At 57.3% G+C, this 231,914-nt stretch overlaps 13 protein-coding genes, 4 long non-coding RNA genes and 1 pseudogene across 51 annotated transcripts; 9 read left to right on the forward strand and 9 right to left on the reverse strand.

The window, feature by feature from the left end:
* Nucleotides 1–4,406: 4,406 nt before the first annotated feature.
* Nucleotides 4,407–16,944, reverse strand: ANHX (anomalous homeobox). Its single transcript, XM_088790029.1, has 9 exons — nt 16,696–16,944; nt 14,456–14,583; nt 11,901–12,024; nt 10,552–10,759; nt 9,993–10,110; nt 8,813–9,079; nt 6,166–6,276; nt 4,683–4,767; nt 4,407–4,493 (listed from the first exon to the last, which is right to left on the reverse strand). The coding sequence occupies exons 1-9, from the start codon at nt 16,942–16,944 to the stop codon at nt 4,407–4,409; spliced, it is 1,377 nt and encodes a 458-aa protein (XP_088646155.1).
* Nucleotides 16,945–18,184: 1,240 nt separating this feature from the next.
* Nucleotides 18,185–27,290, reverse strand: LOC109434788 (uncharacterized). Its single transcript, XM_088790030.1, has 9 exons — nt 27,056–27,290; nt 26,168–27,007; nt 25,669–26,004; nt 25,320–25,505; nt 20,166–20,243; nt 19,705–19,948; nt 18,676–18,917; nt 18,413–18,479; nt 18,185–18,353 (listed from the first exon to the last, which is right to left on the reverse strand). The coding sequence occupies exons 1-9, from the start codon at nt 27,288–27,290 to the stop codon at nt 18,185–18,187; spliced, it is 2,397 nt and encodes a 798-aa protein (XP_088646156.1).
* Nucleotides 27,291–46,265: 18,975 nt separating this feature from the next.
* On the reverse strand, nt 46,266–48,440 carry LOC141572360 (uncharacterized). The gene is made up of 2 exons (XR_012497718.2): nt 48,244–48,440; nt 46,266–46,609 (listed from the first exon to the last, which is right to left on the reverse strand). It is a non-coding gene; the product is annotated as an uncharacterized LOC141572360 (long non-coding RNA).
* Nucleotides 48,441–57,377: 8,937 nt separating this feature from the next.
* Nucleotides 57,378–66,423, reverse strand: LOC109434795 (uncharacterized). 8 transcript variants are annotated; one of them, XR_016018509.1, is made up of 5 exons: nt 65,154–65,291; nt 63,457–63,627; nt 58,320–58,436; nt 57,972–58,125; nt 57,378–57,917 (listed from the first exon to the last, which is right to left on the reverse strand). It is a non-coding gene; the product is annotated as an uncharacterized LOC109434795 (long non-coding RNA). The 8 variants fall into 8 exon arrangements; XR_016018504.1 differs by lacking the exon at nt 65,154–65,291 and adding an exon at nt 66,241–66,423 and having other exon boundaries at nt 57,378–58,125; XR_016018503.1 differs by having other exon boundaries at nt 57,378–58,125.
* SAMD11 (sterile alpha motif domain containing 11) lies at nt 64,297–83,284 on the forward strand. 2 transcript variants are annotated; one of them, XM_019712045.3, is made up of 14 exons: nt 64,299–65,451; nt 66,541–66,632; nt 69,847–70,028; nt 71,367–71,417; nt 74,869–74,993; nt 77,558–77,647; nt 77,750–77,884; nt 79,623–79,794; nt 80,749–80,864; nt 81,072–81,150; nt 81,229–81,743; nt 81,952–82,076; nt 82,403–82,513; nt 82,608–83,284. In XM_019712045.3, the coding sequence occupies exons 1-14, from the start codon at nt 64,935–64,937 to the stop codon at nt 82,833–82,835; spliced, it is 2,538 nt and encodes an 845-aa protein (XP_019567604.2). In that variant the 5' UTR covers nt 64,299–64,934; the 3' UTR covers nt 82,836–83,284. The 2 variants fall into 2 exon arrangements, with proteins under 2 accessions (XP_019567605.2, XP_019567604.2); XM_019712046.3 differs by lacking the exon at nt 77,558–77,647 and having other exon boundaries at nt 64,297–65,451.
* NOC2L (NOC2 like nucleolar associated transcriptional repressor) lies at nt 82,967–95,314 on the reverse strand. Of its 6 annotated transcripts, none has more exons than XM_019712049.3 (19): nt 95,175–95,314; nt 94,884–95,036; nt 93,533–93,707; nt 93,324–93,443; nt 92,534–92,654; nt 92,358–92,448; nt 90,896–90,974; nt 90,664–90,774; nt 90,373–90,486; nt 89,535–89,723; nt 89,207–89,346; nt 88,410–88,521; nt 86,693–86,806; nt 86,244–86,345; nt 84,961–85,104; nt 84,753–84,866; nt 84,187–84,319; nt 83,745–83,834; nt 82,967–83,528 (listed from the first exon to the last, which is right to left on the reverse strand). In XM_019712049.3, the coding sequence occupies exons 1-19, from the start codon at nt 95,198–95,200 to the stop codon at nt 83,422–83,424; spliced, it is 2,235 nt and encodes a 744-aa protein (XP_019567608.3). In that variant the 5' UTR covers nt 95,201–95,314; the 3' UTR covers nt 82,967–83,421. The 6 variants fall into 6 exon arrangements, with proteins under 6 accessions (XP_019567608.3, XP_074190455.2, XP_019567607.3 ...); XM_074334354.2 differs by having other exon boundaries at nt 93,324–93,467; XM_019712048.3 differs by having other exon boundaries at nt 92,534–92,651; nt 93,533–93,731.
* A 1,034-nt stretch (nt 95,315–96,348) lies between these two features.
* On the forward strand, nt 96,349–102,299 carry KLHL17 (kelch like family member 17). Of its 4 annotated transcripts, XM_019712051.3 has the most exons (13): nt 96,349–96,758; nt 97,569–97,828; nt 97,930–98,051; nt 98,209–98,430; nt 98,840–98,956; nt 99,199–99,412; nt 99,688–99,832; nt 99,915–100,082; nt 100,470–100,558; nt 100,655–100,728; nt 100,915–101,096; nt 101,389–101,496; nt 101,611–102,299. In XM_019712051.3, exons 1-13 carry the CDS (start codon nt 96,349–96,351, stop codon nt 101,615–101,617), a joined length of 2,118 nt encoding a protein of 705 aa, XP_019567610.1. In that variant the 3' UTR covers nt 101,618–102,299. The 4 variants fall into 4 exon arrangements, with proteins under 4 accessions (XP_019567610.1, XP_019567609.1, XP_019567612.1 ...); XM_019712050.3 differs by having other exon boundaries at nt 101,389–102,299; XM_019712052.3 differs by lacking the exon at nt 96,349–96,758 and adding an exon at nt 97,220–97,395 and having other exon boundaries at nt 101,389–102,299.
* An 852-nt stretch (nt 102,300–103,151) lies between these two features.
* Nucleotides 103,152–110,856, forward strand: PLEKHN1 (pleckstrin homology domain containing N1). Of its 2 annotated transcripts, none has more exons than XM_019712160.3 (16): nt 103,152–103,303; nt 103,403–103,502; nt 106,249–106,395; nt 106,480–106,560; nt 106,676–106,748; nt 107,063–107,190; nt 107,261–107,392; nt 107,702–107,782; nt 108,275–108,350; nt 108,436–108,584; nt 108,730–108,879; nt 109,094–109,234; nt 109,414–109,554; nt 109,700–109,909; nt 110,146–110,194; nt 110,285–110,856. In XM_019712160.3, the coding sequence occupies exons 1-16, from the start codon at nt 103,221–103,223 to the stop codon at nt 110,398–110,400; spliced, it is 1,857 nt and encodes a 618-aa protein (XP_019567719.3). In that variant the 5' UTR covers nt 103,152–103,220; the 3' UTR covers nt 110,401–110,856. The 2 variants fall into 2 exon arrangements, with proteins under 2 accessions (XP_019567719.3, XP_074190451.2); XM_074334350.2 differs by having other exon boundaries at nt 107,297–107,392; nt 110,285–110,855.
* A 53-nt stretch (nt 110,857–110,909) lies between these two features.
* On the reverse strand, nt 110,910–116,847 carry PERM1 (PPARGC1 and ESRR induced regulator, muscle 1). 2 transcript variants are annotated; one of them, XM_019712157.3, is made up of 4 exons: nt 116,718–116,847; nt 113,148–115,783; nt 112,202–112,327; nt 110,910–111,953 (listed from the first exon to the last, which is right to left on the reverse strand). In XM_019712157.3, exons 2-4 carry the CDS (start codon nt 115,663–115,665, stop codon nt 111,850–111,852), a joined length of 2,748 nt encoding a protein of 915 aa, XP_019567716.3. In that variant the 5' UTR covers nt 115,666–115,783; nt 116,718–116,847; the 3' UTR covers nt 110,910–111,849. The 2 variants fall into 2 exon arrangements, with proteins under 2 accessions (XP_019567716.3, XP_019567717.3); XM_019712158.3 differs by having other exon boundaries at nt 113,148–116,074; nt 116,718–116,827.
* A 14,172-nt stretch (nt 116,848–131,019) lies between these two features.
* Nucleotides 131,020–132,272, reverse strand: HES4 (hes family bHLH transcription factor 4). The gene is made up of 4 exons (XM_019712168.3): nt 131,963–132,272; nt 131,787–131,882; nt 131,597–131,684; nt 131,020–131,501 (listed from the first exon to the last, which is right to left on the reverse strand). The coding sequence occupies exons 1-4, from the start codon at nt 132,068–132,070 to the stop codon at nt 131,116–131,118; spliced, it is 678 nt and encodes a 225-aa protein (XP_019567727.1). The 5' UTR covers nt 132,071–132,272; the 3' UTR covers nt 131,020–131,115.
* A 7,267-nt stretch (nt 132,273–139,539) lies between these two features.
* LOC109434845 (large ribosomal subunit protein eL6 pseudogene) lies at nt 139,540–140,471 on the forward strand (annotated as a pseudogene).
* A 1,686-nt stretch (nt 140,472–142,157) lies between these two features.
* On the forward strand, nt 142,158–143,343 carry ISG15 (ISG15 ubiquitin like modifier). Its single transcript, XM_019712021.3, has 2 exons — nt 142,158–142,339; nt 142,798–143,343. The coding sequence occupies exons 1-2, from the start codon at nt 142,337–142,339 to the stop codon at nt 143,287–143,289; spliced, it is 495 nt and encodes a 164-aa protein (XP_019567580.1). The 5' UTR covers nt 142,158–142,336; the 3' UTR covers nt 143,290–143,343.
* A 2,032-nt stretch (nt 143,344–145,375) lies between these two features.
* On the forward strand, nt 145,376–178,937 carry AGRN (agrin). 11 transcript variants are annotated; one of them, XM_019712097.3, is made up of 39 exons: nt 145,381–145,858; nt 147,972–148,233; nt 160,396–160,443; nt 164,779–164,994; nt 165,075–165,299; nt 165,376–165,600; nt 165,748–165,954; nt 166,891–167,109; nt 167,180–167,374; nt 167,464–167,664; nt 167,747–167,895; nt 167,976–168,081; nt 168,830–168,946; nt 169,029–169,193; nt 169,389–169,532; nt 169,638–169,762; nt 169,836–169,941; nt 170,012–170,344; nt 170,424–170,561; nt 170,974–171,101; nt 171,213–171,327; nt 171,408–171,527; nt 171,641–171,991; nt 172,246–172,438; nt 172,692–172,907; nt 173,365–173,594; nt 173,691–173,825; nt 173,989–174,085; nt 174,184–174,348; nt 174,455–174,566; nt 174,746–174,757; nt 174,967–175,083; nt 175,165–175,357; nt 175,438–175,525; nt 175,739–175,762; nt 176,289–176,321; nt 176,613–176,837; nt 177,269–177,372; nt 177,561–178,937. In XM_019712097.3, exons 1-39 carry the CDS (start codon nt 145,652–145,654, stop codon nt 177,716–177,718), a joined length of 6,204 nt encoding a protein of 2,067 aa, XP_019567656.3. In that variant the 5' UTR covers nt 145,381–145,651; the 3' UTR covers nt 177,719–178,937. The 11 variants fall into 11 exon arrangements, 9 of the variants coding, with proteins under 9 accessions (XP_019567656.3, XP_074190448.2, XP_074190446.2 ...); XM_074334347.2 differs by having other exon boundaries at nt 171,860–171,991; XM_074334345.2 differs by lacking the exon at nt 175,739–175,762.
* A 2,118-nt stretch (nt 178,938–181,055) lies between these two features.
* On the forward strand, nt 181,056–192,667 carry LOC109434844 (tyrosine-protein phosphatase non-receptor type 11-like). 3 transcript variants are annotated; one of them, XM_019712171.3, is made up of 15 exons: nt 181,056–181,159; nt 186,657–186,779; nt 187,586–187,783; nt 188,339–188,525; nt 188,602–188,721; nt 188,829–188,942; nt 189,066–189,162; nt 189,264–189,343; nt 189,730–189,885; nt 190,093–190,224; nt 190,943–191,097; nt 191,210–191,277; nt 191,365–191,513; nt 191,586–191,683; nt 191,828–192,667. In XM_019712171.3, exons 1-15 carry the CDS (start codon nt 181,146–181,148, stop codon nt 191,880–191,882), a joined length of 1,746 nt encoding a protein of 581 aa, XP_019567730.1. In that variant the 5' UTR covers nt 181,056–181,145; the 3' UTR covers nt 191,883–192,667. The 3 variants fall into 3 exon arrangements, with proteins under 3 accessions (XP_019567730.1, XP_074190444.1, XP_019567729.1); XM_074334343.2 differs by having other exon boundaries at nt 191,365–191,452; XM_019712170.3 differs by having other exon boundaries at nt 191,365–191,683.
* An 808-nt stretch (nt 192,668–193,475) lies between these two features.
* On the reverse strand, nt 193,476–200,871 carry RNF223 (ring finger protein 223). The gene is made up of 2 exons (XM_019712122.3): nt 196,307–200,871; nt 193,476–194,835 (listed from the first exon to the last, which is right to left on the reverse strand). The coding sequence occupies exon 2, from the start codon at nt 194,824–194,826 to the stop codon at nt 194,026–194,028; it is 801 nt and encodes a 266-aa protein (XP_019567681.2). The 5' UTR covers nt 194,827–194,835; nt 196,307–200,871; the 3' UTR covers nt 193,476–194,025.
* A 100-nt stretch (nt 200,872–200,971) lies between these two features.
* On the reverse strand, nt 200,972–219,526 carry C14H1orf159 (chromosome 14 C1orf159 homolog). 5 transcript variants are annotated; one of them, XR_012497122.2, is made up of 10 exons: nt 219,175–219,526; nt 210,267–210,363; nt 209,963–210,051; nt 208,250–208,325; nt 206,382–206,543; nt 206,067–206,132; nt 204,640–204,774; nt 203,422–203,447; nt 202,333–203,319; nt 200,972–202,029 (listed from the first exon to the last, which is right to left on the reverse strand). XR_012497122.2 is itself a non-coding variant. In XM_074334340.2 (10 exons), the coding sequence occupies exons 1-10, from the start codon at nt 219,373–219,375 to the stop codon at nt 201,932–201,934; spliced, it is 981 nt and encodes a 326-aa protein (XP_074190441.1). In that variant the 5' UTR covers nt 219,376–219,526; the 3' UTR covers nt 200,972–201,931. The 5 variants fall into 5 exon arrangements, 4 of the variants coding, with proteins under 4 accessions (XP_074190441.1, XP_088646158.1, XP_088646160.1 ...); XM_074334340.2 differs by having other exon boundaries at nt 203,289–203,319; XM_088790032.1 differs by having other exon boundaries at nt 200,972–203,319.
* LOC109434820 (uncharacterized) lies at nt 210,358–213,201 on the forward strand. Its single transcript, XR_002135878.3, has 3 exons — nt 210,358–210,616; nt 211,601–211,715; nt 212,006–213,201. It is a non-coding gene; the product is annotated as an uncharacterized LOC109434820 (long non-coding RNA).
* A 4-nt stretch (nt 219,527–219,530) lies between the features above and the next one.
* On the forward strand, nt 219,531–223,251 carry LOC109434819 (uncharacterized). Its single transcript, XR_012497123.2, has 2 exons — nt 219,531–221,740; nt 222,088–223,251. It is a non-coding gene; the product is annotated as an uncharacterized LOC109434819 (long non-coding RNA).
* The last annotated feature ends 8,663 nt before the right edge of the window (nt 223,252–231,914 follow it).

Genomic DNA, 231,914 nt, shown 5'->3' on the forward strand with positions numbered 1-231,914 from the left:
AGATCCACAAATGTCACATGAAAAGATGCTGAGCATCACGAGCCACCAGGAAAATGCAAATCAAATCCACAGTGAGACACACTTCACACCCACTGGGACGGTTGCTATCAAAACCAGATGCTGATAAGCGCTGCAGAGGATGTGGAGAAACTGGAGCCACACAGCTGCTGCTGTGGACACGAGTTGGGCAGTTCATCAAAAAGCTAAACAGAGAGTTGACATACAACCCTGCCATTCCAGTCCTAGGAACAGGAGGGTTAAAAACAGGAGTTCAGGGGGCCGGCCCTGTGGCGCAGGTGGTTAGAGCGCCATGCTCCTCACTCCAAAGGCTGCCGGTTCGATTCCCCCATGGGCCGGTGGGCTCTCAACTACAAGGTTGCCAGTGCAATTCCTTGAGTACCCCAAGGAATGGTGGGCAGCGCCCCCTGCAACTAAGATTGAATATGGCACCTTGAGCTGAGCTGCAGCTAAGCTCCGGGATGGCTCAGTTGGTCGGAGCGTGTCCTCTCAACCACAAGGTTGCCGGTTCGAGTCCCGCAAGGGATGGTGGGCTGTGCCCCCTGCAACTAGAAACGGAAATGGACCTGGAGCTGAGCTGCACCCTCCACAACTAAGATTGAAAGGACAACTTGACTTGGAAAAAAGTCCTGGAAGTACACACTGTTCCCTAATAAAGTCCTGTTCCCCTCCCCCAATAAAATCTTTAAAAAAAACACAGGAGTTCAAAAAAAACACTTGTTCACGAATGTTCACAGCAGCTTTGTTCACAATCATGAAAAGGTGGCAACAACCCAAATGCCCATCAACAGATGCACAGATAAACCACACGTGCTGTGCACACAACCGGAAGCTATTCGGCCATAAAAGGAAGGGAGCACCGTGATCCTGTAACACGGACGAACCTGGAAAACATTATACTAAGAAAATTGTGCGGAACACACAAACATCAACATACTGTATGACTCCATTTATAGGAAATGTCCAGAACAGAAAGTGGATGAGTGGTCGCCAGCAGGCAGATTTCCTGTTGGAGCGACGAAAACATTTTGCAACTAGACAGAGATGGGCGCGCAATTTCACACCCACACTAAACGTCAATGATTGGACACTTAATTGTGAATTTCACCTCTTGAAAAACAAAGAAAAAAGAAACTGACCACGGCATTCCCTGACTTAGAGCCTAAATCCATTAGCCTGGCCTCCCAGGCCCTGCAGTCCAGCCACCGTCCAGGGCCTGGCCAGCCACATTTTGGACAAGTGTGCTCCAGCCACACTGTCCATTCAATTCCTCAACCCACCAGCCCAGGGCCCCTCTCTGACTCCTTCAGAGATGCCCAGCAACGTGCGACTCCCTGAGGGCCCGTTCCCACAGGTCTTGGGAACCTTGTTGCACTGTAAACCCAATCTGGGCACGAGGTTTCCGAGGGCCACGGCCTCCCAACAGGGGAATCGCATCTTCGGAGCAGGCGGTGTGCAGCCATCTTGTCAGGTGACCCCAGGGCAGCTGTAGGAGGTGGTGGTCCCATGTACTGACTCACCAATGACCACACAGCCGCTAAGTGTCTTCACACTCAGGGTGTGAGTCAAGTGACCCTAGCTGTGGGGTCATTTGTCTAGTCATGCAGGTGGCCCAGGTCCCACCTGATCCCACATGAGCTACACAGATGCTGTTAGAAATACACCAGCTCAGGGCTCCCTGGGGACAGTTCCAGGAAGTGGATTCACGCTAGTGTTTTCATTCTTGGTTAGAGCGGAGGATGCCGGCCCCCACTTTCGTGCACACCCTCCCAATACTAAAAAGGAAAGCCCGGGGCCAGGGGATGCCTATCTGGAGAGAAGGGGCTTTGCCTGTGGGGGCCTGGGGCTGCAATGCATCTTTCTGCCCAGGCCGCAGAGGACACTGGGAGCCCAGAAGATGTGCCTTCTGACTTAGCACCCAGAGGGATGAGCCTACATCTCATGGTACCTTCAAAACTCTAGCACCTGCAACCTCGAAACAGTCTCCTCTTAGCCCGCACCTGGCAGGTGGCTCAGGGTCTTGCAGCCAGGACTGGGGCACCAGTGGGTCCTGGCGGGTGACAGCAGTGCCTCAGGGCCAGCAGGAAGGTGCTGGCTGCTGGCAGAGGCAGGGACACTATTAAGGGCTAAACCATGTAACCCCCTCCCCAAATTCCCATCCCAGTCCTAACCCTGGAGCTGTTTCAGACCACCACCCCATAAACTAGTGACACAAAAAGAAGACAGTGACCTTCTGGGGGAGAAGCTTGGCTGCCAACACCCTAGTCAGGCATTAAACTAAACAGTCAATAATGGGACCATCAAAATCATGTGCTGCCTGGAAGATGCAACGAGGCCCGGGAGTCGCTTTTGGATACTCCTTCTAAAAATGTGTGTCCTGAATTACAAAGAAACAGCACACATGGCTACTTTGAGGGACATTCTACAGAACTGACTTGTAGTCTTCAAAAATGTTCAGGCTGTGAAAATCCAGGCTGAAGGAGTTACAGGTCATGTCACCTGAATGCAGCATGTGACATGGATGAGCTGACAGTTTAGGGCCCTGGGGAGAACTTATAAACTTTAATGGGGTCTGGAGATTAGAAGGGAGTGAAGCACCAGTACTGACCGCCCATCTGTGCCAGTCACTGGGTGCATGTGAATTCCACAGCTGAAGGGAACAATAAAAGCATTAGAGGGATGGGGCACCAGGTCAGTAACATTCTCAAATGGTTCACAGAAAAAAGGTCTCTATATTCTATTTGCAATTTCTCGTAGTTTTGCTATTGTTTCAAAACAAGTTATTTAAAAACTGAAATGGTCATGGTTCTAGGGAACACACAATGAGAGTGAATGTCTGCATGGGGTACAATTAAGTCCGTGAACTTGTTGCAATGATGTTGCTAACCTTTTTTTGATATCAGAGGGATTATTCTTTATCAATTTGTACCAACTGGACAGTTAACCAAGTTTACTATTTGGAAGTGCTGAAAAGGCTGCTTGAAAAAGTTAGACGACCGGAACTTTTTGCCAACAATTCATGGCTCTTGCATCACGACAATGCACCAGCTCACACAGCACTGTCTGTGAGGGAGTTTTTAGCCAGTAAACCAATGAACTGGTTGGGACACCCCCTCTACTCACCTGATCTGGCCCCCAAAGACTTCTTTCTTTATGCAAAGATAAAGGAAATATTGAAAGGAAGACATTTTGATGACATTCAGGACATCAAGGGTAATACGATGACAGCTCTGATGGCCATTCCAGAAAAAGAGCTCTAAAACTGCTTTGAAGGGTGGACTAGGCGCTGGCTTCCCAAGGGGAGTACTTCGACGGTGACTATAGTGATATTCAGCAATGAAGTATGTAGCACTTTTTCTTGGGTGAGTTATTGAACTTGCATGTCCGACTTCCTCATATTATCACTGCTGCTCGGACACGCAGTTTTGGCACTGAAGGTGGGAGGCGATGGATGCCAGGTCTGCAGAGTGGGGCCAAGGGGCAGGAATGGGGCTGAGAGGCCCCGTCCCAGACCGGCTGGGCACAGGTGGTCAGCTGGGACGCCCCCCCACCCCCAGGGAGCTCCATGTGCTACCACACATCCTGGGTTCTCAGCTGCCCCACTTCACACCATCCCATTAGCAACTTTCTCAATTGCCCTATTCCTGTCTCCCCCACTATCCTGTGAACCCTGAAGGCATGAACTTGACTTTGCTCCCTGGTGTCCCGATGTATCACACGAATTGCTCGGCTGTTGTATGTAGACTGGGCATGGCCAAGTCCACCACGAGGACAATTCCTGGTCCCCACAACGCAATTAGGCAGAGGGCAGAGGCACCCAGTGTGGAGCCTGTCCGGCCACAGGCTGTGACACATCAGCTAATGCACACTCACCTCGGGAAATGCTGGCCGGGAACTGACAGGCAGGGGGCGGGGTAGGTGCTAAGGGTTAAGTGAAGAACAGGAGGGCTCAGAACATTGAACTTTAATTGAATCCTTGTTTTGCAAACATAGTAAATGACAACCTGGGTGTGAAACCCCACCCTGCCTGGGCCACCCCAACCACACCACCTCTGGGGGGAAAAGTCTGGCCTTGTCACAGGACAAGTCATGGGGCAGCCGGCAGGGGAACAGGCTCCCGGCTCTGGAAAGGCCTTCACTGCCCAGGGGTGATTGTGCAACCGGCCACTGCCTGACGGGGACGGGCCCAGCTTTGGCTTCTGAGCTCAAAGACATTTCTCAAATGCTTCATCCAGTATCGGGAGCTGCCAACCAAACTGCAAACATGATGGGCCAAGCAGCCCCGCGCTTCTGAGCAGAGCCCCACCGCGCACTCTTCAGTCGGGTAAAGCTCTGTGACTTGTGCTGAATGCTCCCCTGGGGCACTGGCCTAGCTTCCGAGGGGCAGCTCAGTCCAGGCTGCCCCCTGACAGCTCAAGGAGCATCCTGGCCCCCCAGCAGGCATCGCTGGAGGCCTGGCTGTCGGGCCACTGCACCTGGAAAGCCAGCATGGCAGTGCACACAGGGGCCCCTCTGCCTGGCTCTGCCTTCCCGCAGGACCCGCCCCTGGCTCCCCTCCACCCACATGCAGGCCTGAGGCCTCCCTGCACCGGCTTCTTCACCCCAAAGGTGAGCCGATCAGGAGTTAGGACGGAAGCCCATGCTACCTCGCAGGACAGCCTCACCTGGCTGGAGGGCAGGGGCTGGCTCAGCTCCACGGGGGATACAGGGCCAGAGAAGGTGGACGCGCCCGGCACCAGCTCCGGGAAGCTGGAAAAGGACCATTTCAGGATAGGCCATGAGTCACGGGAGCACCGGTCACACCGTCTGCCCCGTGAGGACTGGGAGCCCTTCCAGGGACGGATGCTCTCGGGGACGGTGTCCTTGGGTGTGCAGGCCGCTCGAGGGGCCTGTGACATGTCAGGCACGTGGCTGGGTGGGACAGAGCGCGTCAGAGCAGGCTCACAGAGAAGGGCTGGCGAGCAGAAATGTGAGGGAGGAGAAGGTCACGCAGAAGGGACAGGCCTAGGGTGTGAAGGACAAAGAGGCCATTGGGACCAAATCAAGGGGAGCAACACAGACAGCAGAGAAGGTGACATGTGCAGCCACTAGGGACAACTGTCTGGCAGTGCCTTAAAAAGGCAATCACACATGGACCCGGTGACCCGGTCACTCTACTCCCACTCAGTGGGGCAGATGACACGGTAACACCCACAGCAGCCCCTGATCGGGAACTCCCAAATGTCCCACAGGGGATGGTCCACAAACCACAGTGCAGCCACACCAAGGGACATCTTCGACGATGACGAGAATGGATGGGGACAGATAGCAACAGGGCTGCCCTCACAGTCAGGCCCAGTGAAGCAGCCAGACCCAGAAACCAAAAGCTGTGTGAATTCACGTCTATGACATTCTAGAACATGCAGCTAAAGGAAGCAGGTGGTGGTCTTGGGGTGGTGGCCGTGGAGGTGGGACATGGCCGCCATGACTCACGGCCTTCAGGGCGCGTGTAAGTCGCACTCAGAAAGCTGTCACCTGCACCATGTAACCGTGTTGGTTTACTATGTGCCAATGACCCGCAACGAAGCGTGTTTGAAAAGGAATCAAGGCCATCAGGTCAGAACAAGAACGCGCTGTGGCTTCCGAGTCCGAGCTGAGACGGCCAGTGCAGAGGCCACGCCAGCCGGAGCGCCTATGGCAGCACTTGCTCCATCTCGGCTCCTGGCCATGGACACCCAGCTGCTCCAGCGAGCAGAGCCTGCGGCCTGGGGACTGCACCCCAACGTCCCCATGATCCCGCCCTCTCTGGGCACCTGGCCTTCAGCTGCCAGCTGAGGGAAACCCCGAGCCCGGGGACCTGGTCTTGGGGACCTGTCAGGCTCCCCTGTGTCTCCTCTGCTGTCTCCTGTACATTGTCCTGGCCCCACAGCCACAGTCCAGGCCATCCACGGTCCCCCCAAACCCCTTCCAAGCTGCGATTTGCAATATAAAACCAGGGTCTTTATGCTGCTCAGAAAAGAAACTGTCTGGAGAAAAGAAACTGCCAGAAAGAGGATGTTGGGGCCCAGGGCAGTCTCGGGGAGAGGAGCCATCCACTTCTGTCATGTCCGCGAGGAAACTGCCCCCTCTGCACCAGGCATGTCTGCACCTTGGCTCTGCCAGGCTTACCTCTGGGTGAACTCGGGAGCCTGCGTCAACAGGTAGCTGCCTGCCTGTCCTTCTGCCCGGCTAACACTGGTGCCTGGACCCTCATCCAGGTATGTGCTCTGGGGGCTGCCGCTGGCTGGGTCCGCAAATCCTGCACAGGAAGAAATGCCACACTTGATGTGGGGAGGAAGGGGCATGGCCCATGGGAAGCACAGCCGGGACCTGCCCCAGGCCTCGGCCTCCCTGAGGAAGGAAAGGCCGCAGCTGCCCATCTCAAAGGCCTCTTCCGGCTCCCAGAGACCAAAGCCAAGTCGAATTTTGCTTTGTCATTCCAGACCTCACACAGTCCCCACCAGGCTGCTGCCCCATGCGAGGATGGGACATGGGCAATCCACATCTGTGTGTGTTTTTCACCTTTCACCGTGTCAGCATGATTTCACTGAGGTACAAAGCATCGCTACCTTATCTTATCCTTTTTCTCTTCTTAAAATGTTTCACAGAATATCTCAGAATATCTTTCACTCCATCAGTTTTGGGTCAACAGACATTTAGGAGCAAAGTGACCTGAGAAGGAGGGTTCACTTCTGCCCTGAGTCTGCCTGGCGGTGAAACTGCCCTGAGTTCCTGACCTTAGACCCAAAACACAGGCAGCCGCCCAGGCTCACACTGTCCTCCCTTCAGTCGGACAGAGTGACCACCTGGCATGCTGGCCGGCGGCCCAGATCTGCTCACACCCGAGGACCTGCCTGACCATTTGGCAGCTGACTGCACCTGGTGTAAAGACCAGCTCCCCCAGTGGTAGGAAGTGTGTCAGCAACTGTCCCCACTCCAGCCTTGTTAGTAAATATAATAGACAAACATGAGTCTCTGACGGTTGGGAAAAAATGGACAGCAGGAAATGCAAGGCTGACGCGATGGATGGAAGGGCTGCGCCTAGGCCAAGTCCCCCGCCTTCCTCCTTCTGGCCCCTCAGCCTTCTCCACTCAAGGAACGGGACTCACAGTCCCAACAGTCCTGCCTTCGGGCAACAAAGCAAGTTTCTGAAAATTCTCATTATGACCTGCAGCGAAATGTAAGATATTGCAGCTATAAGAAGTGACGTGCGCTATGAAGAAAGGAAAATTCAGAGATGAGAAAAGAGAACTTGGAATTCTCTTAAAATATGTAACTGTCAAAACAAAATGTTGGAAGACAGAGTTTAAGAAATACCTTCAAAAACACATACAGTAAAAAAGAAAACGTAACAAACAAGGTGGGTATTCTGAGAGATTGGTGTAGGATTTCCAATATCCACATAACGTTCTAAAGAGAGAACTGAGGGAGGGACTAATCAGAAAAACTATCTAAGAATATTAGGAAAAAATGCTCAGAGCTTAAGGAGAACTTGTCTTGTTTTAAAAGCAAGGGCTTAACAGCAAAGTGACTAAGAAAGACTCACATCTGGGATTACTGCTGTGAAAGTTCAGAACACCAAGTCTTTAAAACACAGAGTTCCTTTTCCAGCTTTATCCATCCATCCGTGGAAGAAATATAAAACAAAAAAGTATCCAATGAACTAACAAAACAATTTCACAGACAATAGAACGGTGATCCCCAGGAGTGGGGTGAGGGTGGGCAAATACACAGAGACGGGAGGAAACAAACTTGGTGTTGCGACCACATGGGGTGCACAGAGTGGATTACGATGCCATACACCCGAAAATCATGCTGTTAACCAGTGTCACCTGCAACAGGTGCTCTACAAAGGAGGCAGCATTAAATGACACGTGGCTTAGCAACCACACTGGGTGCTGCAGACAGTGACACGATACCTTCAGATTTTTAAGGGAAAACGTGTTGTAAACTCTGACGTCTGTCCCTGAGAAATTGTTGGTCAAATGGGAGGCCAGACTACAGACAACGGGACAACATTTGTCGGAAAATTAACATTGCAGGCACACTTCACTGCAGAGACATTCTCTGTCGTAACAAAGGTATCAGGAAAGAGAACAAGACCTGTAATTCAAGAAACACGGGAGCAAACCCAGGGAGGCAATTGCAGTTGCGTGGGGACGATGGCCTTGAGCCGGCCTAGGGACACATCACCTGGATGGGACAGAAAATCCCAGCGAGTCTTTAGATGGAACACTTGCAATATTGGGAGAAAAATGTGGAAAAGCAGGCAATGCAAGGAAAAAACAAAGGCAAGTACACACTCCCAGGAACAGATACACAACCACAGAGACTCAGAACTGTGGGTGACAGCTGAGTTCACAATGAGCATCTTCCTCACAAGATGGGGTGCTACAGATGCTACTGCATGGCTGGGTAAGAAACATGTGTCTCCATGTGTGTTATTTAAAGGCATTTAGAGTGTGCAATGACAACTAGATCAGAAACTACATGGTTACATGAAATGGGGGGTCTAATGGCAGCTGTTTCATTTTAACTCTTTCCTCACTGCCCGATCTTTTGTCATGGGCATGTTTTATTTTGACAATTAAAAAATGAGAAGTATTATCTGGGATGTTTGTGGGAAGAACCTCTGTTCCAGGTACATCGGCTCTGGGTCTAGTCAAACCCACACAGTTCCCGTGGAACGTCCTGGCCCTTCCCTCACTTCTGTGCCCCCAGGGACCTGAGCAGGTACAGCCTCTGCGCAGAAACCCATGGTTTGTCTGGGGAGGACCCACCTGTAGGGCTGGGCTCGATGCGGGTGGCGATGGACTCAGCCATGTCAGTGTCTGCAGAACGCGTCATGAAGTCCAGCCCATGACTGTGGACCAGCTGCCCAGTCTGAAGGGAACCTTCCCTGGAGGATGCCAGTGCAAGGGACAGCAGCCATGATTTGGGGTCCAGCATGTCGTTGCTGCCAGCAGTCAGAGGACAGACGGTGGGGACAGTGGCAGGATCGTGGCCGGGCCCCTCCGGGTACAGGTCACCGCTCTGCAAAGAACTGGGGACACAGCCAACACTGTCCCTTGGTGGGCAGAGGCCCCCTTGGGCCAGGCACTGGAACCCAGCACACCCTGATCTTGCTGCCTTCACTGGTCTCCCTGTGGCTGCACAGGTTCTAGAGACACTTGAAAAACACAATGACTGGAAACCTGAGCCTAACAGCTCTGTGAAAGAATGATGGCTCATCTTAAAGGAATATGAGGCCTTATTTGATAAAGAACGAACATTCCACAAATGCTCATTGCATCTCAGATGGTTCCCCTGGGCCTTCATTAACACCCACCACCAACCCCAGTCATATCTGTGACAACCTGCACGGTGGTCCTACAACTATCCTTATTTCACAGGTGAGAAGGGGGAGGCACCGAGAGGTTACAGGCGGCTGCCTAAAGACACATTCCTGGGTGGTGCTGGTGTGGATGCTATGCCAGGCCCCGCTATTGTTACTGAAGATGCTGATGTCACACCATAAATGAAAGAGGTATGCCCAGCTTGACAGTTACACAAGATGTGCCTGACCCTGTGCTCGAACCAGCACTCGCCTTGTCCTCTCTCCCTCATCGCAGGAAATGCACAGGGACTGCCACACAGCAGGAACTCAAGAGATGCAGCTGCTATCAACCCAACAAAACAAACCACACAAAACACAAGAAAGCAGAGCTGGCCTTTAGAAGGTAAGCCTGCATGTTTGTCTTCCTACGTCTGTTTTCTCCCTTCTCCACAATACACACGAAGTCAGGCTGTGGCTCCCCAACCTCTATGGTCACAGCTATCTCTGCTCTCACCACCACTGCCCCGGTTGCCAGGTTGGCGCCAGCATTCCCACGCCCACTCCACCCAGGCCTGGTCTCCTACTGAGGATGGGGGAGCTGAGCAGGAATATGGTCCTCCAGCCGTAGGGATGGCAGTACCTGGGAGCCAGTGGGTTTGGCACAGTTTCGTCTCCAGGAAAGTCCGAGGCCAGGGCCAAAGGCCCCCACAGCCCTTGGGTGGTCTCCAGGGACTGTGCAGGCCCCCTGTCCTCACCTCCTGTGGAAAGCAGATCTCATGGGAGGGGAGGCTGTGACGCTCAAGCTCCAGCCTCCTTCCCAGCACGTTGAGTAGCCCAGCTGTTTGGAAAAGGGTGTCACCACTGAGACATCCCAACATTGTTTGTCCCTTGATCGCTCTCTGGTCTGAACCACAATCCATAGTTACAACGCGCCTGGCTCACTTCCCAAATCTACTGACTTCTGGCCCCCCCGCTACGCAGTAACGTCTAAACGCAAACGGGGCGGCAGCCCACATGACCCTCAGCTTCAGCGTTCTCGCTCCTTACACGGTGAAGCCCTGGACGTGCAGATTGGGGCGTGGGGCTGTCCCTATAACCAGAGACTGACCTAGGCCTGACCCAAGGCACAGGGTGCAGTGACAGTGGCGTCAGAAATCAGGCCCCAACCTGAAGGACGCTGGGGCCCTCGGGCCACTCACCAGACCACTGAAGCCTATCCACACACCCAGGGCCACGGTGGCGGCGTGAGGGCTGCGGGGCTTCCGGGCCCCTCGCACTAGGGTCCTCGGCAGAGGGGGCGGCCCCTGGCGCTGCGCGCTGCAGACCCGCCCTTTGGCGCCGCCGGTAATTGGCAAACCAGTTGTACACCTGCTCTGCGGTTAAGCTGGTCTCGGAGGCCAGGTTCTCCTGCCGAAAACAACACAGCCTCGGGCCTGCTTCCATTCAGAGGCCATCCGGCGGCGCTGTTACCAGGATCGCGGGCCCCTCGGAGCGCACAGAGCCGTCGAGCAGGCCGGGGGCCACCGAGCAGGCCGGGCGCGGGCCGGAGGCGCGGACAGGCCGGCTGCGCCGCCCAACATGTGCTCGGGCCCAGCCTCCTCCTGCCTCGCGCCGCGGGCCCACCGACGGCCACGCAGAGCCGGGAGGGCTAGGGCACGGCCTGTGGAGCGCGGCCTCCCGCGGCGGGCACCAAGCCACTGCCCACTGGAGCGCACCTCGGCCTCACTCCAGCGCCCTTTCCTTCCTCAGGAGCCAACACCTGGCTCAGCCGCCCAAATGGGCAGGGAGATCTCTGGGAGAGCCATGCCGATTGGACCGGGAGAGACGTGGGCGGGGAAGTCACTGGGAGAACTCTGCCAATTGGGTGGGAGAAGCGGGCGCCCGCGGGGAGAGCCCTGCTAATTGGATAGGGAACAAGGAGTAGTAGAGCCCTTGTTTGCACAGTCCCATTGATTGGACAAAACCAGTAGTGGGTGGAGCGACCACGTGGGAAAGGTTTGCTGACTGGATGGGGAAGAGAAGTAGGTGGAGCAAACGGCCGAGCCTTGCCTACTGGACTGGGAAGAGAAATGGGCAGAGGGAGCAGGCCCAGGCTGCTGAGCCGCAGGAAACTCCTTCCTGCCCCGTAGCCTGTTCCCTGCGAGCTTCCCCGTCCATGCCTCCGGCTTCCTGCCTCTGTAAGTACTGGGCTCCACGGGCATTTGCCTCCTCCACCTCGGAAGCTCCATGAAGCAGAGACTCGACACTCCTCACCCTGGTACCCCCGGGGCCTAGCCGCAGCAGGTGCTCAGGGAGCATCTGTTGAAGCCACACGTGACTGGGTATATTAGTACCTCAGGTAAAAAAAACTAAACCTTCCACGTGTGAATGCTGGACCTGTCAGGGTCTGCCAGCCAAGTAGCTCCTGTCCCCAGGAGAGTTCAAGGAGAGCCAGAGACCACCAGTGCCCTGGCAGACGGGCCACTCAGGAGTTAAAGCGGGGGGTGTCCCCTAAGGATGGGCTCGGCTAAGGGGAGGGTTGCCTGGCCTAACTCTCGTCAGCTCTTACCCGCTCATCCTTGCTGGGGTTGGCGCTCACACCCGAGGCGAAGTCATGCAACTTCTGGCGGACCTCTCTGGGGAAGTTCCGGCTCTTGAGGCCCTCTGGGCAGAGGGAGGAGGGCGGTGGGTTCCTGGATGAGGGCAGTGAGGAGGTGGTTACAGACATCCCTTCTCCTGAATTCTGCCTAACACTAGGCACCCCTGCACTTCCTCTCATCTCACTGGCCACTCCTGTGCTGCAAAGTTCTAAGGGTCTGGGGGTGGGGGGCACAGGGACTTGGCAGCCTGACCCACGCTGTATTCCACAGGCTCTCAGGGCCTCACCAGAGCTTCCAGTACCACTCCGTGAGATGCCAAAGGTGACAAATGGCCAATGACGGTTGAAACTGGACCATGAGGATATTGAGGGTGAATATGTTGTGAATATTTTAATTTATGCAAAAGAAAGCAGCACCTGTACTGTTATAAACAAATAGCACCTGTCCATACAAGACTCCATAAGAAAGCAGCACCTGTACTGTTACAAACAAATAGCACCTGTCCATACAAGACTCCATATCCAAAAGCCAACTGAACAAATCTCCGTGGACATCAAAAATGTATCCCACGGGCCGGCCCGGTGACTCAGGCAGTTGGAGCTCCGTGCTCCTAACTCCGAAGGCTGCCGGTTCGATTCCCACATGGGCCAGTGGGCTCTCAACCACAAGGCTGCCGGTTCAACTCCTCCGAATCCCGCAAGGGATGGTGGACTCGGCCCCCTGCAACTAAGATTGAACACAGTACCTTGAGCTGAGCTGCCTCCCGGATGGCTCAGTTGGTTGGAGCGCATTCTCTCAACCACAAGGTTGCCGGTTCGACTCCCGCAAGGGATGGTGGGCTGTGCCCCCTGCAACTAGCAACGGCAACTGGACCTGGAGCTGAGCTCCAGGTACCCTCCACAACTAAGACTGAAAAGGACAACAACTTGAATCAGAACAGCACCCTCCACAACTAAGATTGAAAGGACAACAACTTGACTTGGAAAAAAAGTCCTGGAAGTACACACTGTTCCCCAATAAAGTCCTGTTCCCCTTCCCCAATAAAATCTTTTTAAAAAATGCATCCCACACATCCCCAATCCCAGTGGAACTCGAGCCCCAACTGTCCAACTCTGTCCCCAGCCCCGTCCTGTGCATCTCGGTTAGAAACTACCATATCCCAGCCAATCAGGCCAAGCACACTGGTTCCAGCTTCATTCTTTCTTTTCCTCCAATACATCCAACCTGTCAGCAGGTCCTCCAGAATCGGTCTTAACACAACCCTTTCTTCACCTCTCCTCCAGTCTACATTCCTGCACTGATCATGTGCTGGAACTCCAATGTCACCCTCCCGATGGCCCCAAGGACCGCCATCCCCTTGCTCAGTCCTCTCCTCCAAGGACTGGACAGGCATGCACTGCAGCCTCTCCCCACAGTAAAGAACCAATGCATCACATCCTCTTCAGAATGCATTCTCTGTCTAGCATTCCTCATGCTGGATTAGAGAATGCACTTTGTTTCCTGGACTACTGTGTGTCGTCCACACCCCATTGTCAGCTCCTGGAGAGCAGGGCCCAGTCTTTCTCCCAAGCACAAGGGGCCTCTTCACAAACACTGTATGCTGGTCACCAAATCACTGACTTGACTGAATGGCACTATTGACAGGTGATCGGCGCTTCTATGGAGGGACGGGACTGCATCCCTGGAGACCCCAAGGCTGACTAACTGCCAGCTTTGAGGACATATCTCACTCGACTTGGTGGGCACCATGAAAAAATTCTGTCTGGTCCAAAATGGATCCATGTGTTCTCCTTCCAGGAACCAGGCCATCAACGGAAAACTGCTGGCACTTGGGCTGTCAGGAGCTCAGACTGAGATCTGCTCCTCCTGACCAGTGGGGAACACCCAAGATCAAGAAGAAAGGCTGTCCGGTCTCAGTGTCCTGGCTGGAATCCTGGTTTTGCACCTCTCTCATGTGTAACCTTTGGCACGTCACTAACTTCTGTGCCTTTGCGAGCTGACAACAGTAATAATAATCGTAGTTGTAACGTTTACTCAGAACCGATAATGGTCATGGTGATAGTTAACATTGATGTAGTGTCTACTGGGTGCCAGGCAACCTTCTAAGCGCCACACATCTCATCAATGCCTGTAGCACTGTCACCTTTGACCCTCTTTAAAAGATCCCGTAGCCCTGCGGGGCGGTGCTGGGATTCACTGCAGCACCTGCAGAGCCTGACTGGCAGTTAGAGGACCTGAGGCACGTGCTGGGCATCTCCCACCAGCACAGACAAAGGTGAGGCCAGGGTGCTGGGACCCTCCCTGCTGGGCAGTGGCTCCCCTGCAGCTACAATTCTGCCTGGGTGCTGGGAACAGCGGCCTCTGCCGACAGGTCGGCAGGTGGTGAGTGAGCTGTGTCCAGCCCACTGCCTGACCAGGTGCCTCATCTGATTTTTCCTGCCCCCATTTCATTCCAGCCCATCTGTGGGCTGCGTGGCATGCCACTCGGGAGTCCCTGGACACAAGCACAAAGGCCACCGGGTACCTCTTCCTACAGCGGAACTTCTGCACGGGGGTCAGCGTGTCCACGCCCAGCCTCCTCTTGACCAGACCATAGTGGATGTCGTTCCACAGCTGCACCAGCTCCTGGCTGCCTCCTGGCACCCGGCAACCCTGCCAAGAAGAGCCTGCTGAGACCCGGCCAGCGTCACCCACCCTGGAGCAAGGGCACTCCACCCACCCAACCCTGGGAGGAGCTGCTCATTGGTGTGCTAAGTAGTGAGCACGTGGGACAGGGGGCCTGTGCTCCAATCCTCACCAGGCTCAGTGGCCAAGCCAGTGGTGTGTCCCTGGTGACCCAGCTGGCCAACCATTCATGTCAGCACACAAGCTGAGCTTGGCCCTCCGTCACTCCTTACAGGTGAGGAGCATGAGGCAAAGGGGAGGCAGGTGACAGCCCCACACCAGGCAGAGCCATGGGCCACACTGTCTGATCGGAGCTTGAGCACATCTCCTGCGAAAACCCTCTGTCCCACCCGGCAGGGCTGGCCTCTCCACTGCTCAGCGCGTGCCCTCCAAGCCAAATGAGAGGAAGGGGTCCTGGTCTGTGCCCACCAACAGCTCACTGATTCTGTGACTTGTGCACAGGCCAGACTTGGATGATGGCCAAGGACGCCTGGTGTTCACCTCCACAGGCACTGCAGTGTGTGCTTCTCACCTTTAACTGACTCCAGTGCCCTCAGGCCCATCCTGGCGAGGGAGGTGCTCACAGCCATTCAGCTTTCCCACCATAGCATCAGTAAAAGCCCCTCTTTCTGGGTGGTGACTTGTTGTCTCGGGCCAGGATGTAGCCACCAGCCTCAGGTACAACCATCAGGGAACCCACACGGGAACCTCCCTGCCTACAGGATGTGGCCCTGGGTGGGAAATGCCTTTGGGGTGGTGGCCTCATTGTGTCTCTCAGGTCTTAGTTACACAGCAGCTCGTCAGACACATTTCTGGACCATCAGACTGAGTTTATAATGCGTCTCCTGGGAGCTTCCTTCACTGGTGTCATTCACACATTTCATCGCTATGCCTTCACGGCAGATGTTACAACTCTGCGTTCCTTGTTCGTTCACTTCTTCCATATACTTGGACAGATTTCAAAAACCAAGCTCCTCTATGTCCCAGTTGTTATGCTGGGTGTCGTGGCTCCTGTAATGAGCAAAATGGGGCGGCTCCTCCCTCATGGGGCCTGCAGTATGGGGGTGGGGGGGACAGGCAGATGACGCACAGACCCACAAATTGATAGGCGTCTCATTGTGAAGAGGAAGGGTTTCAGAGAGGAAGGGCCACGGGCCACACTGGAGGATAAAGGGGCAGTATCTAGACGCAGTGACACTTAGAACAGAAAGGGAGAAAGGCAACAGACTCTTACAGAGGAAATGGCATCTGCAAAGGTCCTGAGACAAAGAAATGTCTCGGGAATTCTAGGAAAAGCAAGGAAGCCAGCGTGACCACCGTGGAGGAAGCTGGGGGAGAGCCTGGAAAGGAGACTGGAGAGCAGGCAGGCACGGACTACAGGCTCTGGGGCCAGTGTCCCATGGAAACACCAGAGGTTTACAGCTTTCTCTGGCTGCCACGAGCAGATGGAGCGGCAGGAGCATACCCTTGGTTTGGATGGGAGGGAGTGAAAATAGAAAGGACTAGAAAGAATTGAGTATCTTGAAGGGAAACTCTGCATGAATTATGCCTGGGCTGTAACATGGGGTGAAATGGAAAAACGGGCCCCCAAACCCCTTAATTAAAACCCTTTGAGCTGCATGTATTTTAGAACTCAGAATTTCTCAGATTTCAGGAAGTAACACAGGCACATACTATATAATATGTACCACCAAGCAGTCGGGCAGCCAGCATCCTGCAACCAAACATGCCAGGATTTACATAGCAAAATGCAACACTGTCACCTTAAGTAGATAAATAAAGGCCATGAATAGCTTCACATCAATGCGGGTCCGGTTTTGATGCAGAATGAGCTGAGGGTCCAAGTCCCACCAGATGAGTAACAAAGATACTTTGGTTTCAGCGGTCTTGACTGCAGACCTGCGGCTAAGGGGCCGAGATCCTGGGTCTGCGTGACTTGGTCTGCCTGACTGGCATGCCAGCGCTCCAGCCAGGACCAGCTCCCAGTGAGGGGTTGAGAAATGGGTAGTTCTTTCTTGGGTTACCAAGGGGTTTCGAACTGAGAGAAGCGAGAGCAGCCCATCCTGGCTGGTCACAGCGCCCCCCCGCGGCCAGTCCTACCTCCAGCAGCCGGCGGGCGGCCTGGTGCTGCTCCTGCTGGGCCAGCTCGCGGGCGCACTCCAGGACCACATGCGCGTTGCCCAGGAGATGCAGGCGGAGCTGGCTGTCCAGCACGGCGGTGACGAAGGGCTGCACCTGAGCGGGGTCATCCTGGAGGTCCCGGCACACCCTACCTGCCAAAGTCACTAGCTCCTCCAAGGGCGGGCCGGCGGCTCCACCCCCCCTCAGCAGGTTCAGGAAGCTCTGCATCGTGCGACGGTTGCACCCCTCTGCAAACAAGATGACGGTCACCGACAACAGTCAGCACTGACCAGGCAGATTACACAGCAATCGTCAGACCAGCTGTGTGAAGGCCCTCCTGCCGCTTGTAATGTGGCAATAACGAGAGCTCACCCGAGAAAAGGCAGAGGGCATCAGAGGCCCACTGGTGTTTCCTTTCAGTACCCCCAAAACATCGTCAGTCCAGGGCTGCTGAGATGCATGCTGTCACTGCGACAGCACTCACCTCTGAGCCTTTCCTGCGCTGCCCCACCCTGCTCCTCTAGTACCCCCTCCCCTCTGTTTCCACCATGTTCTTATTCAGGAGTCGTTATGTCGTTCACTACTTCTCTGGGCTCAGTGAGAGCGGGGACCATGTTTGTTGGGGTCATCAGATTTCCCCAGCATCTGCCAGATGGATGCCAGCAAGTAGGCATCTCTGTGAGAGGTTAGGAAGTGGCACGGGCCAGGCGCTGGGCAGACACCCTTTACATTCCTGCAAACAGGAGCCATGGGGCCTGCAGGAGCCGGACTAGCTACCGTCTGTCTGGTTTTAACTATTTTGATTTTGAAACAAAAAATTATAATTTTTTGTTTCAAAATCAAAAGCACGTAGATTTAAAGCTTGCCGTAATCACACAAATTTTAAAAAGAATTTAAGACACACTGTACAACGGGATGAACTTTGCTGCGGATCCCGGGGCCCCTTCTCGGGCTGCCTCGCTTTCACAACTGCTCCAGTGGTGGTACTCAGTCCCTCCGTTTGTCCGCTAAGGACAACAGGCCGAGAGCTGACATAACTTACACGGGTCCCAGAGTGGGGACGTCAGCAGGCTAGCTTCAGTGTCCAAGCAAAGAGCACTGACCATTACACCCCAAAAGCCCACTCTGCCTGCACCCCCAACAAAAGCAATAGCGACTCGGACTCCAAGGCTTTGCGGCCTTTCCTTTTTTATGCAAATCTGTGCATGTGTGTGTGTGTGTGTGTGCGCTAGCTTTTAAAGCACAGAGAGACCGCTGGAAGGCCCGCCGGAACCGCGGCTAGAACCGCGGCTGGGCCCACGTGCGCGTCCCTGCCCAGCATCCCAGGAAAGCGGGGCCGACCTTGGTTAGACACCTGCCGGCCGTGGCCGCTTTTCCAGCACTGTACCTTCCGTTCACAATTACGCTATTTCCATGGAACTGACCCCTGAGGTGCGGTTAAAGGCAGAGCTGGGGGACAGCGACGTTCTTAGATGCTGCCAAGCCGCTTTCCACAAAGGTCGTGACACCTGCGCGCCCAGGGCTGCGGAGACAAGGCCTGGCGCCGCCGCTTCCGGGCTTTGGCGCGGTTCACCGGTCCTGACTCAGGGCCGCGATTCTCCGCGTCGCCATGAGTAGGACGCCCCGGACCCCGCGTCCTAGAGGGAGTTGAGGCTCCGGGACTTCGACGGGGGCGGGAGAGGAGAGCTCCGCCCACCCCACCGGCTCCGGGATAGGCGGGAAGGAAGTTAAGGGCCGGGCTCGGGCGGACGGGACCACGGACTCTGAGGGGTCCCGGACGGGGGGTACAGGGGTCAGGGACGGGCAGGTGGCTCTGCCGGCAGCCTCACCCCTTACAGCCCATGCGTGGCCAAGGCCTGGCGCCCCCGTACCTTTCGGGGCGCGCTGCTCCCCCGCGGAGGCCGAGACCCCTGCCCGCGGCTCAGCTTTCGGTGCCGCGGCGCCCGCCCCGGCCCCTACGCCCCGATGCCCGCGTCCCACTTCCGCGCTTGGCGCTCACGTGCTCTGCCCGCACCCACGGGGAGGAGGCGCCACCGCGGCGCGCAAGGTGCGCTGTCGCTACAAAGTTTCGAGGCCGCGGCCAATCCTGGCCAGGGCCCCGCCCGACGACCCGGGACTCGGGGCCTTGGCCCCTGGGCCCCGTGCGGGGATCTGTGGAATCCGGGGTGCGGAAGCCGCGCCACCCCTCGCCTTGGCGACAGCTGGGCGGGAAGGGGAGGAGGAAGCTGTGACCCTTGACTGACCCCAGGGTCCCCGTCTGGGTGCACAGCGGAGCCACAGCCCTGCTGGGGACGCAGCTTGGTGCAGACACACCCCACCCTGGCCCCCGCAGCAGGATGGGCCCTTCAAAAACAGACCCCAAGGATACAGGGTTGGAGCAGAGGCCCACAGAGGGTGCGGGGCTAGGGGTTCAGACTCACGGGTCCGCAGCGCTCAGGAGGGGGCTGGCTCCAGGGGAGGGGGACAGCCCAGAGTTAATTTTTATATATGGTGTTAAGTGTAGATGAAGACTCATATTTTTTCATACAGATGTGTAAGGGTTCCAGCAACACTGTTTTGAAAGACTATCCTCGCTCCATTGAATTGTTTTTGAAACTTGACAAAAATCGATTGACAGTAATGTGTAGGTTTACTTGGGACTCTCTTCTGTTTCACTAATCAGTGTCTGAGCTTTCAGATACCATAATCTTAACTACTGTAGCTCAATGATTGGTCTTGAAATCAAATACGCCTTGCAACGCTATCCTTTTCAAAATTGTGAGTATTCTAGCTCCTTTGCTACTCCATGTAAATTTTGGATTCACAGAGTCTTTCTGGGATTTTGCCTATAATGGCATTGACTACAAACCCGGTTGGAGAACGTGGCCACCAGCAATCTGATCCATTAACGTGGTTTATAGATAACTCCAGTCATTTACGTCATGGTTATTCCCTTCGTAATTGTCTTGCGTTTCTCAGCATATATTTTGGTTTATACTTGGTTTATACAAAGGTCGTGACATCTGCGCGCCCAGGGCTGCGGAGACACGGCTTGGCGCCGCCGCTTCCAGCGCCAGAGCCGCTATTCTCTGCGTCGCCATGGGTAGGACGCCCCGGACCCCGCGTCCTCGAGGGAGTTGAGGCTCCGGGGCTTCGACGGGGGCGGGAGAGGAGAGCTCCGCCCACCCCACCGGCTCCGGGATAGGCGGGAAGGGAGTTAAGGGCCGGGCTCCGGCGGACGGGACCACGGACTCTGAGGGGTCCCGGACGGGGGGTACAGGGGTCAGGGACGGGCAGGTGGCTCTGCCGGCAGCCTCACCCCTTACAGCCAATGCGTGGCCAAGGCCCGGCGCCCCCGTACCTTTCGGGGCGCGCTGCTCCCCCGCGGAGGCCGAGACCCCTGCCCGCGGCTCAGCTTTCGGTGCCGCGGCGTCCGCCCCGGCACCCACGCCCCGACGCCCGAGTCCCACTTCCGCGCTTGGCGCTCACGTGCTCTGCCCGCACCCACGGGGAGGAGGCGCCACGGCGGCGCGGAAGGTGCGCTGTCGCTACAAAGTTTCGAGACCGCGGCCAGTCCTGGCCAGGGCCCCGCCCGACGACCCGGGACTCGGGGCCTGGTTTTTGGGTGCTGTTCTGAGTTTTAATCCAAATAGTACTGAGTTTTAATCCTAATTTGCTATTCTACATTGCAAGTATATACAACTGGTTTTGGAATACTGCTTTTATGTTCTGATATCTTGTTAACCTGACTCATTAAAGTGGGATTTTTTTTCTTTTTTGTAAGTTTAAAAGTATTTTCAGTAAAGGCAGTCATGTCTCAGAATAAAGTTATCTTTGTTCCTTTCCAATCTGTATCCTTTATATATATATATATATATATATATATATATATATATATATATATATATATATATATATAAATATATTAACCTGGGACCAGCTAGGTGTTCCAGTAGGATGCTGAATTAAGACAGGTAGGAGTAGATTCTTAGATTTGTTCTGTCTCAGGCGAGGCTAGTGTCTTTCACCCTTATGATGTTAATTGTAGACATCTTTTTAGATGTGCTTTATTAGTTTGAGGAAGCTAACTCCTATTCCTAGTTTGCAGAGGTTTTATCATGAACAGTGTGGGATTCAAGAAATGCTTTTCCGCCTATTGTGATAATCACTTTTTTTAAACTAGGTCAGTATGATTTACAGCGATTAGATCTTGAGTACTGAATCAGCCTAAGCTTTGTATTCCTAAAATAAACTCCCATTTGCCTCAATGTATTACCCTTTTATTAACTGATGGATTAACTGGCATTTTGTTGAAGATTATTACATCTATATTCACAAGGAACATTTGTAGTTTTTTACTTGTAATATTTTTTGTCTGGTTTTGTTATCAGTGTAAGGCTAACCTCATACAATGAGTTAAGATGTATTCATCATCTTCTATTTCCTGGAAAACTTTGTATGGAATTGGTATTCTTCCTTAAATATTTGGTAGAATTCAGTGAAATGAGATGAGCCTGGATTTTTTCATTGTTGGGAGGTTTTTTTAAACTCTGAATTTAATTTCTTTAATAGATGTAGGGCTATTCAAGTTACCCATTATTTTTTTTCTTGAGTGAGCTTAGATAGTTGGTCTTTCAGAAATTAAGTCTATTTCATCAAAGTTGTCAAATTTATGTGCACAGTATTATTTGTAATATTTCCTTCTACTGTTTACTTCATTGGTTTCTGGTCTTAGCATTGTGTTGTCTTCTGATTTTGTAGCTTATCCAGTATGTTTAACCAGAAGCAGAACAAAAGAACTGATGGTTGAAAATTTAATTTTTTTTCTGCCTTCACCTCCCTATTCCTTACAACTTTTTGTTTTCTCAGGTTGGTTAGTTTCCATTCCACTTTCAATAAAAGTCACGAGCATCCTTGTAACTTTCTTAATTCAAAGGTATGTATCTATTATTTTACCATCAATATGGCATTAGTCAGATTTTGGAACATCCTTCATGCCAAGTTAAAAGAGTTAATTTCTATTCCTAATATTTTTAAATATGGGTTTTAAATGCTGTCAAATGACTTATCTACATATACTGATATAATCATATGGCTCTTCTTTTATTTGGTAGTGGTTACTTTTATGAAATGATTTTCTAATATTGTCTTCCAAACATCCTAATGTGTTTTGATTAAGATCAGATTCAGCTGCATATAACAGAACTAACTCTCCGCCCACCCCCCAAAAAGGGGCTAAAACAAGGTCATTCATTTCCCTTTTGTGTAAAAGACACCCAGATATTGTCGTGTAGTGCGGGTGTGGCAGCTCCATCAGTTGCAAACAGCCAAGTCACTCTCCATTGCATTCGAGCAGACGGCTTCCATCCTTAAGGTGAATTCAGGTCATAATATGGCTGCTGATATGCCATCATGTTTTGCACACTGAAAAGAGGAAAGATTGAAGGACACTGGGGGCTTTCCCCAGTCGTTTTCTTTTTAAAGAACCGTCGCATCAGACCCTCTCAGCAAGTTGTAATTCCATATAATTACTCAAAATTTAGTAGCATACTTACACTCAACTGCAGATAAAATGGAGAAATGTAGCTTTATAGCTGATCATATTGTCATGAGGAAAACTACAGTGATTCTGTTGGCAATGAAGGGATGGGATGCTGAGCTCACTACTAGTGATCTGCTGCGCTTACTAATGTCATGGCTTTAAAAATAAGACATTATTAGATGCATTTTGCTATAGTTCCACTTAGGATTTTTCTATGTTCATAAATATGACCTGCAAGTCATTTCCCCCCAAATTTCAACATTCCTGCCTTCTACTGGGCATGGCCACATGTGCTTATTCTTACTATGTGTGTACCTTCCTTGGAACATCAATAACAAAATACATATTCATGATATTTTCCAGATTCAGGGGATCTACTTTAACAAATATCTGAAATTCTTTGTTTCTCCAAGCTTTCTCTTCCCTCTGTTAATCATCATTCTTCAGCCCAGACATCTTGAGAGTGTATCCTGTATAATGAGCTGAACAAAGTAAGGACTGGTCATTCAGGAATCATTGGATACTTCCTTCATGGAAGAAACAGTTTCTTTGGTAAGAGATGGAGTCCCTCCTGAAGTACAGAGCAGACAGTGGTGAGTGTTTCAGAAATATTTGCAGTTTTGAATCTTCATATTCCAAGATAGTCCTAATCTAACTGCCAGGGACCCAACTCTTTCCAGATTAGTGCTTATTCATGTAAGGAAATTAGTGAGGTTGTGAAGAAAACTGACTGTAAGTAAGCAACTGGCAGAATGATTTCTCAACCACTGACTACAACTATGTGTACATATTCCAGCATCACTGAAATGTATTCCAAACACACCACACAGCTAAAATAAAGTGAACTAAAATTAAAAATGACAACAGCTAAAGCTATACTGAGTAATATACATAGAAGGGACTAATTAATAATTGCAGCAAGATGCCACCAGAGAGCAAAAGCTCAGCTGGCTTTTCTGTACTTAAGAAGTCCATTAAAAACTTAAAAGTCCAGAGTACCTCAGCCCACTTTGGTGATGATGCCACATCCCTGGCAGGGCAACTTGAATGATGATCCCATCATGAATGTATACTCTGTGAGGGAGTGTTACTCTTACGAAAACAGGATGATCTAACCAGTTAGGGCAGAATGAAATGTGCACCATAGCAATACAGATAACTAAAGGGTACAAAACCATAGAAAAGACACCTATTGCTAAAATGTATTTTTAATAAGTTATATTATTCTGGTTAAAAATTGCATTTATTGGGCCAGCCCGGTGGCTCAAGCGGTTATAGCTCCATGCGCCTAATTCCGAAGGCTGCCAGTTCGATTCCCACATGGGACAGTGGGCTTTCAACCACAAGGTTGCCAGTTCAATTCCTCGATTCCCGCAAGGGATGGTGGGCAGCGCCCCCTGCAACTAAGATTGAACATGGCACCTTGAGCTGAGCTGTCGCTGAGCTCCCGGATGGCTCAGTTGGTTGGAGTGTGTCCTCTCAACCACAAAGTTGCTGGTTCAACTCCCTCAAGGGATGGTGGGCTGCGCCCCCTGCAACTAGTAATGGCAACTGGACCTGGATCTGAGCTGCGCCCTCCACAACTAAGACTGAAAGGACAACTTGAAGCTGAATGGCACCCTCCACAATGAAGATTGAAAGGACAGCAACTTGACTTGGAAAAAAGTCCTGGAGGTACACACTGTTCCCCAATAAAGTCCTGTAAAAAACATTGCATTTATTAGGACTGTTGTATGCAGAGTAGAAATCCCTGAGAAATGGTACTGTATGTACTATGTCTACCATATGTGGCATTGATAAGTAAAATGCCAAACTATACACAACTCCTACAGTAGTACAGAGAAAGACAACATCTAAACATCCCTGGAAATCTTGTGATGTGTTTCTCACCCAGATTACTTTTACATTCTTAAATAAAAAAAAAAGAACCAAAAACAAACAAAAAAACTTTTATTATGAACATACTTACTTATACTTATGAATATTTTCTCCAATCTTTTCATAAAAGTTTGGACTATCTGGAACATAATTTCCCTTAAAATAACTTGCAAATTATTTTTCCAAATTAATAATAATAGTGAAGGGAAACTTGATGCTGAGGCTTTACACCATTTGACACTTTTTAAAATCCTCATTTATTTATTAATATTTCTTTTTGCCAAAGCTTTGTCATTTCTAGATAAAGACTTCCCCTAACTTATAGCATGATTTCCCCACAATACAAGCTTCTGATACCTAAAACTTTTCTAATTTTGACAATTCTGCCACTCTGGTTTTATGTTTTCTCCCATAAAAATCCGAGTATGTAATAAAATACGAATTTCAAAGAAGTGTATTCTATATTCATTTGTTTTATGGGATTTCCTCTTTGAGAATTTTATCATATTAAAAGACGGCTTTCCAACATTTGTTTCATCCATATGGTTTCTCACCTGTATAAACATGAATTCATGGAGTTCCTGTGTGCGTTTACTGATATGTTCTTTTACATGTAAAAACCATTTTCTGTGCATACCCTTCCATATGCTATGTGCTTATAAGGTTTCTGTTCAGTATGAGTTTTCTGGTATATGAGATAATTCCATTTATAGAGTTTCTCTTCTATATCACTTTGCTGGTATTTCCTGTGAATTTACTTTTGAGAGAAAGTTTCTGACATTTAATTCGTCAATGTGTTTCTCATTTGCATGAGTTTTCTGATGCATAATGAGTTGTGACTTCCAAAAAAAGGCTTTTCCACATTCAGTGCACTTACAGGGTTTCTCTCCCGTATAAGTCCTCTGATGTGCACTGAGAATTAACTTCTGAGAGAAGATTTTTCCACATTTATTACATCCATAGGGTTTCTCCCCTGAATGAGTTCTGTGATGTACAATGAGCTGAGATTTCCTAATGAAGGCTTTTTCACACTCACTGCATTCATAGGGATGCTCTCTTGCATGCATTCTCTGATGTACAAGAAGTAATTTTCCACTGAAGCCTTTCTCAGACTGACTGCATTTATAAGGATTTTCCCCTGCATGAGTTCCCTCATATACAATGAGTAGTGACTTCCAAATGAAGTCTTTCCCACATTTATTACATTCGTATGGTTTCTCTCCAGAATGAGTTCTCATGTGTATAATGAGGTATGACTTGCTGCTAAAGGTTTTCCCACAGTCATTGCACCCATAACGTTTTCCCCCTGCATGAGTTCTCTGATGTGAAATGAGCTGATCTTTTCTATTAAAAGCTTTACCACAGTCACTGCATTCATACAGGTTTTCTCCTGTGTGAATCCTCTGATGCACAATGAGTTGTGAAACTGAAGGATTTCCCACATTCACTGCACTCATATGGTCTCTCTCCTGTATGAGTCCTCATGTGTATAATGAGGTAGGACTTGCTCCTAAAGGCTTTCCCACATTCACTTCATCCATAGGGTTTGACACCTGTGTGACTTCTCTGATGTACAATGAACTGTGACTTGAACGTAAAGGCTTTCCCACACTCGCTACAACTATAGGTTTTCTCCCCTGTATGGGTTCTCTGATGTTCCAGAAGGTTTGACTTTGTATTAAAGCCTTTCAGACATTCACTGCATTCAAAGTGTTTCTCTCCTGTATGAATTCTCTGATGTACAATGAGCTGTGATTTCAACCCAAAAGTTTTTCTGCAGTCACTGCATTCATAGGGCTTCTCCCCTGCATGAGTTCTCTGGTGAGAAATGAGCTGATATTTCCGACTAAAGGCTTTCCCACACTCATGGCATTCATATGGGCTTTCTCCTGTGTGAATCCTCTGATGCACAATGAGTTGTGAAACTGAAGGATTTCCCACATTCACTGCACTCATATGGTCTCTCTCCTGTATGAGTCCTCATGTGTATAATGAGGTAGGACTTGCTCCTAAAGGCTTTCCCACATTCACTTCATCCATAGGGTTTGACACCTGTGTGACTTCTCTGATGTACAATGAGCTGTGACTTGAACGTAAAGGCTTTCCCACACTCGCTACAACTATAGGTTTTCTCCCCTGTATGGGTTCTCTGATGTTCCAGAAGGTTTGACTTTGTATTAAAGCCTTTCAGACATTCACTGCATTCAAAGTGTTTCTCTCCTGTATGAATTCTCTGATGTACAATGAGCTGTGATTTCAACCCAAAAGTTTTTCTGCAGTCACTGCATTCATAGGGCTTCTCCCCTGCATGAGTTCTCTGGTGAGAAATGAGCTGATATTTCCGACTAAAGGCTTTCCCACACTCATGGCATTCATATGGGCTTTCTCCTGTGTGAATCCTCTGATGTATAATGAGTTGTGAATTAAAACTGGAGGATTTCCCACATTCATTGCACTCATGAAGTTTCTCTCCTGTAGGAGTCCTCGTGTGTATAATGAGGTAGGACTTGCTCCTAAAGGCTTTCCCACATTTACTGCATCCATAGGGTTTGACACCTGTGTGACTTCTCTGATGTACAATGAGCTGTGACTTCAAACTGAAGGCTTTTCCACACTGGTTACATCCATAAGGCTTTACCCCAGTGTGTGTTCCCTGATGTACAATGAGCTGTGACTTGAATGTAAAGGCTTTCCAACACTCACTACAACTATAGGGTTTCTCCCCTGTATGGGTTCTCTGATGTAACCGAAGGTTTGACTTTGTATTGAAGGCTTTCAGACATTCACTGCATTCAAAGGGTTTCTCTCCCGTATGAATTCTCTGATGTATAATGAGCTGTGACTTCAACCCAAAAGCTTTCCCACAATCATTACACCCATAGGGTTTCTGACCTGAATGGAATCTGTGGTGTGAAATGACCTGGTCATAGGGGTGCTCACCTGTGTGAATTCTCTGATGTATAATGAGCTGTGAATTGAAAGGGAAAGCTTTCCCACATTCACTGCATTCGTGCAATTTCTCTCCTGCATGAGTTCTCTGGTGCACAGTGAGGCAGGCCTTGCTGCCGAAGTCTTTCTCACATCCATTACATTTGTAGGTTTTCTCTTCTGCATGAGTTCGCTCATGGACTACGAGGGGTGACTTGCTGCTGAAGACCTTCCCAAGTAACTGCATTTGAAGGCGTTTCTGTCCATATCCACTTGTTGGCAGATGAGTGGTGACCTCTTTTTGACAATTTTTTCAGATTGATTACTTTCACAGTATTTTATTCCAATAACAGTTTGTTCATATTTAGAATGTTGGAATGACTCCATTGTACATGCAACCCATCAGGATTCTCTCCAGCATAATTACTACCGAAATCTAAACTATATCTCAAACTCTTTCCATGTGTGTCATATTTATAAAGCTTTTGTCTTGAGGAAACAGAATCTGAAGTAAGAAGACATAGTTTTCCAAACGCAGTGTGTTCACAGTGTTTTGCTGAACTTCCCAACTTGCCTTGATTTCCCTGAGGCCATTCCATGTGGTTCTCCATTTCCCAGACTTTGTCTAGAAATTAAAATAATGTGTTATAAATAAAAACATGATTCTGGTATAGCATAAAATTGCCTTAAAAATGCCGCATCATGGGCTATTATTTTAGTTTCAGATATCAGATTTGAATATAAGTAAAATCTCTGCACATGTCCCCAAACTCCTGAGCACTGGGGAAAACAGAGCAAAACTAAGAATAAAGACAGGCAAAGTGAACTGATAGTAATTAAAGATGGTTTTGAGTTTAAAAGGTTTGCATAATGGGTAAAGAAAGTAAAATAGGCTAAAGGAAAAATGAGCAAAATATAGAGGTTGGATGGATACTCTAAGCATTACATTCATTTAATAAATAATTGTTGAATAACTATTATGTGCCAAACACTGCCAAGCTTAGGAGAAACAGCAGAAAACATTGCAAATTAGTTTATAGTCCTCTTAGGAATAAAGTTATAATGAATACCCAGACAAATTGATTAAAATAAACTCAGAAACATCATTGTGATGTTCCATAATACTGAGGACAGAAAGAAGCTAGTAAAAGCTTCCAGAGAAACAAACAAACAAAACAACAACCAAAGATGCATATAACGGAACAAAATTTATCATGGCATCTGACTTCTCATTAACATCACTAGAGAAGAGAAAACAAGAGCATTCAGGAATAAATATAAACATTTCAGAGGCCCAGGTCTCAAAATTTGTATGCATGCACCCTGCCATAGGAAGCAATTTGAAGAGGTTATTCAATAAAACAAACTAAGAAAAAAAGATGACATAGAATAAATATAGAAAGCAAAATCTGATAGGACATTCCAGGAAAAAAACTCTACATCCAGGTCTTGAAACCAGTTTACACTGGAGCAAGTCAAAAGACATGGGAATGGTGTCAACAGGAAAATGAAATTGACAGAATTACTGATTTCACTGAATGTACTAACAGAATAGACACGTGAAGAAGAGTCTGAGGTTAAATTAATGATAACTGTATTAATTACAAGAACAGGGAAAATTGGCCTGATAAAATAATTCAAGAAGAAACAAATTTTTTATGAACCAAAACTACCCACTATATAGTTGCATGATTTACCTGTGAATAGAAATTACAGTCATAAAGATGTAAAAACTCAAATCTAACCAAAAGTATGAAGCAACTTTATTAGAATGTTGGGGGTGTGGACAGAGATAAGGAGGGTGTGAAAAAGAATTGAATCTTCATGCTTCTATACTGAATCATCAGCATTGGGGGTAAAACTCAAGGTGCAATAGAATAAGCTGGTTATTTGGATACATGGGGGCAAATACCCAGAGAGAAATAGCCAAGAGATGAAAGTGGTTTTCTCTGGGGGAACAGCAAACAAAGAGGGGGATGGGTACTTTTTAAACATAAATGAAAATCCCCAAAGCCAAAGATGCAAAGTAGATTGGGAACAACAGATGGACTAGGTCCTCAGGCACAGCGGGGACGTCCTAAAGCAAGGAGCTAACCAAGGTGCTGAACAGAAAAGGGTGTGATGAGGACACAGCTGCAGGTCGGGAGTGGAGACAGCTGACTACGGCATTGCGTCATTGCAGTTTCCCTACCGCCCAAATCTGATCCCTCTTATTCACTTTGTACACAACCTCCAAGTTATATTTTCCCAAACATCAGTTCTCAGTTGGGGGTTGTACCTCCCTTCCCAGCTGCACTGAGAAATAAATTTGGGCACTTCTTACTATCACAACAGCTTGTGAGGGAGGGTCACTGGCTGTTAAAAGGTGCTGAAGGGGAGGCCAGTTAGCTCAGTTGGTTAGAGCACAGTGCTCTTAACAAGGTTGCCGGTTTGATCCCCACATGGGCCACTCTGAGCGGCACCCTCCACAACTAGATTGAAACAACTACTTGACTTGGAGCTGATGGACCCTATAAAAACACACTTGAAATAAATAAAAGTTTAAAAAAAAAAAAAAGGTGCTGAAGGACCAGCCCAGTGTCTCAGGTCCTAACGCTGAGGTCACTGGTTCGATTCCCACACGGGCCAGTGAGCTGCACCCTCTACAGCTAAGATTGTGAACAACGGCTCTCCCTGGAGCTGGGCTGCTGTGAGCAGCTAGAGGTTCATGTGAGCTGCTGTGGGCTGCTGTGTGCTGCTGTGTGCCGCCAGGAGTGGCTGGTGTCCAGCGTCAGTGGGCAGCCATCATGAGCTGCCATGGGCTACCGTGGGCTACCGTGTGATATCATGAGTGGCTGGTGGCCACCGTGAGTGGCCAGCAGTCATCGTCCGTCGCCGGCAGCCTGTGAGAGCTGCCGTGAATGCCTAACCGACGACTGGTAACCAGCTGCCTCAGCCGGGGGGAGCACAAGGCTCATAATACCAGTATGGGCCAAAACACAACTAGACTGAGAAACAATGGTTTGAGCCGAGTGGGGAGGGGTGCAGAAAGAAAGGGAGAAAAAAAAAGGTGCTGAAGTCAGAGTTTCCACCAAGAAAACGGGCCAGTGAGAAATTGATCTCTGCCCTCAAACCAGATTGATTTATGATGAATCAAAAACTGCGGCTGAAACAATCCTCCTGATGTGAAGACTATGTGCTGGTGTGTCCTACGCCTGTGACAGATACACAGGTGCTCAGGGACATAGATCTGACAGTGACACCAAGATGAATTAACACAGAAAACACAAATGAATGACTGTAGCTTATGAGTAGAACAGTCAAGAAATGAGATAATGTTGGCCTTGTGGGTGGAGGCTGGGAAGACACAAGACTTCTTCTTAAAGGACCAGAGGATTAACAGACTACAACAAGCAAGACCGGTGAAGATAACTGCACGTAAAGATTTAAGCTGACTTCCCAGGAACAGGAGAAAGAACTAGAAGACTAGCAGAATGAAGAAACGATGAGCAGAAAGGTGAGAAGCAGCTCAATTCCTTGAGTCCCACAAGGGATGGTGGGCTCTGCCCTCTGCAACTAAGATTGAACACGGCACTTTGAGCTGAGCTGCCGCTGAGATCCCAGATGCCTCAGTTGATTGGAGCATGGGCTCTCAACCACAAGGTTGCCAGTTCGATTCCTCGAATCCTGCAAGGGATGGTGGGCTGCGCCCCCTGCAACTAGCAACGGCAACTTTGGGACCTGGAGCTGAGCTGCGCCCTCCACAACTAAGACTGAAAGGACAACAACTTGAAGCTGAACTAAGATTGAAAGGACAACAATTTGACTTGGAAAAAAAAAAGTTCTGGAAGTACACACTGTTCCCCAATAAAGTCCTGTTCTTCTTCCCCAATAAAATCTTTAAAAACAAACAAACAAACAGAAATTTATTGTCTCACAGTTCTGGAGGCTACACACCCAAAATCAAGGTGTCCGTAGCATTGGTTCCTTCTGCGGCTGTGAGGGAAAGATATGTCATAGGTCTGTCTCCTGACTTGTAGACCTGTCTTCTGTGTCTCTTAACATCATTTTAGTCTACGAGGCTGGACAATTAAGTTCACGAACTCATCATAGAAAAAGTGCTCCATACCTCATTGCTGAATATCACTATGGTCACCTTCGAAGTACTCCCCTTGGGAAGCTCTGCACTGACGCCAGTGCCTAGTCCACTCTTCCAAATAGTTTGGAACTCTTTTTCTGAAACGCTCAGAGCTGTCGTCGTATTACCCTTGATGTCCTGAATGTCATCAAAATGTCTTCCATTCAGTATTTCCTTTATCTTCAGGAAAAGAAAGAAGTCATTGGGGGCCAGATCAGGTGAGTATGGAGTGTGTTCCAATACATTTATGTGTTTACTGGCTAAAAACTCCCTCACAGACAGTGCTGTGTGAGCCGGTGCATTGTCATGATGCAAGAACCATGAATTGTTGGCAAAACGTTCATGCAGCCTTTTCTGCACCTCCAAATAGTAAACTTGGTGAACCATTTGTCCAGTTGGTACAAATTCATAGTGAATAATCCCTCTGATACCTAAAAAAGGTTAGCAACATCATTGCAACAAGTTCACAAATTTAATTGTCAGACCTCGTATGTGTGTCTCTGTCCACGTTTCCCCCATTTTTAAAATAAGGAGAACAGTGATACTGGATTAGTGCTTTCCTATGACTTCATTTTAACTTGATCACTTCTGTAAAGACCCTTTATCCAAAAAGGGGCTGCATTCTGGTCCTGGAAGATATAACTTCAAAGTATGAGCTTTGAGAAGACACAATTCAATCCAAAGCAAGCAGTCAGGGTAGAACTCATTTGTAAGGTGATACACCCTAAATTTAATCCTTTTCCACAGGGCTGTGTGATGAGGGAACTTTGTCATTAAAAATATCTAAAACGTAATTCCTAATGGATGGAGTCAAAACTAAGTGGCTCTTCCAACCGTTTGAAGGCCCAAATCTGTGGAATCTCTATTCCTTTGCCATCCATCTCTTAAATTCATCTCATACTTGAAGTATCTTTCCAACCACGACCGATAGCTGTTTATATACACCACTATTTTGTTTTTACTTGATTCCTATACAGCTGCTGAGACACTAGCAACATAATCAGCTTGCAACTTAGCTTAGTATGAAGTTAACCCTATCAAGTTATTTTCACTTCTTGCCATGTAAGAGGAAAGCCAATGCCACACGTTTAGTCACTGTGTGCTTAATGAACGGATGGAAGAAGATACTTTGATTCTCCGTGGGCCTATAGCTTTGGAGACTGTGATGCTGGCATTTTTAATTTCCTCGGTGGTTTCCCATTCCTCTTAGGAAATTGCCAAAAACCTTAGCCAGATGTGGAGCCATCAAGGAGTTGCAGAAAAAACTAGATTTTGGAGCCAAAGTGATCTGGGTTTGAACCCTGGCTCCTCTACTTCTTATTGTGCAACCTGGGACGGGTCACTTCGAGCTCATGAAGTGGAAGGAAGCTGATACATATGAACAGATTTACCGTGAAATTTAAATGAGCTGGTGCACGTAACTCACATGCCAGGTGACTTTTTTGAACATAGTTTACTTTCTTCCGTTGAGATTCTAATTTCTATTCAGTCGCTGCATCATTTTAAGTTATTGCATCATCAACACAAGACAATACAGAGGGAGACAGGAGCTTTGAGGGAGATCTGAGTCAATTTGTCTCTGGAGAGAATAACAATGGTACTATTTGTTTTTTAGATTAGAATAGCTAATTTTATAAGACCCTGTACTATTATCTTACTGAGGTTGGCCACACACTTGCTAGGTATTTTTTAATTGAAGCTCCATCATTTACTAGCTCTGTGATTTTGGGCAAATTACTTGAAAATTCTAAACTCTAGTTTCCTTCACTATAGTGGGGAGAAGACTATGTTCTTCATGTAGGGTTACAGATAGAAACAACCTAATGCCTTTAAGGGCTCAGCAGTTTGGGTACCTCATATCTACAGTTTTAAAAATCAGCAATTGCTACTACTTGTTATTAGCATTCACTTGGAACTACGGATTTTGTTTTCCCCAAATCCCTGGTTTTCTGAAAAAGAAATTAAATTAGCTTTATTGAGATACAAGTTACATACAGCAAACTGAGTCCATTTAAAGTGAGTTTAGCAAATGCATAGTCATGGAACCACCACCACCAACATACAGATCATTCCCAGTGGTTTCATTGTGGTCCTGTTTGCAGCCCATTGTCCTCCGACCCCCCAGCCAGAGGCAACCATCTATCCATCTGTTGTCATTATAGATTTTGTGATTTAAAATTATACATGTGGGAGTCACCGTGTGTACTCTTTTGTGTCTGACTTCTTTTACTAAGAATGTTTTTGAGATTTAACCATGCTGTTGGGTGTATCAATAAAATGTTACATTTTATTGCTGAGTAGAATTCCATTATATGGCTATACCCCAATTTGTTTATCCATTCACATGTTGTGAATTATTATACACGAGATCTGTTCTTTACATGGACATAAGTTTTTCAATTCAAGGACCATTGATGTCATATGGTCACTGTATGTTTAGCATTTTAAAAACATGCCAAACTGTTTTCCATAGAGGCCACACTATTTTATAATCCCACCAGCAATGGATGAGATTTCTATTCGCTCCAGTACTCATCAATTATTACATTTTTTATTTTAATTGTGCTACTGGCTGTGAAGTACCATCTCCTTGGGGTTTTCATTTGCATTTCCCTAGTGAGTAATGAACGCTGAGCCTCTTTACATGGGTTTCATTGCAGTCAGTCCTATGTATTCCTTTTTTTTTTTTTTTTAAAGATTTTATTGGGGAAGGGGAACAGGACTTTATTGGGGAACAGTGTGTACTTCCAGGCCTTTTTTTTCCAAGTCAAGTTGTTTTCCTTTCAGTCTTAGTTGTGGAGGGCGCAGCTCAGCTCCAGGTCCAGTTGCCATTTTTCTAGTTGCAGGGGGCACAGCCCACCATCCCTTGTGGGAGTCGAGAAATCGAACTGGCAACCTTGTGGTTGAGAGCCCACTGGCCCATGTGGGAATCAACTGGCAGCCTTCGGAGTTAGGAGCATGGAGCTCTAACCGCCTGAGCCACCAGGCCGGTCCCAACATTGAATTTTTTAAAAGTGACAAGTACTAAGGAAAAAAATAATAGTTTAAGGGGATTGGCAGTGCTAATGGGGTAGCTGCAATTTTACATAGAGCAGTGTCTTAGTTTCCTAAGCCTGCTGTAACAACTACAAGAGTGTGGACTTAAAAAACAAATTTATTGTCTCACAGTTCTGGAAGCTACACACCCATAATCAGGGTGTTGATAGCATTGGTTCCTTCTGAGGGCTGTGAGCAAAGGATGTGTCACAGGCCTGTCTCCTGACTTGTATACCTGTCTTCCATCTGTGTCTTCACATTATCTTTATGTGTGTCTGTGTCCACATTTCCCATTTTTAAAGAAATAAGGACCACAGCGATATTGGATTGGTGATCTCTCTAATGACCTCACTTTACCTTGATGACCTCTGTAAAGACCCTTTCTCCAAAAAATTCCACATTCTGGTCCTGGGGGATATAACTTCAAAACATGAGTTGGGAGGACACAATTGAATGCATAACAGGTAGTCAAGGTAGAATTCACTTATTTGTAAGGTGATACACCCTAAACCTAATCTTTTTCCATGGGGCTGTGTGATGAGGGAACTTTCTCACTAAAAATATCTAAAATGTGACCCCTAACGGATGGAGCCAAAATCAGTTGGCTTTTCAAACCGATTGAAGCCCCAAATCTGTGCACTCTCTATGCCCTTGCCATCCATCTCTTAATTCATCTCATTCTTGGAGTAACTTGCCAACCACAACTAATAGCTACTTATACACACCATTCCTTGGTTTTACCTGGTTCCTGTACAGGTGCTGAGACACTAGCAACATAGTTTGCATCTTAGCTAAGAACAAAGTTAACTAAGTCAATTTTTTAACTTCCTGCCATGTAACAGTAAAGCCAATACCTCAGGTTTCATCAGTGTATGTTTAATGAAGGGATGAATGTTAAGAAGATACTTTGACTCTCCCGTGCTCATGTAGCTTTGAAGACTGTAATAGTGGGTGTTTTTAATTCCTCAGGGCTTTCCCATTCCTCTTAGGAAGCCACCAAGATCCTCAGCCAGATGTAGAGGCAGCAAGGAGTTTCAGAAAATAGAGCAGCCTCTGGATGCTGGAGCCAAAGTGATCTGGGTTTGAACCCTGGCTCCTCTAATTCTTTTTGTGCAACCTGGGACAGGTCACTTTGAGCTCATGAAGTGGAAGGAAGTTAATACATATGAACAGATTTACAGTGAAATTTAAATGAGCTGGTGCATGTAATTTGCATGACACATGACGTTTTAAACATAATTACTTTCTTCCCTTGAATTTCTAATTTTGACTTAATAGCTGTGTCTTTTTAAGTTATTGCATCAACACAATGACAGAGGGAGACAGAGGACTACTCATATTTGAGGGAGGTCTAAGTGATGTTTTCTCTGGAGAGAATAATAAACGTAGGGCATATTTACTTTTTGTATTAGAATAGCTAATTTTATAAGATGCTCTGCCATGTGCCAAGCAATATCGCTTGAGACCAGCCACACTCTTGCTACTTATTTTATAATTGAAGCTACACCATTACTAGCTATGTGAATTTGGGCAAATTACTTAAAAATTCAAAACTCTAGTTCCTTGAACTACAGGGGGTACAATACTATGTTCCTCATAGGGCTGTAGATAGAAATTATCAAGCGCAATACAGGGCTCAGCAGATTGGGTCCCTCATAGTCAGCTGTCTGTAGTTGATGTGAAATAAGAGCTTGGTCACAATTTTTCTGCTCCCATGCAAGGTGGTGCCTCACTCCTGGGAGAGCTGCAGGGCCAGGGCCAGGTCCAGACTGGGCGTGCCCACTCACAGAGGGTGGCCACAGGGCTCACAGCAGCTCCCCACCATCTAAGTCCGTTGATTTCTGATAAAGGACAGGCAACATGACATTGGGTAAAGAAGGGTCTTTCCAACAAATGGTGCTGGGCAACTGGCCATCCACATGAAGAGAAATGAAACTGAACCCTAACCTCACACCACATACAAAAATTAACTCAAAATAGATGAAGGGCTTAAATATAGGAGGTAAAAGTATATAAACTATGAAACAAAACATGGAGATACATTTTCATGTCCTTAGATTAACAACGGTTTCTTAGATATGACACCACATAAAAGCAGCAACAAAAAATATGACAAATTGGACATCCTCAAAATTAAAAACATATGTGCATCAAAAGGAGCTATCAAGAAAGTGAAAAAATAGCCCAAGAAATGGAATAAAATAGATACACATTATATGTCTGACAAGAGTCCGTTATCCAGAGTACATAAAGAACTTTTACAATTCAGAAACAGAAAGACAAGCAACTAAAATTTTACAATGGACTTGAATAGAACCTTCTCCAGATTAGACATACAAATGGTCAACAAGCACAATGAGATGTCAAGCATCCTTAGGGATGATGGAAATGCAAATAAAAACCACAATGTGATACTCCCTCACACACACTAGCATGGCGGTAATCCAGAAAACTAAAACAAATGGCAGCAACAATGTAGAGAAATTAGAACCCTTAAGCATCGCTTGTTAAAAATTAAAACGGTGTGTCCTCTGCATACAATACTTTGAAATTTCCACCACACACAAAAAAAATCCCATGTGATTCAACAGATCCACTTCTAGAAATATACCCCCCAAAAGTGAAAACGGGTGAAAAGCTGGTACCTGAATCCACAGCAACGCTGTTCACAACAGCAACGCTGTTCACAACAGCAAAGACACATAAACAACCCAAATGTGCATCTACTTTTTTTTTCTTTAAATTAAAGTTTATTGGGGCGACAATTGTTTGTAAAGTTACATAGATTTCAGGTGAACAATTTTGTAATACATCAAATGTCCATCTTAATGTATAGAGAAAACTAAGTGAGCAATTGTGAAGCTACACCAAGATTCTTTAGATTGATATAATTATGAACATATTTAATAATTTCTAGAAATATATTTCGCCAGAGCACACAAAAAATTGTAATGTGGCAGAAGACATGTTTACTAATACACCCAAATATATTTAGTTCCTCTACAATAAACAGCAAAAAGTGATAAATCTATGTTAAGTAATTAGTGTTTCATTATTCTTCTATTTGGAAATGTTGTAGACATTCAATAAATATCCATCATTTAATTTACATAACAAAACTTTAAAGTTTCAAATTACCAAAGACACCTAGAAAATCTTTTCAATGTATATATACAATGTAATTATCACTAACAAGTTTATCTAGATATCTTTTACTTTAATTGTATCTCTATTATATAATTAGTTAAAACTTAGAGATTTCAAAGTCAATTATTACCGAAGCTATTTTCTTGACACATTTTGTAACACACATAACAAACTTATTTTTATAAAACCAGTAAAAAAAGTGTATTTTAATAATTTTCAAAGATGACTGAGTAATCAAACCAAACTAAAACGAGATATCAAATATTTCACCAGATCATCTGATCCTGAAGAGCATTTGGGTTGGTTTGTATTTCCTTAATTTATATAAATATTTCATTTGTGCAAGCCAATCAAATATTACAAACTGTTAACACCATCCAGAGCTAGAAAACATCTTACCACAATCAAAAACCATTTCAGACAGAGATCACAAATTAACAGAATTAGCAATAACTACAGAAATCATACAAGATGTTTTACAAGAAAACAGCAGATTGTCTGTCGTGCGGGAGACCCGGCTCGCTGCGCCATTTGTCGTGCAGGGCAGCCTGCAGGGTCTCTGTTCCCGCTCCCCGCATAAGAACGCAGGATATGGTGAGGCCAATAAGGAACACCCAAGGAGCCATAGGTAGGGGAGTCATACCACTATGGTCTCACTGGAGGCTAGGCCCACCGGGGGCGCGACCTGCCATCAGCCTTTCCGCCAACCAACCGACGACTCTCCTCCACTCTCCTCAACTCTGTTCCTCTCCTCTCTTCCGCTCTCCTCGGCTCTGCTCGGCTCCTCGGCAATCCTTGGCAGTCCTCGGCTCTCCTCCGTAGCCGCAGCAGTTATACCAGCGGCTAATCGGCTAACCGGCCACAGCCGACGGCCAATCAGCCACAGCCAACAGCCACGCACCACCCGAGCCAGCACCCTTCCACATGAGGCCGAGAGCCTGTAAACTACTCTCTGGGGCTCTGTCCCCACATTGTCACAAGAGCTCTATAACACAATGTAAATTTGTAAGTTTCTCCCTTTCCTAGGATCCATCGTCTGGATGTGGACAGTGAGGTCTAAATAGTGAGACACCAACCAGCCTCTTTATAGCTCAGGCCAGGAAGCCAGAGGCCCCTCCACACAGAGTGCAGAGGAAGCAGCCCTCCCAGAGCCAAAGGATCACCTCCAAAGACAGAAAGCACCAACCTTCTCACCCAGGCAGTAGGGATGGTGGGGTGGACAGGGTGTCTCTGGTCTCCCACAAAATGTGAGGCACCTCCAGCCCCAAACCCACTAAATCATGGCCCCCGGGAGGTGCTACTAGACTAGGATCTGTCCAGCACTAACAGGTAAGGAAGGCTGGGGGGGACAGATGCCCCTTATGGGCAGAGGCCACTCAGGACACACTCCCCTGGGAGCTGGCACAGCCAGGCAGAGGCGCACTGGGAACCCCAGTATATCCCACTGGCCACCAGGTGCAATGGAGTAAGTGCACCTGGCCGATGATGGGACCGGAGAGGATTAGCTTCCCTGGTCACAAAGCCAAGCTCCCAGTTCACAAACGAGAAAGAAAAACCTCATGAGGTTTGTGGGGACAGAGTCCCAGAGAGCAGTTTCCAGGCTCTCGGCCTCACGTGGAAAGGTGCTGGCTCGGGTAGTAGATGGTCGTCAGCTGTAACCGGTTAGCCAATTAGCCACTGATATAACTGCCGTGGCTGCGTTGGTTGGTTGGTTGGCAGGCAGAGAAGCGGACAGCAGGTTGCATGTCATGAGGATCCAGCCTCCAGTGAGACTATAGTGGTATGATTCCCCTATCTATGGCTCCGTTGGTGTTCCTTTTTGGCCTAGCCTATCCTGCGTTCTTATGTGGGGAGTAGGACAGGAGGCCCCGCAGGCCGCACCGCATGACAGGTTTCTAGACAGGGACACACAGCAAAGTTTGTCTCCGCAGAGACTGGTTTGGAGAGAACCGTTTAACTCCCCAGCCTGTGGGGCCGGCTCCAAGGACAGCCTTAAGGGAGCCTGTGCCTGTGTTCTGTGCCCGTGGTAGTTCCTTCTTAGGGCAAAGGGCACACAAGACACATTCTTTCCTCTCTGGGAGGCAAGAATAAAGAAAACTCTAGAGTCTCTAGGTGCAAGAAGTTAGCTACACAAATATTTTTTCTGCCGATTTCAATTCAGAAAGGAGACAAAGGCCTCGCACCCCTTCTAACTTTTACCCAACCCCACAGAGACCAGGAATTGTAATACATGCGCACCTAGAATTCACATAAGCCTGAAATTTCCAAAGACAGTGAGAAGAAATCAGGTAAATATGACATTTTAGACAAGGATGGGAGGGGCCTCTTAGATTTTAGATGTAAAAATGGGAGATTTACAGGTGATTCTGGAAAAGCTGAACACACGTGGCAGGTAATTTTTGGTTGGGCTCCTGCATGGAGTCTTCCTGTCTACTGCTAAGGGGATTGTGCTCAGGGTTTTATTTGTGCTTCACAGACTTTCAGGAGGCAGGAAAAGGGAAGCCAGGCTGGATGAAGGAAGCTTGTGTTTTTAAAAGTGCCCCTTTTGCAATTTTTATTATATTTAGCTCAGCAGGCCTGGGGCTGTTGTGGGCTGTGTTTACATTTCAGATCTACTCAGCAGAGAGGGCCTGAGGCAGACGCTGAGATTTTCTAATTTCTATCAGACTGAAAAATCAGCTTCCATTTTTGTCAAGTTTCTGATTGGTTATTAAATCCTTTAACACCTGTTCCAACGTAACAGTTCTCATAATCTTATATCTTCATAAAGTGTTTTAAAATTTGCAAATTTCTTGATTTTCCCTTGTGCATTTTTTAAACCTAATGTTGATATTAGCTTCTATAAGACCCAGGAAGCTGAGTAACTAATTCAAACGCTTAAGAATAGTTACATTTCCTTGTATCCGTTTGTATAAAAATTATGGTCTTTCTCTACGGTACAATAAAACAGCTATTTGTCATGAGAGTTCTCTAACACATTTTCCAATTTAGAGTTTTTCCAATTCAAAGGATACATATTCTGGCAACTGATGGTAGGATTTTAATAGCCACTGTCTTGCAGGGTGTCATGTGGGGGTCTCTGGTCCCGCTCTCCACTTAAGAACACAGGACATGGTGAGGCCAAAAAGGAACACCCACAGAGCCATAGACAGGTGTCACACCACTATAGTCTTGCTGGCAGCTGGGTTGGAGACACAGGAAGCAGGAGCCACACTATCCACAACCTGCTGTCCACTTCTCTCTGGCAACCAACCTCACTTGCTACCTGCAATCCGCTGTCCTAACTAAAATCCATGCTTGCTAGCTCAGCCACCATCTTCTTGCTAGCCCCCATTTGCTGCTAGCGTAGCCACGGCAGTTATATTAGTGGCCAATGGCTCACTGGTTACAGCTGACAGCCAACTAGCCACAGCTGATGGCCATCCAATCACAGTTGATGGCCTTTTACTACCTGAGCCAGCACCCTTCCACGTGAGGCCGAGAGCCTAGAAACTGCACTCCTGGCTCTGTCCCCACAGCTACTCAAACCAAAAAGCCTTTTCACAGCTTAACCAAGGAAGCCAAAGGCTTTCTATCCCTGTGGTATTTCCTTGTCATGACAAATGACAGAAGAGACATAGACAGGAGGTGTCTGGATGGCTCAGTTGGTTAGAGTGCGAGCTCTGAACAACAGGGTTGCTGGTTGGATTTGCACATGAGCCGGTGAGCTGCACCCCCTGCAACTAAAGATTGAAAATGGCAACTGGACTTGGAGCTGAGCTGCGCCCTCCGCAACTAGATTGAAGGACAACGACTTGGAGCTGATGGGCCCTGGAGAAACACACTGTTCCCCAAATTCCTCTTAAAAAAATAAAGAGAGACGTAGACAAAAAAATGACCACCTCTGGGAGGAAAGATTCAATAAAGAAAACCTGTGAGTCGCTACTCCCAAGAAGCCAGCTTCACATTTTTTCCTGCCAATCTACAGGTAGAAGAGGACAAGGACAGGCCGCCCTTCTAGATGCTCCCCAACCCGGCAGATATAGACCAGGAAGGCTGACAAGGTGAACAAAAAAACCGCCTACCTCTGCTGGCAGACATCCCCAAGCTCTCAGCTGCAGTGATTTCCAGGAGCTAGCAGTGCCCCAGCCAGTAATTCTCCTCGCAGGCCCATTACTGTGGGGGCTTAAAAAATTTAGTTGGTTTTTTTTTTAAGATTTTATTGGGGAAGGGGAACAGGACTTTATTGGGGAACAGTGTGTACTTCCAGGACTTTTTCCCAAGTCAAGTTGTTGTCCCTTCAATCTTAGTTGTGGAGGGCGCAGCTCAGCTCCAGATCCAGTTGCCGTTGCTAGTTGCAGGGGGCACAGCCCACCATCCCTTGCGGGAGTCGAGGAATTGAACTGGCAACCTTGTGGTTGAGAGCCCACTGGCCCATGTGGGAATCGAACTGGCAGCCTTCGGAGTTAGGAGCATGGAGCTCTAACAGCCTGAGCCACCAGGCCGGCCCCCCCCAAAAAAAAAAAAAAAAAAAAAATTAGTTATTTTGCTCTCACCTTTTAATTGTGTTATCGGAGAGAAGGTCAGAGTCATCACAGGAAGGCATTCCAGGAAGTAGAAATAACGCCTCGTGAACAAAGGCAAGCAGGCCAAGGATTTATTTTTTAAAAAGAAAATATATTCCCACCATGCAGGAGTGGACAGGCCCAGGAGGACAGAGACTGCACCCAAACAGAAAATTTAGAACTATATTTGAATGAGGGTGCAAAATATTCAGGGGTGGAGTCACAGGTGATCTCTGGGGGTTTCCAGGGCGTTTTCAGGGCGTGTCTTTGCTGAGGACTCCTTCCTATTGGAGGAGGGATTCCCTTGTAGGAACCGTCATGAGGACACAGAGGGTGGAGATTTTTCCCCTGCTTGCAATGCTAATAGTGTTATAACCCATTACAATTAGCTGTAGCTGCACCTTTTTTTAGGAATGATCTCATCTTTCTTTTCTTTGTTTCCCCTCACATCTTCCTTTCTTTCCTCCCCTCTCTCCCGAGGCACTGTTCTCTCTGCCTACAGTAACAACTTCTAGCTGAGCTAATTAACAGAATCAGATTAATAAGATAAAAACTAATTGTAATGTTTGCGCATGGGGAATTCACATACAGGTGAAAATTCCAAAGACAGTGAGGTAAGATTGGGTGCTTTGCAGGTAATTTAGGAAGACTGGCACACTCACAGAAGGTAGATTGTTGTTAGACAACCCAGAACATAAAGGAAGGGTGGTCAGCTGGCTCCACTGGGCATCTTCCCACCTCATGCTAAGGAGTTTATGCCAAGACTCCCCTTCTAAACCAGGTATTTCCATTGAATCTCTCAGGCAGGAAAGGGGGAAGGTTAAAGGTTTTTTGTGAGTCTTCTTTCTTAACAACCAGCTTAAAGTCAATATGCCCAAAGGCAAAACTTTTGGTCCTCTTCATTCCTGCTTTTGAAAGTAATAAAAGTTTCACATCCAGAAGTTAAATTGGTAGATTGTCCTATATTACGTTGATCTAATCATTCAGTCCTGAGAACAAGTTAGTCTAAATTGTTGAGTCTTATTGCATGATGCAGTGATGTAGATATATTCCCAAGTATCACCTTTTATTAATTATCTGATTGCTTGCTTAGGTGGGGGAGGAAGAAACTTTCCTCTACCCTTAGGTTTCTGGCTGCTCTAACAATCAAATAGACATGAGACATTTAGCAAGAGAAAATAAGCAGATTTCATACATACATATGGAAACCCTGCACAAAGGAGAGAGTCAGAGACCCCACGTGCAGGAGACGTAGGGAGACAGAAAGGGAACAGGGGTAGGTAAGACATCCTGAACTAGGGATGAAGTAAGGTCCCTAGTCAGACAAAGACGAATGTTGACAGAGAGTGAAGGAGAAGGTCAGACAGGGACAGCAAAAGACAGAGAATGTGGGGTGTGGGGTGCTGAGCTGCTGCCAGCCCAAGGTCGCTGACTGTGTTTGTGAACTGTGGTTTTGGGATATCTTGGGGTGTCCTTGGCTGACTCTGCACTGTTTTCCCAGGTCTTCCATTTAAGCCTTTAGCCTCCCCCCCTCAAGCCTGGAGTTCCCACACCAGGCCAGCATTCTGGACCTGAGAGTAGACCCAGCCTTAGGCAAGACACCTTATGCCAGGGTAAAACTGACAGACTCTACCCCAACCCACCGGACAGGTCCAGCTACCACAGCTGCGCAGGGGGGAGGCTGTTCCAGCAAAGCTGCCCCAGGAGCATGGTGTTCAGCTTCCCCTACAGATGCTGCACCTGGAGTGGAGGCCCCAAGGCCCCTTCCGCTCCAGTCCCCAGACCAGAGCCTGGGATCCCACCACAGCCTGCCTCCCCAGCTCTCCCTGGGGGCTGCAGTCTTGCCCCTGCAAGCCTCCCTGTGGTCTTTCCATACCCAGACTTTCATCTCTCAGACCTGGGTTCCTTTCGGTCTGGTCCTTCTGAGCTGATTCTTTTACATGCAAAATAAACCTTTGGTTTGCACCCCACTGCTCCCAGATGTGGTGTCTTACAGAGACTCTTTAAGCACACTGTTAGTTCAAAAATGGGCCCCCGGGAAGGTAGGAAAGCAAGAGGGGAAGGTGGCATAAGGCAGCATAGGTAAGAGCCAGGCTAGAAGGTAGTTAATTCAGGTGTGCCAAGCCCTGTGCCGGATTTCACCTCCAGGACTCCACATTCCAACGGGCAGCTTCCAGGGCAAAGATGACTGCACCTGGGGCACAGCCCTGGGTCTGACACATTGGCTCCGAAGCCTTTGGAGAGAGAAGAGCTTTTCCTGACCTCCATTCAGGTGTTATTCCCTAGATGCACACGAGATGGCAGCACAGAATAACTTTTCCTGGTGACACAAACGGTGTGATTCCTGAAACTCGCACTAGATGGCAGCAGAGAAGAGTATTTCCTTTCTCACCCACATTAAAATGAGAATCCAGGCCCCTGGGATTGAACTCACTGTGAGATAAATCCTGTTTCAGGCTCTTCACAGGCCTCATCTTACCCACTGCTCCCATTTGCCAGATGAGGCACAGACAATTACTATCTCTCCCCTACGGAGCCCTCTTTCTGTACCCAAAGACCACTCACTTCTGTAGGCTTTCCTGTGGCCGGTCAGCCTGGTCAGAAGATGGGGAAAGGCCTCCACATGTAGAGGAGGCCACGAGGGCATCAGATCTGCTGGGTGCTGGACAGGACCTGTGAGTGGTATCTAGTGTGCCTGACTCACTGACTAGAACTCAGGCCCAGGGGTTGTGTCTGCTTCGTTCAGAGTTATGCTAAGTGTCTCCAGACTGCCTGCTTGTAGTAGGTGCTTAATACACATTGTTGAACAAATGAACTCCAACCCTAACCCTAACCCAGATGTCTGAGTGGGCTCGGGGCCCCCTGCTGTCCCTGGAGATCCCGAATCTGGCTGCACCAAGAACCAGGACAGAGACCACTAGGTGGAATCTCAAAAACCTTTGACAGGTTGCTTTCCACGTGCTTTTCCAAACTCAGAAATGCCACAGGCCAGTAATGGGTGAGGCAGGCAAATTTTCATGGAGGGGAGAGAAGTAATTGCCACAAATAATACAGCACGTCCTGTAGCCCTTTCTGCAGAGCTTGGATCTAAGCAAGGGGACCTGGAATTTAGTCCAAGCCCTCAGACAGATGTGGCTGTGGTCTAGACGGCTGCAGCCTGACTTCCCTGTCACTGCAGTGTCACCTGAGCAGTGGTAGTCACTGGACCGTGCAAAGCTGCGGGGGTTTATGGATGAGCGCTTTGCCAGCCACACCAGACAGTGTGAGTCCAGGAACCCTGGTCTCACGTTTTGTGATGTGAAGCAAGGCCTCCACCCCTGTGGCCCTCATGTGCTGAGTCAGCAGTCTGCTCTCAGGAGTCCCAGCAGAGCTCAGGGTCACCACCCTTCTCTAGAGCCAGGGCCTAGAGAATAAGAGGCAGCGGTCCTCTCCCACGGTCAGATCTGTGAGGTACAGAGGCCCCTGCTCTCAGGAGTGTGGTGAGGCACTAGAGACCCTTGACACCACCTCCCATCACCCTCCTTGTGTCAAGGAACTGTCCCGAAATCAAGCCGCTTCCGTTCACTCCCTTAAGAGCCCAGAAAATCGGTCTGTGGGGCTTGGGGTGCTGGGCCCATGCGGCTGCCTATACGTGGGTCTTGCCTGCTCCAGCACCTGGATGACTGATGCTCCTCCCACCATGCGTGCATCCCTGTCCTGTGCCCAGATGCTGTGGGCCCTGGCGTACCCCCACAGCACACCGCACGCACGCCGCCACCAGGAGGCGCAGCTCCTCTTGAAGGGCCGCCTCGCTGCTAACAGGAGGTCCAGAGACTACACCAAGGAAATAGGGGCGCAAACAGGAAGGTTTACCAAGACAACAAACATCATACCAAGGGCTAGATCCCCAAAGTTCTGATCTTGTCCTGGACCCCAAATTCATGTACAGAGGCTGATGTTCTAAGAAGTGTCTGCCTATAGAAATTTGATTGTGACACACTCCAGGTCCCCCACTTCTGGGTAGATGCCTGTGGGGTGTTGTTGGCACAGGATTCAGGACTGGCCATTGCAGTTCCTATGGGGACCAGCCTAGTTCCCAAGACCCAGCCTTGTAGGGACACCAGGAAATAAGTAGGGGAGAAGGTGACTTTGGAATCAGCAAATTCTTTCCCCAGTAAGAAGCTACATATCCCTGAGCAAGTAACTCGGCAACCTGAGGCTGTTTTGTCACAGACATAATAGTGCCTTCTAGAAGGGTTGTTGGGACTATCAAAGGCAAAGTGTGCAGTTTCCACGACATCACCAGGCAGCTGCGCCTACACACACACACAGGTATATTGGTGCCTCTGAAGCCACTGCTGAGCTGAGCACACAAACGCGTGAAATAAACAGGCCAGGCTCTTGGCACACACAACAGAACGTCTATAATCAAAGGAAAGAACGAAAACCCTCCGGCACTCCTGGTGCAGGCACGGACAGGACACTCCAGTCGTTCCACACAAGGTCCAACGTGGGATTTCACGTGGCTCCGCAATTCCAGGCCTGAGATGGACCCCAGAGAACTGACCAGTGGGGCTCAGATTCAGGTCCATGCATGCCATCGAAGCACTTTCACAATGACCAAAGAGTAGCATCGACCCGTGTCCATCAGCAAACGAACGGCTAAACACTGATGGTTCCACACAGTGGAATGTTATTCCGCCCCGACGGGAATGAGGCAGATACTCGGTGTCTTGGCTAGACCTGGAAAACATGAGAAGCCAGACACAGAAGGTCCGGTGTTGTGTGAGTCCACCGATGAAATGTCCAGAACAGGCAAATGCACAGAGATCAAAAGTACATGACTGGTGGCCAGGGGCTGGGGCGGGGGGTGGGGGACAGGGGACAGTTGCATAGTGGGTACCAGGTTTCCTTTGGGGTGACGAAGGTGTTCTGTTGGTCGCACATTGTGAATGTACTTAATGCCACCTAATTGTTCCCTTCAACATAGTTAATTTTACAGAATGTGAATTTTACCTCAATAAAATGCATAAATAAACCAAGCTGGCTTCATGCACCCAACAAAGGTCAGCTGCCATGCCTGGAGTAACAGTAGCCCAGCAGCCCCGCTGTCTGCTGCTCTGGGCTCTGGCGTATGGTGCTCCCCACCCCCCACCCTCAGGCCCCTCCACGTCCCAATGGTACCTTCGCTCTACCTCATCTGCCCTCACCCACACCCATGACACCCCACTTCCAAAACCCAATTTCAGCCACCAAAGGGCAAGCTCTGGGCCTGCCCGCCCTCCTGCTTCACCAGCCTTGACCCCCCAGGCCCTCCTCCCACCTCAGGCTGACCCTGCTCCTCTGATCCTGCTTCCTCCTGGTCTTCACCCCTGCCTGTAAAGGCAGACCCTTGGTTCCCCGAGTGCTCAGTCACTCCCATCTGCGTGGGGGTGGGGATCAGCTTTCCACAAATAACTTTCTTCTCCATTTTGGTCCTCTCTCTGATACTCCTGGCCAGACCCCTAGCGAGAGGGGCTCACAGGCAGATCTCCGCAGGGATAGTTCCAAGGGGCCCTTTGCAGTGCTGTCTTCTCAGGTTCCTGGTGGCCTTTCTCAGGTTCACCAGCTCCCCCTCCTGAGCCTGCAGCCATATCCCCATTAAACACACTCATTCCACAGTTTTCTGTGCCTGGACACTCAGCCTGAAGGCTTGTGGAACACAGGTTACGTGTGCCACCATGTGAAAAAGCTGGGTCCACAGAACCAACTCCGGGGAGCCCCACTTCGTGGCGTCTGGTTTCCCTGTCGTAGGTGAAATCTAAGGTAAGTTCCAAGACTTCGGTCAGTCTCCAGTAACTGAAGCCTTCTGTTCCTCAGGCATTTTAAAAGCCTCCTTTCAGTGGTTAGAAGGCCTGGTCTTGTGTGAGCATTCACGCCTGCCCCTTGCAGAGAGACTGGTTCTGCCCTTGCGGGGTCAACGAGGCGAAGTAGGGGTCGAGGGTCTCATCTGATAACAGCTACTGGAATCCATATTCTCTGGGCTTAGCGAGTGTTTGGAGCTGGCACTTCCTCTCATGAGATCCACAGACACCCCCAACCCCACCACGAGGGGGGTCCAATGCCTACAGACACTCCTACAGTTTCCAGAAGCCCCCAGGCCAGCTCTCTTTGCCGAGTGGTGGAAGTACACACACCCTCTGTCCTGACCAGCAATGGGGGCACAGACCCTCTTCAGTGTGGTCACTCAGAGTCCCTGCACCCCTCCCTGCCCACCAAGGTCTGTCTCATTCTCGGGCCCCTCCTTCTACTGAAGGGGCCTCCCTCTGGCCAAGTCTCAGCTCACTGTCAACATTCAAGACAGGTGCCCAGTGAAAAACATCCACAGAAGCACTTACCTGTAACAAGCCCCATCTTAATTCTCCACATAAGAATGCCTAGTCTTTTTCTTATTTACTAATTAGCACCGTCCCCAAGCTCCAGGCAGCAGGAATCCCCAGCCCCCAGCAGAATCAGCACACAGTAGGAGCTCAGTGAGAGCTGGCCATGGGCATACGCAGCTGTCGAAGTTAGAGGGCAGCAGGTGCAGACGAGCAAGCAGGACAGAGCTGGAGATCCAGCACTGAGAGCACTTTATGAGCGTGTCTTACAACAGGGGGCGGGGAGGTGGGGGATCCAGGTGGTTTCCCAGCTGGGGAGGGCAGCAGATGCGGTTCAAAAGCAATGAGACAGTCAGCTCTCTGTGGGCAATTCTTTAGAAGTTCTGCTGAAATGGGGAAGAGAGACAAGGTGTGGTTGAAAGAAACACAGGACTTTGGACAGGTGTGTGTATTGTGATGTGTTGAGTCTGTGAGGTTACAAAGAAACGAGTCTACAGATACAGAGATATTACGTATTACGAGTCTATATTATGAACATTACATGAGTATTAACCCTTTATCTGAGACATGGTTTGCAAATATTTTCTCCCATTCTGTAGGTGGCCTTTTTCCTGTTTGTTTCCTTGCTTCACTGAAGTTTTTAAGTTGGATGTAGTCCCATTTCTATTTTTGCTTTCGTTGCTTGTGCTTTTGGTGTCATTTCCAAGAAATCCTTACCCATTCCAATGTCATGAAGCTTTTACTCTGTTTTCAAGCAGGAGTTTTATAGTTCAGGTCTTCTGTTTAGGTCTTTAGTTAATTTTGAGTTAATTTTTTGTATGTGATGCAAGCGTTCATCATTATTCTTTTGACTGTGGATACTGTTTTCCCAACACCATTTGTTGAAAAGACTATCCTTTCCCCATTTGTATTTTTGACACCCTTGTGGAAGATCATTTGACCATACATGTAACGGTTTATTTACATTTATATTATAACCTTGGCCTGAGGCAGGAGGCAGGATGCAGCTCAGCTCCCTCCCTATGATTGTGGTCATGGCCTTGGCCTTCTGGGCCTCAGTTTCCTCATCTGTAACATGGGGCAGTGCGGTGACCATTAGCCTCCTGGTTTGCACAAACAGCACAGTGTCGGGCAAAATAGGTACTGTCACTGGTATGTCATTGTTGTTCCCTGTGATGTGGGAAGGACAGGAGGGCAGATGTGGCTGCAGAGAAACTGGTGGGTGTGCGCGAAAGGGCAGGGAAGAGTGTGGGACCGAGGGGGGGGGCGCTTTCCTCAGTGACTTGGAGACGGCACAGACGGAGAATTGGGCCAGAGGACCCAGCTGGGTGTTCCTGCACCTGCAGCTCGCTGGGACTACCCACCAGGGTCCCTGTCTGGGCCGTGTAAGCAGGCCCCGTGGACACCTGGAGGTGTGGGGTCAGACTCAGGCCCGGATCCGCACTGGTTCGGCGCCAGCATCCAGGCTGATCACCTGGGACCTCCGTGCCCGCTGCGAGGGCCGGGACGGGGAGGGAAGGGTTAAACCACCGCCGCGGCCGAGTGGGGGTTGGGTGGGGGAGCTGCGCCGCCGGCGAGTCGCCGCGATTGGCCCGTGCGCAGGACCCGGGGGCAGCTGCGGGCGGACAGCCGCCCAGACTTCCCGGACGCGCCTGGCGCCTCGGCTGCGCCGCCGGCGGCCTCCGGGGACGCGCTGCCCGGCTGCCTGGGGACAGCTCCGCTCCTGCGCCAGCCCCCCAGCCCCCACCCAGTCTCCTGCCCCGGGCTGGGGGTGGCGGGGTCTGTCTCTCTTGGTGCTCGTCACCTGCAGTGACAGCGCCGCTGTCAGCGCCTCCCGACTCCTGCTGTAAGCGACTGCGCCCACCAGCCTGCCAGCACCTCTGCCCCTCCGGAGAACAGGCGACAGCGTCCCAGTCTCCTGTGGAGCTCATTCTGCCTGTCCTGATGTCCAGCCAGCCGTAGGGCAACCTGCCCAGTCCCACGGGGCTGCCCGGGGGTGGGAGGCCCTGCTGTAGCTGACCACATGGGTTTGGCTGACCACCCTGGGGGAGGGCTGGGTCTGGATGCTCTCATGAGCCCGCCTGCACCACAGGCACCTCACATACCATGACAGATAGGGTAGCTTACTTCCTGGGCACTGTGTGCTGCCAGCACCGTGCTGATGAGCCCTCGGCCATCCCACTGTGGCCAGGGACCTTGGCGGGGTGGGCAGGCCAGCACCCCCACTCCACAACCACTGGCAGCCATTCAGACTGGGATCCTACTTGGAGCACCTGGAAGAGGCTGCAGAAAATCCCAGTATGAGGGGCAAGAGTTGATAGAGTCTCTGGTCTTGTTTTGAAAAGTGTAGGTCTGCTCACGCTGGTGAGATGGGCACTATTGAAAACAAACCTCAATTCATAGAGAATTCCGTTACAAATAAAAGGTGGGGTTAAAACTCCTGGGGGGGGGGGAGAAAGGCAGTTTTCAGGAAAAAATTTCTCCCTTTTTTTCTGTCCGGAGCCTGGCCAAGCATCCCCTCCGGATGCTGCCCCAGACCCTCTAGACTTCAGCCCTGAGCTTGGGTTGGGGGCTGGACTTGTTCTGTCCTCAGCCTCCCCCACCCCACCTCACCCAGGCCTGGCTGGCTGCCCCATCTAAGGCTCCTCCCTCCACCCCCTCCTGAGCTGCTGTCCCTTCACAAAAAGGCAGGACTCGCCTTCCAGCCCCCCCTCCAAGGGGTGGGAAGCAGTGAGGCCATCACCTGCCTGCTCCCTCATCTATCATCACCCTGAACTGTGGTGCACAATAAAATTACTCATCCCTGCCCAGTGATAAATGAATCAGTCTAGAGGCAACCACACAGGGTGGGGGTGGGGGCACTCCATTTAGGATTTCTGGGCCTGGGTGAGGGAAACTCGGTGAATTGTGTCTCTGTTAAAGCAGGGCCTGGCAAAGGCTGCGTTAGTGGATTTCTGTCTCTTATGTGTACTCTTGTTGGTAAAACATGTGTGTGATTGTGTGTGTGGGTGGGGTGGGGGCCAGCTGGGTTTCAGGGTCTGACAAGGTCGCAGAGAGGAGAGGCTATACCCACAGGGGAAGGGGCTGTAGGAGTCAGAAAAGTGGGGTGAGCCACAGAGTGGGGTGCTGGGCAGACACTAGGAGGGCCTGGGTGTCTGGGAGCCTAGCTAGCAAGGGAGGAAAGCAGGCAGCTTGTGTGTGTGCAAGCAGCGTGACTGGTGACCATATGGGTGCAGGTCAGCCTGGCAAAGCCCCTGCCCCTCCAGCCTGGAGCCTCCAGACTCTGAGGTACCCGGAGGTCGGCAACTGTCAGCACCAGCCCCGGGCAGCAAGATGACCTCCAATGGTTCTTCTGGACCCTACTGCTCTCAGCGCAGAAATCCTTGAGAAGCCCTTAGCTGACAACTAAGGGGTTAATTAGTCCTCAGAGTGGTGAACTGAGGAGCAAGCCCCTGTGCCTCCCTTGATTAAGGCACAGGTCTCCAGGGGACCAGGCCTCAGACCTACTCTGCTACCTGTAAAAAGGAGGAAAAACAGCACCTACTCACAGGTTGCTGTAAGATCATGGTAGTGAAATGCTGAGTCATTGTGACATGTGATCTCCAGGCCTCCTGAGGGCAGGCAGTCCCAGCCTGCGCTCCCAGCTCAGGTACAACATCTGACTCCTATAGCAGGACTGCTAGAAGTTCAGGGACGTGTTCTCAGAAGCGTCAGGTCAATGGACTCATTCTGACTGCAGATCCCAGAAGCTTCAAGGAACAAGTGGCATTTGAGATGGAAGGGACTGCTGTCAAAGTCAGTTCTGGAAGGCAGGCAGCCCACCCACCGCTCCTGGGTTGTGTCCCACAGAGGGTCTGCCTGCCACACCTGGAGGGCTGCAGGTAGCTTTTCAGACTCCCAGGATGGGAAGAAAGGGCTGTCGCTCACCTTTGTCACTGTGCCACTGTGCCTGGCACAGAGGCAGACTCAGTGCGGGTTGAACAAATCAGGGAGAAATAATAAATGTGTGTTCACTCTGCGGACAGTAGAGCCGTGGAGCTAATGAGTCAGGAAATGACAGGTTGACCGCTCTGGGCAGCGTGGGAGAGGCCCGTGCAGAAACAGCAGCGGCCTGGGAGGGTCGCCCACAAGGCCAGGCGAGACACTCAGGGACGCCTGTGGGACCAGGGCAAGGGGCGTCTGGGAAGAGGGGCTGTGGTGTCTGTGCTCTTTGTGGACTGAGCTTCCTAAAGTCATTGCGTTTGAGGACAGTGCCTGGCGGGGAGGGAGGCCACCTCCCAGGAGTAACACTGTCCTCCAAGCTCCCCTGGGGGTGGCTGGAGGCGGAATCGCACCCACATAGGCCTCTGTCTCGAGGTTCTCAGAGGCTGCACCCTGCTGCTGGCTGAGGGCATTTTGAACTGGCATTTCCCCAGCTTCTCTGTGAGAAAGAGTTTTACCTAGCACTCAAAGAATGCCTGGCCTATTGGAGCCTTTGGGTCCCACCTGTCCCCCAAACGGAAGAAACAGAGCCCAGTTTAAGACCAGGAACAGGTTGGATGGCACCCTCACTGGCCCTCTGCTCTAATCTACCCACCACCCCTCCTCCCTGGTCTGGACATGCCACTCCTGATGCCATCTGCGGAGCTGGGAGCCAAGGCCCAGGTCTGCCTGCAGGTCACATGTCCATGTCCTCCAGGTTCTGCCCCAGGATGCTCCTTTTGCCAGAGGGCCAGCCCTTGAGAGTTCCCCACAAGCTCCCCATGTCAGCGACACGCTGTCTTTACAGCCGCCGGGCAGAGACAGGCCAAGATCTGAACCCCCCTCCCCCCGTTTCGGACAATGTCCACTGCAAGCCAAAGCCAGACACGGCCAGCCCTGCCCATGCCTCATGTTCAGTCATGTTGGCAAGGCATTCCCATGGGTGGCACGTGTGTTTCCAAGGCTGCTGCTCCTGGGCCTGCAGAGTACACTCCAGGTAACGAACAGACCCTGCGTCTTCAAGGCTCTGCTCCTCGCCCACAGGCAGCACCATGTCTGGGGCACTGGTCCCTAAGCTGCCCCACTGCGTGATGGAGTCCCAGTCCCCGGAGCAGACTCAGTCTCCCCTCCCAGCTCCTGCTGCTCCAGGCGTGGGCTGTGCTTTCACAACTGACCCAGATGACTCCCTCCCTCCCTCCCTATCTTCCTGCTCCCATGGTAAAGCCACCAGCTGCCCAGGCAGCACGGATTGGTCTGAGGTCCTGGAGATACAAGTGGCAAGTAGAGGCCAGGCTTGGGGTGCTGCAGGCCCTGACCATGGCACCCCTCCTCTCCCCCTCCCTGGACTAAAGCCTTGCTCATGGCTGCAGTGGCGTGAAGGCCAAGGGCTACACTCACAAGACTCGAGGAGAGCCTCATTTGTGCCGGGCCCCACATCAGGGAGGGCACACTCATGGGACAGGCGCTCCAACAAGACAGAGCAGCCAGACTTCCCCTCCTGCTGGAAACACAGGAGCCCTCAAGACGACAAAGACAACGGCAGATGATGAAGGGAGGGAGTCCCAAGAGGCAGGAACAATCCTGTGAGCCTGTGACCACCCAGCTCACTGTCTCGCGACGTCCCAGCTGTGGCACAGGGAGGGGACCCAGGTGGTTCAGGGGCCCCTGGGGGGAGAGACAGAGCTGGGAGTCCCGGGCAGCCAAGGTGATGAGATGGAGCAGGACGGAGGGGAGAGGAGAGAGCCCCGGAGTGTGCAGAGTGGAGGAGCGCGTGCGCACGAGCAAAGACCCACCAGGCGGATCAAAGGGAGTGCGTCCAGATCACCCAGGGCCCCACCCAGTGCCCTTCCAGCGGCCAGGCTGGACAGCCTCCACTCACTGGGGCACTGGGGCAGAGGACCAAGCGATCCTGCCACAGTAAGGAGGGACAATTAACCATGGACTACATGCTGCTCTGGTCCCCCAGGCAAGCTTTAACGCAAGACCTCAAGGGACAACACTGCTTCTACGTAACTTCCCGGTGTCCAGAGTACACTGCAGGGATAGTTATGGAGCCAGTCAGCCCCCAAGGAAGCTCAGTCTGGTCACCCAGTAAAGTCCCCAGGCACGTTAGGACGCAGGAAAACACGCCCCATTGTGAGAAGGAAAAGCAGTCAATTGATGCTGACCCAGAAATGACTTGGATGACAGGGTGACAGCAAGGATATGAGAACACCCGTTACCACTGGGTCCAGGTGTCCAAGGAGCCAGAGGACAGAGGGTGAGTGTATGGAGTGGGGACATCCTGGGTCACAAGACAACGCTGCTAAAAAGACGCAGTGGTGGGAAGAGAGCGGAGAGAGTGGATATGGACAGACTGCGACCTCTGTGATGGGACCGAGGCCAGGACCTCAGGAGGCCTCCTGGCACAACATCCAGCAGGAGAGGTTGGAGGCCTGGCGTCCACTACCGCTAGGTGACAGCCAGGCTGGCCAGTTCCTTCCACACCTCTGTCCAGGACCGCTGCAGTCTGCAGCCCCCACTCCAATTTCCCACCCTTGCCTCAGCCTCAGCCTCCTAGTTTGGGGATGGAGCCAGGGAACCGCAGTAGACAGGGCCTGACCGAGGGTCTCGTTTCTGTGATTAATGCAGCTGCCTGAACCTGGGCTGCAGCCTCTGCGAATTTCAGCTGCCCCACCATGTACGAATGCACGGCCCAGGGGCACAGCACTTCTGCCTTGCCACCCCTCCCAGCCTCACCCTCTGTGAGTGCCTCTGTCAGCACCAAAGTGGTGCTTGCTCCACGCCTGCCCGTCTTGCCCGGAGCCCAGTGCTGGACATGGACACGGGCAGACAGAATTCACCAGAGAATGAATGGTATGTCTGCAGGTGCACTCAGGTACAGGTGAGACCGAGACCCACACACAGACCTTTCCCTTCCCTTGGTCAGGGGTGACGGAGTCTGTCTGTGGGCCTCTGTTGTGTTGCTGGCAATGACCACTACCCTTACTAAGGAGGTGCCATGGGCCAGGCATGTGAGGTTCCACAGGCTCCATGCTTTGGCTTCATGGACAGCGGGAGGGTCTGGGGCTCAGAGCACAACAGCTGAAGCGACTGAGCTCCCCGCTCCAGAGCCAGATGCAGGCTTAAAGCCTAGGCCTGGCTCTGGGGGTCCCGCGAGCGGCTGGGGTGAGGACGATGAGGGGCTCCACCCAGAGTTTCCAAAGCAAGCAGCAGCTGAGAGCCAGGCCGAGGCAGGCGGGACCCCTGGCAGCATGCGCGATAAGAAACTAATAATTTATGTTGCCGGCTCCCGCGGTCCTGGCGCCGGGGGAAGGCTGGGCCCCAGCCTCCTCCTCACGCCAGCAGCCGCAATCCTTTATTGCACAAATTATTAACGACCAGAGAATGAACGACTCTAATCAGATCAGGGCTGCCAGCACTTTTCATTTCATTTATTTGTATAAATTCTGAAGTCAGGGTCTAGCCTGAGTTCAGAAAACCAGCTGCATGCTGGCTGGGTGCCCAGGCCCCCGGCTGCACAGAGTTCACCCCTCCCTCACCTCACCCAGGACTCCAGGGGTTGATGAAGGCAGAGGGGTCAGGGAGGGGGGCCTGAGCTGAAGACCTGGGTTTGCTTGCATCGACCGCAATCGTCAGTAGGTCCCTGGACAGGCTCGGGGCTCTGTCCTTCCACCTGTTCTCAGAGCCAGGGGCTGGCCTAGGGCTTGGGGGTGGGGAGGGGACCCTCTACTGTCTCCCTGTCCTTACCCTTCTTGCCAGGTGCCCACCTCATGGCGCTGATGGCCGGGCCAGCCTCTGTGCCAGTGGCCTGGGCCCCACACCTCCTGTCCTCTGCCCCCCTGTCATCATGCACCATCCCCACGGGCTGGTCTCTCCCTTGCCCTCCCATTTCCAGCCCTGCTGTTGGGCTGGGCTGTCACCTCCCCTGGGCTGCGAGGTTTTCTGTGACAGCGAGGAGGCGTGAGCGGCCCATGGTCCTCTCCTGAGTCCACTTTTAATCTCATTGACCTCTCGTTATCCTACAGCGCATAAATTCAGATTTGGAGAGCTTATGTTCCATCATAAATTGGGCTGGCAGACTTCCGATCAACAAGATAAAGCTGTCTCCTGTGAGGTGGGTGTTTTATTAGTCTTGGCCTCGGTGCTGCAGGCAGTATGGGGGGTGGGGGAGAGAGTACTCTGCTCTGCAAGCCCTCTGCTGTTCGGGGCCTGCCGGGCCCAGGGGTCAGGCCCCTCCTGCTGGCACGGCGGTAACCACCCCTAGACCCCCCACCCCCACAGCACCACAGTGAGCAACCACTGCTGGCCAGCCAGAATGGGCACTTGAGGGTTCCTAGGCGTGTGTAGCCGTGTGCCCCGCCCTCAGTGGTGGACCTTCAGGAGTCTGGCCAGAGCCAGAGTGGACTGTGGCATTTGGGGTTGGGAACTTGCCCGGAATCCTGGGGGCCAAAGGGCTGGAAGAGCAGCACCAGAGGGAGGGAATTCAGGCCCCCGGCTCCAGAGACGTGGGGGCCCGGTCCAATTCTACTTACGGCAGGCACACTGTCTCCAGAGTCCCCAGAGGCAGACAAGGGGAGGTTGTGGGAGCTTGGGCCACCCTGGGCATGGGCTCCTGCCACCCACCCAGACTGGTGCGATATCTGCCAGCTTTGCCTGGGCATCCCTGGAGGTCATGTCTTGCTTCAAAAACGCAGTCACTGCCAACAGCACCTTCCCCGGTTGCTGACACTTCCAGCCAGCTTCTGAGCCAGCCAGCCAGCATCACCTGTCAGTGAGGCCCCAGATCAGCACCCCTGAGGGAGCTCCATCTGGCCCCTCGGAGCCACTGTTTCTCGCCCACTCTAAGATCCATTCAGTTGGAATGTCTCTGAGCACCCTGGTCTGCCCAGGGCCTTGGCAGCATGTCAGGAAAACTTTGGGGCCAGAGTATGTACTGACATGCTGGGCGCGGGGTCCGGGGTGGGGGTGGGGGTGGGGAACAGGACAAGGCAATCCTGGGAGGTTTCTTGGAGGAGGCAGAGTTGCTGAGTCTTCCAGGTCAGTAGGTGGTAGCAGGGCTGATACTGCCACCAGACACAGCAGGCATAGCACCTGGACCCCTAGTATTTTTAGGGACCAAAAAAAACAAAACAAAAAAAAAAACATTTTAAGAAAGAAAAAAGAATATAGTAATAACAAATATCGAATAATGAATGTAGCATGGATTACATTCGTCTTTATAACAACATAGTTGTAAAATGTGATTTAAAAATATTCACTGGAGGAGGGGCCCACAAAGGCAGGAGGGTCAGAACAATGATATTGGGGACTGGGGCTCCTGGCAGAGGCAGCCACTCAGGTGTGCTGAGACAGACGGGGCACAAACAGACGGAAAGTGGGGGTAGAGGCAGGCCTGGAGGGCAGGGAGCCTGGATTGCTCCCCAGGGAGGCCAGATGTGCCCATCAGGTACTGGGTGAGCTGGTGCAGAATCTGGGTGTCATGGAAGCAATGATGGAGACAGCGATCTAGGAGGGAGCACACACGAGGCTTGCAGCTTGGTCAACGAGGAGTCCAGGGGCGTGTCAGTTCTCTGGGTGACTGAAAGCCAGATGGTGATGACAACACAGCAGTGGGAAAGGGGCACTGGGGACCGTGAGGGGGACGCATATGGCAGACTGTAGACTCTTGAGTGTCTGGACTGAAGCTAGCAATTCGGGGCCATAATCTGTAAAGAAAACCACAGAAGTACCTACCAAAGAGAAGAGTGCCTAGGGTGGAATCCACCTCCCACCCATTTACTTACCCATCATTCCCCCAACTCCCATCCCCCCACCCATATTTTAGGGTGGGTGAGGCAGAAGAGGGCATGAAGGAAGGAACGAGAAGTGAGGGAACGGATGTCCGCTCTGAGGGTCTCAGGGTGTGAGCAGCTCATCACATACCCAGTGAGGCACCACCTGGGAAGACAGAACCCTGAGGTGTGGAGGCACGAATGGGACAGAGGCAGGAAGCAGAACGTTAGCATCCAATGCACTGAGGCCATGTCCCAGCTGGAGGATGGGATGACCCAGCCCAATCCTGACCTTGCCCCTCAGTTAGGAATTCACATGTCATGTGTCTGGGCTCCAGGGGCACAGGAGCCCACACTCACCCACTGGATCTCAGACAGCTACTCAGCTGCTGACTCGCACAAACGCGCATGCTTTGGCAAGGCCACTGGGTCCAGAAGGATGGTCTGTTCTGGAAGAGGAGCCCACAGCACTGGCATCTGCGTGTACACAGAGCATCGATGCATGGGCTCCTCTGAGGGCAGAGCACCAGGGCCCCACACTCGGGTGCCACACCCCTCCAGCAGAACTAAAACCACCCTCACACCAGCTCCACTTCCGCCACCTGCCTCTTCTCCTCCCACTTCTCAGGGGCCTCCAAGCAGTCTGCCCAGTTCCCCACTTTGCAGGTGGGATGTCCCCACAGCCAGCCTGGGACCTTGTTAAACACCCTGGGGAAAGTGTGGCCCTGGATGGAGCCTGGAATCACTGCCCGTGGTAGGTTCAGGACTGGCCTGTGACGTGGGCTACCCTCCAGGTTTCCACCAACACTGGGCTGTGGCCCTTAGCGCACCCACTCCTGGGGTCACAGCAGGGGCACCATACATAACTCTGGAGTGCCTGCTCTCATGGCACCAAGTGCAGGGCCACCCCATTGTGACACTACAAAGGCACAGACGGCGAGATGGCCCCATGGAAGGCTCACCGGTCTCAGTAAAACAGGGCCCTCACACCCGGACATCAGTGCACCCCACACGATGTTACTCAACCTGCCTGTGGGGGAATGGGCCCGTTGGCAGTGGGAGTCCTGGATTTGGCCTCGCCTGGGGTCAGGCTAAGTCTGTGACCTCAGAAAGCTAGCTTGGGCCAGAGCAATGGTGGGAATGGGGTAGAACTCATTGTCCACCTCAGCTTGCAACTTCTGAAAATGTCTGACATGACAAATCAGGTGACAAAGTGACTATTGGCCCTCCCGGTGACCCTGCCGGTGGGACTGTGTGTGAGAGGCAGAACACCCGCCTGTTCCCCCCTCCCGCCCCACCAGGCATGTGGGGAGCTGCAGCCCTACTGGCATGGGTGTGCCAACCCCAAAACATATAGCTACCTGCACAGGGCACCTCTGAGAACTCTGCTGTGGTGCCACGTTCGTTAAATACAGAAACATGGATGGGAACCCAGAGCTACAGGAGTTTCCTGAGTTCAATACCTCTGGCCCCTCACTGGCCATGAGGCAGCAGGTGAGTCCATGAGGGGTGCACACTTCTTGTGTGCTGTGTGGACATTGCCGTTCTGTGTCACAGGCCATCCTGGGGCACGGGCAAGTGTACTGTGATCGGCTCCAGGTGTGTGCTGGGACCTGTGCCTGGACTCGTTACCCAGGAAGCTGTTTCCAGGAACCTCAGGCTGCGTGTCTGTGTCTTGAAGCCCTCATCAGCTTCCTTTGTGCCTGAGTTCCGCACTCCAAGGCCACAGAGAACAAAATGCCCCATGACCCCTGCACGCAGCACCCAGAAGGCCCTTCGTCGGAGGAGCATGGGACAGGGGCCTGAATGCCCAGGCAGTCACGGCTGGGAGGCAGGATCTCCAGACCTCACCAGGAGTCTGCATCTGCTTCCTCATGCAGGTGTGGGAGCAAGGGGCAGCCGTCCTGGGGTCTCTGAGCCACCCCAGCACTGCCAGCATGGACCTCAGAACAGAGCACGCTTGCCCTTGCGCTCCAACCTCGTCTGACAGCCTGGGCAGCGCCAGTCTGGGCCCGCAGAGTCTACTGGGCTTACGAGCTTTCTCTCCCTGCTCAAGAAGCCTGTGGCCATGGGTGCCAGGAGGCCACAGCGAGGGACCTCACTGGGACGGCCCTGTATGCAGCCTCGAATGCTGACACTTGGGTTTGTCAGTGACCCAACTGCTAGCAGGGAGCTCCCTGTGCAGCCTGTGCCTGGGGGCAGCCACTTCTGACCACCCTCTTCCCCCCAGACCCTCGGCTCCTGCCAGCTTCCCTCAAGGCTTTCTGCATCCAGGGTCTCCACCCAGATGTCCCCTCTTCTTCAACTTCCACCTGAGAGCCCACCTGAGCCCCAGGGGGCTTGAATGATGCCCTGTGGCTCAGAGGATGGCACGACCTTGTGTTGCTGTTGTGACTGTGGTGGGTTCTGAGTGCTCGCAGGTCTGCCCAGGCCAAGACCAGTAAACAGGCAAAATCAATGTATGGCCAGCACGGTTGGGAAGGACCCTCCAGGGCCTAGACCCCACAATGAGAAGCATGGGTCCCCAGTGCCTTCGTGCAGGATCTGTGTTGAGCATAAGGTGACGTGGACAGCAGGCCTGGTCACAGGACGAGGACAGCATAGGCATACACGAGCAGGGGCATCTGCTGAACATGGGATGGACACACCTGAGCACATGGGTGTTCCTCCATCTCAGGTCCAGACCTGCTCTTCCCTCACACTTGGCCCCATATGGCACATCCCAGGGACATGGGGTGGAATGGAACTGGCGCCCAAGGCTGTGTGCTGGGCACCAGCTCTGCTCCTCAGCTCCAGTTGTCACCCTGACCTGGCATCTGAAAGAGGGACAATCGTGGTGCTGCAGGGGCTTGTGCCACAGGGATGAGGACAGCACAGGCATCCGTGCCCATGTCTACCAAGCAGGGCAAGCAGCCACCTCCAGGGCTCCTCCCGTGCCCCACTCACAGCTGAGGCCAGGTCCAGGCTGCAGGCTGGCAGCGTCTGCAGGGAGGAGGAGTGGAGCCTGGCCTTGGGACCATTCATGGGACAGACTGTCTTGCTCCCAGGGCCCCTGGAGGGCACATGCCCCCTTTCACTTGTTCCCGTCCTGTGGTTCCCATCCCCCAGCTCCTGCACACTGAGCCCACATGTGGGGGAAGCATGTAAGGTGTTGTGTAAGTTAGCACACACACTGCGTGTTTCTGGTGATGTCAGCATCTGTGCACGCCTGTCCTGTGCATCCAGCTCTTGGAGCTGCTGTCATGCACACCGGGGTGTCTCGGTGTGAGTACACAGGTGGGTTGCTGTGTCCTCTGAGAATGCATGCGCCTGTTGGTGGCTGTGGGTGCTGTGTGGGTACGTGTCTGTGCTTCCTCACAGCTCAGTGTCAGCTACGGCACACCTGTGGGGCCAGTGTGACCTGCCCCTGCATGTCATCATGTGTCTGGGCACGCGTCTAGGCCTGTCTCCAGCCCCTTGGATCACCCTGGATGAGCACAGGTGAGGGCCAGCCAGGCCCACCTCAGCACCTGTGGTCCTAGAGACTCTCGTCCTCCACCCTCCCCTCTGGACCTCTCTTCCCCGGTTTGTACCACATTTGGTGCTCAATAAGTGATTGATTGGTGAAGGAATGGAGGAAAAGGGGGCTCTCGGGGTGCAGTCTGGATAGAGGCATGGGCAGGCACTGCAGGGTGGAAAGGAGGGCTCTGGCAGGCGCACCAGTTGTGGATGGGGTCAGCAGCGCGAGAGGGGTCGGTCAAGCCCAGCTGAGCCTGGGTTGGGGGCAGCAGGGTCTGCAGGCCGCCCCCGTGCTCCCTGGGGACGTCTCGGGTCACCGTCTGCACCGCCGGCCGCGCCGCCCCGCGGGTTATTTATGACCCCCTCCCCCTCCCTGGCGGCAGCAGCGGCTCCGGCCGCCTCGGCCCAGCGGCGGAGGGCCCTGAGCAGGGGGACCTCGAGCAGCGACAGCACCGCCGAGGCCCGCTGAACAGGGGCGGGGCTTCCGCAGGCTGGAGGAAGGACGGTGGCCGCAGACCCCACCTGCTCTCCCTGCGGTGCGCCAGGCAGGAGATGGGGGGCGGAGGATTCTAGCGCCAAAATTCTGTCACTCTAGCCTCTGGCTGCAGACTGAGAAGTGCAGAGGAGCCTGTGGGCCCAGGTACCAGAACAGGACACAGGTGGACAGGTGGGAAGAAGTGAGCAGATCCTCCAGGGTATGATGTCCAGGAGTGAGAGTGCCTCGTCCCAGTGGGAAAATGGCTCTGACCTCCCCCCCCCCCCCCCCCCCCGGGGGGAAACAGGTGGGGGTGAATTGCCCTGATCAGCCAAGGCCCTGAACAGCCCCTAGAGGGGGTCGGTCTCTGAGGAGTCAAGGAGTGGCCTTTTGGGAGGGGCTCCCGCGAGCTTTGGACTCAGTCCCTTCTTTTCAGGAAGGGACCCTGGTTCTCTAGAGAGGGGTGGAGCCAGATGGTGTCCTGAGTGAGCTAGGTTAGCTCCACACCTTGCCAGCTGAACTCCTCCTCTGAAAGCCACAGTTGGGCCCCGCATGGTGCTCCCTAACCACAGTGATGAGTGAGGGGTCCTGCAGAAGGAGAGGCAGGTCCCCCCTACAGGCTCAGTTTGGAGGAGACCTGGCCTGGCAGCCGAGTGGTACCGGCTCAGATCTCTGTGTGCTTCACCAGCCTTCTGTCCCCAAACCAGTGTGAAGCTCGGGTGAGGAGGCCCGAGGCTCAGAAGGGAAGGTGCAGCAAGCATGAGAAAAGCTGGGTGCGGCCAACGGCCTTTTGGCAGCAGCGTCGGGGCTGTGGCCAGACAGTGGGCGCATGGGCCTTCCACTTGGCCCCCAGCAGAAGCCCGAGTGCCTCTGCACGGACACGACGGCTCCTCTGTGTGCCTTGGCTCTAGGACAGGGACAGCCTCCTGCAGCCATTCGACATGGAGGCAGCACAGCAAGACACAGGCCACAGGGAGGGCCGTGGGGGGAGCTCCCAAACTGTCCCACCTGGGGTCAGGCACATGCAGGGCTTCAGGCTTCATATGGGGAAATGGGCTTTGGCTGGCGAAGCAAGGAGGGGGCGCTCACATTTACACCCACACTCCCATCTGGCCCTTAAGCCCGGGCAGACAATGTACAAGGAATGCAGGAAGCAGAAGAGGGGTGCAGAGGTTGGGGTGCACTGGTTCCCACACACATTCCTGCTCTGAGCCCAGACCTCTCTCCCCAGGCTGGTCTTGGGGTCAGCTGGTGTCTCAGTTGAGGATGATGTGAGAAGCGTGTGTCAGTGAGGGGAAGCAAATGGTCGCCCAGCTGATGGCAGGCATCTGGCAGGAGGTGGGTGCTGGTGGTGTGCCCCACTCCCAGCCCCTCCCTTGCACAAGGTGCTCGTGCCAGCACTCCTATGATGCAGCCCCAGAACCTGGTCGGGAGATGCCCACACAGGAGCCCTGCCAAGGTACGGCTCAGAGAGGCAGGGGTTAGGATCTGAGACCACTTTCTAGCTTGTCCAAAACGACATACCAGAGAAACACAGCCTGTGTCACCAAAGCCACAGGTTCCTTGGCTTGTCTTCCTCATTCTCCCACTGCACAGCTGACACGCTGACGTGCACGGAGGTGTGGGCCGACCACCAGGGCACAAGTCGTCCTCATCCCAGGCCTGGGCTGAGGCTCAGCTGCTCTCTCAAAGGCCCTGAGGTGGACATGGATGTAGCAGGGCCTTCCCCAGACTTGCTCCTGGTAGGGAACCCCACATTTGCCTGCCCTCCCCACGCCCCCATTTCTCACGCAGATTGGGTCCAGCCCACTCTCCTGCCCCCACACCATGGCTCAGATTCTGTTTGTCCTCGAGTCAGCCTGGATTTGAAACAGCTGTGACATCAGCAGATCTCACAGAGACTTCTCTGTGTCTCTCCTTCCGCCTCTATAAAATGGGGACGGCCTGATCTTGAACTAAGACGTGTCAAGTGCATAGTAAGGTGGCAACAATCCACAGAGTTGTGACGGTTCTTATTCATAGAACACAAGCTCTCTCGGGCAGACGTGCGCCGACCACACCCACACACCACAAATCCGCCCACGCCCTGTAGGTGCAGAGACCCCCACGCCATCCTCACCACCCACCGTGCACATTCCTACCCAGAACTGCAGACTCACACACCCGCCAAACCTGCGGGCCAGGCCAATCCCGGATCCCCTCCTCCCGCAGGAGCCCACTCCCGGTCCTGGTCCTGCGCCGGGACACGTGGAGTCCCGCACTCCCTCTACATAGGGCGCTTTCGGTGCGGGCCGCATGTCGCTAGCCCGCCTCCATCCCCGACCCTGGGTCTCCCTTCCTCCCAGCCTCGACCACTCGAGAATGGGGGCGGGGGTGCAGCCCTGTCCTGCCGCCCTCCGTGTGAGCCCGGTCGGCCGTCACGCACCCCCTGCTGCATCCCGCGCCCGCCCGCCCGCCGCGCCGGGGCCGTTTAAATGGGCCAAGTTGTGGCGGCGGCGGCGGCGGGAGTCTCCCAAGTCCCCGCCGGGCGGGCGCGCGCCAGTGTACGCGGGTGCGCCGCCCGGGCGGCGGGGTGGGGCGGGGTTGGTTGGGGACCTGGGACCCCCAGGCGGGGCGGGGCGCGGGGCCCGAGACTTCCCGACTCCTCACTGCCCTGCTCGGCCTGGCGGGCGGACCAGCGAGCGGGGCGCGGGGCCGCCCCAGGGGGCGCGGGCGCAGGTGGCCCGGCGCCCCGTGGAGCCCCAGGGCCCTGGAGCTGCGGCATCCGGCACGTCGATTCGGGATCGATAGTAGCACCATGTCTCGGGCAGCCGAGGCCCCGCCAACCGGCCGGGCAGCGGTCCGAGGTGGCCCGGCTGCCGGCGCCGGGGCGCAGTAGCGGGAAAGGCGGGCGCGCGGCCAGGCGCCTCCCGGGCCCCCCGCCCTCGAGACCCAACTCCGACCTGGGCTGAAACAAGTTGTGCTGGCGGCAGAGAGCCAGGCTGCAGGACCAGTGGCCCGCCATGCCGGCGGTCAAGAAGGAGCTCCCGGGCCGCGAAGACCTGGCCCTGGCCCTCGCCACCTTCCACCCGACCCTGGCAGCCTTGCCAGTGGCGCCGCTGCCCGGCTACCTGGCGCCGCTGCCCGCCGTGGCCGCCCTGCCCCCTGCAGCCTCGCTCCCCGCTGCGACCGCCGGCTACGAGGCACTGTTGGCTCCGCCGCTCCGCGCCCCGCGCGCATACCTGAGCCTGCACGAGGCCGCCCCACACTTCCACCTGCCCCGGGACCCCCTGGCCCTCGACCGCTTCTCCGGCACTGCGACCGCTGCTCCGGATTTCCAGCCGCTGCTGGACAACGGCGAGCCGTGCATCGAGGTGGAGTGCGGCGCCAACCGCGCGCTGCTCTACGTGCGCAAACTCTGCCAGGGCAGCAAGGGGCCGTCCATCCGCCACCGCGGCGAGTGGCTCACACCCAACGAGTTCCAGTTCGTCAGCGGCCGCGAGACGGCCAAGGACTGGAAACGCAGCATCCGCCACAAAGGTGCGCCCGAGGTGGGGACGCGGGCCGCTACAGTCCCACCCCTATGCTCCGGGAGACCCGTGGGTCCGGACCCCACTCATTCTGCCACCTGGGAGACTCCATCACCGCCCAGAGAGGGCGCTGTGACTCCGGGGCTGCCGCAGGGACACCACCCCCAAGCCCCCCGCCGCAGCGCAGTCGCCTCGTTGGCCCCGGGCAGAGCGCCCTCGGCCTCCACGGTTCCCCCGGCTCCAGCCGCGGTGCCCTGGCTCTCTGATGCGCACTAGCTGGCCGCTCCTTCTGCTCCGAAGGTCTTTGCGGGATTCCTGAGGCTCAGGGGAAGTTTATGGGAACTCAAGAGAGCAGGCGGGGGCCGGCTGGGCAGGACATCCCCCCCCACACACACACACATCCGGGCGCGGAGCCACCAGTTCTGGCGGGAGTAGAGGGGCACACATGCGGCCGGGGTACGGGTGCGCACTGCTGGAGGGAAGGGCAAGGCGTAGGGGTGGCGCTGGCAGGTAGGGGCCGCGGGGGCGCGCGTCGGGGCGAGGGCGCGCACAGAGCTGGAACTGCGGTGGCTGGGAGCGGCCTGCTTGGGCTCCAGCAGGAGTCTGGCTCCAAAGGCGCGACGGGCAGACCCTGAGCCGGCGCGCGAGGGAAGCGCGGTTAGCGCCAGGCGCCGGGATGGGGGGAGTTAGAAAGTTGGGGACCCAGTATCGCTCGACTTTGGATTTGCGGCTCTGCGGTGGCCGTCCTCTTCCCGCTGCAGGGTCAGGCGCAGCCCCAGGTCCTGACGGCGCGGCTCACCTGCGCTCGGCTCGACCTTCCTCCGCCTTGGTCCGGGTTCCCGCGGGCCGCTTCGAGTGGGTGGAGCGCGGGAGGAGGGGGGAGGAGGCCGCCCCTCGTCAGTTTCTGAGCTCTGCAGATCGCCGCGGCGGGCGGCAGGGCTGGGTGGCGGGTTCGGAAGTCGGACACAGGTGGGTGTTCGTACACTTGCCGGGAGGGGGCCGGCCTTGCAGCTGACTACGCCCGGAAGTGTGCCCGCGCGCGCGGGCTCTGGCTGCGCCGCTCGCTCCCTCACCGGTCGTGCCTCGGCTCTCCTCGCAGGGAAAAGTCTGAAGACGCTTATGTCCAAGGGGATTCTGCAGGTGCACCCTCCGATCTGCGACTGTCCGGGCTGTCGAATATCCTCCCCGGTGGTGAGAGAAAAGTGGGGGCTTCCGGGTCTGTGGAACTTGTGTGTATGCTGTGGGATCGGAGGCATTACCTCAGGCCTACCCCTGTGCAGGTGGGAGCCCCCCGGGGCAAATAGGGGGTGGCAACCTGGGGCACCTGGAGCCCCCTCTCTTCCCTCGGGAGCCTTGGAGCTGCTTCTCCCGAAGTCCTCCTCCCTGGAGTCATGGGTCCTGGGGACTCTGCCCTGTCGCAAGGCTGGGGTGTCACCATGTTGTCCAGCCCAGGTAGGAAGAGGGGCTGGTCCTAGGGTTATGCTTGTTGGGATGTGACAATGTTCGCTGGCCCGGGTGTGTATTCTGGGGTGGTTATAGGCTTGGGTGTGAGTGAGGTGCATCTTGTCTCGGGTGCCCAGGGCTGGGCCCTGGATGCCCAGGAGTGTCTGGGGCATCATCTCTGCAGTGTGGGCCTCTGGTATCAAGAGAACTGAGGCTAGTGTGTCCCCGGCCAGTGTAGGCCCAACTGAGCCACTCATGGCCTATGGGAGGGGGGGAGGTTGGGGGTTCTGCTTGTCCTAGAGCTTGTTCTCTGGGAGGACTGATCTAAGCAGGACGCTGCATTCCGAAGGGACCAATTCTGAGCCACTGGGTGGGGGGGGGCAGTCACAGCTGTGGCTGCTGGTGGAGGTTGTGCTGCCATTCCTGGCACCACTCAGCAGGGGTGGGACAGGCAGAGCCTGAGAGGACCCAGGGCCCCTTGCCTTACCTGAGCTTGTTTTCTTTGGCTTGGCAGTGGGGTGGGGCAGATGTCCTGGGGTCCGCAGGGGTCCTGGGACGGGTTCCCTGGGCAAGGTGGGGAGCCACAGACACAACTGTGAAGACAGACACGAGGTCAGACACACAAGCTGGGCAGGGGGAGGGGACAGCCGCGTCCCACCCCACACATTGTCCTACACAGGAGCTCCGGAGATAGACCGTGCACAGGCCTGCAGTCTCCCATCCCTTTCTGGGGCAAGAGGCCCGGCTTTCTGTCCACCTCTGCTCTTTCCTGAGCAGGTGGTGCCCCAGAGGGGTCCTCTGGGCCCCTCAAGGCCGTTAGGTGGGAGGAGCCGGCCTGAGCCACGCATCAGTACCCTGGGGGCACTGCTTGGAGGGGGGTTCAGACAGGGACATGGGACACAGTCTGTCTGGGGCTCCCAGGTGCCTGCCTTGCATGAGGGGTGGCTCCCGCACCTGCCCCTGCACCCCTCCCTGAAGGCTCCTTGGACCCCCTTGTCTTTCCAGCCCCCACTTTTCCCCCAGAGACTGGCTTCCCCCACCCCACAGCCAGGTCCACAGGTGTGTGCACACCCAGAGAATCCCGGGGCAGACTGGGGGTGCACATGGCACAGGGGTCTTGCTACCATGCAAATGGCCTCTACATGCACACCCTCGAAGTCTGAGGGGCCAGCATGTGGCTGGGGGCAGAGGCTCAGCTCCCAGCATTCATATCTATGCTGCTGAGCAGGGGTGAGGGCTGAGGTCTTGGGTGTGCATGGGAGGCATTGTGTTTCTGTCCTTGGCCAGCATCAGTGCTGTCCATCCCAGTCCTTCGTCCAGAGACCCTCCCATGGGAGCACCCCCCAAAGCCACCCTGGCCAGTGTATCTGGTCATCATCCCAAGCGGAAGCCTCAACCACCAGCTTTTCCCTCTCCTTCCTGTCCTACAGATGAGAAGCAGAGGGCCACACGTTTCCTTTTCTTCTTAAGAGAGTTTAAAAAAAACAGAAAGGCAGGAGGGGAAGGTCCTGATGCTTGGGCTACAGCAGGCTAGAGAAAAGCAGAGTTGAGCAGGACTTCCCAGCAGAGTACATGCCACACAGGTGGGGGACTGTGGAGCCCAGTGGCTGGCAGGAAGAGGCACAGGGACCAGATGGGTTGTCACGCCTGCAGCCTCAGCCATGCTCCGCTGTTGCTGGTGTAGCACAGAGCCATGGCCAGGGTCTTGCAGGGGCCACAGCTGGCCCACTCCTACCCTCAGACCTCGCCAGGCCCCAGGGCTGCTCAGTCCAACCCACAGAGTGTGTGCAGCGAAAAGGGAGTCCCAGGAGGTTCTTGGAGCAGGTTCAGGGAGACGGTGGCTCCTGAGGCTGGGATGGGTTGTGGGTCTGAAGAAAGCCTTTATTCTAGAGGACAGAACCGTGATGGCTGTACAGCTGCCCTTCAGGTTCAGGAGGACCAGTCCAGGGAGCAGCCAGTCCCTCCTTGACCCTTTGCTCCTTGAGTCCTGGCAGCAGGAGTGCAGGGCTCAAAGGAGGGCCTGGTGACTGGAAAGATGAGAGAATCCCAAGGCCACTGCCACCTCCCTGAGCCACTAACCTGTTATTAGATAAGAAGAAGCTTCCTGCCCACCAGAAAACCATCATTAACTTTTATTTTTCCCCTGGGGTGGCAGGACCTAGAGATACTGGTGGGTCCCATGGCGCGTGGGGACCTTGCCATGCATAGGACGTGCCTTCCCACTCTGCTCTCCATGCCTGGGAGTCTCAGCGCACTCACACATTCATTGTGGGCAATGGGAAGATCTCTGAGTCTCTCAGGGCTCCTGGCACAAAGGATCTGGCTGGTCAGGGTTCCTAGCCAGCTGACCTGTGAACCCTCAGCCTGCAGTTTGAAAGGGGTTGGCAGGCTCAGGCCTCAGGCTTTAGACCCCCCCTGAGCTGGGCTCTGCCGGCACTAACAGAATAGAAAGGGACTTGGTCTCAGTTGGGGCTTCACAGAATCTCAGTGGGGTCGCCAGGCAGACGTGCACATGGGGGGAGAACATGTTGAACAGTGACAGGAGCTGGGAAATTGGGCATCCCACACTCAGACTCATGGGCATAGAGGGAGCTGGGCTGCAGTGTGCAGTCTGGACAAAGCAGTGCCCAGAGCGGCCTGACTGGGGTGCAGCACCAGCCTCAGCCCGGTATGCGCTCCAGGGTGTGTTGAGCAGGAAGGTGGTCTGTGCAGGGCTCTGACCGACAGAGGCCTCCCTGCGCTCATCTTGGCCCCTGGTCAGCTGTGACTCCTGCCAGCCCTGGAGCCTGTCCTGGAGGCCGGAGGCCCCTCCACTCCAGGCAGTGGGGGCCATTGGCCAGTGGCTGTGCCTATTTGATCTGAGCAAGGGTTTCGGTCACCTGTACACTGCCTGGGGGTCAGGCCTGGGGTGCCAGCCACCCAGGGCCTGAGGAACCTAACCTCTTCTTCCCACTCTGCCCAGAACCGGGGGCGGTTGGCAGACAAGAGGACACTTGCCCTGCCCCCTGCACGGGTTCTGAAGAAGGAACTGACCCCCAGCTTCTTGGCCAGTGATGGCGACAGTGACGGGAGTGGCCCGGCCTGTGGGCAGCAGCTGGGTTTGAAGCAGGAGAACGACGCTCCCGTTCGTATCATGAAGAGAAGGTACTTCCACTGAGGACCAGGTGGAGGGCACACAGGCTCTGGCGGGGCGGGGACATTCAGGCTGGTCTCCAGGCAGCTGAAGGCAAGTCCAGGCCTGGGGGGTTCCCTGGGGACGGCCTGAGTTTAGCTTGTGCCCTGGGAAAGGAGCACCTGCCACAGCTGAAACAAAGCCTGGACCCCCAGGGACAGTCAAGCCCCCTCCACTTCACAGGACCACAGTGAGAGCCCACCTTGCCCCCATTTGGGAACCAAGGGCCAAGCCAGGACTCGATCGCTTTGCTGGGGAGTGGGTACCACCAGTGGTGGGCCAGGGAGGGGTCGATGTGGTTCCATGTGGGGAAGGGCTGCTGGTGTGAGGCAGGGAGGGAGCTCCGCCCAGGGGCTCAGGAGGAGGGCAGTCGGGGGGACACAGGAAGGGGTGCCTGGTCCCCCCACAGCAGGCGACGCGTGGGGAGCAGCCCTCAGACACTCGAGCTCACGTTCCTCGACAGCTGGCAGTTCTCCTGGGTCCTCACTGTCCCTTCCAGGCTTGGGGCCACCCCTTCCTGACCTCACACCTGCTCCCCTCATGGCAGAGAAACATCCTCTGTCCACTCACCTCTTTGTCTGTCCATCCGCATCTGTACGGCCCCAGAATTTACAGGCCTTTTCTGTTCCCGCTGAGTCTTTCAACATGTCCCTGTTTCTCCCACCCTAGAACACCTCCTGGCCCTCCCAGCCCCCACACCTACGCTTGCCAAAGGGAGGCACCACTGCCCTCCCTCAGCCCATCGGTCTTTCCAGGGACACTGCTGTGGGTGGAGGTGGGCACAGGGCACAGCTGTTTCCTGCTTGGCTCCACGTCCTGGCGTTCCTACTGCCTCCGCTATGCAGTGGTCACTTTCAGGAGGCGAGTGGGCAGCAGCTGGGCCCCGGGGGCCTACACTCACCTGGACTGACTCTCAGCCATCAGTGCCTGACCTGGGTCCAGCCCAGCTGGGGCAGCTCTAGCCACTAGGAATTTGGGTTCAGTCTCATGACTCACATGCAGAGGAAGCACAACAGGGAGACCCCCCTGGGCCCTGGTACCAAGAGGCAGAGATACGGCGGCCTCGGCTCAAAGCGTCCCAGTCCCCTTGTCTGCTGAGGTCTGGAGCTGGCTCCTGCCCCGTGAGCCTGTCCCAGTGGCAGCTGCTGGCCTGTTGAACTGGTACCAGATGGCCCTGGAGACAGTCCGAGCCAGCCCAGTGCCTTCGGGGCTGGTGCTCTGAGGCAGATGGGGGCATGCCACACACTCACCCTGCTGTCCAGGGGCCAGGTCCTACAGGCCACGCTGACTCTCTGCTTCTTTCCTTGCAGAGTCCACACCCACTGGGACGTGAACATCTCCTTCCGAGAGACGTCCTGCAGGTAGGGTCCTGTGCAGGCAGGATGGTCTTGTTGCTCCGCTTCCCCTTGGTCTGCTTCTAAATCTCTTCAGCCTCCCGCCCTTCCTCCCCTCCTTAGTCTGTGGTCTGTCCGTTTGTCAACTTGTGCCCAGGTCTTCACAGCAGCACAGCTGTGGATTCTGGGCAGCCCAACCCTGGAGTCAGAGTGCATTCCCCCTCCCACACGAGACTGGCAATTTGAGCCCATCTGCCCAAAGATGAGGCCGCGACCTCCCCCTCCCACCCTCCCAGAGACCCACCAGGAGGAGAATGATGATGGGAGAGGGGTCTTGAAGGATGCATAGGAGTTCACTAGGGAAGCAGTGAGGTTTCTGCAAAGACATTGAGAAATTAGGGTAGGGGATGTGGGAGGGGAGAAGGAGAGGGAGGCGACCAGGTGTGGTTCAGTTAGATACTAAAGGGCTTTGGATGGTGGGCCTGTTGCGCACTTCTCCAGGCAGTGGGGAGCCACCGAAAGTTCTTGAGCAGGAGCGTGACCAGGTATGTTTTGAAAAGGTCCTCTAGAAGCCCTGCTTAGCAGGTTGGGGGGTGGCTCTATTCCATGCTTATTGAGGCTGTGGAAGCAGGATGGAGGGAGATAAAAATGAAGGGATCTGATGAGGAGATTGGGGGGCGTGACATTGGGGAGACCGAGGTTCCGGGTTCCAGAGAGGGACAGGATGGTCTGTCGTGGGTGGGCTCCAGAATGTGGCTTCTGGTCAGTGGGATCAAGCCTTACCCTGGGCCCCTGGGGCGGCCACAGGAAGGGGGCCCAGTGGGCAGTGAGCCTCCTACACTGGCCAGCTGGCCGGGCTCCCTAGGCTTATCCTCCCCACGCACGGCCTGGCTCTGTGCCAGGTGTGTTGTTATTCCTGTCTGGGAGAACGCCTGGGTCCTGTTGCCAGATTACAGTGAAACATCTTCAAACTTATTTGTAGCCCATGTTGACGGTGCCCGCTCAGCTGATGGTTTTATGAACTGTCGTGAGCATTGGTGACATTTTACCAGGCTTGTGCTTGGGAAGCCCCAGGATGACTTGTCAGCAGAAGCTGTAGGGGACCAGGGGCTGTTCCTTCTGCCTGCAGCCCCCCACCCCCAACTCTGCCCAGCCTTGGCGAGTGGGAGAGGGTCCCAAGTGTCCAGACACAGACCCTAGAAATGCCACAGATGAGTTTCTGGACTTTTCCAGAGGGGAGATTGCGGTGGGGGTGTGGCCAAGAGGACACAGCCCGTCTGTGCAAGGAGGGCACACAGCCCAGCCTCACACAGCCCACACTCTCTGTGTTTATCTCTTCCTGTCTGTCCTTCGGGCCCCGCCTATCTGTCCCATAATGCCTGTCTGCCACCACCGCTCACTCCATCTGTCTGTCCATCTCCATCTGTCATTCTCCATTTGTCTGTTGGTCTAACTCCATCATCAATCTGTCCATCATCTGTGTATTCATCTCTGTCCCTCTGTCCGTCTGACCCTGTAGTGGACCAGTCTGCTTGCCTGGAGCTCCCCTTTCAGCCCCAGGCGTGGGGCAGCAGGCAGGCGATGTGGACCCTGCCCACTTTAAGCTCCTGAGCTGGCCAGGAGATGGGCAAGGACTGGACAGCATGGTGGTTGCTGAGGGAGCCTGAAGGAGCCAGGGGGCCCCTCAAGGCGAGTTGGGGTCAGGTCCTTCTCGTTCCAGCCTCCCAGCATACCCTCCTCCACCTACCCGCTTCCCTGAAGCTCTGGGTCATCTGCGGTCCCATGCCCTGACCCCCAGAGACACGGGCAGCCTCTGAGACCCTGGTGGGCCTCCTCCCTGCAGGTGACGTGAGGGTGTTTTTATGGCTGTGGGAGCCTCCCACTGGGTACCAGGCACAGGGCTCACACACTTTGTCTGGTGTGAGCAGTTTCTTTGTGGTTCTTTCCGGCACAGTTTGTTCAGTGCCCAGAGCAGGATTTCCTGGGCAGGGCCAGGTGAACCCCCAACGCAGAGAGCAGGGTGTCCTGATCCCCACTAGGCATCACCTCCACGAGGCCACAGCACCCAGCGGGGGCCTGAATGACTGACCAGCAAGTGAAAGACCCCATTGTGGGGGTCCCTGTGTGGGGTTGGGCTGAGGGTTCATGGGGAACAAACTGAGGGGGCCTGTTTTCACCTGCTCATCTCCCCAGAGTTGGTTCACCTCCTGCAGGAGTCTGGGGACACCAGAAGGAGGTCCCCTCAAGGGAGAACTCAGGGCAGCCTTGATCCTGCCTCTCTACGCCCTGGCCCCTCCCTGGTGCTGAGACAGCAGTCCTCCTCTGAATCCCCCCTCTCCCGCCGACTCCCCCGTGTTGATGAGGATGAGGGGGTGGGATGGCTGCCAGCTAGTACCCTGGGGGACCTGCTCCCACCCACGCTCCGCCTGTGTCTCCTGCGTGTGGGGGGGGGAAGCCCAAGCCTCCTGCTGAAACTGATCTGCTTAGGGGCCAACGAGGATTAGCGCAGCTGCCCAGGCCAGGGGGCTATTTAATGAGGCTTAGAGTATTTCCCAGGTCACTCCGCGGAGGTCCCCCTGGCAGCGGCCGAGGGCTGCTCTGTTACAGGTGGGCCAGGGAGCGAGGGGCTAGATGGTGGGGCACCGGGCTGTCCGTCCTGTACTAACTATCTGGGACTCCAGGCTGCAAGGTGGCAGGTGACCCTTGTCTGTGCTAAGGGACATGCTCTCAGAACCCCAATCGCGTGGGGCTTTTCTCATTTCTCTCCTGCCTGGGGTTCTGTGATGTAGGACTGATCTGATTTAGCAGGACCAGAAATGTGGGAGCAAAGCAGTTAAATGTGTTGGCTCCAAGTAGGGAGCCTTGGAGAGAGCAGTGTCATAAGCACACCAGGGAGCAGGCTCCCGTCTGCTGTGCCTGCCTGTCTGTGCGTCTGTGCCCCTTGTGTCTTCGAGCTTGCATCTCCTCCGCTGCTGGACTGGCCTGACCCTGGGATTCCTGACTTGAAGAAGTTGGGGGTCCAAGGGTGGTTGCAAGTTTTAGCTGAAACAGTGTGGGTGGCGTTCTTCCTAAAGCAGCTGGTGCAGTAGTGACGTAGGACATGAGTGTGCCAGGTGCGCTCTCTGGGTGCCTACTCCCTTGGTGGGTGCCTGGCTGCGTTCTGAGTAGGGGGCAGGGATGCGGTTGGTCGCTGGTGGCTCTGGAGACAGTGTGGCCAGGCTGCACACAGACCTTCCCTGGGGACTGAGAGCACACAACAGGCAGGTCCTGGGTGATGAGACTTTTCTCTTAGGATCTGCTAAGGGGACGTTCACACACGTGGTGTCACAGGCCACACGCAGGGGCATGCAAGAGGCATTACCACACCGAGATGCTGTGCCCCGGTGCCACGCGCTGCACACTTGTGCTCAGTCAAGCACACGTTTCTGTTGCGCACACGGCCTCTCAGGGTCTCCCTTCCCTTCTCGCGTTGCTGCAGCCAGGACAGCGACCTCCCTACCCTCGTCTCCAGCCTGTGTCACGGCGGCCACCTCGTTATGCCCGAGCATCAGAGCCGTTGTGAGTTCCAGAGAGGCGGCGTGGACCTCGGCCTGGGGGCCGCAGGTGAGGTGCCTGGGGACAGCAGCTCGGTGGGGGACAGCCCGCCTGCCCACCCAGTGTCTCCGCTCAGCGAGTCAGGGTGCTGCCACCCCCAGCAGCCTTGGCAGGCGGCTAGGGAGGCCAGTGAGGAGGTCGGAGGAGGCGAGGCCGGCTTCTCACCCCTTGGGGAGGGGCTCCGTGTGATGGTAATTGTGTTAATCCCAGTCAGCCAGCTGGGCAGATGGGTAGACGTGGTGTGGCTGCTGCTGAACGGGCGTGGAGTGGCCGAGGCCACCGCCAGCCACTCCTCACAGGGACAGAGGAAGGAAGACAGGACGGAGGGATGTGCATGCCCGACTCGCTCAGAAACGCGTGCCTGGGGATGTCATGCACGGCACCCACGGAGCCCGGGCCTGTCAGCTGAGAGGAGGGGCTGGGGAGAGGAGGCTGGCCCGGGAGCTCAGAGAGAGGGGCCCCTTGAGGACGGCAGAGTAGAACACAGCTGAGGGGGCCGGGTGTGAAAGGAGCTTGTGGAGGTCCCTTCCTGTCCTGTGAATGCTGGGCAGTGGCTGCCTTCTCAGGAAGGCTGGCCAGGGGTGGTCTACCATCGGGCCCCCAGGCCTGCCTGTGCCGTGTGGAGGTGGGGTGGGAGGCAGCTGAGCAGGCAGCTGATAAAATCTAATTGCGCCATCGATCGGAGAAGCGTGATCCGGGAGGAGCTCCGCAATGGCTGAGATGCTCTGAGCCGGCCCTCCCCCTGCTTCCGCACGTGGGAGCCTCAGGCGCCCGGCACACTGTGCCTGTGCCACCGCAGCACGTGAGCCCTGCTCACAGCCAGAGCTGTGTGCTTGGGCCTCAGCACGGTCCACACCCCGAATCTGGGTGCCACACTCCGTGTCAGGGTGTTGCCCCCTCTCTCGCTTCATGCTGAGGTCCAGGGCAGGCCTGGAGGCTCCTTGGCTCACATGCTAGGCAGGAAGTGCCCCGTGCAAGCACTGGCTGCAGGTTCCTCTTGTCCCCTTGGCCCTTGTCCTGGCCCCTGAGCAGTGAGGGCCGGGAGTGGGTCCATGCTGGCTTCTGGTCACTGTCTGCCTGTGGCTGCATGGCTGTGTCCCTGAGTGAATGTGGCCCTCACCGAGCACCGGTGCAGGACCTCACTATATCCCCCACCCACCCCTAACAGAAAGTGGATTGTTCCCACTGTGAAAATGGGAAACTTCATGGCGAAGTGCAAGCCCTGGGTCATTGTAAACCAGAAGGGTGTGCGGCCACCCTGGGTGTCGGCCCTCCTGACTGGGGCGGCCAAGTCGGACTTCCTCGGGGGGCCTCATGCTGGTGGTACCCACCCCTCTCCTGGTGGGTCCCTGAGGTAGGGACCGGGCAGGGCATGGGGCTGGCTGCTCGGCCCAGGCCAGTGGCAGCAAGGTGGCCGAGATCGATAAGTTATTAGCACCATTCTGTCAGCTGTAAAGTGGAGATTGATCGTGCTGCACTTCCCGGTCTGATAAAAATGACAGATTAAGGGAATAAGGAAAAAGAATTAGGCTTTGGAGCTAATGGCAGGGCTTCTGGAGAACCCCCTCACCCGGGTATCACAGCGGGCTGGGGTCACAGAGGAGGTGGCTTCTTTACCCCACCCTCCCAGACAGCCTCGTCAGGATGGAGAGGGGGCCGGTGTCTGGGGGCCAACAGGGGGCTCGGGGTGGGAGAGCAGGACAACTGCTGAGCTGAGACTTTGAGCTCAAGAGAGAGAGCATGGCTTCAGGGTGCCAGGGGCTGGGGTGCAGAGGGGCTGGCTCAGGCAGATGGATGAGTGTGGTTTAGATATGGGACCTGAGAGGTCAGGGGGGCAGGGCCTGTGCTCTCCCACTGCTCTACCATGGGGAGGTGTGTGGTGGGGGCTGTGGACTATTCAGGGCACCCTCCAGAACTCAGAGCTCGCTCGGCAGGTGGGCAGGCTTGTGACAGGCAAGGCCAGGTGGCTCAGGACTTCTGGGGGCAGCGAGGGGTGTGGTCAGGCTGAAGGGCCTGGGAGTAGTGCATGTGGCGGGTGGGCCCAAACTCAGGGGCCTTGAGGTGGCCTCGGGGTCCTACTGCCCAGAGACCTCTCTGAGCAGGAAGAGTTTGGGGCACCCTACCCTGAGACCCTGCCCTGCTGGTCCTCACCTGTCCTGAGAGGAGAAGGTAGTAGTGCCCGGTCAAATCAGAAGCCTTCTCGTGCTCTCCAGGGTGCTGAGTGGGCGTCTTCGTTTGCACAGACCAGTCTGGCTGGGTGGGCACAGCAGGGCACCCGTGGGGTCCTGAGTCTCCACCAGAGGCTGTCACCACACATCTGCATCTACCCCCCTCCCCAGCCCAGTGTCAGCACTGTCCGATGCCCTTACCCTGTCCCAGCCCCACATCCTGTCCTCTGCCAGCCTGGGACTCCAGCTGGCAAGGCCTTGATGTGACCAGGCGCCTGAGCAGTGATGGCCGTGGTTCTGGGCTGAGCTGAGCCTGGGGCCAGCCTGGGGCCTCCCTGTCCCTCCCAGCTTCCATCCCCTCCAGGCCCTGAGATGCAGGGTGGGGCTCACTCTACCCTCCCCCAGGTGACTTGTTGGGCAAGAGGCTGGGTCGCTCCCCCCATATCAGCAGTGACTACCCTTTGGAGAAGAAGGCACGAAGCAAGTCTCCCCAAGGTGGGAGCCCTACCGGGGGGGTGGGGGTAGGGGTGGGGGTGGCGGTCACTGGAGGCGGGAGGGTGTACCTTAGACCCCTCACCGTGTGCTCCCCCAACACAGAGACTCTGTTGCTGCCGGAACTAGGGCCCAGTATGGCCCCCGAGGACCAGTACCGCCGGCTGGTGTGTGCACTCAGTGAGGCGGGCACCTTGGAGGACCCCCAGCGTCTCTACCACCTGGGCCTCCCCAGCCATGGTATGTGCCTGGGCTCTCCCTGTTCCTGGAGGCCGCTACTCACCCTGAAAAGAAGCCCTGGGGTCTCTGACTGCTGACAGCAAGGCTGAGGTTGGATGCAGGTCTGGCGGCCCCTCAGCCCCACAAGCCCCTTGTAGGTGGGCAGGGAGACATGATTCTCCTACTTCTGCCTGAAGAAGCCACTTGTCTGGGTAGATCTTAGGTGGGACGCCCTTTGTGTCTCCTGTGGCCCCACACCCACTGTCTCCCACCAAGCAGGACCACCCCTCAGTCCCACTTGTAGGCACTGTCATTTCACAGAGCAGGAAACTGAGTCTCGGGTGAGCCCAAGTGACAGTGGGAGGTGGGGGTTGAACCAGTCCAAGCCGTCTCCCGAGGACCCCAGTCTGTGTGCTGCAGCTTTCCCACTCCTGCTGCAGGTCAGGGCACCTCCTCCAGGGAGCCCGTGGCTGTTCAGGTAGGAGGGGCCAAGAGGAGGGGAGCAGTCAGCCCCAGAAAGTCCACTGGTGGAAGTCCAGAAGGCAGGGTGGGCGGCAGTTGGGACTTGGCCTCCAGGACCTCCACGGTACTCCGAGGCCCCAACTGGAGGCGCCGTCGCCATCCCGTGCATCGTCTCCAGCCATCTGTCCAAGCCTCCTCTCACTTAGAAGTCCCACCCACCATCACAGGGGCGCCCTGCCCAGCTGCATCCTGACCTCGCAGACCACAGCCCAGTCTGGGGCGGCTTGGCTTTTCTGGCTGGAGGTGGCTGAGGGGTTGCTGAGAAAGGGGCAGGATTTCCTCTCCTTACACGAGGCGCTGTTCCCCAGGGCAGTCTCAGGCACCGAGAGCCTGAATAATTCACCAAATGTTAATAATTTAAAAATCTTCCTTTTTAATTGCTTTCCCTGCCCTGCCTGGGGCTGGCTCCGCTGGCCTGCGCGGGGGGGGGGGGGGGGGGCGGGGGGGCGCCGGCTGCCGGGGAGCAGCGCCGGGAGCTGGGCTGTCAATCACGGCGCCGCGCCGCCGCCCCCGCTGCGGAGCCGACTGTAAATAATCGAGGCCGCCGGGCGCGCGCGGGGGCGCGGAGGCCCCGCTGGGATCGAAGCAGGCGGCCGCGCCGACTGGGCTCTGCGGGCTGGCACCTGGCCCGGGCAGGACCCACCTCCGCTTTTCGGTTAATTAATTTATAAACAGGCGGCGGCGAGAGGCTGCACAAGTGGGGGGCCGCGGGGGTACTCGGAGGCCCGACCCAAGGCAGGATGGAGGGACACGGATGGGCGGCAGAGTGCATCAGACCGCGTGTTACCTAGGAGGGGTCATCTGGGCAGCCTCAGTCCAGGGTTCGAGACCCACTCCAGCTCCTGGACTCTGGTCACATTGCCTTCCTAGAGCAGGCCTGCGCCCTCACTGGGGTCTCTGCACACCCTGTCCCCTCAAGCCTCCTAAACTCCTGTCATGATGGACATTCATGCGCCACATGCCCACCGCACAGGCTTCCTAACCTCCCCATATCAAAGGCTTCCCTGGACTGGTGGTGCCTCCCACCCCAGCCCAGCGTCCTTCAGCTTGTTGCACTGCACTGTGTGTCTCCTGCCCTGTGGCCTGCTCATTTTTCTGTCCCAGGGTGTGAGGCTGTGCTCTCATGGGCTCCTGATCTTGTCCTTGGCCAGCGTCCTGTGCTCACCAGGGTGGGGAGTGAGAGCCCCGGGGGAGGCTGGCCTCTGGGTCACTGCTGTTGCCCCAAACCCCCTCCCAGATTTCCTGAGGGTCCGGCAGGAGGTGGCAGCAGCAGCTGCAGCAGCTGTGAGGAGCCCCAGTGGTCTGGAGGTCCACCTGCCCTCGTCCACAGCAGGTCAACGTCGGAAGCAGGGCCTGGCTCAGCTCCGAGAGGGCACCGCTCCAGCTGGCGCCCCGTCCTTCTCAGACAGGTACCGGGCACCTGTATTTCTGAGGCCCCCATATTCTCTGTGCTTGTTTCTGGGGTGGGCGGACTCACTCCTGGATTCTGCGGTCCAGGTCCACAGCCTACCTCTCCATAGCTTGTCAGCCACCTTACTCGTGCACACTCCTCTGCCATCGCTGCCACACGGCCCTGCAGGTAGTGAGTGCCAGGCACAGTGCTAAGTTCATGGCCTACTGTGCAGAAGGGACCTGCTGCCCATTGAGCTGGGCAGAGGCCCAGGACAGTACTCCTGGGGCAGAACGTGTGGGGCGACCAGCACTCAGGAAAGGGTGTTAAGGGCAGTTCCTCTGCATTGAACACCTGTGGGACCCCCTGAATCCAGGTGCCCCTGAGACAGCTGAAGGCTTTACTTCCCCAACAGGTAGGTGAGGGTGCTTGATGCAAACTGGGGGCGTGCATGGCTGGGGGGGTGTAGAGGGGACAGGAAGCAGCGAGAGGTCTGGGAACCCCCCCCCCCCAAGTTGGAAGCCGGGGCGGGAACGCCCTGCCCCCAGTAGCACCGATTCAGACACAAGCCTTTGCGCCGGGCTTGTCGGGGCCCGGAAACCCCAGGAGGGGGCGGAAAGGGCTACAGCGCGCTCTCTGCCTGGCAGACCCAACAACGCCGCGACCCCCGCCCCACGGCGTGTCTGCAGCCGCCTCCCGGATCGCAGCTAATTGCGCCCCGCCCCCGGCGCGCCCGGCGGTAATCGCCGCTACAGTCGCCGCCGCCAGCCGGGTCAGCGCCTCCTCGCCGCCGCCGAGATTAATTGGCGCCGCCAGTGGGGGCACAGGCGGGGCCGGCGCGCGACCCGAAGCCAGAGCGAGCGGCGCATCGACAGCCCGCTGGGCGGGCAATTAGCAGAGGCGGCCGGAGTGGGGGCGGGGCAGTTCCGGGAATGGAGGGGACACGCGGTGCTCACCGCCCTGCCGCCCACAGGGAGCTGTCACAGCCGCCTCCCTTGCTGTCGTCTCAGAATGCCCCGCATATCGCCCTGGGCCCCCACCTCAGGCCTCCCCTTTTGGGGGTGCCCTCGGCTCTGTGCCAGACCCCAGGTGAGGAGTGGGCGGGTGTTGGAGCCCTTTGTCATGGGGGGGCGGTCCGTGCGTGGGGCCATCCGGTGTGCCTTTGCCCGAGCTACCCACGAGTACCCTCGTAGGACCCACCCTACACTTGTTGAAGCCAAGGGCAGTTGGGAGGAGGAGGCTTGGGTAGCCCTGGCCCAGTCAGCCACCGAGCTTCGCCTCTGCCTCCACAACTAGGCTATGGCTTCCTGCCCCCTGCCCAGGCGGAGATGCTTGCGCGGCAGCAGGAGCTCCTGCGGAAGCAGAACCTGGCAAGGTAGGTGACGCAGCTCATGGGGAAGTGGTGGCACTGCCAAGCTGGCTGACCCTCTGCTGTTGGCTCCCCATGGTCCAGGCTGGAGATGTCTGCAGAGCTGCTGCGTCAGAAGGAGCTGGAGAGCGCACACCGGCCTCAGCTGCTGGCGCCGGACGCTGCACTGCGCCCACCGGATGGCGTAGAGGAGCTGCACCGCCGTGGGGCCATGCTGGTGCTGAGACATAGCTCTGCACCGCTGCTGGCCCTGCCCCCGCAGGGTCCCCCTGGGCCCGGTCCCCCCACTCCGCCCAGGGAGCCCACCCGCCGAGTCCCACGGAAGGGGGGGGGCCGTTCGGCCTCCACCCGGCCCAGCGAGCCTGAGGAGACAACAGGAGCAGGGCTCTGGGCACAAGATGGCTCTGAAGATGAGCCCCCCAAGGACTCAGACGGAGAGGATATCGAGATGCTGGCTGTTGGGGGTCAGGGCCCCACCCCGGGCCAGGCCACGGCTGGAGAGACCAGCTCAGAGGGGAAAGGGCTTCTCCCAGGATCTGTGCTGCCCCCTCCACTGCCCCTGGGCCTACCCTACGCGGTCAGCCCCTACTTCCACACAGGTGGGCAACCCCAATGCTCTCATTCCTCCATGGGGTGGGAAACCACCCCCCCACCACCACCACCACAGGGAGGGCATCCATCGGGGGAACAATCGCTCCTAACTCACCATCCAACATCTCTGGAGAATTAGGGCAAAGGTCAGCAGATAGGGGTGGAAGCCTAGGGACTAGCAGGCCCGAGTCCTAGTAACACCCCCTCCCCACTCAGGTGCCATGGGGGGACTCTTTACTGATGGGGAGGAGGCCACAGCCCCTGAGGATGTCAGCAAATGGACAGTGGATGATGTCTGCAGCTTTGTGGGGGGCCTGTCTGGCTGTGGAGAATACGCACCGGTGAGGGGGACACCTGCCCGAGCTCCCCATCCCTCTGGGCCTCTCTTCACCCCAATTTCTCCTCCTCAAAAGTGGGGTGGGGGAGACACTGGTGCATGCTCCCCTACCCCCCTGCCGTGTCAGTGCTTCTGCCTTCGACACCCACACATGCCCAACACAAAGGAGACTGTTCTCTCCTAGCCGCTCAGACAACCCTCCTGGCTCTGCTCTCCAGAGAGCCTTGACCAACCCCAGGACGTGGCCCTTGCTGGGCCGGAGGGATCCAGCAGGGTGGGCAGGCGCTGTGCCTAGCACTCGGACCTGACAAGTTCCCCGCCTCACCCCAGGTCTTCAGAGAACAGGGCATAGACGGGGAGACCCTGCCTCTGCTGACGGAGGAACACCTCCTGACCACCATGGGTTTGAAGCTAGGACCGGCTCTCAAGATCCGGGCCCAGGTGAGTGCTGGAGGGGGTGGTGGTCCCCAACAAGGGACGGGCAGCAGCAGGGCTCCTCGAGGCTGTAGGCACCACCTGGCCCATGTCTCCGCAGGTGGCCAAGCGCCTGGGCCGGGTCTTCTACACGGCCAGTTTCCCTGTGGCTTTGCCGCTTCAGCCACCGACCCCGCGGGCCCCGGAGCCAGAGCTTCTCTCCGGGGAGCAGCCCCTGTCGCCGGCAACGGCCCCCTCTCCCTATGCTGGCCGAGCCTCTCCCAAGCAAGAGAACGGTACCATGGCTCTGCTCCCAGGGCCAGCAGACACCCCCCAGCCTCTGTGCTGAGTGGGGGCGGGCTGCTTGGCCCCCCCAGCCCTTCCGTGCTGGCCACTCCAATGCCAAGGACCCTCCCCCCACAGCTTATTTTCCTTTCAGTTTTGGATGCAAAAACAGAATTTTAAAAAGGAAAACGTGACTTAAGAGGAAAGGAACGTGTTTCCAAAGACTCGGGGTGGCTGTGGAACCCAACGCAGACGGCTGGGGGGCTCTGCACACCAAAGACAAGAGGCCACACGGGCCCAGGCTGTGCCCCTGGCTCAAGCTGGGGCTGCTGGGAGGTTTTCGGCGTCCTGACATCAGGCAAGAGGTCAAAGACCTCTCGGGACCTGCCACTCTGGGCAGTGGTGGGCGGCTCCACATACAAGTTTCGACCCCAAGGCCACCACTTCAGGGATCAGCACAGCGCCTGGTACTTTCTGGTCATTTTGTTGTAAAAATAAAGCCCCGCCACCATCTCCCGTCCTCCCCCTGCACGGTGCTGACCTCAGGGCCTCTGGGCTCAATGCCAGCCAGGTCAGGAAGCTGCAGGCCCATGGCCGACTGCTGGCAAGACAGGAACACTGCAATCAGTCCCCCACAGGCCCGCGGGGCCTCAGTCCTCCTCCGAGAGCTGCAAATCCTGCAGCTCATCCTCCGGCCCCTGGGCCAGCAGCCACAGCTCCAGGGGGACCAGCCCCGCCTCCGCGTCTGGGCCTCCATCTGCAGGGAGGGATGCAGGCTGCATAAATCCTGCTTTATCAGGAAGAAGCCAGCCTTTAGGTCACTCAGCACTACTTAATTTACCGGTGCCACTGTTGCTGCTGCCAGAAGCAGCAGGAATGGGGCAGCTGGCCCGGCGTCCCCAGGGCTCAGCTAGAGTCGTCTAACGCAGGCCCATGACGGCCTTGGGCGCCCTCACCCCCAGGAACCACTCACCCTCCAAGTGGCTGACTTCTCCGCTGCTACTGCTGCCATCCTCATCCTCGTCCTCTGCCCTTTGCTGAGCTTCAGAGGATCCAGGCGTACCTGGGGACCAAGGAGAAGTGACCATGGGAGTAGGCACATACACATGGGGACAGCTGGGCTCACAGCACTGCACCCAACCTGTGCCCGGGCTCCTTCGTGCACATGGGAATTCAGAACCGCCCTGGGAAGTAGTGGGGGGCGGTTAAGGGAGCCTGGGGACATGTATTCTAATTCTAGGAGGCCTGCACCTCAAAGCAAGCGAAGGGGCAGAGGGGGGCCAGTGACAAGGGACCCGCAAACCGGAGCACTGAGGTGGGAATGGGAGCCCTTCTGGCTCTTAGGAGTTCTGGGGACACCTCCCAGGACCGCCTGCCCTTCCCCAAGTGTGTGACCAGGATGTGCAGGCCCCCACCTCTCTCTGGGAAGTCCATGGTGTCGTCCTCGTCACTGTCCAGGTCAAAGAGGTCCTTGAATTCCACCCTGTCCTCATCCTTCTTGTCCCCCAGCTTCTGCCGCTTTATCTCAGGAAAGTCCAGATCTTCCAGCTGGAGGCCCCAGAACCAGAGCAGCAGGTGAGGGGAGGGCAGGCAGCCCTGGGCACCCTCCCCACAGCCACTGCAGTGCAGTCATCGGCAGGAACCCTGACCAGGCAATGTCCCTGTGTCCCCCACACCCAGTGTTATGCTCCCTCCTCCCCGCCCCCCTCACTGCCCCACTCCCACCACACAAGGACCCTGCTGGGCCACTTCTATGACTTCTAGTCAGTATCACTGGGAAGGGTTCCTGGACAGCCACCCTACCAGGCAGGTGAGGAAGCCCCAGCTGCACACGTAAGTGCCACAGCCACATCCATCAGCAGCCACTGCACCAGGGCAGGACACAGCTGGGCGGCCCCCAAGCACCTGCGTGTGTCCCTGGGCCTGCTGTCTCCCCAACAGCTAGATTGTGCCCGGGCCCCGAATCTGACCCCATCCTCACCCGTTCTTTGCCACTGATCTCCAGCTGGATCTCTCGGTCCCGTAGTTTCCGCCACTGGCTGTAGTACTTGGTGAGCGGAGTCCCCTCTTCTCGTGTCTGCTTCTCCCAGGCATCCTGTGGGGGGACGTGCAGGGTCAGGCCCACCCTGGCAAACCCTCAAACCACAGCCACACAGTGATGTGCCCTTGGGCATCAGCTCCCCACTGACCACTGCCTGCTGGCTGGACACGCCGAAGGAGGCCCTCTGGCGCCGGCTGCAAATGTGGTCCGCGTTCTCCTGCACCTTCTCCAGCAGCTGGCGCATCTGCCGGCAGTAGTTGGCCACCTTGCACTCCCGGAGGAAGGATTTTAGCTGTGGAGGGAAGGGGCTCAGCCAAGTTCCAGAGCCAGGGCTACTCTGCACCCAGCCATTGGCCAGGGCCTGTGAGAGCCAGATGTGGCCACAGGGATGTGGATGTGTGTGTGTGTGTGTGTGGGGGGGGCACAGTGCACACGCCTGTGTGCATGTGGTGGTGGGGGGAAGGGTGGCTGGATGGCCCGGCCTGCAGCTGTACACACTCACTGCCCACCCATGAATGAAGCTGTACAGGCACACAGCCACACGCTCATGTACATACTGCTGGGGGGTTTTGTACTCCGACAGCACTATTAAGCAGCTGTGGAATCTTAAACCAGAGAACTGCTAAGTCTAAAATACGTACCATTTGGCTCTTTACTAAAAAAATTTGCTGACCTGTTTTCGACCATGACCCCTGGGACCTTGAACTCAGAAATAGAGCCCTGCACTCTTGCACCTATGTCTGCATTGGCCTCTTATACAGGTGCTGTCAGGCTGAGAAGCCCCCCCACTCACCAAGCAGGCCTCTGACAGGTGGGGCTGATTCAGCCCCCAGGGCCATACAGGGACAGACAGCCCTCACTCCCCCATGAGGCACAGGCCTCCCCGAGATGGGACACACCGAGGCTGAAAGCAAATGGAGCCCCATGGGGGGCCCAGAAAGGGATTCCAAGAGGGAGGACGCCTACCCGCCCCCCACCCCCCAGTAATGTCTGGAGGAAAGCTGAGGCGGGGTCTGCATCAGGCCAGCCAGGGCTTCGTGCTGCCCAAGCTGGCCCTATGTCCTCACCCACGCCCAGGACCCCCTGGGGAAGCGTGTGGTCAGGACACCTGCCAGACCCACAGCCCATTTGACCTCATGGGCCAGAAAGGCCAGAAAGACCTCATGGCCCAGTCTGGTCCTGGGGTCCTTGCTGAGTTGCCCAGATCAGCCCCACCCCTCAGCTTGTGTTCCCCACATCACAACCCCGGGGGTTTAGCTGCCAGGTGGTGCCAGAGCTGGTAAGATTGTGCTGCTATGTGGCTGAGACAGGGCTGCCTACCTGCGCCCTGTGTAAGTGGGGAGCTGAGCCCATTAAGGCAGTCTAGTCTGCCTTTAAACAGGCCACCAAGGAGCATGGGTGAGGCGGGGGAGCTGGGTATCGGGCACACACCTGCAGGACAGCGGGCAGTGCCAGTTCCGGGAACGCAATGGTATGGGCCTGGCTGTGCAGGTACTCCAGGGTGAGGTCGTACAGCTGCTCCAGCAGGCCGTCCTGTGCAGCACGGGCGGGGGCAGGGGGAGAGGAGCTCAGACCACTTCCATCCAGGCCAACTTGTCAGCTCAGCTTGCTCTGCAGGGCGGGGATCTGGAGGCCGTGACCCCATAGTCTCCCTGGAAGCCACACTCAGGCTCACAGGGTCCACAGCCAAGGAGTACCTGCTCCTCACCCCCACCCCACCCCAGGAGACCCATGAGGGTCCACACTTATACTCTGGACAGTGGCAAGCCCCCTCCTGTCCAACTCATCTGCCTCCAGTCATCTCACAGGTAATCTCAGTGCCCTGTCACATCCTGACATGACCCCAGGCCCCTCCCTGGGAGGCCAAGACACCGCCTCACCCGGTAGGCCTTCTCCTGCAGGTTGACCTTGGACAACTTCAGGACCACAGCAAAATTGATGGGCTTGGAGCTCATGCGTCCGGGCCTCCTATTGAAGTCAACCTGCTGGAAAACCTGCATGGCCAGCCCCATCAGCCCAGGTGGTGGTGCCCCAAGGCCACGGCCCCCCACTGCACCCAGTGCACCACACCCCACCTGCACCCCACCTTCAGTGAACCCTGTCTGCACCCCACTCCCTGCCTACACCCTAGGTCCTTGAAAATTCACCTTGAGAGCAGGGACGAGGGGCCAGATGCAGTGCCAGCCCCGCAATTCCACAGACCACACCACCCCCCAAGAGTCTGCTCGCCTACCAGAGCTCTGATAGCCCCCATGGTAGTCCCTTCATCCCCAAGTGGGGCAGGACCAAGGACACACACACACACGCACTGCTGACCCACTCCTAAAGATGGACAGAGAGCCACAGGGACCAGTATCTGGAGACAAAGGGTCTCTGCTACGCAGGGCCACTGTCTCTACATCATCTTCACCCAGGGCTGCAGCCCCAGGAGCCGCACGCCACAGGACACAAGGGCTCAGACGAGGGGCTGGGCGGCTCCCCCTCCCACGTCCTCTGCAGGGACCACAGACTGCGCACACTGGTGTTGGTTGTGGCCTCTCAGAGAAAGCCTCCCCCAGGTTCCAAGTCTGAAGACTGCCCAGGGGAGCACAGTACCTGGTCTCTCAGCCAAGGACCCATCCCCACCACCCTTGCAAGGAACGAGGTGCTCGTGGGAACACAGAGCCTCCCTGGCAGGGCGTTGCCCTCTCCCTGGATTGGCTCTGCTTGACTTCCCACCTGGGAGAGGGGGGACAGGGCATTCATGCAGGCAGAGCTTGGCTTCTGGCTGTGCTTTTCTCTGGAGAGGAGAGGCCTGCACCCTTGGGTGTGACAGGGCTGTGCGGGGCGTGGCTGTGGCAAGCCAAGGTAGGGTCAGTACGAGGGCTGTGCAAAAGAGGAGTCCGCAGGAGACCATGGGCAGAAGGGGACAGACACAGGTACCCAGAGCAAGCCGGCAGGCACGCCGAGGACTGGGAGGGAGGGCATCCCAGGGGACTGGATGTTTTCCACAGGACGTTCACAAGACCAGGAGACTAGGGCTCCCTTCCCTCCCCTACGTGCTAAAGGGCGGAGGACAGCACTGTCATGGCCACGCGGACACAGTCCTCTGGGCTCCCGTGGGTGGTGCTGAGGCCTCTCGAATGGGGAACGTGACTGTTTGCTGGGTTGGGGCCCAACTGCCAGTGGGCTTCAGGGCTTTGGAGCACATCCTTTCCCCACCTGTGCCATGTGAGCATGCAAACACAGATGTGCCGCACACACACGGGGAGTGCAGAGGCCGGCACGCGGCCTTGCAATCAGACCTGGGCTTCAAGCCCAGCTCTCCTGCTCACTCTAATCTTGGGCAAATGCCCAGATCCACCAAGTCTGTGCCCTAAAACCAGCACCCTTAGGCCCACCCTGCGGTACAGCTGTCCTCGTCCTCGCCGCCACTCTTGCCAAGCAACACACTCCAGCCTGGGCAGGCAGCAGGGCGCCGAGTGCAGGTGTCCAAAGGTGAGGGACCAGCGCTCAGGAGAGCGACACCTAGCGGAGCTCGGAGGCTCTGGGTAAAGCAGGAAGCGCCGCCAGGACAGCAGAAACCCCGCCCCGCCCAGCGCGAGCACCCCGGCTCACCTCCAGGATGAAGGGCAGCACTGGGATGAAGACACCTGTGCGCTCCGAGAGCAGCGTCAGGGCGCGCACGCAGTGCATGCGCAGCGGGTAGTAGCGGGCGGTGGGGACCAACCTGGGGCGCGGGAAGACGGAAGTGAGCAGAGGCCCAGACTCAAAAACCCCTAAACAAGCCTCGTCCTTCTGGCCAGCTACCCGACCCTTTCACAGGGAATCCCAACCTCAGCAGGAGCCCTCCCTGTCACTTCTGTCAGGGTCAGAGGCCACACATGCACCATCGGATTCCTGGGCTGTAACAGGGCAGGAAGTCTCTGCTCAGTTATGGGGGAGGGGGCGATCATTCATTCAAGTCTATCTTTCTTCCCTGAGGCGGGCATCCAAGGCTCCCCCTTCAGGAGGACAGGGCTGCCCCCTCCTGGCCAACAGCCATCCGGCCACATGTGGAGACCAATGCTAAATGAATACCAGACCTGCTCTGTCCAAGAACCCCACAAACCCAAACTCCCTTTAAACTGCACACAGCCCTCTACCTAGCACCTCCAGAATGCACATGTGCGCTGTGTCCTGGGACCAAGGTGCTAGGGAGCAGCCCAGCTGCCCATGAGTCACAGACGGCCCCACCCCCAGTCTTCTTGCCATGTAAGAGACCCCAGACCCTGCAGATCTGGCCACTGGGAGCACTGCCCAGATCCTCCTGGAAAATAAGCCTCTACCGGCCCTCCAGGAGGCCTCTCTGGCCTCCAGAACAGCCTCCTGTAACCTTCCTGGCCCTCAGAGCCACCCCGCCATCCCTCACTCACTTGATGCAGCCGATGACAACCTGGGAGAGGGGGTAGATCAAGGGCTGCAGGGCTTCGCTGGGACACACGGTGCTGAGGACATGGCACCACAGGCGGAGGCAGTGCACGAACTGCCAGTTGTACACAGACTGGTATGTCTCCTGGTGGGGTTCCATCTCCAGGTCAGCCCAAGGTCCCCATCTCATCCACAGCACCACGCCCTTCCCCACCCCCAATCCACAGCTGCTGGGGCGTCTCCCCAGGAGGCCCAGCCCCCAGCTCAGCCCCACCCATCTCCCTGGAGACCCGGCAAGGGGGCTCAGCCACCCCTTCCCGGCCGCGTGTTCACCTTCCTGCGGGTGGTCATGGCGTTGCGTAGATGCACGGCAAGCTGTCGGATGTACAGAAAGGCGTGCTGGTAAGCGACCCCCGTGTCCAGGGCCAGCAGCTCGGTCAGGGTCCGCTGCATGAAGTTGATGAGGGGCAGGGCACTGGGGGAGGTGAACTTGCAATTCCTCACATACGTGATGTACATTTGCTGCCGGGAAGATCACAGCCACCTGAGCTCCAGGGCCCGTGGACCCTCCACCAGACACCTGGGACTTTTGCTCAGAGCTGCTGCCTCTGCAGGCCCCTCCCTGTGCACGGCTCTGCTCCCCGTGTGTACCCAACAACCTCTGGCACAGGCTACATGCAGAGAAGAGGGGCCTTATAGGGAGGGGTGAGCTCCAGTGTGAACTGCGGGAAGTAGCAGGGACACCACACAGGGACTGGGAGGGAAGCAGAGAGGCCCCTGCTGCACACAGTTCTATGCAGGGGGTTCCAGAGGGTCCCCATGAAGGCCAAGGCAGGCCACCCCAGGCTTGGAGCCGGGCAGCAGAGTCCCTGTCCCTCTTCACACCAGATGTCCTCATCCACTGAGGGGAGAGCTGGGAGTGCAGTCCACAGAGCCCCAGGGGAACCAACGCTCTGGTCACTATCACTGTGTCCGCGCCTTCCCTCCCCCTGCCCCCCGCCCCCGGCCCAGGGAGGAAACAGTGACCAGGGCCTGGGTCTGCTTGGAACCAGTGCAGGGGAGGCCCGCTGACCACAAAGGCAGCCTGCCCAGCCCTCCAGCCGAGACTTTCAACGTAGACCCTGATGGACAGAGCACAGCTCCACAGGCAGGAGCCACACGGCCTCAGTACCTTGAGGACAGGGCTCAGGAAGGTGTCCTTCTTGTGCCGGCAGACTCTGGTGAGGACTAGGAAGGCCAACACACGTAGCGTCTCCTCGCCCGTGCTCCACAGGGTCACCATCCTCTGAAGAGAGCAGGACGTCACTGCCTGTCCGGCCAGAGGCCCCTATGGGCACTGCTGCGAGACAGCTCCAGCCTCGAGCCCATCCCCACGTGCTGGGGCTGTGCTGCCTGTGGGTGGGTGGTGGGCGCAGTTGCAGAGGCTAGAACTGGGGTGTGTTTGCATCCCGATCATGCCCACCTTGAGCAGCATGCGGCACTGCCTAGGGAAGGTCAGGAAGTAGGGCACAGAGTTGCCCACGTGCTGGAGGAGGGCTGCTGCGACTGTCGTCTCTGCCACGCAGGCCACCAGCTGGGGGAGCAGGAGAGGTCAGTGAGGCCCCAAACCCACTCACAGCCAGATGCAAAGGACTGGACCACAGCCCGCGGCCAGGCCCTGTGGGATCCGGCAGACCCTCCCGCTGGCACTGCACCTGTATCACGGAGCCCAGGTAAGCCTTCACATCCAGCCGGAGCTTCCCCCACAGCGGGCTGCTGGACGGCTGCTGTACCCTGCAGAGAGGACACAGTGCCCGCCCACTTGAGACCTCCAGCTACGCACAAGGCTGTTTCGTCCGTGCAGTCTCCAGGACACGAGGCACATGGGCCCTGGGGAGACCCCCCCCATCTCTCTACGAAAAGCTCAGGGGCCCCTTACCACTGGCTGACACAGGGACGCACTAAGACCCTCTCAAGAGTGAGGAAGAGCAGCCCCAGGACAGACAGCCAAGAGCAACTGTACTCCATGTCTGAGCCCAGGGCTGGCCACTTGCCCCAGAGTCCCCAGAGGTAGCCATACCCTGAGACCCAAGCCAGGCATCGCTAACTACCACTGCAAGTTGGTTTTCTTTGGACCACACATACTTAAAAAAACACACAAGTCATCCACATTTACAATTTAGTTTCACCAAACATTCTTTTGAAAAATGGAAACACCAGGCAATAGTGACTACCTTTCTCGGAAGTTTCTCAACAGCAGAACCCCAAAGCACTCACGGAACTCAGCAGCTCATTAAAACCTGCTCTGATGCGAAGGGACAAAGGACAGGGGCACCTGCAGCCAGCGTGCCCTGACCCAGGAAGCAGCTCTCGCCACGTCACCCAAAGCCCCGCCCTTCACAGTGACCGCTCCGCTCAGTGCAGTGGCCCCTCACAGGCCCCGCCAACACTGCGCCTGGGTCCACTCACTCACTGCTGGTCCCAACCAGATGGCTGCCTCCACACGACCGAAGCCCCCTGACCCATCAGTCCAGCCCTGACTGCCGGCCTAAAGCCGAGGTCTGCCCATCTGCAGGTCCACCGCCTCCCCCAACCTGGTGACAGCAGGGCCCCTCCACGGAGACGTCTTTCTCCCCTTGAAGTGTCTGGGGTGAGTCTGACCCTCCAAGGCCCATACTGCTTCCATGTGATTGCACGGCCCGTCCAGCCCCAATGTAACACGTGTTCTCCCAGTTATCTGCTGCTTCCCTCTGAAGACTGCACACGGCCTTCTCTGCTCAGTGTACCTCTAACGTGGAAGTTAAGGTTCTCAACCTCAGCATCGAGGCCCCCACCTATAGACAGACCCACCAGCCACAGAGCAAAAGGCAACGAGAGTGGACAACACTTATTCATCCAAAGACGAAGAAGAGAGAGTCCTGACCTGGGACGATGGGGGAGCAAAGCCAAGCACCTACTCTGCAGCCTGAGAAATTCTGTGTAGAGAATTTCCCTTCTCAGAAACAAAAGAGAAAGAGAAAAGGATGGGGCCTCTGACTGACCCTGATGCCCAGACCCTCCCCAGAGCCTGCAAAGAACCTGTGCTGTCATCACGTCCCTGAGGACCAGCCAGCCTGGGGCCTCTGCCTTTCACAGCAGGGCCCTGAACACACCCCCGCCCACCCTCCTCCCTCTCACCTGCTGCTGCCCTTTGGGGCTTTTCCAAACAGCAGCTTCTGGAGGCAGCCAAGGAGGTCTCTGATGCAGAAGGAGACCAGGGCATTGAACACTGCAACAAGGGGACCACACATGCCACTCAACAGACAGAAGATGGAACAGAGAGCCTCATTGCACATCCCCTTGCCCCAGCTCACCAGCACTGTCTGTAACCTGGAACTTGCTGGCCTCAACACCTTCCTGGTCCCCTTGGGCGGTGGCCACGGCTGCTCGGAGCGCCTGCACAACCTCATGGAACAGCCTTGGAGTAAGGTGCTGCTGAAGGGGCAAGAAGACCCAAAACACTGGTGAGCATCTGGCCATGTAGGACGGGGGGGGGGGGGGGGGGAGTAAGCAGGGCTCCAGGAACCCACCCTGTGAGAAAGGCACCCCTTGCCCACCCTCAGACACAAGGCTGAGGTGGGGGCAGTGTGACTGAGCCATGTGCTGGGAACAAAAAGACAGTCCAGAATCCTGGGAGGGCAGGGAGCCCAGCTCAGGGACCATGGGGTCGCGTGGGAGGCCAAGGGTCCCAGACCCGGCCAATGGCCAGCTCTGGCTAGCACTTGGAGCTCTCCCCTCTGTCCTCTCCTTTCTGTGCAGGAAGTACTGCAAGAGCCTGGGAAAAGGGGCTCCACAAACTGGCACAGGCACAGAGAGTTCGGAGAACAAGGAGCCCAAGAGACAGACTGAGAGCACGGGAGCAGGCAGAGCCCCTCGAACCTCTAACTGAAGGAAGACACCGTCCTGAAGCCCCGAGCATGAGGAATAAGCATGAGAGACCCATTTGTACCGAACAGATAGTGCCACAGCTCAGGGAAGTGGCCCTCCCACCTGCAGCCCCAGAGAAGGAGCCCTCCCACCTGCAGCCCCAGGTGCCAGAAATGAGGCAAGGGCAGACACCTAAGGGGGGAATTGGGCAGTTGCCCATCCCATGCCATTTCTTACTTTTGACGCATGCTTCCATCTCTCAACCATGGCGAGGGTCACAGGGGCAGAATCCCTCTTCTTCCCCTTCAGCCCTCTGGAGACCCCATCCTCATCCTCATCTCCCTCCTCACTTGCTTCCTGAACCAAACACAGAGGGCCAGGCTACAACAGGATGCAGGGGCCACGAGCGTGCCCCAGCTCCCAGCCAGCTTAGTCCCAGCCCTCACCTCCAGCATTTCTGGCAGGGAGTGGGGCTGCTGCCCTTCGTCCTCAGAGCTGTCTGAATCGCTGAAGTTCAGCAAGCTCTGGTCGTTCTCCTGCAGGAACTTGTAGAACTCCGGGTCTCTGAGCTTCAGCCGAGAAAGCTGGTCCTTGTGCTCAGAGGCATAGCCTTTATGCCGGCTGGAAAGGTGGGGGTCACCATGTCTGATGGACAGGCAGAGCCAGTGGGGGCGGGAGGAGTGAGGCCTCCTGTCCTCTTGCTGGCCTCCTGGGGCTTGGTCTGCTCCCTCACAACCACTGATAACTAAGGCAGGGGATTTTCAGGGGGTACTTTTTCACCAGATTCCTCTCTGCCCCAAACTCCAGACTCACGTATTGCACAGCCCTCTATACACGTTCCAACATGTGCATTTCAAACCCAACACATACGACGCTGAACTGTGGTTCCCCCAAACTTGGGCTGCCTGCACCCTGCTCTATCTCGATGTTTGGTAACGCTACCTTTCCAGGCAAACCTGTCTGTCACGCCCAGCATGCAGCCTGCCTGGAGCTCTCACCAGCAACACCCCTTGTGCCTCCTCTCAATTCTCTCATTCACCGTAATGTCTCTCCCTGTCACCACCCCGACTGCCACACTCTATTATGTTGGGCAATCTGAGTGGCCCTTTGTGTTGTCTGTCATGTGACATTACTTCACTGCTCAAAACCCTGAGATGACTTCCCAGTATTTTACTGGAATATCTCATAAACGGCCCCATCTTCGTCTCTGCGGGGTCACCTACTGCCACTCTCCCCCTCACGCCTTCCGCCACAGCCACACTCCCTCTGGGAAGGGCCGGCTCCCACTGCAGGGCCTTTGCAGTGCCTGCTCCCTGAAACACCACAACACTCCGCTGCTGCTGTCTGCATGGCTTACCCTCTCAGGCCTCTGCTCAACTGTCCCCTCCTCAAAGGCCTCCACTCCACTTAACACAGCAACAGATGCCCGGCTATGCTCCCCGTTCCTCTAAGCCCTTGTTTTTCCTTTCCGTCCACAGCACTCATCCCTTCCAGATTCCTACACTCCGTGGTTTACCCCAGACTGAATGAGCTCTCCCAGGCTATAAAGTGACTTTGTCACCACTCATCAGCCCATGCTCACCTTCTAAAAGGAGACCTGGCACAGAGCGAGTGCTCATAACCATCGGACGGAAGAACGGCTAGGGCGAAGCCAAAGCGCTGCGGGGAGCTGGTCCCAGGTCCCCGGGCCTCGGCCCTGAGATCCCAGAGGTGCTCAGCACCCTCGCGGCGTGGGGAGGGGACCAGGAAGACGAGGGATTCTGCTTACGCGCAGCCCGTGGGAGCCGCTCCGCTCACCTGGCCGAGGGGTTCCCGCTTGGCCCGCCCGGGCTCCGCGCGGCTCCGCGCGCTGGCTGCGTCTCGGCTTCGGGGGCTCCTTCGGACTCGGATTCGGACTCAGAATCAAAGCCCGAGGCCAGAAACTCGTCCACCGTCAACTCTGCCAGGCGCCTGCGGGTCACGACGCCCAAGTCACGGCTCCCTGCCAGCCAGGTGTGTCCCAGCCCCGGTGCCCCAGGAACACGGAGAGCCCCTTCGCATGTAAGCACCCGCTGGGAGGCCGAATCGGACCCCAGATTTCCAACTCACCGCTTTCGACTCCGCGCCGCCGCCATGACTGCCAGCCTGCAGCGTGCGCCCCACTTCCGGCCCCAGAATGCCGTGCGCTAGGCGTCCTTCCTCCGGTCGGCCGCGCCCGCCGGCTGGCTCTACGGTTCTCCAACCGTGGCTCCGGCGGCTTGTGAGCGGGAGGGCGCGTTCACATCCTTTGTGCTGCAGGTAGCGCTAGGGCTCCCAAGTCGTTGGCACGCAGGATGCGGGTTCCTGGCGCAGGCCTGGTTCAGTCGGCTCCTGCACGCATCCGCCGAGTGCCGGGTTGCAGAACTTGAGCAAGCACCAAGCAGGACGTGCCGCTCATCATCTGGGTCCTTCTGCGTAAGACTTAGTGATAACACTACTGCCCCGGAGGAAGGTCGGGTCTGGGGCCCCCTCGCCCAGTCTGCCCACAGCCTACCCGGGGCTCCGTAGACGCGTGCCTCTGAGGATTTCAACGCATCAAAAAAGGACAAAACGCCATCGACAGAGAGGGCTCCTACACAGAGAGCTCTTGCAAATCAAGAATTAAAAGCCAACACTAATAGGGGAAACCAGCCAAAATAGAAACCACGATGCTTTAGATGTTCCTCAAAAGATAAATGACGGCCTGCTGGCCAGGCCGGCCACGCTCTGATCAAAGGAGGATCAGAACCATGAGAGAGTCTGCATTTCACGGGACAGTCCCACAGCACTTGTCGTGGGGAAAAAGGGGGAAGCGCTGTTTTTGAGGCCTGTTTGGCCAAATCTACCTGAAAGTACTATGCCTCATACTTCAGCCCAGTCACTTCTCATTCTTCTGGGAATTCACCGACGAACACACCTGCATAAGTCCACAGTACGGGGCTGGGCAGAGACGAGCCACTTTGGAAACAGCCAGGTGGTGCAAAGGTCCAGCGGCAGGAAGGATGCCTAGGGGAAGGCAGGAGGTGGAGGAATCAGCCTATGCTCTATCCTACCTCCTCGGAGGACCCAACTCCCGAGGGCGAGGGTCCTCGGACCTGAATGGCCAGACCCCACGACAGTGGACCCCACAGCCCCTGGGGCGCCGGCGAGGCTCCGGTCAGGACCCAGCCCCCCACCCCCCACCCCCTCAGCCAAAGCCCAGCTCAAAGCCTGGTACTTGTACGGGGGTGGGGTGGAAGCCTTCTTGAATGAGTTAGCGGGGGTGATGGGTCCAGGAAGCTTCCTGGTGATGAGCGACAGCGGGGACCGGGGGCTTCCTGGAGGAAGAAGGGAGGGGAGCCGGGACATAGAGAGGACTCGTGTCCAACGTTGCGAGCCCCAAGCCGCTGTGGAGCGCGGGAGGCGGGGCGGGCGGCGCCGAGAAACAGCGGCTGCAGGCAGGCGGCGGGAGCCAGAGACGCTGAGCGGACTGCCACTGCCACCGCCGAGCAGCCCTCCAGCGGTCCGTGTTTCCGTTAGTCTGTGCCTCCTCCGGGGATCGGCGGCGAGTCCGGTGGCCGAGCCCATGCAGCCGCGCAGCGAGCGCCCGGCCGGCAGGACGCAAAGCCCGGAGCACGGCAGCCCGGGGCCCGGGCCCGAGGCGCCTCCGCCGCTCCCGCCGCCGCAGCCGCCGGCGTGAGTGTGCCTGGGGCTGCGTGGGTCTCGGAAGGAGGGAGGGAGGGTCGCGCGTTGGCAGACTGCCGGGAGGGTCGGCCACAGCGACCGGCAAGTCCAACCCAAGGGTCGGGCCGCCCTTGGTGAGTCCAACCCACCCCCTCCGTTTATCCGCGCACACAGGGGACGAGGAGCAGGGCGTCCAGAGGTGGCTGCTCCGGGAGGCTGTCCCCTCCCGCCGCCCTTGAATCCTGGCTGCGCGGCTCTGACACTCCAGCGGCTGGTCTGCAGAAAGGGGTGGGGATGTGGGGGCGGGGCCGCTCGGAAGGGTCAAGTGAGGTCGCACCTGCTGGTGAACCCAGGGATCCGCTTCAGAGCCGCCGGACAGCACTGACCAGTCTCACTTCGTGCACTTCCTGTGTGCCAGCTGGTGCTGAGGACACCGGACTCCGCTGGGGGCAGGCACGAAAGGGTGGCCAACGATGGACAGAGGGAGCCTAGTTCTTTCAGAGAGTCGCAGGCAGAGGGGGCGCGGGGATAGTTTGGGATGTGGTGCTGGGGGTGGGGTGCAGAAGAAGCCGCACAGGCTCAACAGTGGACCTCATGCTAGCAGAAGGTGCGAGCCGGATCTTGCTGGACTCCAGGGAGGCTCCTGGAGGTGAGGGAGCCTAGGGGGGCGGAGCCTCGGCGGCAGGGGCGGTCCTTGTTGGGCTACAGGTATGGTCTGCTGGGGAAGGAGTGGCCTCCTGGGTGCGCTAGGCCCCGCCCAGAGTCTCAGGGGCAGGTGAGCAGCTCCCTGCAGACGCATCTGACCTGGCATTGCCTCTGCAGCCCCGAGGCGGAGCGGGCGCGTACCCGGCAGGCCCGTTCCACGGCCCCCATGGAGGGTGCGGTGCAGCTGCTGAGCCGCGAGGGCCATACCGTGTCCCACAATTCAAAGCGGCACTACCACGATGCCTTTGTGGCCATGAGCCGCATGCGTCAGCGAGGCCTCCTGTGTGACATCGTCCTGCACGTGGCCGCCAAGGAGATCCGAGCACACAAGGTGGTGCTGGCCTCCTGCAGCCCTTACTTCCACGCCATGTTCACAAGCAAGTACTGCCCCACCCAGCCTGGACACTGAGGGGGGGAGGGGGGGCTCTGCAGACCTCCCAGGGCGGCACTGGCCTGACCTGACCTGCTGTCCCCACAGATGAGATGAGTGAGAGCCGCCAGACACATGTGACGTTGCATGACATCGACCCTCAGGCCTTGGACCAGCTGGTGCAGTTTGCCTATACGGCTGAGATCGTGGTGGGTGAAGGTAACGTGCAGGTGAGCCTGTCTCACCCCACATGTCCAGCACCCACCACCTCCTGCCTCAGCACTCCCCTCACCCGCAGCGTCCCCTGTGTCTCCGGCCCATCCCCTCAGTTCTTCACATCCTGCTTCTCTGGCCCTGTCTCTGGCCCTCTCCCTCCGTGCCCCACAGACTCTGCTCCCAGCCGCCAGCCTTCTGCAGCTGAACGGCGTCCGTGACGCCTGCTGCAAGTTCCTGCTGAGCCAGCTGGACCCCTCCAACTGCCTGGGCATCCGGGGCTTTGCCGACTCGCACTCGTGCAGCGACCTGCTGAAGGCAGCACACAGGTACGTGCTGCAGCACTTCGTGGACGTGGCCAAGACCGAGGAGTTCATGCTGCTGCCGCTGAAGCAGGTAACATGCCAGCTGGGCACAGCCTGGGCCCTGACACGGACTCTGGGCCCTGCACAGTATAAGACCGGGCCCCTGCGGCCCTCTCCCTTGTTCCCAGCCTCTGACCCACGTTCCAGCCCCACCACCCATCCCTGCCTCCTGCCGCGCCCATTTTCTGACCCCACCCAACGCTTCACCCTCAACTCCTGAGCATATCCCAGCCTACAACCCCAACCCATGGTTCTGAGTCCCTAGGGCTGCTCTGGGCCCAGGTTCCCAGGAACCGAATCTGTGGCTCCTGACCCTGCTTGGCCCCTCCTCATAGGAACACTGAGCCCCCCCGTTGGACGCCCCCTCCCAGGCACCTTCAGAGCTCCATGGGCCCCCAAGACCCTCCCCAGATCTCAGATCTGAGGGTCCCCACCCCCAGGTGCTGGAACTGGTCTCTAGCGACAGCCTGAACGTGCCTTCAGAGGAGGACGTCTACCGTGCCGTCCTGAGCTGGGTCAAGCACGATGTGGACGCTCGGAGGCAGCACGTCCCACGGGTGAGGCCAGCCCCTCGGTGGGGAGGAGGGTCGGGCACTGTATCCAAGAGAGGATAAAGTGGCTGAGGGTCTTGCTGTGCCTGGGCTCCTCTGTGTCCAGGGACACCGTGGGTGTGATGCAGGCACACGTCTCCAGAAGGGCCCAGTATACAGGTGGACAGTTGTCTGAGGGGGTCTCAGTGCTGGGGCCAGGTGTACCCACAGGTCCTACCTGCTGCCTCACTGGTGCCCCTGCACCCCAGCTGATGAAGTGTGTCCGTCTGCCCCTGCTGAGCCGCGACTTCCTGCTGGGCCACGTGGACGCCGAGAGCCTGGTGAGGCACCACCCTGACTGCAAGGACCTGCTCATCGAAGCGCTCAAGTTCCACCTGCTACCGGAGCAGAGAGGCGTCCTGGGCAGTAGCCGCACAAGGCCCCGGCACTGCGAGGGCGCAGGCCCTGTGCTCTTCGCCGTTGGTGCGCCCACCCAGCCGGCCCCCCACGCCTCTGCCCTGTGACTTCTGCCCATGAGCCCAGCGCCAGCCCGCCCCACCCCACGCTGATCACATCCTGCACCCTCCCCACAGCTGCTTCTCCATCCCACTGGGGAAGACCCTGTGTGGTGTGACCCACTCAAAAATACCCATCCCTACCCCCAGAGCCCCAAACCCTTGACCTTGAGCTGTGCCAGAGCCCGCAGTCCATGGCCTTCCTGGGCCCCTCCTCATGCCCCATCACATCCTCCTCCCTAGGTGGTGGGAGCCTGTTTGCCATCCATGGGGACTGTGAAGCCTACGACACACGTACTGACCGCTGGCATGTGGTGGCCTCCATGTCCACACGCAGAGCCCGGGTGGGCGTGGCAGCGGTTGGGAACCGGCTGTATGCTGTGGGCGGGTAAGCGTGGAGGCTGCTCTCTGGTGAGGTTCGGTGTATGCCCACCGGGCCAGCCATGACTAGCATTGGACCCCTTCCCTAGTTACGATGGGACATCAGATCTGGCCACTGTAGAGTCCTACGACCCTGTGACCAACGTCTGGCAGCCCGAGGTGTCCATGGGCACGAGGCGCAGCTGTCTGGGTGTGGCTGCCCTGCACGGGCTCCTGTACGCAGCCGGTGGCTACGATGGGGCCTCCTGCCTCAACAGGTAGTGGCCTTTCGCGGTGGGCTTGGCAGCAGCTGTGACTGCATCAGGATGACAGAGGTCATACCTTGAGGGGACCAAAGAGAGATCCCGCCTGACTCAAATTACCAGGGTCCCATAGACCTCCTCATTTGTGTCAGCCCACCTGCCCCTTCCTTTCCTCTCTGGGGTTTTTCCCACAAGTCCAGAGGCTGGGCCCAGGTGGACACTTAACCAGCATCACCCAGGCAGCCTGGGGCCCGTGTACACCCCTCAAGCCTGCCTTCTGCTCCAGTGGGACTCTGGGGTCAGTCTCAGTGACATCCCGCACGGGATTTGAGTCATTCCCCAGGGGAAGGCAAGTCCTCATCTGCCAGTGCTCGAGGTCAACGGTGGTCTTGGTGTCCGCAGTGCCGAGCGCTATGACCCCCTGACAGGAACATGGACATCTATCGCCGCCATGAGCACCCGGAGGCGATATGTTCGTGTGGCCATGCTTGGTGGGTGACAACTTACTTGGTGTAGTACCCACCCCTACCTGCCCCCCCCAGAGACCCCACACAGCAGGCACAACATGGGCATGTTGAACCCTGCAGATGGAAACCTGTATGCTGTGGGCGGTTACGACAGTTCATCTCACCTGGCCACAGTGGAGAAGTATGAGCCCCAGGTGCGAAATGCCCCAATCCCATGAATCCCCTTTCCCAAGGGCTGCCTGAGGTCATCACTCTGGCCACCCACCTCCCCTTTAGGTCCCACCCCTGTCCCACAGACACCGCCCTGGAGCAGGCGTCTGCACAGGAAGTGGAGGGGGGCTGGTGATGGGTCTGCCCCCAGCGGGTCCCCTCAACCACAGGTGAACACGTGGACGCCAGTGGCCTCCATGCTCAGCCGGCGCAGCTCAGCTGGTGTGGCGGTGCTGGAGGGGGCTCTGTACGTGGCCGGTGGCAATGATGGCACCAGCTGCCTCAACTCTGTGGAAAGATATAGCCCCAAGGCTGGTGCCTGGGAGAGTGTGGCCCCCATGAACATCCGAAGGTGCGCTGTCCCCCAGCACACAGACTGGGAGTGTCCCCCTGTCACTACCCCAGTGGGTTTGCCCCCCTCAGAGACTGACAAATGTGTCCCATGGCCTCACCCCTGCACAGCGTGACCCCCACCCATGCTCTCCGTCTGGTCTGTGCGCCTCCCTAGAGGTTCCAGGCGGCCCCAACCCCGGGGCTCCTCCCATGGCCCCGCGACCCCACCCCTGGGGCTCCTCCTATGGCCCCCGTGGCACCACCCCCGGGGCTCCACCCCACGGGCTCATGCCCGCCTGTCCCGCCCCCAGGAGCACCCATGACCTGGTGGCTATGGACGGCTGGCTGTATGCTGTGGGGGGCAACGACGGCAGCTCCAGCCTCAATTCCATCGAAAAGTACAACCCAAGGACCAACAAGTGGGTAGCTGCATCCTGCATGTTCACACGGCGCAGCAGCGTGGGAGTGGCGGTGCTCGAGCTGCTGAACTTCCCGCCGCCCTCCTCGCCCACACTGTCCGTGTCTTCCACCAGCCTCTGACCCCGGCGCAGACTGCACAGAGGCCGGACCTTGTGGCCTCCCACATGCCTTAAGCCCCACAGAGGGCCCCAGCGCCTCCCTCCCCTCGACCAGTGTGTTGGGGTTTGTTCCTCGGTCCCCCGCCAGGGATGTCCTGCACCATCTGTCCACGTCTCTGTGTGAGAGGCCGCCCATTTCTGTTCATTCCTCAGTGCTCATTTATGTGTGTACCATTTATTTACTCGTTTATTTATTCAGTATTTATTGATCGATGAGCAACGCTGCAGCTACCAGTTTATACGTTTACTCTGGAAGTGTCCTGTGTGGCTGGGACCAAGCTGCTCTCCTAGTGTTCTCCCGCCACGCTGGGGGCACTGGTGAGTGATGGGGTGGACACTCTCATTGCCTGTGGGGCAGGGCCAACTCGGACTCTGCAGACCTGGAGGGACCAAAGGGCAGATGCAGAGCGGACTGCTGGCGTGGGGGGGCTTCTGAGCAGGTGCAGACCCCCAGCTTTCGCTTTGCACACCACCCTTGCCTCGCCAGGCCAGGCACACTCCCAAAGAGGGCACGAAGGGGGCTTCCTGTCTGTGAGTGTGGTGTCTTTTCTGGGTCCTGCACTGAGCTGGGCACACATGCGTGCCGTAGACTCCTCACAGCAATATGAACCAACTTGAACAATAAACACATCTCTTGGACTCTGGGCTTGTGTCTGAGCGTCCATCTCCACCTTCTGGGGTCCTGTCTGGGGTGACTGGGAAGGTCTGGGGGCGAGTGTACAGCTGGGCTCAGGCACTGCATTGGCATCTGGGGGCTTTGAGGCAGCACTGTCTCATCCAGCCGGGGCAGGGCTGTGATGTCCTGGAGGAGTGCCTGACCATGAGCGTGGTTGCTGCCAGCGTGGTCCTGAGGGGCCCCCATGGCCTGTCTCGCCCCAGGCTCCTACGAGAGGGACACGGGTGGCCCTGACTGTCCTAGATGCACCTGGGACAGCTGCGGTCTCCCTCCTGGATTCTGGTTAAGCCTCAAGGACCCTGACCTTGGCCCGGGGTGAGGGTTGGGCCAAGGTAGGAGAGGAGGCTGGGGAAGGGTCCTGGCTTCCCCTTCCCCAGTGTTGCAAACTCCTGCTTCAGCACTGACAGCAAGCACATGCCCCCGTACAGTCACTGGTGACTCAGAGACTGGTATTTAGGTGGAAACAGGATGTGTGCTTTTGTGGGGGGCGGGGGGGTCTGGGAGGGGGTCCCTGGGCTCACGGAGCTCTAGCCCCAGGCATCCCAGCTTATGCGCAGGTGGGCAGGTCACCCGCTCACAGACCCGGCTTTTGGGGCCCCTCCGGAACGTACTGGAGGCTGAGGTGGGCGCCCTTGGCTCCGCCAGTGGGGAAGCCCCCAACCCCGCCCCAGCTGGCCTGCTTGTGGGGAGGACTCAGGGCATGGAACTGAAAGGCGTGGGCTCAGGTAGGGCCGGTCCCTCCCAGAAAGGCTCCACCTTCCCCCGGCCCTTGGGCACCGGGTAAGACGTTGCAAAGCCCCGCCCCCGGGAGGTGGCGACTGGAGGCTCGGGACAGAGGGACCCAGACTTGCCGACCTGCTCAGCGAGGGTCAGCCACGGATCACGGCCCATGGGGAACAACCACTGCGTCCCTCAGGCCCCTAAGAGGCTCCGGGCGTCCTTCTCCAGAAAGCTCTCGCTGAGGGGAAACAGGTGAGGGGGCAGCGCGGGGCGGACTCGACGCTGGGTCACAGGGCTGCCCTCAACCTGCCTCGGGAACCAGGCTGTGAGCCCCCCTTCCCTCCTCCCCAGAGAGGATGGCACAAGGAAGCTGGCTGGCCTGTTCGGCACGGAGGCCGGTCCTGACGGGGACACCACCGCCGCCAAGATCTTCCACTACATCCCGGGGTCGGTGAGTGGCGGGTGGGCGTGTCCCAGCGTGAGTGCGGGCCGCGCAGGGGCGCGGCGGCGGTGGTCTCAGCGTCTCCCAGGTCGGCCTGGGAATCAAACCTAAAACAAGGTGAGGAAGTAGACAGAGCCCCACCCTCGGGAGCTCATCTGGCCGAAAGTCTGGCAGAGAGCGAAACTGAGACCCGACTGAGTCAGTGGGTGAGCTAGCACCAGCAGGCGCGGGCGGGGACTCCGGAGTCTCTGCTGCCCCAGGGGCACTGTGGCCAGGACCCAAGCCTGCCCCTGGTGTCTGCCTGCCCCTGGACTGGACAGCATGTCCAGGCACATTCGGTTGGACCAAACGCAGGTATCTGAGCTGTTGCTGTGTGTGCTGGGATGTCATGCTGGTGCTACGGCTATGAAACCCCTCCACCCCCTCTTTACTCTGACTAAGGGGCTTCAGGTGAGCCGTGAGCCAGCCTATCACCTACTCCAGGCCTCAGTTTCTCCCAGGGGGTGTCTTCCGGCACCCACCACTGCCTCCTCCCATAGCAACACCCTGTATCCCCCTGGCCAAGGCCCCATAGCAAGGACTGGCTGCCAAGCACATGTTGGGGCACCTCTGAGCTGAAGACATCCCCTCCCTCTACCCAGCTCCTGTGGGGCTGAGTTAGTGAGGGGGAGAGACATAGCCCTTTTCCCCAGGAGGGCTGACATTGGGTTGAAGAGAGGCACTGGTACGCACTGAGGCCCCTGGATGTGATGAAAATGACCCCCAGGTTCTAACTTCAGGAGCATCTGGGAAATGACAGGGAACGATGGACATGTGGGACTATGCCAGGGACGTGGGCCAGGACTCCACCTGCAGTCCTCACACCGTCCCTTACAGGCCTGGCAGCTGGTGTGGGGAGCCCACCTTTCCAACTGGTCCCGTCAGGCTAGGAAGCCCTGGGCCCGGCCTCTCCCTTCCCCTCTGAAGTCCCAGCGCTCCCCGTGGCAAGTGCTGGCTTCGGAAACCATGCTGCCTCAGAGGAATGGACAAGCCACTTGTGTCCAGGGCCTGGCTGGGCAGGGATGGGCGTCCCTCCGAGTGGCCACATCTCAGACCTCAGCTCCCTCTGTTCAGGCCCAGGACGTATCCCATGACCCTGGTGGAATCCTGTGAGTTGTGTGGTCCTCTCTTGCCAGGACATGGTGGCTAGAGAGGGGACCAGGAATGTTGAACCTCAGGAGGTGGGGCCCTGGAGAAGCCAGTTCTCCTTGGGTTCTGCACCCACACAGAGCCGGCCTTGCCACAGCTCTGAGCCGACTCCTCCCTGGGCCCTAAGGCTGAGCCTAGGCCACAGGGCCAGCTGCATGGCCCTTCCTGCTTCGTGGCCTATTTTTCATGGGTCCCATCCCAGCATCATTCCCTGAACTGGGCGTGGGTGCAGGAAGCTCCACCCAGAGGCAGGGGGCCGGGAAGCTGTGTGTCTGTGCGCATTCCTGGGCTTATTTAAAGGGCGGCTCAGTTTGGCCTGGCACAGCAGCCCAGGAGACAGCCCCTGCCAGCTCCCAAAGGAGACATGGCCCCTTCCTCAACTCACCCCTGAGCCCCTGGACAGACCTCAGCCCCTCCAGCACCAGGTAACGCCCATCCCAGTCTGACCCCCAACCTGATAATCGAGCTCCCATTTGTAGAGGACTCTCTGTGTGCCAGGACTGGCTAAGTGTTTGTGGGCAACAATGCTCCCTCCCTGCAGCAGACATGCAGTGAACCCCCATCACATCCCAGGCCTGTCCTGGCCCTGGGACACAGCAGTGGGGAAAATAGACAAAGACCCTGTTCTTATGGTGTCCCCATCCCTGTGACAGAGCCAGATGACAAGACAAATAATTAAAAGATATAATAAGTAAGATGTGGCTAGCACTAAGAAGAAAAGTAGGGAAGGTGTGTAGAGGGGCCAGGGGAGATTGGCATGTTAGGAGGGTACCCAGACGGGACCTCATGAAAGAGGTGATGTTTGAGCCAAGCCCTGAAGGAGGTGCAAAGAGCAAGGCTGAGTGGTACAGTCAGAGGGAAGAGCAAGTGCAAAGCCCTGAGACAGGCGTGTGTCTGATGAGAGGGGAGAGGACCAGGGGAGGGGGCAGATCACAGAGGACCTGTTGGGCCACTGCCAGGACATTGGCCTTCACTACTTGAGAGTAGGGCAGGCAATGTGTGCTGAAGCGGCCAGCCCAAACTCCCAAGATCTGATCCGATGTCTCTCTCCCCAGCTCCACACTTGGCTCACATCATGTTGGTTCCTTGAAATGGGCCATGGCAGGAGGATGTACACCATCCAAATTGGCAAATACTATAAATTAATCTCGCCATTTTTTAGAACCAAGTATTAAACATTTACCAGCTGACAGTGGAGATACAGGAGGGTTTTGAGCCTCATCTTACTCAGACATCCAAAACCCCTGTGACCAACAAATCTCGGGAGGTTGAATAACCAAAACAAGGGCACACAGCTTAGGAAACAGTGAAGATGAGGGTTGCATCTCCGTTAAGTGCAAACATCATCATCTTCTCTGACAGACCATGCAAGTCTGTGACTCTCAGTGAGGTCGCGTGTGTGCGCGCATGCGTGTTCTGCCGCTATTTCCATGTGAGGAGGCTGTGTGTGCAGGCTTCTGTACTTACGTGTGACAGTGTGTGTGTCCCTGACCTATGGACTGGGTGACTGTGGGTGTGTCTGTGGGCTGGGGCTCAGACCCCCTCCCCTGAGCTCTGCTCCTCTCAGGACCTTCCGGGCCTGGAGAGCCAGCGAGACCACCTGGAGCAGCCGTTCCTCAGTGTGTTCAAGAGGGGGCGGCGGAGGGTGCCCGTGAGGAACCTGGGCAGCGTCCTGCACTACGCCAAGGTCCAGCTCAGATTCCAGCACAGCCAGGTGCGCGCCAGGTGGGTGTGGTGCTGGAGCCAGCCCACGGCCTGCCCCCCAGCCCCTCACACCGGTGGCCCTGCTCTCCCCCAGGACATCAGCGACTGCTATCTGGAGCTCTTCCCTTCCCACCTCTACTTCCAGGCCCACGGTTCTGAAGGACTTACGTTCCAGGTGAGGGAAATGGGTGGAGGGTGAGACTAGGGGGAGAGGGAGAAAGGCCCAGGGAGGCGGGTGGCCACTCCTACCAGGGTCCCCCAGCCCTCCCCTCCTGGCTGTGCTCTGGCAGGGGCTGTTACCACTGATGGAGCTGAGTATCTGCCCACTGGAGGGGTCCAGAGAACATGCCTTCCAGATCACAGGTGTGTGGGGGGCATGAGCGGTCCCAGCCCCAGGAGGGCAAGAGGGCTAGGGCTGCTCCATGACCTTGGCCTCTGACTGGGCCCCAGGACACTGGCAAGACCATGAGTGAATTGAGGGGTTCTTCCTTTTTCTTCGGTGGGTTCATGGGCAAGTGCCAGGCTGGAGTGGAGGGCAGTGATTTGTGGGGCCTCCAGAGGTCTTGGACATCACCATAACTTCCTCCAAACTCCAGCCTTGGGATCCACGTGGGACCCTGGGGAGAGGCCTTCCCTGTGGGCTGCTTGCCCAGCCTGCTCTGCCCCTCCACCCGTAGGCCCGCTTCCCGCTCCTCTTCTGGTGCTCTGCCCCAGCCAGGCCGAGGTGGACCGCTGGCTGTACCACCTGGAAAAGCAGATGGCCCTCGTGGGAGGGCTCCGGCGCTGCAACTCGGCACCCCCACAGGTCAGTGCCAGCAACTCCCATACCCCTTTCCAATCCCCCTCCTCTGCCTGCCCTGACACCCCTTTACCAGGGCCCCCCTGAGGATGAGCTCCCCTGGACTCTGCAGCGCAGGCTGACCCGGCTGCGGACAGCATCAGGGAGCCAAGTGGTGGGCAGTGCCATCTGTGCCTCAAGGGTCAAGCTGCAGCATCTGCCATCACAGGTGGGTGGGGAACCCAGGGGTGAGGAGATGGGGGTGAAGCCATGAGGAAAAGATGAGGAGATGGGGGAGTGAGGAGATGGGGAGGGGTGAGGAGATTTGGGGTGAGGAGATGGGGAAGGGGTGAGAAGATGGGGAGGGGGAAGAGATGGGAAGGGGAGGGGAGGGGCGGAGGAGGGGAGAGGTTGAGTGGTGAAAGGACATGGGGGAGAGGTGGAGGCAGCAGGTGGGGGCCAGCCACTTGGTGCCCGCCAATTGCCCGCCAATTGCCCGCCAATGGAAACCACACTCTGCCCTTTGAGCCCCTCTCAGGAGCAGTGGGACCGGCTGCTGGTCCTGTACCCGACTTCCCTGGCCATATTCTCTGAGGAAGCTGACGGGCTTTGTTTTAAGGTAGGTCCCTCCCCTCTGTGAGCCCGCCCCAGGGAGGTGCCCTGTATGTGGGGGTGGGAGGGGGCAGTGGCTCAGGAGGAACCTGTATTTCAGGCCTGTTGGGACAGAGCATGCTGGCCCCACCCACCCAGCCTGCTGCCCTGGTCAGTCTGCTCCCCACTCTGATGTGGGCAAGGAGGGGCTCCTGCCTGGGCACCCCTATCATCCTACAGGGTCCTCAGCCACCATCACCTGAGGTGATCGTGGCCCTCACTTGATCAGAAACATACATGGGGCTTCCCCTTAGTCCCCCCAACACCCCTCCCCCAGTCTTAGCAGGTGACCGAGGGGATCAGTCCCCATAAGCCCCCCAAAGACCTGTCTGTGTCTGCCTTTGGCTGATGAAGGCCCCACCTCAGGGGTGTCAGCCTTGGCCCTGCCTCACTCTTGGCCCAGGCAGAGTCCCAGGACTGCCCCCAGGCCCAGGACCCCCCTCTTTTGCTGCCCCTGCAGGGGGAACTCCCGCTGGGCGCCATCCACATCAACCTGGAGGAGAAGGAGAAGCAGATCCGCTCTTTCCTGATTGAAGGTGTGGAGGCCAGGCCCCCGAGGGAGCGCTTGAGCCTGGGGGTACCCCAGCTTTCAGCCGCCCCCTCACAGTGTCTGTGTGCCAGGCCACCTCATCAATACCATCCGCGTGGTATGTGCCAGCTACGAGGACTACAGCCACTGGCTGCTCTGCCTGCAGACTGTCTCCCGCAGGGAAGGGGCCCCTCTGCTGCCCAGCCCTGAGAGCTTCCCAGAGTTGCGGGTGCCCACCCAGGTGAGGGGTCCGCAGAGGGAGAGGCTGCCCACAGCTCAGGTCCTAGGCAGTGGTCAAACAGGGCAGAAGGTGGGGCTGAGCATGGGTAGGTGGGGAGAGGGTTCCCACCATCTGCCATCCAGCTTACCCACCCCTGGCGGCCCAGGCCCTGGGCAGTGGCCGAGGCTCGCTCTCCTCAGATGGACGAACCAGCTGGGACTCGGGGTACCCAGCACCCCCATCTACCCGCACCAGCCACTCCCTCCCTGAGTCCTCAGTGCCGTCCACTGCAGGCTGCCCTACCCAGCCTGCACCTGTGAGTATTAGGGGGATATGGACAGGGGAAAGAGGCAGGGGGCCATGAGGTGAGTTTGTACTAGGGAGCCTGTGTCCCCATGGCACCCATCCCAAGAGGGACTCTAGCTGCTCAGGGGAGGGGACTCAGACTGGAGGAGGAAGCTCTGTGCATCCTCAGGGTTGTGTGGGAGAGGGCCCCGGAGAACCTTCTGGAAGGTCCTCGATCCCCACAGAACCAGACCAACCCTGGCTGTACCAGCACGGGTGCGCCAAAGGCAGAGCTGAGACGAGGCGGCAGTAGTCGGTCACCCAGGAGCAAGGCCCGGGGTGAGGGGCCCGGCCCAGCCACCCCACTGCAGCTGGACCTGACCAAGGTGGGCCCAGCACACTGACCCCAGCGCCAGGCCTGGCTGTCCCTATGCCCTCCTCCCTGGCCTCTGTCTCTTAGGCCTCTGTGATCCGGGAGCCACCCAGGGGCCTCTTGCACAGAGAAGGGAGGACACGGGCGTCCGGCAGCTCCAGGAAGCCCTTCTCTTCTGCCTCTTGCCTGCAGCTAAGCAGGCTGAGCCTGGAGGGTGGCCCCGAGGCCCCAGACCATGCTCTGGAGACACCACACTCCCCGCTCTACGCCGACCCCTACACTCCACCTGCCACCTCCCACCACAAGATCACAGACGTCCAGGGCCTGGATGAGGTCAGTGCACTAGTGGTGTCAGACATGTGCCCATAGCCCATGGTCTGCTTGGGCCATGAGACACTAAGGGGCTTTGTGGGGCAGGGGTCTCAGCTCCACGGAGGCCCCAGCCCAGGTCCTCCAGTCAACAATGCTTTCCTGGCAGCTCCTCAGTGCAGTGCAGAGCTCGCTTGGACCCGAGCCTCCACACTCGTCCCCCTCGATCCCTGTGTCTGTGCCTGTCTCCGACTCCAGCTCTAGACCCTCTGGCCACCACTTGCCTTCCAAGAAGGGGGCCCAGCAGCCCCGAACCTCTCAGCGGCCCCGGGGCTCTGCCAAGGGCCGTGGGCCCCGGCCCCCAAACTTTCCTCAGCTCGTGAGTAGCAGCCCCCACCTTGGGCAAGGGGTGCTGTGGGGGCAGGGAACAGGAGAGATGGAGGCAGGGGACAATGGCGCAGTAGAAACCAAGAACAGGGACAGTGGCAAGAGAGGCCAGCAGGGAGAGGGGAGGGACCCAAAGAAAATGTGGGGATGGGATCTGGCAGTTCATGGGCTGGTCTCCAAGCCTCTTCCTGGAAGCTTGGCTCTCACATTTGCGTTTGGGGTCTCCAGGTCTCCCCTGCAAAGGATGTTTCGTCCAGCCCCCTGCCACCTCCCCCAGGTGAGTGAGAGACCCTACCTCTTTTGGGGGGAGAGGGGAGCTCTGGCTTTTGCTTCCTGAAGTTACATGCACCTCTACCCTTTCTACCAGATGGTGGTCCCCCCAGGAGCTACGACAACATCTGGGACAAGGCTATATCTCCCCACAACCAGCGGTGGCCCCGTGGAGCAACTGAGGCTGAGGGGGGGCTCATCCAGTGGATCTAATGGGCAGGCTGCTTCTCAGGACCACCTGCCAGCATGGACCCTGGAGTGGTCTGCAGCAAGGCCTGGGTCTTTCTCTGTGGGGCCACAGGCCAACCACCCCGATCCAATACCAACCGAGTCAAGGTCTGACCCCAGCGGGATAGATGGGGGAGTCTCCAGAACCCTGAGTTTTCTAGGCTCTGGGTCCTCTCAGCCCCAACCTGAGGGTGCCATGGCCGGTGTGGCTGGACTACAGATTGATGGGATGCCTGGAGGGGCCAAACCATGGCCTGCCCCCAAGGAAAGAATGAGGGAGGAGACGTGATGGGGGCTTCACCTGGGAATGGGAGAAAGGCACAGGGGTGAGGTCAGAAGGCTGAAAAAGTCAGGTTAGCGAGCGTCAGAGTACATGAGGTCAGAGGGCATGAGGTCAGAGGTCAGCAGGTCTGAGGCATCACAAGCAGAGGTGGGAGGGTTGCCTGGGCACCTGTGAGTGGGGCGGGGCTGTTCCAGAGAGACTGACAAGAGAGTAAACAGAAAAGAAGAAAAGGAGATTGTATTTGTGCTGTGTCCACACATCCTTCACTCAGCAGCCAGGAGGCGCCTGCCACCCGCGGACCCTGTGCACTTAGCCTGGTAGCCCCCTACCCACCTTTCTTCCCCATCTCTGGCTCCTCTCAGCCCCGGGACAATCCCAGGTGTCTCATCTGTCCACCCAATACCTCTATCCTCTGCTGCACCTCTCGTCCAGGGCTCCCTAGAGGAGGGGCTCCAGGCTCTGCCCTGCAGACCCACACCCTGCTGGGCCTCCTACAAACCCTGTAGATACCTGCTCACTGTCTCAGGCAGGAGCCAAGAAGGCCCTGGCCACAGGCCTTTGTGATTCAGGGGTCAAAGAGGCCCACTGTGCACAGCGCAGAGAGTGCTTGGGATCCTCTGCCCCAGAGTCGAGACCACCCAGTCCCCTCACCCTTGCCCCCTGCCCAGATGTCCAGCTGGGGCCTTGTTGCTACTGTGACACTCTCTAATTTCCAATGCCTCATTCTGCCACTTATCCCATAACTACTTAACCAGATAAAATCAGATGGCCAGTTAGATTTGATTTCAGATACACCACAAATAATTTCTCAGTACAAATACGTCTCAAATATTGCATATCTGACATTCCAGTTTTACTGGACGCCCCATTTCTTGTTGCTGATCTGGCAACCTTACTAACTAGCTCCCTGCTCCCTGCTCCCTGCTCGGCCCCCATCACCAGCCTTCCGAATCTCCCCTCCCAGGTGTGGAGTACAGCTCTGGCTTCAGCCTGGCCAGAGCCTCGGGTACAGTCCAAGTAGCCAGGACCGAGGACACTGGCTCCTTCCTAGACGCTGTGGAACACAAGGGTCAAAGGGCGAAGGCAGCGTCTCGTCCTGAGCACCTGTGGCCATTTCCTTGTCTGGCGTCTTCCTGGGCCAAGCCTGGGTCCTAGGAGCTGGGGCTGGGGCTGGGGCTCGGGCTGGGGCGCCCCCGCCCCACCTGCCGGCGGAAGTAGCGGATGGCGGAGATGGTGCCGATGTTGGCCAGCAAGACTACAAGAGAAGCATCGGGCCTCCTGAGTACCAGCTCCCTGGCCTTGTCACCAACTTCTGCCCAGTGGCATAGCCCTCAGAGGGCAGGAGGAGGCCAGTAGGGTGAGCAGTGGGTCAGCAATGGGAGGAGCAAGGTCAGGGCAGAAAGCTGTGCCTCCCCAAGCACCCCTCATCCCTGCTGGCCCATGACACCACTGTCCCTCCCCTCGACTCTGGGCACCAGTCCCTGTCCCCCTGGGCCCCCAAACCTGTTTTCCAGGCGTCTGGGGTATGCAGGTCTGATGTTCTCACAGCCCAGGTGGCAAAGGCTACAAACACCAGGCACATGTCATTCTGGCTGAAGGTAAAGGCGGTGAGGGGACCCCGAGGCTCCCCTAGGAAAGAGAAGCATACTCTGAGTTCCAGCTGCTCCACTCTGGGGACATGACTGTCTGGGGACACGTCTGCCATAGACACATCTGTCTGGAGACAAGTCTGTCTGGGGACATGTCTGACCGAGGACATGTCTGACCTGTAACACATCTGTCTGGTGACACATCTGTCTGAAGACATATCTATACTGGACACATCTGCCCTGGACACATCTGTCCGGGAACACGTCCGTCCTGGGACACATCTGTCTGGGGACATGTCGATCTGGGGATACGTCTCACCCGGGACACATCTGTCCAGGGACACATCTGTGTAGGGATATATCTATACTGGACAGGTCTGCCTTGGACACATCTGTCTGGGGACACATCTATCCGGGGACACGTCTGACCTGGGACATATTTTCTGAGTCACATCTTCCCTATGACAGCTTTGTCCCAAGACATAGGGCAGTGTGTGGCATAGTTGAGTCAGGTCGGCTTGGGCCCGTTTCCTGGTTCCTAAGGGATCTTCCCGAGGGCCCCAAGGCCTCCCCTGCTAGAGTCTGGGGCACTAGTGCCTTCTGGGCCTGAATACGGGGGAGGGTCAGTGCACAGTCAAACCCCTGATGACCTAGCCTGGTCTGCCCCACCTGGATTGTGCCCTGGGTTGGCCAGGAACTGCTGCTTCCTTTTCAGATCATCCCCGAGCCCCCCCCCCCCCACTGGCTCATGACCCAGGGTCCTGGCCCGGCCCTCCCCAATGGCCCTGCTGGCAGAAATCCCTGGACAGTGTGTTCCCAGGACCTGGGCAGGCCATGTCCCAGGCCCACGTGACACGCACCTGCTTGCCTGACCACCAGGTCGAGCTGCTCTGCTGTGGCTTGGCTGGTCTCTGGGGGGGTGCCAGACTCCACTCCCTGGGGGGCCGGCCTGGGGAGCTCTGCAGCCTGCAGCTGAAGGGAAGCCGGCCCCAGCACGTCCCCCAGCCTGTCCTCCCCAAGGAAGTGTTCGTAGGCCTCAGGGATGGAGATAGGCATGGGGTCTCCAGGCACAGGGGCTGGCACCGGCTCGGCCTTCAGGGGTGGGGTTGGGGAGCGGCGTGCCCGGAGCCCAGACGTCTGGGCTTGGCAGTCCCGGAAGAAGAACTCGCATACATCTGGCCACTGGACGTTGGCAGGGACCTGGCTAGCCTCGGCTGCCTCCTCAGCCTCTTCGTCCTCCTCTGCGATAGTGTCACAAAAAAAGAACTCGTAGGCTTCTGGGAGGGTCACTGCAAAGCAGCTCCTATACCCAGGCCCCCCGGAGGCAGCGGACGGAGGGGGAGGCAGGTGCTTGAGGATCCGAGGCTGGGGTGGCCGGGGCCCAACTGCCACTGCGTCCCAAGCTCCAGGCCCCCCGCGGCCCCCAGCTGCTGTCCTGGGGGCAGATGGCCAGGCTGTAGCTGGGGAGAGTGGGCCCGAGGCCTCTCCTGACCCCAGCTCCTCGGGGCTGGGCACAGCCACCGAGAATCGCACTTTCTTCTTCTTGGGGGCTTGGACGGAGCCTGGTGGGGGCTCCCCTGAATGGTTTTCAGGGTCACCCGCAGAGGGCTGCCCTCTGGGCTTCTCCTGGTGGCCCCCTGAAGACACAGCAGAGCTCAAATCCAGTTTGGCTGATGGGACAACCTTTGTCTCCATCATGTCAGGCCCAGCCTGGGGACTGAGGGCAAATGTGGATGCGCCCACCTCAGACTGGGCCTTTGACACAGGTATAGATGAATCCACCTCTGGCTTGACCACTGGGCCCAGCGCAGGCAGGTCCGCATCCAGTCTAGAGTTGTAGGCAGGTGTAGACAGAGCCGAGTCAGCCTGGGGCTTGCGGGCAGGTATAGACAGAGCCGAGTCAGCCTGGGGCTTGCGGGCAGGTATAGACAGAGCCGAGTCAGCCTGGGGCTTGCGGGCAGGTGTAGACAGAGCCGAGTCAGCCTGGGGCTTGCGGGCAGGTATAGACAGAGCCGAGTCAGCCTGGGGCTTGTGAGCAGGTGTAGACAGAGCTGTGTCAGCCTGGGGCTTGAGGGCAGGCAGAGACAGAGTCATGTCGGCCTGGGGCTTGAGGGCAGGTGTAGACAGAGCCAAGTCATCCTGGGGCTTGAGGGCAGGTGTAGACAGAGCCCAGTCAGCCTGGGGCTTGAGGGCAGGTGTAGACAGAGCCGAGTCAGCCTGGGGCTTGAAAGCAGGTGTAGACAGAGCCATATCAGTCTGGGGCTTGAGGGCAGGTGTAGACAGAGCCGAGTCAGCCTGGGGCTTGAAAGCAGGTGTAGACAGAGCCATATCAGTCTGGGGCTTGAGGGCAGGTGTAGACAGAGCCGAGTCAGTCTGGGGCTTGAGGGCAGGTGTAGACAGAGCCGAGTCAGCCTGGGGCTTGAGGGCAGGTGGAGACAGAGCTGTGTCTGACTTAGCCATTGCGATATCTGGACCAGTCTCCTGGGCAGGCATGGACACAGTATGTAGCTCAGCTCTGGGGGTCATTCCAAGTAAGTCTGTACCTTGTTCAGTTGTAGACAGATCCAAGCCGGGCCCTTGCCTGGCCCCCTGCTCCTGGGCTCCTGCAGACTCTGGCCCCAGCTTGTCCTGCCCGGCTCCTGCTGTCTGCTCTGCTGTCCCAGCCGAGAGACCCTTCCCCCTGGACCCAGCTGGGCCAAGGCCTTCCTTGGGCCTGGCCTCACTGAGCCGTGGGGAGCCCAGCTGAGTGGGAGCTGAGCCTGCGACACCCGGGCGCCCACCCCCCTTGGTACCTGCAGCCCGCCTCTTCTTCCGGCTAGGGCTGCTGCGTGGTGGGGCTCCAGGGCTGCCAGGGGGCTTCTGGGAGGCAGTGCTGCGGCCAGGGGACTCAGGGCTCCGAGGAGGCTCACCAGGGACACTAGGGGCAGGGTCCCGGGCGGCTGGGCCCTGTAGAAGCCTCTGCATCTCGTCTCTGGAAGTCACTGGCCCTAGGAGGGACGGGCTCTGGCCAGGAGGGGCGTCTCCAGGGCTGAGAGACGGCTGAGCTTCTGATGGTGCGGACGTGCTGGGCATCTGCTGACCTGCCCCCAGAGCCAGGACGGGCTCCTGCCAAGACCTGCTGACCAGCTGCTGTGTGGCCGCCTTATCCTCCTCCTCGAAGCCCGGCCAGCCACGCCCTCTGGGAGCCAGCTGCCTCCCAAGAAGGGGCAGGTGCTCGGGGGGACTGCTGCCACTGCTGTCCCCTTGGTCAATGTCACTGGACAAGAGCTCATCCCCAGAGGCAAGGCCAGCCTGCAGGAGGCCACACTCTTCAGCCGTGGCCGAGAACTCAGCCCAGTCCTGGTCACTCAGCTGGATGCTGTACTGGAAGTTTTCCATTTCGGGTCAGCAGAGGCACGTGAGCAGCAGAGCTCAGGGTCTTCAGGCACTGCCACCACCTGCTTGCCCCCCGGGGACCCCCTCTTCCCTGGCTCGGACCTGGCACAGCATCTCCATCCTGAAAGAAAGCAGAGCAGAGGTGCAGGGGGCTGTGTGGCGTCCTCCAAGTCAGAATATCCACAGCCCCATGTCCCTGTCTCCAAACTGAGCCCACATGGTGACTTTATGAAGACATAGTGTCAGGTTCCTTCCACCAAAGATGGCTCTAGATTAGTGAAGTGCACTAAGAAATAGGGTCCTTGTGTTTGAGTTTCCGTCCCCAGAAGCGGCTTTCCTTCACATCGTCGAGCCTTTTCTGTCCAGCTGGGCCAGCCTCACCTTCCAACTTTCCTCCAGAGCGGCCAAGCCCCTGTCAAAGACCACCCCGGGGTCAGTTCACCTGGTGGTGGTCAGCCCTGCCTGTCCCAGCATGCCCCCAGTGGCAGCTGGCCATGGGGGAGGGGCTACAGTGTCCAGCAGGTGACCAACCTTTGTCAATGACCTTCCACCAGGCTTGGCTGGGACAGGCTGCCGGGCTTCCTCTGAGCTCACCAAGGTCATACTGGTGCTGGTCAGAGGGAACTCAGGTCATCAGGGAGAGCCTGGCTGTGCCCCTGCCTGGGCAGGAGGTCACAGAACGGAAACAAGGCTCCTGACTCCCAGGGGACCCTCGGGCCATCCCCAGGTCTGTGCCCCTGACCCAGGCTTGCCCAGCTAGCCAAGACCCTTCCTGTGCCCCATGTCAGTGGACCCACCGAGCCTCTAACCTCTCAGCCCTTTTTGGGGGGGCGGGGGCTGACCTTTGGTCTTTGGTCAGCTACCACCAGACCCAGGAGGGTGGGAGGTCATTCTGGCCAATCCAGTCCTAAGTGGGAGATGGCATGAGCCCAGGGCACTGTGGCTTCCTGACCCACTGAACTTTGCCCTCCTGTCTGGCTCTGGGGAAGGTCCCTGTGGGGGCTGTCCCCTGTGGGGCCCCCTAGGACAGGAATGAGGGGCTGATGGTGTCATACCTGCAGTCAGCCGGGGCAGTGGAGCTGGGCGTTCAAGCTGCCTGTCCCAGAGCGGCATGGTGCTGGGCTCATCATGCAGGCCCCACCCCCACTGCCAAAAATACCCCATCTCAGTGTCACATGTCTCCTGCCAGTCATCAGGGTCCAGGCCGCAAATAGATGGCATTTGAGGGACCTCCAGCTACGTGAGGGACGACTTCCTGGTCAGGTCCGGGGTCTGGTGCCGGCCAGAGAATGCTGACCAGCAGTCGGCAGCACAGGCCCTCCTTCTCCAGGCTGAAGGTGGGCCTGCCCTTGCCTCCTGGCTGCAGCTGTCCTTTCTGCGAAAAGCGGCCCCACCGCTGTAGAATCTCAGACCTCACCTCTCCCATGGCCGCACCTGCTAGCAGCCCCCAAATACCAGTCCAGCCCTCTGGTCTTAGGGCCTTGCCCTGATGCCTGCGGAACACAGGGGGTTAGAGTGATGAGCTGGGAAATGACTAATTCCAGAATGTTCCTAGAGGTTTTGGAGGTGGGTCTCACAGACCCCGGGGGCAGGGCTTACACTTCCCTGGTCTGGATTCAAGGGGTGCACCTGGCCCCTCCCCTGGCAGAACTGCCGATGGGGCTTTGGGGACACATGGGGACATTGAAGGTTCTCGGTGGAGGGCACCCCAAGTGGGCCTCTAGGGAGAGGGCTGGGAGGGTCAGAGGAAGAAAGTGGGTCATTCCCCACCTAGGTTCCAAGATGGGGATGGCAGTGTAGTCTGTCCCTCTATGAAAGGGTCTGGTGCTGCCACCCCCAGGTGAACCAGTCACCAAGAGGAGATAGGCAGGAGTGACATGGCCTCTTGCGTGGGCTGAAGAACAACAGCCCCTCGAAGGCCCCCCAGAGCACTTTTCCGAAAGCCCATCCACCCCGAGAGGGGGCACTAGGAGGACACTTCTTTCACGGTTGAGCTTGCTGAGGCACAGAGAGGGTTGGTGACTTGTGCATGGACACACAGCTAATAAGTAGCAGGGTTGAGTCCCAAAGGCCCCGCTCTGGGGGGTGCTCCAGGACATCCTGACCTGACCTTGGGGCTGTGTTGCCCATCCTCGGGCAGGTCAATGTGACACACAGATCTCCGGCCTCCCTGCTGGGGACACAAAGAGGGAGTAGTGGGGTCAGAGAGCAAACATCTAAACGGACAGGTAAATAATACCATTTTCACAGCAACGCATCCTAAGAAGGAGGCAGTATGGAGGGAAGGGGTGGCCAGGGGGCTGAGACCTCTCGGAGGAAGGAGCCCAGAAGCATGAATTTGCTGGAATGGCTCACAGGACTCAGGCAAACACTGACGTTCCCATTTGTTGTAAAGGGGTGTGCTGAAGAACACAGGTGAGTGTCCAGATGGCAGAGAGATGTGCGGCTCCACGCCTTCGCCCTGCCTCCCGTTCACCAACCCGAAGCTCTGAGCACCCTCATCATTGAGGTTTCGTGGAGGCTTCTTCATGTTTGGGATCCATCTCTCCAGCCTTTCTCCCTTCTCAGGAGGATGGGGGGAGGGACTGAAAATTCCGAGCTTCAGGGCTTTGTCATCCTGTGACCAGCCCTCATCCAGGGGCCACCCAGAGTCCCCTCATTAGAACCAGAGATGCCCCCAGTGCTTGCGTCACTTAGGAATCCACAAGGGTTTCGGGAGCCCTGGGCCAGGACCCTGGCAGAGACCACACCCACCTCCTGTTGTCTCACCATCTGCTTCCTGCAGCCTCATCCAGGTGGCCCAGAGGCTGCGGCATCATTTTCTTGTGGATGGGGATTTGGGTCGTTTTCAGTTTGCAGCTGTTATAAGCAGTGATTCTGGAACATTCCTTCGGATAGATTTATGTACGCAGTGTGGGGAATGGCTGGGTCGCGGGCTGTGCTCGGTCAGCTCTAGAAGATCCTGAGCCACTGTGGTCCCCATGCTTGTGCCTTCACTCCAGCGGTAGGACACCCGGAATGTGTCTGTGCTCCTGGTCCTGGCCACCACGGTGGCCTCTCTGTCACTTGGCGTTCAGGGGCTAGCGCCCGAACTCGACATCACATTTCCTTAGGAAGAGTGGAGTTCCTGGCCGTGGGTGCGGCTTCTTCTGGGAAGATGTGTGTCTCCTCAGTGCTCTGCCACTTTACTCGTTGCTTTGCAGGCATCTGCCACACACTCTGGGTAGGAATCTTCATGGAATTGTTGGGCTTTGACTATGTTCTTTCTCCATCTTACCTTTTCTCTCTGTCTTTGGATGAACAGAAGTTTTACATTTTAACACAGTCCAAGTTATCAACAATTTCCTGGATGGTTGTCACTTTCTCTGTCCTGAAGCACTTGCCTGCCCAAAGTCACGGAGAGTCCGGGAAGATGGACTTGCTCGTGGTGTAAAGCTCCATTGTTTTACCTCCCACATTGGCCCTGCAACACACCTGGTCTTGATTTCCGTGGGTGGTGGGTGGTGGGGGTGTCACATATTTTTGTTTCCATGTGGACAGCTGGCTAGGGGGCGCCCACTTGTGGCTCTGTCTGCAGACATGGACTGCCACCAGACCGGGAGGTTTGGAGGGCTTGCAGCAATGGCCCCAGCTGCCCTGGGAGATGAGAGCCCGGTCAGAGGGGAGGCAGGGAGGCTGGCATAGGCTGCTGGGAGTGGGGGACAGAAGGGTCTTACCTAGACCTACGTGACTGAGAAGGCCTTTTGGGGACCAGCTGTGGCTAGATCTAACCTGAGGCTTCCCTGTCCTCCCTCCTCCACACCCCCAGCCAATCTCAGACCTGGGCGGGGGAGGCTGCGGGGGGTGGGGGGGGATGTCTGCTGTAGGGTGGGGAAACAGGACCTACAGCACACAACCCAGCTCCACGGCGTGGGGGGTAGCTAAGTCTCGGCACAGACCAGCACCTGGTCCAGAGAGAGCTATTGGGTGGGTGGTTCGCATGGGCAGGGAGACACACGACGGGCGAAGTGGGCAGCGGAAGCCAGACCTCAAAGGGAGGGGTAAAGGGGGACGCAGCCTGCGGTACCACTGATCGCCACCAGAGGGCACCAGGACCCCACCGGCAGCCAACAAAGCCCAGCTCCGTTGCTCCTGCCCGGGTTTAGGGGAAGGACGCTACTTGAGTGCCAGGGCCCCTTCCCGAAGCCTTGTAGCTGCCTTTGAGCCTTGACCTTGAGACAGTAAGCACTCAAACATAAGAGCCAACTTTCAACTAGTAGCTATTACATGCCAGGCCGTCTGTGGGGATAGAGCCAGGAGCGCAGTTTCTAAGCTCTCGGCCTCATGTGGAAAAGTGCTGGCTCAGGTAGTAAATGGCCATCAACTGTGATTGGATGGCCATCAGCTGTGGCTAGTTGGCCATCAGCTGTAACCAGTGAGCCATTGGCCACTAATATAACTGCCATGGCTACGCTAGCAGAAAAAGGGGGGCTAGCAAGGAGGTGGTGGCTGAGCTAGCAAGAGCGGATTGCAGCTAGCAAGTGGGGTTGGTTGACAGAGAAGTGGACAGCAGGTTGCAGATTGTGTGGCTCCTGCTTCCTGTGTCTCCAACCCAGCCGCCAGTGAGAATATAGTGGTATGACTCCCTTATCTGTGGCTCCATGGGTGTTCCTTTTTGGCCTCACCATGTCCTGTGTTCTTATGTGGGGAACGGGAACTGAGACCCCACATGCCACCAGGCATGACACAGTCTTAAATGCTTTCCACAGATTATGGGCTTATTTTTAGGTTGGTGCAAAAGTAATTGCGGTTTAAAAGGCTAAAAATAACTGCAAAAACCTCAATTACTTTTGCACCAACCTAATTTTTTAAGTAGTTTCAATGAGGTATAATGTACATACAATACACTGCACATATTTAAAGTGCAAAATTTTCTAAGTTTCGACATGTGTAACACCAGGAAACCATCACCCCTAAAGGTTCCTGTGCCCTTGGAAATACCTTCCCCCCCACACACAAGGTAACCATTAATCTGCTTTCTGTCACTATAGTCAGGTGGCATTGTTTAGAACGTTATATAAATGGGATCACGCAGTATGTACCTGTTTGGGCAGTACAAGAGATGAATACAAGTCACGTGTGACTTCTGCAATTACAAGAGGTGCGCAAAGTGGTTGCCATCAGCATCCAGACACTTCTGATTATGGCAAATGACTGCTTGAGCAACGTTGACCAAAGTGTCCACTTTTATACATTTTTTTGGCACCCCGGGTGTATAGTGGCACCACATTGTGGCTTTAACTTGACTTTCTTTCATGCTTCATGACCTTGAGCATCTTTTCATGTGCTTTTTTGCCATCCATGTATCTTCTTCTGTGAACTGATGGAGCAAATCTTTTCCCATTTTCTTAATTGGGTTAGCTGTTTTCTTAATTGTTGAGTCTTGAGAGTTCGTTACATATTATGCATATAGGTCCTGTATCAAATATGTGATTTGCAAATATTTTCTCCTTGTCTGTGGCTCATCTTTTTATTTTCTTAACATTTCATTTTCTTGAAGAGCAAAAGTTAACAATCTATCCATTTTTCTTGTTTTCTTTCACCAACCATTCTTTGGGTATTGCATGTCAGAAATCTTTGCCTAACTAACCAAAGGTCACAAAAATGTTCTAGGTTTTTTCCAAAAAGTTTCACAGTTTCAGACTTTGCATTTAGGTGTATGATCTATTTTGAGTTGTGTATGTGGTGTGACGTATGGTCTCAGGTTATTTATTTGCATATGGATGTCCAGTTGTTCCGGTACCACTTGCTGAAGAGACTCTCCTTTCTCTACTGAACTGCCTTTGCAGCCTTTGTTGAAAATCAACTGACCGTATAGGTATGGGCGGGTCTATTCATAGAGTCCTAGGTGGATAGTTTTTACGTTTAGTTCTTTAAAGTGTTGTCCACTGTGTCCTCATACATTTTTCCAACAAGAAACTTGCCATCGCTTTCTCTTTGTTCCTCTGTATGTAACATTTTTAACAACTTTATTGATATATAATTCACACATCATCCAATTCATCCATTTAAATTAGATAGTATTTAGCATAGTCTGAGTTGTGCAACCATTATCATAATTAAGTTTAGAACATTTTCATCACCCTCCCAGGGCACCCCCTCCCCATTTCCCTCAACCTCCATCCAGCTCCAGGCAACCACTAACCTACTTTCTATCGATTTGCTTAATGTGAACATTTCATGTAAATGGGAGCACACAATATGTGTCCTTTTGTGTCTGGCTTCTCACAGCATAATGTTTTCAGGGTTCATACGTGTTATAGCCGGTGTCAGTGCTTCACTCATTTTTACTGTCAAGTAATAGTCCATTGTAGGGGTATGGCACATTTTATTTATCCATTCATCAGTTGACATTTAGGTCATTTCTAGTTCCTGGCTATTATGAATAATGTTGCTATGAACATTTGTGCACAGGTTTTTCTGTGGACATGTGTTTTTATTTCTCTTGGGTTCAGGCCTAGGAGTGGAATGGCTGGGTCATATGGTAACTCTACAGTTAATCTTTTGAGGAACTTCCAGACTTTTCTAAAGTGGCTGCCCCATTTTACATCCTTTCCAACAATGCATAAGGGTTCTATTTTCTTTACATACTTGCCAACACTTGTTATTCTCTGTGTTTTAAAAATAATAGCCAACCTCCTGGGTGTGAGATGGTATCTCATTGTGGTTTCGGTTTAAATTTCCCTGATGGCTAATGATGGTGAGCATCTTTTCATGTGCTTATTGGCCATTTGTATATCTTTGGAGAAATGTTAATTCAGATTTTTTACCTATTTTTCAGTTGGGTTATTTGTCTCTTTATTATTGAATTGAGAGAGTTATTAATATATTCTAAATACAAGTCCCTTGTCAAAATGTTTTGCAAAAAGTGTCTTTTCACTTTTTTGATAATGTCCTTTGAAGCACAAAACATTTTAATTTTTATGAAGTCCAGTTATATACATACATACTTTTTGTCACTTATGCTTTTGATGTCATATCTGTGAAGTCTTTGCCTAAGATGCTTCGCCACCCAAGATCATGAAGATAGACTCCTGTATTTTCTTCCAATCATTTGGTGGTTTTAGCTCTTACACTTATGTGTATCATCCACTGTGAGTTGATTTTCATGCATAGTGTGAGGAAGGGGTCCAACTTCACTGTTTGCACGTGCATACACAGGAGTCCCAGCACTATTTGTTGAAAAGACCATCATTCCTGCCATTGGATTGTCTTGGCTACTGTTGAAAATCAATTGACTATAAACATGAAAGCTAATTTCTGATCACTCAGTTCTATTCCATCAATCAATATGTCTAACCTCATGCTAGTATCACACTGTATTGATGACTGTAGCTTTGCAGTAAGTTTTGAAATCAGGAAGCTTGAGTCCTCCAACTTTGTTCTTTTTCAAGATTGTTTTGGATATTCTGCGTCCCTTGAATTTCCATGAGTTTCAGGAGGAGCTTGTCAATTTCTGTAAAAATGTTAGCTGGAAATTTGGTTGCCATTGAGTTGAACTTAGAGATCAATTTGGGAAGTATTGTCATCTCAACAATGTTAGACCTTCTGATCCATAAACATGGAATGTTTTTCCATTTATTTGTGTCTTCTTTAATTCCCTTCAACACTGTTCTGTTGTTTTCAAAGTATGTTTTACACTTCTTTTGTTCAATTTATTCCTAAGGATTTTATTCTTTTCTTTTTTTTTTTTTTTTTTACAATTTTTTATTGGGGGAGGGGAACAGGACTTTATTGAGGAACAGTGTGTACTTCCAGAACTTTTTTCCAAGTCAAGTTGTTGTCCTTTCAATCTTAGCTGTGGAGGGTGCCATTCAGCTTCAAGTTGTTGTCCTTTCAGTCTTAGTTGTGGAGGGCACAACTCAGCTCCAGGTCCAGTTGCCGTTGCTAGTTGCAGGGGGCACAGCCCACCATCCCTTGCAGGAGTCGAAACCAGCAACCTTGTGGTTGAGAGAATGCACTCCAACCAACTGAGCCATCCGGGAGGCAGCTCAACTCAAGGTGCCGTGTTCAATCTTAGTTGCAGGGGGCGAAGCCCACCATCCCTTGCGAGACTCGAGGAGTTGAACCGGCAACCTTGTGGTTGAGAGCCCACTGGCCCATGTGGGAATCGAAAACTGCAGCCTTCGGAGTTAGGAGCATGGAGTTCTAACCGCCGGAGCCACCGGTCCAGCCCAGGATTTTATTCTTTATGATGTTATTATAAATGGAACAGGTTTCTTAATTTCATTTTCAGATTGTTGCCAGTATATAGAAATACAATTGATTTTTAAAATATTGATCTTGTCTTTTGTTTCATTTTCTTGCCTAATTGACCTGGCTAGAACTTCCTATGCTGTTGAATAGAAGTAGTGAGAGCAGATTTTATTGTCTTATCATTGTTTTCTAGCAGTTTGATTATAATACTCCTTGATGTAGTTTTCTAGAAACTTCTTGTGCTTGAGTTTCATTGAGCTTCTTGGATCTGTCGGTGTATAGTTTACATCAAGATCGGAAAATTCCAGTCAATTATTATTTCTTCAAATGTTGTTATTTCTTCCCATCCTTCCCATATAGTTTTCATATCAGACATTGTAATTTTCGCCTCTAGAAGTTCAGTTGGGTTTTTGTATCTTCAATGTCTCTAACATATTCAGTCTTCCCTGTGAATGGAACACATGAAGTGAGGCTGTAGTGACTGTTTCAACATCCTTGTCTGCTAATTCTATCTTCTGTGATATTTCTGGGTTGTTTCCAGTTGATTTATTTTTCTCCTCCTTCTGGGTCATATTTTTCTGCCTCTTTGTATGCCTGGTAATTTTTTACTGGATGTTAGACATTGTGAATTTAATGTGTTGGGTGCTGGATATTTTTGTACTCCTGTAAATATTCTTGAGCTTTGTTTTGGGTGTGGTTGAATTACATAGAAGCAGTTTGATGCTTTCAGGGCTTGTTTATAAACTTTGTTAGGCAAGACTGGAATGGCACTTAGTCTGCAGCTACTTGTTCCTCACTACTGGGCCAAGGCCCTTCTGAGCCCTGTGAATTATGAGGTTTTCCATCCTGACTGGTGGAGACCTGAGACTAGGTCTGACCCTGTGTGAACTCAGAGGACATTTCCCTCTAGTCCTTTTAGGTGGTTCCTTCCTGGGCTCCCAGGAGTTCCCTCACAAGCAGCTCAGGGAGTCTGCCTGCTCTCCCTGGCTCCCCTGTGTCTGCACCATGGCCTGGAAGCCCTCTCTAAGGACTCAGCTGGGGCGATACATGGCTCCCTTCATCTGCTTTCCACTTCTCAGGGACCTCTGTCTTTCACTGCATGCTATTGCGTATGTTTTTGCTAGTGTTTTTAGTTGATTAAGGCAGGAGGTAAATCCGGTCCCAGCTACTCAATCTTGGCTGAAAGCAATTGTAAATCACACAGATAATTTATCTTATTTGATTGTCTCACCCACGCAGCACTAAGGCAGATGTATTACGAATCCAATGTTACATTTTAGATTCTGTGACTTGCCCAAGGTCACACAACTAAGTGACAGCAGAAGTAGGGTCATCCCCAGGCAGTGCTGGAAGCCTTCCCTGAACCACTCGTGTGCTAACCTGAGCATGAGGCTGCGGCGGTGGGTGCAAGAGATGTGTCTGTGGGCTTCCCAGACACAGGGCAGACTGAAGGGGTCTGAGTCTGTGTCTCTGCAGGGGTCTCTGTGTCCGACTCTGCATCTCACCCTTCCATGACTGTGCCTCTGGATCTGTATTTTTGTTGGCCTCACTTACCTGCCCAGGTGAGCCTAGTTCTGAGTGGGTTGATTCCTGGGCGCCCAGAGGCAGTTGGAGCTCCAGGAATGGGTGGTAATTGCTCCCCTTCCCCCACCCCTCCAAACTTCCCCCAACACCACATCATGGACCTGAGGGGGCTGTGTACCTGTGACTCCAGTGGGTAGCAACCAAGAAACCCACGGCCTGGTCACACACACAGATATAGTCACAGCACGGGCCCTGAGCACCACACGCCGTGGGGGACTGGAACGTCAGAGGCGTTTTAATTTACCCCACGCGCTCCCAAGCTCCAGGCAGCCTGGCCCAGGCTTTCCCCAGGGTTCCAGGCTGCGTGCTGGGTGCAGCCCGTCTCCCCACCCTGCTGGACTTGGGCAGGAAGTCAAATTGGAGTCTGAGGGTAAGGCTCACGGGGTGGGGGGGTGGGGTGGGGGGGTGTTATCCAGGCTCCTGCAGGTCCTCAGGCCCCGCCCCCTGGCTGTGTGTGCCTGTGCCTTGAGGACAGTCCCCCCAAGTGGCCTAGTGCCAGAGAGGGGCCACATGCACAATGGAGATTCAGCCCAGCCACCCGAAGCTTTAGCCTGCAGTTGGATGGTAGCACAAAGCCCTGTATCTCAGTCTCAACCACAGAGAAGGATTTCTCACAGTCCTGGAGGCTGCAAGTCCAAAATCTGGTGCCTGTACTGTCTGGTTTCGGTGAGGGCCCCCTCCTTGTGTGTCTTCACGTGGCAGAGAGCCAGCAAGTCTGACCTGTGTCCCGAGCCCCAACTTCATGACCTCATGACCTCACAAAGGCCCCACCTCCTCACACCTTCACTTGAGGGTGATGCATTTGTCGGGGGACTCATTCCGTCCAGTGCACCTGGTCTCTGATCAGGAAAAGTCTGGCCAAAGATTTCCAAGTCCGAGTGGCAGATCAGTGAGCTCAGCTTCAATAGGGGTTACCCTCAACTCGTAGGTTAGCAGACCAAGTTCCTCGGGACATATTCCTGGAGGAAACGACAGCACCACCATCCCCCCTGGCATTTCATTTGGGGCCGGTCTCCTCTGGGTCCGTACAGAGGAACGATCTCGGCCAGGGCCTTCATAACACTTTCCTGATCCTGGCTTGGCAGGGAGAGCTGACGTCCAGGGCCTGGGGCCCTGGGAGACAGTGGGAAGGCAGGGTCAGGAGTTGGGGGTGCTCAGGCCATCTGGGTGTGGGTGTTTGGCCCAGGCTGTGGTCAGCTCAGAGGTTGGGGAGTGGGGGTGGGGGAGGGGGCCAAGAGAGGACAATGGCACCCCCCACATCTGGGGCTGCTGGGCCCTTCCCCTCACTGTGCTAGGCAGAGCAAGGGGTGCTGGAAGGAGCCATGGGGAAGCCCTTCCCCCACCAGACTCTGGCTTGGACAGCCATGTCTTAGGGAGGGCCCTGCTCTGGGCCCAATACGTGGGTAAGTATTAGACTGTGGAAGTGGAAAGCTACTGCTGGCTCAGGTGTGTGCACCTCCCTCACTGTGTAAGCTTGGTTTGGTAAGGGCTGAACACAGGGCTTCAGCTTCCAACACTGACCTTCTACATTTCGCTGAGTCAGCACCCCCCCCACAGAAATCAGGAAGGATCCCTCACTCGCAGTGGGGGCCCAAGACGTGAGCCCAACACCACCAGGTAACCAGGTGGGTATCAGGGCCAGGTGGGCACCAGAAAGTGACACCTTCGGGGCAACAGCAGCCAGGTGCTTTTTGGTAACCATGGATACCAGGCTGCAGAAAGGGTCAGCGTGGCCGGGGCATGTCAGTGTCTGTGCTGAGGGTGGCTGGGCCAGCTGAGGCCAGGCCCACCCAGGGCGGTGGGCACTGGGGTCTCAGCATGGAGTGTCTCCCGCACCTGTGGCTATGGGCTGTGGCTGGTGAGCAGCAGCATGGCAGGGGCCCCACCCATGTCGGGCTCACTGGGAAACCACTGCCAAATCAGTCTACAAACCACAGCTACAGGACTGTTTCTGAATTTACTCCCACCCCATTCCAGTCCTCACCCCACCTTTTCCCTAACCATCATCATGAGGGCAAGTGGTGGTGAGCCCTAGGTGACCATGGGCATGTTAGTTCGTTAGTTGTTTCTTTATTGCTATTGTTATTTATATTTATCTTGAATCTTACATAAGATTTATTGTAATTTATTGCTGCATAACAAATTAACCTAAAATTTAGCAGCTTAAAACAACAAACATTTACTATCTCAGTTTCTGACCACCAGGAGAAGGGAGGAGGCTCTGCTGGGTGGGCCTGGCTCAGGGGCTCTCAGAACGCCGTGCTCGGGACAGCGGCGGGGGCCGGGGCCTAATCTGAGGGCTCCACAGGGCCAGAGGACCTCTCGTGAGGCTCACTCTCACTGCTGTTGGCAAGAGGCCCCAGGGCCACATGTTGGCCTCTCCATAGCAAAGCACAGCTGGTCTCCCCCCGAGTGAATGTGAGAGAAACAGACGGACAGACAGAGACAGGCAGCCCTAGCAACCTCATCTCAATGACACATTGCATCAATTCTGCAGAACCCCATGGGTCACACTGGCAACTTGGGTACATTCACAAGGCTGCATCCCAGGACAGGCGTCGTTGGGGGCCTCCTGGGAGGAGCCCAGGGCCTGTTGCTTGCCTGAGGGTGCATCCCATGACAGGGAGAGCCCCTCTTTCAAGAAGCAGAGACAGAGCAGTGGGTACAGCAGCAGGGAGCCAGGGTGTCGGGGAGGGCAGGAGGTTGCTGGCGACCAAGGAGCTTTGGTGGGGACCCAAGGCCTCAGGTCTCACAAGCCAGGGCTCTAAGCAGGCCCAACCCCTCCCCACCCCGAGTTTCTGAGTTTCAAGGGCTTGGCCAGGCTGACTTCTATCACCATGGAGACCAATTCTTTCTCCAGATTTTAAACCTATGATTTGCTGTCATTGTCCGGTCTCCAAGCCCTGGCCCCACAGGCAGACAGACGGACCCAGATGGCAGGGCTGTCACACCCACAGAGGATGGTAGGTCAGCTGACTGTGCACTTGCATTCCGCAAACATTTGTTGACCCTTGGTCTTTGCAGAATGGGCTGGAAGGAGGCCAAAGATGAACGGGACTCCACCTGCCATAGAGGGGAAGTGACCAGCAGGCCTCCCCCCAGGAGGAGAAAGTCCTGATTTCCCCCCTCCCCCCCGCCCCCCACACACAGGGCCAGGCCAGGAGAAGGTGCTTCATCCATGACTCAACAGGAAGTGTCTGCAAGACAAAAGCCAAGATAAAAATAGGAGTGGGGGTAAGGGGTCAGGGGTATGACCCAGAGCCCATGGGAAGCAGGGAACAGGCAGGAATGGGTGGAAGAGTGGGGAGGAGAAAGAGACCCCAGTGTAAGGGGAGTACCCCATGTTTTGGGCCACAGCTCCCACCACTGGGCCTGTAGAAAAGCCCTTGAGGGGGTCCGCTCAAGCTCTCCACTGGCCTGAGCAGATATCCATGCTGGGTGTGGGGAGGAGAGTGGAAGGGGCAGCCTGGGGAGGGGGCTGAGACAGCCCCTCACCATGGGGACCCAACATCAGGCAGGGCTGTGCTTCCTCAAACTTCTCTGATCTAACCAAATCTCCCAGCTCCATCTTTCACTCAAATTAATGAATTAGATCAGTATGGAACAGCTCATTTGTTCCACGAGGGTGCTAGGGACAGAGGTGAGTAACAGACATGGCCCTGGCCTCTGGAGCCACAGAGGTGGCTGCCTCAGGTGGGAAAGTGGGGAGAGAATTCCAGGGGAAGGTTGAGTACCAAGGGACAGAGCCAGGAAGGAGCTTGCCTGTGTGAGGAATTGTGTGGTCCCCAGAGCCTGAGGGGTCCCTGAGGACTGAGGGTGTCCTGGCTGCGAAGATCGTTTTGGCAACTGTGTGAACGATGATGAGATTACGGAGAACAGGGAGTAAGATGGGGTGGGGGCAGACAGGAGGGGGGTTTTAGGGTTGGGGGGCAGGGAGGGGACTGGAGGCCAGGGGTCTGGTCTAGAGCTGGTGCTGCACTCTTGTGGGAGGAGGGACAGCATGATGACCCAAGTTCCAAGAGATTTCCCAGGGGCCCTTCTCCCTTTGACTACACAGGTGGGGAGGTCCCTCTTTTTCCTGCAGGACATGTGGGGCTCAGCTCTGAGCAGGCCCTGACTATCCCCAACGGCTTCACAAAGCCCCAGGCCCCCTATCCCCTTCTGCACTGAAGCCCGCCCTGAGCAGCTCCCCTCCCCCAGCCACACTGAGCTGCCAGCTCCCCAGTACGGACCATCTACAAGGCTCCTGCTTAGGAGGGCCTCCCAGGGACAGGGCCACTGAGTGTATATGTCCAAGGGTGCACACCTGGCCCACATTGCTGCCACCATCCAGGACCACTGACCCAGGCCCTGGACGCTCCGGGAAATAGAGAGGCAAGGCAGCCAGAGAGCAGGGTGTGGCTGTTGGTGGGGACTTGGAGGTCCCTGCCAGGTGAGCATGGCCTCCTCCAGGAGGGCCCAGGTGAACCCTGCTCATGGCACAGATGCGGAAGCAGTTGGAGGACAGCAGAGCAGCCTCTGGCAGTGACTCACTCTCCTCCTCCTTGATGGGTCCTGTCTGGTGGCTGGGAAACGGATGTTGGCTCAATCTCAGGCAGGCTCAGCATGACACACTCCAGTCTCGGCTTGTGTAACTCCCATCCCCCCTCATTGCACCTGGAGTCCAGCCCCCAGCAGCAACTGGGGGACACCTGGGACTGCAGGACAGTGACTCCAGGACCAATGTCCAATGCCGCCTAGTTTTGCTTCCTGGTATGGTAGCGCTGAGCCATAGCAGGTACTCAGGACAAGCACGGACAGATGAAATCTCAGTCCCTTGCCGCTAGGAGGCTCTCCCCTCCCAGGGCAGGGCCTGCCACACAGGACTGGACCCTGGTGGGAGAGCAACCCCTGAGACCCAGCAAAAAGCGCCCTGTGCCAGCCTCGCCCCAGTCCCCTGCCTTGGAGACTCTGATGCCCTCTCCTGCTGGCACCTCCATCCGGGGCAGACGCTGGCCTGGGGTGGGTGGGTGGGAACACAGGCGGCTTGGTGCTGAACCGTGAGAACAAAGCAGGAGGTGGACCAGACCAAAACTGAAGCTTCAGGGTATGTTCACCCCTCAGCACAGCTCAGCGGCCCGGGACCAACAATGTGAAAAGACACGTCTCCACCGTCTAGGGTCCCCAGGAGTGGGAGTGGGGAAAGACGCTTTGAAAAGAACTTGCCCAGTGAGGCTGCACGAGAGCATCCCAACACGGATGAATTCTGAAAAATGGCTACTGTCACCTTCCAGCCTGAACCTCCTGAGGAACCTCACACCCCCACCTCAAGGGGGGTCGCTGGCTCCTGCGCAGGTGCTGGCAAACGCCACCGGCGGACTGACCTAAGCGGCGGCGCACCTGCTGGGCGGGGCGCGGGGGCGGGGCCTGGGAAGGGGCGGGACCAGGCCCCAGGACCAGCAGACACTCCACCCCCCACCTCCCACTGCTAGGGACCATAGCCGCAGGCGCTACAGGACTACACTTCACAGAAAAGACAAAAACAAACAAAACTCTAGATGCGGCCTCTGGAAATAAATATTCCCTGGAACAGTCTCAGTAAAGGCCGCGGCCCTAGAACGGGGCAGCCTCCGCCACAGTCCGAGGGCCGCGGTCTCATCGCAGCCACGGCCTCCAGGGCACGCCGGGGCTCTGCGGCCCCGCCCTGGGGGCCGCGAGGGGCGCCCGAGTCAGGCCAGGCAGGAGCGGCAGCGCGAAGGTGGCCCCGGGGCGCAGCAGGGGGAAGAGGCCATCGAATGCCTGCAGAGGCTGGCGGCCCACGTAGGCCTCGGGCGCCGGAACCTCTACAGCTGGGGGCGGTGGGGCCGCGCAGCGCGAGGGCCCCAGATGGCCCAGACAGGCCGCCAGGTGGCTGAGCAGGCGAAAACGCACGTCGGCCGGGACGCCCTCGCAGCTGGCCAGGAAGCGATTCACCTCGGCCAGACACTCGTTGAAGCCGGCGCGGTACTTTCCCAAGACAGCGGGGTCCGCGCTGAGCGCGGCTGCGGGGGCAGTAGAGGACAGGTGGTCGGTTCCCGCGGCAGTGGTCGGGCGCTCCTCCCCGCCCCCCCTCCCGCCGCTGCCGCCCGCGCCTCACCTGTCACCTGCACGCGCCGCAAACTTTGTAGGTGCCTCACGGTCATCTCCAGGATGTCGGCTTTCTCCAGCTTCGAGTGGCGGGAGCTCTGGGGGCAGGGCCGGTATGGGCGGCTTGCAGTCCAGTAGAGCCCCCAAACTCCCGGCTTCCCGCCTCGGCGCCTCGATCTCACCCCCCACCCACAACTTACATCTTTCCTGAGGGCGTCCAGGATGAGGGTCTTGAGCTGAGCAAGGCTCTCGTTGATGCGCGCTCGGCGCCTCTTCTCCATGACCGGCTTGGAGGACTGAGGGTCAGGCAGTGGCTGAGTCCCGCGTGGGTCCATCCTCAACCCACACCCCCAACCCACGCCCCTCCAAGTCTCACCTTTCGGTGCTCAGCCGTGCTCCGGGGCTTGCTTGGGGTTCGGCTGGCGCTGGCCGGCGCTCCTGCCAGCGGCGAAGCTCTCGGCTTCCCTGGGGTGTCTGCAGGCATGGTGCGCCCCCGCGCCTCCCGGTGCCCAGCGGAGCGTGCCGCCAAGGGCCGAGGGAGAGCACGCGGCGTCCCCTGTCCCTATCTAGCGGGTCCCAGGCGTCAGGCCCGCGCGGGTAGCCAGCCTCCTGGCTATTTAAAGAAGAGCGGCCGCGGGGTGTGTGAACTGGGCTCCGCATTCTTTCCCACACTCGCGCCAGCCAATGAGCGGCTGCGCTCCTCCCTCACTCCCCCAACCGCGCGCAGAGCCGCCCGCCCCCGGCCACCGCCCCCGACAACTGTCAGTCACGCGTCGGCTCCCGGCCCACCAACCCCGCGGGCGACAAAGGGAAGCTGGAACACCCCGCGGGCGCCCGCCGCTGGCACCGCCTGCACGAGGCGGGAAAATCACCGCGCCGCCTCCTTTGCCGCCGCGTTCCGAGGCGCACGCCGGGAAGAGGCCTTTCCGGGCTAGCCCGGGCCGCGGACACCCGGGGCTGGACGGAGTCGCGAGGCTCACCCTCAGGTTGAGCTAGGCCCTGGGAGGAGTAGGGCGCAGAGCTCAACGCGGGCGGCGCGGGAAATCGGACAGGAAAATTCATGCGGGGAACCGAGTCAGGCGCCCTCAAGAAGTGGGGGACCCTCGGCCAACACGCCTCCTTCCTCCTCCGCCGTCCCTGGTCCCCGCCCAGGCCTAGGGCCTCTACACAGCCTCGGAATGGGACATGCCGCGCGTGCTCAGTCTCCGGGGACCCCCACCTTCTGCAGCATCTAGGCAAGACCTGTGACACTGTGGACGTGGAACACCAGCCACTGGCCAGGAGGGAGGTCGGCTGGACAAGGTCACGAGGCAGTCAGGGCGGCATCACCGCACAATTAAATGATGACTTAAAAACAGTGAGGGTGATACCGGCAAGGCAGGCAGAGTGATGTCACCAGTCCGGCAGGATGACGTCATGGGACAATGTAAGAATGTCACAGACTTGCGATGTCACCAGATGATCGGAGGTGAGGTCTCAGAGTGAAGGTGGGGATGACACCAGCCAGGTGGGATAATATCATGGGGCTGGTGATGTCACATCCTTCTAGATTACCCTACATCATGTCAGCACCAGCAAAGTAGGGCTCAAAAAAAATGAGGGACAATTGTTAAGATTTATTCATTTCAAAGCTGCACAGTGGGTAAAAGGACTTTGCTTATTTCGTGTTTGATGCTTTCATGTTGAATTACGTCACGGGGCACTGTAGTCTTGAGTCCTCTGGGGCCCCTCCCCACGACGGCCTGGCTGCAGCCGGTACCCATCCCATAGACGTTTCCGAGGCCCACAGGGCCCCATCTGCCGTTCAGGCTGGGGAAGCCTGTCCCGGAGCTTCAAATCCCGCGCGGGAAGCGATGGCAAACAAACAAAATAACCATTCCGTTGTGAGAGACAGGTCCCAAGTCGGGCCCTAGTCTGGTGCCACGCACGGTACCTACCACCTCCCTCGTATTCTGGAATTTGAGCCCTCCGCGGTCCCCCGAGGGCGCCAGGTGGAACGGGAGGCGGCTCAGATCCTCCCTGCCACACACGCGCGTCCACGTAGGGGTGCGCGCTTTGGGACTGGTCTGAAGGCCAAGCTGTCACTCATCGAGGTGAGCCCGCCCCAGAGGGGCTTGTGGATTAGGGGGTAGGCGCTGGAAAGCCGCAGGGGTCGGGCAGGATCTGCGGAGGGGACCCTACCAGCACAGAAAGTCCTGGCGGCACTGGGTGGTCCGGCGCGAGGGCCGCTCGGATGCCCCCGACCGTGGAGCCACCACTCTGCCCCCATTCCCGCCCGCGAGCGCCCCCAGTGGCCACCGGGGCCTCCTCCCTCCGCAAGGAATCGTCACCGCAAACTGAGCCTTCCGAGCCCCGCGAGGGCGGGGGCGCCGGGCCACGCACGGTCTGGGTGGGCTCTGGCCCGCCCCCAGCCTCCGGCGGAGACCAGACAGGCTGGGGCTTCGGACTGGAAGGACAGGCCTGAGGAACCATGTTCCTGACCATTCTTTCCCTCACAGTTGTCAGATGTACCTGTTTCCTCACCTTACAATAGGTTATCTTTGTTTATCCCGGGGTTATTGGAAGGATGAATGAGATCCCACTTTGGAAGTGCGTGGAACTGGGTATATGTCAGCTACAGCTGTCACCGTCCTGGAAGCGGAAGCGGAAGCCGGAGGGAGAGGATTGAGCAGGGGGGAGACTGAGGCAGGGAGGAGCTGCCTGTACTCCGCCCTCGGCATGCTCCCTACGCTCATCCTCACATATCTTCCAGAGAGGGAGGAGTGCCTCCCCCTCAAAATCTCCAGAGTCCGGTGTCGGGGCCCCGCAGTCCCAGCCCCAGAAAGGAGCCCTCTAGGTCACAGGACCCTGGGGGTCTCCCCTCATTTCCTCAAGGCGTTACTCCTGGTTCCTTGTCTCCTTCCCCAGGCTCATCACCTACACCCCCAAGTGTCTTTCCCCCAGGGCTGCACCCCCACTGTGTGTGTCTCCAGGCCGCCATCCCTCTGCTCTCTGGCTTTCACATCTGGACTTAGTCTTTGGTGGGTCCCACGGGGCTCTTGGGTCTGTAGGAGTGTTCTGGGCTGCAGTGGGGAAATGGTTCTGAGACACTGGTGAGCAGAGTGCATTTTCCAAAGATGGACACAAGAGTCTTTTCCACTCCACGTGCCCTTATGGAGTGTCCTTGATAAGACTGTGACAACAATGACCAGAAAGCACAGGGGCACTAGTATTTCTGAGGCTGGATCTGAAAAATGCCATATGTCCACCTTGCACCCTTGGGCCACTCTCAGAACCCAGATGCCACCCTGTGAGGGATCCAAATGTGGCCCTGAGAGGCTTGGTATAACCATGGCAGCTGGCATCCCTGTTGAGGTCTCAGCTGCCAGACACGTGAGTGACACACCCCTGGATGACCCCAGCCTGCAGCTGCCCAGCCACCCACTTCACACCTTCTCAGCTGCCCCTGCTCTGTTCCAACTCTCAGTCCACAGAATAGGACAGTTTTTACTATGACATTTTGGGCTTGTTTGTTCTGCAGCAGTAGTAACCAGAATAACTGATGGACCAAGCCCTGGACCCAGGAAGAGTGGCCTTTCCCTCCCACTACCCCTTCCTCCCTGTCTTCCTCCAGCATTTTCAGAGGCTCGGTGACTTTGAGCTCTGTCTTTCCATCTGATGAGGTGCTTTTAGGGAACCATCGAAGGCCTGCTGTCTGTCCTCCAGGCCTGAGTGGGGCAAACCCCAGATGGTTGGTGACCCAGGGGCATCTCCAGGGCCCACTGTTGGCCATGGAGGGGAGTTGGGTCGGGAGGGCTGAGTCAGGAAAGTCTGTGGGGAAAGACAGATGTATCTTCCAGGCCAGACAGGGCCCCAAGCTTGGGCTGGTGTCCTTACATCTGGCCACCGTGCCAGCACTCCACACAATATCCAGCCAATGTCCCTGAGGGGCCTGCCAAGTGCTGTCTTTGCACACCTTCCTCCCAACCTCTGACATGGGGTGGCACTACATTTCCCTGTCTCCTCAACATTCCACTGGCACATAAACTCCAGGCATTGGAGACTACCACCTGCCCCCACCTCCCCACACCTTCCTTAGAATCTGTTATCTCCCGTCTGGCTAAGAGGCAGCAGCCTGTGGCGTGGGCAGCTGGGACCAGAGTTGTCAAAACCAGGCTGGAATGTTGCAGGATCCCTCCTGGAGAGGGGGAACTGGGTGCTGAGTGTTCACCAGTGTCAGCTGGAATCGTAGAGTGGCAGAGGCCAGGGCCCAAGGAATCCAGGATGCAGGATGAGGGGGCCAGATTCCTGGGGCCCAGGCAGAGGCCATGACACCCTTCGAGGCTCGAGTGCAGTCCCCACTCCCGTGGCCAAGGGGGCTCTTCCACCCTCAGGCTATAGGACCACCACACCTTCCCTCAGCCACCTGAGACTGTCCAGCGAGAATAGCACCCTGACACCTGATGAGTGACGGCACTTCCCGTGATCGGGGTGTTGTCAACATCTTCCACCAAAATCTGAGTGCTGACACCTCCCTGCATTTGGGAAGTCACATCCCCCCACCTTCCAGCAGCCCCTGTCTGCCTGGATGCCTCCTCCCCCACAGACCCTTGGGTCTGCTCTTCTCTCCACTCTTCTTGGGCCACTACACCTGGGCAGAGGGGAGCTCCCTTGTCCCCTCCGTGGTACTTCCAGACCCATCTCTTCTCCACCAAGAAAGCCCCAGCTTTGAATCTCATACTGTCAGACCTCGCCTTGGGTGTCTCCCCTCATTTCCTCAAGACGTTACTCCTGGATCCTTGTCTCCTTCCCCAACTGCTCCTGCCATAGTTCTTGGTGATTTCACAATCCGAGCTGCTGGACTTCCTGTCCCCGGCAGTGGTCCTGCCCTTCTCCCCTTGGCCAGCCACCCACTCCCTGGACCTCATACTTTCTCATAACTAATTCCTACACAGCCTTGTGGTTCTCCCCCTCTGGCCACTTCCCAGACTTGCAGCTCATGCCCTGTCCTCCCCTCCCCTTCAGCCCCTCAGATCCTTGGATGATGAGACCCAGGTTTCTCCATGTCCCCTGACATCACTTCCCCTCCTATCTGGCCTGCCACTGTGTCTGTTCCCTCACTCTCCCTCCCTCCCTCCTCTTCCTTCGTCATCCTCACTTGATTCGAATGAGAGCAAAGAGATGATCTGAGTCTTGTGACGGGTGGAAGAACTTGTGCTGTGAGACCCGTGCCTTTGTGAGGTGGGGTCCCTGTCACAAAGAAGGACCCAGGTGGACAAGTCAGTCCTGGTCCCCCCACCCCCATCCCAGGCTCTGGGGCTCAGCAACTGGAATGTCCAGGTCCTTGAAAGCAGCACTTCTTCTAGAACCAGCAAGAAGCTGTCTGTGGTCCTCTGAGAGTGAGGACTGGGCAGACAGAGGACACACGGCTTTGGATGTGGTGATGGTCCCCCAGGTGCTACACAGGTGGGCATTCAGCAGACTGCAATGACTTGTGGCTGTCTGCTGTGTGTCCATACCTCATTCAAGTTGCAAAAGTGAGTCACACAGTGTTTAGAGTTCAGAATGTCATCTCAGATTGAGTTCAGATGCTACTCAATAAAGTGTTTAGGTTTATGATTTTAAGTGGAAGAGGTAGGAAGGCGAGTTTGATGAAAAATCAGGTTTTGAGATCCAGCACATTTTCACATTTGATTTCACTCGTGCGTACATGTGTCCTTTGCATCTTTCACGGGCAGCCTCTGCCATGAGCATCCTGGTAAGAACAGCAGCCATACGTAAACTGCGTGGTTTGTAGAAGGTAATAGTGCTGTGTGGAGAAGCAAAGCCAGGGGTGGTCAGGGAAGGCCTGGCCTGGACCTAACCTTTCAGTGAGACTTGAGGGGGTGAGGGACCTGAGTCATGGAGATATGGGGGGGCGGGGAGTGGTCCAAGAAGAGGGAGAGCAGTGCTAGGGACCAGGGCCTAGAGTGTGCCTGGTGGCCCCCAAGCACAGCAAGGAGGCCTCTGTGTTGGAGCCAAGTGCTTGAGGGGCAGGAAGGAGGGACAGGGAAGGCGCTGAGAGGGAGCCAGTGTTCAGAGCCCCTGTCACTGAGGGCCAGGCAGCCTGTGGAAGGTTTGTGTAGATCCCTCTGGCGCTGGTGGCATCATGGCCGGTGGCAGGACCGTAGGCAGTAGCCATGTGCCTTGGACCCCGATGGGCAGGCACAGGTGCCAGGACTATACAGGTTTCTGGGGAAAGTTGCTGCTGCTGTTGTACATTTGAAGGGCTGAAAATACAATCAGCTATATTAAAAGTTATAGATGCTGGGCCAGCCCGGTGGCTCAGGTGGTTAGAGCTCCATGCTCCGAACTCCGAAGGCTACCGGTTCGATTCCCACATGGGCCAGTGGGCTCTCAACCACAAGGTTGCCAGTTCAATTCCTCGACTCCCGCAAGGGATGGTGGGCTGTGCCCCATGCAACTAGCAACAGCAACTGGACCTGGAGCTGAGCTGCGCCCTCCACAACTAAGATTGAAAGGACAACAACTTGACTTGGAAAAAAGTCCTGGAAGTACACACTGTTCCCCAATAAAGTCCTATTGCCCTTCCCCAATAAAATCTAAAAAACAAACAAAATCAGATGAATGAATTAATAAACCAATAAAAAAAAGTTATAGATGCTCTTTTAAAGGTTTCAGGAAGTTTAAGTTAGTTTGTAACTATGCCCCAATATTAACCAAAGGCCCCTTTATAAGTGGCTGTTGTAATTTCATAAATAGGATAGTAAGGTTTATGACTAGAATTTAAATATTTTGTGGCTATGTTATTAGGTGTACACAACCTTCTACTGAGAAGGTGAAAACCTATTGTTATGCGACCTTCTGTGTCTCCAGTAAACTTTGCCTATAAGATTTCTTTATTAATATATTAATAAAATTGTTAAGTGGCCACATCTGCTTCCTTTTGGTTAACATTTGTGTAGTATGTTTCTTTCCATCCTCTTTCAAATTTCCTGCATCCTTATATTTCAGATGATTCTTGTCTTCTGTAAGCCACATAAAGTAAGATTATTTTTCACCAGCCTGACAATCCTGGTCATTTAGTGCCCCTGGATTTCGGACCTCTGGCCTGCAGACCTCTGAGGGAATAAATTTCTGTTGTGTTAAGCCACCGGTTTGTGGTAATTTGTTATGACAGCCCCAGAAAACTGACAGGTGTGCCCTAGGTTCTGTCAGTTTGCCTCCTTAATGCTTTTGTATTTAGTTCCTCCTGTCAAAAGCAGAATGACAAATGGTGACATGGGATGAAGTAACTAACAAAAAGGGAAGATTCTAGTACTAAATGTCAGTATTAAGAAGTCAGGAGAGGGCCAGCCCGGTGGCTCACATGGTTGGAGTGCCGTGCTCCTAACACCAAGGTCGCCGGTGCGCTGCCGTGTGCTGCCAGGAGCGGCCGGTGGCCATTGTGAGTGGCCAGCGTGAGTGGCCGGCAGCCAGCTAGAGCTGTTGTGAGCGGCCCACTGATGACTGGCAACCGACTGCCTGAGCTAGGGGGAGGGCAAGGCTCATCACACCAGCAGGGGCCAGGGAGCTGGGTCCTATACAACTAGACTGAGAAACAATGGCTTGAATTCGAGTGTGCGGGGCAGCGGTGGGGGGGGGGGGGCAGCAGAAAAAGGTGGGGGGAAGAAGTCAGGAGACATAGAAACAATGTTTAATAATGGTCATCTGGGGGAGGTTGGAGGGATTTTAACATTCTGCATGTTCTTTTTTATTGTTTCAAAAAATGCTGGTCGTTTTCTTTTTATAATACCAACATTATTTATGCAAGGAATGAGTCAAGATATAAACTTAAAATAATAAAAAGAAGTTAAAAATCATTTTGGGTTTTTCTTTTGTGTTAACAATTTTGGTGCCCTGTGAGGTTTTTGGGGGGGTGGGAGATGGAATGGTCAAGATTCATATTTAGCTTTTTTTTCCCCAACTTGCAAGATGGCGGGTGAAAAAGCTGAGAAGCCGGACACCAAGGAGAAGAAACCTGAAGCCAAGCAGGCTGCTGCTGGGGGCAGGTTAAGAAGGCGAACCTCAAGGCCCAAACACCTGAGAAGGGGAAGCCCCACTGCAGCTGAAACCCTGTCCTGCTCAGAGGAATCGGCAGGTATTCCAATCAGCTATGTATTCCTGAAAGGCCATGTACAAGAGGCAGTACTCAGCAGCTAAAGGGAGGATTGAAAAGAAAAAGAAGGAGAAAGTTCTTGCTACTGTCACAAAACCAGTTGTTGGCGACAAGAATGGTGACACCTGAATGGTTAAACTTCGCAAAATGCCTGGATACTATCCTACTGAAGACATGCCTCGAAAGCTGCTGAGCCACGGCAAGAAGCCCTTCAGTCAGCAGGTGAGAAAACCTGGGGCCAGCATCACTCCCGGGACCATTCTGATCATCCTCACTGGGCGCCACAGAGACAAGAGAGTGGTTTTCCTGAAGCACCTGAGCAGTGGCTACATGTGACCAGACCTCTGTCCCTCGATCGAGTTCCTCTGCATAGAACACACCAGAAATCTGTCATTGCCACCTCCACCAAAATTGATATCAGTGGTGTGAAAATCCCCAAACATCTCACTGCTGCTTACTTCAAGAAGAAGAAGCTCCATAAGCCCAAACACCAGGATCTTCAACACAGAGAAAGAGAAACACGAGATTACAGAGCAGCGCAACATTGATCAGAAAGCCATGGACTCGCAAACTGCGGAAAATCAAAGCTGCTCCTCAGCTCCAGGGCTACCTCCGCTCTGTGTTTGCTCTCACAGATGGGGTTTATCCTCACAAACTGGTGTCTACATTAATTACGAAGAACCTAATTAAATGCCTGAACTGTTAAAAAAAAAAAAGATTCATATTCAAAACATTTTGTTTTTTTCCACTCTTTTACTTTTTTATATTAGAATTTCTTTATTTATATCTAACTTATGCCTGTTATGTGCTTTTTGTAATAATAAAAATTGGGTAACAACCTAAATATTCAACAATGTGGGATGGTTAACTAAATTACATTCTACACAGTACTGTAATGGACTCATTATACTAAGGGGAACCATTAAATGGTTGCATTTAATGGAACCATTAAAACAACTAGCACAAAGTATCTATTAATATGGAAAGATGTTTATGATACACTGTCATGAATGAAGCAGGAGTATAAGGGTTTTTCAGTTTTGTTTTTTATTGGGGTGAAATTCATGTAACATACAGGTAACCATCTTAAATTACATAATTCAGTGGCATTTAGTATATTTACAATGCTGGGCAACCATCACCTCTATCTAGTTCCAAAACATTTTTGACAGCCACAAAGGAGGCCTTATATTCATAAAGCAGTCACTTCCCACCCCCACCCTCCCCTTGGCAACCACAATTTTTGGTCTCTGTGGATTTGCCTGTTCTGGACATTTCACATAAATAGAATCATACAGCATGTGGCCTTTTGTGTCTGGCTCCTTTCACTGAGCATAATGTTTTCCAGGTCCAAACATGTCGTAGGGGGTGTCAGGACCTGGTTCCTTTTATGGCTGCATAGTATTCCATTGTAAGGTTAAGCTGCATTTTGTTGATGCATCCATCTGTGGATGGATTTGGCTGTTTGTACAGCTTTTACCATTTGTGTATTGTGACTAGTGCTGCTATGAACATCTGTGCACAAGTACTTGTTTAAACACCTGCTTTCAATTATTTGGGGTGTATATCTAGGAGTGGAATTGCTGGATCCTATGAAATTCTGTTTTAACTTTTTGAGGGATGACTAGACTGTTTTCCACAGCCATCATACCATTTTACATTCCCACCAGCAGCATGTGAGGGCTCCAATTTCTCTACATTCTCATCAACACTTGTTATTGTTCTTTTTTCTTTTCTTTTTACTGCAGTCATGCTAGTGGGTGTGAGGTGGTGTCTTGTTCTGGTTTTGATTTTCATTTTCCTAATGACTAATGATGTTGAGCATCTCTTCATGTTTGTTGGCCATTTGTATATTTCCTATGGAGGTATGTGTAGTCAACTCCTTTGCACAATTTTTGAGTTATATTTTTGTTGTTGAGTTGTAAGAATTCTTTATATACTATGAGTACTAGACCCTTATCTGACATATGATTTGCAAATATTATTTCCCATTTTGGGGATAGTCTTTTCACTTTCTCCATAATATCCATGAGTTCATTTTTGTAGAAAAGATACATCCCTTTCATTAAAAAAAAAAAAAGAACAACACCCAAGCTGAACAAATATTGTCCCAAACCAGTGGTAATTATCTCGGGGTAGTTTCGAGTGTCACTATTTTATGTTATTTCCCGAATACCCATGATGGCGCTTTCTAAGTTTACTAATTTTGCCAGTTGGTAAATGGAGAGTGAAACTCTCTAATCATTACTTCACGTTTCTATGACTTTTGTGAATCACGTAAAGGACTTGGATCTGTAGGCAGTTTCCGAACATACACGCCTGAGGGCGGGGGCGGGGCGGGTTCTGTTTAATATCCCTGGGCTCACCCCCTCCGCGTCTCTTACAGTCTCAGATTTGTTTCTGCTCTGGGGCTAGCCTTGGGAAACGGAAACTGAAACCGAAGCTGACTTCAAGGGCCAGTGAGACTGGCTCCCAGACACGGCGCCCCGCCCTCTGACGTGTGTAGCTCAGGCTCAGAAAAAGGCTGAGCGGTTAGGGCCCGGAGTAGTTGCGAGCGGAGAGGCAGCAAGCTCATCACTGCCTGTGGAGGATCTGGTGCCAGAGCCTACAGCCATGGTGAGGCGGGTTGACAGGTGGGGCAGGTGGGCTGGGCACCCGTCGACTTGTCTCCCCCTCCCCTTGGCAGGACCTGGGGGAGGGGCAGAGCACCTACTGTGTGCCAGACCAGTGGAGCTGCAGAGCTCCGCAGTTTACCAAGTGTGGTGCAGGGACAGGGCTCCCGACGTCAGGGTCTTGGTCTTGGAAGGTGGGTTCTGCCCAGTGGCCAACTCTGAGGTCCCTTGGGGGGCATTTTAGCTGAAGGGAGGCAAAGTGGTGGTCGTGGGCGGCTGGCCGTTCTTCCAGAGAGGCCCCCTCCTTGTGCGTCTCCAGCGCCTGGTGTCCCTCTCTTGGTGGAGAGGACCCAGAGGAGGGAGCAGCGTCCTGGAGCCTAGGGGCTTGCCCTGCGGCCAGTGCATAGTGTGTAGAGGCCCGAGGACTGGTGCCAGGGTCTCTGAGCTCCGTGTGTTGTACAGACAGGGGAACTGAAGGTGAAGATGCTGAGTGGCACATATTTATCGGTGCCCCTGAGGGACTCCATGCTGACAGCGGAGCTGAAGCAGCGGATCGCCCAGGAGACTGGCGTGCCTGCCTTCCAGCAACGCCTGATCTCCCAGTCGTCCGGTGCGGAGCTGCAGAACAGGGCTACCCTGGGCGGGCAGGGTCTGATCCCCGGCAGCACGGTCCTGCTGGTGGTGCTGAGCGACGACCCCCTGAGCATCCTGGTGAAGAACGAGAAGGGTCGCACCAGAGCCTACGAGGTCCGGCTGACGCAGACGGTGGCTGAGCTCAAGCGTCAGGTGCACCAGCAGGAGGGCACGCCAGCCGACCAGTTCTGGCTGAGTTTCCAGGGGAAGCCCATGGAGGACCAGCACCAGCTGGGGAAGTATGACCTCACGTCCCATTGTACCGTGTTGATGAACCTGCGCCTGCGCGGGGGCGGTGCAGGGCCAGAAGGGTGGCGCTGAGGTCCCCACCGAAGTTCCCACCCAGTGCCGTAATAAAAATTGATGCCAAGTTAATTGGCTGCCTCTGCCTCTGCCCTCGCCCTACCTCCAGCACTGTGGCATCTGCCAGTTCTCCATTCTGCGCCCCTGCTACTGAGATTGGGGGAGGGGCAGTGGAGGGAATAGGGCAAGGGGACCCAGGGTCCCTGGGTGGTTACCAGGCTGAGCTACCAAGTAAGAAGCAGCCTGATGGGATCAAAATAGTGAATGCCCACCCTGGAGAAATTGAACATGTGTCCCCACACCTTTGGGAAACTAACTGCTAGAGAAAGAAAAAGAAGCACATATGGAAACCATCCCTGCCCCAGGTGGAGCTGTGGTCAGCCCCTGCACTATTGGTCCCACTCCAACATCTGGGTCAGCAGACAGCACAGGGAAGGGAAGGTCTGGTCAGGTCCCAAAGGCCACCGGTGAGGTCCTGACTGGAACCAGCACCCCTGGAAGTGGTGAGGGAGTGAGTCCCTAAGGCCTACCTGGGGGTTGTGGGTGCAGTTTCCTGGCCCTCCAGGGCCCACCAGCCTGCATTGGTCTGGGGAGGGGTGAGGACAGGGCCTTCAACACACACATCACCATCGGGGGTGAGCTGGTGAACAGAGACTGTTCAGAACAAATACACCAGCCTTCAGGGTTTCATTTAAAGGAGGGACCATGACCAGCAGGGGAGGGGCACCTGGAATGGAGGTTCCTCCAGCCCTTGTGGAAGAGCTTGTGGGGGGCACCTAATTTGGCACAAGCTACACCTGCTTCCACAACAGATGCTTCCTTCTATACCAATTTACCAAATGAGCCCAGGAGAGCCAGGCTTGAGTCAGCCTTGGAAATAGGAGAGATGGGGGTGACACAGAACATACACCTCTCTGGACCAAAGCCCATGACTCTGGGGACACTCAGACCTCAGCTTTCAGTATCTTCAGGGGGATTTGGCTGGAGACCCAGGAGCCCCCTTTCTGGTCTGTGCGGGTCCGTATCTAGGCTGGGGGACCCCAGGTCTGCCTTGCCTATGACGGATATGTGTAGACATGCAGGGGTGTGTGTGAGTAGGAAGTTCTCCTGGTTCCAGCCCCATTTCCTGGGCCCCAACCTCATCTATTTGTCATACTGCAACTCAGCAAGGGTCAACACACACCTCTGATGCCACCCTCCTTTCCTGAACCCCCCCCCCCCACCAGGGTCTGGAAGAAATGGAGTCCTCCAGAAGGGCCTCTTCTGCTGCTCACCCTTCATAGCTTCTGGCTCAGAGCTCTGTGGCTGGCTTGGAGTGAGAGGGTGCGCCGCAGACTCAGCCCTAGAGGAACACAAGGGGTCTCCTCTCCCTCCCCCTCGATCTTCAGCTCGGCCAGGCTCTAATTTGGACCCTCTGGATTTTAGTTTAGCCCCTGCACTTAGTCGGAATGGCTGGAGAAGCACCCTTCTGGGAGCTAGGGAAGGGGCGTGGCTGGCCTTCCACCGCTGACCTGAGATTGCTGCCGCCGCTAGACTGCAGGGGGAGCCCTGCGCCCTGCAGCTGGGCCCAAGCTGACCCGCGAACAGGAGGTGGGCGGGTCTGCGTTACATTCTGACCAATCGCCTCAGCTCCCGGCCCGCATTGGTCCTAGCCAGCTGGGGGCGCGGCTTGCTGGAGCTGCCTTCTCTCCTGGACCAGCTGGGGGGTCCCGGGCCCTGCCGAGCTTCCGTCCCTAGTTCTAGCGAGGGGCTGGGGTCCCCCATCAGGTTCCTCCCGCCGGGGGAGGGGCGCAATTCTGTAGCGCTGCAGGGGCGGCGGGGTCCGGGATCTGGCAGCCCCTCCCTGAGGCCAGGGAGCCCCCGCCGCTTCGGCCACCGCGTAGCCTAGAGCCCCTTGGAAGTCCCGTCACGTCGCCTCCAGATTATGCATTAACCCGACTTCAGCCGCATTTCCTGGGGGGGGCGGGAGACCTCCGCGCAAGCGGGGGAAGGGCGTCCCTGGGGGCGCGCCGCAGCGGAGAGCACCCCCGGGCCTCCCCGTGCCCCCCGCCTGGGCCGTCCTCCGCCCTGGCCAGTCCCACCACCCAGCTTGGCCCGACGCAGTCCGGCCCCCTCCCTTCCCCAGCCCGGCCTCCGCCCGGCGCCGCAGTCCGGGCGCTTTGTTCGCGGGGCCCGCGCGGATCGTGGGGCGCTCGGCGGCCGGGGGCGGTGCCGGGGGGGGGGGCGGGAAGGGGGCGGTGCTGCCCTGGGTCCCGCCCCCGCGCCGCCCGCGCTCCCACCGCCTCCCCGGAGCTGCGTCCCGTCCTGTCCAGTCCAGTCCTCGGTGCAGCACGGCCCGGGCGCTTGTTCTGGCCGCCTTCCGCCGTCTTCGGTCCGCGCCATGGTCAGTCTGCGGCGGTCCGGCCCGGCCCCGCTGCAGCCGCTGCTGCTGCTCCTGGCGGTGGCGGCGCGCTCCCTGCCCGGCGCCGACGGGACGTGCCCGGAGCGCGCGCTGGAGCGGCGGGAGGAGGAGGCGAACGTGGTGCTCACCGGCACCGTGGAGGAGATCCTCAACGTGGACCCTGTGCAACACACATACTCGTGCAAGGTGGGCGCCCGCCAGGACCCCGGGACCTGAGCTCCGCTCCCCCGCCCCGAACCCTCTTGGAAGCCTGGCCTGGGGGCCTCTTCCCCGGCGATCCAGGCCCCTTAGCCCGGAGGCCCTCCCCTCGCGATGCCGGCCGCCCCGCAGAGACCCTCGCCCCAGGTCGTGGGAATGAGCCCCAGACGCTTTGCAGCTCCCGCTCCCGCTCCCTTGGCGACCGCCGAATCCCCGGGTGGGGCGCCGGGTCCCGGAAAACTCGCGAGCGCCGGAGGGAAAGTTCCTGCGTGCCGCTGCAGTCCCACCTGGCGCTGCCCCAGGCCCTGGGACCCGATCACGTCTGCCCTTCCACCCCAAACCCACTCCCTTGGAAACAACTGCGTCGCCCCCCAGGGAGAGTGTGGCTACCGCTCCGCCTCTCACCAGCCAAAGAAAACGAATTGGGACGAAAGGAGGTGAAGCTTTTTGCTTAGGGTGGAGGTGGAGAGTTTTGCCTGTGGTCAGTGCTTAGGGTGGAGGTGGAGGGTTTTGCCTGTAGTCAATGCTGTTGCCCCCTCCCCAGCGGCCTCTGCCAGGGCGAAAAGGGATGGTCAGGAGTGGGGGGTGCACATCTAATCTTCCAACCCCAGGGATCCTGGTTGGGGGTGCTGCAGTGACTGGGTGTGGGAGCAGGAGCAGAGAAGTGGGCGGGGCCGTTGCTGAGCCTCAAGTGTATGGGGGGGCAGGGGCAGGTGCCCCATCCCGCTCCTGGAAGAACTGCACTTCCTCTGGTCACAGCGGTGGGGGGCTTGCCCCGTCTCTCCTTCAGTGGGATCTGGGAGCCCCCTGGAGTAGGTATGGAGAGTTTTTAACCACAGTCCATTCCTAGGGAGGGCTCAGGGGAGCCAGGGCCCGGCCCCTCTCGCCCCTAAAACCACCTCCCAGACCAGAAGTCGGTCATTCCTCTTCCTTGGAGCTGGGGACCGTGGAAGCTTCTTCCAGACTTGCCTGTGGGGCTACAGCTGGGATCCCCCGCTGGGCCCCCTCCCGTCCACCGCTGGGCACTTTGCCAAGTCCCTGCAGGATTTTCCCGACTTCCTCCCCGCTGCTCCTGGGTGTGGCTTGGGGAGGCGACCAGAGCCACCCAGTCCTCCCCTGCTGGGTATCCGCCTTTTGGAAACTACTGTGTGTCTGGAGGTGCGGGGAGAGGGTTGGACAAGGCTCCCACCTGGGCTCCTGGAGGGTGGAGGGGATCACTACAGACGCTGAGGACCCAAGGCTCCCAGCAGGGAGTAGGCAGGTGGACTGTCCACCATTGTCTTATCCCCCATTCCAGAAGTCCTGAAGAAAGGGGCTTCTCAGGGAGTGGGTGCGTGTCCCATGGACCTGTTCTTTTGAGGGTAGCCCGTTCAGCCTGCAGCTCCTGCAACCCTCCTGGGCACCCCTGAGTAGGCTGTGGGCATCCTAGGGCATGGTTTGTCAGAGAAGGTGCCCTCAGGGCCCCAAGAACAAGACGTGGAGGGTGGGGCTGCCCTGTGCTGCCTGAACTTGATTCTGTGGTTTGCAGGCTGCCTTGACTGCACTCAGGGCAGGAGCCTGGCAGGAGGAGGGGTCCTTCAGCTCCCGGGGGAGGGTCGTTACCCACACACAGGCTGGCCCAAAGCCCTGAGCTCAGAGCTTGCTGCCCTGAAACTGCACCGTCCATGTTAGCTGCTCCTGGCTCTGCCCAGAGGTGGGCAGGCGTAGTGGGGCATGGGAGGCAAGTACCCCAGGACAGGTGAGTCCCCTTCCCAGATCCAGCCTGAGCTGACGTGGACACTGTCAGACTTGGGTGGCTGGGGTCAGTTAGACCTCCGGGGTGGGGGAGCTGTTTCCTGGGGGAGGGAGTGTGTTCACAAGCCTCGTGTCCTCATGTGTGACATCCACATGTGCTTCGTTGCATCCCTGGGGGGCTGACCCAAGATCTCCTTACACCTCAGCCCAGGGTTGGGGTCTGCCTGGATGTTGGGCCTGAGCAACTGAGTTGGGCAGAGAGGAAAAGGCCCCGGTGCCCAGTCTGGTGTTTGCCTCTGGCCCCTGAGGACACTTCTGTCTCCCCAGTGGGAAGAGGACCACTGATACCTGTACTCCTCCACCCCAGGTTCGGGTCTGGCGGTACTTGAAGGGCAAAGACGTGGTGACTCAGCAGAGCCTGCTGGATGGCGGCAACAAGGTAGTAATTGGTGGCTTTGGAGACCCCCTCATCTGTGACAACCAGGTGTCCACTGGGGACACGAGGATCTTCTTTGTGAACCCTGCGCCCCCATACCTGTGGCCAGCCCACAAGAACGAGCTGATGCTCAACTCCAGCCTCCTGCGTATTACGCTGCGGAACCTGGAGGAGGTGGAGCACTGCGTGGAAGGTGTGTGGGAGCAAAAGGTGACGGGGGGGGGGCAGAGGGCGATGGGGGGCAGAGGGTGACGGGATAGAGGATGATGGGGAGCAGAGGGCAATGGGGGGGCAGAGGGTGACAGGCGATAGAGGATGATGGGGAGCAGAGGTTGATGGGGGCAGAGGGTGACTGGATAGAAGGTGATGGGGGGACAGGATGACGGGGAAGAGGGTGATGGGGGGATAGAGGGTGATGGGGGGGCAGAGGACAACATAGGGGGGCAGAAGGCGACGGGACGGGGGCAGAGGGTGATGGGATGAGGGAAGGAGTGTGTGTTGTAGGCTGCAGCACATGCTGTCTTATGGTTTGACCTTCCCAGCTCCCTGGCTTCCCAGCTGTGTCTCTGGCTATCTCAAGGTCAGCTCCAATCTCTGACATTAGAAGTGCTCCCCCTAACCCCCCACAATGCCACCATCTTTTGTCTTGGAGCCAAGCAAGTCCCAGCCCTGCAAAGGAATAGGCCTTTTCCTCTTCCCTGCCCCTTCCCTGGCTCTGTGTCTCCTGGAGGGTCCCCAGGTGAATGAACACCAGCTGTTTATGTTCCGGCAGAAGCCCAAACATCTGTCTAGACGGTGCCCAGATGTTGAGCAAAGCCCTGGGAGTGGGGTGTAGGGATTGGGCAGGCTACTGCCTGTGTGTTCCAAGCCCTCTCATTTCTGGGAAGGGACGTTTCTGTAGGGTGGGGGCTTCTATGGGTTTGAAGAGGTGTGGGACTCCCTAATTGAGGTGAAGAAACTTTTTCTTGTCTGTGTCCCCACAAATCTATTCTGAGTGGTCTAAGAGTGCCCTCCCCCACCCAACCTCTGGGAGGTATACAGGGATCACGTGACCAGGGTTCTTCCCACCCCCCTCACCCCAGGATAGTCCCAATTGGGGGCTGAGATCCTTGGCTGGGGAACGTTGCAGGCAGAATGTAGGAACTGCCTGTGGCCCCCACATCCTGTCTGTCCTCTCAGGGCTGCCTGGTGTATGAGGAAAATGCTTTCTCCCCAGGCAGTGGGAGGAGTCTGTGACTTCCTGTCCCAGGAAGGCAAAGGCAACCCTGTCTCTCTTGTTGGCCGGTAGGGCAGTCCCACCTTTTATCTAACTTATTGCTGTGACGCTGGCGTGACTTTTGTGGGGTCCTGGGCAGTGGTGGACTCATCTGGCCTGGGAGGACTGTGCATGGGGAGGGATAGGACCCGAATGGGGTGAGGAGCTCCATGATCTCTTGCCTAGACTGTGCTCAGCTGCTTCTGGGACTGCCTCAGGGTCTCAGGCCGAAGCATCACACAGAGAAGCCGGCAGGGTCGAGTGTCCCTGGCCCCTTCCCAGCATTGGCTCAGCTGCAGGGTCCCAGTCTGGCCCAGCCACCAGGCACGGACTTGAGACCCTGGCCCTGCTCTGGAAGTTTCTGGTCTAGGGAAAAGATGGGAGGGTGGCAGGCTGTGGGATGGTTGTGTCCAGTTTTGGGGATGAGCTGGGGCTAAGGGGAGGCTGGAGAAGAGGGATCAGGACAGAAAGTCCCCTGTGCCTCAACAGGGGATTGAAGAGGCGAACCATTAACTCCACTGCTGGATGGGTCAAACCCGAGGGTCTGTGATTCAGTAACTGAGGCCTTCTGTGGTGTCAGAAGGCATGTGGCAGGAGGGCCACCCTAGGCAGAACAAGGTCCGCCATCTTGCCAAAGCTCCACCCACACCAGGTGCCGGCTCTGAATATGCCAGGCTGGGCAGAGGAATAGCTGGACAGGAGGGTCCACAGGGAGAGTCCCCCAGCCAGGACTGGGTCAGCTCTGGGCAGCCAGCACTCAAGACAGTCTAGGGCCTGAGCTCCTGCTGGGCGTGCGGTGCTGGGACCCACAGGCCAGTGTATAGCAATGGGGTGGGCCACCGGGGAGGATGGTTTTGGGGAAAGGGGTTCATGCTGATGAAGGGACAGGAAGTGACCCTGACTGTGGCTTGGGGCCTTGCAGGTGGAGTGAGAGTCTGGATAGGGGATGGGAAGGGGGCCCAGAATGGAGAGCTTAGGCTTCAATGGAAGGTGCTGAGATTTTTTAGCTGGGTGATATGGTTTTCTGCTCCAGAAGCAGACCAGGGGGCCAATGGGAGGTGGGCCAGGCATTTGAGCAGGTTTGATGCATCATAGGGGCCTGGGGTAAAATGGGTGCCCCGAGTGCCCCAAAGCCCGATGAACAAGGTCCCCTGGAGCTAGGGCCAAGCTTGGGGAAAGGACAGTCCTGTGTGCACATCCCCCAAGCTGGCTGGGGTGGGAGGAGGGGCCGCCTCCTGTTCTGTGGGAGACAGGACCTCAGACCTCACCCCATGTTCTCCAGGAGCCCAGGCCTTGGCCTAACGGGGACATGGCTGGAGATAAGCTGACCCCTCCCTGTCTGCTCTGATCGCATTCTGCTCCCAGAGGTCCCACCGGGCCCAGGGTGAAGTTGGGCAGCCATTAATCTGTGGAGGTCACCCTGAGACCACCAGGTCCCATCTTGTCCCTAGCACATCCTCCCAGGCCTACCTCCTGGTGTGCTGGCTGTGGCCCACCCCCTCATCCCTGCCTGGGCACTGAAGGGCACCTGCTACTGTGCAGCACACCTGGCCCCAGCTTTGCTAGGACTTGCCTTCCTCAGTTTCTCCCCCAGGGCCTGCAGGGTCTTCCTGGTTCTGCAGGTCGGGCCCCTTCCCCAGCCTCCAGCCCCCAGGAAGGCTCCTCCCCACCCTGGCTAGGAAGCCACATTCCTGGCATAACTGAGACAGGTATGTGTTCCTCCCTCTGCACCACCTTTGGGTGAGGGAAGCCGGCTGCTCTGGGACAGCCTCTTCCGGAAGGAGACCCCCGCCCCCTGCTTTGTCAGAGAAGTGGCCTGGACTCTTCCACTGCCAGCCGCCCACACGCCCTGAGCCTGCCCAGGCTGGCAGCTGAGTGGGCATCTCCTCCAGCCCTCCCTCGGCCACCTTGTCCCAGTCTGGGTACTGCCTACATACTCCCAGCACCTCCCTATGTCCACTGCATGAAGGGTAGTCCAGGGGCCTCCCCTGAAGCCCCCAGGAGGACATAGGCCTGGCCGAAGGCCAGCAGGGCAGCTTGGGGCCCTTCCCTCCCCAGAAGGAGCCAGGAGCAGAGAAAGGAAGTGTTTGCCCCCACCGGGACTGGCACAGGGACAGGGTCGGAGTGAGTCTGGCGCTGGCCCAGTCCAGCCCTGCCCAGCCTGAAGCCGGGGTCCTGGCGGCTACACTCCCTGGTCCAATCAGGCCAGCCTCATTCTGGTGATACCTTCCCTCTGGCATGCCAGGCCAGCTGTAAGGCCTTCGGGAGGGCAGTGCTGCGGCTCAGGCTGGACAGGCTGCAGAGCTGGGTGTGGGTGGCAGACACCCCAGACCGGGACTGGCTCTCCACCGTGCGGGGGCGTTTCTGGGCTACCTCCCTCTGCTGTCTGGCACTTAGCTTCTGCACCCCCACAATCCTCAGAGCCTGCCCTACTCCCTCCACATTGCTTCCTGTTCCGGCTTCCCTCTTCTGCCTGGTCTGGTCTGGATTGCAGGTTCCCATCCCGCCCCCTCCAGACCCCACCCAGCGGCCTCCCTGGTCCCGCCCCAGGCAGGCCTGGGCTCGAGGCTGCGTACCGCGTCCTGCTTCCGTCCTGCGTGCTGGGGCGGTGTCTGCCCAGGTGGGGCGTGCCCCTCTCCCCCACCCACCCCCGTTGTGAGGAGTACTCCCATCCGGGGGTTCCTCGGAGTCAGTCAGCGATTGGCGGCTCCAGTGCTTAGAAATTGGCTTGTGCCGGCTCTTAGGCCACCTGGGTTCCTGGGAGGTCGCTGACATTCACTGGAGTAGCACAGGGGGTGGGCTTTGCTGGCTGACACCAAAGGGCTTGCCATCTGATCTCGTTGCTTCCCTTTGGGCTGAGCTGGTGGAAACAGCTCTTGGATTTTTCCAGACCACACCCCAGCCCCTCACTCCCCAACCAGAGAGGAGCCTGGCTTCCATTCTCTCTGGAAATTGAAAATGGGGAAAAAATTGTTTTAAAACTGTCCTCTGCTCTCCCTTTCTGTCTACACCCCACCCCCCACCTCGTGCTGGACAGAGCATTCTGGTGGGGGCTGCCTGTGCCCTCACAGCAGGTCTGGGTGCTGGGATCCGCGCTGCACAGTTGAGATGGAAGATCGCCTGGTCAGGGCTAGTTGGCCTAGGTCTGGGGGCTGCATCCCCCTGCCATCCTTCACAGGCTGGGGGGCAGGTTAGCAGGGCAGTGGGTCCAGATTTCAGGGCCATGGGTCTAGCCAGAGGTCATTCCTACCATCCCCCTGCTTCAGTCAGGCCAGCAGAGCCTTCCCGCCCTTCCCCCCCCCCAGCCTGTCTGCTCTGTTTCCTTCCTGAAGGGTTACTTTTCCCCCCCACCCCTCCCCAACCTGTCCCCCCATCACCACAGGAGGGTGAAAAACAGCTGGAGAAACAGGCTCCTCTGCCCCAGTTCTTTGCCTCCAGCTGTAGAACCCAGGCCAGCTACCCCACCCCCCCCCCAACAAGTTCAACCCTTGCCTAGTGGCCTGGGGGAGGGGAAAATGGACTTCCTTTCCTGCCCTGTTCTCCTGGCCCCTAGCACCCCCATCACCACTGGGATAGAGGAGCCATGGTTCCCCCTGCGGCCTGGCTGGGGCTGGGGCTGGGGCTGGGGGCTGCAGGCAGTCACCACAGTAGTGCTAGTGGCGCTTGACACCCCAGAGTCCCAGGAAGTGCCTGCCTTTCACCATTGAGAAATAGGAGGCTCAGAGAAATGAGATGGCACCCCACTGACATTACTCCATGACCGTGATGCAGCTCAGCTGAGGAGCACCAATGCTCAGGAGGGGTCATGTTGGAGCTCAGGCTGTGGCTGGGAACTGGGGAGGGATGATCTAGGCCTCCAGTGGGGCCTCTTCCCCCCCCCAGAGCAGATCCTGAGAACTTCGCCTGAGGAAGGCCCCCTGCCAGGGGCTGCTTACGCTGGAAGTGGCCCCTCCCCCCCCCCCATGGAGCAGAGGCCAGGCTGGAGAGTGGAGAGGGGGCGCTCTGTCCTCAGTGCACTGTTTCCAGCTTTGTGGTTTGTGTGTGTGTGTGCGCACACGCGCGCATGTGTACATGTGAGTTTACGTGTGAGTGTACGTGTACAGGTAGCAGCCTCAGATATACTGATCTGTGCACATGAGGCTTCTGGTCAGAGCCCCATCTGGTGGCCCTGTGCCTTGCCTGGGTTCAGCGAGGGCTGGGGCCCTGCAGGTGCTCTGACAACAGGCTAGTAAAGGGTGACCTTTGCTTGTCAGGGGACTTGGGACAGGGCTCCAGCCTCTGTCCTCTGTGGGTCCTGGCCTTGCTTGCTGTTGGTTGTCCTGCCTGCTGCCCCAGTGTCCAGCTGTGACCCCTGTGCCTGGTAAAGGGTGGGCACCTCCTCCTGCAGGCCCTGCCTCTGGAAGTGACCTCAGTGCTGGAGATAAAAGGGCTGTGTAGAGGACAGGAGAAAGTTCCTGAAGGCCACTTGGGTTCACTGTCCTCTCATGTGCTAGTCTGACACTCTGGTGCTGGTCTCTGGGGGTGGCAGAGCACTTGGGGAGTCAGGCCAGGCCATTCAGGAGGGGGTGGTCTGTCACTGGACTCAGGTAGGCCTGAGCCTTTTTGGCTCCTCCCCTCAGCCCCCTTCAGTCGCCGGCACAGGGCACTGGGAGCAGGCAGCCTGGTGTGGCTGTGGGCACCTGCCCCTGTGCCCACAGGTGGGAGGCTCCAGTGCACATCTGGCTTGACTGGGGCCCGTTCTGATCCGCCAGTGGGGAGGGAATGTGGGCCCTCTTTTCCTGGAGGGGGAGGCCCTGAGGTCCACTCATAAGATTCATTCATGGGTTCCCTCCTCACTTACATGTCCCTTCACCGCCCAGCAGCAGACCCTCACAGGGCCACCGGAAGGGCCGAGCTAAGGCTTGGGGTGGTTCCCAAGGAGGCCAGGTGTGTGCTGTGTGTTGAGGGGGAAGGCACAGGAAGGGCATTCTGGACGGAAAAGACAGCATGTGAGGTTGGTTGGGTACGAGGAGCAGCAGGTGGTCCCTGTGCTGGGGGAGGGGGCTGGAAGACCACTGTCAGCTGCCATAACCCCCTGGTTGGGAGAGCGAATCTTCCTGAGTGGTGCCTTCCCACCTGACAACTGGCAGGCACCTGGCACCTTTGCTGCTGCTCTCCCCCGGCGACAGGCTCCCCGCACCTAGCTGCCTCCATATTCTCTGTCCTGCGCGTGTCTCCATCCCTGCAGCTCTCTTCTCTCTGGTCTCTGTCTTTCTGCTCCTTTTTTCCCTATGCCAGTGAGTGTCTGTCTGCCCCTGCTTTTCATCCTGACATCAGACTTTGGTTCTGGATCCCCCAATCACCCCCCCGCCCCTCCGTGGTGCCCAGCTCCACACAGTCTCCTCAGCAGGAACACAGGGCCTCCCCACTCACCAGGCAATGACCACACCTGGGCACCACCCTGGCTCCCCCAGCTTTCTCTTTCCTCCTGGAGATGGCTGGAAGAGGTGGGCTTGGGGCTGTCCTGGAGAGGAGGGACAGAAGGCATGGATCAGCTTCCCATTCCTTTCTTTCCTCGAGGTGCCTTCTGTCCCACTCCTCCGTTTAGCTGGCTCCCCCTAGTGGCTGCGACAGGTGTCCTGGCAAGTGTCCAGCTCCCTCCCCCTGCTCCCCAGTCCTGAGATCTGCCCACTGGCTCCTCCTGGCCGCCTGCAGCCTCCTCAGCTTGTTCTCACCTGGGCCTTTGTCGCTGCCTCTGTCTGGGGGCTCTTCCTCCAGATATGTGCAGACTCCTCTCCCCATCATTCAGCTCTCTGTGGATGTCACCCCTCAGACCCTCCAACCTAGTGCACCCTTTGCCATAGTGTTACCTCCCTGAGGGCGGAGAGCTCATCTGACTCCGGACACACCTTCAGAATTTAGCCCAGGTCAGAGAGGGAGGGAGGGGCTCTGGGCGAAGATGAACAAAGAGTGATGCTGAGTAATGAGTGAGAGAGGTGTGCGCAGCTGCTTTTGCAGCACGCAGCTCTGAGAGCCAGGCCTGCTGAGCCCCTTCCCAAAAACTCATTTAATCCCACTACCCACAGTGTGGGCTAACTGGTGGAAGTGTGGGTGGGTACACAGCCCCTGGAGCCAAACATGGGCACTTCCTGCCCTCACCTGAGGCTGTGATCTGGGGCCTGGGCTGGATGCCACCTCCTTCCCAGAGGCTGGCTGTGATTCAGCAGCGACATCCCGCTGTGAAACGCCCATTGTCTGCTAAGGCCGAGGGGGAGGGGACTGCTGCAGCCTGAGACAGGAGGCCAGGGGTTTGGGGAAAGGGTTGCTCTGCCCAGTCTGTTTCCCTTCCCCCACCGAGGCTGCCAGACACCTGTGACTCTGGGCGGCCGGCAGCCAGCGATCCACTGCTCCGTGCCGAGCTCATGGAGATGGCGCAGGCTGGGTGAGGCCTCAGCAGTAGAGGTGCGTGTGCGCATGTGCGGTGCCCTGCCCCCACCCCTTCCTTTCGGAAGGAGCTGGGCCCCAATCCCAACGGAGTGAGCCAGGGGTCATCTGCATGAGAAAGGGGCCAGCAGGTTGCCAGTGGGCTGGACTGTCCAGATGCCATTCCCTGACCTCAGGGCTAGAGACGCACCTGGAGGTGTCCAACCAGAGCCTGTGTGTGTGCACATGTGTGTACGTGTGTTGTGTGGGTGAGGAACAAGCCTTGTGTTGCATGAAGATGAGTGTGTGAGATGCCCAGTGTGTATGCAAACAGCTGTGTGTGTGACTCAGTACCTGTGCAAACTTGAGTGAGTGGGTGTATGTGCGTGTCTGCTTGCGTGACACCTGGAGGACTGAATGTGTGTACACGTGTGTGCAGTTGCATGGTAATGTGTGTAAGCCCAGAGACGGGGGGGGGGGGGGGGGGGGGGGGGGGGGGGGGCTAATTCCTGGATCACAGTATCCTCTGTTCGCCCCTAGGGCATAAGCCTGCCTGGGTTGGTCAGGGCTGAGTGACTTTGAGTCGGATGATCCCGAAATAGCTCTGGTAGCCCGAGTTCCCCTCCTGGAGGCTGGGTCTGGGGCCTCAATGGCCCTTTGTCTCCCTGAAGGCAGCCAGCCCCCGTGGGGGGCTCCGACTCAGACTGGAGCTGGGAGGGACCAGGCTGCCGCCCCGTTCCCCTTCCAGGCCCTGCCTGCAGGCTCTAAGCCCCACCCCAGTATTGGTTGGGTTGGCCAGGCACCCCACCACGTGAGCATCTGAAGACCAGCCCACTTGTGGGCAGATCCTGGGGTTTCTGCGTGGAAGAGGCCTCCCCTGCCAGACCCTACACGGGACTCCACTGAGCCCTAGACTTACCCTTCCCACACCCTGGTTCCTGCAGAGCGCCCCACCCCCATGACATTCCTCCATTGCAGTGGCAGCAGCAGACTGTGTGTATGTGTGTCAGTAGGCACCGGGCACACCTGGGCTTTCACCCCTGGTACTGTCAGAGGGGCCCTCTCTGAACCAAGGGACGCAGATTGTAGTCTTGGGGGCTGCAGTGAGGAGTAAATGGGAAGTGAAAACCGTCTGGGCTCTGTCAAGCCAGGCCCTGAGATAAAAAGTCAAACCCTGCCCTGGGTGCTCCCAGTCCAGGGCGGTGCCCCGGGAGCCACAGGCACTATCAGTGTGGTGTGGGCAGTGCCAAGGTCCATTGAGCTGAGGGGGATGGGAGGCTCCCCTGAGAAGAGGGTGAGGCAGCCAGGGGCCAGTGTCTCCAGGTGGCTTGATGGATTGCTTCTCTGGGGGCATCGTTGTGTGGGGTGGGGGAACCACTTTGTTTATTGGCTTCTCTTGCAAGGTTTCGTTAAAACTTCAGGTTCTAGGGCTCCAAGAGGATTGAAAACCTCGGATGTGGGTGATGGGGGACCCTGATGGGAGGACTGACCCAGTGTGGAATGTGGCACTAGTGTGCATGGCCGAGGGACTGAAAAGGGTGAAGGGAGATGGACCTGGCAGAACTGGGCGCTGGCTGGCAGGTGGCTGCCAGGCTCTGGAAGGTTGGGTGTGTGTGTGTGTGTGTGTGTGTGTGTGGAGGAGCCCACCTGACCAGAAGAGAGTGATCAGGGCTATGTTTGTGAGGCAGCTGGATACCTGGTAGGGTGGACCTTGGGGAGGGTTCAATTGAGGCACAGAGATGGCTGTTGATGCCCTAGGGTTGTGCCACTACCAATGGGCAGAGTTGGGGTGGCACCAGGAAGGGTCTGGGCCAGGGCAGAAGAACCCCAAATCTGGGGGGGAGGAGGGCTCCAGGGAGGTGGGTGTGCACAGTGCTTTCCCAAGGTGGGCCAAGATTAGGCCTAAGAGTGACCAGGGGTGGCACTGGTGGCCATGGCAATAGCAGTTTGGCTGAAAGCGGACCTTCTCACAGAGCAAACACAAATACCCATCCCCAGGCCTGAGTTCAGGGTGTGTGAGTGTGTGACTGAGTGTGGGGGTGTGGTGGAGGGAGGTGCAATTAACGTTTGTTCAGCTGGGGTGGGAAGTTAGTCAGCAGCCATTGGAGGGAACTGACCCCCGTGAGACCAGGGTCCCTCATGCCCTGAAGGCTGTGCTACCTTTCTCCCTCCCCAGAAAGGGATGGCGGACTCTAGGAGGGGCAGGTGGTGGAGATCGTCGAGGGGGGAGCAGGGCCTGTGACCAGGTCCAGGATGGAGGGGACCACTTAGGGGTCCCTCCTACAGGACTGTAGGCGGTGGAGGGAATGTGTTGGTTATAGAGATGGTCACTTATGGCCTTGCCGCAGAGGGAGGGACGGGACAGGGCACCCCCAAAGGGAGCTGTGGACCTGACGGTCCCGGGTAGGGCTGGGGAAGGAGTATCCTCAGGGGGCGGATGTGGAGCGTTCTGACTACGCTCCCGGCCCTGCTGTGACGTCACGACCCCGAGGTTCCTGGGGCGGCCCCTGGGGGGCGCTCCTGGCTCGGGGGACCACGGCGGGAGTCCTGCGACTATTTGCATAACACATTTACATGGAACTTATTTGCGTGTTCCTCTCACCGCCACCGCCGGGAAGAGAGTTGGGTGGTTTGAGGTGTTGCTGTCCATTCTTAGGGAGGGGTGGGCCCATCATGCCACCCTCATCTTCGGTATTTGACTGCCCGCTTATCACTTGTGTGTATGTAGCTGGGACCCCCCCCCCCCACACACACACAGAAACACACACTGCCAGGGTGGGGCAAGCAGAAGCGAAGACACGCACAGGCGCACACGGTGACACGCAGACAGCCGCCCAGAACCGGGTCCCTAGTGCAGGCCCGAGCCCTGCTGCGGGGACCCAAACCCTCACGTACAGCACAGCCCAGCACAGCACAGCCCATCCGGGTGGGAGTGGGAGGGGACCCAGCTGCAGCCCCAGCTCCTACCCCTGCCAATCCCTGTCTCCGCCCCACTCTCACCCCCTTCACCCCAGCACTGCCCCCCAGCACCTGCCTCCTCTTCAGCCGCAGCTCCTACTCTCCCCTCACCCGCCCCTGCCCAAGCCCCGGTTCCTTTCCCAGCCCCTGGTCCCACCTCCTGCCCACTCCCCAGCCCCTGTCCTCCCAGCGCCCCCAGACTCTGCCGCTGCCCGCGCCTGCCCCTGCGTTCCCTTTTGTGCCGCCGCCCTCTGTCCCCATCCGCCCGATCTCTCCTGCGCCGCGAACCGCGACTCCCCGCGGACGCCGGGGGTCCCTGGAGGCGTCTTCCTTTGTCTCTGCTCCCCGCCCTCCCTCCGCGGCGCCCCTCGCCCCTCACTCACCGCCTCAGCCCAGGAGAGGGCGAGGGGAGCCGGCGCTGCTGCCCGAGCCGGGAGCCGAAGCCGAGGCGCGGCGCTTCCCTGGCCGGCTCTTTATTCTCTCCCTTCTGACGCGTGCGCTGCTCCAGCTGCCATCGCCGCCCCCGCCTCTGCCAGGGACTGGAGAAGCCGGGACCCTCCGCGCGCTCGCCCCGCCGCGCCTCCCTACCGAGTCCCCAGTGAGGGACGGCCCGCCGCTGGTCCCCTCGGACCAGCCTCTCCAGTGTAGCCAGGCTGCGGAGCTCCCAGCGGTTCCAGGAAGACTGAGCTCGCCAGAGCCCTGCAGAGAGCTGTTGGCGCCAGGGGCTCAAGTCGGGACGCCTGGACAGGTTGTGGACAGCGGGAGTGGCCGCTGGCCCCCAGTTCCTGCTCCGCCTCCCTTTGAGCCCATATTTAGGATTTCTGCTCCTGAGAATTCTGCACACCTCCCAGCATGAGCCTGGAGGTTATGGATGGGGCTTGGCACCCACGGCCTGTGACTGCAGCTGAACTTTGAGAACATAGCTGTGGTCAGCTGTCTCGGGGTTCCAAAATGGGGGGAGTAGCCCCGGAGAGACCTAAGGGCACCCTGTGAGGACCCCACACCCTGAGAGAGTGGAGGCTGAGGAGCCTGGGGCCATGCCTCCACTGCTGCTGGAGCGGGACCCCCGGCAGCAGCGTGGGGTCTCCCTGCTGGTGCGGTATTTCATGATCCCCTGCAACGTCTGCCTGATCCTGCTGGCCACGTCCACGCTGGGCTTCGCCTTACTGCTCTTCCTCAACAACTGTATGTGGCTGCGGGCGTGGCCACCCTGGGCCAGGCCCAAGTGCCCCTGCCTCTGCTGGCTGAGCTTCCCCTACTTCAGCCGCCAAGGATTGGGGGACAGGCAGTCACAGAGAGGCCATGAGCTGGGATGCAGCTCAGATGGGCCACCTGCATCTTTTGGGGACAGGATTGGCCATTCTCTGGGCCCCTGGAAGCCTGTCCATGGGTTCACGGGAGGCTAGACCTCGTCCTGAGCTGCAGAAACAACTTTCTTTGGGAGTGGGGACTTGGACAGAGTTAGGGACTGGGCTCTTCTAGGGAAATGGGTGGCTGCCCACACCTGCCGCTGGGGCCCCACCTGACAGGTGTCAGGCTATGACAGTGCAGCTGGAGGGGCAGAGAAAAGCAAAGGCCTGTGCTTTTTTTTATCCTCAGGCCTCTGCCCATCCTCAGGGCTCAGGGTGGGGCCGGAGAAGGGATGTGGTCAGGCAGGGGTGACCCCTCCCGGCTGGGCAAAGTGACAGGCTATGGAAGGACATGCTCAGAGGGGCCTAACTTGTTGATTTTTTTTTCCAGACAAACCTGGGACTCACTTCACACCAGCACCCCCAACACCTCTGGATGGTGAGTGCAGGCATCGGTGACAGGCTGAGCTTGGGAGTTTGTGCCTGAAGGGGCAGTGGCACTCTGGAGAGTCAGGGACCATTTTTCGGGTGTGTACACCACACATGTTAGGTGTGTCTGGAGCAGGGAGGAGGCTGGATGAGGGAGCCTGGCTTCCTTTCTGGGGAGTCCACAGTGGTGGATAGCAGAGGGAGCATAGGGTCTGGAGTCCCTGGGCCTGGCAGTGTCCTGGCTGCCAGCCATCGCATACGATTGTGGCCCTGACTTCTTTGGGCTTCAGCCTCCTTGGCCGCAAAATTGGGAGTAAGTCCTGGATCCCATAAGTTGTGAGATGGGTCCGACAATGTGTGCAAAGGGGTGGGGGTCTCAGCAGGACCAACGGCAGCTGTCCAAGGAGGGATTGGAGGGCCTGTCCCTGGGGTTGAGCAGACTGGGATTGGCCTTGTTGACCCCCTGTGTGAGTGGGGTCCAGCCTCCTTGAGGGCCTGCGGGTGTGTGAACAAGCTAATGTGAAAGGGGAAGAAGGAACTGTTAGTGCTGCTGGGGCAGCCTGGGGTCCCTTTGGGGGGGGGGGGGCTCCCAGGTTTGCTCTCAATATCTAGGCTCCTGCTGGGTGGGTGTGTGCCCAGGCTCACATAGTCATGTATAGAGGGCTGTCCGTACTTGAGCTGGGCCGTGGGAGGAGGCAGGTCTGCACTGGGTGGGAGGCTATGTCTCCCACCGGCTGTGGGTAAGAGGACTGGGGCCATCTGGATTTACAGATTGGTCTCAGTGGGACATTCTCCCCTCACCCACCGTCCTTAGCCTCTTCTCCTGAAACCTGACAGGCCGCTGTGTCCCCTTTCCTTCATACAAACACTGACCCTCCACAGAGGGCTCCATACCCACACTCGGATCCCATTGCACACTCGGGGACAGCTACACGCCAGGGCCATTGTCATCCCTTCCAGGCACACACACACCACATGTTTGTGGCCACTGGCAGGGCTCGGGATGTCCACTGCATCCACCAACTCACCCGAAAGTTAGAGGGGAGTTAAATATACCTGCTCCAGCGGTGGCTATAAAAAGCCAGTGCCACCTCCAGCATCGCACATTGTGAGGCGCCTTGGGCATGTGGGGAGCGAGACTGGGAAGCTGAGTGGCTAGGGGGAAGCTCCTGCAGGAGGTCGAGCTGGGGCAGGCATGGCAGAGCCCCAGAGGTGCCCCATCGGGCACGCAGCACAGCTGCGCTTACGAGGGGCAGTTTGCATGATGATCAAGAGCTAATAGGTGTGCCTAGCACACAGGGCATGGCTGTTACGGTGAGCTGTGCCTCCACATGTGGATATGTGTGTATGTGCACATGTGTGTATGTGCGATTGCACCTGTCTACATGCCGTCTCTGCTGGTGTGCATTGCATGTCTAATTAGGAAACTCATCTTGAGTGTTTATGGCCCCCTCATCCTGTGGGGGAGCAGCGGTGTGAATGGAGCAGCCCTCACCTTGCCTAACAGCCTGAGCCTGAGCGTGGCCTGGGAGAGGCTGTTTCAGCCTGGACAGGGGACAGGCCCATTATGCTCCAAACTTCAGCTTTGCCTGAATGAAATCACCGAGTGCCACAGCTGCCCTGGGAACTGGGACACTACCCCTCAGGAACTGTCACTCAGGGTGGGAGTCAGTGCTGGGGCCTCAGATCGAGGGCCCCCAGAGGCACCCTGGCCCCTCCTCGGCCCTCAGCCACCTCTAGTTTAGTTGGTGGTCCCAAGGCACCTGTCTCTGAGGCCTGTGGTCTTCTGCCCCGGCCCCTTGCTTTCCAGGCTATTGTCATACACCCACCCCAGTGCCCAGCTTTGCTTGTCACGTTCCTCCCCAGGTCTCTGTCTTGAGGGACAAAGCAGATCCCTGGGCTGTGGAGGAATGAGCACGTCTTGCCGGGTGGGTGATACGCTGGTCATCCAGGAGTAGGTGTCCTTGCCTAAGGGGTTGGGACCTTGGCAGGGGTCTGGCTGGACCAAAGTGACCAGAGGGAAAGAGGCCTGAGCCCAAGGGTATAGATGCAGCAGCTGGCCAAGGAGCCTAAGGTACAATGAGGTGACCAGGTCCTTGGCAATGGGGTTCATGACCCTAAGGAAGATCTTGGTCCAGTTGAAGCCAGAAAGGACAGCAGGCTAGACATCAGCAAGTGCTAGTGGTTTGGGCCTGGGGGTCCCGGGGACCTTGGTGAGAGAGGGCCAAATGTGCGAGGGAGAGAAGGGAGACCAAGGAAGACAAAAGAGAAGAGGGATCACAGTGGGCAAGGTGGGAGTTTGGTTAGAGCCAGGGCAGAGGGGCGGCTGAGGTGAGATTTCATGGTAGCTGACGCCACATAGCTGCGTGCTGTGAACCCTGCAAGAGTTTGCAGACTGGCCTCTTTAACCCACAGAACCCTGCGAGCTAGGCCTCATTGTCCCTTTCCACAGAAAGAGATAACTGAGGCATGGCCGCGGAATGCAGACCTCGGGGCAGGATCTGATGAGGGATGTGAGGTGGGGGAGTACAGGCCTGTGGTGGCAAAAGGGGAGCATAGGTGGTTTGTAGTGACTTAAGGCTGGGGTGTCCATGCTGGTTCTAGGCTCTTGCTCAGTCAGCCTGTGTGTGGTAGGGATGGGGGTCGGGATGGCCAGGCAGACACTTAGGAGCCTGGGGTGGGCTGTTGCCACAGTAACAGCTAGCTCCAGCTCTCTGTGCTCCCTGCCCTCCTCAGAATGGAGGGTACTTCCTTCCACCCTACTTCCTGAGTCTTCCTGGAAGGTGATGGGGGGGGGAGCTGGCCCCAGCCCCCATAACTTATTAATGATAATTGAACCTAATTAAACTTTTATTAGATCCAGACAGCAGTAGCCAATAATGGGCACGCCCACCCGTGAGCATGCAGTCCTGGGCGGGGGTCCTGAAAAGTCAGCCTGCCCCCTCCCTGACCCTGAACACAGGAGGGGCTCTCCTTGACAACTTGCCATCTTCATTCCTGTACTCAGTGGGACCATGTTCCCTCAGCAGTGGCCACGTCCCTGGGCTGATGCAGATTCAGTGATAGGATGTGTGCTGGGCACACGCAGCTCTCAACTGCAAAGTTAAGAACTGAAATATTTAAAGAAAGAAATGACAGGTCTGTGGAGCCCCTATGCTGGGTCTCCTTGAAAAGGTGACAGTTGAGTGTGAGGCGGTGAGGACATTTACCGATGTGAGGAGGATGAGGTGTGTGGGTGCCCGAGGGGCCCAGGGAGAAATGCCAGCAAGGCTGGGGAGGCCTGGGAGGGCTGGAAACCAGGAGTCTCAGAAGAGGGAGAGCCACACGGAGTGTGGGCCGGGGATGGGGGGGTGAGGGTGGCTTGAGGGTGTGGAGAGTGAGGGTGGGCAGAAGCAGGGTGCATTTGGGGACAGGCCCGAGGGGTGGGTGGCTTCCAGGGAAGCAGAGATTAAGATGTGGGAAGATGGGGTGGGGGCACTGGGTTCCTGGCCTGAGCCATAGGGTGGGGCACAGGCTTCCCCCCCTCCCCAGCTGTGTGATCTCAAGCCTTCCCAAGAAGGCAGAGGAGCTGGTCCATGGGGAAGTGACAGGGATCAGGTGTGGTGGTGGACACTGTGGGGCCAGGGCTGGGCAGGAGAGCTCACCTGTGAGGTGAGGGCCTTTGATTGTCATGTGGGAGTGGGCCCCTAAGCAAAACTGAGGCAGCGATGACCTGTGACAGGATGACCTGTGATCTGTGGGGGGGTTCCAGTGAGATGGGTCAGGAGATGTCCCCCCACAGTTGGGGTTGTCATTTTAAAAATATTGACTAGGTATTTCATCACCCAAAATAATTTTTTCAGGGGAAGAGGGTTGCAACCCAGTGCATGCAGACATGGCAAGCCACGTGCACATTCTGGCCTTCGTACCAAGACGGAGGGTATTTAAGACAGGGAAAAGGGAAGTTGGAACAATAGTTCTATTGGAAAAAAAGTTAGAACCACAGAGTTGAGTTATAAAGGAACTTGGAACCACAGAGTCCTTCCGTAGGGTTCTCCGTGAACTTCCATGAGCCCAGCTCCTCCCATAGCCCCCTTCAGCGTGTTTCCTTAAAGCCCCAGCTCATCTTTATCAAGGCTAGGGGCCCAAGCTTCCACCATGAGGAAAGGCGTGGCTGGTGGGGCGCCCTGCGGTGGGCAGGGTTTGAGAGGGGAGGGCCAGCCCCCGTGAGCAGCCTCGAGCCTGTGTCCCCTGTGTCCGTGGCCATGACGGGAGTTCCATGAACGAACCGTGTGCACTGCAACGTCTGGAACGGGTATGCACAGATGACTGTGGGCTCAGACCTCCCCTCCCCGTCCCACCCCAGCGTGCCGAGGAATGCTGTGTGGCTTTGGCGCCGTGTGCGAGCCCAGTGCCGACAACCCGGGCCGAGCCGCCTGCGTGTGCAGGAAGCGCGCCTGCCCCCGCGTGGTGGCGCCCGTGTGCGGCTCGGACGCCTCCACCTACAGCAACGAGTGCGAGCTGCTGCGGGCGCAGTGCAGCCAGCAGCGGCGCATCCGCCTGCTCAGCCGCGGGCCCTGCGGTGAGTGCTGCGGCCGGGGGCGGGGCTGGCAGCACAGGGGGGAGGGGCGGCTCGTGTGACCCCCCCCGCCCCGCCCACAGGGTCCCGGGACCCCTGCTCCAACGTGACCTGCAGCTTCGGCAGCACCTGTGCTCCCTCCGCGGACAGACAGACAGCCTCGTGCCTGTGTCCTGCAAACTGCCAGGGCGCCCCCCAGGGCCCGGTGTGTGGCAGTGACGGCGCCGACTACCCCAGCGAGTGCCAGCTGCTGCGCCACGCCTGCTCGCGCCAGGAGAACATCTTCAAGAAGTTCGAAGGCCCTTGTGGTGAGCTCTGCCCCGCGCATGCAGCGTGACCTCTGTTTGCGAGCGGCGCCCAGACCTCCGCCTTTTCGCCCTCCAGATCCCTGCCGAGGCACCCTCAATGCCCCGAGCCGCCTCTGCCGCGTGAACCCGCGCACTCGGCGCCCAGAGATGTTCCTCGGGCCAGAGAGCTGCAGTCCCCGGCAGGCGCCCGTGTGCGGGGATGATGGGGTCACCTACGACAACGACTGTATCATGAGCCGCACAGGGGCTGCCCGCGGCCTTCTGGTCCAGAAACTGCGCTCTGGCCGGTGTCAGCCTACAGGTACGCGGCTCCTGGGGGAAGGCCCCACCCTGCCTTTGCCCACCCTGCCCTGCATGCCTCTCCGGTCCCCCCTCACGACCCCCTGTGCCCATGTCCCAGGGTTGGGACTGGCATGGCACTCTGGCCTGATGTTCTTGCCACCCCCAGACCAGTGCCCAGACCAGTGCAGGTTCAGTGCTGTGTGCCTGTCCCGCGGAGGCCGCCCCCGCTGCTCCTGTGACCGCATCACCTGTGACGGGGCCTATAGACCCGTGTGTGCCCACGATGGGCACACGTACGACAATGACTGCTGGCGCCAGCAGGCCGAGTGTCAGCAACAGCGTGCCATTCCTGCCAAGCACCAGGGCCCGTGTGGTGAGCACTGTGTGTATGGTCCATGCCTGGAGCAGGCTGGTCCTGCATTGGTCCCTGCCACCTATCATCACATGCCATCTTCATCCCGAGTCATGCTCCTGCTGGGGTCACTCTGGGGAGGCTTGGCAGGGCCGTTGTCTGTCAGTGGCTCTGGGGTGGTGGAGGCTATCAGGAGGTGCCTGGAGCGCCTGGGGGAAGTGAGGCAGAGGGGGGGTCCTTGCGCAGGCTCCCTGCAGCCCTCTGGGTCCCCGTAGAGGCAGAGTCTCAGTCGTGCTTTGGCCAGCAGAGGGTGGGGGCTGTGTGTCCTGCCCACTTCCAACTCTGTCAGTCGGTCTGTCCGTCTTTCTGGTCTGTCTGTCTCCTCTCCTCTGTCCTTCCCTCCCTCTCGGCTCCGCCTCTTGTGTCTTCCAGCCTGACCTACTGGCAGGATGAGGTACTGCGCCTCCCGTCAGGAGCCCCGCAGCCCGAGGTCTGCCCCCAGCGCGGCAGGGGGGGTGGCTCGCTGCTGCCTGGCCTTGTGGTCCTCAGAGCAAGTGGACAGACACCTCCTCCCCCACGCGGCCCTGGGTGTGACTCTGGGTTGCAGATTCTTCCTACCCACAGAGAGAGCCCCCTGCGCATGCATACGGGTCCCAGGGCTGCTGGTGGTCAGGGGTTAGTGGCCTGGGTGGGCTGGGCAAGCCTGGCCCTCATACAACTCACTGTAGGCAGTCCCACACCACACTCATGCAGGGGTCTGGGGCCGTCTGGGTCTGTGTCCCTATGCACGTCTGTCATGTATCTGTCCCTTTCTCTCCTGTGTCCTGTGCGTCTGGCCCTTCTGGTCCACTCTTCGTCCACCATCCCAACCCTGGGAAAGGCTCTGCTGCGTGGAACTGGGGCTTTGTGCTTAAGCCTAGGGGAGGTGGGGCCACTGAGGGACCATGTTCTCCCCAGACCAGCCTCGGTCCCCCTGCGTTGGGGTGCAGTGCCCGTTTGGGGCAATGTGTGCTGTGAAGAACGGGAAAGCTGAGTGTGTGTGCCAGCAGACGTGCTCAGGAATCTATGATCCTGTGTGTGGCAGCGATGGTGTCACGTATGGCAGCACTTGCGAACTGGAGGCCACAGCCTGTGCCCTTGGGCAGGAGATCCGGGTGGCTCGCAGAGGACCCTGTGGTCAGTGGTGGGCAAGTGGGTTTACTGGGGGGTGGGTCCCAGTACCGTGGTGATGGAGCCTCCTCCCCAGACCGCTGTGGGCAGTGCCGCTTTGGAGCCCTGTGCGAGGCTGAGACTGGACGCTGTGTATGCCCCTCTGAGTGCGTGGCCTTGGCCCAGCCCGTGTGCGGCTCTGATGGGCACACGTATGCCAGCGAGTGTGAGCTGCATGTCCACGCCTGCACACACCAGATCAGCCTGCACGTGGCCTCAGCTGGACCTTGCCGTGAGTGGGGCTGTGGGTGTGGGGGTGCTGTGGTCCCGTATGTCCCCAGCTGGTGTCCGCTGACCCTGGCCTGACTCCACCCTCTGTAGACACCTGTGGAGACACAGTGTGTGCCTTTGGGGCGCTGTGCGTGGCGGGGCAGTGTGTCTGTCCCCGGTGTGAGCGCCCCCCACCTGGCCCTGTGTGCGGCAGCGACGGTGTCACCTACCGCAGTGCATGCGAGCTACGTGAGGCTGCCTGCCAGCAACAGACACAAATCGAGGAGGCCCGGGCGGGGCCCTGTGAGCAGGGTAGGCTCGGGGCGAGTGGTGTGGTCCGCTGGGCGCCAGCTTGGCCTAGGACCCCTCGGGTGAGCCGGCCCCCTTCCCACAGCTGAGTGCGGCTCAGGGGGCTCTGGGTCTGGAGAGGACAGTGAGTGTGAGCAGGAGCTGTGTCGGCAACATGGCGGCGTCTGGGACGAGGACTCTGAGGACGGGCCGTGTGTGTGCGATTTCAGCTGCCAGGGTGTCCTGAGGAGTCCGGTGAGGCCCTGCCCTCCTCTGGCTCTGGGCGGTGGTGGGGAAGGGACCACGGCCCACACTGACCCCCTCTCCCCTGCCAGGTGTGCGGCTCAGACGGGGTCACCTATGGCACAGAGTGCGAGCTGAAGAAGGCCCGATGTGAGGCACGGGTGGAGCTGTACGTGGCAGCTCAGGGAGCCTGCCGAGGTAAGCGGGCGCAGGGTGTCAGGTGCCTTGTGTGGCAGCCTGTTTCCTGTGTGTGCACGGAGGTGTGAGGCTTGTGGGCATCATGGGTGTGAACATACGCAGTATGTGGACTCGTGTGTCGCTGTCAGCAGTGTGGACCTCCTGTGCGCCAGGCTGGGTGGACTCGTGTGTTGCTGTCACTCAGCGGGTGTGCACGTTGTACCTACTGTGCTCCAGGGAAGCAGTAGTGAGTCAGTGAGGCCCACCCTCGGGCACTTCCTCCCACGGGGAGACGGTGGTGACCCAGTCCGTGGCACGTTTATTGTACCTTCATACAGGCACGAGTGCCTGCGTGTGCACTTGTGCATGTGTGCACACGCATGTCTGCATGGGTGTGTGTGAATGTGTGTGGTTCTGGAGGAATGTGTGTAAATGTGTGTACCCACACGTCTTCGCGCGTGTGTGTGTGTGTGTGTGTGTGTGTGTGTGTGTGCCAGTTTGCAGAGACACTAATCTGGGCATGTGTGGCTCTGGCTGTACTCTGCACAGGGCTGCGTGTCCATGATCTTTACGTGTTCTGTGTGTGCCTGCTCCTGCGTGTCCAGGCATGTTCCTATATGTGGTGTGGGACCCTTGGCTGTGACCTGAGCCCCAGGCTCACAGCCCCAGTGCGAGCTGCAGCATCAGTAGGACTGACGGCAATGGCTGGGTAGGCGAGGTGGAATGGCCAGACCCAGGGAGGGTTTTGAACCCCCGCCCCTCTCTGCAGGCCCCACCTTGGCCCCAGTACCACCTGCGGTTCCCCTGCACTGCACCCAGACCCCGTACGGCTGCTGCCAGGATAACATCACTGCTGCCCGGGGTGTGGGCCTTGCTGGCTGCCCCAGTGAGTACCTGAGCCCGACCCTGACCCACAGCCAGGCAGAGCTTTGCGGCTGTAGTGACCCTGTCTTGCTCTGCACTTGCAGGCTTGTGCCAGTGCAACGCACATGGCTCCTACAGTGGCACCTGTGAGCCGGCCACAGGCCAGTGCTCCTGCCGCCCAGGTGTAGGAGGCCTCAAGTGTGACCGCTGTGAGCCTGGCTTCTGGAACTTCCGTGGCATCGTCACTGATGGCCGAAGTGGCTGCACCCGTGAGTGACCAAACCCACGGTCGGTCCCCAGCTGAGCACTCCCATTTGTCTATCCTGTCACTGATAACCTTGACAAGCCCTTACTCAGGCCCTGGTCTGGCCCACACCTGGCAGGACTGGGCCAGGCTCTGGGGCCAGTGGGGAAACTGGGCACAGACCTCAGCGTGTGCCTCCCCCCACCCCCCGTCCCCTCAGCCTGCAGTTGTGACCCCTGGGGTGCTGTGCGGGACGACTGTGAGCAGATGACCGGGCTATGCTCCTGTAAGCCGGGGGTGGCTGGACCCAAGTGCGGGCAGTGTCCAGACGGCCGTGCCCTGGGCCCTGCTGGCTGTGAGACAGGTAAGGGCCAGGCCTGTTGCTGACGGGGGCTCCCTGTGCTGGGGGCAAGGCTGTCATGGGGGCCAGGCCTCCTGATCCAGTGGGGTCACCCATGTCTGTGCCCAGATTCCTTGGCACCAAAGACCTGTGCTGAGATGCGCTGTGAGTTTGGGGCGTCCTGCGTGGAGGAGGCTGGCTCCGCCCACTGCGTGTGCCCAACACCCACCTGTCCAGGGGCCAATGCTACTAAGGTGAGAAGTGAGGTGTATGGAGAGTGGGGAGGGTGGGGAGGGACGCCCCCAGCATCCTTGCCCTGTGCCCTAGGTCTGTGGGTCGGATGGAGTCACCTATGGCAACGAGTGTCAGCTGAGGACCATCGCCTGCCGCCAAGGCCTGGACATCTCTATCCAGAGCCTCGGCCCGTGCCAGGGTGAGGCCCGCCCCACCCCCAGGACTGACTAGGAAGGCCTGAGCCCACCCTGACTCTCCTCTCCTCACAGAGCCTGTGGCTCCCGGTGCCCACCCCACATCTGTGTCTGTGGCCATGTCAGCAAGCAACTTGAGTGAGGCACGGCTGCCCCTACCCAGCGCCCTCCCTCCAGCTCCCAGCAGCACTGCCCGCAGCCGGCCCACCCCCCGCCCCTCGTCACAACCTTGGACCACTGCCAGCATCCCCCGGGCCACCCGGAGGCCCGTGCTGACTGCACCCCCCACGGCGCCCCCCGCAGCATCCAGCCTCGCCACGTCTGCCTTTGCTGAATCTGGCAGTGCTGATGGGAGTGGCGACGAGGAGCTGAGTGGGGACATGGAGGCCAGTGGGGCTGGCTCAGGGGGTGAGCACGGGCCCAGGGCATGGGGCGCAGGGCCCAGGAGGGGTGCATCTGGGGCCAGGCTCACACTCTACCTCCCCAGGACTTGAGCCCCCTGAGGGCAGCAGCGCTGTGACCCCTGGGCAACCCATCGAGAGGGCTTCCTGCTACAACTCACCTCTGGGCTGCTGCTCGGATGGCAAGACGCCCTTGCTGGATGCTGAGGGCTCCAGCTGTCCTGGTGAGTGGGTGGCCGGGGCTGGGTGGAGCGTGAGCAGGGCCTGGACGGGCCAGGAATGCTGTCTCCTCCCAGGAAGCAGGCCTGCCCAGCAGGTGGGCACCTGGGTGTGGTGGTGTTTCGTACATACATGTGCGTGGTTGTGGAGATTCGGCATACTCACGCACACGTGTGGGTGTCTAGGACCCTGCAGCTAACCTGTCTTTCCCATTGCAAGCCAGCCCGGGGCACTGCTCCAAGGAGTCTGCCTGGTAACTGATGCCAGCCCTGCCCTTGGCTCCCCACTAACCTCATGACCATCTGACTAACTGCCACCTGTCTGCACCCATGTGGCTTGTTGCTGGGGCCTATGCCAGTGGCCAGCCCAGAGGCTGGGCGGGTGCCAGGCAAGGCCTCACTCCCCCCTCCCCCACAGCCACCAAGGCATTCCGGGGTGTGCTGGAGCTCGAGGGGGTCGAGGGTCAGGAGCTGTTCTACACACCCGAGATGGCCGACCCCAAGTCAGAGCTGTTTGGGGAGACGGCCAGGAGCATCGAGAGTGCGGTGAGTGTGGCATGTGGGGAGGGCAGCAGCCCCCCAGCTGCCTACCTCCGAGGACAAACCCAGAGAAGGCCGGTGGCAGCCCCAGAGCTCTCACCCACTCCTCGCCCACAGCTAGAGGACCTCTTCCGGAACTCAGATGTTAAGAAGGACTTCTGGAGTGTCCGCCTGCGGGACTTGGGGCCCGGCAATTCAGTCCGGGCCATTGTGGATGTGCACTTTGACCCCAGTGAGCGGCCCACCCTGTCCTCCCAGGAGGTGGGGGGGCTGCATGGGGCTCCACTATGCTCAGAATCTCCTCCTCTCCAGCCACGACCTTCAGGGCACCCGACGTGAGCCGGGCCCTGCTCCAGCAGATCCAGGCATCCAGGCGCCGGTCCCTGGGGGTGAGGCGGCCGCCACAGGAGCATGTGCGCTTCATGGATTTTGGTGAGCACCAGTTTGGCCTTGTCCACCGCTGGCCTGTCCCCCCACTACTACCCCGCACCCCCATCCTCCTGTGCCCTGACTCCTGAGGACCCTGACAGTTCCCCTACCCTCAGACTGGTTTCCTGCCTTCTTCACGGGAGCCACCACAGGAGCCACCCCTGCCGCGGCCATGGTCAGAGCCACTACTGTGGCTTCTTCCACTGTGACCCCTCGGGCCCTCTACCCCATTCACACAAGCCGGCCCATCAGCAGGACCACAGCTCCCCCCACCACACGCCGGCCCCCAACCACTGCCCCCAGTCGTGTGCCTGGACGCTGGCCCCTGCCCCCAGGCACCCAGCAGCTCCCGAGGCCCTGCGACTCCCAACCCTGCCTCCATGGGGGGACCTGCCAGGACCAGGACTCAGGTGGAGCCTTCACCTGCAGCTGCCCAGCTGGCAGGGGGGGCACGGTCTGTGAGAAGGGTAAGGGTCATCCATGCTGGAGAGGAACAGGGAGGCTGATGGGGACAAGGGTTTCGGACGGGGCCCAGCCACCTAGGGAAGGAGGGGCTGGGATGAAGTGGGGAGAAGTTGGGGAGAGGGGCGGGTTGGACTCCCCGACCCCCAAGCTGGGGATGGTGGGGGCGGGGAGCCTGGGTTGTGGGGGTACAGGCTGGAAAGTAGAGCCCTTGAGGCCTGGGCCTGCCCCCTCCAGTCGGTCCCTCCCTCTGTCACAGCGCTGGAACCTTCAGTGCCGGCCTTTGGGGGCAGCTCCTTCCTGGCCTTCCCCACACTCCGCGCTTACCACACGCTGCGCTTGGCGCTCGAGTTCCGCGCGCTAGAGCCCCATGGGCTGCTGCTCTACAATGGCAACGCGAGGGGCAAGGACTTCCTGGCACTCGCGCTACTGGGGGGCCGCGTGCAGCTCAGGTGGGTGAGGGAGTGAGGCTGGGCGGGGCCAAGGCCAAGAGGGGGCAGGGCTGGGTACAACTCAGGTAGGGGGTGGGGCCTGGTGAAGCTCAGCGGGGTGGGGTGGGGCTGGGCCTGGCCAGGAAGGGCCAGGCCAGGTGTAACTGGTGGGCAGAGTGGGTGGGATGGGGTGGGAGGACCCGCAGGACCGGGCAGTTGTCCTGGCTCGCTTTGGCCGTCCTAAGCACCTGCTCCCGTGCCCCCACCCATCCAGATTTGACACTGGTTCGGGGCCCGCAGTGCTGACCAGCGCAGTACTCGTGGAGCCCGGCCGGTGGCATCGTCTGGAGCTGTCTAGGCACTGGCGCCGAGGTACGCTCTCAGTGGATGGTGAGCCCCCTGTCCTGGGCCAGAGCCCCAGTGGTACTGACGGCCTCAACCTGGACACGGACCTCTTTGTGGGCGGCGTCCCAGAGGACCAGGCTTCCGTGTGAGCATCGCAAAGGGATGGGGAGGTCCTGACCGCAACCCTGACCCCTAACCTTGGTCCTGAGCTCTGACACTTGTTGGCTGCTTCCAGGAAGCCCAAGATACCTGTGAATAACAAAGGGGATGGAGGGACAGTGGTTCTGACCCTGACCTCAACCCCTACTCTTGACCCTGATCCTGATTCTGTCCCATCTGTGGGTGGCATCCCCAGGGACTAGGCTGCTGTTTGATCCCCAAGGAGAGGCTGGACTGACCTCAGTTCCAACCCTTGACCCTCAGCGTACCTCCTACTTGTGTCCTGCTTTTGGGACTGGCCATTTGTGAGCACCAAAGCAGGGGGTGGGGAGAAGCTCTGACCCCTGACCCCTGATCCTGGCTGATTGGCGATGCCAGTGTCATAGTTGGCTATGAGAGAGGATGGCTCTAGCCTCTGATCCCTGACCTTGTGCTGGTGGCAGGGTGCTTGAGCGGACTTCTGTCAGCGCTGGCCTCATGGGCTGCATCCGTCTGCTGGACATCAACAACCAGCGGTTGGAGCTCAGCAGCTGGCAGGGGGCCACGACCAGAAGCTCAAATGTGAGCGAGTGTGGGGACCACCCCTGCTTGCCCAGCCCCTGCCTCGGTGGGGCCCCGTGCCAGGCCCTGGAGGCTGGCATGTTCCACTGTCAGTGCCCACCTGGCCGCTTCGGTGAGAGTGGGGCCTGGGCCGGGTGCTGATTGGGGGGTACCTGTGTGTCTGGGTGGGGGCTCAAGCCTCCTGGGACCTCATCCTGTCTCCCTCCAGGCCCAACCTGTGCTGATGAGAAGAACCCCTGTCAGCCGAACCCCTGCCATGGGGCAGCCCCCTGCCACGTGTTGCCTGGGGGTGAGGCCAAGTGTGAGTGCCCCCTGGGACAAGGCGGCAGTCTCTGCGAAACAGGTGGGGCTACTGGGCTCTCAGAGCAGGAGGTAGGGTGAGGGTCATGCATTCAGGCTTAGATTCTGCCTGGGGTTAGGGTTGGGTCAGGCTAGTGTTGGGCTCACAGAGCAAGGGGGGTGCAAGGGACCCCAAGGGCCTGTGTGACCCCTCTCTTGTCCTCCAGTCTCAGAAGGAAATGATCACCGGCCCTTCCTGGCTGACTTCAACGGCTTCTCCTACCTGGAGCTCAGAGGCCTGCACACTTTTGAACGGGACCTGGGGTCAGTGGGACAGAAGGGGTGGATGACGGGCAGCAGCCCCAGCCCCCGTCCAGCGCGTTGGCCTCAGGATGCTCCCCACCTGACTTGTATGACCCCAGGGAGAAGATGGAGCTGGAGGTGGTGTTCCTGGCCCGGGGCCCCAGCGGCCTGCTTCTCTACAACGGGCAGAAGACGGATGGCAGGGGGGACTTTGTGTCGCTGGCACTGCATGACCACTACCTGGAGTTCCGTTATGACCTGGGCAAAGGGGCAGCCGTCATCAGGTGTGCGTGTGTGGGTGGACGGGGGGCAAGGCTGGGGACATGCAGAGGCATCATTCACACGCTGGGTGGCAGGCGGTGGCACTCATGGTGCTCCCTCCTGCCCCAGGAACAAGGAGCCAGTGGCCCTGGGCACCTGGACCAGCGTGTCACTGGAGCGGAACGGCCGCAAGGGTGCCATGCGTGTCGGCGACGGGCCCCGTGTGCTGGGGGAGTCCCCAGTGAGTGTCCCTGGGCCGTGGGCCTCCCTCCTCCTCCTGCGAGGCGTGGCAGCCTCACCCCACACCGGCTCTCACCGAAATCTTTTCTCTCCGTCTGTCCTGTGCCTCTGTCTGTCTCCTCTGCTCCCACTGCTCTCTGGCCTTGCTCTGCAACCCCCACCCCGCTGTTTGGATGTCAGAAATCCCGAAAGGTACCGGTTTCCCTGCTCATCCTGCTCATCCATCTTCTGCCACCGCCGGCCCTAGAGTAGCCCCCCTGACCCCCACTAAGCCCCACATCACGCAGTCTCTGTGATTAACTCTGCCTCCTAGATAGGCTGGAGGGTGAGAGGTGGGTCCCTGGGCAGGGCGCAGTAGCCTATCCCTGCCCACAGCCCCTCACCCAGCACTTCCCCCCCAGGTGCCACACACCGTCCTCAACCTGAAGGAGCCACTTTACGTGGGGGGGGCTCCTGACTTCAGCAAGCTGGCCCGGGCAGCCACCGTGTCCTCTGGCTTCAATGGTGCCATCCAGCTGGTACGTGGGGTGGGGCTGGGGCTGTCACAGTAGGGAAGACCACACAGGCTGGACAGTGGCTCTCATTCCTCCCTCCCCCAGGTCTCTCTGAAAGGCCACCAGCTGCTGACCCAGGAGCACATAGTACAGGCAGTGGACGTCTCATCCTTTACAGACCACCCTTGTACCCAGGCCTCAGGCCACCCTTGCCTCAACGGGGCCTCCTGTCTCCCTCGGGAGGCCTCCTATGAGTGCTTGTGTCCTGGGGGCTTCTTGGGGCTGCACTGTGAGAAAGGTGAGCACCTTGGGCGCAGGGCCGCAGTTATGTGGGCTGGAGCACCCCCCGGCCCATCCCTCACCCTGACTGTCTTCCAGGACTGATGGAGAAGTCGGCAGGGGACCTGGACGCACTGGCCTTTGATGGACGGACCTACATCGAGTACCTCAACGCCGTGACTGAGAGGTAATGCGCCGCCCGAGGCCTGGGCGCCCCCTGTGCCCTCTGCTCTGCGTCTGGTCCTATCTGCACACCATGTAGGTCGAGACGCTGGACGCTCCACATCTGCCTTCTGCTTGGTGGCTGGGAAAGGCAGGCCCAGCGTCCACCTACTCCGCCTGCCCACTGCCTTCCTCTATCCTCCTTCCTTCTCACTGTCTCTGTCTCTTTGTTTCCAAGCGAACTGACCAATGAGATCCCAGCGTAAGTAGCACTTCGGCCCCACCTCCACCTTCACGCCACTCCCCATTCTCTGCTCCTCATCCAACAAGTCCCCGGTGGAACTCCCATCCCTCATGGAGGAGGACGAGGCTGGGGGCTGTTCGTGCTGCACGAGGCTCAATTTCCTAGCTTGGAAGTGGGTGTCACCCCCTCCCAGGATACATGCTGAAGGCCCGTCACCATCTACTCCCTGCAGCCATTCCCCTCACCATAGGCACCACACATCCGCACATGCACATGAGCATCCATGTGTGCATACATGCAACGTTCACATGTGCGTGGGGACATCAGGGCCCTCTCCTGGGCAGGGAGCCCTCAGTCTCCATTCCATGCCACCCCAGGCCTCACCTCTTGAACTGTGCACCTGGCCTGGGTGTGTTGCATGTGTGTCATTGCCAGGGTTCCGTGGTGGGTGGACGTGGGGGCGGCTGCTGCGGGTCTCTCCCCACCCTGCCCTGCAGCCTGTCTACCCCGTGCTCATCTGCCTCCCTCTCTTCCTGCTTCTAAGCCCCAAAGCTCCAGATTCCAGGGCCCTTCATAGGTAAGCGCGTGGCACCCCAATGCCCGCTGTCTTCCCGTCTTTGATTATCTCTACTGAGCTGTCCCTCCGTCTGTCCACCTTGCTCCTCTGCTCCTATGTCCGGTCCCACCTCCCACCATCCGTCTGGGCCATCTGTCCCACTGTTGGTGTCTGTCCACCTGCCCACCCAGCTGCCACCGGTTGCATCGGCTGTCCCTGTGGCTTCTGCAGTCGTGGCTCTTGGCCCCCTACCTTGTCCACCCTGTACCCAGCCACCCTCTGGGAGCCCCTGACCGTCTCTCTGCCCACCAGCGAGAAAGCGCTGCAGAGCAACCACTTCGAGCTGAGCCTACGCACCGAGGCCACGCAGGGACTGTTGCTGTGGAGCGGCAAGGCCACAGAGCGGGCCGACTACATTGCACTGGCCATCGTGGATGGGCACCTGCAGCTGACCTATGACCTGGGCTCCCAGCCCGTGGTGCTGCGCTCCACTGTGCAAGTCAACACTGACCGCTGGCTGCGGGTCAGGGCGCACAGGTCAGCGAGGAGCCTGGGGCACACCAAGAATAGTGGCGGGAGGTGCCTGGACTTGCCCAGCCAGGGCGTGCTGGGTCACTGGTGGCTCGGGCGGGGGTGGGCAGGGACAGCTGCCTGACCCAAGGTCACAGCCAATGGGGAGGAGGGACAAGAGGACACAGCAGTTAGGGCCAGAGAACCCCTGATCTGAAAAGAGTCCCTTGTTCACCCACTGGTTGAGGACATGTCCCTCTGGTCTGAGCCCCCTCAAGCAAAGCTTGACCCACATGACACCCCCCTGCCCTGGCCACCAGGTACTCTTCTTAGGATCAGTGCCACCTCGTCCTGGCTGCCAGGGGTGATACTTGGTGGCGGTCCTGGGGCTTAGGACCTGGAGGTGGCAGGGTAGGCCCTCTGGAGACCTGATGGCCTTGCCCCACCCATACCCCCAGGGAACAGAGGGAAGGTTCCCTTCAGGTGGGCAATGAGGCCCCTGTGACTGGCTCTTCACCACTGGGTGCCACGCAGCTGGACACAGACGGAGCCCTGTGGTTGGGTGAGTGTGTTGGGGGGAAACTAGGGGAGGGTCTCAGAATCTCTGATGGACAGACCCCACCCCCTGGCACTGACAGGCTCCAGGTAACTCATCTTGTCATTCAGGTGCTGGTGGGTCACTGTGCCCGCCAGTGACCTGGCCTGCCCATCACTGAGTCACCGTCGGGTGGCCTTTCCTGTGTCCTGCAGGAGGCCTGGAGAAACTGCCTGTGGGCCAGGCCCTGCCGAAGGCATATGGCACAGGCTTCGTGGGCTGCCTGCGGGACGTGGTGGTGGGGCGGCGGCCACTGCACCTGCTGGAGGACGCCGTCACCAAGCCTGAGCTTCGGCCCTGTTCTGCTCCTTGAGCCTGCCACAGCCTGCCGCCCACCCTGCTGTAATTATTTTCTATTTTTGTAAACTTGTTGCTTTTTTGATATGATTTTCTTGCCTGTGTTTTGGCCGGAGGGATTCCTGGCCCGTCGTCCCTCCTGTACAGGCAGGTGAGCTGCAGAGACCAATTCGGTGCCGAAGGACTCACAAGGGTGACGTGGCAACATGGAGGGCTTGGCTCGGATGGCGGCCTCAGAACACGCCCCTCCACCCCGGGCCACCATGTCCCAGCCCCTCGTGCTGTGCTTCCCTGCGTCTACTTGTGCTGGGCCCTTGTGTTCTCTGGCCTATCGGCAGACCCCACACACACATTACCCATACTGCACCTGGCGAGGCCCGTGTCCGCACAGCGGGAAGCCAAGCTCTGACTGAGCCGGTACTTGTCCCGCGTGCTCCGTGAGTGGGCCATCCTCACCAGGAGTAACCTTAAACCTGGCTGGGCCCTCTGTGCCAATACTGTGACTAAGTAAAGACGTTACTGTTGGGGCCACTTTGTGGCCCCCCTGCCAAGCTGCGCCCACCAGTCCCAGGGTGCTGGAGAGCAGAGGCCCGGCCCAGGCCTGCTCCGGGGGCTCTGGCCCTCAGCTGGCCCTGCCTGTCCACCCATCCACCTGGACATGGCTGTGTTTCCTTCCTGATGCCTCAGGCCCCGCGAAGAACCCCGTGAGGGAGCGGACCACTGTGTGGTATGGTTGACGTCCATTGCCTGCTTGCCCGGGCAGCCAGCACCCCCTCTCAAGGACAGATGTCCAGGCCTGACCACCAACCAGAGTTCTTGATGCATGGATTTTATTTGCTATCTGGGGCACGGGCATCTTTCCTGTCCTGGCCTGAGAGCAGCTGAGGACGCTGCACAGCAAGCCCTCACTTCACTTCTGATGTGAGGGGTGGTTACCCTTGTCCAAGAATGACCAGGGGCTGGCCGGTTTCTGACCAAGGCCAAAGGGTGGGTGCAGGGGTGGCAGAGATGGCTGCGAAGCCAGAAATGCCTTAAACTGAAACATTGCATCTCATGCCAACGCACCCCACCCCCCACCCCACTCTCCCTTGTATTGGTGGGGTGGCAGTCCCAACTCCCACAGCTAAAACTGGGCTGTGAGGCCCAGGGACTGAAGGGAAACCCGTGTGTCACATTACTAACTCCAGTCTGTGTGTGTGTCAATCACCGTAAAATAAAGTCTGAACACGTTAAAAGAGGTGCTCGCGTCTGTCCCGCCAGCCCCACCTGGCTGGCTTCTCTCCTGTGGCTTCATATTCAGCCTCATGGTGGCACATGCTGCAAGCTCCCTTAGATGGCTCTGGATGGAGGGGGTCCCTGCACTGAAGTGAGGGGCTGCTTTGGCGAAGGACCCCATACAGTGAATGTGCACACTTGTGCATGGAGCCAGTGGGGCAGGGCCCATGGATGTGGCATTCCAGGTGGCCTTCTTGGGGGTGGTCTTACAGGCACCCTCCACACTGCCCCTGTGTGCATGTGTATGCGTGTGCATCTGCATTGCCCCTGTGTGCATCTGCGCACATGTCTGCCTATGTGTGTGTGCCTGTAATCCCAGAATGGGAAGGGGGCTATCTGAGGAGATTGGTCTTGCTGCACTATGGGCGGGGAGGGCCATGGGGGAACCTGGGGGAGTGGGGGCAAGGGGCCCTTTTCACTGGCGCAGGCTGGGAGACCCTCAGCAGGAAACTGAGGGGTTGGGCCTATGCAACAGCTGTGAGCCTCTAACCAGGAGCAGGAAAGAAGGGAGGGTGTGTGGCCTCCTCCCTGGAATTCCTGACTTATTAAAGATATCTGTGTTCTTTTTTTATTTTGTGTCAGTAGAAAAAAAAAGAAAATAAGTGAAAACCCCCATAAGCTCAGCATCCAGGTGTCCCATTAGCCAGCACAGGCATTCACATTCTCATCCCTTACGCATTAACGTGCTCGTCAAGAGAAAAATGTGAATGTGGCCAGGCAGCTGTCACATGCTGGGAGTCAGGGAGGAGAGAGGCCCCAAACCCCCAGGTGCTGGGGGATGGTGAGCAGGGGACAGTGGGCACAGGGAATGGGGCAGGACTAGCCTGGGACTCCAGGAAAAGTCTGGGAAAAGCTGACACTCCAATGCAGACCTGAAGTGTGAGCAAGTTGGAGGGGGACACTAGCTGAAGGAGGGGAAGCTGGCGGCCCACGTGCAGGATGGAGGGACCATCGGTCAGGGTGGTGGGAGCCCGCAGATCCCGCGGTACCTGGCAGACCTGGGAAGAGGTTTTGGGGCTGTTTGAAGAGCTGCAGGAAGCGCCTGGAGGAGTTGGAGCACAAGTGGAGTACTCAAGACTTCATCAGAAGGGTACCTGCTGTGTGGGACAGAGTGCTGGGGCCCAAGGGCAAATGGAAAGAAGGGAGGGGTTTGGGGTAGAATGGAAGGGTCTGTGCTGGGTTGGACTCAGGGTGGGGGAGGCACCGATGGACATGAGGTGCTGGACCACTGTGATGCATCTGGAGGGGCTGGACTTGCCCTGTCCTCCAGGGTGCTCCCCCGCAGGCCCGAGAGGCAGCCAGTGCTTCCGGAAGGAGGAGGGGCTCTCAGTGCAGGACCCTCAGGTGGCCAGACTGTCAGCAGCTGTGGGTGGGGATTTGGGATCAGGAGATGGAAGCAGTAAAGGGCACCACTCCTGAAAAGGTGGTGGAGAGGGGCTGGGCAGGAGAGGCCTCGAGGTTCCTAGTCCTGAGGGGATCTAAGGTTGAGAGCCCAGGTGAGGCCCCCCCCAGGGACAGGCTCCGGAAAGGCGGTTCGGTCACTGGGGGTTAGTGGGGCAGAGGTGGCCGCAGGCCGACCGACAGGCAGCTGAGGTGGGGGCAGCTGTAGCATGAGCAGACCCCCTGAGATTTGGGGGTGTGAGCATCACTTAGACGGTGAGGAGACCGGCGGCCGGCAGGGAGGGTGGCGGCCGCGTGGCAGGGCTGAGACCGACCGAAGGCCTGGGGATCACGTAGGATCATCCCACCTGCAGCCTTCTGCGGTCTCCCAGGGTACCCTCCGCCCCTCTTTCCTAGGCGGTGCCCGCGAAGGCCTGGAGGCTCCTGGAAGGAGGCACCCGGGAGAGCAGGACCCGGCCGGCTGATCCGTTTTTGATAACTCGGACGCGGCCGGGGGCTGGGGGCCGTACCGCACCTTCGCCCTCCGAGCCCGGACACGCGTGTGAACCCCTCGGTCTGAAGCTCGGCGCCCTCGAAAACGGGCTTTCATCTCCACTCCAGCGACGCAGCGAAACGTGTGGGCGCGGCGCCTTTAAGGAAGCCCGGGGTGGGGCCTCGGGATGGGGCGTGGTCTTTGGGCGGGGCTTTTAAAAGTGGGCGTGGTTTCCTCGGAGCGGCCCGAGGGCGCGGCCGCCTGGACCCCGTGGAGCGCTGGGTGCGGAGCAGACATGACCTCGCGCAGGTGAGCCTGGGCTGCCCGGTGGCCCGACTCCGCGACTCCAGGAGATGCACTTGGGAACCGCAGGCGAGATGCGACTCTGGGACGTCTTGCACTCCCAGCCCGGTCACCCCCAGGCTTGACACCCTGACACCAACCCCCCACCGCCACAGCCAGGGCCAGATGCCTGTCTGGGTCCAGCCCGAGGACAGCCTCACTAGGGCGGGTGGAGAGGACTCTCTCCCATTGGGGGCTGGGCCTTGGTGGAGGTCAGAGGTGCTCTGACCCTAGGGTACGGAATGTGCCCTGAAGGTGGCGGGTGGCAGTGTTTGGAGCCTAGAGTAGGCAGCAGGTGTCAGGACAGTGGCAGACCCTCCCTGTGTCCCCCCTCTGGATCCCTTGCCCTGCTCCAGGCTCCCTTTTGGCCACCAGAGATGTGTTCCCCTTGGCAGGGCACCTCTCCCTTCCCTAGGCCAGAAACTGAGGGCAGAAGCAGTAGGAAGTCCCAGAGGGTCTAGCCTCCCTCTCGACTTGGTCCCTTGGCCATGCCTACTTGCAAGGACCAGCCCTTCCTCAACAGGCTTAACTCCCCTCTTAGGGGCCAGGTTTAGGGGCCAGGCTCCCTGGCAGTAACGAGTGTGAGAGCCAAACAGGCCCCAGGTCTCCGGCTTCCTGCCTCCATGGAGAGTGTGACAGGAACTGGCACTTCCTGCCCTTTCTGCCGAATCCCTGCTCCCTGGGTGTGTGCACACACACGCGTGTGAGCTCAGATTCGAGAATGCATGTGCATGTCAGTGGGGAGCCACACAGGTATAAGACACATGTTACTGCTTCCTGTCACATCCAGAACACCCTCTTCTGGTGATTCGTGAGGCCAGAGGTCACAGGAGTGGTCACCCTAGACCCTGAGTGAACCCCTAGATCTAGGAGAGGCTGGGCAAGGTCTGATGTACAGGGCCCACAGGGCTTCTGTCTGCCTGAGCAAGGTCCCCAGCCCAAGGCAGAGACCCTTGCCTCCCCCACCTCCCACCAGCAGTGCCTCAGCAGTGAGGGTCCCAGGACCCCTGCGAGGGGTGTTGTAAGGAGGCTGGCTGCCTGGCACACTGGCCTCGGCAGGGTCATGGGCCCTCTTGGGCTCAGGAATAGTTGGTGTGAGTTGGATCTCTAAGCACTCGTTAGCCCTAAAGTCCCAGGGTTCCAAGGTTTAACATCCAGCTGGAACTCAGGGAGGAGAGGGTTCCAGGGTGTGGTTGGAGTGACCCCTTGGGCTTCGGTCAGCCTTGCTCTTATTTGTCCCCGGGCAAGTTTTGGTGTTTGAGGAAGGCCATGTCCATGTCATGTGTGTGTGACCCGGGGACAGCCTGGGAAAGCCCCGGGTGGGGCTCTGCCCACCATCGCCAACCCCTCCCTGCCCCACCCTCTGATGACCATCTGGACTGTCACTCCTCCAGCCCCTGGGCCCCTGCCCACACCTCTATCAGGCCTGGGCAGGCTGGACCAAATCACAAGTAAAGCCCATCCCCCGCGCTTGCCCCCACCCCATGTCCCTTTCCCATGGCCCTGTGGTTTGTGGGTCAACGGGCACCCGCCAGCCATCGGCACCACTCACCCCAGGGCTCCCAGCTCTGTGGTTTGATGTGTTGATAGTGGTGCCTGGGAGAGGGCTGGGCCCTGTGGGGAGTAGCTGCTGAGCCCCTCGTCAGGCAGCTTTTCAGTCCAGGGGTTGGACAGGAAAAGCACGGTTTGGTTAACTTGCTTCCGTATAGATAGGACGGAACTTGGTTGATTGAAATTCCTCTGGGAAGCAGTGGTGGTGGTGGTGGGGTGCTTGCTGGAGCCTGGGGGCCTGGAGCAGGAAGATGGGGGAGGGCACTGCCTGTGCTCTGTGAACCTCAGCCCTGGAATTCCAACCCAGGGCTCCTCTCCACTGCCCGTGTGCCGCCCACCATCACAAAAGTGTCTGTCCTGCAGGCGTGTCCAGCCCCTGTATCATGGATGGGCATGTTGACAGGCCATTCATGTGTCTCGCAGGGTCGGAGCTGTGCCATCTACAGATGGGACACCAAGGTCATGCAGGGAGCTGGACCAGTCTATGGCCAGTCTGGGTTCAGGCTGATCTCTTAGGTGACCGTGCTGTCCTGGGATCCTGGGCGCAGACTGGGCTCAGCTGGGCCTTGAGAGGCCCAGGCTATTAGACTTTCTGGGGGCTCAGTATGCCCGGCCCACCCCCATACCCCCCTCCCTGGGCCTGCCTGGCCCTGTCACCACGTGGTGAGTCACTGACCCAAACGGAGCAGCAAGCCCTTCAGCACAGAGGTGACCCTGGGCTCTGGCAAAGTGGGGCTGTGAGCATTGGAGACGGCTTCCTACTTCTTCCCCCCATCAACCAGGGGCAGCAGGCTGTGCCTCCAGGGTGGGTGGGGGGACATGAGGCCCTGCCTGGTCCTGGGACGGTGGGAGGGCGCTGGTGGGAGCTGTTGCAACGTCTCAGGATGCCCCACCCCTGGAGATTTCCACCTGATAGACCCAGTGGCAGCGTGTGGGGAGGAGAGGGTGATGGAAAGTATGATTGAGAGCCCTTGGAAGGACAAACAAGGTGTCGTTCTCCCCTCTCTGTGGCTTTGACGCTGGGCCTCCACCCTGAACCCCTGCCCCCGCACTCTGGGCATTGCCCATCTTGGACTTGAGTCTGAGGCTGCTGGGCCGGGGGAGGGGGCATGTGGGCACAGGATGTGGTTCTGCAGAGTGGGCGTCTGGGGGGGTCAGAAGCTTGTTGCTGGGTTCCAGTCCCCTCTGCAGCGTGTTAGTGCCAGTCCTGGGATGGCACGAGGCCATCGCCCTTTTCCTGGTGGCCTTGCCTGCTCTCTTGTGACTGGCCCTGCAGGTCACCAGGAAGCTTCCCTGGCAGCCTCACCTGCTGGACCACTGGACCAAAATTGCCCCCAGGCCTGGCTCCCCCATTTCAACCAGAGTGGGAGGGAGCTCAGGACACCAGGCCCAAAGCTCAGGAAGTGCCTGACTGGCGGTCCTCCCTCCCCTCAGGGAGTATTGCTTGTGCTGGGTGGCCCTGGCCAGGTCACCTGAGCTTCCGGGCCTGTCTGAAGCAAAATGTGGACCCTGGGGATCCATCGAGGTCAGAGCAGAGCCTGTCCCCATGGGCGTTTATGTTTAGTGGTGAAGACACAGGGTGACAAATAAACACAAAAGCACGTATGTGCCTGTCTGCTGTTGACAAGTGCCACATATAGAACGTAGGGGCCGGGTGGAGCTGGACTGCTGGCTGGGGAGGGCCTCTCAGGAAATGTGAGCCGTGCCCCATGGGGGCGGGTGGAGATGGCCAAATAAGGTCAGTGAACAGACATGGAGAACGGGGGTTCCCAGTGAGAGCACACTGGGTATGGGAGTGCTGGACGGGACCTAGTTCTCCCGTGAGGGCCACTGGCCAGCTTGAAGTGCCTTGAGGTACACTTTCTGAGAAGCCCTCTGCTCTTGGCTGTAAGGTCAAGGAGCAGGACAGGTCTGGAATCAACAGTGTAGGCAAGAGCTGGTGGGTGCTGCCCAGGGCAGTGGAGGAGTGGTCAGCCCTGAGCGTTACTTGGGAGTTCAGCCAACAGGGCACTGATGGACAGGGTGGTGGTGCTGGGAGAGAGCCGGGGGCTGCCCCCTGAGAGGGGCTGTGTGGTGGCCCCCTTCGCTGAGTGGGGAGGACCAAGGTCGGGGGCTTTGGGCTGTTATCAGGAGCTTAGAATTTTGCAACTGTTTGGATAGACATGCTGTTAACCTTTCCAAATGGATACTGAGAAGGAAGAGTGGGGTCTGTGAGTTTGAAGCTCGGAGCCCAAGCGGGGCTGGACATGTAGGCAGGTGTAGGGCAGAGGTGGGGGGCTCCAATATCCAGGGGTTAGAAAGAGGAGGCGGAGGCCCCAGCTAAAGACCCCGGCCACATGGGGCAGACAAGGGAGTGTGGGGAACTCGGAGGATGTGTTTCTAGGAGGTGTGGTCCACTGTATCAGATGCTGTGAGGACCGAGCTCAGCACACAGCCCTGAGCTGAGGTCTCAGTGGGGCTGGAAGGCGAGGGCACAGGTCTGGGGGCACTTGGGCTAGGATGGCAGTATGAACCCACGCAGGCCAGAACTTCTTGTGTTGGTGATGTTTGTGTCCTGCACTGTCACCCTGGCTGTCAGCAGGGAAATGTGGCCTTTGTGATGGAGGAACTGGAATCTGGTTGAATTTTAATTCATTTGTGTTCACATCCCACATGCTGTGGGCTCCCATGTTGGACAGTATAGACCAGGAACACAGTGGCCCCATGGAGGGGTCAGGGAGCTGACAGCAGGGCACAGGGGGCCTTTGGGAAGAGGAGGAACCAACAGCAGGAGGGCCCGCAGGGAGGAGGGTCCAGTGGCTTTGAAACAAGAGATGTGAGCTGACCCCATTCTAGAAAGATCTCTGTGGGGGCAGCATTGTCCTTTTCCGGCTCCCATCTCGCGGGTCACTGTGGGGGCAGGCCAGGGTCCAGCCAGGGCACAGCAGCCCTGCCCGACGTGCCCAGGTTGTGACTGGGGGTGCCGCCTTAGGGGCCTCGGTGTAGGGGTTGCAAGGCAGCATTGTTGAAGTTGGGGGTCCAGATGCAGGTCCCTCGGTGCACCCTCCCCCACACCGTGTGTCATCTGTGCAGTGAACAGAGGACACCTCCGAACTAGATGGATGGTAGACCAGGTTCATGTTAGTGTTACTGCTGGGGAGCTGCGGGGGGGCAGAGCGAAGGGGCCATTCCTTCATCTGTTCTCTCCCTCGTCCCTCATTCAGCCATTCCTGCTTCTCCTTCCTGACACTCTGGGACTACCACACAAGGACAAATCAGTCCTGGGCCCAGAAGTCCCTGCCCTAATGGGAGGGGGGACACACTGGGACAAAAGCCACTAGGGTAAAGAAACCAGCAGTTGTGATCTCAGACGTGGACTTGTGTGGCCTTGCAAAGGGCCCTCGCTGGCTGTCCCTGTGGGAGCTGGGGGCTGTCCCCCATCTCTTGGGGGAGGCCTGGAAGGAGCAGTCGCAGGGAACCCGGGCTGGGGCAGGAGGAGGAGGCTCCTCTTAGCCTGGAGCCCCCTCTCCAGCCCCTCACCAACACCTGCCCCATGGTCAGTAGTTCCCGCTGGTCCAGCCACGCTGGCTCTGCCTCTAAGGTGCAGCCATCCATCCACCCACCTGCCTATGTCCTGGCCCACCAGGCAGCCGTGCACATTCAAGTACATGTGTTAGTCCCCAGGCGGTGTTTTCGGCCCTGAGACAGAGCACTGCACAGCACTGCCCATCTGTGTCTCTGGGACCCACGGCCCTCACACCCTGAGGTCACTGCCCAGGGAAGGTGTGAGCTGGGGGCAGCCCACATAGGTGCCAAGGGCAGGTGCCATGTAAATGGTGCCGGAGGCTGGGTGTGGGGCAGGATTGGGGGGTTGTACCCTGTGCCCATCGTCTCCCGGCTCCCTGGCATCTCCAACTGGCTATCCTCATTCCAGGTGGTTTCATCCCAACATCAGCGGGGTTCAGGCGGAGCAGCTGCTCTTGTCCAGAGGCCGGCATGGGACCTTCCTGGCGAGACCCAGCACGAGCTGCCCAGGGGGCTTCACACTGTCTGTCAGGTGGGTGGGAGCAAGCCTGTGGCCCCAGGAGGCTTCAAGTCTGAATGCCCACAGCTGGGGGCACAGGTGGGCATGAGGATCCCCAGTCCCCCCGAGGAGTGGTAGGTAGCATCCTGGGTAGTGAGGACCCTGCTGGGGGCTGGACACCGAGAGCTCTGGGGGGGCTGGGGAGCCTGGCCAGGCAACCTCTGGGCAGGAGGGAAGCATTTCTAAGACTCTCAGGGAGGTGGGTCCTCTGGAGGGGCTTTTGGGGGGGCGGGCAGGGGGCTGCAAGGGCTGTGATGGCACTCCTATCTTCAGGTATGGCTGGAGCCCATGTGTGGGGAGGAAGGGTGGGGAGTGGACAGCCAGACCCATGTCCACCCTGGATGGGGAAAGATCAGTCTATGAGAGAGTGGTGGTCTGGGGAAGGGGCATTGCAAAAGGGCTCTAGATCTTTCCAGGTTCTTTGCTGAACCTGAGGCATCAGGCGGGAATGAGGTTATCCCTCAGGCTGGACTTCCCTCACCTTGGAGAACTGTGTTCTTCCCTGGGGCTCCTCAGGCCACGCTGTGGGCCTGGGAGGAGCTGTCTTGGGGACCTGTCTGTCCCCAGTCATCTAGAGCCTGGGCCAGTGGTCTGGGGTGAGGCAGAGCCTGTCGTGGAGGGCTGCCTGCACACTGGCTGAACTGGGGCCTGGCCTTGGCCTGGGCTGTGCCACGCAGAGGCCAGTACCTGGGGCAGGAGAAGCCCAGACGGTCTGGAGGCTGAGGGTGGTGACAGTGGGAGCGGCCTCCCAACAGCGGCTGGCGCACCCGCCCTTTCAGGCGCCAAGATGAGGTGACCCACATCAAGATCCAGAACACAGGAGACTATTATGATCTGTATGGTGGGGAGAAGTTTGCGACGCTGGCGGAGCTGGTGCAGCACTACACCGGCCAGCGGGGGGCGCTTCTCCGGGAGCGCAGCGGGGCCCCGGTCGAGCTTCGGCACCCGCTGGGCTGCCAGGACCCCACGTCCGAACGGTGAGCGGCCGGAGTCTGTGCAGTATCCGAGGAGGCTTCTGGGTGTCCTGCACAACCCTCCCCTGGGGCCCGGGGCATCATTTCCTCTAGGTCCCAGGCACCGGATGCAGGCGTTTGTGTGTGGCAGTAGTCCTGCAGCCAGCCTACCCCTGCCCTCCTGGCTGGTGATGTGGGGTGAGCGGGTTCTTCCAGCCTCGGTTTTCCCAACTGCACTGCTGAGGCCTGAGGGAGCTGCACCCGCCAGGTTAGGGGGTGGGGCGGCTCTGGGGAAGTGGCCCTTCCCCTTCTTGCTGAGGACCAGGCTGCCACCTGGTGGCCAACCCGGGCCCTGCAGAGCCCTCCTGTCCTGCCTCCTGCCCGCTCTTGGGAAGGTGAGGGTCAGGGTGGTGGGCGGGGAAAACTGTGACCGGCTTGGGTGGACTGCTGCCTGCGCCCCTGAGGTATTTGTGGGTCTGTCTGGGAGCCTTCCGGCTGTATCTGGGTCTGTGCCCCCCTCACCTGGCCAGGCTGTGACCCCCAGTCTCACCTGTGCTCCCACCCCCTGCCCCTGGTCAGGTGGTACCATGGGCACCTGTCTGGCAAGGAGGCTGAGAAGCTGCTGTTGGAAAAGGGGCGTCCGGGCAGCTTCCTGGTGCGGGAGAGTCAGAGCAAGCCTGGGGACTTTGTGCTTTCGGTGCTCACAAAGCAGCCGGACAAGGAGGACCACCGACCACCGGTCACCCACATTATGATCCGCTTCCAGGTGGGAGGCAAAGCCAGGATGGGGGTGGGGCTCAGCGGAGGCAGCAGCGGCCAGACCCCTCACTGTCGTCCCACAGCCAGACGGGAAGTACGACGTGGGAGGCGGGGAGCGCTTCGACTCCCTCAGCGACCTGGTTGAGCGCTACAAGAAGAACCCCATGGTGGAGAAGTCGGGAGCCGTGGTGCCCCTTAAGCAGGTATGCACCCTGATGTGGCCTTGGGAGCCAGAGTTGGTTGCTCCCAACCCAGGGAAAAGGGCGCCGAGGGACCCTGCCCAGTTTGGACACGGGCCTCTCCCTGCCAGCCCCTCAAGGCCACGAGGATCACTGCCGCAAGCATGGAGAGCCGCGTGCGGGAGCTCAACAGGCCCACGGATGTCGGCGAGAAGGCCAAGCAGGGCTTCTGGGAGGAGTTCGAGGTGCCAAACTTCGTCCTCTGGCCGGAGGAGGGCCGGCAGAAGGGCGCGGGTGGGGACTGGGATGGGTGTTGGTGCCTCTGGGGGAGCTTCGGATCTCGGCTGAAGCCTCCTCCGCCTTGCCAGATGCTGCAGCAGCAGGAATGCCGGCTCTTGTACCCCCGGAAGGAGGGACAGCGGCTGGAGAACAAGCCCAAGAATCGCTACAAGAATATCCTTCCCTGTGAGGGGGCGGGGCCGCGGGTGGGGGCGGGGCCGCTTCCAACCTCGGGTCATCTGCCAGAGGGGTCCTCTGGAGACCTGAGCGGAATCTTCCCTTCCCAGTTGATACCACCCGTGTTGTCTTGCGTGGTGTGGACGACAACGTACCTGGAGCCGACTACATCAACGCCAACTACATCAGGGTGGGTGTGCGTGAGGCAGGTGTGAGTGGCCAGCTGCAAGTGTGGCCCAGTGTGCATCAGACAGGACACCTTGAGCCCTGTCCTGTCTGGCCACATGCCAGTCTCCTGTCCCATTATGAGCCTGGAGCTCCTGCTGGCAGGCCTAGGAAGAGGCAGGGCCCTCAGGCCTCAGTTATTTGGGGGAAGGGGTGTGGCAGTCCCCAAGGGGTCCTCAGAGGGGGCTGGACTAAACATTGGTCCTAAGCTCCTCCCTAGCCTATGGTGGGAGGGACTTTGTGTGTGAGCCACCCAGGGTTACTCTGCATATCATTTGCATAGACTTGCACTTGTTCTCGGGCACTTTAAATCCTGGAAACAGTAGGCAGCTGACCACCACCCCTTTTCAGAGTGACCCAGAGGAAAAGCCAGGCCATGGACTTGGCAAGGTATACATCGCGACCCAGGGCTGTCTGCCAACAACAGTGTCTGCCTTCTGGAGGATGGTGCACCAGGAGAACACACGTGTCATTGTCATGACCACCAGAGAAGTGGAGCGAGGCCGGGTAGGAGCTCAGGCTTGTCCCCATGTGCTCATCTGGACTTGTGCCGGTGGCTGGCCTCGCCTTGCTTCTTCAGTATTCGGGAAGCTCTGGGGATTGGGGAGGGCCCTAGAGAGCCCCTGTGTGCATGCATGTGTCCCTGCAGGGCACAGGGGCAAGGGTGCTGCTGGTGGTCTTGCAGCAATGTTGATGCAAAGCACTCCCTCCCAGAACAAGTGTTTCCGATACTGGCCAGAGCTGCATGGCAGCCAAGAGTACGGCTGTGTGCACGTGTGCAACGTGGCTGAATACCAGTCCCAGGGCTACTGTGTGCGGGAGCTGCAGGTGTGGCGGCCAGACCAGGTGAGCCTTGGGGGCAACGGGACGTGCGAGGCCAGAGTCAAAGTGGTCAGGGAGTCCCCAGGTCTGCGCTGGGGGTGAGGAGGGCCTGTGCAGGGAGAACCCCCTTCCTGGCTCCACCCAACCCCACTGACCTTGTTGGCTTCTGTGTGCCTCAACCCAGTGGGCAAAATCTTGGCCTGGGCCTGTTGAGCAGTGTTCACAGGCAGGCCACATTCTCAACACCAGGCCCCAGGTGCCAGCCGGGGGACTCGGTGACCTCACACCCACATTGGCCTCGCCCTCCACAGTCTCCTCCTGGCCCATCTCGGCAACTTCAGTCTCCTGTGTATGCCAGTGGTGCCTACTTCTGTCGCAGGCACAGATCCTTCCACCGGTCCCCTCTGTCCAACAGACCTCTCGCGTTTGGCCCTTCCCAAATAGAACTCACTGCCCCCAAAACTTGCTCCCTCTTCCCTTCCCCAGCACTTGAGCCAGCTGGGGCCATCTGTGGGGCCCCCCAAGCCCTCAATCCCCTATTTTCCTGCCGCGCTGTCCTGCTCAGCCTCGGCTCAGCTGGTTACTCCTCCTGGCCATGGTGTGCCTCTTCCTGGTTCATTCCCTGCGCCCCTCCCACCTCGGGGGTCACAGCAGTTCCGGCCTTCTCTGACTCTGTGGCCCGGCCCCACCTGCGAACTGCCCAGACTTGCCCGGGTTGCGCTCACCGGCTCACCCTGCCCAGGAGGAGCCGCCACGCACAGTGAAGCATTACCAATACTTCAGCTGGCCCGACCATGGCGTCCCCGCCGAGCCCGCCGGAGTCCTCGGCTTCCTAGAGGAGGTGAACCAGGCACAGAGAAGCACGCCGGGAGCCGGACCCATGGTGGTGCACTGCAGGTGCGACCGGGGGCGGGGCGGGGGCGTGGCCACGCGGCGTAGGTGCTACCCGGGGCGGGGCCACGGCTTTGTCCGGTCAACTCGCCACAGGCCTCCTGGTCGGTCCTCACAGCGCCGGCATCGGACGCACTGGCACCATCATCGTGATTGACATCTTGGTGGACCTCATCCGCAGGCAGGGTGAGCCGCCCCTCTTATCTAGCCCCGTCCCTCCCATCTAGCCATGTCCCACTCTCCCGGGCCCGCCCTGAGCGCACTCATCCCCAGGGCTGGACTGCGACATCGACGTTCCCAAGACGATTCAGCTGGTGCGACGGCAGCGCTCGGGGATGGTGCAGACTGAGGCGCAGTACAAGTTCGTGTATCTGGCGCTGCAGCAGTACATCCAGGGAGAGCAGCTGCGCCTGCGCGAGCAGGTGGGGGCGGAGGCGGGCCAGGGCGGGGCCTGCGCGGGCATCACCATGGTGACCGGCGTCCCCACCCCCCAGCGCGAGCCGTCGGAGGAGCGCGACTATCAGAACGTGGGCGCGGTGCCCGCCGACCTCGGTCATGGCCCCGGACCTGCGCTGTCCCGACCGCCCACAGCGTGAGTCAGGGCGTCGTGGAGCAGAACCAGGCTGGGATCCCGGGGTGTGGGGGGGGGCGGTGTCCCCGCCTGGAGCTGGGAGGCCGCGGGGGCGTGGCCGGGGCGTGGGTGCCTGAAGAGATGAAACTCCTTCTCTACCCGCAGGACCCCAGAGACCTACGGCGGCGTGTACGAGAATTTGCTGAGCCTCGGGAGGTGAGAGGCCCCGCGTTCCCGCGCCCCGGGTGCAGCTGGAGCCGCGGAGGAGGTCCTGAGCCCAGGAAAGCCGGCCTTCGCGTTCTTCAACAGACTGCGTTTAGGATAGTGCAGACTGTGGCTTGTCCAGGAGCGCTGGGGGAAGAGGTCCGGGAGTCTGCTCCTCAGACCCACCCACCATGCCTGGACTCCCAGAAATGGGGAGAGGCAGTTTGTTGTGCCAACTGGTGCCTCTGTCCCTTCAGGGGCTCCCAGGTGAGGGTGGAGGGGGCAGGCCTTCAGGCTGTGGCTTGTCTCAATGTGGGAGGCCACCAGTGACCATGTGTGACCCTGTGTGTCACATGTTTGAGTGTCGCCCCGTATGTGTGACATGAGTGACCAGCAAGGTGGTGGCCAGTCCGTGCTTGACCTGATTAGCCACGTGTCTGTGCCCAGGCTCCTTTGTATTCTCCAGAGCCCTCCTCAGCCCTGCCACAGTGGTGTGGTCTGGGATGTGGCCCGAGCATTGGCTTAGTCTCTGGCCATGACATTGTGGTCCAAGCTGTGACATTGCGGTCACAGGTGGATACGTGCATGCTTGTTGAATGAGGGAATGCTGTGAGATGCTCATGTGACTGCACGTGCAACCTCATGTGCCTGGCCCTGCCCATGATGAGGGCGAGGCTCGTGTGTGCATGAATGGTGTGTGACAGGTGCGATGTCACTGTCATGTGGTCCACTGTCACACGCATCTTCCCATCCCCAATGGTGCTGTGGCTTTGTCATGTCCTCAGTAAAATGCCGTTCCCAGTTCTGTGTCTTTGTTGGGGCCCGGGGAAAGGGTGTGTTTGGGTCTCCACAACTGAGCCCAGCGTCTCCAGGGTCTCCCCACCCTAGCCAGAGGCCCAGCTGGTTGGAGCAGGAAGTCCTGGGCTTTGGGGTGAGGGGTGAGGAGGCTGAGACTAGTACAAGCCAGAACCAGCCTGGCCTCTCTTGGCCATGCCAACCTGGTGGTACAGGCTTCCCGGGGTTGATAGCAGAATTGCGTGGGGGTGGCAGTGGGGGCTGGTAGGACTTTGCCGCTTCACCAACCAGGCCCAGAGAAGTCTGCTGGAGGGACCTGAGGTCTGTGGATCTTCAGGACACACTGGTTGTCGCCATCTCTGCTGCTGTGCACCCTTAGGCCTCAGTTCCTGGGGGGCCGTGAGGTTCTGCAGCCCTCCAGTGAGGGCTTCCAGCAGGATCCCTGGTGGGGCCTTGCCTTCTTGGGGGTGCGGCCCTGCGTGACCACAGTTGAGCACGGGGAAGGAGGGCTCTGGACCACCAGGCCAAGGCCTGGCCCAGTCCCGGGTGCTCTGGGCCCTCCCCACCTCCCTGGGGGAGCTTCACGGTCCTGTGAGACAGCAAGTCCAGAACGGCTGCAGCCTGTCCACAGCCCAGAGGGGACTGGAGTTGGACTGCCTAGAACCTGGGTCCCACCCACCCTAGGAGCTGCTGGGAGTCTGATCCAGTGGGAGTGCTCTCTGGATTGGGGTCGGGCTAGACGGTGGGCTTTTCTGGAGGGAGGGGCCCAGTGGTGTAGGGAGGCGGGTGCACAGGATGAGGACCCCATACCAAATGTGAATACAAAATAATTTATTTAAAATATACAATTCAGGCAGGTGGGATGGGCACTGGGGGGCTGGGCTCTGCCGCTGCATTCTGTCCCCTGGTCAGAGGGCAGGATCAGCACCCCCAGCCGACGGAAGGAACCAGCCCTGCCTGGGGAAACGTCTGGGGAAGGAGTTGTGGGTGAAATGTGAAAATAAGACAAGAATGGCGAGTCTCTTACTTCTGCTCGAGGGGCCACCCCTGTGAGCGAGTCACTGTGTGTAGGGAGGCTGCTCGCCAGGCTGTCTGTTCCAGGCCTCAGTTTCCGCATCTATATGATGGGATTTAGGGCGTGGTCTCTGGGGCTCATAGGAGCCTGTGATTCTTGGAGGCTTTGGGGACCCTTTTGTCCACCCCATCAGGACCAAGCCCCTTACACTGGGGGGCAGGTGAGCCAAATGTAGCGTTCAGAGATGTTAGGGCCTCTCTGGGATCCCCGGGGGACTGACTCTCAACAGCTGCTGCACCTGTGACTCCAGCTGCGGGCTGGGGACCCACGCATGAAGCACGGGACAGCCCTAGTTGTCCGCCAGGGGCCGGAGAGAGAAGGTGGTTGTGTAGGTGACGGTGGCCGTGGCAGCGTGGCCGGGGGGCCGGGTCAGGCAGTGCAGGCTCCCGGTCTTGAGCGCGCACTGCACAGGCCAGAGCACCATGCAGAAGACCACCAGCAGCAGGGCCGTGACCAGCGCCATGCGCCTCCAGTCCCCCAAGCGCGCCCAGCAGCGGGCCAGGCGGCTGCGGCGGCGGTGGGCGGGGTCTGGGGCGGGCGTGGGTGGGGCGGGCTCCGCGGGCTTGCTCAGGCCCACGTCCACGCACACGAAGCTGGGTGCCGCGAGGCCGGGGGCGGGGGGCGGGGCCCGGCAACATAGCTTGGTGCCCTCCAGCCACACGGACTCCTCCCGCCGCAGGTGCGCCGGCATCCTGGCTTGCAGCTGCCGGCTGGTGCGCAGCGCGGGGGCTCCGGCGGCAGGCACAGCCGTGGGCTGCCGGCAGAACGGGCAGGGCACAGCCTCACCGCCAGGTCTGCCTGTTGGCTGGGCGGCTGCCAGCCGTGCCAGGCACTCTAAGCAGAACACGTGAGTGCAGGACAGCTCCTTGGGCGTCTTGAAGATGTTGTCATAGCCAGAGAAGCAGATGGAGCACTCCAGCGGGGAGGCCACCTTCTCTGAGCCAGGGGTTCTGGGGGACCTGGAGCCACTGGCCGAACCGGGGGACCTGGGGTTGCTGGCCGAGCTGGGGGACCTGGGCACCATGGCTGTGGGGCTGCTCTGGCCAGGGGGCGGCATGGCCGTGTGCCACACCTGCTGGCCTGATGACATGGCTCTGAGCTGTGGGACAAACAGAGACCACCGTGAGTGACCACAGGCTGCCCCTTTCCTGCAAGGTCAGCCTGTGGCTCTCTCCATCCCTCTTTTGCCCAGCATTAGTCCCAAAGAAAAGATCCCGGGAGGGACATGGCCCACCTGTGGGCAGCTCCAGAACGTCCCACCTGTCTCCACTCCAGGTCTTTCTGCTCAGGTAGTAACCCCGCCCCCTCCTGCTGAGGCAGGGGGCGTGTCCTGGGGTTCTCAAGCCTGATGGGCGTGGGGGTGGGTGTCTGAGAAGGGAGGCCGTGTGCTCACCGGTATCCTGCTGACTGCTTGGTGGACGCCACTTGCTGGCCCTGTGCTATCTGGCTGTGCCCCCTGGGCACCAATAAAGGTGATGATGCCAGTGGCCCACAACAGTTACTATTTACATCTGGGCTCTGCAAGGCTGGGCCCAGGTCTTGTGACACACACAGCCAAGGTGCAGAAACGGCAGCTCTGAGGGTAGGATGACTCAGCCAAGTTACTCAGCCAGTGGGCCCTGCACGCTCCTAAGAGGGTATGGCTCTGGGTCAGGTGAAGTGGGTTTGAACACGGACCCCAGTGTGGGTGCCTGCTTGGGTTGGCGCACGCCCAAATTGCAGGCAGCTGTGTAAGGGCAGGTGCCAGGCCTGGCTGGTGGGGGTTAGGATACTCGGTCTGGGGGCTGGGCTGAGCCAGTCAGTCTGCGGGAGATGGGGACGCCTAAGTAAGGAGGGGTGCTGGCCCGAGGAGGGTGTCTACTGGCTGTGTCCCAACCCATAGGGCCAGCTTGTCTGGCTGGTGACAAGGGCCTGGTGCCATTCCTAAGCCCACTGGAGGGGAGCGGGAGGTAAATGGGCCCCACTGTCCCCTCTGGGCCGAGCACACAGCTTTGTCCTCCTCCTGACCCATTTCCACAGGAGACCTTGTCTCTGTTTCCCTGGCCAGGCTCAGGTGACCTGCCTGCTGACCAGGGCCCTCCCCAGGCCTGCCGCCACCCCTTCACTGGGCCCAGGTCGCCACCCCAGGAAGCCACATGGTGGACAGAGGAGACCAGGGCCTTTGGGCCATGTGACCCCATGGAGCTCAGGAGGCCCCCCCAGAGTTGACCGCCAACCTTGACTTGCTGGTCAGTCCAGGTGAGCCAGTGGGATGACTTGTCGGTGACATGCTGTGAAGGCTTGGGTGTTGCTGCATCATGAGTGACTGCAGTGAGTCACGGTGACATCACTATGATGTCACCAGTACCACCCCACATCTCGGCATGAGGTGTCATCATGTCCTGATGACAGTGGTGGCCGCAGGCTAAGTGGCAGCCTCAGCATCGTCTGGGGGACTGTGAGCTGCCTGCCCCCACCCAGCCGGTGTGCGCCAGGGAACCGGTTTCTTGGCACTGAGGCCTCACCCTCCTCAGAGCCGCCCCACCTGAGCCAATGCGGGTCAGAGGTGAGTCCCAGCGAAGCTGCCTTACCTGGCGGCCAGGGGTCAGTGGTGCTCCAGCATGGTCCTCCTGGCTGGCCACGGCCAGGTACTGAGGCTCTGAGCTCTCCTGTTCCAGCAGCCTTCCCTCCTTCTCCTCTGGGCCAGGCCCGGCCTGTGTGCCACCTGACAGGTGTCCCTTCACGGGGCTGGTTGCCAGCAGCTATCTCAGTGTCCCTGGTCTGGCAGGTGCGCCCTTTGCTGTGTCTCTGACAGGTACTGTGCAGAGTGATGCGTGTGTTCCTCCAGGTGTGGCGTGCCGAGGCAGGTGTGCATTCTTGGGCTGTAGGTCCTGGCAGGTGTATTTATATACTTGAGGTCATGCTGGCCAGGGGCGTGGCCTTGGGCCTCCGGGATTGGCTGGCCTCCCGTCCTCTTCCTGGCAGGCTGGGTGGCAGAGGGCCGGGACTCAGAGGTGAGGGGTCAGAGTCTGGGGTGGGGCTGGAGGGTCAGTGCAGGCCTCCATGGCCTGGGCGGGCACTAGGGGGGTTGGATGCCTGGGTAAACTTCTCCAAAGCCCCTGGGATACTGGAACAGCCCTTCCGGAACGAACCGCTCAGCTCAGAGCTGCTCTTCAGGGCCCTGATAGCTCCTGTGCGTCTGGGTGGGTCCCCCCATTCACCGGCTCAGCCCAGCCCAACCCTTCACACCCTGTGCTCTCACTGCCTTCCTGCCCCCCCACCTGCCACCTCATGTATACGAACAGCCTGCTCACATGCGTGTGTCCATGTGCCACCCAATGTCACACACATACCACCTCCAAACTTGTGATTCTGCTGCCCAGCCCCCACCCTCTGCAGCCTTTGGGGGAACTCCCCATATCCATGATATCCCTCATGCCTCCAGGCCTGAGGTCATGGCAGGCTGTCCCCAGCTCCCTGGCCCTGCACACCTCAGTGTACATACAAGCTGGGCTCAGGGCAGTGGGCCCCCCACTGCTGAGATGGGACCCCCATCACGAGCCTATGGGGAGGGGTGCTGACTGTGGTGAGGCTGGGAGTGGGGTCCACCCTGGGTGGCAACTGTCTTACACCCATAGGCTGGCCTCAGGCTGCACCCACCCACCAGCAGCTGCCCACTGACCATCTCAGCTTGCAGAGGCTGCCTGGCGCCAGTAGCACTAGAAGCACTGACAGCCACAGAGGTCAGAGGTCAGAGGTCAGCACCAGGAAGATCCTACCACAGCATTAGGAGGTGGGTGCGTGGGCAAGGGATCCCAGGATGAACGGGCCACAGGGAGGTGGGATAGGTGGGTGGCCGACTCATGGAGGCTTAGATGTCGGGGGACGTAGGAGGGGGTGGGACAGTGCCTGCAGGAGAAGGGGAGACCTGGGCTCAGGAAGGGGTTAGGGCACCCATGTGTTCCATGACGGAGAAGAGTCCCCGTGAGAGTCCTGATGAGGTGGTGGGGCCTAGAGAAGAGGGTGGAAGCCCAGGGAGGCAAGGGGGTCTCTGAGGGGATGGCGAGAATTCAAACAGAGGGTGGGGATTGAGCATAGGGAGCCTCTGTGAGGGCCTGGCCCAGCCTGTGCATTATGGGGCTCTGGTTCCCATGGGGATTGTGATTCGCGGATCACGTGCTTCCTCTAGGAAGTGTCTTCTTGGTCCCTCTGCTCTGAGAACACCCTCCTGAGGGCTCCTAGGAATATCCCAGCTCTGAGGTCACTTGAGCTCCACAGGAGACAGTCAGTGCCCAGAGGCAAAGGGACAGGAAGACCTGAGGAATGTACCATCTGGGGTGTGACAGGGCCTCACTGCACAGGAGGCGGAGCTAGACCCTGGTTCGGAGACCTGGCCAGCCCACTGGTCCCCAAACACCTGCTTGCTGTCCAGCCACCAAGTACCTCTGAGTGCGTGGGTGGGCTGCACGTGTCTTCATGTGCGTGGTGGGCGTGTGTGTACCAACACGTGCAACTGGCTGAATGTGACAGCATGCATGTCCCTGCGCGTGAGGGAGCCTGGGACTCACTGGGCTGGGGAGAGGACAAGGTCCTCAACGACATCCCCATCCAGTTGTGGCTCTTAGATGCGGGGGCCCTGAGCCCTCGAGAGGCCTGGAGTCCTGGGCTGACACATGTCGTCCTCAGCCAGGTGTGGGGGGGAGGAATGCACCCCACCCTGGCCATGGTATCCCCACCCTCAGGACTGGGGCAGCACTGGCTTCAACTCCCCAAGCTCTTCGGGGCACATAGAAAGGCCAGTACGGGGAGAGGCCCTGCAGGGCTCATGTGGGACCTGGGGTCCGAGGGCTGAGCCTGGGCTGTGTATTCGGGTCTCCTGGGTGCTGGACTCTGGCTGAGCCGCTCTGCTGGCACGTCAGGTGTACGCAGCCGTGCTGTCCCCCCGCCCCGTAGTGAGGGCCAGGTCCCCAGAGGTTGGCCTGGCTGCCCCTCCCCATCTCGCTATGGCTACTTCTGGGGACCGGTGCCTCACATCCACCTCCTCAAGCCCTGCTCAGTCCTGCTCTATGCACCCACCTCTAACGCCACTGCCACCGTGTGACCTTCCTCTTGCTGACCTCTGACCTCTGCTGGCTCTTGGAGCTTCTAGTGATAAGTGGATGAATGAACGAATGAGCTGCCGCTATGCCCCCAGGGCTGTGCCCACTGCCCAGCCTCCTGGGATGTGGTAGGGGAATGCAGCTCCCTAAAGGTCCCCATGGTTGTTGACATGGTGGGGGGTCAGGAGGATACAGGCACCCCACCTGCCTGCTTGGGCCTGAGTGATGACACTACAAATCAGCCTCATTTTGGCCCCTTCTGTGAGGTCCTGGAGTCTAGGTGAGGGCTGGGTAAGGGACTCGGGATAGAGAGAAGCTGGGGAGGGGCTGTGCACGCTCCCACTGCAGATGCCCTGCCCCGCCAGCTGCCCCCACCCACCTGCTTTCTGGCCTGGATGCCCATCAGGATTGGGGCTGGTGAGCCCAGCGATCCCACCCTCACTGTGGTAGCCCTGGGGCAGAGGGGGGCCAGCGTGGCTGGAGGCCAAGGGGCCAGGCCACATAGGCCTCCAAGGTCAGGAGGAAGGCATCACCAGTGGGGACTGCAGCCTGGGGTGAAGGGTCCTTGCAGCTGTGGGGGATGGGCAGAACCTGCAGGGCGGCCTGGGGGAGGGGCTTGGAGCTGGCCCAAATGACCCTGGGTTTCAGGGTGGGAGGAGGCTTTCAGGTGGGGACGAGCTGGGGAAGTGTCCCCCATCTGTTCCTGGCCTGGGACTGCAGGGCCCGACTTGCTGTCCTGGTTGAACATGGCTGTTTCCTGTTTTGTCCCCAAATTAGAAGCCTGGGTTGGGTGCCAACATGGGAGCAGAGGACGCAAGCCCCCTCCCTCCTCTGCTTCCCCCTCCTCAGGGACCCACGGGACTGGAGGGCTCCCTGACTTCGGGGGCCATGCACACACTGGCTGCGGGGTGTCCTCTCCTTTACTTGTGGTCCCTGAAGCCACTAGGGACCCTGACCCTGGTCTCCCCACCTGTGTCTGGGTCCCCCTCTCATGCAAAGATGACCGAGAGCAGCAGTGCTCACAGGGGCACAACCGAGACCCCCAGGCTGAAGTGGCAAAGTCCAGCCGAGGCTGCCTGTCGGGGGCAGGGCCCTGGAGCTGCTGCCAACACCCCTGCCTTTCCATGTTCTTCAGAACTCTTACCGGGGCCCCCACCTTGCGTTGACCACCAGGAGGTCACTGTCTCGCCAGGCACGCCTCCCTGGCCGTAGACATCCGCTCAGGGGCAGGTGGACCTGGGGGCAGCCTCCCTGCCGTGCTGGCCCTAGGGAGGCCGTTGGCTATGGAGGCAGGCAATTCCCAGAGTGGCTGTCTCCACAGCACAGCACAAAGCCTTGGAGCCCTCCGGTGGCCCCGTGTGCAGACACAGCTCTTCACCCACCCTGGTCTGGTGGGGGCTCAGGCCCAGGGCAGAGAAGATGCTCCCACAGGTGCCCTGACAGCTGTAAACCTGAGTGGGCCTTCCCAGGGACAAGCGAGCAGGTGTCTAGAGACATGCCATCAAGGCAACAATGGTCAAATGGCCAAGAATGGGAGAGGCTCCCTGCTGTCCCTGGGGGGGCCGTCCTACCACAGCTCAGGCCTGGCCAGCTCTGGCCTGGACGTCCCGGTAGGAATCCCTGGCCCCTCCTTGGTCCTCCCACCATCAGTCAGCAAATGTCCCATGCTCACCAGCCCCTCCAAACAGTTGTCTGCCCTCGGCCTGAGGAAAGACCTGCCTCCCTGAGGTGACTCTAGCGGGCACTGCCCAACTTCCTCCTGGGGACTGAGCTGGGTCCCAGGGCAGCCATCCTTACTCATGGGTGTCCTGTCTGTGCAGGGGAGCCTGTGGTGACCCGTGATTTCCATGCTCCCCACTAGGCCTGGTCATTTTACAGAGAAGCCCCCCTAAGAAACACCCACACTTTTTCCCATCTCAGATCCTGACAGGGCTGGGGGCCACTGGGTTACCCTTGCATGAGGCAGCTTGGGGCAAGCCCCGTCTCCCAGGAATAACGTCCTGAAGGGTGGGGGCTCTGTGCGGGAACCAGCATGGCTTTTGAGTGGGGGGTCCTAGTCCATGCTCAGGGCTCACTGCTGCTCTACTCCCCGTCCTCCTGTCTCCAGCGTGAGGCAGCACCCTCACTTGGGAACAGATAAACTTGGAGAGGTGAGGATGGGGAGAGGAAGCCCTGAATAGTTTATTTGACACTGATTTCAAGCCGGCTCTCTGGTCTCAGCTGCTGGCCAGGACACTGGTTCAGGTCTCGAGGAATGAGGTTGAATCTGTCAACTGTCAGCGCCTGAGATGGCCATCGCCATGCGGGATGGCACAGGAAGATGACCACAGGCCCTGCCTCAGGCTCCTGGACTGAAGGAGAAAATGTGGATGATGCCGAGGGTGTGGGAAGGAAGCCAGCACTGAGCCCAGGACACAGAAGGTGGCTTTGCATGCTCCTTCCTCCACAGGGACCTGGCAGACCTCCTCAGCTCAGGCAGGACCAGACAATCCAGGCAGCCATCATAGGTGAACATGACCCTGGTGGACACACCATGGGGGCCCAGCCTTGACCTCCAGCAGCCATGGGCCACTGTCCATCCCTGGGGCCCAGGCGTGGGGAGCAGACGAGGACAGCGGTGGCTCTCAGACTTTTGTATAAAATGCATTTCGACTAAAAACAGACAGAAGTCAGTAGGAAACAAGCCCCTGGGAACAAGTGGTCATGGCTTGGGGTCATGGCCACAGCAAGATAGCCCTGCAGGCGCCTTAGCCTTGGGGGCCGGTGCCCAGGCCGTCTCCCACCCCGTCTGGATACCAGCTGGGACACCCAAAGGCCTCACTCCTCTTAGAGGGGGGCCGGGGTCTGTCTGGCCCAGGGCACTGCAGGCAGTTGGCCTCCGGGAGCTCACTGTCCCTCCAGGGGGCCCAGACCTTCACAGCCTCGCCCCCACTGAATCGGGGGCACCTGCTTCTGGTCAGCAGCTATTGGCGGGCAGGAAGCACCTCCTGGCCTCTGTCGCTGAGAGACGAGAGCTGAGCTGGGCGAGTGCAGGCCTGTCCGAGGTCTTGCCGGGCAACGTGCCCTCTGCGTGCCAGGCTCCCTCCCTGGCGGTGTGCGCAGTGTGGGGCCTCGGGGTCAGACATTGCTGACCCGTGCCTCCACCGAGGAGACAGCTGTGGGGCCCGTGTCCCTGTCTGAGGGCCTCTCGCGCCTGACGTAGCGTGGCTTCCGCACTGAAATGGATCAGAGACAGGTGGGTCGGAGCAGGCCTGAGATGGCAGGGCCAAACTCCCAGAGCTCTGGGCAGCAGGCTGTGGAGCCGCCAGCCAGGGGGAGACCCTGCTGAGCTCCCACCACCAGTGAGCAAGTGGCTGCATGATGAATGTGCACGGACCCCTGTGCCCCAAACGCCTGGACAGGGCCTGGCATGCTCAGAACACAGAGCCACAGGTCACGGGATGCACTGTAGGGCTGAATGGGAACCCCAAAACGTGTGCCCACACCCTAAGCCCTGGAACCTGCACATGTGACCTCACTTGGGAAGAGGGTCTTTGCAGATGTGATTAAGGATCTCGAGATGGGCTCCTCCTGGATTATCTGGGGGCTCTAAGTCCAGTGACCAGTGTCCTCATAAAAGGGAGGCAGAGGGACAAGAGCAGATACATGGGAGAAGCCACGTGAAGAGGGGGCAGAGGTGGGAGGGATGCGGCGACCAGCCCAGGGACGCCTCGAGCCCCCGAGGCTGAGACAAGTAGGAAGGACCCTCCCCCAGAGCCTCCGGAGGGGGCGCCCCCCCCAACCAGCTCCATTTCTGACTGCCTCCTGAGCTGTGAGCATGCATTTCTGCTGTTTCAGGCCACTGGAGGACGCATGCAGGGAACTTAAGTGCAAGATGTTGCAGACAGGCTGCTTCAGAAGGCACACAAGTGTCTCAGGGAGCAGGGCAGACCCAGCTGACCAAGTAACTTCTGGTCCCCGAGACCTGGCCTCCCTTGTCCCCACGCCAGACCTCCCCGTATGGTGGCAAGAAGACGGACCGGGGAGAGCCCAGTGCAAGCTCTGTGGCCTGCAGCTGTGTGACCTCTCTGCTCACAGCCTCACTGTGCCCACACCACCTGGAGCCATCTGAGGCAGGGCACACCTGACCTGGCAAAACTGAAGGAGGGGCCGCAGGAGTTCCCTGTGCCCAGCTGACCTGCTAGCTAAGCCGGCGCCAGGGGTGACCCCGGGACCTGGGCCGGGAATTCTCTTCTGATAGACTCAGCATCTCCGAAACAAAGGGAGAAGGCCTGAAAGCCGTGGCTGATTAAGGGGAACATGGCCGGCATCCTGAGCAGCCAGGGGTGGGGACCTGGGGCCAGATGCCACCAAGCCCCCCACCAGCCCTGCAGTGGCCCCTGGAGGGCAGCTGATCCCGCAGACAGGTCTGACATTCCAAATTCTTGCCGAGACAAGCACACCTCCGGGCAAGAAATAGTGAGAGCGGACGTACCTGAGGACGGTGGTGGGGGAATCATGGCGGCCTTGAAAAAGGGAGAAGGCACAGTGAGACCTGCGAGGGCCCCAGCACAGAGGCACAGACACGGGCACAGACATGAGGATGCCAGCCAGCCCAGGTTACTTACGGCTTCACCAGGCTGCAGGGCCGGGGCTGTGGGGAAGAGCACAGGGATCACTTACAGGCCATGCAGCTGCCTCAGCCTGGGGTTCCCTCAGCCTGGGGGGGAGTCCCTAAGCCTGGGGGTCCCTCAGCCTGGGGCGGAGTCCCTAAGCCTGGGGATCCCTCATCCTGGGGCGGAGTCCCTAAGGCTGGGGGTCCCTCAGCCTGGGGCGGAGTCCCTAAGCCTGGGGTCCCTCAGCCCAGAGTGGGGTCTGCAGGGCTTGCAGAGGTTCTTCCCAGGCTCCAGGCCCAGCTTCAGCCAGCAGTGCCCTCAGTGTGGACGTCGGCCTGGCCGCTTTTCCCAGCTGCACTGGCCCCAGGCCCTACCTCCCACCCCGAGCAGAGCAGACATGGCAGTCCCGACTGCATTTCTCTCGGCCCCAGTGTTGCACGAACCAACTGCTCTACCTCCCGGGTTCCCAGGAGCCTCAGGGAGACCACCCTCCTTCACTGGGGACGTGTGGCCATGCTCCTGCTGCCCTGGCCTGTCCCTGGGCCTTGGCTACCTAGGCTGACCAAGCCCAGCTCTGCAGACACTGAGTGGGCCCCACACCGCACACACACCAGGACCCCATGCCCACCACTGCACAGCTGACCCTGAAGGCCCTGTCCTGACTGGCAGCGTGGGGCCAGCCGCCACTCAATACCAGGGGCTACAGCAGCCCCCGAGGCACCCAGCGCTGGCTGAGGGTGGCAGGCAGGCCTCTGGCTAACCGCCCCCGGCACTGTCCACTGAGGAGTTGTATTCATTGGCTGGACCACGTGCCTGGCACATCTAAAGAGCACAGCAGATGTGGCCATCTCTTCACGAGGAAGGCAGGGCCGGTGCCCTGGCCCAGTATAAGCTGGGGTGGCGTGCACCAGCCTGGCTATTCCCAATCCCAGCTGGGCAGGGAAGAGGACATGGCTGGAGGGGGAGCTGTGGGCCAGTGGCTCTGAGACTTGCCCCTATCGGCGACCCCACTATGATGGCTCAGGCTGTGGAGTCACACCAGCACCCTTTGCACTGAAACCCCATGGGACCATTCCTGGGAAGTGACTGCCACTCTTATGCTCAGACGCAAGAACCGTGTGACAGCCCAGTCCCCTTTGCTGTGTTCTCCAGGAGGCTTCGCGCTGGATACCCTGCCTCTCGGCCCCAGCACAGCCCCATGGCAGTGTCCCAGGCAGCACAAGGAGGTACCTTTGTTTGTTCCATAGCAGAGCTGGGGCAGTTTGCTGGCACGCTTGAGGTAGAAGAACATGGCCACAGCGAGGATGAGGCCCGAGCTGATGATGAACGTCCCCAGGAAGAGAGAGGCTGCCACTCCAGGGCCCCCTGCAGGCAAGGGCAGCTCTGTGTCTGGGCCCGGGGACCTTGGAGGCCCGTACCTGAGCATAGCTGGGTCCCCACAGGTCCAGCCATGCTGATGGATGGTGTGGCCTGGGGACTTTACTGGACCTCTCCAGGCCTCAGGCTTCTCAGGGAGGTGGGACGCAGAGTGGGTTAAGGACTCCAGCCCAAGAGCAGCAGCCCCAGCATCCCTGCTTCCTCAAGACTCAGCCCAGATGGGGTCCCAGGCACCGCATGCAGGGCTTCCCCATCCCCTTGCCCCTCGGGAGCTCGTCTGCTGTCACCCAGAGGGGCCTTCCCAGTGCATGGCAGCCAGCCGCCTTTACGGGGTCAGCATAGGGTTGTGGGCAGGGCTCTGGACACACAGAGGGACCCATCATCTGTGGGGTGGTGACTTTCTGACCGAGACACAGGCATGAGGCTAAGAGAAGGGGAGAACTCCAGCCGAGGCGTGTTATGCCCCCAATGTTCTGTGATGAAAACGACTCAGCAGGCAGGCAGCCAGACTCTTGGGCCTTCCTCCTGGGCCAGCCCCGCTGCCAGAAGCAGCCTGGTCAGAGGGCAGGGCTGTCTGAGCCGACCCCACTGCGACCCCTGCTCCACTGGCCTCCACCACCCAATCAGTACAGTGCCATTTGCCTCAGGTCTGGAGACTCCTGGAAAACATGAACCCTTGGTCCAGGTCCAACATGTCCTCTGCTGGAGGACCAGTGTCTGGAGGGACACGACCTCCATCACAACCCAGTCATCTCAGAAGAGGGCAGGTCCCACTCCAACTGCAGAGGCCCCGCAGCCTGGGCACCATGCCCCAGGTAGGATGGGACGCCCGGCAGACAGGAGTAGGCTGGGGATGGAGTGCCCAGGCAGTGGGACCTGAGTCTGCCCCTGGGCACCAGGGGGCATGGCAGCCTTTCTGTCTGGCGTGCAGTGTTTACAGTCTCCTCTAAGCCCTATATCCTAGAAGAGCCCCTGGGGACAGGGCAGGGGGTCCTCAGGGTGTCCTCTGAACTCTGCAGAACCACACATTCTGAGTGGACCGAGGGGTTTGGGGGCTAGGGGGGAGGCAAAGGGTGTGGCGAGTGGCTGTAAGGGCCGCGACTAACGAGACCCATTCTGAGGCACGTGGGAGGCCACGGCAAAGGCCCATGCCAGCTGAGCCCAGCTCTAGGGCTACCGGACTCTCCATTGGCCCTGCTCTGTGCCCAGGGCTCATGGCTGGGGTGGAGTGTACTTGACCGTGGACATGGCCCTGCTCTGGTCTGTTGAGCTAGACTTACCGAAGTTTGGCCGCCCAGGCATCCCTGTGCTCCTGTTCACGGGGAGCTGTGCGCCCCGGCCAGTGACTGTGGGATTAGAGCTGTCGATCAGTGCTGCGGGCTCGGGGAGCAGCCCAGACAGAGCACAGGAAGGTCTGTACCCAGGGAGCCAGAGGCACAGCCCCAGGGGGCGTCACAGGCCAGAACCCAAAATGGGCGTGATCGTGGAGGTGGAGTGACTGTCACCCCATAGCTGTCCTGAACGGACAAGACTCGGGGACACAAGGGTCCTGGGGGGGCACCCGATGCTCTGGGGACAAGAAAGACAACCCCCACCTGGTCCTGCAGAACTCGGAGATGTGGCCGCTCGGTGAGGAGCAGGCCCGGTGGGGTGAGGGGGTGACGACAGATGACTTTTGCACTCGGAGTTGCTGTGGGTCCCGTTCCTGCATCGCACACAGCTGACGCTCCCGTCCTCATTCCAGCGCCTATAGCAGCCTGTGTGGAAGGGGTAGCGAGAGGCTCGCTGAGCAGCTCAGAGCAAACTCACGCCAGCCTGCTGCCTTCTGGAAGCCAGTTCCTCTTCTCAGGTGGGGAGCATCTTTGGGGGGCTGTGGGGGAGGCGCTGGTGTCCACCCAGGGTCAGCTTCGGGAGGCCTAGGACCGGGCCTGGCGCCAACACAGCCACCCTCCCGAGAGGCACCCAGGCGACGCTGCGTGTGCTAGATGAGCAGGAACCGCGGCCACACAGCAATTTGAGAGGCTTTTCGGAGTCCAAGTTGAGATTCCCGTGTAAAGCTCCAACCAGACTGAAAGGGGCCATGCGGTCATTCCGGGTCTTGCTGCTCTTCTGTAAATCACCGAGTGAGGCTATACTTATTTCTAAAGCATGTCAGTCTCGCTATGCTTACCTTTGTAGAGGGGAGACTGCAGAGGAAACTTAGGCTTCAGGAGAACTTACAACTCATTCTTGCCCGTGGATGGCGTGGCAATGAATGCTTCCAGCCCACGCCAACCTCGGACTATGACATCGAGCTCACGGTCCCAACTTCCTCCCACCCTCTGACCTGGAACCATCGAGAACTAAAACCACCCCAGCCCTGCAAACTAAGGCTGGATGACTGGACATGAACTTCAGAGAAATCACCTTGACCAGTCACGCAGGGAAAAGCTTTGTGCCTGCTGCCATGCGAGCCACTCAAAAAGTTAACGAGAACCCCTAGTGCCGTCAGCAGAGACAGTCAAGCTGCAGAGCAGGAAATGCATCCCAAATTGCCACTGCTGTCCTCACTCGAGCCAAAGGTGCTTTCAGCCCAACATCCAGAAATGTTCTTAGCTAACTGCTCTCCATGCTCAAAAACCGGGTTGCAATTTGCTCGAACTGTGAACTTTGTTTTTCTTTTGTTTCTACAGAAATACCTCTCCTCTGACAACAGACACCGCCATCCGCTGGGAGTGACAGGCGGGCTCTGTGCCCGTGGGACAGAGCAGTCAGGCCGGTCCCTTTCCACTTGGTCCACTACAGCCTCCAACTTGGCTTTTAACACGTGAGGCTCTCCGAAGGTAATGTTTCTAATGGGGGACTGAAAGGGACCAGAACACGTCGACCCCAAATATGCCTATTTGACAGAAAGGTGGTTTTCACTAAAGACAATTGAAAGCACAGCAGGTCCAGGAAGGGTGTTCTGACCTCTCCATTTCTTCCTGAAAAGCACGAGACAAAACCCCGCAGGGAAGATGTGCCCTGTCCCAGGAGGAGAGGGACAGTTACATGGCCAAGGACAGAAGTGAGGCGAGGACACTGTGCATAGACCGTGTCAACACCACTGTGGCGCCCTGAGCCTCCAGGTCAGGAGCGGGCCGGGAAAGTCCTGTTTCCTTATAAGGCTGTGTCAGGGCACCCGCACACATCTGTGGGCTTCTCCCGCTCGCTCGCTCATGTCTTTCGTCAGCCCAGTTCTCAGGTCCAGTGGGGGCTTCCTAGGGCGGACAGCTAATGCCGTACCCCCCACTGCTCAGAGCCATAATCTCCTCTCTGGGTCCTGCCCCACCACCCAGAAAGGGGCAGCCAGGCCGGGAGGAGGCTCGGGTGGGCTGCCTCTGCCCGCTCCTCTAGTCGCCCTCCAGGGTCCTTCCTGTGAGGTCACCATGGGCGTGAGGAGCTCGAGAGGATGGCCTAGGTTCACTCACACTGAAGTGCTTACCTGGGCCACACAGGCTTGTGCCTGGGCAAGTGGTGTTGACATCTACCATGTCCACACAGCACTCGGACTGCTGGCCCTAGAGAGGAGACGGCGGTCAGTTTCCAGACCCCACCGCCAGGTGCTTGGTGCAGGATGGGCAGGCCAGGCCGAGGGTGGGTCCGCAGAGGAGGCACCTTGAGAGCTTGTCCCAATGCCCAGAGTTCCGGCCTCTTCTAGAGTCGGTGTTGGGTGACTGTCCCCTGCTTACTGGGATCGAGAGGACTCAAGGCCCCACAGCATGGTGCTCCCGGGGACAGAACGTGGTGTCCCCAGCGAGCTTTGATGACTGAATAAACAACCATATCCCCCAGCACCTGGACTCCCAAAGGAGAGGAAGGAGAAACCCTTGGGGGCCTGTTGGGGGCAGCCTGGCAGGGCAGGAAGTAGTCCTGGGGACCCGTCCCCGTCTGTGGGTGCTCTGTGGTTTACGTGGTTATCTCCTCCGCTGCCTGACTGGCTGAGCACTCACGGCTCGCCTGGAGGTGGTGGGGCTGCGGCCGTTTCTCCACGTGGGTACAGCCACTTGTCTCGTGGGCCACAGGCGGGCTAGGGTGGGGCATTTCAATCTATGGAATTATTTGTCGCCATGTGCCAGATGGTAGCTTTGAAAACTAAAAATCAAAGCTTCTAAGCCCCACTGCAGTGCCTTCATGGCAAAGGGAAGCACATTTTTCTCGACCTTGATAAAATGTGAAGATGAACAGAGGCCCCATGGCCTCCCTGGTGAGGGCTAGGCGGCTGGCTCAGGCGTGTCTGCCGTACGCTCCGCTAGCACAGACCAGCCACTCCAGCATGCTCTCTGTGCTTCCTCCACACCCTTCCCTTAGGGCTGTGCAGCCTAGTCCCCACAGAGGAAGTGCCTGGCCCGGGGCAGCATCTCAGGGGACGAGCAGCAGCAGAGGCACCCAGTGCTAGCATTCACGGGGCTGGACGGCTGAGGGGGATTCCCAGGGCATCTCAGCGCCATGTGTTTTGTCACAGCTGAGCTCGTTTCTCGTGACGGGAACACAGGGAACTGCGAGGGGCCCCTAAGGGGTGAGTGAGGAATGGCAGGAGCATCCACAAAACCACAGGAGGGGCCGAGGGCCAGCTCACAGTTAAGGCCAAGCCATCCTGGCCCTCCAAACCCTGGTGGAGGCAGAGAGGTGGGAAGGCCCCATCAAGCTTGGACGATGTGAGGGCAGGACCAGTGCGCCTCCAGAAAGCACAGCGCAGCCCATCCATGTCATCAGCTTGGGAGAGCCAGGACACCCGGCTGCAGGCCTGTGGGGACCCTGCCCGATGCTGCTGCTCGCCTGCAGTGTGCGGTCTCTGCCCGCCCCAGCAGCTGGGCAGACAGCTCCAGGCTCTGGTCAGTTCCACTGGGTCAGTTCTGTAGAGACCCTATTTCAGCTATACAACAGGTCCAGTTTGGAAAAGATAGAAAGAAGGTTCTAGCAGGCAGAACAGAGCAGGAGCCAGTGGCAGGGCCTCGACTTTGCTGCCCTCCGAGAGGCACAGGCCCCTCTGACCCTGACCGTGGGCTGGGTCAGCGTCTCTGGGGCCTGGCAGGCTGACCTCTGAAGGTGAAGGGTGAGACCCCCTGGGTGAAGGCCCCCCCTCTGTGCAGGGCTGGAACAAGGGCTCAGACTTTACTTCTAGGCACCCACGCCGATGGTTCGACAGGGCACCTACCGCAGTTTCTGAGGATTTGCCGGCAACTTCTGCCAGGAGGCCGGCCAGGAGGACGGCTCGCTGGAGCGTCATGTTCCGGAGCGCAGGGTCTGCAACAGAGAGGGACCCTGGGGCCACGGTCATGCCTCGCCGGCCCCACCTCCAGGGCCCGGCCCCGCCTCCAGGGCCCGGCCCCGCCTCCAGGGCCCGGCCCCGCCTCCAGGGCCCGGCCCCGCCTCCAGGGCCCCGCCCCATCTCCAGGGCCCCGCCCCGCCTCCAGGGCCCGCCTCCAGGGCCCGGCCCCGCCCAGGCGCGGCACCCTTACCTGGCCCTCCAGGACACAAGCTGCAGACATCCAGCTCTTCACTGCCCAGCGATCGGTGGCCAGGAGTCTCACGGCCCGAGTCCCACCGGTCCGAGGCCTGCAAACCAAGGTCCCGGATGAGGCCCACTGCTGGTCACTGCGCAGCCAAACCAGGCGAGGGCCTCGGCCTCTGATGCTTTGCGTCCGACCGGACTTCCCATAAGGAGCCCCCACAGCAGGGGACCGGACAGCCGTCTGGGCCATCTGGATCTGGGCTCCAGCCGGACTCAGTCCTTCCTCTAACAGCTTCAGCCACGCGCCGCTTCCTGGAGAAAGGACCGAACATGGGTCTGGACGAGCCGTTCCTACACGTGAGTTCGATGGGCTTGGCCGCCTGTCACCTGATTCTGTCCTAGTATAATAAAACCCTAATTCTCATCTCGGACATCTTTACCCCGAGACGGACTTGTCAGGCGGCGAGGGTGCTTCTGGGGCGGACACAGGCCAGGCAGGGTTTCTGCTGCTCACCCCACTTTCGTCCCAAAAGAGTGCATGAAAGACATGCATGTGGGGCGATAAAAGTTATTGTGTAAACCTGTGACACAGGGTCATTCATGGCAGAGCAGAAAAACTTCTGAGGAGATGTGGAGAGGAACGCAAACAGGCAACAGTACCAGACTGAGGGACGTTCCCAGCACAAAAACACGTGACTGCGGGCACTCCTGTGCCGGAGCCGTCACAGCCAGAGGAACACGCACAGACCCACACAGTCCCCAAGTAAATCGTTAGGCACAGTTTCAACGAATTTCTGTTAACTTGCAAGGGGTAACCATAGTTACAATCTGTCCCAAACACAGCTACATATTTTGACATATAACAGTCACCTTCAAAAGATCTTTTACTTGACAAAAACAGCTCCAGGGTCGAGGCCACGCAGGGGGTTTTAGGTTCCCGGGAAGGAACTGACCCTGCTCCCCTCTTAGCTGGGGGTGAGGAACTGCCTCTCCAAAGGCCAGTGACCAAGAGTTCCCGCCTGGAGGGGCCTGGGGAAGAGCACCACGGCCCAGCCAACCTCCTCCAACAGGGGGGCGGTGGAGGCCGGTGACACTCCTGAGCCAGTGATATCTGGACAAGAGAGTTGGGGGTCTGTCCTATAATCCGCTTTGCACTAGGCTCAGTTCAGAGCTGATGAGAGGAGATGGCCAGCCCTGTTAGGCGCCTCCTCCCAGCCTAATTCATGCCATCCCATTAAAAACGCATGCCTTTCCCAAAAGCACCGCCTCCTTTCTATGATGGGAAGTCCCTTTAGATAGAGAGCAGCTATCAATGTCATATCACTGATGCCTTGTCTACAGGACGTGACCAAATGCCACCTTCGCTTCTGGTCCACTTAACTTTTGCTCAGCAAGACCGCCTTCCATTGCCTCATGGAAAAGTCCAGAAGTCACAGACGCTTCTGCTCACTGTCTGGTAAGAGACACCCCGGGGTCACACTAAGTCACCAAACACCATTTCAATTCAGGACTCAAAGTCCAAGGTTCTGATCCACTTTCATCTGCTGTTGGTCAGCTTCAGGGAGATGTAATTTACAAACAGTGAACTGCACCGGTTCAAGCACACAACCCGGGAGTTTGGAGCCTCTCCCGCTGTTCCATACCCCCACACTGCCTCCATACCGCTGGTGCCCTGCAGAAGATGCCTGAGCCCCTGCCAGGGCGTCACGGGGCTGACCCATGGCTGCGGGAACTTGTGTTTTCTAGAGTTCCGTCAGCAGGACACAGCGCGTGCACGCTGCCTCCTCCTTCCTCCTGCACTACTGTTCCTAGACTCCTCAGCACCTCGTTCTGCTTTGTGGCCCAACGGTATTCCATAGTGAGGACACACGACGTTCCCTTTACTCATGCACCTGCTGATGGGCAGCTGGGCTGCTTCCAGGTTTTGGTAACTGACTAAGCTGCTCTGGACATTCTCCTCCACGTCTTTGTATGGACATGTGTTTTCATTTCTCCTGGTAAATACCTAGGCTGGAATGACCAGGTCAAGGTAAGTACAAGATCTGACAATTAAGTTTGCCAACTTGTTGCAACGATGTTGCTAAACTTTTTTGATATCAGAGGGATTGTTCATTATGAATTTGTAGCAACGGCACAGTTAACCAAATGTACTATTTGGAAGTGCTGAAAAGGCTGCATGAAAAAGTTAGACAAAAACGACCTGAACTTTTCGCCAACAATTCATGGCTCTTGCATCACGACAATGCACCCGCTCACACGGCACTGCCTGTGAGAGAGCTTTTAGCCAGTAAACAAGTAACTGTATTGGAACTCCCTCCCTACTCACCTGATCTGGCCCCAATGACTTCTTTCTTTACTCAAAGATAAAGGAGATATTGAAAGGAAGACATTTTGATGACATTCAGGACATCAAGAGTAATACAATGACAAATCTGATGGCCATTCCAAGAAAAAGAGTTCCAAAATTGCTTTGAAGGGTGGACTAGGTACTGCCGTCAGTGCATAGCTTCCCAAGGGGAGTCCTTGGAAGGTGACCATAGTGCTATTCAGCAATGAGGTATGTAGCACTTTTTCTAGGATGTTTGCGAACTTAACTGTCTGACCTCATAAGTACACATTTAACCTTGTAAGAACCTGCTGGTCTGTTTGTCATGGCGCTCACACTGTGCGTGTCCCCACCAGCAGTGTATGAAGGGTCATTTGTGTCACATGCATGCGTATCAGTGGGTGTGCAGCGGCACCCTCCTTGTGTAAACTTGCATTTCCCTCTTAACTGACGATGATCAACATCTTTTCGTGTTCACTGGTCATTTCTGCACCTTCTTACATACTCTTGGGAGGGGGTCTGTGTCCATTTTGTTTAACTGGGTTGTTGTCCTTCTGTGGTTGAACTCTCTGTACATTCTTTGTTGGATGTGTGTATTACAAGGATTTTCTCCCACTCTGTGCTTGCCTTTTCGTTTTCTTATGGGGATCTTTAGAAGAGCAAATGTTCTCATTATGATAAAATGGAACACATCCAGTTTTTTCTTTTATGGTTCTCACTTTTTGTGTCCTAAGAAAGCAGGGCTTATACTACCTGAGTTCAAACTTTCTAGAAAGCTTCAGTAATCGAGACACTGTGGTAGTGATTAAGGATGGACATAAAGATGAATGAAGCAGAACAGAAACTCCAGAAACAGACCCACACATGTGCACTCACCTGATTTTCAATAAAGATGTCAAGATAATTCAACGTGAAAAGGAAAGCCTTTTTAACAACTCAAGATGTAAAAGCCAAAACCATAAAACTTCTAGAAGCAAACACAGGAAACCGTTATGACCCTGCGGCCAACGCAGAGCTTTCTTAGGACAAAAAAAGCAAGAACCATAGAATTCAAAATGGATGCATTCTAATTGAAGGGTTTAGTCCATTAGCATTTAATGTAATTATCACTAAGGTTAGACTTAGGTCTACCATTTTTTTATTTTCTACTTGTCCCTCTGAGCAGGAAGTAAGAGAGTTCCCATCCACACCTCACCCTCACACAAGCAGAGCCTGACCCACAACCAACATCCTGCCCCAGAATGGCACCACTGTTACAATCTGTTACAATCGATGACCCCACACGGACACATCACTGTCACCTTCGGTCCATATTTACATCAGGGTCACTCGATGTTATACATTCCAAGGGCTTTGGCAAATGTGTAATGACACTATGGTTGGGCTCAGGGCTACCCCACTTTATTGTTTTTTTTTCTGCTTATTCCTCTGGGGTTTTGTTCCTCCATTCTCTCTTTTCCTCCTTCTTTTATTTTGAGTATTTTGAAAATTCCCTTTCAATTTATCTCTTGGTCCATCAGTTACGCCCGAGTGTAACTGTATAGCTGCACACTGCACACCTTCCATCTTAAAACGATAGAAAAAGAAGAGCAAATTAAAGCCAAATTAGGAAGATGAGAGAAAATAGTACAAATAAGAGGGGAAATGAATGAAGCAGAAAATAGACAAAAGTTAGAGAAAATAAGCAGTCAAAAGTCGAATCTTTGAAAAGATAACTAAAACTGATAAACATCTAGAACAAGAATAATCAATTAAGAAGTCAACACAAATGATCTATATCAGAAATGAAAGAGATGTCACCATAGATCCTACAAATATGGTGGGATGATTGGTCAATATAATAAAAAACTTCATGCCAATAAATGCAACAATGTAGATGAGATGGCCAAGTTTACTTAAAGATACAAATTATCAAAAACGATACACGATGAAGCAGAAAATCTGAATAGCCTCATATCCATTAAAGAAATTGAATTCATAATTTTAAAACTCCCCACAAAGAAAACAACGAACCCAGACGGCTTCCCTGGTGGTCTATCAAATGTTTCAGGAAGAAGGAATACCCGAATTCCACAAAGTCTGTAAGAAAACAGAGGACAGGACATGTCCCAGCTCATCTATAAGGCCAGGAAAACCCCGACAGAAACCCAGACAAGGACATCACAAGGGAAAATACAGACTAAGATCCCTCACAAACACAGACCCAAAAGTCTTCACAAAATCTTCCTGAATGACACACAGTAAATAGAAAAAGGTGATGGGGCATGACCAAATGAGCTTCTTCAGGAACACGAGACTGGCTTAACATATGAAAAGCAGCCACTGTAATCCCTATTTTAACAGTTGAAAGGAGAAGAAAAAAATCATATGACTAATTCAGTGGATGCAAAACAAGCATTTGACAAAATGTCAGGCCCATTCATGATAAAAACTCTCAGCAAACCAAAAATAGAAGAAACACCCTCAACTTGATAAAAGATATTATAAAAAGAACGACAGCTAACATCATGTTCTAACAGTGAAATGCTGATGTTTCTCCCTAAAGATGGAAAGTCAAGGACGTCCGTCCATTCTTATCTCTGCTGTTCAACACTGTAGGTTCTAGCCAGTGTGGCAAGGACAGAAAACAAATAAAAGCCACAAAGATTAGAAAGGAAGAAGTGAAACTGTCTCTGGGAAGGTGGCATGATTGTTTACAGGAGAAATCCCAAGAAATCTACAAAAGATCCCTACTATCATTTATAAGTGAATTTGGCAATGTTCCAAGAATATAAAGTCAATATACAAAATCAATTGTTATTTCTATATACTAGCAACAAATAATTGGAAAATGAAACTTAAATAAATATTTACAATGGCAGTGGGGATCAATTTCATAAAAATTGTCTAAGACCTGTACACTGAAAACTAAAATCCAGGTAAGAGAAATTCAAGATCTCAATAATGGAAAGACTATGGCATATGGTATAACATATGTATGTATATACACTCATTATATTGTATGGATTAGCGGGCTCAATTTTATTAAGATTCTTCTCAAAATGATCTATTATTTACTACAATCCCAATCAAAATTATAGTGGGCATATTTTTGAAGAATCAACAGGCTGATTCTAAAATTTATATGAAAATGGAACAACCCAGAATAGACAAAGCAATTTTTAGAAGAGGAACAAAGATGGAAGACAGACTACTTTGCCTGAAGACTTATTACAAAGTCACGAGACAGTGTGAACCGGTGAATGACAGATAGATCAACGTAAGAAAATGGAGAATCCAAAAATAAACCCTCACTAACACAGATTTTGACAACACACCAAAGCAATTCAATGGGGAAAAAAGTTTTTTCAATAAACGGTGCTGGGACAACTGGTTACTCGTATGGAACAAAAACTGAACTTAGATTCACGGCATCTGAAACATCAACTAGAGAAGGCTCACGGGGCTAAGTGGAAAACTGACTCTCAAAGCTTCTGGGAGAAAAACACAGGAGTGTCTTCGTGACTTTCGATTATGGAAAGCCTTTTAGGTAGGACACAGAAAGCATGACCCCCCCCAAAGAAAACAATTAATAAATTGAACTTCATCAATATTAAAAACTTCTGCTCGTGAATACACCGTTAAGGGTGGACACAAGGCTCTATGCGCTTGTCGAAACCCACAGAACTATGTATCACAGACAATAAACTTCCACGTACAAAAAACACATCAGCAGCAACCAGAATGTCAGAGATCTCAGGATGGAATGCAACTGACCACGGAATCTAACCATGTCATAGACGTGTGACATCAACATACTGAAGGGGATGGGGAAAAGGAGCTGGCCGCAGAAATGGTGTCTGGACTAGACCCGGGAAGACTGGAGACACAAGTAAGTCCGTAAACTGTGCTCTGGTTGGTAAATCGGCTTCTCGTAGGGTTGGGTATAGGTGAAAGGCCCTGAAACTGCTCTGCATGTGCACTGGGATGGGACCAGTAAGAAAAGGGTGGCAGGTGCTGGGAGCCAGGTTCCCATGGGGGTGAGAAGGTTACAGACTCACAACTGAACACATACACATGTCCCCTTGCTGTCCGCTGAGAGGACTACTGCAGAGGCACGGCAGTTCACTCCTGGGTGTCTGCTCAAGAGAAAGGCAAACATGTCACAGGTGACGTGTGCTAGAGTGTGCATGACCTCTTTAGTCACACGAGCCAAACTCAAGGAACCCACCTACGTGCCAACAGAGGACACAGTACAGGTGGCACCACCCCAGGAGCAGTGGTAACACAGCAAGACGGAGGAGCCTCAGCAACCAAAGCTGGACATGAACGGCCCGCACGCTTCAGCTCCATTAAAACAAGATCTGGCAGAAACCAGAGCGCTTGCTCCTGGGGGCTGGGTCTGCAAAGGCTTCTGGGGTTTCCGTCAGCCCAGCAGCCATGACAAATCGGAGGAATGGCCACAGACTAGACATGAGGGGTGGGGAGGTCCACGATGGCAATGTGGTGTCCGGGCGTGTAATGGCCCCATTCCCGCTGTGTGCTCACAGGGACTTTCCCTGGTGCATGCGACAGGAAGAGGGGAGATCTTTCCCTCTTTGTATTAAGGCACTAACCCCATCATGGGGACCCACCCTCATGTCACCCTAAGCACCTCCCAAGGGCCCCACCCCCCACTTACCCTGGGGGGGGGCAGGGCTTCATCCTATGGACTTGGGGTGCACAAAGTTTCAGCTCACACCACGAGGGGACCTTCAGGGGTGACAGAAATGTGTTCTGATAGGTGTGCAGGTTACATAGCTGAATGCATTTGTCAAGTGGTCAAATGGGACCTCTGCACTTCACTGTAGCTCAATTATACCTCAAAACTAACTGAATAAATGCAACTCAATTTCTATTTTGAAATGCTAAATTATTGGGTAAAAAACTTCTACAAAGTAATGAGAAATTCGGTGAGAATTTACACTGTACTGTATATGTTCTTCCACGCCTCTTCTTTTCCCTTAGAAGAATTGGTTTCAATGAGGATGTGATGTCTCAGCTCACTGTGACGCTACACAAGTCACACACAAAGATTACTGCGTGGAATTGTTTCTGGTCGGGCTGCAGGGTGCTGGCAGGACAGCCATGTAAGCAGGCTCTCCAGGAAGCCTTGCCTGGTGACCCCCAGGGGGAGTGGACCACACCACACAAATGCTCAGGCCACTGGAGAGGGAGTGGGAGGGCCGGTGGTCCATCAGCGTCTGTGTTTCAGGTGGGCTGATCTGTTCGTCCCACTGAGCACAACACAGGAGGGCCAGCTGGATCCCCAGCCCTCAATGTAGGTGCTGCTGGTCATCGGGTAAGCAAAGGGAGCGGGTGTGCAAAGCGGTTCTCAGGAAAAAATGAAAACTGCTTCTCAATCCAAAAACCCCATCTCGTGCAATGCGAAAGTAAATGAATGCTGTAGTCGATCTGATCGGGGTAAAGGAAACGTCCCAGTCTGGGGCCTCCCGCTGAGGTCGTGTGTGCTGGGTCCCCGTGCTGGGGCACCACTCAAAGGCATCCTTTGCTTTGGGGTGCAGAATTCCCACCCAAGCTGTGCTGTGGGGACTAGAGGTCCTTCTTCAGGCGAATCACAGCTCACCTTGGAGGACAAGGGTGATATAAGGAGGGGCTGGGAGGGGCCTTGGGGTCCTGGGGATGCTGCTGTGGGCCAGCCCACTCAGGTGATCACACGCCAAGACATCCATTTGCTCTCTGCTCTGCTTGGAGTACGTGGGGGGGGTGCACGTGCCAGGAAGAGAAGCTTTCGGGGTAATCCCGATTTTACTTCCTTCTATGAGCTTCTAAACGCAATGCGGCTATTAACACCCTGGCTGAACACAGCCTCTAAGGAGCGGCGCTGGGCAGGGGAGTGGGAGCGGGAACAACCCGGCTGCGCCATTAAACTGCCGCGGCCCCGCCTCCCCGGGTAAAACCACCAGGAAGACAAAGGGCCGGTCTGCCTTCTCCGGATACTGTCGTCACTAAGAACGCAAAACAAAAACGGGGCAAAGTTTGACATCTTCGAATTTAATAAGACAGGCGCTTAAGAATTCAGTTACAAAACAGTTTTTTTTCCTAAACCACCTGCTCTCAAATCACAAACTGAAACATCAAACTGTTACGGTGACAACACAATTGTTATGGTGAAAACCTACATTACGACTAAACCTTGACTATTTCGTGGCGACAAACGGACTAAGATAAACCTGGAAGCTTCAAGGAAAACAGCTCGTCAGGTCCCGGACAGTCCAGCGCGGCCCCACCTCGCCCCGTGCGACGCTCGGGTGGGTGTCGGCACCCACCTTCCGGAGGCCAGGGAGTGTGTGTCCTTCTAGGGCTTCGGGGCTCGCGGAGGGGATCCTAGGTCCAGTTACAGGGGGTCCCTTCGCTCACAACGCCCGGGGAGGATCGGTGGCCCCGGGGGGGGCCCGGGTCCCCGCGGACCTTTGTCCACACTACGCGCACCGCCCCCTTCGCAGCGGCCGAGACTGCCCCACCCGGGTGTCCGCGCCCCCAGGGCCGCCCCGGCCCCCGCCTCCGGCCCGCCCCACGGCCCCGCCGCACGCCCCAGCCCCTCACTCACCCCCGCGCCCTTCGGGTTCCTCTTTCGTACCCCCCGCCCTCCAGGCGGTCGCGCCGCGCCCTCTGGGACTTGTAGTCTCTCTGCTGCCGCAGCCCGGGTGTCAGGGCGCGCGCTTCCCAGCTCCAAACTACACCTCCCGGCGGTCCCCGCGAAAGCCCACTCTCGCCAGTGGGTTCCGGCACAGAGTTCTCGTGAGGTCATGGGAGGCACGCGCGGAGCGACCTGGGAAGTGAAGTCTAGGGCGCCTCAGTCCTGTTGGGGAAGGACGGACTACACTCCCCAGGATTCATCGCGCGGGCCGTCGCGGCGTTGCTAGGAGACCGGACAGTAGCGGTGTGGGCCAACAGGCGAGGCTCCGGAAGACAGTGCTTCAGACGGCGTGGCGTCCGCCGGGTGCTGGGGGGGTGTCTGCGCTCCGCCCCCGCTGTTCGCACGGAGTTCCAACGTTCCAACCGAGGGGAAGCCCGGGTCCCTGGGGTTCGGCCCACCTCCCTTAGCGGAAGCTGTCGCGAAATGAAGACAGCAGGTGTGCTCGTTGTCTGTAGGTTTTCGGCGGGGATGGAAAGCTCCAGTTTGCGGCCGAGGCCATTCCGGACGCTGGCTGCGTCTGGTTTCACTAGAGAAAGTGAGAACAGGTGTGACTTGCTTTACACGGGCACCAGTCATGTGACAGGAGCATCGGGCGAGGACGCCATTGTGTGATTCGATTGGCGGGCTGACCCATTTCAAAGCAGAAAGCCCTCTGTGAAGTTAAAATACGTTTCCTAATTATGCCTTCTCCAAAATCTTGGCTTTTCAGACTCGCGGCAGCTGGCGCTCTGGATGCGAGGCTCGCACTTGGTCCCAGTGGAGGGCTGGGCAAGAATATTGGTTTACTCGCAGGAATTCCTGGTGCGAAGCCTTAGGAAGGAGTCTTCGTTCTTGGGCTGCCTTGCAGCCCAGCTCTGCCACTTTTGAGACCTAGGCAGCTTTTACATGTGATGTGGAGTCCTTGTGGGGTCAGGATTAGACAGGATATAACAGCACCTGGCCCACACGACCGTTTCAAACTCCCCTTGGGCCTGGGGAAGGGGTGTGCCAGGAGCTTCTGTGAGAAAAGAGAGTGAGACTGACTGACCACTGCCCTTTTGGTGTCCAGCATGGTCCTACCTTCCCTGATGGTAGGGTTGAGCCCACAGAGCTCAGCAGGCAGGAAAGGACACTGACAGGGGCCGCCATCGGGCGGGAGCTAGTTTCCTTCAAGGGCCACTACTTTGAGAGCAGTGTCTGGGCCAGTGAGTCTGAACAGAGATATGTGACCTTGGCCTGGACCAGGAAGGGCACCCACATGCACAGGGCTCCTGCACTTCCGTGTGACTGAGTAAATGGGAGATACACAGGTGTGGCCTCAGCTCCCCTCAGCTGGTGAAGCAGGTTGGACTGGTTCCTCTTCCCAGTGAAGCTCCACCCCATGGACTCAGGGATAGGCAGGGCGCTGGGAACGCTGCCCACGATCAGCCGCAAAGACCTTGGGGTCTGTGGCAGGACTGTCTGGCATACTGGGCCGGCTTTGTCCCAACAGGATGACTCCGAGGCAGGCGGAATTTACACATATGTGGGCCAGGCTCTGCCTCTGAGCCAGCCTAGACAACACAGCTCTGTGTGTGCCCGGGGGTGCTCACTCACCACTTCCCCATGAATGGAATCGGTGTGTGCCAATAAAAGAATGCGTACCCTGTCCGTGTCCCCGAGGTCGTCTGGGTGAGAGTTGGGTGCGGGCTGGGGCTAGGAGCTGCAGGTGTGCTGGGCCATGGGTGCTACAGGACCTCTGGTACCCACCCACACCCAGCCCCCGGCCTCCCTGTCTCTGCCTTTTTCCCACTGGCCACCCTGAGTCCTGGGAATGCTCTTCCCCTTTTGGATGCTGTCTCAGGACACCTGCCCCAAGTTTCAATGTTCAGAATTTTCAACGGAAATAGAGTGCCAGTCTTGAGGCATGAGACTGTTCTCCCAGCAAGAGTATTAGGGACAGAGGGACAGTCGTGCTGTGTCTCTTCTGAAGGACAACATTTGCCAGCTCCTATAATTGGAAGCAGGAGGCTGGACCCAGGATGCCCTGGTCTCTGGCAGGAGTTGTCTGCAGGTCAGGCCTTGGAATGACCTCACGTTCCCACCCATACAGAGGAGGTCACTGATGAGAGCAGGCTTTCAGAATGGTGTGACTTGATGGCGATGATAAAAACATTTGAGAACTAAATTGTGCCTGGGATTGTGACAGCTTACATGGGCCAGTGTGATCAAGAAGAACCTGGGCTGCGACAAACCAGGACGTCAGAGAAGCATACATGCTCCTATGGTCACCTGCTATCTGCTGCCGGCTCCGTGGGGCCCTGTTTCTGCCGTGCACATCCCAAAAGTACTTCACCGTCTAAGAGCTGAGCTGGTCCCACTTCCTTGCCTGTTTTCCGAAGGACAGGGGACACAGTGGCCCCGGTGTTGTGTTGTGTACCGTTGAGGCTTCTGCTTCAGCTCCGAGTCTCCCCACCGTCAGCTCGGCCACTCACAACAAATCGTTTAATAGCAGAGGGTGAGTTTGCACTCTAGTGCTTCTCTGAAATGTAGACTGTGGGCTCCGTGAAAACACTACCAAAGAAACCTGCTGGCAAGACGATGCTGAGTGCGTCCTTGCAGAGTCCTGGCCTGGGGGGCTGGGCTGGGGTGGGGTGTTCAGTGAGGAGGAGGCTTGGTTCGGGTGAGGTAAGGGTCCCGGGTGGTAGTTTAGGGCTGGCAAACAGAGTGAGGCCGAGGCTCTGAGGAGTGGGGAGTAAGCCGTCTCCGTGGGGTCTGTTGAAAGCCAGGTGTGTAAAAATTTTTTTCCATAAAGGTCCTGAAATGAACAGTAAAGTTATCTGCAACTTTTAGCTTTCTGTGCAGGAGTTTGCTGAAGCCTCCTGTACCCAACTGCCCCCTGGAGCCCTCTGCTTGAAGTCTTGTCCACACCGCACTCCCCACCATCCACAGGGAACCCTAAGCTCACCACGCCGAGGAAGGTCCCTCCTACTTGGCTGAGAGTGTTGTTGTTTGTTTGGTTTTTGTTTTTTGTTTTTAATCAGGAATGGATGTTGATTTTTGTCAAACGCTTTTTTAAAAAACCTGTTGAGATGATAGGGTTTTTCTTTTTCAGTTTGATCATGTGGTGAGCGACATTGATTTTCTCGTGTGTAGCCACCCCTCCACTCCCAGCGTTAACCCCGTCTGGTTGTGATACATATTGCTGCGTACAGTTGCTAAAACTTTCCAAGTGAGGAATTAGTGTGCTAAGAAAGTCTGTGTCTGTGACATGAGAGATGCTGGCCCGGGCTTTCCTGTGATGTATGTGTCTTTCCCGCTCAAGGCCCTGCCGTCCCCATGGCGATTGCCTTTGTGAGACAGTTTTTAGCTATATATTCTGTTTCTTTAGTGACGTTCTCTGTTTTTGGCTAAGCTTTGGCAATCTTTGATTGGTCGCCAGCTATGACTTACCCTGTTGGTGCTGGACTGTTTTCAATTCCGCAGATATCCTTGATCTTCATCCTGGGACGCACAGAAGTGACGGAAACCATCTGCTTCTTCGGGTGTTTTTTTTTTTTTTTTTTAGCTTTATGGGATGGTTCTGGAGCTGCGCTCATTCTGGGGCTAATCGGTCCCCACCCCTGGGCAGCGCCCTCTGGGCTGGCCTGTGCTCCAGGCAGCGCCCTCCTCTCTGCCTCCTTGACCTGTGAACTCCTTGGACTGTCAGCTCCTACTCCCCCACTCAGGTGTCCGCTGGGCCCCTCCTGGATCCCCTCCCTGCACCACCACCTGAACACTCGAGGCAGAGAGCTGGGGCGGTCGGGTCCCATTTCTTGGGACCACTGTGCTTCACTGTGTTGAAAACTGTTGCTTCCTGGATCTGGTCTGGGTGTCCGTGGGTTGGGGGACAGGGTGGTGATTGGTCCCTGTGACTCCATGTTGGCCAGAAGCAGAAGTTTCTCTGTTTTTGTTTTTATCCCCCACTCCACCCTTCCAAACTCCCAATTCCATCTCCTGAAGGGAAAAAAATAAACCCTTTGGACATGAGGAGCCGTTACCCCCGTTTCCTTAAACAATGTGGTTATATTGGCTTCCAGTCTCCCCAGGAGCCACTCAGCAGTGGTTTGCTGCTGAGCAAGGCCGCTCCAACTCTCTTGCTCCCAGCCGCTCCCAGTGCAGCGTGCCTGGTGGCCAGGGTCACACTGTCAGCCATGAGAAATGTTACAGCTAAGCTGGCACAAGCTACCTTGCGAGTTGCCCCTATGGGAAATAAAGACCCACAGATGTTTCATGCAGGCCCTCAGGGCCCAGGCTGCCACCCACCAGTGGCGCCCACCACTCGACGCCAGGGTACCTCAGGCCCCTGTTCTCCCTGGAGCCCCCATGGCGCTGTCATGTGCTCCCATCCAGACGGGCACTTTCACTCGGCTCTCATTCTGGGGTCCTTGCTTGACCATCAGCCTGGGGACGCCCTTGGGTCCCCCTGCAGGCCCCTGTGACCTGTAGCTGTCATCACCTTCCACGCGTTTGGATGGAGCTCATGCCCAAGATGGGTGCATGGAGTAATTCAGACCTCCGCACGTCTGAAAGTGGGACCTTACGCTGATATTTCTGGATTGCAGTGCTCTGGTCGCCGCAGGGCCAGGCTCCCTGTGCTCTGTGTGTGTGTGTGTGTGTGTGTGTGTTGTGGGGGGTGTCCCACAGAGCCCCTGGGGACCAGGATCGAAGCACACTTGCTTGTCTCCACTTGTTTTCAACGGATGTTGTCCTGTGTTTTGTCCCTCACTCTGCCTTTTCTGAACAAGGCAGGGCACTAACACACGAGGACTGTAAGCAGCTGTAGGCACCACCTTTCAGTTGCATAACTTGGGTAACCGCTCTGATTGCTTCTCTTGTGCTCCTACAATGACCGCCTGCTAGGTGGACACCTGCCTCACGCCAGCCCTTTGCTTTGAAGTGGTACACAGGATAGGGTCAGGCAGAAGTGACCCGTCAGAGGTTGTGCCTGGCCACTGCCACTCCCATTTCCCAGAGGGTAGACCCCTGCACCAGCCACCAGCAAGGTGCCAGTACCTTACCCCTCATCATTGCAGCTTCCCCCACGCAGTCAGAAGGCTAGGGCCTGGGTGTGAGCTAGGGCTGGGGCCTAGGCTAGGACTTGGGCTAGGGCCTGGGTTAGGCTGGGCTGCCTGGGCCGGCCCTTCTCTGAGTACCCCAGACTGGTCCCCAGGGAGCAGAGCACCTGCCCCGCCTGTGCAAACCTAGCACCACTCCCTCTCCCGTGAGGCTGGTAGGGGTTACCTGGCCCCTTCCAGGGCAGGTGGGGCCCCGACAAGACCTGTGACACTTGTTGGGGACAGGGCACATAACGAAGCTGAGGAAAACGCTTTGTCAGGTAAATGTGGATGGGCAGGGACCTGTGTGGTCCAGATGAGGCCCAGAGAGATGTTCCTGGAACATTCTAAGTAACCCCACGAGCTACCGTGTCCCAAGAATATGAAAGAACATGAGATTCCACCAGGTTAAGTAGAGAATGTGAGAAGTCAGCTCAAGTAAAGAAAAACCTCTAGACGGAAATGGAAAGTGTTTACTATCTTAAGGGCACAAAAATGCAGACTCCCCTATAGCAGTCACATGGTGACGCTCCCTGAGGGCCATGGGAGCAGCTTGGGACGTGGGCGTGTGCCTAATGAAACCTGCCAGGGGCAGCAAGGGACCCTGCCAGCTCCTGCAGGAGCTCCCATCCCCTGCCCGGGGGACGGGGACGGGATGGGAGCATTGAAGTTATGACGGGTGCTTTTTTGTGTTGAAATGGAACCGGCACACATTTTATGGGTGTAGTGCCCAAGAACTTGTCCTATGAGAGGGTCAGCTTTGCCACCAAGTCCTCGTGCCAGCGAGGGAATCATTCAGACTTGGTATTTAGGGTGAAATCCTACTAACCTCATGGGCAGTATTAGAAAATTAAAGAGAATTTTTGGAATAGCCTATGTATAAGTTTATTTAATCTAGGTGTCCATCTGTTATTTAACTGAGAAGATTGTGTTAATTCAAAGTTGAAATAGATTGTGTTATCTTTGTAAACACAGTTTAAAATATGTGGAGATGGGCAAAAGGCTCGAAGACACATTTTACTGAAGAAGACACCAGGTGGCCGTTAAACAGATGTCATCGGCCATTGGGAAAAGGGAACTAGCCCCCAGTGACATAGCCCCCACCCATCAGAAAGGCTGTGATTGAAAACGTCACAACAGCTACAAGAGACCTGGGTCTGCGTGTGTCACTGGTGGGAGCGCAAGAAACTCAGTGCTCCCTCCATGTACCCACCAGTCGCATTCTGAAGGCATTTGTCCCTCAGAAATGACCACTTGTGTCCACACAAAACCCTGGACACACTTGATGGCAGCTTTATTTATAACAGCCCCAAACTGGGAACAACCCAGATGTCCGCCAGCAGGAGGGTGGCTGACCCGCTGTGGTTTGGCCACACCAAGGAAATCGAGTGGCACTTGGCTGGGTTGGGGCATTTGCTGGGAGAAACATCCAATTTCCAGAGGTTGCATGCAGTACGATTGTCCTTACCTAACATCCCTGAAATGACAGACACACGTGCAGACATGAGGACACGGCTGCTTGTCGGGTTAGGAGTGGCGGGCGACTGGAGGGCAGCAGGAGGGAGTCCTGTGGGGTGGAATTCTGCATCTTGGTTTCGGGGGGGTCACTGGAATCACACAGGGATGTGATGACACAGTTTTAGGGAGATGTTACCGATGGGGAGGCTGGATGGCCGCACTGGGACTCTGTGAGGTCTGCTCATCCCAGCTTTGTGTGGCTTCTCTGCCTTGGTCTGGACTCCATCTCTGGGTCTGCAGTTTCTGTCCTGTTTCCTGAAACCCAGTGACAGTTCTCACGCTCAGCTTTTTCATGTAACATGGCTATTTGTGCAAAGGGATCACAGCCCCTCAACCCACAGCCTTAGAAGAGGGGACCCACTCAAGCTGCCGGCAGGCTGGGACCCGCTGCACTTGGCAGGACCTCCCCACAGGGGCCTCAGCGCACACAGCAGCTGCCACAGGCGTCACCTCAGTGCAGGCGTGCCCAGGCTCATCGCTCGCCTCTCCCCACGGGTGGGGCCTGGGTACTCGGTTCCGGTTCCGGTTCCGGGCTGCTCCCCACAGATAGTGGTCACAGCTGATCTCGCAGCCCAGGTGTGTGGGGATGTGGGCAGGCTCAAGACCTGCTGGCCCCTCCAGGACACACGGCCCTGCTTTGTGCCCCCCAGACCCCCCCCATAGGGGCACCTGCCACCAGGGGGAGGAGCTGTGAGCCTCCTTAGCTCTTCCCAAAGGGCGATGCCCGAGGCTCAATTATCAGCTAATTGGTCAGCAATTAAAAGACGCCTTAATTGCTGTGTTTACCCCCCACCCCACCCTGTTCTTGGACCAGCCCTGGTTCCTGGGGCTGCGGGCTATGTGGCCAGCTCTGTGCAGAGCCTGCTGGCCTGCAGACCATGTCCTCAGTGTCCTCGTGAGGGAAAAACCATCAGACTGGGGAGGACACCGGGCTGGGTGCCCTTGCCTTCCTGGTGTAGGGGAAGGGCGGTTTGCTGTGGTGCCCCCAGCAGTGGGCTTGGTCTGTGGGGTTGGGGTGGGGGTGCCCTGAGCCCACCCACAAGCCTAGGGTCACCTGAAGAACTGTCGCACGGCTGGGGGATGCATGCAAGCTGAGCCCTGGGGTCTCAAGTGCATGTTGGCCTTGCTGGAAGCTTCTCAGAGCCCCAGGGACCCAGCTTCACAGAGAAGCAGTCTCCTGTCTGTAGGAAGCACACTTCTGCCGGCTGCTGGACAGTGCTGCCTCCACGGGGTGCTGCCACGACCAGGTCACGGCTGCCTTTGGGGCCTGGGCACATGGCAACATGCTGCCTGGTGACCTTGGTCCTCGGTATGCAGGGCTTCGCCCAGCCACCTGCGTGGGGCCCAAAGGGACCCCACCCTCCCTTTGGGCCTGACAGCTTGGCACTCAAGCCACAGGGTCGCGGGGTTGGTGAGGGGTGTGGGGAGGGGCACTGGCATGGACTGTCCCTCCAGGATGGTGCATGCTCAAGTCGGCCTGCAGGTGGCGCCCCATGTCCAGCTGGCTGCTGGCCTGGATCACGTGGGCACTGCCAGCTGCCCCAGGCCGGTCCACCACAAAGGCAGAACTGTGGACCTGGGTCCTTTCTCAGAGAGGTGCTGAGATGGGGGTTCTCAGGATTGAACTTTGGCCCTTCCACATAGAGGAATGTGGGGGACCTCCTGGGTTGGTGCTGAGGCAGCCACTTCCCTGGGGTCCCCGCTTTCAACCTGTGCCCAACAGCCCCAAATCATAGCTTCCTGGGGTCCCCAAACCCTGACCAGCACCTCAGAGGACGTCAAACTCTGGCCATGATGCCTCCAGGCCCCAGGAGCAGCTGGGCCCTCTCATTTCCTCTGTTCTCAACAGGAACCCCTGAAGGCTGTCGACCCTCTGCGTCCTCATGCTCTCCTCCTCCCACTGACCCCAGGGACAGTGTGGATGGATGGGTGCCAAGGACCCGCCAACCGTCCCCTCTGCTCCACTTGAGTCAAAGGCATTCGTTCACTCAAGTACTGTGTGTGGAGTGCATCAGGGTCCTGAGAAAGGCAGGACGGGGTCAGGGGAGGTGTACGTGTTAGAAAGAGCTTTATTCTGAGGGGTTGCTGACGCCATAGCTCATGGAGGCTGAGCCGCCCTGAGATCTACCGTCAGGCAGCCTGTGTTGTTCTTGTTCGAGTCCACAGGCTGGAGATGGGCCCCCGTTTGACAGCCACCAGGCCAGAGGGAGCCCTCCTGGGGCCACCCTCGGGCAGGGCCATCTGCTCACTCAGTCCACCCACTGAAATGTCAGCCTCATCCAGAAACACCCTCATGGAAACACCTGTAATCATGTTTGACCAAATACCCAGGCACCTGTGGCTCAGCCAAATTGACATAAAATCAGCCCAGACGCTGGCTTGCTGTGGGGAGAGAGGTGCCAAGCAGTCACTTAACTGCGATGGAACCGGGCACAGTGAAGGCAAACACAGGCTGTTATGCAAATTGAGTTGGAAAGGCAGGATGAGGACAACCGGTCCCCCATTCCTATATAATGAGATGTGACACCACAGAGGCAGGAAGAGGGGCACGTGGGGAGCGTGGGGGGGTCTCGAGAGAAAAGGCCTGGCCCCAGCAGGGTGGTGTGTGGCTGCACGTTTGTAAAATCAATGTGTATCTTTCACAACTTCTCCCACTTCATACTTTTGACTAAATAACTGCTAGTCCATCAGCAAGAGCGAACAAACAGGCTTCCAAGGATCAGAGTGAAACAGAACTGAGTGGGCTGTGACCCTGATCTGGCTGGTCTAACCCAGGCACGGACAGCGGGACCTCGGGATGCCCAGGTCCAGCTCTCGGGACCCCCGCCCTGTGCAGCCCCCTCCCGACTCATGGGACGGCACTTTCGAGGGTGGTTATAAAAAGGCTGTGCCCTGTCTCGGGCGCTCTCTGTAGGACTGCTCATCCTGGGGGAAGCCAGACCTGGTGGGCAGCATGGGGGGCCCGCGCGTGGAAACCCATCCAACACCACTATGGTGGCCTCGTGCTGCACAGCCACCGGAAACTGATAAACGGTTGATAAACATCTTCAGGCACAACACTCGGGGACATTTGTCATGCAGCCACAGGTAACTAACACAGCGTGCCGCCTGAGCTCAGTGTCAGCGGGCAACAAGGACTCCCCTTTTCCTGCACCCTGTTCACCAGCTGCCTGGACCCTGTCACCGTCTGGCTGACCTCCAGTGTGGCCCTCACCTCCCAGGCTCTCCCACTGCCTCCGTCCTCCTTGGTTTGTGTGCGGCCTTCGCCCCATGCCAGGTCAGCTGAGGGGTCAGTTCTGTCTTCCGGTCCGGACAGGGCAGCTCAGAACACTGTGTGACCCTGGCTCCACCATCCCCCACAGCCCCACGGCTGCCTGGGTCCCTACAGAGCTGCCAGAGGGTCCCTGACTTTAGATCCATTTAATACTCAATCCTGGGCACTAGTCTCCACCCTGGGTAAATATGTATTTGGCAACCAAGGGCTCACCAGGACGAAGGCCATGAAAGGCTTGTGAGCACCTGGGGTGCCAGCCGGCCCAAGAATGGTGGGCAGCATGGAGTTGGGCAGAGGTGTGTGCCCAGGCCCTTGAACGGGGCGGCTGTGCCCAAGGACGGCGGGCCTCGTGGAGCCGCAAAGCAAAGACGTCCCACCTGGCAGGAGGCCACGGAGAAGGTGCTTTGGACAGCTGTCCCCTGTAAAGCGGGCGTGGGAGCCTGGTGCTGGGAGCTGGGCCAGGGGCCTGTGCTGGCATAGGATGTGTCCTGACGCCTGGGCCTCTGTGTGCTGATGGTGCGATAATAGGCGCCGCCGGGGAGCCCCATCGTACTGGGGCTGTGGTCCGGAAAGACGCCGGAGGCTGGCTCTCAGCGAAGCCTGAGATGGTGGTGGCCTCTCGGCCAGGCTGGGCAGACCTCCCAGCTTATCAATGGCTCCCGACCCACTGCTAGCCCAACCTTGGGTGCAATGCAGCCATCTGCACCAGAGCTCAGGAATAGTGGTGGGCAGGGGTAGTGTGTGCCCACCCGGAGTCCCTGGGGACTCTGCCGCCCTCTTCTGGTGGCACCAGCCCCAGGCCTTGCTCACCTTAGAGGGGGCCCTGGGGGCTGAGGTAAGTCCTGGACTGGACACCAGCCACATGGACTCAGAGGCCAGGAAGGGGCCTGGCCCCTGGGCCACAGCTGTGCCTCTACCCCATCCCAAGCTCAGTGGCAGGTGGCCACTGGCTGAGCTGGGTTGGGCCCCCAGGTCTGGCCCTGGGCTGGTCAGTGCTTATCCAGGGCTCATGCCTCAGATTCCAGCAAGGACACCCTGCTCGGCCCTCGTGCTGTCCGGGGCCAAGGAGGCCTGGCAGGGGTTCTGTTCTAGGTCCAGCCCTGCCCTCCGGGAGCTGGGCAGGTGCGGACTCTGAGAGCTGGGGCCGCCCACCGGTCAAGATCTGCTCCTCTGCAGTCCGGGTCCTGGGAAGACACAGGGCCTCAGAGCCCGACCCACACTCCTCCAGAGAACTGCCAGCCAGAGAGTGACAAGCCTGGTCCCAGCAAGGGCCATTTGCCTGCAAAAGAGAGTCCCCAAGTTCCCTGGTACAAATATGAACCACACAGCCACCTTCACGTCGGCAAAGCCCGTCACACACCCTAGAGCTGCTGCTGTTGGTTTGTGAGCAGAAGGCAGGACAGGGCATCACTGAGGAGGCCCCCAAGCCCTGACTGGGAGCAGGGTCCCCTTGGCCTCCCTGGAGTGTTAGCCCACAGGGTGGACCCAGTGTCCCCAGGGGCAGCACCAAAGGGGCCCAGTTACTACTCCCGGCTGGCGTGTGGTGAGCAACCGGCCTCCCTGTGGCTCGTCTATGAAGTCAGCGTGGCCGTCACCTGCCCGGGAGTTGGCTGTGTGACCTCAGTATGGTGGGATAAAATCACGACACACAGCTCCGAAGCCATGTCCGTGAGATGTGATAATAAAGGGGAGATGCCATGGTCTTGGGTGGAAAGAGCATAGTTGGTTTTTAACCTAATATTCATATATGTACATTCTATTTACTTACATCGAGGCACAGCGGAAAGTTTGTAGGGAGCGCACCAAAGTGTCAGCAGTGGTCATGGTAGACGAGGGCCAGCCCTGGTGGTGTCCTTCATACCCACCCGACAGTGGGCTGCCAGGGGTCCGCCTCCCACCACCCGCTCACTGCTGACCCCTTTGGTAAGCGTCTATTTCCCAGAGATGGTGCCACCGACTGCCAGCTTTCAGGAGAGGTCTCAAATGGAGCTGGGGATTGTCGCGGATTTCAGCGCACGGGCTTCTCTCAGCCATGTTTCATTTCAGAAGGAAAATCCCCTTTGTCTGCTCCCCGTGCTGACCTGTGCTGACCTGATTAGGCATCACAAGTGTCCCTCCCCTTCTGGGGAGAAAGGACAGGGGTGGCTGGTCTACCGTGAGTGCAGCCTTTGGTCTTCGGAGGAGGCTACGGAAACAGCACACCTGAGTGTGTGCTGTGGACAGGGCCTGCTCCATGGCCAGAGCCAGGCTAATCTACTCAGGACCTCCAGGCCCCTCTGCCTGTACCTGGGGACTTGAGGGTGCCTGGTGCCTGGGGGCAGGGGCACCTGCCTAGCTGGTTTGGCCCTGCAGCTACCCCAGGCTCCCTGAACCTGTGATAGCCTGGGACCTGGACAGGCTTCTCCAGGCACTGCCTTCCCAGCCCAGGGCCAGACTGTGTCCTCAGTGGCCAAAGGACCTGGTCCTCAGTCTCCCCCCTGGTGGCGTGTGTATGGAAGATGCATGCCCTTGCACACGCACACAGACACATGTGCACACGCTCCCGTGTCATGCACACACCTCGGCAGACCTGCTCCGAGGTGGTCCTCCCCAGCTGCCTGGCAGTGTCTCCACCACCAAACACTGTTGGACATCGGGAAGTCCATCCCCCGATGTCCCTGGCCTTCCCGGGGCTGAAAGAGCCTCATGGTTGTGCTGCCTGTTCTACTCGGGACATCTGAGACGTCCCTGCAAGCAGAGCAGGATGGGAAACCGGAGTGGGCAGGGGGTCTCCAGGTGGAGACCAGTGGGGGGTGCCGCTCCAA

The sequence above is a fragment of the Rhinolophus sinicus genome, chromosome 14, assembly GCF_057876585.1.
Source record: "Rhinolophus sinicus isolate RSI-liver-muscle chromosome 14, RSI-T2T, whole genome shotgun sequence".
In the NCBI taxonomy this organism is placed as follows: Eukaryota; Metazoa; Chordata; class Mammalia; order Chiroptera; family Rhinolophidae; genus Rhinolophus; species Rhinolophus sinicus.

What these genes read in the sequence shown, in the direction of transcription:
- ANHX (XM_088790029.1), bottom strand. Translation starts at nt 16,944, where the DNA reads ATGCAGAGCTTCCTGAACCTGCTGAGGGGGGGTGGAGCCGCCGGCCCG. An exon ending in GGATAGGCTTCAGTGGTCTG is followed by an intron (nt 10,111 to 10,551) that starts GTGAGTGGCCCG and finishes TGCTTTCCACAG; the next exon opens with GAGGTGAGGACAGGGGGCCT. An exon ending in GAGCCCAGCCCTACAGGTGG is followed by an intron (nt 6,277 to 8,812) that starts GTCCTCCCCAGA and finishes GGACCCAGCCAG; the next exon opens with CGGCAGCCCCCAGAGCACAT.
- LOC109434788 (XM_088790030.1), bottom strand. Translation starts at nt 27,290, where the DNA reads ATGCAGTTACTTGGGAAGGTCTTCAGCAGCAAGTCACCCCTCGTAGTC. An exon ending in ACATCAGAGAATTCACACAG is followed by an intron (nt 27,008 to 27,055) that starts GTGAGCACCCCT and finishes GATTCCATTCAG; the next exon opens with GTCAGAAACCCTATGGGTGT. An exon ending in CCTATCCCGGAGCCGGTGGG is followed by an intron (nt 18,354 to 18,412) that starts GTGGGCGGAGCT and finishes AACTCCCTCTAG; the next exon opens with GACGCGGGGTCCGGGGCGTC.
- SAMD11 (XM_019712045.3), top strand. Translation starts at nt 64,935, where the DNA reads ATGCCGGCGGTCAAGAAGGAGCTCCCGGGCCGCGAAGACCTGGCCCTG. An exon ending in GTCGAATATCCTCCCCGGTG is followed by an intron (nt 66,633 to 69,846) that starts GTGAGAGAAAAG and finishes CACTCTGCCCAG; the next exon opens with AACCGGGGGCGGTTGGCAGA. An exon ending in CTCTCAAGATCCGGGCCCAG is followed by an intron (nt 82,514 to 82,607) that starts GTGAGTGCTGGA and finishes ATGTCTCCGCAG; the next exon opens with GTGGCCAAGCGCCTGGGCCG.
- NOC2L (XM_074334352.2), bottom strand. Translation starts at nt 95,200, where the DNA reads ATGGCGGCGGCGCGGAGTCGAAAGCG. An exon ending in TCCTGAGCCCTGTCCTCAAG is followed by an intron (nt 89,724 to 90,372) that starts GTACTGAGGCCG and finishes TCTTCCCGGCAG; the next exon opens with CAAATGTACATCACGTATGT. An exon ending in TGTCCAGCCAGCAGGCAGTG is followed by an intron (nt 84,867 to 84,960) that starts GTCAGTGGGGAG and finishes GTCCCCCCACAG; the next exon opens with GATGCCTGGGAGAAGCAGAC.
- KLHL17 (XM_019712050.3), top strand. Translation starts at nt 96,349, where the DNA reads ATGGGTCCAGGAAGCTTCCTGGTGATGAGCGACAGCGGGGACCGGGGG. An exon ending in CCCTGTGCTCTTCGCCGTTG is followed by an intron (nt 99,413 to 99,687) that starts GTGCGCCCACCC and finishes CCTCCTCCCTAG; the next exon opens with GTGGTGGGAGCCTGTTTGCC. An exon ending in CGGCTGTATGCTGTGGGCGG is followed by an intron (nt 99,833 to 99,914) that starts GTAAGCGTGGAG and finishes CCCCTTCCCTAG; the next exon opens with TTACGATGGGACATCAGATC.
- PLEKHN1 (XM_019712160.3), top strand. Translation starts at nt 103,221, where the DNA reads ATGGGGAACAACCACTGCGTCCCTCAGGCCCCTAAGAGGCTCCGGGCG. An exon ending in TCAGATTCCAGCACAGCCAG is followed by an intron (nt 106,396 to 106,479) that starts GTGCGCGCCAGG and finishes GCTCTCCCCCAG; the next exon opens with GACATCAGCGACTGCTATCT. An exon ending in CTGAAGGACTTACGTTCCAG is followed by an intron (nt 106,561 to 106,675) that starts GTGAGGGAAATG and finishes GTGCTCTGGCAG; the next exon opens with GGGCTGTTACCACTGATGGA.
- PERM1 (XM_019712157.3), bottom strand. Translation starts at nt 115,665, where the DNA reads ATGGAAAACTTCCAGTACAGCATCCAGCTGAGTGACCAGGACTGGGCT. An exon ending in CCTGGTGGTCAGGCAAGCAG is followed by an intron (nt 112,328 to 113,147) that starts GTGCGTGTCACG and finishes TCTCTTTCCTAG; the next exon opens with GGGAGCCTCGGGGTCCCCTC. An exon ending in CCCAGACGCCTGGAAAACAG is followed by an intron (nt 111,954 to 112,201) that starts GTTTGGGGGCCC and finishes CTTCTCTTGTAG; the next exon opens with TCTTGCTGGCCAACATCGGC.
- HES4 (XM_019712168.3), bottom strand. Translation starts at nt 132,070, where the DNA reads ATGCCTGCAGACACCCCAGGGAAGCCGAGAGCTTCGCCGCTGGCAGGA. An exon ending in GCACGGCTGAGCACCGAAAG is followed by an intron (nt 131,883 to 131,962) that starts GTGAGACTTGGA and finishes CCTGACCCTCAG; the next exon opens with TCCTCCAAGCCGGTCATGGA. An exon ending in GCGGCGCGTGCAGGTGACAG is followed by an intron (nt 131,502 to 131,596) that starts GTGAGGCGCGGG and finishes CTGCCCCCGCAG; the next exon opens with CCGCGCTCAGCGCGGACCCC.
- AGRN (XM_019712097.3), top strand. Translation starts at nt 145,652, where the DNA reads ATGGTCAGTCTGCGGCGGTCCGGCCCGGCCCCGCTGCAGCCGCTGCTG. An exon ending in GGATGTGCACTTTGACCCCA is followed by an intron (nt 171,328 to 171,407) that starts GTGAGCGGCCCA and finishes CCTCCTCTCCAG; the next exon opens with CCACGACCTTCAGGGCACCC. An exon ending in GGGCACGGTCTGTGAGAAGG is followed by an intron (nt 171,992 to 172,245) that starts GTAAGGGTCATC and finishes CCTCTGTCACAG; the next exon opens with CGCTGGAACCTTCAGTGCCG.
- LOC109434844 (XM_019712170.3), top strand. An exon ending in CAGGACCCCACGTCCGAACG is followed by an intron (nt 187,784 to 188,338) that starts GTGAGCGGCCGG and finishes GCCCCTGGTCAG; the next exon opens with GTGGTACCATGGGCACCTGT. An exon ending in TCAACGCCAACTACATCAGG is followed by an intron (nt 189,344 to 189,729) that starts GTGGGTGTGCGT and finishes ACCCCTTTTCAG; the next exon opens with AGTGACCCAGAGGAAAAGCC.
- RNF223 (XM_019712122.3), bottom strand. Translation starts at nt 194,826, where the DNA reads ATGTCATCAGGCCAGCAGGTGTGGCACACGGCCATGCCGCCCCCTGGC.
- C14H1orf159 (XM_088790032.1), bottom strand. Translation starts at nt 219,375, where the DNA reads ATGACCTCACGAGAACTCTGTGCCGGAACCCACTGGCGAGAGTGGGCT. An exon ending in CTTGTGTCCTGGAGGGCCAG is followed by an intron (nt 210,052 to 210,266) that starts GTAAGGGTGCCG and finishes TCTCTGTTGCAG; the next exon opens with ACCCTGCGCTCCGGAACATG. An exon ending in TCCGAGTTCTGCAGGACCAG is followed by an intron (nt 206,133 to 206,381) that starts GTGGGGGTTGTC and finishes CTAATCCCACAG; the next exon opens with TCACTGGCCGGGGCGCACAG.